This window comes from Natrix helvetica (genome assembly GCF_964273705.1).
Source record: "Natrix helvetica genome assembly, chromosome: 1".
In the NCBI taxonomy this organism is placed as follows: Eukaryota; Metazoa; Chordata; class Lepidosauria; order Squamata; family Natricidae; genus Natrix; species Natrix helvetica.
The window spans coordinates 79,827,601-80,115,958 of NC_138548.1; the positions used below are offsets into that span (position 1 = coordinate 79,827,601).

Below are 288,358 nucleotides of genomic sequence, written 5' to 3' on the forward strand. Positions count from 1 at the left end.
GTATATTTCAGCAATATTTTGACGGCTACAAATCCCTGTGTTTTATTGGGATTTGGTTCCCATGCTCCCCAGCCAGTGCAACTCACACATATCTGGTTGACTCTAGATCAGTGGTAGTCAACCTGGTCCCTACCGCCCACTAGTGAGCGTTCCAGCTTTCATGGGGGGCGGTAGGGATTTGCTATAACTGCTTTATACATTTTATAAAGTAAAGTTACTTCCCTACTTTATAAATCACCATTAATGTGGAACCAGTGGGCGGTTAGAAAATTTTACTACTAACAGAGATACAAAAGTGGGTGATAGGTATAAAAAGGTTGACTACCCCTGCTCTAGATTGTAGAGCACTACTTTAGGACTTTTTTTGTGCGGGAGATGTTAGTTTCTTTTCCCAATAATAATCATGTTTGTTTGTTTTGGGTAACTGGCAACTAGTTTTTGCTGTGCGGTGTGTACCAGCTTTCCTGGATATTAATGTGATACTATAATGGGAGATTTGCTATTCTTGAATAAATGATGGCTATATGAAATATAAGAAACTGAGATAGCTGCTTATATGATCAGTTACCCTGAGTTTCAAAATGTGGAAGAAAAGTGAAAATAGTGGTGGATCCTTTGAGTTATATTGTATGTTTTATCCATAGTAGCCTGATTTTTTACTGTTATAAAAGAAATTACTATATAAAATAGACATAGGAATCTCTGGGTTTAAACTTTTGTTTTCAGTTCATGCTTTTTAAATGAATTTCAGTGACTGAAAGAAGTCAGGCTTGGTGAAACATTCTGAGAGCATCTTTATATTTAAATAAGTTTTGTAGTCTGAAAAAGTCAGACTTTATTGTACAAGAAGTATTTGTTTATGGAGAGTTTGGAAAATGGTATTATGTCCTAGATTTATCAAGGAAGAACATTCTACTTTTTTAAAAGAGTAGCATCAGGAAACAAAAATAGCCAGGGATGTTCTGATACTCTGTATGTCTTTGGGTTTGCATATAAATTTTTATTCCAACCTTCGTCATCAGTCCAAGGAGTCAGTTTGAGTTAAGGGACTTTTGGTGTAATGTACCTTTGTTTCTATTCCTCCAGGGCAGGGTGTACTTGATGAGGTCCAGCCAGGTAGGTAAAATGCCTAGTCTTCTTGTCATTGGCATTAAAGATCATGGCACTCTTTAGCATGACTGTGACCTGCCGCTGGGTTATCTCAAGGGAGCCCAAATTCTGTGAAGCTGAGGGCTAAATCCCAGTCCTCAAAGTTCACTTGTGTGCATTATGCCAAGTAGATTGCAGCCATGCTTCTCTTCTAAACTGGGGATACAGCCATTTTGGTCATACTACCTATATATAATCAATCCATTCAACTGAATGTGGGACTTTGAAATTTCCTAGCAGAGCTCTGCAGTGGACGTCAGCTGGTGGGCTTATTTGGGGTATTCTGCTATCATCTATTAGCTTCTTTTTTCTTGGATGGTGATGGGTACTCTACCCATTAGGAAATAATTAATGTTAACGTTCCCATTCTCAATTTTTTTGTGGGGACAGTTTCTTCTGTAATTAATATTTATTTAAGTTACCATTTCTCTTAATTTGAAATTCTGGAAGAAGAGATAGTGTCTCTTCCATGTTTGCTGTGACATCATTAAATGTATCAAAACTGATTCCTGAAATCTAGAAAATGGGCAGGTTTCTTTTAATCCTCTGTGCTTTGGTGCTACTTTGAGCACTTTCTTTTAGAACCTCTAACATGAATGCTAATTTCTTCCAAATCTCCTTAAGATCTGTTTATTCCATGGCTTTTCCATTTTTATAATTTCTTCCTGTAAATAGTCATAAACTTACATTTCTTGAAGATTGTATCTTAAATGTCTATGAATTAAATCTTTATCTTCACTTGTCTATACAGACAGGTTGATTAATATAATTTTGAAATATTGGCAATTACTATTTAACAATTTGTAAATGTAGTCAGCTCTTCTTTTTTAAGGCAAATTAATTCATGGTTTTAAATGCAGAATGAAAGACAGTGTCATTAGGAAGGGCAGAAAAGAAAGCTTCCTGAGTTGTTAAATATTCTGCCCTTTAAAATCCTGTTTTTCCTTAGCCTAACAATTCTCTCATACCTGCATTACTGAGGTATAGAAACACACTGGTTTCTTGTTTGCTATTGTTGAGCTTCCTAGTTGCTTTACATTTTTTGTTTATTAGTTATAGCCAAGTTCATTTCAATATCCTATTTTTAACATTATTAGCTAAAGGTGCATTAAAAGGAGAAAGAGATTCTAGAGAAAGTAAATAATGCTTCTGTAATCATGTAGGTCTTTATTCATGGAAAAAACTAGGATGGCTGGCTTATTAACTAAATAATTTTTAGAGGAAAAAAGCTTATAGTATATTTTAAACAACATTTGAAGTGTTTCACATATTATAAAAAAAAAATCTCACATTGAATTCCTTTTTGGAATTTCAAATATCCTGGATAATTTTGAAATAACTCGTAGCCCTGGAAACATTTGAAGATAGTCTGGGAAGATACTGCAGGTGCATATTGTATAGCAGTGACATATTTTCTGAGTGCACCAAAGAGATTCTGATGTATAATATAACATTCTTATAATTCAGCATTCAAATTAAAATTCAACAATGCAGTTTCATGTAGAATTAACCAGCTGATTTCATGTTTATTAAATATACATGCTTTGGAATAATGGGAATTAAATCATTGTTTATTATTTGTTATACCTTGAATTCAATTATCAATAGAAATATTTCTCCCTGAGTCATATAAAATATTTATAAATATTAAGGCACATATGATATAATCAGTTAAATGCTAGATTTTTTTTGTAAAACTAAAACACAATAATAAATTAACCTTGATATTAGACAAGATGGAAATAATCAAGGTTTTCTCCTTTGCTTTGAAAAGTGTTGTATTTTATTAGAGTAATCAGGAAACTAAGTATAATCATCGTTTATTTTTGAACTGATGTTGATTTTTCTAAAAGTTGGGAAATGGGTTTGTTCTAAAAGTAATGGTTGAAGGTGGAATCATTGTCTATTTACAGTTTTCAAAGCATCCAGCTAATTCTGTGTTTATTTGTTTCCACTTTTAAATTCAGACTCAAAATGTTGAATTTAAACTCTAATTATATACACCACATCCTATTAACACAAATAAGGCGGTAGCCTGATTATCTGATGCAAAAGTATTCTGTTACCATTCAAGAATGCTGCTATAAAGCACTAGAAGACTATATAATTTCATCTTGCATTTTTTTCATCTTGCAAGTTTTTGTTCTATGCTTCTTACTTGCAGATTTGGTTAAATTAGTCAACTAAGGGCTAGACGGTTATAGAATGTTGTACAACATTACCTCGTTGTGAGTGGGTAAATCAGAAATATTAACATATCCATATTTAAAGCCTGTTATCAGTTCTTGTTTCACACTGAATCCACACTGAAACAACTGCTTTGTCAAAGTAAAATAATATTGACACTGTCTCTTAAAACAGTTATGGTTTATAACTTAAGAAACACTGCCATACTAGTGGTAGGACTAATCTTTTCTGCAACTTTTTAAAAAGGTCTTTTCTCTTTGACTGTAATATGCAGAATACCATCCTGCAGAACAGAGAAGTATATCTGCTTTTGTTGAAATAGATATAAGAAGAAGAAAAATGATAAGGGGTTCCATTGTACCATATTAGCTGCAAAACAATGTTATTCCAGTAAACTCTTAAAAGCATCTGCAATCTACTCCAGTGCATACATTGGATATATGTGCTGTGTCATAGTAATTCAATTTTTGGGGAATTATATGAATGTTTCTTACTGAGGTACTTTATTTTTGGGCAACCATGGGATAAACTGTTGGATGTTGGTCTTGTGACTTGACTGGTAACTGTGTATAATTGTTTCAGATTAGCTCTGCATTGCCGTCCTGGTTTCATGTCTCTCTTAGGTACCATTTTGTAACAAGTGCCTTCCACCATCATGTGCTTGAATGGCAAATCCTAATGTTTGCACAGGTACAAGAGAAAAAAGGAAAGAAAAGAAAATCTTAGAGAGGGATTTCCAAGCTAATAAGGACAAATATACTTAATAGGCATGGAATGATGCCGAACTCTGGGTGGAAGGCATAAAAAAATGGGGAATGAGGAAAATGGCAAATGGAGTGTCTGGAAACATGAACAGTGAGTACTCCAACCTTGTTGCAGGTTCCATTTGTTTCTGCTATTTGCACCAGTCTTTTACATAAGCAGTGTTTATTTCAAATGAGTCCATATGTAGCTCGTATCTCATTTGATACAATTTCCTTCTCCACCCCCATCATTTTTACATTTACATGAACTGTCCCTTGCTTCATCACTGATCCTAATATATTGTATATTTAATATGTCGAAATATGTTTTTGTGAAGACGTTTGCTTCGTTTGAAGCTTTGCAGACTAATGCTGTTTAAACATTTATTAATTATTTCAGTATTTATAGAAATAAGATCTAAACACAATTAAAATGATTATAGGCCTTAGTAATATTTGACATTGTATTTTGGCTTGTATCAGTCACAAGTAAGCTTCATTTGTCACAGGAATATATACAGTAGAAGTTGTAAAGATTCCTAATGAAAGAAAAAGACAAAATGTTCCTCCCTTATGAATTTGAAGTAACAATAAACTGATCAATCAAAATAAAATCTGTATGACAGGAAATTTGTATTTTCTTTAACCATTTATATACTTTTATGATGATAGTTAAAATATTAAACAGCAAGATGCATATACTTTCAACCTCCTATGCAGAAAGGCCCAGTTTTGCTCCCATAGAGGAGAATAAAATTCCTTTTCCATATGCACATGTTTGATCAAGAAAATGTGTTTTAGGTAGGGAGTATTTCAAACTTGTGTTTTAATCACAGAAGAAGTTAGATTGTCAAATGTAGCTTTTTGGGGGAAAAGCAATTTATGCCAAAGCTCAATATCTTTAATGTTCTATTTTTATTATATATTACAATAGATATATAATGGCAACTAAGTTCCTAAACAGCAAATTAAACCTTGTATGTAGAAAATCATATTCATCAGTCTTTCTGTTATTTTCATAAAAAAACCAACTCATCTTCTCAAAACCTGACAAGGTAGTGGAACCTCTGTTTCTGAAGTCTTCCCTTGATAACAGTATTATTATTTTTTCATTATAGGCTGCTTAAAGGGCTTCCATTAATGATATAACTTTCATATTAGATATAATCTGACAGTATGGAAAAAATGGGGGAAACTTATAATCAGGTACCTCTTGGTCTGTGGAGTTCCTTGATTAGGGTATTATTTTCTGCTTGGAACTACCAAGGAGGAAGCCACACACCCCACCAACATGCCAAATAAGCTACTCTATATAAACAGGGAGCAAACCCCACACTCACCAACACTGATGGTGTTACCTAGAGGAGTGGCCCCCAAACTTTTGGGCATCACCAGTTCCATGGAAAAGGTTTTTCCATGGACTGGAAGGGGTGTGGTTTTGTGTGCTGACTGCATCCTGGGGATAGGTTTTCGCTTGTTTTCACGGCCCGGTTGCTGGCATGCCATGACCTGGTGCTGATCCACTGACGGGGGTTGTGAACCCCTGACCTAGATGGGTAATTAAACATCTGCAAGCAAGTGACCAAACTCAAAGAGCACCAAGGACTCCACAGTTCAACCCTGAGTTACATCTATCCTCTTCTGTTGGAAACTATTGGTCTGTCATGTCTAAGACAAATGTTGCCACAGACTTGTTTAGTCATCTGCATGGTTCTGGGCTGTAAAACATGAAAGATTATTTTATATAACACGTGTTACAAGTCAGTAGCAAAAGCCCTTGTGACTCTGAAGTCTGCTGGTTCGCTTGTCAGTTGATAGAGCTTGAGGGCAGATAATTATTGCTTATTTTTTGAGTTCGTTTACTTTGCTTCCTTGCGGGGATTTTCCTTTTCCATACTGAGTACGCAGGAACAAGCAGGTGCTGAAAGATTGGATGGACTGGGGAAAAAGCACACAGCAAGAATACTCCCATGTAAATTAATCAGCTACTTTTTTTTTCAGGCTGTGTGTTGAAAAGGGTTTTCATTTGTTGTTTATTTCCTTTGCTTTAGAATCACAAATATGTGTCATGATGATGCTGTGGATGTTCCTAAGTTGAGTTAAAGAGAGCAAATCCACATTAGCGTCTCATGGCCCAGGGTTGCCATTATCTGTGTCGCTTTAAAAAAAAACCACTCCTCCACCTTTCATTGGCAGGACATTTGGTTGGTCTCAAGCTTTAGCTGTGTCCGAACTGTGTCACTGGTCTTTTTTTGCAAGCAAATGTTATGTGGCAGTTTTAGTTTGGTGTTGAGTTGAAAATGGCATTGGAATATTTAAGCATGTGACTAAGCTAGCTCTGTTGCTTTTCTATTTGGGGCTCCTTACTTTGTGCTTTATGCGGTGACATGTAGCATTTCTGTCCTAGGTGATGATAAGTATGGGCGGAAAGTAATTTTGTTCAGTGCCTGTCGGATGCCTCCTAGCTATCAGCTTGATCATGTGAAGCTGCTAAGGTGAGTGTTGCTCTACCTGACTTGCTTAATCTTTGAATTTCCCCAAATGCTTCTCATTCAAGAAGCTTCTTCAGTTCTAACTGACTGATAGGGAATGGAAGGATGTACATTCTTTGCAGTCATCTGGTCGTTAGCACTCTGAGGGCTGGCCATTAGCTCTCACAGAAGAATATAAATCCTTCCATTCCCTACCATTCAGTTAGAACTGAAGAAGCTTCTTGGATGAGAAGTAAAATGTTTTCAGAGAAAAACCCCAAAAGAGTCCAGTTGCCTTACGAAAAAAGCACCTATGGAACATTTTTGAACAACCATTAAGGAAACATTCTGTAAACACTCATAGTTCATTTGACTGCTATTCCCAGTCACATTTTAGAATCCATATCTGTCTTTATATAGAGAAACTGGATTGTTGTTATTCTGACTAAGTATTGATATAATTATTGACCGCCAATTCTCTTTCTTCAGCTATTTGAAGTATACACTGGACCAGTATGTGGAGAGTGACTACACCCTAATATATCTGCATCATGGTCTGACCAGTGAAAACAAACCATCTCTAGGTTGGCTCCGGGATGCCTACCGGGAATTTGATCGCAAGTGAGTGGCTGTGGTTTTGGATTTTAAAAGAGTTAAGATGGTCTGGATAAGGATAAAATAAATAAAAATGAGAGTATAATATAGTTTTATAGCTTTCTTGGGTAAGAGATTTAGGTTGATTCTCTGTTTTTCTTAATAGCAAATCAAGTTCTTCTCAGTTGTTTCAGATAAATCATAATTCTTTGTTTTTCAGATACAAAAAGAACATCAAAGCATTGTTCATTGTGCATCCAACTATGTTTATCAAGACACTGCTGATTCTCTTTAAGCCCTTGATCAGGTATGAAAATGGAAAGACAAATGCTTTGTTAGTAAGAGTATGGATCTAGTATAAAGTGGTTAGGAAGTGAAGCGTTGTTTTTTTTTAAAAAGTAGGCTCACAATTATAAGTTGGAATTTTAAAAATTATATTGTTTTTGTCTTCCTTCCAGGTAAGAGTTTGAGAATGCATTATTTCCCTAATTTTTTCCTTACAAAAATGAATGAATTGGCCGAGAAAGCTGTTATATATGGTTTTTATATTTGGTTTAGCAAAGCATTCCATTTGGTGTCTCATGATATTTTGATTAGCACTCTGTTAAGCTTAGGCTGGTGAGATGATCATGAAATAGCCACATACCTGACTCAAAGATCATACTCAAAAAAATACTTTTCAATGATTCCTTATCAGTCTAGACCAGGGGTGTCCAAACTTGGGAACTTTAAGACTTGTGGACTTCAACTCCCAGAATTCCCCAGCCAGCATGCTGGCTGGGGAATTCTGGGAGTTGAAGTCCACAAGTCTTAAAGTTCCCAAGTTTGGACACCCCTGGTCTAGATAAAGGTATCAAGTGAGATGCTCCAAGGCTGAGTCCTGGGCTCTCTGTTTTTCATTATTTTTACATTTGATTGAAGAGGTGGAGGTAGTGCTTATCAGATCTGCAGATGACACAGCAATTGATATGATAGCTAATTCCATAAATAAAATTCAAAACCATCTTGATAGATGGAAAAATAGACTAAGTGTAAGAGAATGAAATTGAACAGAGGCAAATGTAAAGCTCTTCACTCAGCAAACCAAAATTTAATCCAAAGCCATATGCTGGGAAACTATTATGGCTTGGTAATAGTATTTGTAAGATGTTCTTGGAACAACAAACCAAACATGAGCCAGCATTGTGGCTTGACTTTAAAAAAACAAATTAAAAAACTCTCCAATTCCAGGCAATACAATGGGATTCAGAGAAACTAGAATAGGAGAAGAGAAGGGTAGTAAGACTGATGAAGGAACTGGAAACTACATTTTACACGGAGTGACTGAGAGAACATTTACTCTTGAGAAAATATGTGTATGCTAGTACTCTTCAAATAACTTTTTCACAGAAACAGTTTAAAGTCTCTCTGTTTTTGTGCAAGAAAAATGGGTGAAAATTATGGAAGGCAAATTGTAATTGAATATTGAAAGGAACAATAAAAGCACTTCAACAATTATTCTGAGATGGATGTCTTCATGTGGAAGTTAGGCATTTGTTGGGAATGATTTAAATTTGATTCCTTTAAATTTGATTTAAATTTGAGCAGGAGTTGGATCACAGGGCTTAAGTGATACCTTCTAACACTACAATTCTAAAGTATGATTGATTTTACAGCTGTGTAGTTCATGGACTATTATGGGATGATATAGATAACATCGTTTTTCATCTGGACCTCTCATAGTTCCAACTCTTCCTTTTACCACAACCCAACTGTTGTGTATCAGTAGTTTAAGTTCAATATTTTAACCACCATACTATCTCAGTACAGTAGGGCCAGTTCATTCAAGTTATAAGAGTTCCATTTCTAGTTGAACAACTTGTGCATGATGAAACCAAGAAAAAAAGATATTTATTTTAATGATTGATTGATTTGAATTGTACCTAACTTGTCTAGAAGCAATTCAAAAGCTCATCCATTTTATATGTCCAAAATAGACAAAATATTTCAAAACAGGGGGTAGATGAATAATTCAGTACAAATAACTAGGATTGGATTGGATTGGATTTTCCAAGCAATTAAACTGCAGATGAGATGGCATATACTGTAACAAGGATACCTCTCTATGTGTACATCTCATATACCACAAGACTGTAGTTTTTCAATAATGTTCCATGTTTGTTCAAAATATTCTTGTGTTTTTCCCTATAGAGTTAATTTTGTTCTGAGGAGTATGTAATAAAACAAAAGAAAAAAGGATACCATATTTCCTATCTTCTACTTATTTTCTTTATAGGATAGTGCAAATATTGCCTGCAGTCCAGTAGTTCAGCACTATGAAAAATAATGCTGAAACTCACTCTTATTTACTGATACTTTCCATAATGTGGCTATTTTATGTTTATTGTTTTTACATGTCTTTAACAAATGCCTTTGCCCTATGGGGATCAAAAGTGCCTAACTTGTGTTGAGCTGCTATTTATATTGTTCAGTGTTGGAAATTTTCCAGTCAGCTGATCGCTGAGGATTTTTTCTCCCCTGTCAATGATTTATTGTAAAAGAAAAGTTTCTTTAATAAATAAAATTCTGTAGCACTATATTTGGAAAAGGATCCATTTTTAGGCCATTGCGAAATCTAAAGATGAAGAATTTTACTAATATATAACTTGCCAATGATGCAGGGATAATAGGACAGTAAATCCTCCTAACTACTGCACAAGAGCATCCTTTTCAATGCCAATTTTGTCTGTTCATCTCATACTTGAGTGTACTAACACTTATTTTTTCATGTACCATGCTATTGATTGTCTTGCAGCTTTAAGTTTGGACGGAAGATATTTTATGCAAACTATCTGAGTGACCTTGAAGAGCATGTGAAGTTGGAACAGTTGGGAATCCCAAGCCAGGTGCTAAAGTGAGAACAAATTGCTTATTGACTATCTTATTTCCGCCTTCTGTAGAGGAGGATGTATTAAGGGGAGTCAAGGAAAGGGACTTCGGTGTTTGGTTTCTTTGCACATTTGGTACGATGCAGGCAGTCCTTGACTTACAACCGCTTATTTAGTGACCGTTTGAAATTACAATAACACTGAAAAAAGGGACTTATGACTGTTTTTCACACTTACAATTGTCCTGGGGTCATGGGACCCCCTTTTACGACCTGACAAGCAAAGTCAGTGAGGAAGATTTACGGGACAACTGGGTTACAAACTTAATTGCAGTGATTCATTTAACAATTATGGCAAGAAATGGGTCAAAACTCACTTAACAACCGTCTTGTTTAGCAACAGAAATTTTGGGATCAGTTGTGATCATAAGTCAAGGACTATCTGTACTTTGAACCATTTGGATGCCTCCCAGAAAAAGATGGGGAGACATTTTTTAAGTTTTTGTGTTGGATACTTTCTCCCAGTTATTCAACTATCTTATTATTCCTTTATCTTGAGAACTTACTCAACTTTCTTAAGGAGAGATTATTTTAGGTGCCATCTTTAGTGCACTATAGATCTAACCTGCTCATTTTAAATAACTTGTTTCTGCTCAGTTGCCTACAATCTTGATGTCCTAGCTTTTATTAGAATAATACAATAATACAATAGTAGAGTTGGAAGGGACCTTGGAGGTCTTCTAGTCCAACCCCCTGCCTAGGCAGGAAACCCTATACCGTTTCAGACAAATAGCTATCCAACATCTTCTTAAAGACTTCCAGTGTTGGGGCATTCACAACTTCTGGAGGCAAGCTGTTCCACTGATTAATTGTTCTCACTGTCAGGAAATTTCTCCTCAGTTCTAAGTTGCTTCTCTCCTTGATTAGTTTCCACCCATTGCTTCTTGTTCTACCCTCAGGTGCTTTGGAGAATAGTTTGATTCCCTCTTCTTTGTGGCAACCTCTGAGATATTGGAATAATGCTATCATGTCTCCCCTAGTCCTTCTTTCTCTTAAGCTAAACATACCCAGTTCCTGCAACCGTTCTTCATATGTTTTAGTCTCCAGTCCCCTAATCATCTTTGTTGCTCTTCTCTGCACTCTTTCTAGAGTCTCCACATCTTTTTTACATCGTGGCGACCAGAACTGAATGCAGTATTCCAAGTGTGGCCTTACCAAGGTTTATAACAGTTAGTTAGTTAGTTAGTTAGTTAGTTAGTTAGTTAGTTAGTAGACAGTGTAACTGTTTTATAGAGTATATTGTAGGGCATTCTTTCACAAAGTAGTGCGTCAATGGATACAAGTGAAATAATAATTTTCAGTGTAGGAGAGATTTCATACATACCAATGTTTCTTTTATTGTAGGTATGATGAGTATCTGAGATCACTGCAAAAACCTACACAGGTGCCTCAGAAAGCAATACCACCCCGTCCACCTCTGCCGAATCAGCAGTTTGGAATTTCTCTCCAACAGTGAGTATTCCCATCTCTTTATTTTAGTTGGTGTACTAGCGATGCTCACACACTTTGTCTGGGTAGTAGTATTATTAATGTTTCCAATCCAATTACTGCTGAAGTAATTTTCTTCTGCCAGTCTGAGCTGCCAAGATCACAGCCAGAGAGACCTTGAATATTAGCTAGCGTCAGGGTCTTTTTCTCCACCTCCCCTCAAATAATATGTGTCGTGTGAGTGATTTTTTTTAGAAAGGTTGGTGTAAAATTATTTCTAGCTTCTTGCAAAGGAAAGATAAACGTTTAAGCTTTTCCTCTACCAACAGGCTGAAGGAGAAGAGCTCAGACCGGAATCCTATCCCATTGGTGGTCAGAGAAACCACTGCTTATCTACTAGAGCATGGTAAGAGCAAGGAAAATCCATGTTCAAATTGATCTGTCCCCTCTACTACCGGGATGTTTTGCTTGGATGAGGTTAGCTAGTTTCAGGTGTCTTAGCATTTTTCTAATTCCACACTGAAAAACAGTGCAATCCCATATATAGCAGTATTTGTAGCTGTTTCCATGTAAATAAGGGGGGAACATTTCTCTAAATCCTTTGGAGAACTTGCCGTCTTCTTGCTTCATTGTCCAGTTCTATAACTGGCAGAATAGATGCATTGTTTTTAGGGCTACATAATGTTTATTGCTCATGTCTGTAGTAATGCAATTACTTCCTGCCTCTTTCAGCTCTTACCACTCAGGGGATTTTCCGGCGATCTGCAAACACACAAACCGTAAGAGAGGTTCAACAGAAATACAACATGGGTAAATGTCTGCTCGAGGTAGTCCCTTCCATTTGTCTTTCCCTTCTGTATGGGCTTTAAATTTGCCCTTGGCACGTGGAACCTCTGCCATATTGCAGGTTATGCTTTGGCTATTGCTCTGAAACACTTTGTCCTCTCTTACCCCAGGATTGCATGTGGATTTTACAGGATATGACGATGTGCATCTTCCTGCTGTAATTCTCAAGACCTTTTTGAGGGATCTGCCTGAGCCTTTGCTCACCTTTGGTCTCTACAGTGATGTTGTCAATTTCTACAGTGAGTGCTTATCAAGATGGTCCTAATCCCATATCAGTAATCTTTTCTCAGGATGCCTGGCCCAGAGTTATGATTTTTTTTGACAGTAGGAGACGACTTATTTTTTCAAGTTAATATAATTAAATTTTTATTGATTAAGAGGCTCGTTTTTTTTCAAGTGTCTTGTCTCTGCAAGATAATCTCTTCCTATATTAGCTAGAATTGGGAATGTTGGTCCATATCATACTTGTTTTATTTTCCTTTAAGGTATGGAAGAAGAAAAGAGTATAGATATTGTTCGCAAAACACTTCAGACTCTCCCAGAGGAAAACTATCAAGTTCTGTGTTTATTAATGAAGTTTCTTGGGCAGGTGAGATGAGTGTATTACATACTTTTCAAATTCTCAGTTGTAAGGTGTGGTGATGATAGTTGGCTTATGTAGTTTTAAAACAAATTTGAAAAGTTAATGGAGGGTACCTATCACATTATTAATCATTAACATGATAGGCACCCTATATTTTGTATAACTGTGTTTGGAAATAATTTAAATCTGAATATTATATTGTTTGGAAGACCTGTGCAGACTTTGATCTTCACCCTGTGAGAGAGCGTAAATCCCTTTGTTTCCTCATGCTTCTAATCTTTAATCTTTCATGTTTGATTAAATTTATTGCAATTTTTTATTTGATTATGACAACCTGCCCAGAGTAGTTGAAAGGTGGGCAGCATACAAGTTTAATAAGTAGTAGTAGTAGTAGTAGTAGTAGTAGTAGTAGTAGTAGTAATAATAATAATAATAATAATAATAATAATAATAATAATAATAATAATAATAATAATTCACTATTTGAAAATGAGATGCTACAATAGGTGAACTTAAATTTTTCCTGTGTATCCAATCTGTATTCCTTCTCTAGTGCACCATCCTGATCCCCTTTCCCCAGTCACTGACAAATATTCTACTTGTGAAAAGTTAAGGCTCAGAGCATTTCATTGTTGAGCAATGATTAGAAAATTTATATATCCAAGGTTGAAATCAGATCACTAGGGTGGGTCATTCCTAAGACTCTGTGGCCATAATTACGGGTGCCTAGTCATTGTAGAAGTGGATAGCTTTATGTGAGGGCCTTTTACCAACCGCCTTGAAAGAGGCGGTGGTGAGACCCCTGCTCAAGAAGCCTTCTCTGGACCCAATGGAGCTAGCAAATTATCGTCCTGTCTCCAACCTTCCTTTTTTAGCGAAGGTTGTTGAGAGTGTGGTGGCTCAGCAGTTCCCGCGTCACCTGGAGGAAGATGATTATCTAGACCCGCGCCAGTCCGGCTTCCGGCCCGGTCACAGCACGGAGACGGCCTTGGTCGCGTTGGTGGATGATCTCTGGAGGGCAAAGGATGGGGGTTGTTCCTCCATCCTTGTCCTATTAGACCTCTTGGCAGCTTTCGATACCATCAACCATGGTATCCTATTGCGCCGTCTGGAGGGGTTGGGGATCGGGGGCACCGTATTGCGGTGGTTCCGCTCCTACCTCTCTGGCCGGACGCAAAGTGTGTTGACAGGGGAGCAGAGGTCGACCCCGAGGCCCCTTACTTGTGGGGTCCCACAGGGGTCGATCCTCTCGCCTCTCCTGTTCAACACATATATGAAACCGCTGGGCGAGATCATCCGTGGTTTTGGGGTGAGATATCATCTGTACGCTGATGACACTCAGCTGTATATTTCCACCCCAAACCACCCCAACGAGGCTGTTGAAGTGATGTCCCGTTGTCTGGAAGCCGTGCGGGTCTGGATGGGTGACAACAGGCTCAGGCTCAACCCCTCCAAGACAGAGTGGCTGTGGCTTCCGGCACCCTGGTACAACCAGCACATTCCATCGCTGGCCATCGGGGATGAACAATTAGCCCCGGTGGAACGGGCACGCAATTTGGGCGTCCTCCTTGATGCCCGGCTAGCTATGGAAGATCATGTGGCAGCCGTGGCGAGGGGGACGTTCCACCAGGTTCGCCTGGTGCGCCAATTGCGACCCCTTTTGGACCGGGAGGCCTTGCACACAGTCACTCACGCGCTGGTGACGTCTCGCCTGGACTACTGTAATGCTCTCTACATGGGGCTCCCCTTGAGGTGCACCCGGAGGCTGCAGTTGGTCCAGAATGCAGCCGCGCGGGTAATTATGGGGAGATCGAGGTTCTCCCATATAACACCGCTCCTGCACGAGCTGCACTGGCTTCCTGTGGCCTACCGGGTGCGCTTCAAGGTGTTAGTTACCATCTTCAAAGCGCTCCATGGCAAAGGGCCTAGTTACCTGCGGGATCGTGTCCTGCCCCATACATCCCTGCGGCCCATTCGCTCACACAGAGGGTCTCCTCCGGGTGCCGTCCTCTAGAGATTGTCAGAGGGCGGTGCCCAGGAGTAGGTCCTTCTCTGTGGCAGGCCCTACCCTTTGGAACGACCTCCCCCCAGACATTAGAACAACAACCGATCTCCGCTCCTTCCGCAGTAAACTGAAGACCCACCTGTTTCGGCTAGCCGGCCTGGCATAACTCGACAACTTATCCACCCCTAGGTCATTTTTAATTGTTAATTTTAGTTTTTAAACTATTTAAACTTTTTCAGCATTGTAATTATTTATTTATTTTTTACCTCCTCTGTATGACACTGTGTTGACTGTTGCTTGTGTACGTCGCCCCGAGTCCCTGTGGGGAGAGGGGGCGACTAATAAGTTTAAATAAATAAATAAATAAATAAATATGTATCTTAAATCAATCAAATTTATAAGATCACTCAACTCACAATGTCTGTGTGGTAAGTTGCTGATCTGTCCTTAGACAGTTGAAATGATTATAAATTGACAAATATTGACCAATTAGATTTTTGTTACATTATTTCAGAAAAGTTTGAAACCAACAGAGTAGAAGAAATTAGCAGATGACTGGTTCTATAAACAAGGGGAAGAAAAAAATATTTGTAATTAAAGGATTGTAGTCTACTGAACAGCAGGTGTTCTAAACTCCAAATATCACTATTTTATACATAAACAACTTTGGTCTTTATTGAGAGTTGAATAGATGGTAAGGAGCTCAGAAGCATTGAATCAAATTCCCGTTTTCTTTCAAGTGGTAAGAATAAATTTTCTTTCTCTCCCATTACTTCACATGTAGGTCTCTGCCAACAGTGATATCAACAAGATGACCAATGCCAATCTGGCAGTAGTTTTTGGCCCAAACCTGTTGTGGGCTAAAGATGCAGCTATAACCCTCAAAGCCATCAATCCTATCAACACCTTTACCAAGTTCCTCTTGGACAACCAGATGCAGCTTTTCCAGAACACAGAGGCTTGAGCCTGTTTGTGCTAGCACACTCTGTGCCCACTGTGACCATTCCTTTCTTCTCCTCCTCCTCCTCCTCCTCCTTTTCTTTTCTACCTTGCTTTGGAGATGTGACCATTCTGAGGGAATTCCAGGTGGTGTGTAGTGTGAAAGATGGATACAGTTCACTTGTTTTTATATATGGAGGGTTTTGCAAGAGGGGGTTTATCAGATGAGGAGGGAAAGCAGATCTTGAAAATCAAGTTCTACCTTGGCTATTCTGTCTTGAGTACTGGCACTAGGATTCAGGTTGTTCTTAAATGTTTTATCTCCTTTCCTTTCCTAAAGATGTCCTAGCAGATAAGTCTCCTTAGCTGTCAGTGGAACTGCTTTCTCTTAGTACCAGGCCCCGGGGGAGTGGATTAGAGTAGAATTTATCTCAATCGTTTCTCTGGTCCAAATTGATTCTTCACAGGTGCCCAAGTCAGGCAATCCTCTTTAATACTGATAGTGATTTGCTGAATACACTTTATACCTTTGAAGGACACATGGACTTAGTCCCTGGCAAAACTGAACCATAATAAAACTGGCTTAAGTGCCTGGAAATTTATCTATAGATTTCATGCAGCTCTGACACTTGATCTGTTATCAGGTGTTCCTGTTATGTAAAGATCCGTGCTCTTGGATGCAAGAGAGCTCACTTTTCTGCCTTTTCAATGTTTCCTGTAGACTTTGCCAGCAATTTATTTCAAATTGGCTTTGGCAGCAAGCCTTTCCTTTTCAATTGGCAGATGATGAATGCAAGTATGTGTACATGTATTGATACGCATTCAACCAGACCAGCTCCTCTCTGCCAAAGTCCAGATCAAATGTTGGCCATACCTGTGACTGAAACAGGGGAAATGGGCTATTAGGTGGTTCTGGATGCAGCACTTTAGCCATTGGAATTATATTTGTTTTCAAGCAAAAGCTTCATAACAGGGCCAAACCTTATTTGCTGGGATCTACTGTGCCAAAACTTTTAAAGAATGGATTTGTTTCTACCATCTTTTCCTTATGGGACTCAAATGTAGTTTTTTGACTTAGTCAAAATGACACTGATGCACCTTTGGTTTCCTTGGCACTTGAGAGATTTGATGCATTGCTTTCTCTTTTTCTAGGAACTGAGACAGCCCTGCAGTAGGTCTATCTCGCGTTTTTGACTATCTCTTTTTGACTGTCTCATGAAATTAGTTTTGTAAGAGCTAGTCTTAATTTATATAACAATAGCAGTGTCCTACAATGTCTTTAGCGGTCATAGTTTTAAAATAAAATCTTAACATTTCCATTATGTCCTGCTGACACCTCTGTTGGCAGCTGAATATGGCCACATAGCTGTAAGTTGACCCTACAAGGTAGAGGGCCAAAATCATACAATTATAAAGAGTAGCAATATTTTTTACCCCAAAGTTCAGTGAAATTACGTAATCAAATTATTTGTTATGCTTATAATTAACAGATGATCAACGAGAACTAAAAAGTGCACCTGGGTGATCGGTGCCAGTAGTTGAACCATGGCTGGTGTAAGAGTTCTAGTAGTAATTGAAACAATTCCCAAATTGTTAGTGATAACCAGGAATGGCAGATTAAGGTGGTTGAAGCTATTAAGAGGGGCTGATGTGCTAAATTGCTCATTCTCCTTTATTAAGGCACATAAGATTAATCCCATATGTTGTACATAGTGGTTAGTCTAAAGAAACATGGGACCCTTTCAGTTAGAAATAGAAAGTTATGAAGTTTATCAAAAGGTTTTTTTTTCTTAATGTCTTTTATATAATACTATTTAGCATGACTAAACGAGGAGTGGCCTTGGATAGAAACTATATCAATATTAGCTTCATTGTTTTATATTTCAGGCCATGAATAGCTTGTAGGCTATTTTTTATAGCATGCCATTGTGAATTGAGACTAGATTTGGTCTGATTCTAAGCCGTAGAAATATTGCTTTGTTTATTAAAAATGCCCAGGTGGAAAAGAAACTGATTGTACAGAAACTGCAATTTAGAATAGTAAGGTCTCAGTGCTCCACGTTCAGTCCCTTTACCCAAACTATCATTTCTATACTTAATTAATTTCAGAATTGTATTAACATAAGTTGGAGACAAAATAGTTTCCTGGGGGTTCAGTATTGTCATACTTGGGCAATGACACATTTATCAACTACATATATTTCAAACTCCTGAATGTGACTTTGCGTTGCCAGGTTATAAAATATATCTTAAGTGTAGCATATTATTAAAGCAAACTTGCAAAACTGTAGAAGTGAGCCCTTGTAAATAACCTTTAATAGTCTCACTTTGTTGAGAACTACCAGAAAATCTAAAGCATTTGATTGCTTTGTTTCTTTATCTTTTCTCATTTTGCCTTCTTGAAACCATAGCTAGCCATAGACCTATGATTGGGCTAGACTGTTTAAAATAATGAAATATGTGGTTGGAACTAACACTGCATTCCCAAATTTTGATTTCCAAAATGCCTGCTGCCTGAATTGGGGTATCCAAGCAGTCAGAGTAATTAGAGTAGCAACATCCATGTAGCTGTTTATGTTTTCCCACCTCCTTTTCTAATAGAACTTGATGGCTTGTTGTAGCTATGCTCTTTTGTTCTTTCGGTGATACATCTACTTATTCTTGTTCATTGTTGCTTAGCTTTCATGTTAAATATTGACCTCAGTATCTGTTGATGGAGTACTCTGTCTCCACTTTATTCCTCTTTTGCCTGTTATTAAACCCACTGATTATTTGGCATCCTTTGGAAACCATTCTGTGCCCACTTTGCTAACAGCTAATCCGCTGCTTGTACTGACACAATTTTTGGGTAATACTGCTGATGTTGAGTCCAATCTGGATGACTTATGTGTGCTGCCTCAGCCAAATATTACATGGCCAAATGAGCCCTTATTGCACACTCTCCAGTGTGGTCTGCATGTGGTATTTTTTGTTGCTGTTCCTTCTTTTGATTGTTTATTGGGAGCAAGGCTGGGGGTTGTTACTGTGACTTATTTACACATCCTTGTTTATTTCCTTCAATTGGTACCAATCTTGTATTCAGTTTGCACTTTTTGTACTTCAATAAACACTCAAAAGCCAATAACAAATTTTGGTGTGCTTCTCAATTTGTTATTCTAAGACTGGTTATTAAGAGATGCTTTTAAAAAATAGGCACCTACTGACTCCTATATTTTCAAGTATTGTTTGCTTAAATCAGTATTTGAAAATATAAAAGCTATTTTGTTCCCCATTGTTAAACCCGTTGTGTTGGTTGGATGCAGCACAATGTCCCTGTTAAGTATAAATCAATGCTTATTAAATATTGTGCAGCCCCTTTTACCTAGTGTTTCTCCAACTCTATTATGGCTGTTTTAATTAATTAGTTGCTTTCAGATCTGGAGTAATGTTACTACATATCCAAATGTTTGTATGTATCTTCACTGCAACTAAAGAGGAATAAATCTGAAATTAGGATCTCATTGATGGCTAACCTGTCTAGAACAGGCTCTTTTCTAGGTAATGATCTCACTAACTCTTGAAAAGAAAGCTAGAAAGCATCCAGCTTCTGAAGATAAAGTTTGGTCCTATGTGAAGTACATTTATGTTCCTTTGAGTGAGGGCATATTTGCTTGCCAGGAGTGTGGACTATTATAAAAACTAGAACAATGTCAACTGTGAGAACCATAAATTAATCTTCTGTCCTAACCCTTATCTAAATTTACAGATAAATATAAATATCATATTGCTATTTGGAATAAAAATGAAAATATTTATAGTTACTGGGAAATGAATTATATATTAAAAATAAACAGGAAAAGGAATAATTTTGTTTAAAATGTTAATTTTGGCTTTTATTCTCAGAAAATGACAGGTTGTGTGATAATTGACTAATAACATGATGAGTCTCATTGAAATTAGTAAGGTAACGGGAAGAATCACACTAATTATTTTAGTGTGGTATATTTATATATTCTACCCATTATGAACCCTTCTGTTGATATGAGTTAATTTGATTTGTAATTCAAGATAAAACACTTCAAAAATTCAAAAGTAAGGGACTGAATTCTGATTCTAGTACTATATTAGCTTTTTAAATAAAAAAATAAAAACTTGTAAAATTTTCATGAACTATCAAGTAGAAAGCTTTTGACATTTTTAAAACCGAAACCTTCTTTTAGTACTTGGATATAATCCTTCATAGCACAGAAAATGCATCAGGCAAATGTTTATAATAAATATGTGGGAAGAGTCACTTTATTTTTTCTAAGTATTTGCTCTCACAACCATTTTTATATTTTTAATTTCCAGATAATTGGGGTTTTTTTAGTTTTCCATAGAAAAAGCCAAAAACATGATCCAGCATAAATATGGTTACCATTTTTCTCTTTGGGAAACTAGGAGATTTCAAAGGGTAGAAATTGCTATCCAAATTAATGTTGCATTTGGTTCCCATGTGACATGTTGAGATCATACCAGAATGATTTTTGTTTATTTATTTATTTATTTCTTAGATTTTTAGACCGCCCCTCTCCCAAAAAGGGACATTTATGGAAATTACAGCCACAAAAGCCTTTTTCTTCCTTATAACTGAGTATGTACTTAAACTGATATTAAGTTTTTTCTGGAAATGCAAAGCCAACCCATCATCCATAGATTGCATGCAACTGCAATGTACCATATGGAGGGCCAAGGGATGATTTATTTCTCTTATCTACCAAAGAGAACTGAACATCTTAAGCTTTGCAGAAGCAAAATACATTCATTTTTGCCCCTTAACGTCTCAGTTGAGCTGGGGAGCATAGGGGACGGGGAGGAAGATGTCATATGGAAAAAAAAATTAAGGCAGTGCTTCCCAAACTTTCCTTCATTACCCAAAATCACTTATCTGAAAGTATTTTTTACCCAATGTAGGTTAAACGCTTTTAGTCAAATAAATGTTCCTGTTGGGTAATGGGTTTGTGTGTTGTTATCCAAAGAAAGACTTTTACCCAATTTTGAGTAATTTACCAAGTTTACAAAGCGCTAGCTTAAAGGTATCCATTTGTCCCCAAAGTAAAGATGACCTTGCCTACAAATGTTGATAATTCATAGTATCCAACACACCAGCATTTAAGGTTTTAGTATTTGCATGACTATACCCTAATACATAACTGCTTTTTAATGTGTTTGTGATAGCTCTGAGATATGTGCATTCTGTAAACTACAGGTATGTGTTCAAGCTAATTTCAGAGTTTTAATATACAATCAATTTATTGTACACAGAGATTTCATTTACCCAGCTTTACCATGCTTCTGTACATAATGTTGTATTTTCCTTAGAATTTAAATTGCACATATTTCTAATATGGAAAAAATGAGACACTTTTATAGCATATATATTTATTAATTTAGTTATATAAATGATTTAAAAAATAAATCCACATCAAAAGATTCTTGCCAACCTAAAATGAAAATCTGATAGCATAATTAAATCAGCCTATCTCCATTTTGTGGAAGTATAAAAGTTTTTGATGTAAGTATTGACAAAGCTGGGCCTCTCGCAGGTTTATTACTTAAATTTGTGTATGTACGTACACGCACATATGCTGCCTCCTATCACTTTAGATGGCTTCTGATCATGTGTTTTTCTCCCGTTCTAAAGGACATTTCTAGTCTTTCGTGTCTATAGATTGCTTTTGGAATATTTGAATTATTTTTTCTCAAGTACTAAGCAGTATAATCAAATTTATCAAATTTTTACTATTTCATTAAACTGCAAGGGAAACAAAGTGGACGCCATAGAAAACCTAACCAAATTACTTCTGTTTCATAACTGATCTTCTATGAGTGTGTGTCTGCTTCTCATACAATCATGTGCATTCATACTTGAAAATCGTATTGAATCTGGAGAGGCATATTTCTGAAAAAAACGTTGGGAAAGATGATATGAAAATGGCAATTCTAAAAAAAGTTAGAGGTTTGGGGGCTTTAACAGGAAGATAACTGTTTGTTTTGCCTTGCTAAAATCTGAAGTTTTGGTAGAAAAGACAGTGGAACAGAAGAATTTAAAGTAGCATAAAAGGTTTATTGGAAATTGTATGAATGTGTAGTGGCATATTTTGAATAGTGTTTCCAAATAAATGCAGGGGAGGGACCTTCTTCCTTCAATTGACGCATTTGAATGTTGCCTGTTATGTACAAATTCTGATTCACAGCACTGTAATGCAAGTAGACCAAAATGTATCCTTTGAAGATCTATAACTGAATCCCTGCTAAGAGGATTTATGTGGGATAGTAAATTGATGTTTGTTAGACAAAGCCAATGCAATTTTCTCCAAAGATTAAACAAAGAACCCAGACTCAGACAACAGCATCTTATAATATTATGTAAGCATATTTCTTGTTGTTTCCTGCCCCCGCAAGGACCCCAATTCTGTGAAGGTCTCAAAGGGTTATTCTGTTGATAGAACATCAGAATCATACCAATGAATACAATCCAATAGATATTTCAGTGTAAGAAAAATCCTGAGCAGGAAATGAAAATCAACATGAGTAACTTGTAATTCTATTCAAAGATATTGAAGTTATTTTATCCGTATAATTTTGAACTCAGAATAAATAGTTATGGGTAGTTCTCAACATACAACCACAATTGGGACTGGACTTTTGGTCACTAAGCAATGCATTGTTAACTGAATCATCAAGTGACTCAATTTTATGTCCATCTTTAAGCAAATTATGTGGTAATTCAATGAATCTCCAAGACAAGTAACGGTGGTGCAATGGTTGCAACTCACAGGATGGGCCTTAACGTCACTTTTTCGTAGCTTTGAAATGTCAATAATGAATGGTAGTAAGTTGAGGGCTACCTATATTTGACTACATTCCTTTAATTGCCACATCATTTTACTGTGAAAATGAAGGGAGAACAAAATAAGTGTTGTGACACGAATGTCAAGGTAAATGTGCCCAAACAAAACCTCAGTTTTGATAGAGAAGCGATTTTAGGAACATTAGGAAAAGTAGAAACACAATTTCCTTACCAGATATTATCATTTATAAGAATAGGCCTTCCTGTAGTTTTATGTTGGAAAAGCCAATCTTATTTAAATAGCTCTACATCATTTGACATCTCATGAAGAATAATAAGGAATGCTTCCCCCCCCCCCCCTATATTCATATAATATTTTGATTAGAAAGCTAAGCGGCTCAGGGAATCAAGCCCTATTTTATGCAGATATGACTATGGGTTGGAGCCTCTTTCTATTTAAATCTATTTTAAAGTAGTTTTGATGTTTCTATCATTCTGAGTCCCAAAACTAGCACACAGACACCCTACTTGGGAGCAATTTAGGTATGAACTTAGATGTGTTCTCTTCAGTGGACCCATAATGAATAACAATACCATTTATTGTTTATTTTTAATCGAAAATAAATTTAAAAGATATTTTTCAGTCAATTTAAATAAATTTCTCACAGCTTGAGCCATTAAGATAAACTACATGCTAGAAGATAAAATATTTTATTTTCTGCCCATTTCTGCAAAGCAGTAGGGAACAGAAAATGCCAGAATGTATCTGAAAGATGTATACTGCCCTAATAATCTCCCCCATCACCCCATCTTACACCTCAAGCAAGCAAAACTTTTTAAGAGCAGAGCACTATACTTCAGGAAGTCAACATTCCATTATTTTAAACTGTAAATATCCTTCATATCTAAAAGCAACAATCATACAAAAGCATCTAAGATGAAAGACAGAAGGAATGAGAGGATATGATCTTCTTTCTTCAGTACAGTATATGGCAGTTCAATTCTAAACAGGTTTACTCTAAAATTATCTTCCTAAAGTTTTTTAAAGATGCTTGCTCCCATTAAAATATGCATAGAGGTGAATTCTCAGCCTGTTTTTTTGACAATGGAAAGGAAGAACCTGTGTCCAGAGCCTAACCCTGAACTCATATGGATGTCTTTTTCCTTCCTTCCCTAATAGTTGGCGTGGAACATGGAGCAAACAGAACACATAGAAATGTCAGTCAATTGCATTACTTAATGCCTAACTCGTTAGAAAAACAACTTTAAACAAAATGTTGCACGATAAAACAAGTACCGTAAATCTCGTAAAATGTACTGCTATACCAAGTTACTTTCTAATTCATCGCAGATTACATAAATTTATTTTACAAATATGACAGAGCTCAGCTTTTTAGAACTCTGCAAATTCACTATACCAGAGACCATACCTTAATTGTGACATTTCTAGACACACACCACACCACCCCCCAAGAGGGCAGAATGAAATCAAGTTAAACTCTGGGAAAGATAAACTTTCCAGCACAACATGTCTGCTTTTGGAGAGAAAAAAAAAGGAAGATGCCCTCGTTCTTTTTAAGGTTGTTCATAGCACTTTTGCAGTGACACAGCAGCCTATGGCCACAACAATGTGAAAACATAACATACAACTTTTCTTTAAATATAGTTTCCTTTAGAATAATAAATATTTCTTATTTCTCTTAACATAGAGCAGCAGCATCTGTAAAAACTTTGGACTAAAGATCCCTAATTAAGTAATCCTAAAGAATTAGGATCACTAACATATTTACAATTAGCAATTGTAAGAAGACCCCATGAACTCAGAACCTTCAAAAGCAACAAGACATTTTGTCTAGACTTAGGCAGGCTTTTTTTTTTTAACTCTGTTGGTGGAAAAATATATGAAAAGCACTTTTTTCTGCCATTATGGATGAATTCCCAACTGCAGCAGGGGAAAAAACGTGGTCTTCATTTCTTACTTCGGCATGCAGATGTGCAACACTTTGTTTCCTTTATTTAGAACATTAGAAGTGAATATTATCACCTGTTGTAGTATATGAAACACACTCACTGAAAATAGACTAATTCTGCAGTATTCAGAATTCAATGAGCATGGATTATTCTGTTTGTTTGGATCCTTTCAAGTGATGGCTCTATTGAATCAAGTGAAAAGAGACAACAGTTGATGGAAGCAAAAGCAACAGAAAATCATTACAGATGAGAGAATAGAAGGCAAAAGTGATCATTTTGTTCTTCACTACACTGCTTCAGATGCCAATTGTAACAAGAAGGAAAATGAATTAATTTGCCACAAGGTCAGTTCAAAGTGATTCACATTTGTTTCTGCATCGGACAAAGCCCAGAAATCAAATGAAATTATTGGTGCAACATAACAGGACCCGGAAGGGAGGCAGGTACAAAATGAATAGGCCTGCTTTTCCAGAGTGCCGAAGAGGACGTCCGAGGCTGTTCTACCTTGGTTCAATTTCACTGTAAGGTTTCTACAAAAGCATCAAATTCTTTGACGTTCCTCTCATGAACAGCCAATTTCTCTGGCAGTGAGTCCTGTAGAGAGAGGAAATGTGTTAAGTGTCTAAACTGAAATCTCTGTGGGCAAAAGATGCAGCGCTCAGCCGGAAAGAGAAGCATGCCCATTCAGAAAGCTCTTTCATTAATCAGAAAACGTGCACATTTCATTCAGATGATTGTGAAATGGCAGGCAGAAAGAAATCAGAATTATATTAAATAAATATATTTAAATAAACAAAGATGAGAAAATTTGGCCCAAACCTTGAGTTTTAAAAGCACAAATGGGACTTGAATCTCAGGTTATTACATTACATATTTGCCAAGAATAAAATACTTAGCTCACAGAAAGCAAACCAGTGACTCTTAGTGGAACCCATCAATATAGGTCAGTGATGGCGAACCTTTTTTGGCTCGTGTGCCACAAGTGGAGGGAGCGCAGGGAGGTCAAGTGCGGGCATGCCGCACCCATAATGCAACGCGCGACCCCCCCAGTGCATGCGCGCACAACGCACGACCCCCCCAGTTTTACATTTTTTTTGCCCTCCCCAGGCTCCAGGGGCTTTATAGGAGCCTGGGGAGGGCGAAAAGAGCCTCCCCCGACCCCCCAGAGGCCCTCCGGAGGTTTCAGGGACTGTCCGGAGGCTTCCCTGAAGCCTTCGGAACGCTTAAAACGACCCTCTGAGCAACCCGGAAGTCACTTCCGGTTTGCTCGGAGGGTGGTTTGAAGCGTTCCGAAGGCTTCAAGGATGGTCCCTGAAGCCTCCGGGGGGGGGCGGGGGAGGCTCTTTTCACCCTCCCCAGGCTCCTATAAAGCCTCTGGAGCCTGGGGAAGGCGAAAAGTAGCTTTTAAAAAGGTGAACTCAGCTGGCCAGCGCGTGCATGCGCGCTGGCCAGCTGACAGGGCAGCGCCTCGCGTGCCCTGACAAATGGCTCCGCGTGCCACTTGTGGCACGCGTGCCATAGGTTCGCCATCACGGATATAGGTAATCGTATGGTTCTTTTCTAAACTGTAAGGATACACTACACGATAGAATATAAAAAGTGGCTCCCAAAACCTAGGAAAAACAAAAGATCTATCCACCTAAGCAAAGCACACAACAGCAAAGCATTCACATAGTATTTGAATCTTCTAACCCCTCAGATAGATCTTGAAGATACTTATTACTAAAATTATAGCTTGCTTTCTTACAAATAAGCTTCTAAGTGAAATGCTAAGAGTGCCAGCTGTCCATCCATATCTGTACTTCTAAAGATGCTTTTCAAACCCATATGGGGCTCAATAATACAATGACACAATACAAAATAGCAACTAATTGAAAATCAAGAGCACCTCTGTACTAGTCAATATGAGAACATGACAGTGAATCTATCATAGATTTTCTCCAGCTGTATTTTCTTGAGATACATTTGTTTTACAAATTTCCTCCAAAGCTCAAGGTTAACTAGCTCCCTCCTTCCAAACAGAGCATTATACAAAGAGTCAGACACTGGAATGGCAAGGAGGGGGAAAGGTAAGACTGCTGTTTCTCATCAAATAGATTTCATAATATCAATTATTTCCCAGCGTTTAACTAAAGTCAGTATTGGGAAAAACCTTCCACAATTAGAAAAAAATTCTTGAAACAAAGGAACTAACATGCAAAAAGCAAAAAGTAAAAAAAAGAAAGGACCACACATTATTTATTTATTGACCAAAGTTTTGTATTAGCCATCACAGTGAAATTGAAACATCAGTGGCCTTTACAATTTGTTAGAAAACACACTTAAACTTGTATAAAACTTAAAACCCCTGAGAAAAAGAAAATCTTGCTGCTATACGGGTCCCTAGGGTGGCTATTACATATCATGAGCTCAGGATTAAACATATTTTTGGCAGTTCCAGGCAGATTTCCAAGCAGTTCTTGCCTTATTTATCTATCCAGTTTTTAGACACACTTCAGCATGTTTAAACTGAGGATATTTCTGAGATTCTAGCAATAATTTTAAGAAAAGTCAAAACTATTACAAAATCAATTATTCTTAGCCAAACTATCTCATACAGTCATTGTGGGGAAAAGGGGAGGAAAGGAGCACTATATATGCCACCTTGGCCTCAGAAGCAAAAGGCAGTATATAAATTAAATTCATACATATAAATACACGCTTGTAAAAACTAACATTTGGACTTCCTGGTTCACAGCTCTGTCTATTTGTCCAACTTACTAATACACTCTCCAAATTGGAAATGAAAAGAGCTATAGAAATAAATATTACTCACAGAAATCTTATTGCTTACCAGGTCTTCTGCCATGGATTGAGCTCCAATATCAATGGAGAGGCTGCTGAGTTGAGGAGGATTCTGAAATTCACGATAGAAAGTCCCTAGGTCCATGGGGATAATGTCATCTTTAGAAAATGCTGGCTTCTAGAATTCAAGTGAAAGATTTAAGTCAACTATGTGCAAGCAACAAAATATAAAATACGTATCATTCTGAACTGTGGTCTCTATTCAGTGTTTCATGAGTCTTTTTAAAATGAAAATACAACTGTTGTATTGCTATAGTTTTTGCTTTAAATAGTAATGTATCAACTATCAACAGATTTCTCTCTCATTCTTATTTTTCCACAGAATCTATTAATCTCTGGTTAAAATATTTTTCCTGTATTATTTTTAACTTTCTGAAAGAACAAAATCTGATTATAGATTTAAAATATTTTGATTTGTAATATGCTATGGTTGATTTCTGAATTGTCACTTTTTGTTACAAGTCATTGTTGTAGATATTTTCTTTGCTCATACTAGAATAAAATCTGGATAATGAAATAAACTTTTGATATTAATTTTGGGTTTGCAAAAATTAGGGCAGGCAATTTTTACCTACCGTGTTTTCCCCAAAATACGACATGTCCTGATAATAAGGCCATGCCACATTTTTCTGGTGGGCAAAAATATAAGCCCTCCCCCGCAAATAAGCCCCACCTCCAGCCAGGCAGAGCGTCACTCACCAACCTAACGGTATCCCGAAGGTGCCAAGCTGTGGGAACCGGGGGGGGGGGGCAAAGGTGATCACATTGCTTGGCGCCTTTGGGATACCATTAGGTTGGTGAGCAGCGCTGGGCCCAGCTGAAGAGGGAGGTTGCCGGGCGGCTGCTCTCTTGCGAGCAGGCTCCCAAAGAGCTGGGCACAGCCTCATGGGCGAATGGCTGTGTTGCGCTGTCGTAGCAGCGCAACACAGCAGCCATGAAGCAACCACGCTCACGAGCAGCCACCCGGCAAACCCCTTTTACAGCTGGGCACAGCGCCATTTACTGACCTAGGGGTATGGCCAAGCCGCAGGAGTGCCTGTTTGCCGCCGCCCAGCTTCTGCGGCTTGGCGCCTTCGAAATGCCAGTGAAAGGTGCTCTGCACAGCTCGAGAGGGGGGGTTACACGAGCGGCTGTTCTGCTCTCGCTTACGCGCCTCCCAGTCTCACAATGCCTTGGCCTAGCTCTCTCTGCAGAGCCAGGGCACCTCCGCTGTCACCGCATGGCTTTTTCGGCGGCTTCCAAACCGAGTCTTCCGGCAGTGGCCACCCTGAGCGTACGCTCTATGATTGTGAGCTGGCAGAGAGTACAACCATAGAGCGTACGCCCAGAGCAGCCACTGCCGGAAGACTCGGTTTGGAAGCCGCAGAAAAAGCCATGCAGCAGCGGCAGCAGAGGTGCTCTTCCTCTGCAGAGAGAGCTGGGCCAGGGCATCGTGAGGCTGGGAGGTTCGTGAGCAAGAGCGGAACAGCCACTAGCGCAACACTCCTCTCCAGCCGTGCAGAGCGCCATTCACTGGCATTTCAAAGGTCCCAAGCCACAGGAGCTGGGCAGCGGAGAACAGGAGCTCACACAGCTTTGCGATACCCCTAGATCAGTGAATGGTGCTATGCTCAGCTAGAAAGGGGGTTTGCCGGGTGGCTGCTCGTGAGCGTGATCGCTTCATGGCTGCTGTGTTGCGCTGCTGCAACAGCGCAACACAGTCATTCGCCCATAAGGCTGTGCCTGGCTCTTTGGGAGCCCGCTCGCAAGAGAGCATCCGCCTGGCAACCCCAAAACAATAAACCCTCCCTTTATATAAGGCCCAAGCCATATTTTGTGGGTAAAAAGAAAATAAGACCCTGTCTTATTTTCGGGGAAACACGGTCGTTTGATAACGAATTGTCTGCAATTAAATCACCAAACTCAGAAAGCATCAAGGACCCCACAAAGAGACTAGTGCTCCTTGGAAGAAAACTTTCCCCCAAACACCAGACCATGAAGTTTTAAATACTAGTTAATTGTGTAATGTAAGTATAGACTTACAAAATCTATCATAACAAATTCATCATGGATATTCCCACTGCTGCTGCCACTGGAACCCACTGAGTGTAGGCTACCTTGTAAGGGAGACTCTGTGTCTGGAGAATCAGGAGGATTTACCTATTGAAGGAATTCAAATGTCCAATTAACATAATAAAGTCCCGATGGGCAAAATTAAGCAGAGACAAGAAGTTATCTTTGCAGACAGAAATTGTAGGCATGCCTGGCATTCAGGAGGCACAATACTGACAATAATTTTATAGGACCAAGAAAGATAGTCAGTTCTTACCATGGGATCGTTATCTTCTAGTTCAAAGCTCTTGGGAGCAAACATTTGAAAAGGAATGTCCAAACTGGCCATTGTCACCTAAAGAGGTTGAAAAGATAGAATCTCAAATGTCTCCTGACAAATCCTACTGTTTCTGCCAGGATGCAATATACTGCTGAAAATTTTCATGCCTACAATTAGTCAGGACAAGTTCAGAAATTAGAGAAAGCCAAATACAGCCAAGTTGTACAGACTACCATCTGGAATGGCATTTTTCTTGTGTTATGGGAAAGGACATTCCTTGTGTCTCACTTCTGAAGCCATATGCAAGCAATGAATCAAAGCAATTACCTGGCTGATGGGCTTGTTGACAAAGGCTCCCACCTTTCGAACAAAGAAGGTCTCCAAGGCATCGCGTGGAGAACCGCTCTTTCCTTCACTGCTGTTAGATACGGTTTCTGGATCCTCACTGAAAGTTAAAAGAGAAAGAGGGTGTTGTTATTGTTATTATTACCATTATTTTTGTTGTTATACTTTATTCATTAAATATGAAACTCAGTCAACTGAACATTCAAAAATGCATCACAAATGCCATAGACTGGTGCTAATGGTTGATACAGGTTGCTGTCAGCGTCCCAGGTATCAACCAAGTACCTTCTTAAAATATACGATGTTCTGAGTAGCGCAGTTTTTTGCAGTTCCGCTGGTGTTATTGCAGGAAGCTGCAATTCGTTGATGTATCTTATAAAATTCTTGGACATGATACCAAATGCCCAAATGACAATGGGTATCACTGTTACATGCTTCATCCATAATCGGATAGTTTCGATGGCCAGGTCGCAGTATTTCATGATTTTTTCCAGTTCTTTTTTTTCAACTCTGGCATCTCCTGGTAGCGCGATGTCAATAAATTGTACATTTCGGCCCTCTACAACCGTGATATCTGGTATGTTGTTATATTATTATTATTATTATTATTATTATTATTATTATTATTATTATTATTATTATTATTATTATTATTATTATTATACGATTGTATCACAGCGGCCAGTTGTTTCGCCGGATTTGGTATTGATTACTAGTTGGGCCCCACCCAGGGGCCTAGGATGTCATAACGTATTTTCGTAATATACGTACAGATCCAAGCAGTGCAGCTTTTTGCATTTGACTGGTGGTGATTTTGTCAAGTTTTAACTGTTTTAAATGTAATTCCAGTGCTTTTGGAATAGCACCCAGTGTGCCAATTACCACTGGAATTACCACTGCTGGTTTGTGCCATAATTGTTGAATTTCAAATTTTAAGTCCTGGTATTTCGCGATTTTTTCATGTTCCTTCTCGTTGACCCTGCTATCACCTGGTATTGTGATGTCTATGATTGTAACCTTATTTTTCCCAACCAGTGTGATGTCTGGTGTGTTATGCGCCAGTATTTTGTCCGTTTGTATACGAAAATCCCATAGGATCTTGACCATCTGATTTTCGGTGACTTTTTCAGGCTTATGTTCCCACCAGTTTGTTGTTGTTTTAATATTATAATTTTTGCACAAATTCCAGTCGATCATTTGTGCTACTAAATTGTGCTGCAATTTATAATCAGTCTGCGTGATTTTTTTACAGCAGCTGATTATTATTATTATTATTATTATTATTATTATTATTATTATTATTATTATTATTATTATTATTATTATTATTGAGATACAAAACCACTGGTACAAAGCACTGGATATGAAGCACATATTTTTCCTAATATCTTTCCTAGCTTTTTACTATAGTTATAAATAGTATTTACCATAGAATTAAAACTTAGATTTTAAAGGTGTTCTGAGTATTCCACCAATGATAAACATTCTTTTTATTTGAAAGTTATGCTTTATCTTCTAGCATCAGTCTACACATCACACACACACACACACACACACACACACACACAGAGGTTTCCTCAACATTTGTTTGACTTGTTCTTATCAGCAGCAATCATTTTATGTACTAACAAAACATTTTAAAAATGGAGGCAGTGAATTTAGGATTAAGACAGCTCCCCCCTTCCCCAAAAATATTTTTTTTTCAAAGAATGAAGAGATCTCTGGCACTTAGTGGCACTGGCATAATCAAACAAGAACAAGTTTTAACAATATTGTTGAGAGTTTGAGAATTATGCTATCTTCCCATGAGGGTGCTACTTACAGAAAATGTAGAAAAACAACTTTTTTAAAAAAGGGAAAACACTAAGCTGAAAAATGTAAATTCCTAGAAAAAAGAACTTGAAAGGATGATGTTAAGCTTTTCTTCCAAAGCTACTAATCTGCACAACAAATGCCATGAATTCTCGAGCAAATTAATTTTTGGTTTGTAAAAGTCATACATAAGTAAGTCAGTTAAGAAACATAAATACCTACCTACTAGATGGAGTAACTGCAGAGTAATGGCCTCCATCCAGGGGAGTGCATGTCATTATTTTCTCATGATCTGCCTGGGTGCCATGCATCGGTTGGCTAGGAATCAAAGGTACTCCTCCCTCTTTTCCTGGGACTACCAACTAGAAAGTACAAAGATCAAACTGGTTATTTTTGAAGCCATTCGGGAAAAGAGAGAATGCTCAGTTCTCTTACTTCGAAGATTGCATTTCAGTGGTGGGTTGCAGGCGGTAGGCCCCGGTACGAGCATACAGGAGCCTGCCCAGAGCACTGGATACCATTACCGTATGGTGCTCCGGAGGGCCCACTCACCCACCTGAGCTCCTTACCGGTCTTAAGTCTTCGGCGCTTCCGCGGACATGCAAGGCACATATAGCGCCTGCGCGATGCTCCGCTGAGCAGCTGGAGCGTTGCAGAGGCTCATGGAAGTGGTAAGATGCACGCATGCACTCCGCACGTCCATGTGGACGCCGCTGAGCCCGTTCCAACCGTACCGGTTGGAACGGGATCTAGAACCCACCACTAGTGCAATTGTTTGTTTTTCAATTAAAAGTAATGGAATTGATGACATATTTTGGCTATTATGGAAGAAGCAGTGCACCTTGCTTCTTAAGAACTTGAAGAATTTCTACCAATAGGCAAAGAGTGAGGAAGAATCTCAGTCAAATGTATATAGCAAAGTATAGAAGGAGAGGAACTAAAGTAGAACTAAATGGAAGATAACAACTTGAACAATTGAGGGCTGCTCTGAATCCCCTGTAGCAGTTTTCATTTATTATTTATTTATTTTGGACCTACTGTCAGAGAACCTTCAAACTTCTTAGCAAGCAGAACTGAGCTGTTTCTTAAAGTATACCTTACAAGAAAAAAATACTTCGTAGCATAGCAACATTTGAATGAGTATACCTTGTAATAATTATAAATTTTATTTAATGCACATGGATTTATACCATGGTCCCATTTTCATTGTCATATAAAATATCTAACTATACCCCCACACTGCATTAAATACGACGACAGTAGATATGTCTTCCATTTTTCAAGAATCATGTAAAATAATCCACACTTCTAAAAAGTTAAGCAAAGAAGGTATGATCAAAGTTCCATATGGTGTTTAGGCTTTCCCAAGGATCCAAGAAGAAATGAAATTCTATCATTTTGAGATGCAAATCGAAAATGATAGTTTCAGATGTAATACAATACAATACAATAGTAGAGTTGGAAGGGACCTTGGAGGTCTTCTAGTCCAACCCCCTGCCTAGGCAGGAAACCCTATACCGTTTCAGACAAATAGCTATCCAACATCTTCTTAAAGACTTCCAGTGTTGGGGCATTCACAACTTCTGGAGGCAAGCTGTTCCACTGATTAATTGTTCTCACTGTCAGGAAATTTCTCCTCAGTTCTAAGTTGCTTCTCTCCTTGATTAGTTTCCACCCATTGCTTCTTGTTCTACCCTCAGTTGCCTTGGAGAATAGTTTGACTCCCTCTTCTTTGTGGCAACCTCTGAGATATTGGAATAATGCTATCATGTCTCCCCTAGTCCTTCTTTCTCTTAAGCTAAACATACCCTTAAGCTAAACATGTAATCAATGATATCAGAAAAAAACCAGACATTCTCATGTATGTGTGTGTGTATGTATGTGTGTGTGTGTGTGTGTGTGTGTGTGTATATGTATATGTATATATGTATGTATATATATGTATATATATATGTATGTATGTGTGTGTGTGTGTGTGTGTGTGTATATGTACTCCATATTCTCTAGATCTTCACTTTAAAGAATGCTCATTAAAGTCTCATTTCATGTGAATGCAAAAAGCAATATTAGTGTTCTTTGTCCAATGCTACTACCATCATAGTTTTTTTCCAACTATTATCCTATTTTCTTTGCCAATGTGAGACAAATAGAGTAAGTTCAGAAAAAGTGTTAGCTTTTAGAGCAGCAACTTCTGAGAATACCTGATGAGGATGTGTAGCACTCAAGCCGCCAGCAAAGACTACTGGGTAGCCCAAGTCAGATGATCCAACTCCCAAGGCTGCAGGCTGATAAGAAAGACGAGAGCTGGAGAGCTAAGAAATAGGGGTAGGGAGGAAAAAGAAGAGAAAGGGAAACCCCACAGAGTCTGAATAATGTTTAGATATATAGGAAAGGGAAGAAAATGAAATGAAGATTTGCAAAATAAAATTACTATTCTTGTTTCTAATATTTTCTCTCACACAAAAAAGTTCAGCTGGTTTTAATGGAACATGACTCATATTCTTGATTTTTAAGAACCAATTTCCAAAGATCTAAATTAAAGAAATTACCTTCATACACTTTGAAAGCTAAATAGTGCCATAGTCTAATATTTAACATTTTAAATAAAGAAACAATCTGTGGAAATGGCAGTACAACTATTGCTCTGAGAGAAGCCTACCAAAAGAAGTAATAATAGTGTTAGATAATTATCATTCATAGGCCCCATTTTATCTCTCACCAGGAAGGATAAAATCTAAGCAGAAGACATTTTGAATTTCAGCTATAAAATGCAAAGTTTGCAAAAGCAGAACTTCTGGTCATCAGAGAAGAAATCTAAACCCTAACCAAAATTAATATCTGAGACATCTCATTTCACTGCAACTATTAAAATAATAAGGAAACCCACAAAAGATGTGCCAGAGGACAGAACTGATGCTCTGTTTATATTACATCTCTTACTCTTGACTATCCAGAGTACATATATTGCAGAATCTATGAAAAATAAAGGCTGGAATTACAACTCTTACACACACACACACACACTCAATTTCCATAATATGTTATACTACACTACCTGTTGTAAGCATTGCATGTGTGATTTCCTAGCTAAGGAAAATATGTTTGTATGTTTATGTGTGTGTGTATAAAAGTGTACCATTATCCCTATTAGCCTTATTAAAGCAAATGATAAGAACCTGTACTTTTGGATGGTAAATCCTATACAGGTAGTCCTTGACATACAACAATTCAGTTAGTGACCATGTTGTGGCCCACCAGAGGCCAGCAGAGCTGGCAGCAGATTCAGACAGTGAGGAGGTTGGGGAGGAACATGGGCCAGTCCTGGAGTCTGGGGAAGGCTCTGATGAGGGCTCTGTGTCAGAGGCAGAGTGGGGGCCAGAGCCATCTGACAATTATCAGCTGCCTTCAGAGTCAGACATCAGTGAGGCAGACGAACAGCTGGAGTCTGTTCCCAGTGTGCACATGCGCAGAGTTGCCAGATGAAGGGAACAGCTAAAGAATAGGGGTCGACTTGGGAGTAAGGCCACAGGTGGACGATGAATGCCCGCTCCCAAAGGAAATAAAAGAGGAGAGAAAGAGGACGAGTTTGCGGAGACAATTATTTCGCTTAATTGGTTTGTGACTCTCTGAGACTCCTTGCCAAGTTTTGCAGATATCGGCCTGGCAGCTCTCTAAGCCAGAGAAAGTCTAAGATTGTAAATCCTCCCTTGAAAGACTTTGCTGGATATAAATGAGCAGAATTCACAGTAAATTAATAAAAGTGTTTTTTGTCGGGACAAGGAATTTGCTTCATGCTCTTGGGAAGCCTAGGTCAGAACAGACAATTCAGTTACAATGGCATTGAAAAAAGTGACATGATCATTTTTCATACTTATGACCATTGCAGCATCCCCATGGTCACATGATTTATATTTGGCTGCTTGAAAACTGACTCACATTTACGACAGCTGTAGTGTCCTGGGGTCATATGATCACTTTTTGCAACCTTCTGACTAGCATAGTCAATGGAGAAACCAGATGACTAATTTAACAGCTACATTGATTCAGTTAACAAATGTGCCCAGAAAGTTCGTAAAATGGGACAAAACTCACTTAACAAATGTCTCACTTAGCAACATAAACTTTGGGCTCAACTGTGGCCATAAGTCCAGGACTATCTGTAATCTACAAGTCTTAGTCATTTTGGATGTTCAACATCAATTACAGGACCATAGGTATCATCCCTATATTAATGAATGAGATTTGTATTGTTGGAGATTGCTGTAGCGACTAATACAAATGTTTTGCTATTGCTTTTTTTTGTTTCGCAAGATGTTTTTTCAACTATTCATTGAAACCCACAGCAATGAGTTTTCTTGAGTTCTAAGTACTTTCATTTCAGCTTCTTTTTTAAGTTTTTATTCACCTCTTTATCCAAGATGCATTCTTGTTATATTTCTTTGAGCTACCTCATAGTCGTGCTTAGAACTACATTATTTCTTTTTTGTCAGATGTGGACTGGTTCAGTGCAGTTGCTCCATGGATGAATTGCAGAAACCTTTCCAATTCAATTGAAATTTGAATTATCTACCTATAATGTTCAATTTAAGCTTCATATCTGCTAATCTTCTTGGCTATTGTTATTCCCTGCTGTATTATTTCCAGTGTTTTCTTAATCTTCCTTGCTTCTAAGTAATATTTCTTGATCAGGTAATCTTCGGTAATCTTGTTCTTCAACTTCTTTAACTCTTATGGCTGACTTGCATCTGATCTTAACATATTGATCTTATTTTGCAGCCTGACGTTCCTTTTTGGTGGTGCACTGTTTGGCGTTTTTTTCTTGTTTGTTCATTTTGTATCCACGTTATTCAGTTACAACTACAGCTGTGCTGTATATTAGTTGGTTTGTTTCTTGCATTGAGCTGGTGCTTATATTTGATATTGCTATATTGGCATCTTTTAATATTTGTTTTAGCTGTTTCTTTGGAACAAGCTTCAATTGTTCAATAGGCACCCTTATTCCATTGTTTTTGTGCTGTTCTTGATGTTCAGTTATTTTTTTCTTTTAATTCCTTTTTTTAAAAAAAATTAGAGGGCTTTTTCATTCTATAAAGGTAGTGTTTTGGGTTTGGGAATAAAAATGATTTAATAGCTATGCTGGTTTCCTCTAGTTTCAACTTCTCCTAGTTTGCCTCTTCAGTCTGAGTTACTTCTGGTAAGGCTTCAATTTTTTGCCCTTGGTAAACCTTTGCAGTTCTTCTAAATCTGCTTCTGTGATTACTTTATTTCACATTACAAACCAACATTCATCTAGTCTCTGTACTGTTATTTCTGATTCTGGATGCTGTTCTTTCCAGAACTGGTACATTCTTTTCAGATATCCTCTTCTCATTGGATTTTATTTTTAATAACAGATCACTATTTCAGTCTTTGTATATTGGTGATGGATAAATCATTTTTCTTCTACTCGTCCTGCAACTGCTAGCCCTGGTTGCTCAGTCTTGATTCCTCTAGTCCATGAGCTTCAAGATCTAGCACAGTCATTGTTGACCAAGGTGACACCCAATCCAGTATGGGCTCCTGTAAATTACATCTCACCATATTTCTTATGGGAGAGGCACTCGTCATTATGAGATTTTTTTTTTAAAAAAAATATCTCACTTTTTAAAAATTTGATCAATACACGACGGCACTGAAAATGATCCCTCCCCCCCTTGTAACATTCATTTTGTCAAGGAATATGATTAGCATGATCATCTGCACAAACATACTGTTTGCTTATACTTTCATTACAGGTACAGGAGTCTTTGACTTATGACCAATTGGAGCCTGCTACATGATTACCTCCTTTAACAATTCCCATCCCTGTTCTCCCCATTAAGTAGATAATGGAGTGGGGGAGGCCTTGGGAGGCCCAGAAGTGGGTGCTATTTTTGAAGCAGCTACCATTCAGGGGCTGAGCCACAGGGCTTAGGAATACCGAGGGATGGAGTGGCCTGCTTTCCTTGTGCAACATGATCTCTGGAGCTTTGGAGATCTATAAAAGATAAGTGAGTGGTCAGTGATGGGGTAGGGGCTGGGACCCCGTAGGATGAGAAGCAGGTCCAAGGCCTGCAGAGTGCCAGGTTTATGGTCATTGAGCTAGGATTGTTGTCACTTGACATCTCACTTAACAACCACTTCACTCAACAACCAAGATTCCAGTCCCAATTATGGTCATAAGCCAAGGACTATCTATATAAAACAGAAAATATCTTATCTTTTTATTATGACTGGAATTATAAACAGATCCTCTTAGCAATGGTCTACTTTTTCCTCATCCTCTTGCTATGCTTTTTCCCATACCTAGCAACAAATTTTCAAATAAAGCCTCATATATCATAATTCTCAATCAATTCTTAGTGTCTCTTCCTTTTTTTGGAAGAGAAAAAAAAATACAATATGCATTGCTGTTACAAAAGCAGACAAACTCAATAGACTGTTACAAGATTTTTTCCACAAAATTTTGCTATGAATCCTTGAATTCAAGAACTTTACAAGCATCTTGCTCAGTAATAAAAATATAAAGGTAATAACTTTCAATAGGATATTTTCCTTCAATTTCCTTTCTTTTAGAAAAGGTATTTAGAAACTATAATGTCAACTTTATAAACAGGACATACCTAAAGACCTGTTTCATTTTAGGCCAGCTGGGCTCACCAAGATAAAGTCAAAGCAAAAGTATTTACTGTTTACTTTTTGTTATGTATCTTTTAGTTTTTAAAATTTTTGGCCATAAACGTTTTCCCCAATTAACTCACTTGAGGTGAAAAGGCCAGCCCCATCATAGGGCCCTTCAAGGTATCCATCACCACAGGAGGAGTCTGAAAATGTGCTTTAGTGACAGTAAATACACACTATACAAAGACAGGAACACACAAAAGAAAACATACAAGGAAGAGAAAGAAAAGAACTTCAGAACGAAAAATGGAAGAGTTTGATGAACTGAATGTTATGTCCAGACATATATTGGAAACGTTCACATACAGAATTGGAGGGCAATTCATGATTTGCAAGAGGTTTAACATTTCAGGGTAACTATTGTATTTTCAAATTAATCTCTTTTTAGTTGCATGTTGCATTTGAGAATTCAGTTTAGGAAAAAGTATCAGAATCTTCTGCAAATACATGGGCCTTCTAAGGATTAGGTCAAATGGTTATTGGTAACAACAGAGGAGGAAGAAAGATCAATTCAGTCAAAACTATCAAATATTCCAATGAGCACAACCACTTCTATCTTCACTAGCTTAAAGAACGAAATTCCAATGAAGACAGGAGACAGGCATATATGCAGAGGAGATGGAATGGGGAAAGCATGAAATGTGTCATGATACAAATCCATATATATTTGCATCCAATAGAAACAGATAATGAGTAGAGTTTCTGGTTTTCCGTTTAAAATGGACATATAGGATGATGGACTAAAGTTTTTGATCACAAATTTTATAACTGTGCTATCTTGCCAGAAGACATGTCATTTCATATTAAACATATATGACAATGGCAACACTAGAGTCAGGACATCTTAAGAAGTAATTCTTGTCAAATGTTGATGGTCAATTACTTATTAAAGAAATAGCCAACAAAAATGCTCTATATTAGGAATAACTTGATATTTATAAATTGGAGAAATGGGGATAAAGAAATCAGCTGTAAGCTCACACTCAGCAGAATATTCTTCCCCTAAAATTAAAATTAAGAAACAACTATATAAGTAATTACATACAATCTAACTTTCTCTAGCATCAACCACCAATATTGCCATTAGAGAAGAACTGAAACTTATTTTCATGCCAGGATGGTCTCATTGCACTGAGTTTTAAAACTGAGCCTTGTGTCTTGATTTTTAATCCAAATGTTTTGCAGGAGTATCTGCCAATCTATGTTAAGTGTAGAATTTTTTAAAAATCTGAAAATTACAGATGGATAAAAAGGTTAGACTATATTATGATCAGTAGATTGTCATCGAACTTGAACTAATTTGTTTCATACACCTATACTCTATTCTTATTAATTAAAAATACAATCTCTTGGCAATAGTGAAATATATACATAAGGAAGTGTATTCTAATCCATGTCCATCACTGTTTAGTTGTCATGCTCTTCATTTTGTATATAATAATCACAGGTTGCAAAAGTGTCAGTTGCTAAAATATGGCTGTATAACTGTATAAATAAGGCACACTAGGAAACTTCTAAATTGATTTTGAAAAACAACTTACCTGGGATGGGGGAGAAGTAGAAAAAGAAGTTGTGCATACTTCTTGAGAATCTTCTACTGATGGATATGCCATTGTATTTTCTTCACCTGTTCTGTAACAATCACAAGATACTTTTTTTAACAAATGGAAATGTTTAATAAAAGCTAACCAAAGTTTCTACTGATAAAAACACTACAGACAGGAATTAGAAGATTTGGGTGGAGTTGAAAGGAGAATTATGACAGAGCTCACCCTTTCCTTAAAAGAGCGGAACTAGTAGGGTGGATTTAATATTTTTGAATTTTATGTGTTCATAAATTTTCCCCAGAAAAGAATGAAATATTTTCTTAAAAGTTTTATTTTTTTGTTTTTCAAAGAGAAGCTTTTACTGATATTCATTTCAAGGCTATTAGTTGTAGAGATATACAAAATGTAGTTTCAGAGCTTCACAAAACACATTTCTAAACACTGCTGTTTTGGCCTATGAAGAAAATATTAACCTTGAAAAGGTTTTTAAAAATAGATCATCTATTAAAATGTTTTGGAATTATGCATGCTTTACTTATACTATCATACAAGCATTAAATAAAAATAGAGTAACAGTTGGAAGGGACCTTGGAGGTCTTCTAGTCCAACCCTCTGCTTAGGAAACCCTATACCACTTCAGACAAATGGTGATCCAATCTCTTAAAAATTTCCAGTGTTGGAGCATTCACAACCTCTGGAGGCAAGTTGTTCCACTGATTAATTATTCTAAATGTCAGGAAATTTCAACTTAGCTCTAAGTTGCTTCTCTCCTTGATTAATTTCCACCCATTGCTTCTTGTCCTATCCTCTCTTTGGAGAATAGCTTGACTCCCTCTTCTTTGTGGCAGTCCCGGGGATATTGGAATTAAGGTAGAAATTTGTAAAACAAATGCCAAGTTGTTTGGGAAAAAAAGAAATTATTTTCATTCTACACTTTACTCTGGAAAAAATATTTATAATACCAAGATTTCTCACTGACTAAGGTTTGACCTGTCTTAAAGTTTTCTCATTCTACCCATCCACTTCTAAATAGTGTGAGAAATTTAGGCTTTTTCTGCATACTACACTTCAAAATTGAAGCAGTGAGCAGGACAATTTTCTCTACCCAGCAATGTAAGCTATAAAAGTTCTATACCTGGGATGATTGCCTCCACTATTCATGATTCCTCTTTCCTCACCTGTAATTGCAGGGATGCATGGGTGAGGAGCTGGGGTAGGGACGGTCCACAAAGTGATCAATGATAATCCCCATGATAGGTGGGGTCCTCTCAAACTGCCTGCAAGGCAATAAGTAATAAGCAAATTGTATTATTCATAGGACTGTGGTTTCTATTTTACAACTTGTTCTGACAGCCATCCTGCTCTTTTGGGTAAATTTATGGGGAGCAGAGCATCACCACAATTCAACCCTGCAACTCCACACATAAACAAGAAACTTGCTCACAACTTAAAACTACCAATATAAATCTGCCAAATCCAAGTAACTAAGATTTTCAGGTCTAAAGACAGATATCCTAAGAAGAGATTATTTAGTTTAACTAATAATTCCTCACCTGGTAGACATGAATGCTAGGTTGATTCTGTAGGCACATGACAAAGTGATTGTGCCTAGTGGAGTACCAACTGTCCCAACTCGGACTGTCTGAAATCCTACACAGACAGAAGAGAAGTGATCAATATCCCAACTACTCTTTATGTTAATAACGATCAACCACAAAAATAAAACAATACATTATTGCTCTAGTCTTAGCTGAGCACACCAATAAAACTGAAGTCCCCAAGATGATGTCCATGCAGACCACACTTTGTGTTCATCACCCTCTCGAATTCCACCTCATTTTTAATTTTAGTGCAATAGTGTTTGTGGGAAATTAGCAGAGTAACAAGAATATCTCTAGACCCTATCTGAAATGGGACCTGAAACATAAAACGCAGGTCTGAAAGAACTATCTTGTTATTTGGAAATTATCCCATACCTTGTACTTAAGCTATAGACCTGCAGAAGTTGCTTTTATTTTAATCTTATTAATTTACCATATTTTTCAGAGTATAAGACACTCTGAAGTATAAGACGCACCTAGCTTTTGGGGAGGAAAACAAGAAAAAAAAGCTGCCTCTGCCTCCCAGCAATTTGCCTCCTTGCAGTAAACAGCAAACAATCTGTTTCAGTTTCAGCACAGTCTGATTAGCACAAACAGCTGATTGTCGGTTGGGTTTGCCTCCTGACCATCAACTGTTTCCGGTTGTAGGAATTGCCATAGCCTATTGCTGCCTCCGAATACCGTTTTCAGCCTCTGCACACCCTAAGGGGTGCACAGAGGCATGCAGAGGCTGAAAACGGGATATGGAGGCCGAAAATGGAGCACATGGAGGCGGCAATAGCAATCCCTGCAGCCTGAAACAGCTGATGGTTGGGATGCCGAGCCAACCAACAATCAGCTGTTTGTGCTAATCAGGCTGTGCTGAAGCTGAGACTGAAACAGGTTGTTTGCTGCAAGGAGGCAAATTGCTGGGAGGCAAAGGCCAAAGGGTGGGGGCTGGTGTGTAGACAGGGCTACATTCGGTGTATAAGACACACCCCAATTCTCTTTTAAGGGGGGGGAAGTGTGTCTTACACTCTGAAAAATACGGTACTTTTTGAGAGCTCTGTGACTAAACAGCTTACTATAAAAGTAACTTTACTATTATGCTTATAATACACTCAAAAGACATTGATGCAAACTTCTATTATCTCTCCTATTGATAAAAAAGATGAATATATTCTTTAGTTGAATCCCAGATATCAGTTTCAATTCTTCATCAATCTCTTATAAACCTCAAACATCCATATATCAGTGACGTGCGGTGAGGGTTATGGCTGGGGAGGCTGGTGACGTCATCAGGAAGGCGGGGAATGGGACCACGTGTGCAGACCACGTGGTCTCGTTCTCCGCCTTCCTGAGTGAACATTAAGGGGACCGCAGCGTAGCATTACTTCCTCCACCGGCACCAGTCCCTTTCACCCCGCTCAAGCCTTGCCGCCTGCAGCCACCACCCGCCCTCGCTGCTCCTTTCGTTGCTTGCCCGCCCACCTCTAAGGCACGCCAAAGCCTCCTTCGTCCCCCCCCCAGCGTGCGCCCTTTTTATTTCCCGCGACACCCCCCCCATTTCGGGAAAGCTTTCCCCATTGCCTGGGGGGTGAGGGGGGCGGCTCCTCTCCCCCCACTCCCTCCGTCCCTGCCTCTCTCCTCAGCCCCAAAGCTCCGTCCGCGCGACTCACTTCCAAGGCGATGGCTGCTCCATCCCGCTCCGGCTCTGGAAGCAACAAAAAATCAGGCTGCGTCGCTCGCTCGCCGGACTGCTTCGGCGCCATTCTGGCTACCTTCGTCCATCCGCGCCCGGGAGATGCGGAAGCAGTCCGGTGGACGAGTGACCGAAGATCTCGCTGCCTCGCTCGCTGCCTCGCTCGCTCGCTCGCCGGACTGCTTCGGCGCCATTCTGGCTACCTTCGTCCATCCGCGCCTGGGAGACGCGGAGGGAGAAATGTTGTCGGCGCCTCCAGATGACGAACCAGTCGCTTGCTTTCGTCATCGGGAGGCCGATAACATTTCTGCCTCCACGTCTCCCGGGCGCGGATGGACGAAGGTAGCCAGAATGGCGCCGAAGCAGTCCGGCGAGCGAGCGAGCGAGGCAGCGAGATCTTCGGTCACTCGTCCACCGGACTGCTTCCGCATCTCCCGGGCGCGGATGGACGAAGGTAGCCAGAATGGCGCCGAAGCAGTCTGGCGAGCGAGCGAGCGAGGCAGCGAGATCTTCGGTCACTCGTCCACCGGACTGCTTCCGCATCTCCCGGGCGCGGATGGACGAAGGTAGCCAGAATGGCGCCAAGACAGTCCGGTGGACGAGTGACCGAAGATCTCGCTGCCTCGCTCGCTCGCTCGCCGGACTGCTTCGGCGCCATTCTGGCTACCTTCGTCCATCCGCGCCCGGGAGATGCGGAAGCAGTCCGGTGGACGAGTGACCGAAGATCTCGCTGCCTCGCTCCCTCGCTCGCCGGACTGCTTCGGCGCCATTCTGGCTACCTTCGTCCATCCACGCCCGGGAGACGTGGAGGCAGAAATGTTGTCGGCCTCCCGATGACGAAAGCAAGCGACTGGTTCGTCATCCGGAGGCGCCGACAACATTTCTCCCTCCGCGTCTCCCGGGCGCGGCCGGACGGATGTATATAATATTATATATAGTATATAATATTATATACTATTATTCCATGAAGAGAGGTGAGGCCCTGCCTCCCTTGCCTCTACTGACCGCACGTCACTGCCATATATATATGCATGTTCCTTTTGTAAACATGTGAATCTGTTAGTCTATAATTGCTCATTTTTATTTTCTACAGTCTGTCAATAGTAAAAAAAAAAAAGGCTAGGTTTAATATTTTCTGATACCCAGTCATACCTTCTCCCAAGCCATTCAGTTGCACTTCTCCAAAGTATACCCTACAACAGATAAGTAGAGAAAAAAATTATATGTGTCATATATGTTGTTTCGAGATGCTAGGCAGAGATATAAATTTAATTTTTTATTCTTAATGTACAATAACCTTATAACCCTTAATCTGGTCACTTTTTGATCTTCTGTGAACAAGGAACATAAAATAAACATAAGATCTACTAATGTCAGAATCAAAGAAAGAAGCATGGTAAATGTTTAGGTGCCAAAATTATAACATATATTATTATTGGCACAGAATCAAGATAACAAAAAAAAGAATCAAAAGAAATATAAAATCAAATAAATTCCTGTAGTAAGGTTTTTGATCTAAAACGCCATTGATATATTGTCTGTTTTAATTGCTAGGCCCTAGCCTAGGACATTACAATAACCAACAAAAATCAAAGTAGCAACCAATTGAATTTGAGGCTAATAAGAAAAATTAGGAGCCAGACAGATCATTTATATTCTGTCTAAAACTACAATTTTATTGAGGCCATTCATTAAATACACATGTAGTTTGGAAATTTAAATAATGTAACAATAATTTACTAGTTGGACCAGGCAACTGGCAATAGGTACAGCAGATTAACTGGAAAATACTTAAATACACAATTGCACAATATAAGATTATTACACTTTTATTTGCCTGTTAGATTTCAAAACCTTTCCCATATTAATACACTTCAATTGCTTTAAACTGGAAGATTAAACTACATATTCAGCCAGCTACATGTTCTAAAAGACCGTTGTCTTACCTGAACGGTCGTTCTCTGGGCGCTGCGGGACAGTCCAAGCATGGGTTAACACAGTCTAACTGCCCTAGGACTGAGTGAGTTTTTTGTTGACCACGCCTCCCTTTGCCTCTGCAATTCAGTTTTAAAAACGAAGACCTCGAACGCAGACCTTTTGACTGTAGATCCTCAATGTCATAGTCTTCATTACAAACCCTGGGCGGGGTTGGACTGTCCCGCAGCGTCCAGAGAACGACTGTTCAGGTAAGACAACGGTCTTTCTCCTGTGCGCTGCTTGGACAGTCCAAGCATGGGACATACCCAAGCTATTGTGTCCCAGGGCAGGTAGAATCTAAAGTGTCTGAAGCCTCAACCACCTTCTGCAAAACCCTTCGTCCAAAGGAGGCTTCTGCCGAGGCAAAGGTGTCTATTTTATAGTTTTTGATAAATGCTGTGGGCGAAGCCCACGTGGCCGCTCTGCAGATATCAAGGATGGAAGCCTGGGTCGCCCATGCCGCTGAGGCCGCGGCGCTGCTTGTTGAGTGCGCTGTCACGTTGCGAGGAGTTGCTTTGCCTTGGTGCTCATAGGCAAGTTTGATGCAGGCCCTCAACCAGCGTCCGATCGTGTGTGAAGACACCTTACGACCGAGCGACCCAGGCAAGAAGGATACAAAGAACGATTCGGAATGGCGAAATTCCTTGGTCCTTTTAATGTAAATGCGCACTGCCCTTCGCACATCCAATTTATGCCAAAGCTTTTCAGTTGGATGAACTGCTTTAGGGCAGAAGTTGGGTAGGATCACTTCCTGTGATCTGTGGAAGTGTGTATTCATCTTAGGTATGAAAGTGGGATCAATTCTCAGAATGACCCTGTCAGTATGTACTATGCAAAGGTCCTCCCGCACAGACAGTGCAGCTAGTTCGGATATTCTGCGTGCGGACGTTATGGCTATAAGAAAAACCGTCTTGAGAGACAAATGACGGAGACTGGTCTTGCGTAATGGTTCAAAGGTGAGGGCCTTCAATACTAAGGGCAAATTCCAGGTGGGATAACGATGAACCACCTGGGGGCAGATGTTCACCGCACCTTTCAGAAAACTTTTGACTTGAGGATGTTGGCTCAAGGACCGACGTGAATGACAAGATAGGATGGTGGACAGCGCCGCCACCTGTCGTTTGAGCGTGTTAGGCGCTAGTCCCCTGTCCAACCCTTCCTGTAGAAAGTCAAGTAGGTTAGGAATTGAGGCCGAAGTGTCCTGGACACCATTCCTGCCGCACCAGGTCGAAAAGGCGTTCCATGTGGCCTCATATATCCTATTGGTGGAAGGCCGTCTGGAGGCCTGGATAGTTTGGATGACCTTGTCAGAGAAGGCTTGTTTCCTCAGGAGATCCCCCTCAAGTGCCAGACGGCTAGTTGTAGCCACTGGGGGTCCGGATGACTGATGTGGCCCTGGCTGAGGGAGATTTGCTCCTGAGGTATTCTCCACGGGTTGCAAATGGAGAGACTGACAAGGTCGGCGTACCAGGACCTCCTGGGCCAGTGCGGTGCTACAAGTAGTAGTTCTGCCTTTTCCGTTAACAGTTTTGACACTACGTGTGGAATGAGAGGCAACGGCGGAAAGGCATACAGAAGGCCCGGGGGCCAACGGCTCCTCAGGGCGTCCGTTCCCTCTGCTAGAGGAGTGTAATAACGGGAAAAGAATCGGGGTAGATGTGTGTTGTTGTGTGTGGCAAAGAGATCTACTTGCGGTTCGCCGAATTTCTCCACGATCTGACTGAAGATGTCCGGATGCAGTCTCCATTCGGAGTGATCGATCGTCTGTCGACTCAGCCAATCCGCTCCCGATTGCTTGTTCCCGCTATGTGGTCCGATCTGATGGACGCCAGATGCCTCTCCGCCCATCTGCCCAGTGCCTCTGCCTCTCGCATGAGGCTTCTGGAGTGTGTGCCGCCTTGCCTGTTGACGTGAGCTTTGGTAGCAACATTGTCTGTTAGTAACAGTACATGATGGCCCACAATGTGAGGAGCAAATTGACGAAGTGCGAGGCGGGCCGCTCTCAGTTCCAGCCAGTTTATACTGTGGCCCGCCTCCTTCAGTGTCCACGTGCCCTGAGCAAGTTGGCCCTGACAATGTGCTCCCCAGCCCAACAGGCTTGCATCGGTTGTCACTACTAGTCTTTCGGGCTCCTTGAAAAGAGACCCTTTTCGCACTGCTGCTGTTCTCCACCAGGCAAGGGAGCGGATCACCTTGGGTGGCAAGATTACTTTTCGCAGTGAGTTGCTGGTTCTGGCCCTCTGCATTGGAAGGAGGAACCACTGCAGTTCCCTGGCATGTAGTCTGGCCCAGGGAACCACTTGTATGCACGAAATCATGATTCCCAGAAGTTGGGATAGATGTAAGATCGGCACTGACCTGTTCTTTTTGCACAGCAACAGTTTGTTTTGGAGACTTTTCATCCTGTCTGGCGACAGGAATACCTGACAGGTCTTGGAGTCTATGACGGCGCCGAGATGCTGGATGCGGGTCGTCGGCTCCAGATGGCTTTTCTCCCTGTTCACCGAGAAGCCGTGTTTCTCCAGTGTCTGGATGGTTGTCTGAAGGTCTCTCCGTGCCTGAGCGTGGTTGGACGAGTGGATAATGATGTCGTCTAGATAGCATTCTAGACGAATCGGCCGGTTCCTGAGATGGGCTGCCAGTACTGCTAGAATCTTTGTGAAGGTCCTGGGGGCAGACGAGAGGCCGAAGGGCAGGGTCCTGTACTGATAATGCCTCCCGTCGTAGTGGAACCTCAGGAACCTTCTGTGTGCCAAATGAATTGGGACATGCAGGTAGGCCTCCCTCAAATCTATTGACGTGAGTAGATCCCCCTGCCTTGTGCATTCTAGGATGGATTGGAGGGACTGCATCTTGAACCTTCTGTATGCCAAGTGTTGATTTAGACACTTCAGATCCAAGATGGCCCTCCATCCCCCCGAGTTTTTTGGGACCAGGAAGAGGATGGAATAGAATCCCTGCCTCTCCTGATCCTTTGGAACGGGTTCTATGGCCTTTATTGTGAGCAGATGGTCGATTTCCATCTGCATGAGAATCCTTTTCTGGGGGTTTCTGGGGATTGGGCAACGGACGAACTTCCGTTGTGGAAATGATAGGAACTCTAGTACTAGGCCCTTCCTGATTGTATTCAGAACCCAGGAGTCTGAGGTGATCTCCTCCCACCTGTCGGCGTACATCTGTAGCCGACCCCCTATGGGAGGTGTCCCTTGGTGGTCATTTCCCTCTACGAAACTGGCGGGAGTTGGAGCCGCCACGAAATGGCTTCCGAAAGGGCTGCGACTGGTGTTGCCTGCCCCTGGTACTGTAGGAGTTCCTATCCTGTCCCCTAGCCCCCGTCTGAGTATAGCTTCTCTGGTAAGTGCCTGAAGTGGAAGCTTGATTATTCTCCTGAGATCTAAAGGTCTGTTTCCTGAAGGAACTAGGTCCCTTACGATCATGTTTCTTAAGGGTAGCTGGTAGTATTTTCCGCTTGTCTTTGGTCTCAATGGTAAATTTATCTAGGGCCTCCCCAAATAGCTGCCCTCCTTTGAAGGGGGCGGAAGCGAGCTTCCACTTTGCCTTCATGTCCGCCTGCCAGTGGCGTAGCCACAGGAGGCGCCTGGAGGTAACATTGGAAGCCAAGGCCCTGGACGCAAATTTTGCTGCGTTCAGGGAGGCATCCGCAGAGTACTCTACTGCCGTGATGATTTTATTAATGTCATGTTTCCAGCGAGATCCCCCAGAAGGGGGTCTGGATCTCAGCTGGCGGAGCCAGAGAAGAGAAGATCTGATAAAAAAGGAGGCCGAGGTGGATGCTCTGATGGCCCAGGCAGCCGCCTGGTGAGTCTTATGACATGCCTTTTCAGAGCGCTTGTCTTCGGCTTTGAGACCTTCTAGCAGGTCAGCTGGTAGATTTTGGGAAGAAGTCAGGGAGATAACCGGGGCATCTACCTCAGGTAACTTTAACGCCTCTTCCATTTTAGATTCTACAGCGTAAAGTGCTTCGTCACCTCCGCTGGGATTAGTGAGGGTACCTGGTTGAATCCACTGCCTCTGGACCATGTCCAGAAATAGATCTGGCACAGGAATTTCATCTACAGTGGGAGCTGGCTCGTTAAATAGTCCCTCTTTATGGTCTTTAGAGGACAAAGAGGAAGCTGCGGTACCCTTGGGAACGGCACCCAATTCAGTGGCTGCCTTGGCTTTGTGTAAGATGGACTTAAATAATGAGGGTTTAAATAACCCCGTGAAGGCTGGCTTATCAGGAGGAAGGCCTTCATCGTCAGAGAGCTCAAAGTCATCAATTTCACCTTCTTCCCATCCTGATTCCTCAGTAGCCACTGAGGTGCCAGGAGATGGGGGGTTAGTCTCCCTAGTCTGAGATGCTGAGGGCTTAGGTTTGGCTCCACTGGAAGTGGGAGCCTCCTTTTGCTTTAGGCCCTCAGCAATGCCTTGGGAAATAGCCTGAGAGATTATTTCTCTCATTTCTGCAGAGATATGGGACCCTCTGTCCTCCCTGGGACGAACTGGGGTAGGGGCAGGGCGTTTCCTGCCCCTCCTGTTATTATAACTGTCCTCCTCAGTGGTCAAGGTTTGGCATGGGCCCAATTCCTCTCTGATGGAGGAGCTGGGAGAATCGGGGTATCCCCAGGAGGCATCTGGGGAGGAGTCCCTATAAATTTCCCCAGAAGAAGGGGGTGATCTGTCCCCTGGGGGGGAAGCAGGCCTTTCCTCCCTATCTTGCCTTGGGGATCGGTCTGGTGAAGGCTCCACTTGGTTTGGAGACTATCAGGCCTAGGAAGCTGAGGGGCCCTGTTCTTTCGACTGCTTTCTTTGCCCTTTTCCCCACAGCCCTGGGGATCTGGGGATGCCCTTTTTGTACCGTTCCTGCCCCCTTTTCCTCCACTAGGAGCCAAATCTAACTTGCTCCTCTTTGAGGAGGGCCTCTAACCTGCCGGTGCCGCCTTAGGAATAGGCGGAGACTTGTAGACAGTTGAGATGGGCCTAGCTGGAAACCCAGACGCGGCCCACGTGTCGATGTTAATCGTCGCTGAGGTGAAAACACGTCCTGCTTTGTGTCTTGCTCTCCTCGGAGTGCCGTTTTGCTAATAAAATGGCCGCCGCTGCGCGCGCAGCTCCCGGCTCTGAAACTGCATGGGTTGCGGCAAAAAGCGCGCGAAACCTCCAAACGGCCAGTGCTGATCCAGGCAAGCGGCAAAAAGCGCGCGAAAGCCTTAAAATGGCCGGCGGTAGTTCAGGGAAGCGGCGAAAAGCGCGCGAACCCCATAAGGTGGCCACCGCAGCCACTGGACAAGGGAAATCCCTTTGCTACTCTGGAGAGCCTCAGCGCTCCTCCCAGGCAGCCTAGAAACGTGAAGGGGGAAAAGCTGATCGATGCAGATGCCTCCCGCCCTCAGCTCGAGTGCCGGCAGCCGCCGGACAGCTCACAGACCCCCGCGCTCCTTACTAATATTCTCCTGACGGTCACTCCGGCTGTTGATTTTATTTTCCTATTCTCCTGGCGTGTCAACAGTTATGGAATATACTCTATTATTTGATTATTGTTAAATTAATTTTTTGGGGAATCCAGTGTAACTGTCATAAGACTGAGGAGTTCCCCTGCTACAGTCCAAACGGGCGGACTGAGTTTTTAAAACTGGATTGCAGAGGCAAAGGGAGGCGTGGTCAACAAAAAACTCACTCAGTCCTAGGGCAGTTAGACTGTGTTAACCCATGCTTGGACTGTCCAAGCAGCGCACAGGAGAATGATGAAATTACTGATATTAAGATTGGGTTAAATGAAAGATTGGATTAAATGAAATCAATCAGTGATATTCAGCTTGGATTAATATAATCTTCGTTTAAATTCTCTCTCATTTTAATAAAACAAAACACAGCAATATACTTTGGGAGTTCACTAGATCTAGGAGCTTGTAGTTGAAAACAGGCTACATAGATGATTTCAAAATTATTCCATTCTCAGTTATCATTAATATTACTCCTTTTACAATTAGCATTACATTAAACATATTGGCACAAAGTTGCCAAGTGATTTTCATAGCTAAGAATGTACTTATATCTGGATCTGCCATTACTAGATCCCATAGTATTAAATTTATATTCCTCATTTAGATATCAAAAAATCATGTAGGAATAAATATAGTAGAGAGAACTAAAATAAATCAATGTTTCCTTCAGAATAAAAAAACCAAGCAGGCCAATGTATTTAATAGATTAATAAACATTAACACTGGCTTGTTAATATTATCTAATGAGATTTTATAACATTGCACTAAAGATAAAAAGAGAAGGAAGAAATATATACCTTATTTTCTTCATTTTTTGTTTTATGGGTAATGCATAGAATTATAATTTAAGTAATAAGATTAAGAAGCAAAACTGTGAAGTTAAAAAACAATGGTCTGCTTAATATTGAGAAATTTTGAAATGAAACAAAATTTATTTATATTTTGACTAAGTTATGAAGAAACACAAGGAAAAATATAGCTATAAATCCACGGATATTCCTAAATTTCACACATATTAGAAGAATGCAGTAAACATGAGAACCTACTTCTTTATTAAAATAAGATTAACAGCAAATTAAAAAGATAAAAAAGAGAGACTTATGCAAGCATGTTAAAAATATATGAGGCTGGAGAAAAATAAAGGAAATGTAAGAACATGAAATATAAAACTTGATACAGACAATATAGAATGTATTAGAAGTTCTATTTATTTTTTTGGTTCTGAGGATGATCAAAGTCAGTATTACCTGTACAATATGACATATTCATGACCTTGTTTCCTTGAGAGTCTATAGGCTGGTGTCACCCTTGTTATAGCAAGCAAAGATTTCAGCAGTAGAGATAGCCTATTATACACAGTGTAGGAAACTTTGGTTTCTTTATCACATCTAAAAGCATACATAAAAATAATTAGTCTGGCATTCCAAGAATTGATAAATTCTGAAATGAATCAATTTTGAAATACAGGTAATCCTCAATTGATGACCACAATTTAATCCTAAATTTACGTTGCTAAGCAAGGGAAGTTAAAGTGATTTTATCCCATTTTATGAGCTTTTGGACACACTTGTTAAATGAATCATTGCAGTTGTTAAATGAGCCATGTGGTCATTAAGCGAATCTGACTTCCCTCATTGACTTTGCTTGTCAGGAGCCAGTTGAGAATGTTACAAATGGGGATCACATGACTCCAGGATAGTGCAAATGTCATAAATACATGTCTGTTGCCAAGTGCCTGAATTTTGCTCATGTGACTGTGACAATGCTGCAATAGTTGTAAGTGTGGTTTTTCAGTGCCATTGTAACTTTGAACAGTCATTGAACAAATGGTTGTAAGTAAAGGATTATCTGAACTGAATTATCACTGTAAAAAAATAAAACTAAGATGATACCTTTACAGAGTTCAAAGCAAACTAATATATCCACAGATTTTGTGTAACATACCAATTATTTTATTTTAATTCAAATGAAGATGTTTGCTTTTCAAATATCAGAGAGGAATATCTTAAGTAATAATTAATGCATTAATCCACAAATACCATAGACATATATAGAAATGGATGCATATTACAATATATCTTTGCTTGCTATAGAATACATAAAACAGTTTCTTCCACAATATTCATAAATTAGAATAGGATGTATTTTGGGCATGTGGAAATATGGTCTATTTTTAATTGGATGCACCAAAACCGAAAAAAGTTTGTTTTCTAATGCAGGAAAACCATGATTTATCAAACCCCAACTCAATGGACTTCATTTGCAATGGGACCAAATTGTCACAGCAATTTCCATCATTTGCATTTAATGATACCATCTCACACATGTCATTGATGCAAATGAAGTAATTTGCACTATTTGGTAAATGACATCATCATGCAAATAAGACCATTTCTGCAATGATAATCATGTAGTTTCATGTAATGACAACTGGACTTGGCAACTTGGTCAATAAGCAAAATGATTATGTGAAATCACAACTCTCATGACTTTATTGTGAGAGATACCTTGCCAACCCTATCATAACCGCAAATGGTCACTAAATGAGGCAGCCACTAAGCAAGGACTACCTGTACTTTTGTTAGAACAAACTTTCCCCTTATCCAAATTAAAATGAAGTTCGATTCTATACTCATTTCCTGATCTGGAATGCAATATTAATTAATTACTATACCTATAAAAAAACTATTGTGGAATGAAAGAAGCCTATTGATGATAACAGATTTATCTAAACCCCATAGCTTTTTGCAATACGTAAGTGTATTTAATGAAAAGGAAACTGTGAAATGAACAAATTTCTATCTGGCTTCCTGATATATGAAAATATTTTTAATTGGATAATTTAGAATACGCTGTGTGATTTCTAGCAAAATGGCTACAAAAATGCCTGCACAAAATGCCTATCATGGAAGACTTAGTAAAACTCAAAGCATCCCAATGCTTTATATCACCATCTCTAGCCCCTACCTCTTGTATTTTACCCATTTCTACCTTTGTCCATTTGCAGAGCTAGTAGGCTCTATTCTGCATGATTATTTTTAGCTTCTATGAAAGCTTACTAAGCTCATTTTAGCTCTTTAGACATTCTTGACAATAAAGAATGCTTCTATAGACTGGCACCTTGACCTATTATAATATGCCAGCTTGCCATTTTTAAAGTGAAATGTACATTGAAATGTAAAGTCAACTAGGGCACAAAGGGGAGTATTATCCGACTTGAAGGCCTTAGTTTTAGGGTAATTATGCATGATACTGTTATCAATTTACCAATGTTTGTAAATACCAGGAAACGTCTAAGCAGCTGCTAAAAGAAGTGAAAAATATTTTACATATGAAATATTTCAAGATTGAAGCTGGCTCTACTGACCTTATGGAAAGAGTTCTGAATTCAAAAGAACCATTTTCAAATTCAGAAGGCCCTTTTGAATTCAGAATGCCTCCACCAAGATTGGAACTGCATGAAAACATTTCATTCGAGTTGGAACAGTTTATTTTTACCTAAGATTGGGAAATACTTGCAAACTTTTATTTTGTAGCGTGCAAATGTTAACTCATAAATTAATTATGATGGACATACTGGATATATTCATTTTTATTACTACTTCTCTCTATGCGCTTTTTAAAATGTAAATTTAAAAAAGGGAACTAGTGTTTAGTTAACACTTAACAAAAAGCCTCTTGTGCCCATTGGTTCTAGAGATTCACTAATATTAACTGTTCCCATTCAAGCCTGTTGCTTATAACAATATCAAAGTTTTAAAACTGGTAACCAAGTTCATTATTTGCATTGTTTCTCTTCTCACTTCCCTTTTCTTTTACACTATGCCTTTTAGCTTCCAAAGCATCCTAGGGACAGGTAGTGTCTTCTCCATTATTGATGTGAGCCTTTCTGATAAATATCCCCTCCTTTCCAATAAAGATAAAGTATGAAAATACTTTAAACAGTAACTTACTTTTCATTCATTTCTAAACACCAGATTTCCAGCTCCATGGAATCTCCCTGTAGTTGGAAAAAAAAGTGTTTCAACCAAGCCTTTATAACGACAGCTTTTTTTTTTAAAAAAAAGGTACCTAGTACAGATGAGTCAGTGGATGTTGCTGAAAACGAGACAAATGAAACTCTAGGTGGACTTAGGATTAGTATAGTTTCCACATTATGAAAAGTGATACCTACATATACCTGAAAAAATGTCACACAAAAGAAGCTCAAGTTTTGTCTCTGCAGAATGCAGAACATAAAATAATGGATTGATAAAATGTTTTTTAAAACTTGCCAAATTTCAATTACATGGGAAATCGATCCTGGATTTTGGATGTATTCTGTAAGTTAGTCCATTTGAGTTACCTTAGTTCAAAAAATTGTTGTCCCATGGTGTACCATTTCACCCCATTAAAGATCATTAGAACAAGAGTTTTAGTAGTAGACAAGATAGTTCTATCCACTATCTCATCATGTAAGACAATTCTAAATAGAATTCCTGGCAAGAAGATCCTATGTGTAACAATGTTTCAGTGACTAAACAGAGTACTTTCTGTTTTTTTTTATATAAAATTGAAAATTATAATGTTGCCAGCAGTGGTTTACTGGAACCCTCTCTTGTTAATTTTCATATGATTTGAAGCCATGTAACAAAATCTGAGATGAAATTGAATAAGAAAAAAAGAATGGTTGGTTCGGTTTATACCTCAGAGGTTTTAAGGGAGATTTCCACACACATTGATCGCCCAACAGCAGGCAGCTGTCCTGCCAAAGCTTTTTTTGCTTCATGAGTAACTTCTGGTATGTCTTTGATTGCCAAGTTAAACTGTAAAATTAAGAATGTAGATTTTAATTTTCAGAAACTTACTTTAGAAACCTAGAAACCTTCCTACTGCAGGAATATGTATAATAAAACACAGTTCACAACAGATTAATCTCACAACTATAAAGCAAAACGTCCTTTGCTGTCTCTACATCACAGATTAATAAATGTTGATTTCCTCATAATGTTGTAAAGCAGATAATATACAAACACTCAAATACACACAAGTCCTATTTGCTTTCTCTACCTTTCCCTAGAGATCTTGTATGTCACAAATATTCAATCAAAAAATCTAATAAGAATTTGCAAAGGAGGAGTGAATTGCTCCCATACATTCTATATTTATATAACCACTTTAAAACAGAAGTAAAGCAGAATCCACATGCATTTAACATGAATGTCATGAATGACGTAACAAAAGGATTGATCCCAAAAATACTTTTTACCCAGTCAGAGCCTGTTGGTGAGGAGGATGAGCGAGTGCAGATTTTTTCTCCAAGTCGGGCCTGCACAATCACCTGTACAGTCTGAAAGAAAAAAACAGGCTTATTGCATTGAGAAAAGACAAATAGTCAAAAAGTCAAGTAGAGGACACCTGCTGAATGGTACCAGATTGAAAAAAAAAATTAAAGGAGGTATAAAAGCCAAATTACTCAACTGTTTGACAGCAGAAGTCAGAAACATATGCATGCATTATTAATTGCTCAGATCCTGGGCAGAACACTTTACGAAATCATATACCTTTGCCTATATCTCTTAACAATTTTATTTATAATTTCTTTGAATTAGGGCTGTGCACACTTCAAAAAAGTTTTTTTTATTTAATTGATAAATTTATAGAGTGCCCATATCATATGCATGACTTTGGGTGGCTAACTAAAACAGAGTAAAACAACAATAAAAAAGAAAGAATTAAAAACAACAGAAATTTGGAATAAGTTTTCAGACTCTGAGCAAGTACAAGAGCTCCTAATATAGAATTCATGTTTTTCTTACTTTATTACTGAAGAAGAAAATCTGCCTCTTTAGGATTGGATTAGCTTTAACACTGAAATTCAGTATTCCTATTTTGAAGCCTAAAATCATAAATCTGAAAATACATTTCTGAAATTCTTAATTTCTTCTAATTTCTTAATTTTAAAAACTGTTACAGAATTCAATTACACATTTTTGTGTTACTGCTGATGAATTGTGCAAAATGTTAGCTTTTGTTATGCTGCAGTCTAAACACAATGCACACATAAATAATTACCTTCAAAGCAAAAAATTTTATGAACTTGTCCAAGTCCTTCCTGTCCTGGGAGCTGAGGTCAGTATCCATTGCATATGAAAGTCTGAAACAGGACAAAAAAAATGATTTCACATTTCTAGTCTCAGAAGTCCTTTTACACAGTATTATTCAGCCAAACTAGTCTTAAACATCAACAAGTAGATTTAAAGTCAGCCACTCCTTTTGAAATCAATTTGTTCAGTTAGATAAACAGAAATTAAGAATAGTCAGTGAAGTTTACATTCTGAACTGTTGTAACTATCTGCTCTTTCAGAATCACCTGGCAAAATCAAGTAAGTTTTTATTTAACCCAATGAACTCGATAGAGATACTTGGTGAATAAGATTAACCATTCGTGAAATGAATTCTAGGTAATGTGATGTGAAACAATGAGTAAGTGCTGACATATCATTTGTTCATGATGTAAGTTTATTCAGAGTAGATCTGAAACGGAACTCAGCAGTAGTTGATGTCATCTTGTTATATATTGTGTGTGCTCAATTCAATAGAATGCTGTTTTAATGAAGAGGAAGATTGTGATGTTGAAGGGTGATAAACAAGCCTAAACCCATGTATTTTGGACAGATGATGTGATCAGATAGTACACTAGAAAAAACAATGACTATGCTTGATAAAAGTTGAGAGAATCAGAAGACAAATGGATAAAATGGGCGGGTAGATCGAACATATTACTGGAGAGTCCTTAGAAGTGTTGTGGACACAGATACAAAGCAAACCAGGATTACTGAAAGCAGAAATATACTCTCTACATCAGTGTTTCTCAACCTTGGCGACTTTAAATCCTGTGGACTTCAACTCCCAGAATCCTCCAGCCAGCACAGGACTTAAAGTCACCAAGGTTGAGAAACACTGCTCTACATGATATCTTTCAACCTACATTCCACAAAAAGAATAACTGTCCCCTTTTTAAAAGCACCTTAGGGTCTTTATTAAAAAATACATGAACATTTTTGGAAGCACTGCACTCTGAGCAAGCAGCCAGGAGCAGATATTTTAACTTTATCTATTATACCAAAAGGTCTTCACTTGAACCACTCCATCACAGTATCACAGGTCATATAGGAAACAACCAACAGAGATATGAGACAGAACCACTCACCACCTTATCAATCAAATAATTTACAAAGCATAAGGCATCAATAATGTACAAGTCACCATCTGTCCACAAGGCCAATCCATCAAAGCATGAACATAGCAAAAAGGCAAGATATACAGTCTAATCTCTACCAACCAATAAACCTAATTTCTCTAAAATTCTTGCACTGATTGGGTGAGGAAAGCATATTTGGAGAAGTCCAACAACCTAACAGAGATTCTGTCAAGAAGATGGCATGTACATGATGTCATTATGATGCATGTGATCCTCTCATGCATTTGCCTCTTAATATCTGATGCAAGTAATAGCATTTTGTATCATAATTTATTATTTGCAGTCCACAAATATCCATGGCTATGGACTATGCTCAGAGACAAGTCAAGATAGCAACAGCAATAGCATTTAGATACTGATTTATCGTGCTTTACAGTCCTCTCTAAGCTGTTTACAGAGCCCCCAACAATCTGGGTCCTCATTTTACCCACCTCAGAAGGATGGAAGGCTGAGTCAACTTTGAACCTGGTGAGATTTGAACTGCCAAATTGCAGTCATCCGGCAGTCAGCAGAAGTAGCCTGCAGTACTGCATTCTAACCACTGCACCACCACAGCTCTTGTGAGATGCCATTTGTCTATATAGCCACTATGAGCCAGACTTGATAGCACTGAATACCTGCATGTTAGGTACAAAATAGTTTTCATGTTGGAAAGATAAAAAAGCTCTTTTCCCTCAAATTTAAAAACATGAAAAACAAGTTGTTCAGATCTTTGTAATAGCTACTTTAAACAACTATAATGAATGATAATTTTAGCACTGTATGCTTATTTAGTGTTCATAGATCAAGAAAAACCCATTAATTAAGATAAGGGCAGGGCTAAATTTCCAAACAGAACCTTGTTGGCATTTCAGATTACAATCTCTCAATCTTTTTGTTCAAAAAATACAATTAGTGGCATCAGAGATTAGCTAACTGGTTTTGAATTTTACATAAAGCAAGGATAGATGAAATTTTTGACCTAATCAGCAAATATGAAATTGCTGAAGTACATTAGCCTATAAAATGATCTCCATTAAGGAGGGCAGGGTATAGTAGGCTCTGCCCTTCAATAAAGGTTGCTAGGATGGTTTTGGACAGCCACATAGAACACCATTATACAAAGGAAAGCTGTTGAGGTTACTCCTCTCACAAAGCCTCTCATGACAGTTCCTGCAACGTCAGCTTTCATTTTTCCTATGATATCAAAACACCTCAAATAAACAATGCTTTATAGTTCCCTAGAATGCCTGCAATGCCTTTATGAGGCTGAGATCTATTATTGGAAATAAGATGCTACACGCCAGTGACTGCAACATACAAGTTTCCATCAAGAAAAGGAAGGAATATGTTACAATCAGTCGTAGCATAATGAGGTGGTAAATGAAAGGAGAAAGAATTAAAAGGCATATTATTATTTACCAGACTAACTACTTTACTAATACGGTGGATGGAAAGATCCCAGAAGCCCAAATGTAAGCATCTACATATAAAGTTGAAGTCATTCATCAAACAGCTTTCTTCTATTTAAGGTTCTTAATATGGGGCAAGAAACAAGAAGGCAAAACAAGAAGTCCTTGACTTAGGACAACAATTGAGCCCAACATTTCTGTTGCTAAGTGAAACAGTTGTTAAATGAAGTTTGCCCGGTTTTTACAATCTTTCTTGCCATAGTTGTTAAGTGAATCACTGCAGTTGTTACGTTAGTAACATGATTAAGTGAATCTGGCTTCCCTCTTGACTTTGCTTGGCAGAAGGTCACAAAAAGTTATCACATGACCCAGGGACACTGCAACTTCGTAAATGAGACAAATGCCTGAATTTTGATCATGTGACCAGAGGGGTGCTACAATAGTAGTGTGAAAAACTATTTTAAGTCACTTTTTTCAGTGACTTATATGATTCAGCTGTGATTGAACACATGTTCAAGCCTTGTTTTTCTTTAATCAAAATTAGTTAAATTTAAATGTTAATCCGCAATTTATTTAAAAGTCATGGTGGCTAAAAGTTCACTCACACAAACACAAAGATACCTACCATGATTGATAGTCTGCTAGGAGAATTAAGAGGTCAAATTGCCCTGCCCATTTTCTGGTATGACTCATCCATTGAGATGGTCATCCACCAACCCTTCTCAAATCCAAAAGCAGGACTAGAGTGTGTAGACATCATAATTCTCTTTCCCCCCCTCTGCAGATCAATATTCCACACATCCTCTTCTGCCCCTTCCTTGTTTTATTGTAATTCAGGAAGAGCAGAGTAAGCTGCAACCTATGAAGACCTATGCATATTTGAGATGTAGGAGGCGAGTGTTACCTGCGCAATTGAGGTGACAATTCGAGGTTTCATACCGGGATTAACCCAAGAGGCTTCTCCTAGCCTCGTTGCTTGGCCATATTCATTTGGCTTCTCTTACTCTCGACCTCTCCCGTCTTGATACAGGATGGAAGATGCCTCTTTTTTCCCCTTCCTGTTGAGGATCTTCTCAGTTTCAGAGAGCAGAGAAACCCGTGTCTTTTGCAATGGGATCTTCTCTGTCCAACTAAGAAGGAAAAGCACTAAGGAACCTCCATGCCCACTCGGTAGGCGACTGGCTGAACTGACTAAATTTCCGCGTGGATACAGCCAGGAAAGGCTCAAGAGGCGAAGGAGTCTAAATTTTCAGCTTGGCTCTTGAGGGAAGAGGGTGAAGAGCGCGGTTGGAGCCTTTTAACCCCGAGCTAAAAAACCAGAATTGGGCCCGGGTGGAGGGAGGGCGGGAGCACCAACAGCTTCTCTTTCCAGGCTTGGTTCAGGCAGAGGAGAAAAGCCTCCGGCTTGGCTATGAATAGACTCCGAGTTACGTTTTTTTTCCCGGGAAGAGCCGTCCGAGAGACGCTTGTGCCCAAAGAAAGCCGCGGGCTAGTCGCCCCCCTAACCTGGTTTCTTCGCTGGAAACTGCCAGGGGCCGTGACGGCACCTCACGAGTGCGGCCTCCCCCGGGATCCCGTCACCGCCGCCATCGCTGCTGTTTGTTTTCATCGGTTTAAGGCAAATGAGGCAATCGGGGCGGTACTTTTCACACGGAGTCGAGATTATTTTTCTCCCGCAGTTTGATTTCTGCCTCTCTCCAGGGGCATTAGGCCGCAACGCTCATAAATTCGTGAATAAGAAGGCCCGGGTGCAAATGTGTTTTTTAAAAAAAAAACATACATATATCCAAAAATCATACTTGTGAGGAATCTGCGTTTGGGAAATGGCAGCTTGTGCGTCGTGCGAAAGTGGAAAGCTCCGCCTGGCTTTCCCGGCGCTGAGGAGAAAACCCGGAATCGGCTCCTTTGGACTAATCCTAGGATGGGGAAAACGAGGTGAACGTACAAGTTCTTCTCCTCCCACCGCATACGTTTCTTTCTTTCTGTCTGTCTGGCTCACATATCCAAGCACATCCTTCACAGCCTTAGACAGTGCGGGGAATGCAGTCCCTTACACCGGCTTTCGGTCCCCCTAAAAAATGACTTCCAAGCAAACCCTTGACCATGACAAGAGCCTCTAGGGGGCTAAGGGCGACTGATGAAATGCTTCGTGCTTTAAAGCATTCTCTTGTGCAATTTAGCTGATTACTGTTTGGGGCCGCTCATTTCAAAGTAAGTCTTAAGTTTGTATCACAAATACATTGATATGGAATATGAAGTGGCCATAGTTAGCTATAGCTTGTTTGGAAATGGGTTAATTTCATGTTTCTCTGCCCTTCTCCGCCATCCATTTCCAGTGCTTTCCATTCTCTTTAATTAAAATTGGTTCTTGCTATCTTAATCTAAGACAAAGTTTCTCAAAGTGATCAGTATTGATCTTCAAGGGTCGATAGGATTCTCTGTTGTTATTGTTTCTAGTACTATTAGTTCAAGTGTTAATTGTTTTCATATAATATTGGGGTCTGTGTGTCAATGAACTGTCTGAAATTTCATGACGGGGTCAACGGGCTGAAGATTTGGGGATCCTTGGTCTAAGGACCACAGCAAGTAACCTAGCAAGACATGCTAGGTCAAAATGGGGTCACGTGGTTTGTGGCTCAGTATGTCATACAAACAAGTTTTCTATCATAATAAAACAGGTGTTGCCAGCATCATTATTGAAGGTCCCTTTGTTCTCCAAACAATTTGTAGCTTGAGAAATGTGTTTGGTCGCACAAATAACCGCTCTAAATGTGTAGATATCTAACAGTACAGGAATTCACAATAATGGATTATGCAATTTATTTAAGTATATAAAGTTAAAGGTAAAGGTTTCCCCTGGCCAGTCATGTCCGACTTGAGGGGACAGTGGTCATCTCTGTTACTTAAACCGAGAGAGCCAGTGTTGTCTGAAGACATGTTCATGTGGCCAACATGACTATATGCCGAGGTGCATGGAATGCTGTTATCTTCCCACTAAAGTGGTACCTATTAGTCTACTCAGATTTGCATGCCTGCGAACTGCTAGGTAGGCAGGAACAGGAGCTCACTCTGTCACACAGAGCTAGGATCTCGAACCTGTGTGTGCTTTCTAGCTGACAAGCTCAGTGTTTTTAACCAGTGAGCCATTGCGCTCCAAATTTAAGCAGATATATATACATATTCAATAATAAATATTTTCAAACGATTACTGTAATCTGCTTTTAAATAAATAATTAAAATGTTTAGAACTTTATAAACTTTGCAACTATATTAATTATACTTTAGTAGGAACTCTAGAGGCTAGGAAAAACAAGGTAAGTTAGTGAGGTATGTTTCTAACACCTCATGTCTGGAGGCAAGCTGCTGAGGGTTCAAACAAGGGCATGGTTAAGTATATTCAAATACTGGCTAAAGATTAATTTCCAGCCATGAGGCCTGACCTCTCTTATTTTGTTTGACATATGTCATTCTACCTGGAAGCAACAAATTGGAGGTAAAGTTCAAAAATTAGGCTAAGCACCAGAAATAATACTTCTAAGGTTAAAGATATATTTACTTGGGGATATGAATGTCCATGTATTTTTGCCTGTAGATGATGACCTCTTAGATGAAAACACATATCATTGGTATCAAATGTTAGATTGTATAGATCTGGAAATTAATAAGATAGTTATATTTAATGAGGAAAATTGTATAAATGATCACAAGTTATACGGTATATAAATGGCACAAAACTGGAGCAAACAGATTAATGTTTAGGAAACATTTTCCTAAACTTGTCTGACTGATTTGGAGAATGTAAAATATTACCAATTTCTTATGGAATATATACACTTTCAAGTTTTATATGTGACTTTGAGGCAATATTAATTGTATATTCTTTCATGCTAAAACAATGGGTCTCAACCTTCCTAATACCACGACCCTTTAATACAGTTCTTCATGTTGTGGTGACCCCCAAACATAAAATTATTTTATGTTTTCTGCATTTTTTTGAAAATATGTTGTTTCTGATGGTCTTAGGCGACCCCTGTGAAAGGGTTGTTCGACCCCCAAAGGAGTCGCGACCCACAGGTTGAGAATCACTGTGCTAAAATATTCCCTGGCCCTGTAAAATTTTAACTTAAAACAATCATTAAAATTTTGCTAGATAGATTGCTATAATTCATCATTAACTGGAGGTCAATAGCAAAATGTTATGGAGACCTCACTTCCTTCTTTTCCAGTAAAATTTATTTGGTAGGCATTTGGCACATGATACTGTAGGAAATCTTTATTACATACTGTATCTTTTGCTTGCATTCACAGAATTTTATACAGTACTTTGGTTTTACAGCAATAATATCAAATAAAATGAGTTCCTATATATAAATGAATTTTCCGTCATATTCAAAAATTGCGCTATTTAAGTCAATGTGATTTATGTTGAACTAAAGTAGGAAGAAGAGAAGGAAAATTGTGCAATATGCTATATTTTCTTTTTTGCTTTCTTTTGACTGCATTCTTTTCCAATGAAGGTCAACACAGAGAAGGAAGATAAATCTATTATGGCTATTCCCATAGCAGTTATTGATTGTGACCTCTTGCTATATGGACGTGGACATAGGACACTGGATCGCTTCAAGCTGGAGGATGTTACTGATGAATATCTTGTATCTATGTATGGATTTCCACGTCAGTTCATTTATCATTTGGTGGATCTTCTAGGGGCCAATCTTTCTCGTCCAACTCAACGATCCAGGGCCATCAGCCCAGAAACACAGATTCTCGCTGCATTAGGTTTTTATACTTCTGGTTCATTTCAGACTCGCATGGGAGATGCCATTGGCATTAGCCAAGCATCTATGAGTCGCTGTGTTGCCAATGTTACTGATGCCTTGGTGGAAAGAGCCTCTCAGTTTATTCATTTCCCAGAGGATGAAGTGTCAATACAACATATGAAAGATGATTTTTATGGGCTGGCAGGTATGCCAGGTGTACTAGGACTGGTTGATTGTAATCATGTAGCAATAAAGGCACCCAATGCTGAGGATTTATCGTATGTGAATCGGAAGGGCCTTCATTCTTTAAATTGTCTAATGGTGTGTAATGCCAGAGGAAGGCTGCTAAGTGCGGAAACACACTGGCCAGGAAGCCTGCAGGACTGCACTGTACTTCAGCAGTCGGCTCTAAGAAACCAATTTGAAACTGGTATGCAGAAAGATGGCTGGCTACTTGGTAGGTTCATGCTGATTGCTAGTCCTCTAAATCTGTTTTGAATAAAATTCTAATTGATTTATTGACATGTAAAGTAACCCAAACGTAGTTGCATCATAAAATACCTTTTATAGATATAAGTGTAGCTTAAGATGTATATTTTGTTCCCTTTGCTGGGATTTCAGATTCAAATATCGGTTGCTGAAAATAAAAGTAAAATCTTTTGCTATTTACTAGGAATCTCATTTCCCCCCCTTGATTTTACAGGTGATAATTCTTTCTTTCTTCGCACCTGGCTAATGACTCCTCTGCATATTCCTGAAACACCTGCAGAGTACAGATATAATATGGCACATTCAGAAACTCATAATATTATTGAACGAACATTCAGAACACTCCAGGCTCGGTTCCGTTGTTTGGATGGATCAAAAGGGACATTACAATATTCTCCAGAAAAAGCAGGTAACATCATCCTTGCTTGCTGCGTTCTTCATAATATCTCTTTGGAGCATGGGATGGATATATGGTCTTCCTCATATTCAGAACAAGTGGAACATCCAGAGGAAGAATATGAGCACATGGAATCTCTTGACTCTGAAGCTGACAGAGTTCGCCAGGAATTATTGCTTACACATTTTGGTTAACCAAATTTGAGAATATCAAGTTGGTTTTAAGAAAAAAGATAGAAGAAAATATAGTTTGAGGATTTTTTTTATAGAATTTGCCAAGAGGATAATATTATCTATCTACTTTGCAAAAATAACATTGAATGTGTCTATCTCTAAGTATTTTGATTCTATTGTACATGTTGCATCTATGAAATACATGGTTGTCTTCAGTGTCCATCTTTATTAAAAATAATTAAAGATATACAGTAACATGAAATCTAATAGGTTTATTTTCCTGATAAAATGCTTTATTTTAAAATTTTGCAAAATGTGAAATTTTGTTTTCTTTGAAATTAAATTCAAAATAATTAAGGTCAGATGGCTATTTTCAATTTATTGCTCACTCTCACAATTATATAATTTATTTAGCTGCATAATTTAAATTTCATTTTGTTATCAACTACTTGTGTAAAATAACATTTTGTTGAAGTGTGATAGAGTTCTCAAATGATGTGTCACTTCAAAATTTGTATTATTTTATATTAGCATCTTGGCATTACCCTCAAGAGTGCAGGTCACAAGGATTATATCAAGAAATATTTCATAATTTGCTTTTCTCTGTGTGTGACACCTATGAGCAAATCTGAATACACCTTAAACAATTGTGATAATTGCCAAAAATATGTGAGAACTTAAGTTGTTCCAAAAAAGGTAAATTCAGATCTAATCTTCAAATAATAATTATACACGTAGTAGTAGTAGTAGTAGTAGTAGTAGTAGTAGTAGTAGTAGTAATAATCTACGAAACACAAATAATAAATAATCCTACGAAACACAAAACTGGAATACCAAAAATTTTGAAAATTTGGATGCATCTTTTACACTGAATACAGCATTTTTTGCTTCCCAAAACCCTGCCCCCTTCACCAAAATGGCCGTGCATATCCTTTAGGAGACTCCTGGGGGCTGGGGAGAGCAGAAATGAGTGAAAAGCAGGCATTTTTTGCTCAGTTTTGCCCCCCCCCCAGTCCCTAGGAGCATTCCATAAGCCGCCTAAAGGCTATGCATGCCCTTTTTTTGACAAATACTGGACCAGTTTTTGCGAAAAATGGGCCATTTTTAGCTCGTTTTTGCCCCCCCTTCCCAGGAACACTCTACAAGCCTCCTAAAGGCTATTCATTCCCTTTTTTTTGAAAAAAAATGCCTTTTTTGCGAAAAACGGACTGTTTTTGGGAAGTCTGCAGAGTGCAAAGTTTTTTTAAAAAAATTGCCTCATCAAAATCTTGGTGTGTTTTATACTCCAGTGCGTCTTATACTCTGAAAAATACGGTACATGCAATTTTAAGAGTAGGAAATGTTACCCAGAGAAACGATTCAACCCTTAAACAGATATCTGTCACAGGTGCTTTAATTTAGATTTCTGACCTGCTTACTGGACTATAAATGGTTCCTTTTACTTCATTGATTCTGTAACTAACCTAGCAAATCTAGATCATGTAACTATCTATTAAACCCAAAGCCTGTGATTAATTGGGCTAAGAATGCAGATGGTCCTAATTTAACAATTACTCATTCAGTAACTGAACTTGCAATTAAGTTACAACTGATCCTCGAACTTATGGATGTCAAAGTGTCCCTGTGCTGTCTTGATTGTATGTCGATTGAACAACCAGCTTGGATTTCCGACCAGCACAGCATCCCATGGTCACGTGATTGTGATTTGTGATCTTCCCTGCCAACTTCTCACAAGTAAAGTCAATACTAGATGCTGACAGGAAGCTGGAAGTACCATAGCAATCATGTGAAGTCCTTGCTTATTGATCCAGATGTCTCTCTAAATGATGGTAACTGAGGACTGCTGGAATTGCCCTTGCTAAGTTGTCTGGATACATTATGCTTTTTTTTGCCAAAAACTTTTTTATTTATTTTTAATTTTCAAAACAAACATAAAAATCCTCCTTCTTTACATCCTGCAGAAAGTGTAGCAGTGGTTACAAATGGTTTTTGTGCATCTCTTCTACTGTCATCAAGTATAATTCATATTAACTCTAGTATCTTAACTCAAATGTTTATACATATTACCATCATCATACCTCCACTTTTATTTGACTATAATTGTTTAAACGTCCTTCATCATAAAATATAGCAAAATGTAATACATAACCACATTTCATTTAGTTATTTATAAAATCCTCCATTAACATTAAATCCTTATATCCTATTCTAGCTAAACATCCATAATATTTAATAACAAAGTTTTCTAATCCTTTCCAAATCGCTGTTTACACTTTTCATCCAATTTTCTTATATTATACCCATACATATATATATATATATATATATAGATGATTATTATTATCCTTTCTTTATTTGGCTATATTCTATGTCACAACATTTTCCCCCTAATAATCAAAACTTAACTGTGTCTAATTTAGTTCTCTTTTTTATTGTTATTATTATTATTATTGACCTTTATATATAATCTCGGGTATCATTCAATATTCATATCCAATTATTGCTTATCATAACACCACATTATATACAGTATTATCATTATCATTTTTTTGTTTAGCTATACCTATTATCACTAGAGTTTCACTAGGTTTAGCTAGTAGTTTTAAATTATACTCTTCCATCTATCAACCTGTATCTTTCCAATAACAAAACAATCTTATGTCCTCTGCCATTTGTGGTATCAATCTTCTATGCTTCTTCTTAATCAGCTTTGTATGGACTAGTCCTAGCAACTCCTTGCTTGTAAGATCTCTCATATAATCCTGATGCCCTCTTTCTGCTTCTTTATTCCACTTGTCTTTAGTTGTTAGCAGTGTTATCCATATTTTCGTTAATAAAGTTTCATAGTCCATCAATTCAATGTTCCCTCTAATTTTTTTTCAGTGTGTGCGGAAAAGTATAGTGTTTGAGCGGCATATTTTCATGCCTGAGCTCCTGATTTTTTTTAGCCATAATTGCCATCAGAGCAGATGTTGGGGAGGGGGGCAAGGAGGTAAAGGGTCCCCTCCCTCTCCCTCAGACCCCCAGGAAGGAAGGAAGGGAAGGGAGGGAGAGGGAAAGGAAAGGAAATGGGAAAGAAGAAAAAGAAAGGAAAAGAGAAGAAAGGAAAAAGGAAAGGAAATGGAAAAGAAAGAAAGGAAAAAGGAAAGGAAATGGGAAAGAAGAAAGGAAAGGAAAAGAGAAAGGAAAGGAAAAAAGAAAGGAAAGGAAAAAAGAAAGGAAAGGAAAAAGTGAAATTAGTGAATTAGTTAATTACATAGTGAAATTAACACCAACAGTAGCATCTCTGTCTAGTTGTATTTATCTTTAAGAAACAAAAAAAAATCAAGCATGGTGATAGATTGCAGAACGGCTTTCAGAAGTGAGTGTCTTATCTGAGCAATATGAAGACCTTTTCTTGAGATTTACTTCAGGAAATCAGAAGAAAGAATAATCACTATGTAGTGAGCAGACTAACCCGATTAGTTCGCTTCCAAAAACTACAGGAAAAACATGATATTATAGAAAAACACAAAAAAGTTCTGGTTTTTTGGCAGCAATCTGCTGTGCAAGTCACTCAGTAGTGATTCATTAGCACTACCTCAGTTATCCTGCATTAAAAAAAAGCTAGCAGAAAGCCCTAACATTAGCTGACTTAGGCTAGCAACATCAAAAGGGCTCTGAAAAAAAAATCCAAAGAGATGAGGATTCTGCTTCCATCATTAAAGAGAGCTGTCAATTTACAATTATCAAAAACAAGATACCATTTATTTGGCTTCTGCACTAATGCATCCTCAAACTTTTGCCCCATATTCATGAGAAGTAGAAATCACAGGATGAAAGGTATGGGACTTGAGTTTATTTATTAGATTTTTATCCCACCTTTATTACTTCATAGGTAACTCAAGAAAGTGAACATACATAATACTTGGGTATGGAGAAAGGAAGGGAAGTGGAAAAGAAAAAAAGGAAAAAGGAAAGGAAAGGAGAAAGGAAAGCAAAAGAGAAAGGAAAGCAAAAGAGAACGGAAGATAGAAGAAGGACAGAAAGGGAAAAGGAAAGAGTGGAATGGTACTGCTCAAAAACCAAGTCTCAAGATCCTGTGGACCCCTTTGGCTCAGGCAGTCCAGTTCCCTGCTGCTTCCCTCTCTCTGCAAAGCGAAGGGATCTCAGAAAGGCTGCCTAGCTCAGAACGGGGCTTCAGACGCAATGCCTGAGAAACCCCGGATGTGCAGGGAAACCCAGGCTACAACCAGCGAATCGCGTTTTCCCAGGAACAAACAAAGCCCCAGAGGACCAATGAGAATTCTCCCTTCTGCAGCGTCATCAGTCTCCGGGTAGAGTCTTCCTTGATTTGACCAGGGACGTGCGGTCAGGGGAGGCAGAGCCTCACCTCTCATCATGAAATAATAATATATAATAATAATATATATTTCCTCCCATCCTTTTTACACGGCTCCCGCTAAGCTCCAGTAAGGAGAGGAGCCTTTGGGGGGTGAAGAGGAAGAGGAGGGAGGAGGAGGAGCGCGCGCAGGGTGGTGCCAGCTGGGCAACCGGCGGAGGCAGGAGGGTTCTCGGAAGCGCCAATAACCTTCCTGCCTCCGCTGTACTTTGAGCGCTCCTCGCGACTGCAATAGACGTCCAGAAGTGGCAGGGGCTGTTGGGCTGGAAGCCCAAACCCCATTAGCCACAAAAGCTGCTTCTAGATGTATATTGCAGTCACGAGGAGTGCACGAAGTCCAGCAGAGGCAGGAAGGTTCTCATCGGTCCCCAGTCGCTTTCGTGGCTTCGTCATCAAGACAAAGTCCGGGAGCACCGACAACATTTCTGCCTCCGCTGGACTTCGTCTTGATGATGTCGATGCAGCTGCCATGCGTGGACGGACAGAGGTAGCCAGAGTGGCGCCGAGGCAGTCCGGCGGACGAGTGACCGAGGATCAGGCTGCCTGATCCTCCATCGCTCGCTCGCTCGCTCTTTCGTCCGCCCGGACCCCTCAGCGCCATTCTGGTTACCTCTATCCGGCCGCGCCCAGCAGCTGTGGCGACATCATCAAGATGAAGTGGCTTGGAGGCGAAGTGCTTTTCAGTGCTTTTCTGTGCGTCTGGCATTTAGGTAGATAGCCAGATGTCCTAAACGCCAGATGCACAGAAAAGCACTGAAAAGCAGCTGCTGTTGGGGATTGCGGAGCGCGAGCCGGCGGACCACGCTCAGGAAGGCGGGAATGGGATCACGTGTGCTGGAGGCTGAGGCAGCCTCAGCCTCCAGCACACGTGGTCCCATTCCCTGCCTTCCTGATGACATCACCAGCCTCACCAGCCATAAACCTCACCGCACGTCACTGGATTTGACCAATCACCAGATAGAGGAGAGAGTTCGGTGCAGAGAGAGGAGAGGGGGGATATTTTCAGTAATATTTTAAGACGTTAAAAAACACTGCACGCAGTTTGAAACTTCTGCGCAGTGTTTTCTTGTTAGGGCAAGGGCAAGACATAGAAGAAGAAGAAAAAAGTAAACAATTTATGCACTGTTCCCTCTAAGCTGTGCGCCTGCGCGGCCACGCAGCTTAGAGGAAACAGTGCATAAATTGTTTACTTTTTTCTTCTTCTTCTATGTCTTGCCCTTTGAAATAGGTTTCCTCTCCATTTATTTCCTCTTTCAGTATTCCATTCTTTGCATTTTCAAAAACAAACCAATTACCATAAATGTCAGCAAGTTTAATTGCTTTATATTCATTTTCCACTTCAATTCTTTGAATTTTAATCCCCTCATTTTGCATTTGGTGAACATCATCAAATTTTCGATCATGTCTTTCTGTTAACTGTTCCAAAAGTTCCAGGTTTTGTTCAATCCTTTCATATGTATTTGTTAATTTTAGTAATTCTGAAAATATTGTCTGCAGGCTTACAGTCTCTCCATTTTCCTGACACTCCGCCATCTTAAACAAAGAGCTCTCGCTTTGAAGGCTTTTTTAAGTTAAAACATGGATTCACAAAAGCCTTTCCCCCCCCCCTCTTCTCTGGTTGAAAACACGCTTCAAAGGGACATTTGGCTTACCCCTATCACTCTGTAATGAGCCGTCAAAACAAACCGCGAAGAAAGGGAAAAGTTCTGCTTGAATACACAAGCTCCAATCAACAAAACCTCCCGGCACGTAGCACTTTTAAAATATTTCTTTTTTTATATCTGTTTTATATTTCAAATTAGAAAAAGAGGTCCAGTCTTTAAATGAATTAAAAAATAATAATACTCACAGCGATGAAAGAGGAAAGCTTGGTCTATAAATCACCGAGAGTCACAGAAAAAAAGATAGAAAAGAAGACTTAAACCGTCCATTTTAAAAAGCTTGTAAATGTTTCATCCATGAAGATAGCATATAAAAAATGGGATAGCCACTGTCCAGAACTGTTGCAAGATTAATTTCGCCGCTTGATTCTTCTATTCTTCAATTTAAATCAATTTTTAAGTTTTTATAGGCAGTCTCTCTTTTAAAACAATGAAGATTCCTCACCAGCTGGAAACACTTTCACTTTCCATTCCTTCTGTTTTGGGGCCGCCTCGACTTCATCAGCCTTGGCTGGATTTTTTGTCACCGGCTTGAATAAATTTCTCTTGCTTCTTTCGGGGATTTTGCGATATCCCCGAGTTCAGCAAGACGTATTCTTCCTGTTCACTGTCTCTACGGGACAGTTTAGATCCGTTTGGACACCCCCCCCCATGGCAAAAGTGTTGATTGTGATCTCAGAGCATTGAGACCGCATATAGTGTTGACGCGACTTCGGCCCCGCTCCGATACATTATGCTTTTTGATTGCATCTCTTAGTTACAAAAATCCCAGTCCCAATTACTTTTGGGTGAGAACTACTTAGTTACTACTAAGTAACTTCTTTATTAAATCAATTTATATGGCTACATACTTTGTGAATGTGACACAGGGCAACTACAATATGTTAAAATAATTAAAATAATATTGGCAAAAAATAAATAATAGTCTCTGAGGATAAATCCAACTAAAGCAATTAAAAGAGACGACATAACAAGCCATCTAACCTCCTGATCCCCAGGCCCTGGAACATATCCGGGTCTTTAATGCTTTACAAAATGTTAGTAGAGTCAAGGCCAATCTGATTTAAAGCTGTATGGAATTGCAAAGAACAGGTGCTACAGCAGAAGATATCCTTCCAAGGTCTCCCAGGATGACATCATTTAATTGAAGGAACCTGAAGCATGTCCTTCCTGTCAGACCTAGTGAGATGAGTAGAGACAACTGAGGAGAAGTGGTCCCACAAATAACAGAGTTCTATGCCATGGAGGACTTTATAGGTAACAACCAGCATCTTGAATTCTACGTGGAGGTACACTGAGTTACTGTACTTCGTGGAGCATAGGTGAAATTGTATTTTGAAGCTTGTTGCTAGATTAAAAAAATGTTGCTAAGAAATTTTTTAAAAAAACTTTTAGAAGATTCCAACCGGACATTTGGATGGCATGGATAGTTATGGTAGCATAAAGTTAAAATTAATGTGGATTTTAAAAATCATTTTAAGATCATTGGTGGTCTCTGGCCTTCATGGTTTTCTTGCAGACCTCTCAATTACCAAACTAGATAACATTATTAATGCTACCATAGTTCAATCCTGGGGTACAAATATTCCCTTCTATTGAAAAACCATTCTATTAGATGTGCCATATTGAGAATATGAAATAGATATTAAGTTTGTGTCAAACATTTATGAGGATCTCAGTACAATAAGTACTCCATAGAAGAAAAACAACAGGCAAAGACAAATGATTAACATACCAGGAATTATTGGAAAAATTATCAAGGGGAATATAAGATTAAATCAAGAGAGCAACGAACTTTCCTGAAAAATAAGTATGTGTACCTTTTTGTTATAAAAAGTAGCAAAATAAAATGCCTAAAAAACGTGAGATGCAAAGCATAGTAATTTTGTCTATAAATTTTCAGTATGTTAGGGAAATAGAATATGCTGAATGTTAAATAAATGTGGGATCCTTGGTAATCTAAGTTTTCTTGCAGACGTTTCAACACCAAACTGGATAACATCACCCATGCTACTATAAGAATATTCAATAAGAAATACTTTTATTCTACATTCTATATTTTATTTTATCAATTAAAATACATTTTCGTATATTAATTAGTTACATCCCCACAGAAATCTTTTAAAAGACAGATGGACAGCCCCATAGCATAACATATTTTAAAATTACACGAGTGAGTTTTCTTTTTAATCAGAAACTATTTTTTTTATCTTTTGAAAGAGAGGAAGGAGAAAGAGAGAAAGAGAGAAAGAAAGAGGGAAACGCGAACGGGGAAGCATTGGTTATTGTTATCTTCAAGCTTTCGCCTTGATAACCCTGATGTTTGGCGAGGATCAAATGACATCAGGACTGAAAGAGCTACATCTTGCAAATCCCGCTTTTCTCCTTCTTCTTGAAGCTCACAGAAACCTCCCTCTCTGAGTCCCGCCCGTCAGCTCCGCTCTGCTTCCGACTCCTCCGCTCGATTGGCTCGGTGCTCGTTCGCGACGGCTCCAGACTCGACTGCGAGGTGCTCGGCTAGGCGCACTGGCCTTGATAGTAACCCGGAGAGGCAACGACGAGAGAAAAAGCTGCATTGGGGAAGGAGAAGGCGGGGGAGATCGTCGCCGGATTTGGGTTGCTTTTCCTCCCCCGCCCCCCCCGAAATCAGGTCCTGGCCCGTTCGGTAACCGTCGCCCCCGTCCCCAAGGGAAAAAAAACAAAACGTCCGGCCGTTTTTGGGGGGCGTTTCAGTGCGCCGCCGGGCCTTGGTCGCTCCCTGCCCCAGGTAGGCTCCGGGCCTAGAGACTCTGGGCCTGCTTCCCCTCCTCCTCTGGGAGAGGCCAGAGTGGCGGTTTTCGAGGGGATGGCAGGGAGGGTTTGTGAGGGCCCAGTGGGCGCCGGAGGTCGAGTCGCCTGGGCTACGAGGCGGTAAGGCCTAGCCTGGCGTCTTAAGTCCTCCAGCCCGCCCACCTTGAGCGTCCGTCCTTCGGTCGAGGAACTTACCCTCGCATCCCCCCTCTCCTCTTTTCCTCGGCCAGACTTTCAGGAATATCGGTGCCATGAATTGGTGGTGGGGAGACTCCTTAGGGCCCACTCGCGGATATTTTCGTGGCGGTCAGCCTCGCTCCGAGCGAGAGGCCTCTCTGTTTTAAGAGGCAAAGCTGGGCTGGCTTTGTTTTTTGAGGGATCTTCTGGCATATTTTAATCCTCCCCCGGTGGGTTTTTGGTTTATTTTTAGCACACGTAAATTACACGTACGTAATCTTTCCTGCTTCCTTCTGTTCTTTTCCTTTTCCTGCTTCTCTGTTTTCTCTTTGAAGGCAGAGATGGATGGGGTGGTTGTTTTGCTCTGGTTCCCGAAGAGAAGAGAGTTTGACCTCCTGCCTTGCTAGAAAAATTCTCACAGGCTTTTCCCCCCTTCTGTTCTCTTTTAGCAAAAGGTGTTTTTTAAAAAAGTGGAGGTAACCCTGTGTGCGTTTATTTTAATGAGAAAACACAGTGAGACATAACCTGTGTGATGACAATTGCAGGGTAGATCGACTGTTCGCCTTTTAAAAGAAGGTTGCTGCTCATTGTGGGACAATAAATGCAATCTCGCCCATCCCAATCGCCCCAACATCATATGGTAAGTTACAATTGTACTGAGGCAGCTTTTTTATATAAAAGGAAACAATGTCCTTTTCTTTAATATCTAATATCATTCCTGCCAGAATGTATACAAATAAAACTTATAAAAAATTGGATCTTTTTGGAACAATTCTAAAATAAGTCCGTCCCCCCAACCATCGTTTTATGATGTAATAATATGAGTTGCAAGGATCCCAGCACTACACCTCAACTGGAAAAAAAAACCTCAATATGTTGCCAGTGGAAAGCTGTTATTTTCCTGTCAGTGTTTTTGCTTTTAATAACACCAGTAAATCTAATAAAACACCCTTAAAGCATAAGAGTATGCTAATACTAACCCTTAAGCAAGAAAGCTTTAATTCTTCTGCTTCAAGGCATTTTGCCCATTATTTATAAAATCCATGTACTTTGAAAGATTGTATAAATAAGCCTTGGGGTTCGATCTAGTCTTGTCTTCTCTTGGATATTATGTAATGTAACGTAGCTTGGGGAATTCTGTGGCAATGATAAAAAGTACAGTTTTTAATATTTTAGATAAAGTACTTGCAAGTACATTTTTGAATGTTGATTCCAGGTATCCTCCTCTCAGCTTTGAATATGCAAACAAAGCAGCTTCGGAGCCATGTGAAGAACAGACCTTTTTCGTAGAACTCTTATCCAGTCTGGTATTTGGTACCAATATTAGAATATAATTCTAAATATTTTCATGTTTTGGAAATTTGATTTTAAGGGGTGGTGGCTCAGCAGTTTAAGATGCTGGGCTTGTTGGCTGGAAAGCTGACAATCCAGGTTCCAGACCTGAGCTCCATGGGATGGGGTGTGGGGTGAGTCCTGTTCTTGCCCCAGCTCCTGCCAACCCAGCAGTTTGGACGCAAGCAAATGTGAATAGATAAATAGGTACCACTTCAATGGGAAGTTAACAGTGCTCTGTGACATCATGCTGGCCACATGGCCACGGAAACATCTTCGAACAGCACTGGCTCAATGGCCTCAAAACAGAGATGAGCACCATCACCTATACCATCACCAATGACTAGCAGAGTAAAATATTCAGGGATCCTTTACATGTATATATTTAAATTGATTTGATGTAAGCTATGTTATTTTTTAAATCATCTTGAACAGTTCCATATTCTCTTAAAATTTTGGAAAAAACCCAAAGGTTTCATGAAACAGAATTCCCCCAGAGACATAGAATACACCCAATCAAAACTTGCAAAATATTCTTCCAGTGGCATGCAGGGAAAAGTTATATCCTAATATTGGCACCAACAACCAGACTGGATAGAGTTCTGTGAAAGAGGTTCTGTTCCAAGTTTGGCAAATAGAATTGAAAGTTGCTTGCAAACAACTTTGTGTTTGAATATTGCAGAGTTGAGAGAAGAATACTTGGAAAGGGCATTCAAAAATAAACTTGCAAGTACTTTACTGGCAATAAACACTTTACTTTTATCTTCACTGAATTTCACTTTGTAATTAGCTCATACTTTTTAAAATTGTGGTCATTTAAAGAACTTTTAGTTTATCTTCCCTAATATTTAATTTAGGTTAGTTATATATCATCTTGAGATTTCATTAAGATGTGGCCAGATGCTTAATCCCATTTAAAAATATATATAATTTTGTATACTGTTTTTATCTTGTTTAAATATTGTTAGCTGTCCAGAGTAATGTATTTGATTTTTAAGTAGTAATTTTATTAAATGTTATTAAGAAGATAAAAGTTAATACAAGCTTAAAAAAGGAATAATAAAAAACAAAAAGTGCAGTAAATAAAAAATAGAAAACAAAACAAGGAAACAATATAGCAAAGAAAAAGAAAAGAAATATATAAAAAATGATTCTGCCCTTCATCATACCAAGTATAAACACTTTTAGTAAATTATCACCTTTAAAATACCACAAAGGATCTCTTCCCATATCTTATCCCTTATCTATAAACAAATCCTTAAACCCTTGTCATTCAGTCTCAGTCAGCAACAGTCCATTAAGGGTTATGAGAGATAACATACCTATTTTAACTTTGATAAATTAAGTAAATTAATTTTATATTCTTTCATTTTTTAACAATCTTGTCTTTAATCCCTTCAAATAATGTCCTAAAACTTTATTTCCTTTCTTTGTTTCTTTTTTTCCTTCTCACAAAATTATTTAAAGTCTTAACCAGTCTCTTGTAAATCCAATATAGGAAAGGTATCCAGGTCACTCTTTGAATTTGTTATTTGTGTATGCCTTTTAATTATTAAGATATTAGCCAGTTTCATTTGTGTATCCAGTGTAGCGTCTTTTTCCATATCATTCTTGTAGCCTGTGATTTTTAAATCCACTCTCAGATCACTCTCAGTTGCGTCTGGTAAAACTTGTTCCTGTTCTATAACTTCTTTTAAACACTGTCTATCTATAAAACTAAGTTCTGGATCTATTGTTGAAAAATATTTGTCAATATGTTCAATGTTTCTGTTTGTTTCTGTTTCTGTTTATTTGGATTTATATGCCGCCCTTCTCCAAAAGGACTCAGGGTGGCGTACAACATTAAAAAAACACACATCCCAAAGTTAAAAAAATTATATACATATCCAAAAAAGCAACCGAATTTAAAAGACAATACATTTAAAATAAGTTGAAATTAACAGGCCAGGCCAGCTTGCTGGAAAAGCCACTTTTTAGGGCGCGTCGGAAGGACCGGAGGTCAGGGATTATGCGAAGCTCCGGGGGCAGCTCATTCCAGAGGGAAGGCGCTCCCACAGAGAAGGCTCTCCCCCTGGGGGTCACCAGCCGACACTGTCTGGCCGACGGCACCCTGAGGAGGCCAACTCTGTGGGATCGTACTGGATGGTGGGAGGCTACTGGTGGCAGTAGGTGGTCTCGCAGGTACCCTGGGCCTAAGCCATGGAGCGCTTTAAAGGTCATAATTAATACCTTGAATGTTAAAATATTTTGCTCTATTCTGTATTAGTAATTTAAATCTAATTTAAATGTTCTCATTTAATTGTAGTCTTTAGTGCCTTCTGGTTCCCTGTAGTGTGCAATTTTCAAAATCACTATCCTATCATTTTTTTAAGGAATTCAAAATAAAAATATTTTCTGACGGGAAAGATTCATTATAACTCATTCTAAAATCTTACTTCAAATTTATCCAAATCCTTAGTCCATTTACAACTTTCTAAAATCAAAGTTTTAATCATCCTTTTGCTGTTTATTCCAGATTTTTTTTAAAAAAGTCCTTAAATTTGTACTTAAAACTTCTTTCACTAACGATTGACAAAAACTCACCAGGTGCTAATGGTTCCAAAGATTCCAAATAGCTGAAAAGCAATTAATAAGCAATTTCTGACTGATTAGAAAAGGAAGTATGTAAACCTAATGCCCATAAAGGTGTCGACTATGGTTTGAGCAAAAATGACTTTCAAGAGCTCTAAACCTACTGGGAACCACAATCTTACAGTCTCCTTACGAGCAGCAATTTATGGAACACTTGTGGGCGATCTCAAGTCTTCACTTTGTAGCAGCATTACAAAGAGCCAATCAACTTGCTGGCTCTTCATTCCACTGCAGTCATCAGTTCCGCTTTTTAGTGTCTTCAGTTTGCCATTTCTTCCCCAGACGCCAGAGTCATGTATTTGAGATGGATGGCCATATAAATTGAATGAATGAATGCTTATTTAACTATCATAATTGAAAGGGTTAAAAAAAGATAAAGCCAATATTATATTAATTGCTGTAAATGATGGCATCGTGTAGTACTGTAGACAGAAAGAATCAGAAGATTAATATTTTAGAACTAAAACATGCATAAATTATTGTTAAATGATGGAATTGGGAAGTATAATTTGCAGAAATGTGTATATAGGCTATTAACCAATGCATTATACCTATACCAAATCAATTGCAAGAGGAAGGAATAGACAAATGAATAATGAATCAATTTTAATAAAGTGAAAAAACCTCTGTACAGTCTAGAATATGAAATTTGGAAGATAACAGTTTGAAAAAATATGTTTTTTAAAAGTTAATAGCCCTTCTGAAGAAATTGCATCTGATTTTAGTGGGATATATTGCTAAATAAACATAGATACAGGTGGTCCTCATCTTATGGCCACAATTTTGACCCAAAATTTCTGTTGCTAAGCAAGACAATGGTTAAGTGAGTTTTGCCCCAATTTACAAACTTTTTTGCCACAGTTGTTAAGCGAATCACCACAATTAGGTGAATCATGTGGTCGTTAAGCAAATCTGGCTTCCCCCATTGACTTTGCTTGTCAGAAGCCAGCTGGGAAGATTACAAATGGTGATCATGTGACCCTAGGACAGTGCAACTGTCATAAATACATGCCAGTTGCCAAGTACTCGATATTTTGATCATGTGACCATAGGATGTTCCAACAATTGAATATGTGAAAAATGGTCATACGTCACTTTTTTAGTGCCACTCTAACTTTCAACGGTCACTAAACAAATAGTTGTAAGTCAAGGAGTACCTGTATGATTGAATGTTGTTCTCTGAAACTCTAGATATGTACTAAAAAGACTTTCTATGAATGCAAAGCATCCACATAGAGAATGGAAAAGTGAGGTATCAGACGTGAGATTCAGGGTACTCAATATATTGGTTGAATTGTCCGCACTTAAATGTAAATTGCTTTTGATGACTGTTTTCCAGAGATGATAGTCTTTTAGACTACGTATTTCATACCTTTCAATATTTTAATCCTTGAAATATGTTCTATAGTTAGGTATCTTGTGTAATATATAGTTTCCTAGTATCTGTGTATTGGAAAGTTCTTTCTGATTGGGAAAGTTTTATTTATTGTCTTCCTTAGTTTGTTCCAACAGAAGCTATTAATAAGAAACTTGTTTACAAAAATGCCTTCTTATGACTGATTTCTCATTTGTCACATTATACTGTTATGAAGTATAGTAAAAGAAAGCTTAATTTTTTTCTATGTATCTGTTTTAGATTATTTTGTTTATCATTCAGAAATGCATTAATTCCTGCTTTACTTGCAGGAGGAAGAGACTATTAATTCCTAATGCCATTTTCTGTAACCAAAGGTTTTCTGTCAGTCTGATCTATGATGAAAAGGTTATATTCTGGACCAGATTGTTTAGAGTATTTTTCAACAGTGGAATATTTAGCCACAATTTGCAATTTTTAGTCAAAGTAAAGATTTAACCATGTTTACATTCAGTTGACAAATTAAGAGAGGACTTAACCATACCCATATTTGGCTAAGAACTCCTCCTGCGACCTATCCGCTCACACAGAGAGGGGCTCCTCCTGGTGCCGTCTGCTAGTCAATGCCAGCGGGCGACACCTAGGAGTAGATCCTTCTCTGTGATGGGCCCAACCCTCTGGAATGACCTCCCCCCTGACATTCGAACTACCACCGACCTCCGTTCCTTCCGGCAAAAGTTAAAGACTCACCTATTTCAATCAGCTGGCCTGGCACTTTCTTAGTTCTACCTCCCGGGGATTTATTCATTTTAATTGGGTTTGGGGTTTTAAAAAGTTTTTAATACACTATATACTATATTTAATATTTATTATTCTATGTACAGTCTTGCAACCTCCTCCACCTACGTATTTAATTATTTAACTGTTTTGTATGTATTTTATAACGTATTTTAGTGACTGTACACCGCCCCGAGTCCCTTTCGGGAGAGGGGGCGGTCTATAAATATGAATAATAAATAAATAATAAATAAATAAATAAGACATGCCAAATATTTATTTCAAGTGCTTTTAAGTTGAAGAAGTTGTTTATTGATATAAAAATTAAATTAGCAACCACATCCTTTCAGAATATATACTATTTATACCACACCTCTATATTTGTATAAGCACTTAAAGTGACTTACAGCAATTAAAAAATAAAACAGCAAACACTAAGTTGATTACACAACCTTTGTACAATTACTAGAATTCTATATTACAGGTTTGGAGACTTTGGATAAAATTTATTTAGGATATAGAATCTGTAAAAATAAAAGTTTGAGCGTTTTGAATTTATTTTACCAGAGAACAGTAAATTCTGCAGAAGGTTGTTTTAAGAACTCTATCAAGTTTGTTTAACAAAGAAAATTTCTCTTGTGGCTAATTAAAAATACTGTCCTTCATAAACAGTTGATGTCTAGGTCAGCAGTTTGTAAGTCCTCAGTGAGATTATGATGGTAATAAGAACTCTCCAGTTTCCTTTTGGTTGTTTATAGAAATCGATATGATTATATTTTTCTGTAAGATTTCATAATCTAATTGAATATTACATTTTACTTTCATTTGTTATGTGGCATCTGTTACATCACCTGTTTCTATAGGCAAAATCTACAAGAAAATTCTGTGAATGAATAATTGACCTTTTATAGAAACAGGAAGCATTAAAATAGAGGACTACATTTTCTATGTGTTTGGCTACATTGCTTATTGAGTGAGATAATTTTGAGGATAAACTCTAAATTTATCTGATTTCATTGTAGATACTACATTGCATGCAAAATATTTCAAAAAAAACAATGCTAATTGATCTCTACCTTTATTGAAATGAAAGACATGATTGGAATGACAATATTACAAAACTACCATGAAATAAATTTTAGATAAAAATCAGGGATTTGCTTTGTTATATATTTCTAATTTAACAATATGTTCTACCACATCCAAATGTACCTTATGTATTTATAGCCTGCCTTTATTAGGTGGCCAACAAGGTAGCAAACATGTGTTACATGGCTTCCTCCTCCTATTTTCTCACAGCAACCCAGTGAATTGCTGTGAATTGGACTGAAAGAGTGTGACTAGCCCAAAGTCATGCTGACTTTCATGGCTAAGGAGGAACTAGAACTCACAGTCTCTTGGTTTCTAGCCTGGTGCTTTAACTGCTAGACCATACTTGGATGGAATTTATATATACTTGGCTGAAACAAAAATGCTTGGATTCTTCTGTGCATTGTTATTTTCAGGCTCCTGTGTGGTGGGCTTAGAATGGAAATGAGAACCTAGGTTTCATCATTCTGCAATTTGAAATGTGTTTCTTTCAACAGGCAGTACATTTAAATTGTCCTTTTGTATAAAGGTGATAAAGAAATCTTAAGGTGACGAGCAGTTAATTGTTAAATGAATGATAAACTGTATGTATTTGTACTGACCCTAGGAAGCTTTTGTCTTAGGCCCTGTTTTGAAATATCTCTTATCTAGATTTCCATGAAGATAGCCTTGCGAGATGTGGATGGCCCTTCTGTAGATCCTTGGCACTTGAGATTGAGTGTCTGTCAGTGACTCATTTTCTGCACTAAAATCATGAAGGTTGTACCAGAAAAGAATGCTGTGCGAATCCTTTGGGGCCGAGAACGGGGAACACAAGCTTTGGGAGCACAGCGTCTTTTGCAGGAGTTGGTGGAAGACAAAACCCGTTGGATGAAATGGGAAGGGAAGGTAAGAGAAGCCACGTAGCACATATTGATTCATCTACTGCCAATAGTGTCCACCATAATTGGCAGGAATTCTAAAGGGCTTTTAATGTTTTTCTGCTTTACATGGAGGCGTGTCAATGAAGAGTCTCAGTCATCCAGATAGAGTTGTCTGGAAATTAAGTCATGGCAACTGGACTTTTCTTCATGGTTTGAAATGTTTTGTTGCTTATCCAAGTAGCTCCTTTAGTTTGAGCCAATTGGTTAGGGGAACCCCTTGTATAGGGACGTTTTGGATTATCACATCCTTAATTATATAAAGAATCTAGTTTTCAGTGAGCTGTGCAGTCTGAGTGTTTTGCCTGTAGATAATTCAGTGTGCTATCTGAACTTGAAGAATTAATAGATTTGGATTAATTGATATCATATACGTGCTGGTTTTAAAGCCTTTATGAAATGATATAACAGAGTTCCCCAACGTTTCCGGCTTTGCGTACTGGCGGGGAGGGAGGAATCAATGGTTCTACTCAAGCAGCTAGCAAGCAAGCACATGCACGCAGCTGCATTTGCACGAGGGGTGTGCATGCTCGCCTAGTGCTCACATAAATGGAGTGTGCACACGTACTTGCTGGCTGTTTCCTCAGCCCGCTTGCAAACCCCTCGGCGTCCACTAGTGGGCCATGGCCCATAGATTGGGGACTCCAGAGGTAACATATGGAAGTTTTAAGAATGTGCCGTTTTCCCAATGTTGATTTTGTAAAGCAAAAATGATAGTACATATAGAAAGTACTTTGAGCTTAGAAACTGTTCTGTACTTTTTAACTTTCAGAAAGTTGAGTTACCGGATAGTCCTCGCTCCACTTTTCTGCTAGCATTCAGTCCAGACAGGTAACATTTATTTGTTTTTTATTATCTTCAAAATATGTTCTGTTTTGGAAAAGATACATTTGGCAAAATAACCAGACTTTTCCAGACTTTGAAAATTTGAAGTGTACTATGCCTTTCCACCAAAGAAATAAAATTTAGAGTGACTGAAGTGAAGAATGAAATGCTAAAATACTATAACCCTATTAACATTATATTCATAAAATAAGAAGTTCAGTATCCAAATTGGTCATTCACTAAATTCTTGCCTAAATTAAAAAAGATGACTTACTATTAGAACTACAGTTGATCCCAGAATTTATGTTGCTAAGTGAGACATTTGTTATGTGAGTTTTGCCCCATTTTACAACTTTTCTTGTCATAGTTGTTAAGTAAATCACTGCAGAGGTTAAATTAATAACATGGTTGTTAAGTGAATCTGGCTTCCCCATTGACTTTGCTTGCCAGAGGTCACAAAAGGGGATCACTTGACTCTGGGACATTGCAACTCTCCTAAGTATGAACCAGTTTGCCAAGCATTTGAATTTTGATCTCGTGACCACAGGAATGCTGTAATGGTTGTATGGGTGAAAAATGGTCATAAGTCATTTTTTTCAGTGCTGTTGTAACTTTCAACAGTCACTAAATGAAATGTTGTAAGTTGAGGACTACCTGTACTACCTTTGGAAAATTCTACAACTCTAGTTTGAATAATCCTCCACATTTAAATTAAAAAGCAGATTAGTTTATCATTGCCCTTTCCTAGTTGAGCTCTCAAAAAGCATTGGACCATAAGCCCATCTTATATTTTCAAGTCAACATGACTGTTATTGTATACATTGAAGTGATGAGAACTCCGGTTTAAGGTTTTTGGAGGTTTCAAGTTGGGGAGGACTAATTTGGTTGGAGTTATTGCTGTGATGTTTCTCCTGCTATCCTCCTGAATTAACTCCTTACGGTGTCTTCCCCCTCCCCAAAGGACTCTCATGGCATCAACTCATGTGAACCATAATATTTACATCACAGAGGTGAAAACAGGCAAGTGTGTTCACTCGCTAGTTGGACATCGACGCACACCGTGGTGTGTAACTTTTCATCCCACTATCCCAGGGCTTATTGCTTCAGGGTGCCTCGACGGAGAAGTTAGAATCTGGGATTTGCATGTAAGTTCTTTCTAGTGCACATTTATTACTCCTTTTATGCATGGATGGTTTGGTCATGGGGGAAGTTACTGCTTTTAAGAGTACATTCCTTTCCACTCTAAATCTGTAAAAAAACATCAGGTGGGTTCTGGATTGGTTTTATATATTTAAAAAGTCTTCCCATAAAACTCTGTGGCATGAACGGGTATTTTTCCATGATTATTTTTCCTTAGTGCAGAAGAGCTGAAATGTTTGTGTCGACTCAAGTGATCTTTTTCTCATTTCTCTGGAATGTGTGATAATTCCTAGACAATATAACTTTTACAGACAATATATTGCAATGCGCTTGTGGTAAATGAGGTAAAGAATCCTAGTTTCACTATGCAGGATGGGGGCTTGTGATAAAAAAAAAAAGAAAGGATATGTGCTGGTCCTTATTATTCAATTCTAGATTTAACTAAAGGTGAGAATAGAAACATGTTTTGGACAGGTTATTTTTGTTTTGACCTTTCTTTGTTTCAAAACCTTTGGTGACTCTACACTGACTTGCTCTAAGGGTGGAAGTGAGAGCTGGTTTACAGATAGCAACAATGCCATTGCATCCTTGGCTTTTCATCCAACGGCTCAACTTCTGCTAATTGCAACAGCCAATGAGATTCACTTCTGGGACTGGAGTCGCCGGGAGCCTTTTGCAGTTGTGAAAACAGCTAGTGAAATGGAACGAGTCCGGTGAGTAATCTTGGGAGTATATCTAGTTAACAAGGAAGTAGAGGAGTAACTGTAGTTAGGAGAAATCCTCAGATAAAAGCACTTGAGGTATATTTGTAGATCAAAAAATGAGAATGAGTAACTGACAAACTGGATGTACTACGGGAGATTGTTTATATTGGCTTCGGTGTTAAATTTGTTATTAGCACATATTGATAGTTTGTAGTTTGGAAATTATCAGGGAAGGACACATAATTTATTCTAAGTTTTCCAAAGGAAGAATGTATTCAAAAGTGGGGGTTAATACTCCAATTTGAGATTAAGCAATAGTCCTATTCAAATTCATAGCTGCAACTGCCTACTGTTATATTTCTTTATCTGAAATGAAGTGAGACTCTGAGACAGTATTGCTTATCTATATCAGAGAGGTATGCCATTTTTAATGAGTTTCAACTCACCTATCCTGTTACACTTCTTTAACAACTATAGCCTTTCACAAGTAGTGCAGCAAAGTAGTTGGGCAATAGTATGCGATATGTTGAGTGACATAGCAGAAACTGAGGCATATAAAATATGCAGGTGGGCATGAATATTTATTAAATGAAAATATTAAACTATAAAAAGGCAGTTACTTTAGTGATTAATATTACTCTGGATATTTTGTTAGCCAGAGGCATCAAAAGCCCAACTATCTGGCTGATAGAATCAAATGGCAGCCTACGTCTTGGTGAACCTGAAAACTAAAGACTGCTTGAAACTGCTCTGCAAAGATTTTGCTTACCTAGGAGCTAGTGTTTGAAAGGAGACAAACAAATGAATGAAATGGGTTGTTCTTTTGGAGGCTGTCCTTTAGGTTAAGCTAATAAAAGCTGTAAAATAATAGGTGATCCCAATAACAATTCTACAATTACCCAATGCACAAAAGACCTAAATGCATCATGTTGAATTAAATTAACTAACGTTAATTTTTGAAATGATAATTTACTTTAAACAACTTTAAGCAAAAAAATGTAAGCTAGAAGCATTGCTGAAATATAGGGGGGTTTATGTCTGTGTGTGTATAGCTGACTGAAACGATAACTGAAAATATTTGTCGAAGTATTGCTGCTTAGAGAGTTAGATGCACTCTAATTTCCAAAATCAGGCCCTTTTCCCCCCCAAAAAAACTAGAAATGTGGCAAGTTTATTATAACTTGTAGATATTGGCTTGAACAGCTTGCGTTAAAATTAAATCTTCCTTTCTATTTCAGACTAGTACGATTTGATCCTCTTGGGCATTATTTACTTACAGCAATTGTTAACCCTTCCAACCAGCAGGTAATTGTTTGTGAATCATTTGGAATTAGATATTCTCTCTGTGCAAAGCTAGAAGTTTTGGATGTAGCATGAAGATGCTTCATAGTATAGTTCTCGGAGTTATTAATTTAGTGTATGTATTATTGTATGTATGTTATTTTTTAAACAGACTGATCTGGAATAGCATGATCCAGAATCATTAAAGCTGTAGGTTGTAATCTTGAAGCATTTGAACGGGTGACTACTGGATAATCCATTTTAGTCTTTGGTACAGAATGGGAGGACCCAATAAAAGACAAGCTTATATATAACTAATGCATGAAATGTATGGCTGAGCTAATAGGAATAATTTCACTACCATATTGCAATGTTTGTTGGCTATCTTTGTGTTGATCATTGGTTGAGCCATATTAACTGCATTACTCTCTTTGAAAGAACTGTACTATATTTTTGTGGGAATTTACAGCGTTATTACATGGAATTTTCTGAATCTAACCTGACCATTTTAATAAAAGATTGTTAGTAATTCTATCCAACTCAAGAAAAGCATTTATCTTTCTAACTGTTTGAGGGGTTCTCCCCCCCATGAGTTGATTGATTGTGTGCACTTTATTCTGCAGAATGATGAAGAGGTGGAAATACCTGTGGATAGTACAGAAATACCACATTATCGTCAACGTTCCATTCTCCAATCTCAACCAGTGAGACGCACACCACTCCTTCATAATTTCCTGCATATGCTGTCATCACGCTCTTCTGGTATCCAGGTGGGAGAGCAAAACGCCATGCAAGACTCTGCTACTCCCTCCCCTCCTCCTCCTCCTCCTCCTCCTCCTCCCCCACCCCCACCCCCTCCTCCTCCTCCTCCTCCTCCTCCACCACCACCACCTCCTCCAGCTAGTGAAACCTCTAGAGCATCTGCCTATAACGGCCTCAATGAGCCTGTCAATTACCCCTCAGTAAAATGTTGCCAGCATCTGGGGGTTTTGTGCCTTTGCAGGCGACGTTCTAGTGCAAGACTTCCATCTTCTCTCTTCCCATCCCAGGACAACGCCCCTTCCACATCCTCTGGGTCCACTGGCACTTCCTTTTCTTCTGTGCAAATGGAACCTTACCAACCCCAGGAGCAGGCATCTTCAGCACAGCAGGAGCAGGGACTCCTTAATCGACCATCTGCTTTCAGCACTGTTCAGAGCAGTACTGCTGGCAACACCCTGCGCAACTTTAGCCTGGGCCCCACTCGTAGATCCCTTACTGGGTCTTTGTCAGGCCATCCGTCCAGGATCCACCCAAGACAGATGGCCTCAGGGTTGGAGGGTTCTGAGTGGACTCGAACAGTGTTGAATATGGGCCCTCACTCTGAGTTGGAAGGTATGCCTCCTCCTAGAACCAGTGCCTCTTCAGTGAGTTTGTTGTCGGTGCTGAGACAGCAGGAAGGAAGTTCCCAATCCTCTGTATATACTTCAGCTACAGAAGGGAGGGGTTTCCCAGCTCCTGAAGCTGAAGCAGAAAGCACCAGTAGTACTGGCCCAAACAATCCAGCCAGCCTTCGCAATGAGCTTCAATGTGACTTGAGGCGGTTCTTCTTGGAATATGATAGGCTTCAAGAACTAGATCAGGGGATAAGTGGTGAACCTAGTCAGTCACATCAGGCCCAGGAAATGCTTAATAACAACATTGAGCCTGATAGGCCTGGTCCTTCTCATCAACAGACCCCACATAGCAGTGAAAACAATTCCAATTTGTCACGGGGGCATCTGAACCGCTGTCGCGCCTGTCACAACCTGCTGACTTTTAACAATGACACACTTCGCTGGGAAAGAAGCACACCCAGCTATGCACCAGGGCAGTCCCAAAGCACATTTGAGGGGGTGCCATCCAGCAGTAGCCAGCTACCGCCACCTGAGAGAATGGAAAGCCGAACGTCTCCCTCTAGCAGGCTGCCCCTGAGAAGATCTTCTAATCCTCAAGAGGAAAGGACTGTGAGAGGGGTCTTTAATCAAGAGACGGGTCACTGGGAAAGAATTTACAGCCAATCTGCTTCAAATAGACCTGAGAATGTATCACAGGACGCCTTAAACCAGGAAATGCCTGAGGAAATTTCAGAGGAGGATTCACTCAGGAGGTAAGACTGCTAGATTTTTCTAGCTAGATTCCATCTTGATTTGTCTTTGAAGCCCCACCAAGTCTGACCTAAGTGTTCTAATATAAAAGAGAAAACACTCTTATCAAAATAATTTGATATTTGCATGAAGGACTATTTTTAAAGGAGGATTTTTAAAGGCTTTGAAATGTAAGAAATTAAAATGGTGCAAGGAAAAAGATGAAACTTTCTAGGAGAAAGTGACTTCTATTCAAATCTTAAGTTATTGAGAGACTTTGCTTGGATCAGCTATTTTTTTTTTACAATAATTACCATGTTCTTCTGTTATGTGATAATTATTTTAATTGTAGATTTAACAGTAGAGTTGAGAAAATAGTTCAGCTAGTATAAGTTTGATCATATTTAAAGGAAGAAAAATAGCTATCTTGGTATCTTCTGTAATAATTAAAAATAGTGCTTTTGCTTTCCTTTTTCTGTGGAATCGGGTACTACATTTAATATTTTATACTTGCACTTTCAGTATTGATAATAAAATAACCAGATACTCTAAAATTCACATCTCAGTAATTTTCTACTCTGCTTCTTTAATTTTTTAGTGAAATGAGATTTTTTTGCCCTAAATTTATCTAGTGTTAATGTTGTCAGGTTAATGTTGCTTTGTTTTACATTAGTAACTAATCTCAACTCTAGACCAATTTCTGTAAATTGTGCATTAGTTTTCTCTCCCACCTCACATTTGGCCTGCAATATTGCATCAGTGCCAAACAATTACTTAATAGTAATTGTTCCCCTCAGACAGAACTGAGCTGTTCCCCTCAGACAGAACTATTGATGTGTCTCATTCATGACCTGGGTACAGATTTCATCAATATTTCTTGGAAGATCCTATGATATATTGCAGGAACACAGTGGTGTATAGAGGATTTATTCAATTTCAGTTCTATATTGCTTCTTTTCAATGTTGTATAATTTGTTTATTAAGTAATGCAGTTATTGGAATGGTAACAGCGAGTTTATTTAGATAAACTAATGAAAACAGGTTGTGTTTGATATCTCTTTGGGTCTGGTTTCCTTGAGCAGGTTTGTCAGTTTAAGAATTTACATGTTTGGTAACCATATGTCTTCACAGGTGAATGGAATTAATGATGGCTAAATGAAGGCTGTGTGCTGTATCATGTTTTACAGAGTAGCCATGTGTGAAGAAAATTCTGATCTTTGAGCAATCTTGTTTAATTATCTTAGGCTAATCACATAGTGTTTAATAAGCTTCTAATTGGTTTTCATAATTGACTTCTTGGTCTTATTTTTTTAACTGGAGGATATAACTTAGAACCTTATTAAAAAGAGCATATGTACCCATCCACAGAGTTTAATTTGAAAGCATCTGGATTCTATGCATATAACTTCTGATTTAGCCTTGGGATTTTGGAACACAGGCAAATGTATTATGCAAGATTTTGAGGATGCATACACATTAAGATGAAATAAGGCCATATGTTTGCCTTCGTGCAATAAGGGTGTGAAATTTTAATTTTCTCCAGTGATCTTCAGACTGATGGTGCTTGAAAGATAGGACTATTTGCTTACAGATGTTTTCATCATCTGCCTCTCTATATCTGTTGGACCCAAAGGTGATTGTGCTATGCAGATATATGTGTTACTGCATAGAGTATTTAAGGGTGATGATAGTGGACCAGAGGAAAATAATTGAGTAGCATACATGAACTATAAGTCTTTCAGCCTTCGTTCTCATCTACACATTTTTTATTTAGATGAATCTTTCACTCTGTTCTGTAGAATTTACTTCTATGCATGTATACCTAGGATTGTAAAGAACAAAGCCTATAATTAACTTCCATATTACTATATATTTGCAATATACTCTAATATAGTACAGACATTCTAATGTTGAATTATAGATACTTGCAGGTTTGACTGATTGCAGATTTTCTTTTAACTTAAAGTAGTACTATCTAATTCACATTTTCAGATTATTTATAACTATGTTTTATATGCGGCTCCATCCAACGGGACCCAAGGTGGGTTAAAAAAACCGTAACATTAAAAAAACTCTGTAACAAACAACAGCTAAATAATAACTGCATCCTGAAGGACAGCCACAATATCTAAACACATAGTGGGAGCCCCCCTCTCCCCCCAATCATCAGTTTATTCCCAAACCTTTCCCCAAAAGCAAAATTTTAATGGCTTTCTGAAAAACCAGTGGACTAGGAATGCTTTTCCAAAAACGGGAGTCTCTATTGAGAGGGGTCTGAAGATGACAGTTCCTAATAGAAGGGACCTAGACAAGGCACTTTTCCCCCTATCGCCCAGTTCATTGGGAAAAAGTAGTCACAAAATACACAGGTCCTAAGTCATATTGGGTTTTGAAGGTGATAGCCAGAACTTTGAATTGCACATAGTAAAAGCTTCTGAAGATTAAGACGTTTTTCCATTTATTTGAGATGATAATATTGCTGAACCTGTGGTCAGCTTTCTTGAATAAGTTAATATTAAAATACTAGGCTTCCACTGAAACAGAAAATAAGAAAGGTGATCTGAGGACAAGTTGGAGAAGAAAGGAAAAAGGATAATACCCTAGACTTTTACTGTCTTGAGTTTAACTGTAATTCGGAATAAGACATGCAGAAAAGGAAAATTAAAGGAATCTATATTTGTTGTTTCTTTCCTCTCTCTTCCTGAATTTTATGTTGCTCATCTAGAAACAATATTTATTTGGAATGAAAAACATGAACATCAATATGCTCAAAACTAAGAGGCATTGGCAAAAAATCAATAAAGTGGTGACAAATGAAGGCATTAAACCTCCTCTATCAAAGTGATGACCAGAATCTTGTCCTAGTGGACCACCGCTAAAGTTTGAGCCAGCAAGGTACTGCAGCTACCAAAAAGTGAACCCAGTTCTAGGCTGCATCAGCGGATAGCGTCAAGATCACGAGAAGTACTACTGTATATGCATAGAGCCAGTTTATCCAATTCTCTTTCTACTTCTCTGCCTTGGACTCCTGACTTCCTCTCTAAATTTTCCACTTTTGTCACTAATTTGTTTTACCTTTCCAGATATTTTATTAACATCTTCTTTCATTACTTGTCTTAGTTGTACAAATCTTTCATTTGTTTTTAAAAATATCACTTTCCCCCCATCTGACCAAATTTATTTATCAGTAAAAAAATTCCGAAGTGTATCTTGTGTAATTGCAGGTTAATCTGGTGAGTCTCTTCCGTCCTGTTTTATCATTTTTCTAATAGTCATTTTTAATCTAAAAGCAAAAAATGTCCCAGGTAGACAAGATAGAAAAATACAAGCCTTCCCTCTTACAAATAGAAATGTCTCCATAGTAACTCAGCCTCACATCTGAGTTTTTGCTTTACCTTTTGTTATGCAGAACTTTAGAAATGATTAAGAAATATTCTTATGCATTGCTGTTATCTTTAATTAACTTAGTAATGGCATAAGTATTGTTAACTAATTTATACATGCAAGTAATGTCCTTGACTAATGACAATTGGAAGAATTTCCATCATAAGTAGGTGGGGTCATAAAATGAATAATCATGTGACTAAATCCAATTTTGCAACCATTTTAACCACAGTTAACTGAATCCAGATGTCCCAGTTGATTTTTTTAAAAATTATTATCAGAAACTGGCTTAGAAGATTGCAAATCACCAACAGGACACCACAACTGGTTATAAATGTGAGCCAATTGCAAAGAATCCAAATTGCAGTCATGTGTGGGAAGAGTGGCAGATGTCAGAACCTGGGGGTAGAGTTAAAAGAAAAATCAGCATAGAATCCCTACGTAGCCACAAGCGAACTAAAACCTCTCTTGGATTCTGTTGTCCCTTATCTAATCCCAAGGAACTCCTCGTAGTTAGTTGGGAAGATTCCTATGCATACGGATGATTAATGATAAATCAGTTTTAATTGGACTTTCATGTGTGGACCTGATTTTTCACACCTGAAATCATGTGACCCCAGAGATGGTGCAATGCTTGTAATTATCATTCAGGATGGCTCTCTGTGGTGGTGGGCTGCCCCAGATTTCCTGGAACATTCAGATACAATAATTGTGTACATACTGGTAATTTAGTAGGGCAGCATGGTGAACTGCATTGGAAGGTTGAAATGTGATTAGTTGTGACATAGTATAAGAACTTCCTATATTCACAAGAACTTTCCTTGAATTCCTATATTGCCAAAAGGATTTGCTCACCTGCCTTTACTCGCATATGAACTTACTGTAAGTGATATCCCATTCCTAATCCATAGGGTTCAATATGACGTCGGTCCACCCTTTGCAGCTATAACAGCTTCAACTCTTCTGGGAAGGCTGTCCACAAGGTTTAGGAGTGTGCGTATGGGAATTTTTGACCGTTCTTCCAGAAGCGCATTTGTGAGGTCACACACTGATGTTGGACGAGTTTACGTGGCCTACCACTTTGTGGCTGAGTTGCTGTCGTTCCCAAACACTTCCACATTCTTATAATACAGCTGACAGTTGACTGTGGAATATTTAGGAGGGAGGAAATTTCACGACTGGATTTGTTGCACAGGTGGCATCCTATCACAGTTCCACGCTGGAATTCACTGAGCTCCTGAGAGGACCCATTCTTTCACAAATGTTTGTAAAAACAGTCAGTATGCCTAGGTACTTGATTTTATACAGCTGTGGCCATGGAAGTGATTGGAACACCTGATTCTGATTATTTGGATGGGTGAGCGAACTTTTGGCAATATAGTGCATTTGGTTTAAGTTCTTGACAGGTGCCACATGCATGCCCACATACACTTCAAATTACATTCTTTCATCCCCTGCAATTTTATGTTATTAGAATGTTTTTCTGCTTTCAAACCAGCAGAGGGCACATTTCTCAAACTTTAAACGGTAAGTCAATAAATGTTTCTTCTAATTATGGTATCACAATACTGCTGTAAAACAGAATTTAAGAGCTAAAGCATTCTGCTATTTCTTCAGGAAATACGCTTTGAGTATTTTTCTTCATTGTCTCTTTCATAGAAAGAGAAATTTAGTCTGACGTGATTTATTTTATCTGCATCTGTAATAGCAGCTTGTGCATTACATGAATGTACAAATTTCCTAGCCCTTCTTTTCCTTTTAGACTTCTGTCCTGGTATATTAAAAAAATCGTTCTGATCAAGGTAGTTAATATAAAAACGCGATTGTAAAACAGACAAGTAAGAAAGGATTTACAATTGGGAATTGTCATGACTGCAAAATATTCTACAAGATTTTTTTTAAAAATGAGTGAACAAGAACAGTAAAATGTGGGAAATGGCATTTTGTCTATTCCCAGTGATGCTAACATACTGCTCGGGGAGGAAAAAGAAGCTTGAATTTTTCCAGTTATTTCATCTTTTTGCTAATTGTATTTGAGCAAACTTTTTCACCATTGTAGCTTCCTGTCGTATTTTAAAAATCGTATGTCTACTATTTCATTATTTCTTTATTTCGGTTCTTTCTATTGTTCAGATTTGTTGGGAGTACGTATGGTTCACTTTCATAAAGGATAATAGAGGGCATCATGTTACCATGTGCATCACTTGGGTGTGGCAGCTCAAAATCTGAGCTACTCTTTTTCTAGATGTAGTCATTCCGTCATCAAACCCAAGGTAGAAATAGGAAGTTTTACACAGTCACTCTAATCATAGCTTAAATGGTCCAGCTTAAATGATCTGTGTCATTCTGAACTAAGCTTCTGCAGTTTCCAAGGTGCAAAAACATCCTAAAAGAAAACAAATGTTTATTTTATTTATTTAGTTCTATGTGAACCACCTGTCAGGATAAAGAAGTAGCTTTCAAGTAATGTCAACATTAGGTAAAAATGGTAAAAATACTTACAGCCATTGTTATTGGAGTCTTCTCTCTTCAGGGATTTTTCACACAGAACAGTTGGTGTTAAGAGCCTATTTTGGGAAGAGGATAATTTTTTAGAATTGTCAAAAACATTTTCCTTATTTTTTCATAATCAACAGATATTTTAATCAGATTTACATAACTTGAATAAGCAAGTGGGTTGTTACATGTTGTCCTCGACTTATGACCACAATTGAGTCCCCAAATTCCATTGCTAAGCAAGACTGTTATTGAGTTTTGCCCCATGTTATGTTTTTTCTTGCCACAGTTGTTAAGTGAATCAAAGCAATAAGCAGTAGTTATATATTATGAATGTGTATGAATTTTATTTGGAATGTGTTTGAATGAAATGGTGTAATACTCCAGATAGCTATCTTTTCAGACTTTCTGACTGTTCAGAAAAAAAAGTCCCTGATTATTATGGAAGCGGAAGAGGTATGCCATGATGCTGAACCTATGGCATGCGTGCCAGATATGGCACATAGAGCCCTCTCTGTGTGCTTGCATGCAGTCTCTCCAGCCCAGCTCCAATCCCGTTTCTCCATCGTGTTTCACTCAATCAGTTCCAACTTCTCGTGAAAGAAAAAGATCTCACAAAGTTGGAATTGATTGAGTGAACTTTTTCACTCATGTGCTTCACAATGGGGGAGACAGGGTCCCGTCCTCCTCTTGAAGCTTATTACGACGCAGAGCCACATGTGACCCTGAGTTGGCTTGGCAAAAAAAAAAAAAAAAGCAGTTGCTTTTCCTGCAGAGCTGCCTGTATTGGGATGCCCCGCCTCCCCATTAGTTAGCTGAGCGTGGGTACGCTGCTCCTGGGCTCATCGGCTTTCGGACATCATTCCCACCACCCAGCACCAGTGCAGGGTTTCTCCCCCCCTGTAGGGGGGGAGAGAGAGAAACAGAGGGAGGCAGAGAGAGAGAGGGAGAGAGAAACAGGGGAAGGGAAAGAGAGAAAGAGAAACGGAGGGAGGGAGGGAGGGAGGGATGGAAAGAGAAATGATATTGCAAAAGTTGTTCTTTTTTATTGTTGCTAAAAGTAATATTTCAAAGCAGAAAAAGTCACCCCAATAGAGCCTTTGAGGGCTGAACACCGAGAGGATTTCCTCTGCCTTCTGCACTCGCACCCTGTGCTGAAGCGAACCAAACGGCCTGGAGTGTGCCCACTAAGCGACCCTGCTGAGCCCGCTTGCAAACTCTGCCGAGCGTGGCTCCAAGTGTTTGGCTCGCAAGTCCCTCCCGGCCAGCGCCAGTGCCCCGCCTGCTCTTCTCTCGCTGACCAGAGGGGGGCTCCACACAATCGCCTCCCAGCTAGAGTGTCATGTTGGTTTGCTTGCTGGTTGCCTCTGAAGAAGGAGCTGCACTTAGGCTGCCCGGGCCCCCTGCCGCGGGGGGAGAGAGGGAGAGGGAAGGGGGGGTCTCCTCGACAGGATCCAGGTTTGAGTTGCCTTATTTTGCATTGATTACGGTTAAATTGCCGTGTTGGCACTTTGCGATAAATAAGTGGGTTTTGGGTTGCAGTTTGGGCACTCGATCTCTAAAAGGTTCGCCATCTAAAGCATCAATGCTTTATAATAATAATAATAATAAATTTAGATTTATTAGCCGCTCCCTTTCCAAGTAGGACTCGGGGCGGCGTACAATGGAGCATATAACATGAAACATATATAACAACACCAAACGTACATACATACACAACACACATACATACACGGCTTTAGAGGCTTGTTGCTCTCTTCTGGAGTCAACTTGTTCCACTGATTAATTGTTCTGTCAGGAAATTTCTTCTTAATTCTAGGTTGCTTCTCTCCTTGATTAGTTTCCATCCATTGCTTCTTGTCCTGCCTTTAGTGCTTTGTAGAATAGCTTGACTCCCTCTTCTTTGTCATAACCCCTGAGATATCAGAATACTATGTGGTATTCCCTTAATGACGGCATTACGTAACAACTGAAATGTACGTCCCAATTGTGCTTGTAAATTTAGGACTATCTGTATTGCTAAGAAAATATTGCCTTTAATGAAGATGGACTATTCCATTACTGAATATCATGTGTTTAGTTTCTAATTACAGATGCTGTATTTTATTCTTTTTGGTGAAAGAGAGAGATTACTGTTAGCTACACTTACTTTTCATGTAGCAATCTTAAAACGTTTATAGTCCTGAAGTGGATCAGGAGACTGATTTAAAATGAGTCTGTATTATTAATTATGTATATTTAACCAGTATGTGTTTCTTGGAAAGCTTAGGAAATAAGTATTATTAATATTTAAAAAAAAACCTAAAACGTTAAAAACTGTCAGAGAGGAGAATTAAATTAACTGAAAAATCCACATCTATTTTGTTTAAAATGTAAGTGGTTTAAAAGGTAGTAAAACAGCTTCACGTTGGAAAGGCTCCCCAGAGCCTTTTTCATAGCCAGTCATTTCATTGCTGAAATACTGTGATTTTGAATGTCCGTCTTCTTAGTTTAGTAGATGTGTTAGTGAAACAGTTCTCTTCCTCCTCTGAATTTGGTGAAAGAGCTTTTAAATTAACCTACCACTTACCTGTTGTGCTAATTTTGTATTTTGTAGCAACACAAAGCTGCTTGCCTGTAGAATTTATTTTAGGATGTGTTAGACTCTGTTATCAGCACCAAGCTAATTTAGCTATTTGCAGATCATAGTAATAGTTTCAGTTTCAGAAGACAAAGTTATAATTCTGAGATCCATTACCTGGGGACCTCTGTACATCAGTAATTTAAATGGAAAAGTAATAATTTTTGCTTTGTCCAATGTAGTCATATTGTTCTGTTGAATAACATGCATTCAAATTATTGTTTTTTGCATGTTCACTTAACTGACTATTCTAGTAACTCTGAATTGCTGCAAATTTAGTTATATGGCTGACTTCATTAAAGAATTTCTTCCTTAAAGAAAAAGATTTTTAAAAACCCGATATCTTCCAAAGATGCTCCAAAATTGTCCTCCTATTTCAAGATAATTGCTGCTTTTGGATACAGAATACTAAGCTAGAAGAACAATTAGCCAGGCTCAATAAAGTATATGAAAAATGCCAACTGAAGCAAAAGACACTCTGTTCCGGTAGAAACTTCTTTTGAGTAAGAAATATTTGTTTATTTTTTCTGAATTAAAATTTGGTAATATAGTTAGATAATTCCAAGGAATGAATTACCATTATCTGGATTATACATTCCCTTCTATAGTAATTGGTCTTTTAAGTGTGTCTCCCCTTTGAAAAGTCTGAGCTGAGGCATGATAGGGACATAGTCTCCTTTGAAAACTGGAAATAAATATTGAAATGGCTGTCCGTGTAAAGATAAAACGGCTATCTGCTTCCAGTAGAGTTTGACTGGAACAGTATAAAGTTAGAAAAGTGGGTAAGTAAGTGAATCCTCTGGGTTTGTAGAAAATTTTAAAGTGTATATTGTAGTACTGTAAGGTGTTAGGATAGAGATTTGGAATAGATGGCTTTTTAAAAGCATGTACAAAACTGAGATTTCTGATGTAGAAATCTTATGTAAAACAAAATGGGAACTTCTTGCTGTCACTTTTGTGTAGTTGTCATGGTTTTGTGATAAACAAATTGAGCTAACTTTCTATTAGAAAAAAACCTTACTTTTCAAACAACTATTTCTTATCAATACCGTGATTTAGTCTGTCTTTACAGTTGCAGAGGTTGGCATTGGGACTCCACTGTTTTTAATTACTGCTTTCAGGTTGTTTATATAGTAGGAGCATATATATGATGGTTATAAGAAACTGAGTTTTTGAGATTTGAAGGAGTTCAGCTCCATTCCCCCTTTTCATTTGATTGCTTGTGAATGATAGAAGTATAGATGGTTTGAAAAATGAGGAAATGTTGATAGATACATTAAACTCCTGTGCTTGAAACCTAAAGATGCAATCATGAACATTGGCCCGTTTGATAGAGACTCTGTTTTGGGGGTTTCTGTAGGTTTTCAGGTACAATGTGCAAAACCTCTTGCATTTTTATCTTTTTAAAATAACCAAATTTATTTTTAATTACCAAATAATTATAATAAAGCAAAACAAGCATTTAATTTCATTCTTAATTTCATACTTTATAGCTGCTCATTCTAAGGCTTCATCTTCCGTGTCACTGATAATAGTGCCCTAATAATAATTATAGTAATGTAAATTTTATTTGCCACCCAACAGCCTGCAGCTTCACACAGGAATCTCTGACCGTTTTCTCTAAAGGAAAGGAAAGCTTTTTGCATCTGGTAGACTCATATCTTATTTTGCATGTAATCTATCGCACCGACTAAATAAGTGTTTGTCATTCCTATATTCTATTCATACTTTAAGATAAATAAAGGTAATTAAGCTAGCTTCCAGTCTTTGTCTCTTGCTGTTAGTCTCTGGCTGCTGGAACATGGTCTCTCCTATCTCTGTCTTCAACTTCTGAGATGCCTTCTGGGGGGATAAAAATGTGTGATGTTTCCTCCTCTTTGTGGTTTTCAAGCTACTCTAAAATATCCAACTCTTGGAGATCTTCTCAGAAACTCACCCTGGATCGCTTCAGGATACATAAACTTTCTTGAACCTGTGCCCTTTCAGCAGTTCCAAATCCTAAGTCTTTCTTAGAATCCTCAGCCAATATTGCTTTTTCAGAACCACCCAAATTAAGGCTTTTCATTGTCTTAATTTATCATAGGCTTCTAGCTCTGACTTCACAGTTTCATTAATTTTCCACAGTTTTGTCTCCAGAGACTTTTTACTTTATTTACCAGTGTAGGAATAGTTACCCTTTCTCCTATGGAAAAATATTTCCATAGAAGGTTTTGTTTTGTATTCAAGCATTTTGAATTGTTTAGATGTTTGACTGTGTACATGACAAGATGCTACAGAGCCATGGGAACATTGTTAAAGATTGCCTAAAACATAGCATGATCTGTCAAACAGAAATATAATATTATTGTAGTATTTGCCCATTAGTCATTTTTTTTGTTTCTCTGTAATGGCTGTAAGCAGCCTCTAGATGTCACGGATGAAGAAAAAATGGTAGAATCAACTTTGTTAGAAACAAGATAAAATGATGGAATTTGCCTGGATTCCCCCCCCCCCCATTTTCCCACTTTCTGAGACTAAACAGAATCATAGAATAATAGCTGATTGGGATATGCTTGAACCTATGTAGTGAAGATGAGCCCAGTGCTGTTTTCAGTAATTACTTTCAACTTAGAAAGGAAGGATATTGTTTAATATTCTGTTGGAATCTTTATTTAACTTAAATCCTTATTTCAAGTTCTGCACTCAACTTCTGTTATGTGACATCCTATAACCGTGATGATGAAGAGCCAGTGTTGTCCGAAGATGTCTCCGTGGTCATGTGGCTGGCATGACTAAAGGCCAAGGGCGCACGGAGTGCTATTACCTTCCCACCAAAGGTGGTTCCTATTTTTTCTACTTGCATTTTTACATGCTTTCAAACTGCTAGATTGGCAGCATGCTGGACAAGTAATGGGAGCTCATTCTGTTATGCGGTGCTAGGGATTCGAACTGTTGAACTGCCGACTTTCTGATCGACAAAGCTCAGCATCTTAGCCACTGAGCTACCGCGTCTCGGAAGTTAGTTTTTCTCAATATTACGTTTACCCAGTTCTCCATAGTGAGGGGGGAGGAGTATCCAGGATGGGTTGACCTTATCCTCCAGCTGATTGGACTGAGTCAGATAAGCCCTTGGGACACGCCCCTGGCCCACCAGACACCACCCAGTTATCGACTCAGTCCTCAACTGGACGGTTTGCCATCCTGGAGCTCCAGGAAGACTGAAAAAAATTGAAGAGAAGAAGAAAAGAAGAATCACCGCCAGTGGGCTGAATAGCTCCCAGAGCAGAAGAGAAAAAAGATTGCCAAAAGCCCCCTTGGGGGCGGCAAGCTGCTCAGGCATCTGAGTGAGACAAGTGTCACTCAGAAAAGGATTTCAGCCGGGCAAGCAGGAACACAGGGCGCAAGCGTTCCATAGGCAAGCCCTGCTGCGTGGGATCCACGGAGCGTCCAACTGCCGGGGAGCGCGATCGTCAGAAGAGGACAGCGCAGGATCCCCGCCCAGGAGGTGAGCCCGCCGCTGGAAGCTCTGCTAGGCGCCGGAGTGCTCCGCTGCTCCCCACCGGGTTGAGTAGCGAACTGCGGCTTCCCAAACGCCGCGGAGGGAGTCCACGGGCAGAGCGAATCCCCTAGTGCCAGAGAGAGGCAGAGGGGAATGAAGAGAGCGGCGGGGGAGGCGTGCGGCAGCTCCTTAGAGCACAAGCCGCTTCAGGGAACTTTTTAAAAACCGCCCCTTTCGTCTCCTAGCACGGGCGCCATCTTGAAGCCGACAGGGACCACGTGGTCCAAGATGGCGTTCCCCAGCAACCAGGAAGAGACCGGCAGGAGTCCAGCACCTGCAGCGATGGACAGCAGCCCCGCCAGAAGCGCAGAGGAACAGCCAGGGTTAGTGACCACCCCAAGGGCTGCCCGGGGGGGTGGTGGTAGGAAAGGCTAAGAAGAAGAGAAGGCACCTTTCTCCCAGGGCAGAGCTGGAAAAGGGTGGTCACAAGCCTGCCAAAGCCTCCAAGTATGAAACACGAAGGCACAAGAGGCTGGAGCAACTCTACAAGAAGGCAAGTGGGCAGAAATCCACCCCAGGCCTGGAGCAGAAGGGGAAGGCCCCTGGAGCCCCTAGCCCCAGCGGAGCCACAGGGGAAGAACCCCCATTGCAAGCAAGGATCCCTATTGACACCTCAGTGGGCAGCCCCCACAGTGGGTCCTACGCCCACATCCACAGATAAGATCTTTTTCAATGTGGACAAGGACATGGCGGGGGTGCTGTCTCGGCCCTCCATCGACGAGCCGGTATGGGCACTGCACATCCCAACTAACCTCCCAGGGGAACCAGAAGAGGCTCTGAAGTTGGAGGACAGGAAGGCGGATCTCACCCTCCAAAAGGGGCATCAAGCAGCAGCCTGGGTGGTGAAGGCGGCCACCACCGCTTCCTTCTTCAACCGGACTTCCTTACTTTGGCTACAGGAGCTGCAGCAGCGGATCCGTCACCGAGATCAGAGCGCACCAGGACATCAACAAACTGGTGGCAGCTATCCAGTTTTCGGCAGACGCCACTTTGTCCGCACGCAAGTTCGCCTCCAGAGCGATCACTTCTACCGTCGCATCCCGCAGACTGCTGTGGCTGAGACAGTGGCAGGCCGAGGTACGACACAAGTGGCGCCTGGGGTCAGCTCCCTTCACAGGAGATACCATCTTTGGGACAGCCCTGGACCCCTACTCCGTAGAGAACGAGGATAAGCGGAAGGTGCTTCCCACAGCTGCAAAGAAGGGTCAGTTCAGAGCGACACCTTACCCCAGACGGTCATACTACCGGGGATAGGACTTTGGGACTTCCTTCCGTGGTCAGGACTCTTTCAGGGGACCGGAGGCAGGGTACTCAGGGGCCAGGCAGTACCAGGGGGGCTTCGCTGCCAGGCAAAGGTACCCAGATAGGCCACAGAAAGGCAAACAACAGAAGCGGCCCTTTCGAGGTGGCGGAGGCGGCGGGGGGCGCTCCTTCCGCAAACACTAAGGACAGACCAGATTCACCTCCCATTGGGGGGCGCTTAGCGTACTTCGCAGATCACTGGGACTGCTCCTCCTCTGATAGGGGGTACAACACACCATCAGACATGGGCTGGCACTGGAGTTCCTTTCCAGCCCCCCAGGGTTCTTCCGGATCTGCCCGGTTTCCAATAACCCGGCTAGGAGGCTATTGATGCAAGAGGCCATACAGCACCTGGTGGATATCCGAGCCATCCAGCCAGTGCCCCTAGAACAGCAAGGTCAGGGATATTACTCAATCCTGTTCGTAATTCCCAAGGCTTCAGGGGGCTGGAGGGCTATTCTGGACCTGAAGTGGTTAAACAGAGGCCTACCTACACATTCCAATCCTGCGGGAGCACCGGAGGTACCTCAGGTTCTGTTACCTAGGGCAACATTTCCAATACCGAGCCTTGCCCTTCGGGTTGTCATCCGCCCCCTGGGTGTTCACCAAGGTAATGGCTGCCCTGGCAGCTCATCTGAGACAGGTCCCGGTCAGGATCCAATGCTACCTGGATGACCTGCTGATACAGTCATCCTCCTTTGAGGGGGCTCTAAGGGAGCTAGATACCACCATGGCAGCACTGAGGGACCATGGGTTCTCCGTAAACCTGGCCAAGAGCCATCTTCACCCCTCCACTAAGCTAATCCACCTAGGGCCTCTGATAGATTCAGAGGAAGGCAAAGTTTTTCTGTCATCGGAGAGACAGATCTCCCTGAGACGGCTAGCTCTACAGGTGGTCTCGGGAGGTAGGGTGTCATTAGCCACCTTGTCCAAAATGCTAGGCACCATGGTCTCCACCATTGACATTGTTCCGTGTGCACGCCTCCACACCAGAGACCTACAATGGTTCCTTTTGCCTTTCCAGCGAAGGCGCAGGAGCTGTTCCCAGATCAAGGTCCTCCTCCCGGCAGAAGTCTCTCACTCACTGATGTGGTGGATGTCCCCCGTGATTACAAAGGGCGAAGTCTTCAGAACGCCAGACCGGGTGACGGTGACCACGGATGCCAGCCTGTTCGGGTGGAGTGCCCACCTGCAGGATCAGATAGCGCAGGGACAATGGAGTCAGGCGGAACTGATGCACAGCATCAATTGGCTGGAGCTCAGGGCGGTCCGCCTTGCCCTGATGCATTTCCACCGCTCTGTCAAGGGCAGACACATTCTAGTCCTCACAGACAACATTGCCAGAAAGGCCCATTTAAACAGACGGGGGGGACCAAATCAGGGGCCCTTATGCGAGAGGCCAAGAGACTGGGGCGATGGGCCAAGAGGAACGTGCTATCCCTAACGGCAGAGCATATAGCGGGGGTGGACAACACCAGAGCTGACTGGCTCAGCAGGGCAGAAGTAGACCACTCAGAGTGGAGACTTCATCCAGCCATCTTCAGGGAGGTAATGAACCGGTTCGGTCACCTGGAGGTCGACTTATTCGCCACGCACCTCAACACCCAACTACCGAGGTTCTACTCCAGGTACCGAACACATGGGGCAGAGGGGGCGGACGCCCTCCGCTGCCCGTGACCCAGGGGGCTTCTATATGCATATCCACCCTTGCCCCTGATTCCCAGAGTAATTCAGAAAATTCTTCGGGAGGGGGCGGAGGTGGTACTGATTGCCCCTTACTGGCCCAGGAGGCCATGGTTTGTAGACCTCTAATCGCTCTCGGTGGGCAGAGCGTGGAGAATTCCCCAGGAGAGAATATCCCTCAGTCAGGGATCCCTGGAGCACCCGGAACCCCAATGGCTCCAGTTGACCGCGTGATGGTTAAGCGGAGCATCCTGATAGAGGAAAACTTCTCCCCCACGGTAATAGAGACTATCCAGGCCTCCCGAAGACCCTCCCCGGAGTGCATATATGGTGCAACATGGCGGGCCTTTTCCTCATGGCGTAACTCCCGCGGGCAGGACTGGGTGAGAGCCACTGTTCCTATAGTGGTGGAGTTTCTCCAGGCAAGCCTGGACAGGGGGCTGGCTCCCAACACTATTAGGAGGCAAGTCTCGGCCATCTCCTCAATGCTGCTGTGCAGCAGAACCCAGACACTTACTCAGCAACCGTTGGTCAGGCAGTTCCTGAAGGGAGCGTCCAACCTCAAACCACCTACAGTACATAGGTATCCCTCCTGGGACTTACACAAAGTGTTGGAGGCTCTAACGGGGGAGCCATTTGAGCCATTGCGAACAGTGTCACTAAAGTTTCTAACCCTTAAGGTGGCGTTCCTGGTGGCCATTACGTCTGCCAGACAGATATCAGAACTGCAGGTCCTGTCCGTCAGGGAAGACCTCTGCATCTTTCATCAGGATAGAGTGGTGTTGCGGTTGGACCCCTCCTTCATACCTAAGGTATGTTTGTGCTTTCACAGGGCACAGGAGCTGGTTTTGCCCAATTTCTGCCCGGACCCTTCTCATCCCCTAGAAAGGAAATGGCACACATTAGACATAAGAAGGGCTCTGAGGATCTACCTCAGAAGAACCCAGCAGAATAGAAGGTCTGAGGCCCTGTTTGTCTCATTCCAACCGGGGTCTCTGGGCAGGAAGGTGACCACCACCACCATAGGCAGGTGGTTGAGAACCTACATAGCTACGGCCTACCAGTCTCAGGGCATTCAGCCACCGAGCCCCATCACAGCATACTCCACAAGAAGTGCGGCCACCACTGTGGCCTGGGCTACCCAGGCATCATGGACAGAGATATGTAGGGCAGCCACTTGGTCTTCCCCCTCACCTTTCATGAGAAACTACAAGTTAGACACCTTTGCCTCGGCGGAGGCTTCATTCGGGCGCAGGGTCTTACAAATGGTACATATGGCAGGGGACACCCCCCACCAGGCTTAGTTGACCAGTGCCCTCAGTATGTGACCCTCCCTAGGGACGTGCTACCTTTGGTACGTCCCATCCTGGATACTCCTCCCCCCTCACTATGGAGAAAGGGCGTTGGTACTTACCTGATACGTCTCTTCTCATAGTGGGGGGAGGAGGATAAGGTCAACCCATCTTGGATACTCCTCCCCCCACTATGAGAAGAGACATATCAGGTAAGTACCAACACCCTTTTTCTTAGGAATATTTTCTAGTATCCTAATTATCCTTATTGGTAGTCTAGGATAGTTTATTTAAGGGGGGGGGGGCGGCCAATTTTAAAATAAAGTATAATGTATAAATTGCTGATGAAATGCATTTCCAAGGAGTAAGATGAGCCATTTTTCGACACAAGCTACCACCACAAAAATAGTCACCATGCAATATTTTCTAGATCTTGTTTTTAAGTACAAAAGCTTAGTCACTCATGTGATTTCATATTGCAAATCTCAGTTTACATCCAAGTTTTGGAAAGCTCTTTTCCAGCTATTAAGCATTAAGATTCATTTGCAATCCTTGACTCATCCAGGCTCTAATGGGTAAGTAATGAAAGTGAATCAATTATTGGAACATTACCTAAAGGGCTGTGTCTGTTACAAGCAGGACAATTGGACTGAGCTGTTGCCTCTTGCAGAATTTTGTCTTCTGATGAATCCTCCCATAATCTGGACTCAACATTCTTGGCCCCTTCCCAGTTATCCAACAAATTTATGCAGAGCCCTATCATCTTCATTGCTTGTTTTAAAGATGATTCATCCTATTTTCCTTTGCTGGTTGCTTGTATTAGCTTTCCCTTGCTGTTCTAAAACTGTTCTCCTGTCCCCTTTTTTTCTGGTGGATGGTGAAGAAGAAATGTATTCTCGAGTCTAGGCACAGGGAAAAATGATTGGAATATATAGTTCACTGGAAGATATACTCTGAATCTGGGTAATTGTAGGAAAGCCCTACAAATGTTCATACCACACATAACAAACTAAGACCTGTTTGGAATGAGTGACTTTCTGATAGAACAAACTTCTACCAGCATACTTCTCAACCTCATCAGAGCATTGCAAATGTCTTCCTCACAACAAGGGGGCATCTATGGAGGGTATATATATTATAATTATTGTGGTTGATTGCATAGTAAACAGATATTTAGACTGGATTTGGCATTTTTATCCATCTTATTGAGTCCTTCTCAAGGACCTGAGGTAGGCAGATGTTGATATTCAGTGTTGTTAAGGTATCGTTGCAGAATGTAAGCTGTTCAACAAAGCTGCCTTTTGCAATTGACTGATTATTGCTCATCACACAGTAGGCAGATGTGGATGTTAGATGGTATTACAGATTTTGTTGTGGGATGCAAGCTGTTCCAAATGAAGGTGCCTTTTGCAATAAATTTGTCAACGATGATGATGTTCAAGTTGTTTTGGGATTGCACCCAAGGTAGCTATTACCACTGGTACTACCTTTGCTTTCTTATTATTATTACTATTACCATAATTAAAATTGAGGTGCTGTCTAACTCTCATATCTACATAGTCACAAATAAAACATTTAAAATAAGAAAAAATACTGCCATGCTATTATGATAACAGATTTGAGTGTGATTGTTTTAATAATTCTAAATAGTATTATCAGACTGTGGTTACTGTAGAATGTTTACAGAATTGTACTAAAACAAATAATATGATACAGAATATTGTTCAGCTCTTTGGTTGTAATCAATATGCTAGTTTAACAATGTCGCAGCCTACTCAGCAAACCTCAGTGGCATTTTAAATATAAAAAAGGTTGTGTAAAAAGATTTTTAATATTATACTGATTTTTTTTAATTGCCCTTTATATATTATACTTTGTTAAATTAGAAAATCATTCTGTTATACATAGTATTTTCCCTAGATATCTCTAGTGAGTTTTCTATTGTGAAGCTTCTTGGAATGGAAATACTGTAAACACTTTTTTTGTAGGGACATTCTCAAGAATGAAGCATTCTTATTAAAGCAAACACTTCTTCCTTTGCCAAGTGAGCAAAGTTTCAGAATGAAATTCCATTTGAATTTACCATTTAATCTTTCTTTTTCTTTTTATACATAATGTAATTACAAAAAATTCTTATTAAAGAATCTATAAATTTGCCAGAAATTGATTGAGAATAGCAGTGGCTTTGTGATCATTTACACCTTCATACAGGTAATCATCTAGTTAGGAATGTAATGGAGCCTGTCAACTTGAGGATACTTAGGAATGAATCATGTAACTTGAACGTGATCACTCCCTGCTTGCACCCATGCATTTGCTAATCGAATACATGGCTCATTAAGTGCATCAGGTATCTCGGAGGAGAGGGCTATGGGGGGTGAGGTTAGTAACAGAACAGGCCACCCAAGACCTCCCTGAACCGCTGCGATAACTCATGCTTCTTCCCTCCCATCCTGCCATGCCAGACTCACCTTGTAAAGATTTGTCTCCTCTCTGTCGGTTTCTTTGCCTTTGAGGGAGAGGAGAGCAGGACAATTTCCCTTCCAGCATCTTGTTGGCGTACAAATGTTTTTCACTCCAAGAATGAAATGTTTGCAGGGTCATGATCTTGCACAACTTCAGGCACCCATCTGCTCTTGCAGAGAATGAAGTCACACAAGATCATGGGCTCCGGAACATTTCACTCTCAGCGCGAAAAACACTTGCAAGCCAACCGGATGCGGGAAGGGAAATCGTAAAAGGGGATCACATGACTCTGGGATACTGCAATTGACATAAATGTGAGTCAGTTGTCAAGTGTCTGAATGTAAATCATGTGACGATGAGGGTGCAGCAATGGTCATAAGTGTGAAAGATGGTCAGAAGTCACTTTTTTCAGTGCTTGTAACTTTGAACGGTCACTAAATGAACTATTGTGGGTGGAGCACTACCTGTGTGTAATGTGTACAAGTGTGAACTTAAAAAAAAACCTATTCATATTAAAGGTAGGTAGTGTCAGCCCCATTAGGGTAGACCAGCCGGGAAATCAACTGTAGGAAAGCCAACACTACTTTTATGGGGGGTTGCTTTGTAACTTTGATTGTTCTTTTTCCTCCTCCTTATAGTTAACCAAATTAGGGAAGCATATTTCTGAGCCAGTTCCAAATGTTATCTCATTCTGGACTTCAAAAAATGCTTCAGCTTCTTTTGCCCAGATAAAAGGTCTTGCATGCCTCCATCAATGTAAACTTCATTTACTCTCTACAGTTAGTGACAGCAGAAGACTAAAAGGATAATAATAACACACATACACATATATACACCCAAAGAGAGGGGGTGTATGACATAGCCCTAAAAATAATTATTATTTTTTTGATTTTCTTGCCTTTAATGTTCCTACAGAGAAATTACACAGAAGTTCAAAATACTTTTCTATGTAATTGCAGCCAGCCATGCTGTGCCGTGATTCATCAAGCTTCTACATTCCCAACAGCAGTGATTCAAGTGAGAGGAGACAAGACGAGAGCTGATCTTGTTTTGATTATAGAATATTGTGTACTTTTATTCATATTAATGGACATGTATTCTATATTTTCTATGTGTTTAAATTTAAGATTTCTCTTGTTATATAATTTTAATATTACTTTGTTTAATCTGCATATTTGATATGATGTTTTTTAATTTTTGTTTTAACGTAAGAGTAAGGAATTCATCTACTATATATTTATACCTATATACTGAAGAAAATCAGAAGGCAATTCCCCATTCCAGCGATGGCGAACCTTTTTTGGCTCGCGTGCCACAAGTGGGAGGAGCGCGGGGGGGTCGTGTGCGGGCGTGCCGCACCCATAATGCAACGCGGGATCCCCCAGTGCGCATGCGGCACAACGCGCCCCCCGCCCATTTTTACATGCTTTTTTCGCCCTCCGCAGGCTCCACTTCTGGTTTGCTCGGATGGTGGTTTTAAGCGTTCCGAAGGCTTCAGGGAAGCCTCCGGACGATCCCTGAAGCCTTCGTGGGGGGAGGGGGAGGCTGTTTTCGCCCTCCCCAGGCTCCTATAAAGCCTCTGGAGCCTGGGGAAGGCGAAAAATAGCCTCGTGTGCCCTGACAAATGGCTCCGCGTGCCACTTGTGGCACGCGTGCCATAGATTTGCCATCACTGCCCTATTCCTTCTTGTAACGTTTTAACTGTTTAACTTTTTTGATACCCTCCCCCCATTTTTTTCCTTTTTGTTATTTTGTATTTTATACCATTTTGAAATTTAATAAAGTTGATTAAAGAAAAACAATATGAAAGCTGACGGAAGCACATCTAGGACAAAATGGGTTATTAACTACATAGTTCAAGAATACACAGCATGGCTAAGAAGATTGGACTTCAGATTCAAGATTTCAGATAAAAATTCTGCCTTCAAAATGAATATAAGTTTCTCCAAAACAGTATGGACAATAGATCTTCTGGGGGCCTCTTGTATCAGATGTGATTTTGAGCCATTATTGACTTTTTCTGTGGGATGAGATTTTGAGGAATGAAGATCACTTTGGAAAAATCTCTGTTGGAGTAATTAAATGCCTATCCTTTGGCGGAGCGATACTTCCCTGGGATTTGAAGAATTAGGTGCAAAATACAGGGAGGAATGTTCTACTTGAATATGGTTCTGATTACTTTTAGGAAGCAGGTTCTATCAGATAAGTTACCATGTTTCCCCGAAAATAGGAGAGGGTCTTATATTTTTTTGACCCACGAAATATGGCCTTGGGCTTATTAAAGGGGGAGGGCTTATTTTTCAGGTGCAGGAAGCAGCAAGCCCACCAGCCCCACCCTCTCCGTCCCACCATCTGCTTGCCTGTGGCCACAATGACCCAAGTTCTCCTTGCATCCTGGACTTCGCCTGCCCTGCTTGCTGGCCGCGGAACAGCTGACTGTGCTGCTCTGGCCTCGCGGGAGGGGGGCTTTTCCTGGCAGAATGAACGAACACACACACACACACCCTCCCCCTCCAAGGCAGCCACATCCCTTCACTAACTTGCTTTCCAGCTCCATTCTCCTTTCCACATGCAGGACAAGAAAAGTAGATTGTGTGCCTATGGTAAAAAAAATACCAGAAAATACCTTCCAAGTTCTCGCAAAAAAAAAAAAAAAAGATCTTGCGAAGTTGGAAGTAAACTAACAAACTACTTTTCTTGCCCTGCACTTGGCAGTGGAGAATGGAGCAGGAAAGCAGGTTAGTGGAGGGATGTGGCTGCCTTGCGGGGGTGGGTAGGGATCTCTCTCACACACACCCACACACCATTCTTTCCTTGGGAGCTCTGCACAGACGCAGAGAAGGCTTCAAATAGAGCATTTGGAGGATGTGCGTCTGCGCTAAAATCCCAAGGAAAAAACGATTGCCAGGAAAAGGGGTGGGGGGGATTTTGCCTCTTATCCTATGTGCTGAGCCTCAGAACAGGGTAAGAGGAAGGAAAATCTCCCCTCCCCATTTTCAAGCCGTTCACAAAAATGCCTCATTCCAAGCCTTCCATCCTGCAATATGCTGAAGGCTCGAAATGGAACGTTTTTGCAAATCGTTTGAAAATATGGAGGGGGATATTCCTGCCTTTCCCCTGTTCTGAAGGTCACAGATTGACAAAATCTTCCCTCCCACATGCCTTCAATCCTGCAATCCTGGATTGGCTTGGAAGGCTTGGAATGTGGCGTTTTTCAAACCTTGAAAATGGGGAGGGGGAATTTCGTCTCTTACGTATCCTGTTCTCAGTCTGTGCTGACCTTCAGAACAGGGGGGGGGAGACAGGAATATCTCCCTCTCCATTTTCAAGCCGTTCGCAAAAACGCCCCATTTTGAGCCTTCAATGTGAATATGCAAGTGAGAAGCTCCTACCTCCTGTAGGCATTAAAATCCATACATTTGGGACATGGGAAGAAGCCCCGAGAGGAGACACTGCTGCCGAAGTGCAGGAAATCTGTCTCCCCCCCCCAACCTGCAGATCATCCTTTCAAAGAGGAGTTTCACCAGGATGAAGAGGTGGCTGAAGGCGGCGTTTGTGTCACCTTCATCTGGGTGAAACTCCTCTTTGAAAGGACGATTTGCAGGTTTGGGGGGGGGTTCCTGCACTTCGGCAGCAGCGTCTCCTCGCAGGGCTTCTTCTGATGTCCCAAGAGTATGGATTTTAATGCCTTCTTTTCCTGTTCCGTGGACGGAATTGCGAGCTGTGACTGTCACCGTTAGGCAAGGAGGGCCTGAGGCATTTGGATTGTGTTGCTTGGGCTCCGGCTTCTTTTGCACAGCGATTGGCTGCAAAAGCGACCGGCATTTGCTGTAGGTAGAGGCCTGAGCGGCACCCGCGAATCAGCTGTTTTGTGAACGGAGCGGCCCAACTGATCCGATTAAGGGGCCAAGAAGCCCTGAGGTGACCGGGGAAGGGAAGGGCTGCCCCCTGTTCTGGCTAAACCCACCCCTTCACTAGGGCTTATTTTAGAGGGAGGGTTTATATTTTTGCCCACCGTGAAAATCTGGCTTGGCCTTAGTTTCAGGACATGTCGTATTTTCGGGGAAACACGGTAGTTTGTGCAGGTTTTTGGCCATGACATGACAGCAGTTTTCAGAGTATTTTAACCCATTATCTGATTTACTATTCTGGAAGTGCTAGAGGCTTAACAGATTTTCTGATTATATCTCAGTAGCCCATTCTGTTTGCTGTTTTTAACCCCACCTTCTTATGTTATAATTTTATGATGATAATTCTTAAGGAAAAAAAGACCAGAGAAAACTTGCTTCTAAAACGTTATCAACAGAGGTGGTATTCAGCCAGTTCAGACTGGTTCTCCTAAACCAGTAGCGGAAATTGTAGGTGGGCCTGCCCACCTGCCCTGGCTCTATGCCATCCTATTTAGGTACGTTTTTGAAGTTGGACGCATGTGTGGAAGGGGCGCATGTGCCCGAGAAGCAATCGGGCGTGCGTGTGGGGCTAACCGGTGGTAACAAAATGCGAAACCCACCGCTGGTTATCAATACAAGTAGGGCCTTCCCCTCCTTTCTTCACCTCCCAACAGCAGCACGTATTTACAATCCATGGATAATATTGAGCAGAACAGTCATGGTTTTCTACAGGTGCTAATATCTGGATGGCAGGCAATCTCTTGAAAGCACAACAGAGAGCACTGTTGAACAGATGGCAGTTTTATACTTCAGATATTAAAAGAAAAAGAATAAAAGTAGACATGGACTAATTTAGCAAGAGAGGTCTACAGCATCACTCATTGTGCCAAGTTAATCTTAATCAGCGAATCACATTGATTGACAATCTGGAGGATGTAAGGTGCCGTTCTCCTAGTGAAAAAAAAAAAAAAAACCAACCCAGGATGGAAATTATAATTTCTCGGCTAATTGTGCTTGGATGCCATTTGTGACAATGTTCATATTGTCTAGACCAGTGGTGGGCAACCTTTTTTTTCAACTGAGCCAAATCTCGCCAAAACCACGATTGAAATTTATTTTGAGAGCCACATTTTTAAAACCGAAAATACATAGGATGGTACACTGTTTTTAGTTTCAATAAGTTTTTATTGAGAATATTCTGCATGCAAGTATCCACATAGGTCGGGAGGATACAAATAACACAACTAATAAAACAAAAACTTTAGAACGATATTATTTATCGATAACGTTAAATTCCGTAAAATTTGCCTTACAATGTAGAGAAAATTACATCCTGACAATGACTGACAAAGTCACAACCACTAATGTGAACATTGGCCTTGCATTTCCTTGGATAGTTTGAGTAAGTCAGGTTTGTATGTTGTTTTTAATTTCATCTCTCTCTTCCACTTTCTTTCTTTTTTTCTTTTTCTTTCTCCTATAGGACTCCTAGGTCCTATGACTGCAGAATGCTGCAAAATACCATAAATGCAGGCCAGTTGTTGAGTGTTTCAAATGTGATTGGAACACTCAACAAGGTGACCACAGTGTGTGTGTGTGTGTGAGTGAGACAGACAGACAGACAGACAGAGGGAGTGAGAGAGGGAATCAGAGAGAGACTGGCAGAGTCTGACAGAATCAGAGAGGTACTTTTAACTACCTGGCAGCGGCGTTTTGCCTTGGGGGGATCCTCAGAACATCCCAAGACTTCGGAGGGAAGCTTACAGCCCGGAGCAGGAGCAAAGCCCCTTTCCCAACTGGCCCTTCCTCCCTCGGAACGCTTCGGAGGGAAGCTTCTGCAAAAGCCCGGGCGAGTGACAACAAGTTCCCGCCGTTACGAAGTCTCCGAGGCTGTAATTTTCTGAGCTGTGCGCGTGCGCCTGTTTTCCACGGCGTAGAGCAGTGGCGAGATTCTGCGCGGCGAGCGATGATTCCGGGGGCCATCCTGGAAGATGAGGAACGCGAGGGGGGACCCTGCTCCCCCACTGATGGCCTCCGGAATCATCGCTCGCCTCTGCTCCACGTCGTGGAAAACAGGCGCGTGCGCACAGCTCAGAAAATTACAGCCTCGGAGACTTCGTAACGGCGGGAACTTGTTGTCACTCGCCCGGGCTTTTGCAGAAGCTTCCCTCCGAAGCCTGAGAGGAGGGAGGGGAGCGGGCGCCCGGCACACAGAAGAGCCACATTAAAGGGTGTAAAGAGCCGCATTTGGCTCGCGAGCCGCGGCTTGCCGACCACTGGTCTAGACAGTTTGTACAGCAAATTCTTCAAGTGCCCAGTGTTGCCTTAATGCAGATCTCGAGAGTATTTTCTGAAAATAAAATAGTGCTATTGGGGTGAGGACACCCCTGATGGTTCTTAAGACTTGAATATACCAAGATAACTGATTTTGGAAGAGAAAACACCAGTGAAGTCTACTGCTTTGATTCTTCATTTTATTCCTTAAATTCTCCCAATCCGCCAACAGTCTCTGTTTATATTTATAGACTGAACGCAGACTCAGTTCTCATGTATAGCTGAACAATATACTGGTTGATAAGATGGGTAGCTATATAAATGTTATAAACAAACAAAGAAACAAACCTGATCTGCAGTTTTTGGTTAGGGCCTGGACAGTTTGTAATCAACTCCAACTTTAGATATGGAATTTATTAGGCAAGTAGCAAGTTACTCTTTTTTTTTATTCTTCCCTACCTCAAAAGGTCACGGGTGGGATAAATTAAAGGGTAATCCTCATGTGAGCTGCCTTGAACCTCCTGGAGAGAAGGCAAAATAAATCCTAACAAGTAAAGAAAAATAAATCCACTTCCTGTTCTGCTGATCAGAGACTTGCCTTTTCCTCTTGGATGCTAATGCTGCCAGTTGCAAATCCACATGTCTTGAAATGTGTGTTACTAATTTAAATGGAAGAGGGAGGCATTGATGTTGAGCTAGGTAATAGCAGTGACTGACAGGCTAGGCCAGGTCTTCTAACCTTGAAGGTGGTTTATTAATTTGCATGAATATTGTAAGGTTGGCTGCTTACGAAGCCCCAGAGGGTTTGACAGTAATGCTCTAGTGAGTTGAGTGGAGATTTCTTTTTTTTTGAATATATCAAAGTTGTATCAGCATATCTCTTCCAGGTTTTTTGACTTTTGCATATTCCAATAATTTTTGCTCATCAGCATTTTTATGGATTTTAGACTTGTGATTGAAAGAGCCTAAATTTTCATAAAGCAAAAGTTTGGAGTTCCTTGAAGACTTTTGATAATCTTATTAGTATTATACATGGAGTTCTTGACTTACAGCTATTCGTTCAATGACTGAAATTACGACAGTGCTGAACAAAGGAATTTACGACCTGTATCCAAAGTTATAGCTGCTTCAGTGCCCCTACAGTCATGTAATCACAATTTGGGCACTTGGCAATATGTCCACCCTTATGATCAACTGCAGCAACACTACATCACTCCCTGTCCATTATCTCCCTCCCCCCATCCCTTCCTGCTGCGTTTTTTGAGTTTACTTCTCTATCTAGATGCCCACAGACCTTGGGCCTCCACTCTACCCCTTTATTTTGTTCCATTTATCTCTTCTGAAGATCATCTATCCGAAAGAGTGACAGGCCAGTGTGACGAATGGCTTTCCTGCAGAGACTACCTCATCTCATACTGGAAGTGGGTGTCATTGTGAAAAATCACGCTCTTCTGAAAGATTGTGTGAATGGTGCCCACCTCCAGAATAGTGCAAGGCAGCCTCTGTATGGAGGCTGCTTGTTGCATTGGCTGGGTGCACTGTTGGAAAGGTGATCTTCAGAAGAGGTAAGGGAGTAAGGTATAAGGGGCAGGAGGAGTTCCAAGACTGGGGGAACCAGAAGGGCAGGAAGCTGTGCAAGGGCTGCCTTGGGATGGGGAAGGTCCTAGAGAGCCAGTGCAGGCCATTGTTTCAGGTGGGAAGGTGATAAAGTGTAGGCTGGACCCATGCCAGGCCTCCCTAAGCCTTCTCCACCTTCTATAGCAACCTGTGCTTTGCCAATTAACTTGCACAGTTACTTAACAACTGCAATGGGGAGAGCCAGTATTGTGATAGGTGATTGCATGGGAACCTTGTTTAACAACCACAACAACTTGCAATCATAATTCTGGACTCAATTGTGATTGTAAACCAAGGATTACCTATAGAAACATTTATAGTACTGGACCTTTTGATTGTGTGTTTGGGCTCTTTAATGCAGCTTGATTCTCAGTATTTTAGCTAATATTTTTCAGTTAGCAGCTTTATGATGTGTGGACTCCCAACTCCCAGAATTCCATAGCCACCATGCTAACTGGGCAATTCTGAGAGTTGAAATCCATACATCATAAAGTTACTAAGTTTGAAAACTTAGCATGACATGAACAAAACGTCTAGGTACATGCAACAATTGTTGATGTATCAAGGATATGAAAGGATATATACAAAACTATTAAACAATCCCCAGTCCATAATAGAAATCTATAAAAGTTATTTTATAACTTTTAAAAGTATCAGTTGTTATTGAAGGGGCAAGGAGTACCAAACAAATTAAGAGAACATTGTTAAACCAGTAGGATCCCACCACTGCATGTGATCAATGTATAGGGCTAGTGTGAATTTGTTAAGATAAGTTTCTACTGTTAGGATTAATCTGACACCATTTATGACAGAGTAACTAGGTTGGTAGTGCAAGGAATGCTGTGAAAATAGTTCAGTGTTATTTATTTATTTAGCACACATTATCTGCTGTCCTAATCATAAGACTTTGGGTGGATAATGTATGTAAAATGCTTAATTTCTAAAAAATATTTAATGAAAACTCGTGGTATTCTTGAGGTCAAGATGGATGAAATAGCTTGGCTGCTGTGTTTATTTCATATAATGTATTTTATTTGTTTTAATCTATTTTAAGCATACAGAGTTATGTAGGTGAAATTAATGGCTATATAAATCAAATGAAGAAATAAGCAAGCAACCAGTTCAGCAGCCTGATGGATTTCTTACTGGCTACCCAAAGAATTCTTGAATCCAGCATTGTCCTGGTGGGAGATATGCAGTAGGGTCCCCCCCCAAATTCTGCCCTTGTCCAAAGGCAAGGATCTAAAATATGAAACTGAAGGATTGCCTATTATCTGCATCATGCTCTGCACTGGACTGGGAGAATGAATTTCAGAATCTGGGAGATTGTCCGTGGGTGCAGACAAGGAGTTTTGGGGGCTTGCTGGAGTTAAGGCTTCCACATTGTTGGAATAATTCCCTCCAAGTACTATTATTATTAAAATTCTCTGAATCTACCTCCCCCGCAGAAGGCAAGCCAAGTAAGACTTATTAAATTTTCAGATGATACCTAACTAGAAACTGGCTTACAGTAGAAAACAACAGTTCAACATTACTACAACATCTTTTTTTTTTATAAAGAAGTTTTATTGGTTTTTTTAACATTTATAAGGGAAAAGGTAATGGAAAGGTATACAAATTTTGGCAGTTGCGAAGTGTGGTAGGCGCCCCCTCTCTCCAAACTCATAGTATACATTTGAATATAAAACATTAATACATAGTCATATATAATCAGCATGTTAATTCTATTGGTACTTTCAATCAGTTTATACATTGTAGTATATAATCCACATATTAATTTCAATACTACTTTCGGTCAGTTTATATCAATGAGATTTTCTTATTCATTTTTGTGATCTGAGCTTTCTTGGTATTGCCCCTTCTCCCCCCGCTGGCAGAGCTCCGGCCCCTCCCGTGTCCTGCATATCTGTTGTAGGATCTTCTGTTTTTTCTAGGTGTATTTTATTTTTTTCCATAAAGGCCTGTGCCTCTATGGGTGTGTTAATTCTAATTCTTGTCTCCTCCCAGAATACCAACATACCTTCAGGCATCAACCATCTAAACCACACCCCCTTCTGGTATAATTTATTCGCCAATTGCAAATAATTTTTTCTTTTTCCCCTAATTTTCTTGGGGATCTGCTTCAAGATGGTTATTTCCCTATCGTGGTATGTCAGTGCCTGCCCCCTTTGTACACCCAGAATTTCGTCTCTTGTGCTTTTTCTAAGAAATTTAATATGTACCTCCCTGGGTACATTGTGTGTTCTGGCATAGGCTGAGTTCACTCTATAAACCAGGTCTATCTCCCATTCCATCTGTTGTTTTTCTTTGTGTATGTATTCGGCCAAGATGTTTGTCATGATGTCCCTTATGTTTTCCTCATCTGCTTCTATCACATTTTGGAATCTAAGATAAAAGGACATTCTCTCAAATTCTGTTTTCATTTGCTGGGTATCAAGTTCTTTGTTTCCCTTCTGCACTGCTTCTACCCCTCCCTCACCTCCGCCACCCCACCCTCCACAAGGTCCAGTCTCTGTGAGTTCTTATAAATTTGGACTTGGTTCTCTTTAATTTCTTCTTTCATTTCCTTTAATTGTTTCTTAATTTCCTCTTGGCCCTGTATGAGTTGCTGAAGCATTTGTTGCAGATCCATCTCTGTACTTTTGGGTTGCATCAGGTCTGTAATCTTTGATTGTGTAGCAGGACTGGATGATGCTGATGTCGGGGCAGAGGTAGCAAAGCCAGGTTTTCCAGGAGGTGGTCTTTTAGGAGACATAGTTTATGAAATAAAGAGTTCAGTCAGTGTAGAGAATGGACAGCTGGAGCAGCAGAGCAGCCAGATGAGTCCAGGAGGCAGAAGATCCAAGCAGGAGAGAATTTCTCTAGTCAGTCTGGCAGTAGAGTAAAATTTTTTCCCCCAGAGAGTTCAAAAAGTAACAATCCACAAGAGATTCTTCTGGGTAGCACGGAGACAAAGACCGGAAGCCTGAATTTTTAAAGGTGGAGTCAGGTTTCACAGTTCATAAAGACAACGGAAGTGTGCCATCTTGCCCTGCCAGCTTTGGGCTCAGAGGCATAACAAAGTTTTCAAAGTTCCCAAAGTCCTCAGATCATCAGTAATTATGGAGCTAAGTTCAATAAAAAATCACTTTAGCAAGGGTGTGGCATCATTGGTTGGCTCTCCCCCCTCCTCCTTCCCCTGGGGCTGAGAGCAGAATTGTTCCAAGCCGCTTGTCCAAGGGGGGGGGAATCCCCCTCCCTCCAGCCGCGCCTCCAAAGCAATCCGAAAGTAAAAGTTTTAAAAAGCTGAAAAGTCAAGTCAAGAGAGGGAATGAAGGGGGGAAGCGCCTCACCACGCCGCCGCTGCTTCCTTCTATTTTTTCATTCTCCGGTCAGCCTGTTGCGAAGATGCTGCGCGCCCTCCGATACTGCTCCCCGATGCCTAGAGCGAAGCGGGGGGCCCCCCACCAGCCGCCGCCGATGCAGGGATCCCCCGCCAAGCCGCTCCTCCGGCAGGACGCCTCTCCAGGGCATCCTGTGCCCCCCAAGGAGTGGGGAAGCCCACCGGGGAGCCGGAGCGGGCAAGAGACTTGCCCGTCGCCGTCAGCCGCCGGAACCGGAAGTCAACATTACTACAACATCTTGACTATTCAGTGGGATGATGTCCAGCTGTGACAAGTACAAACTCCTGCATTTCTGCAATAAAAATAAATTGTACAACTACAGGATTGATAGCAGTGCAGTGAGAAGGATCTAGGGGTACAAGTAGATCACTAAAAGAACATGCTCAAACCGGGCGTTGCATCAGTTAAGAAGACAGTGTAATCTAGGGCTGAATTAATAGAAGCACTGAATCCAGATGATATTTCCATTGTTCTCCGATTAAACTGGAACAGCAGAAAAGGGTGATAAGGCATCTGGAAATCGAATCCCATGAGGTAGAGTTTAACTCTCAGAAGATAACAAAAGAGTACAATGCAGTCTTCAGCTATTGAAAAGACTCAAGAATGGGCCTGTCTTTGTTGTAACCAAAACAAGATATGGCCCAACATGTTGAAATTAAAACAATAGAGATTCCAGTTGAAAATTGGGATTTTCTTGATGGTAAGCACGTTTAAGTAAGGCAACGATCTAACCTAGAACAAGGGTAGATGTTACATTCCTTTTAAATATGTTTTAGTGGCTTCCTGCAACCGGGATGGGATTGAACCAACTGATCTATATATTGGGTTTGGAAACCTATTTCTAACAATCTCAACCTCAACATAAGTTTCACACTAGGACATACAGTACATTCTCCTGTAAGCAGTCAGGCCACTGCATTTTGAATCAATTGCAGCTTCTGAAATGTCTTCAAGGGCAGTCATGTGCAAAGTATGTTGCACTAATCTAATTCTGAGATGATAAGGTCATAAGTTACTGTTGCAAAAAGATTAGCAATTGGCCTATGGTATGTAGTAATTGTGACTTCCTGCACTCAGATTGCAGGGGGAGGGGGGCACTTGCAGTGTATTTTTAAAAATTATTTATGGAGTAAACTTGGATAGCTCAAATATATTCAAAGCCAGCACATACATTCCTGCTTTTAGAAATTAAACCTGCTGCTCACGTGATTATATTCCAATCTTGAAAATAATGTTGTACAGAGAGGAAAAAAACTTTGCATAAGAGTTTCACAGGCACTTCTTTTGATATTCTATGGTATATGCTGTATGCTGTATATGTGATCAAAGTATTTCTTATAGGATACCTAGGTTTTGTACTGGAAAAATGTTGATTGCCAAGGGCAGCTGTATATGTATCATAATTTCTGTAATGCCCTGGTAATTCCATGATCCATTACATTTACATTTTTGTAATATTAAATGAAACAAAATTGTGTAAGAACTTAACAGTAGTTAAAACAGGAGGTTATTTGGGAACTGCATATCCTTTGCTATAGCTCCAGGTTCCCAATCTGTAGGATTAGAGATGTTTCCTCTCCCCGTCCCCCCCAATAACACACAAATGCTATTTTTTCTTTCGTATCATATAGTGATAACATCATAAATGGTACCATTTTTAATAGGTAATATTATTGAAGTACTTGCTGTGCTTAGGGTGACAATGGGCCAAATTAAGCAAAAAATCAAAACAAAATGATGGAGGCAAGAAACCAAAGAGGTGGAATAATGAATGCTTAATATTTTTGCTTTGTTTTGTAGGAGGCTGTTGGAATCTTCACTCATTTCACTCTCACGTTATGATGGGGCAGGATCCCGCGAACATCCTATCTATCCTGATCCAGCTAGGTGAGGACATAACTGAGTTCTTTTAAAAGCAACATTAAAGCCTGGTGTGTAATTGTCCTGATAGTATAGCAAGAATTGTATGATGAGGCTTGTACCCATTATTGTTTTTTGTATAGGAAGAACAATGGAATTAAGCCAATCTTTTGGAATCTAGAAATAATTATTTATGGCTGTGAAGAGAGGGAGTAGTGCAAATGCTTACCTAATGGGATGGGATTTTAGGAATTGTAGTAAAACTGTCTTTGCTTTAAGCTATAATATTTTTCAATGGACAAATTTAAGTTTTTGTAGTTCTATATATTAGATAAGAAAAGGGATCGTCTGATGGCAAAATAGAACGATCTCCACCTACAGATATGTTAATCAAGTTTAAAGTGTTTTTAAACATAAACAATCATTTGTTGGAATGTGGCAAATGTTTCATAGGTGTTACAAGCCATACTTATGCAGCTTTTCAGATGATTGACTTCTGGGGCTTCAAAGAATTGTGCCATAGCCTCAGACTTCTTATTAGACTGTATTGGTTAGAAATAATTGTCAGTAACAACAGAGACAGTTTGTAAACACTGGTTCTGCTTCACTAATTTAATAGTGAAGGATCCTATCAGATTAGTGGCTGTTACACAGATGGAAAGTAATGTGGAAATACAGTGAAGGGCAAAGTAATTAGATATTAAACTATAATCTAATGTTGAGACTTTTTCTGTTAAGGCCTCTAAAAGGTTAGCTTGTCTCTGGGCATGGCTCTAATAAGGATCTTCAGATCAAATTTTATGTCATTTGTCGCAACCTCAACTTTCCTAAATTAAACTCAGCATCTTTTGATTTTCGTGAAGAAAAAGTGGTAACTGAGGAGTATGGATGTTATAATATGGAAATAACCTTGTCATCATAGCATTAAATTCACTGGCAAATATTACTGTAGTTTGAAATTTTAGTTGTTAAATCTAAGAATCAGAATTCAAATGATCCCAACTACTGTAAATTTGGGAAGTAGTATTATGAAATGGAAAGTAAACATTTAAAAGGGCCAACTTTTAGAGGGAGCGAAAGAGGTAAATTGGTCACAAAATAACTCCACAGATATTTCCACAGACCTAACAGAGAGAATGAGTCACCATTAAATGTATGCATGTAATGTATGTATGCATGTATGTATGTATGTATTAATATAATGTAATGTAATGTAATGTATATAGGCTCTATTTCCCAGGTTTCTTGAAACAGTAGAATTTTATATTGATGCATATAGACTGTGTGTATGTGTATGTGTAGTTTATTAATGATATGGTAGAAGTCCTTGTTAAACCAGATATTCCACTCTTCATTTTTAGTCCATCACCCTGTTCCAATTCTACTCTCAGCCAGTGTTCCAATTCTACTCTCAGCCAGTGTTCCAATTCTACACTCAGTCAGTAATGTGGCTAATATTTCCATAAGCTTGGTAGATCTGTTGAAACATTAACTACCATAGGGAAAGCTTTTGCTCAATTGCTCGAAAACAAAGCTCTTAATATTCTCTAAAAAAGTGTTTCAAGTCCTGAATTAGCTGGAAGATCAATAGTAAACCTACAGAGCAAGTTACAACCTTTAAGCACGTAGACATTGAATTATTTACTCACTGGGTTAATTAAACAAAGGACTTCCTTATGAGATCTCCAAAAGCATCCTTTGCAATTATTAAATATAAATGCCATATGCATGTAGCAGCAGCTGTCAAATTATTCAAAGTGCTGGGCTCAGTTCTATATGGCACCCAATTATACTTTTATAAGGATGCTTCTAGGTAAGAAACTAACCTGTCCAGATTTTAAGAGATTATCACCTACATTTTTTATTGTGTCCTTATGCAGTTGGAATTAAATTGCATCTCCTTAGGGACCCATTTGAGGCTCTGTTTCCTCAGATACTGGCTGAAGTAAATTCTCACCTCATTATGTAGGTTTGAATCTTCCTTAAAAAGAAAAATCCATCTCAATCTGGTGGCTTTTTCCCCTCAACATTAGCTGGTCTCATCCCCAATAAAACTATAGTCAGCCTTTGGTGGAGGATCTGGGATCTAAATCTCCAAACTGATGGAACTAGAGTTTCCCACCGCCACTCAGTAACCATCCTTCCCTGCTCCATTGCCAGATATTTTTATAGCATTCCCCATACTTCACATAGTAGACTTTTCAACTTGGTCCAAATTGGCAAATTAATTTTAGGGGCAACAAATAGTAGATATATCAATGTTATCTATGAAAATTGAAATTTTACATGTTCTGATGCAGAAGGAGGATCTGTTTCACATTTACTACTTGAATGTCTTCTGAACAATAAATGAAGGATGGAACTCATAACATCAATTGTTAGTCTTCTGCTCCTCTGAATAGAAGATTATTGTTTTTCTCCTAGGTAAACGTTACAAACAAGGTTGCTAAATTTTTAACAGTAGCCATGGCTTGTTGAAATTATCTGGTGTCTCCTTTACACTATAAATTTCTTCAGTCTTTTCTGCATCAATTTTATTTTATTGCTATTTTATAAGATTGCTTTTATATTTGATGTATTATAATATTATCTTCTTTTAAATACTGATCGTGCTCCCAAAAATAAAACAAAATAAATGAAGTAAAATGAAATAAAAATAAGCTTCTCTTGAGAACTATAAAAGAGTATGCTAAATGGATTTCTGGTTGAGTTCCAATTGTAATAATAAATGTGTAGAAAAGAGGAGATAATATGATAGAACTTCCTTTTTTGTCTTTATTCCTAGAAATTTCTCCCAGAAACCTATTCCATATCTAATTTCTTTTGTCAACAAACAGTGTTTCTTCTATAAAGTCTTTGCTTAACACCTTTGTCCTCTCAGCCTTCCAAAAAGAGAAATGAAAATATATAATGGAGTTTACTCATTACATTGCTACTATAACCTCTTCTATTTTCCCTCTGGTAGTACTAAATAAATAAATTACACTATAAAGTTGATTTGACAAAGGCCTGTCCCTATTGTTAATGGTCACTCTGTAAATGATCTTGTATATCAGTACCTGCTTTAAAAAATAATTTGAAATTGGGTTTAAGTATTCCTTAATATATATGTTTAGAAATTTTGTGACCTGGGCAGTTCAATGTCTGTTTTAGATAGTGAAACATGGCAAGCTTTGCAGAACTTAAGTAGAGACTTCACAGAAACTATAAGCAACATGGTATATAAAGCTGTGATGAGAAAATTAGAATAGAACAGTTGTGCTGCTACATTATTAATAGGGTTTCATAAATAGTAATTAGGAAAATACATCATTATCCTTTATGTTGTGGTCCACTTTATAGTTTTTGTATATTCCTAAGAGTCATTGTTGAGATGGACAACCATACATTTTTTAAAAAATAAATAAAGTTGAAGATGGTAATAGAGGAAAATATTGATTAACTTATTTGGATTTGAGTAAAATTGGAATTAAAAGAATGGCCAGTGATATTTATTGAAAGTCCTTTTGAAAAATTAGGAAATAGTGCAATAACAGGAAATAGTGCAAAATATTTTTATATTAAGATTCTACTGTTGATAAGTCCTTTTTTTAAAAAAAACATGATTATAAAACATAATTTGGAGAAATGTGAACTCCATGTCTGCTCACTCAAATACTAGAATTCTAAAACATGTAGTCATGGTCAATTTTATGACCTTTCCTCCCATGATCATTAAGCAAATAATCAATCATTAAGCAAATCTGGCTTCCCCCATTGACGTTGCTTGTTGAAAACCAGCTGGGAACATTGCTAATAGTGATCACATGACACTGCACCCATCGAAAATACATGCTAGTTACCAAGCATCTAAATTTTGGCTACATGACTGGGGGTGGTGTGATGATCGTATGTGTGAACTGACAATAAGTTACTGTTTCCCAGTGCTGTGGAAACTTCAAACAGTTGTTAAATGATTGTAGTCAAGGACTGCCTATATGGCTAAAATAAATGAGAGTGATGCTACTAATGGAAGAATGAGAAGCTAGAGAAAGATTGTTCTGTTAGTGCAGATTGATGAAGAAGGGAAACATTGTAGGAAAAGTAGGATGATCAATACATTGTAGAAATTAAATCAATCACTTCTGTGGTTCATATTCACTCCTTTTAAAGAAGCTAAAGCAACAGTGACCTTTTTGGAAATAATGAGATGTTTTGAAAAGATCTAATCTATTGAATCAAGGCAAGAGAATATTGAAAAACAAAGTATAGGAAAAGTTAGAAAAATCAAGGTGACAATTTTTGAAACGTCACAGTTCACAGAGGTTTGCAGTACAAATATTTGAGACTCAGTCTTACCAAGCTCCAGGAACATTTTCTTGTTGTCATATCAGCTTGTTTTATAAATAAACCTTTGCTTTGTAATAAATGAGTATTTTGGGATCAAAGTTCAATCTCTTGCTTTTCCGTATAATTTATGAAAAGAATTATTACAGAAGAAATGCCATTAGAGATGCTACTGCTGTAAAGGTTGCCCTCAACCTTTTCGTGAAAGCTGTTTTATTACTTGGATTTTTGTACCAAGATATTGGCGTTAATACATTTGAAGCTATCAGCCATCCAATTCACATGTACCTGTATTTAAATAGTTTTATATTATGCCTTTTTGTAGTCTCAGATGTGTTTTTACATAACTTTTTCCGACCTCATTATTATATACCATAGCTACTTGTTAGTCAGATTTTGTTATTTTTTATCAGAAAAGTAATTGTCCATTAAGTGAAAATGTAAAAGCTTGAATCCGAAGGCCTACTTAATTCAATATCCAATTTCTACAATGGCAACTACAATCTTTTGGAGCCTACAAACAGCACTGAAGGAAATCCTTCCCCATTGTTTGTCTTCATCCGATACAGCCCTAATTGCTATCATTGTTATATGTGCTGAGTCAGATATTAGAATTATAGCTGTAGCACTTAAACTTCTATACTACTTCACAGTGTTTTACAGCCCTCTCTAAGCGGTTTACAGAGTCAGCATTTCCCCCCCCCCCCCAATCTTGGGGCCTCATTTTACCAATCTCAGAAGGATGGAAGGCTGAGTCAACCTTGAGCCGATGAGATTTGAACTGCCAAATTGCAGTCAGCAGAAGTAGCCTGCAGTACTGCATTCTAACCACTGCGCCCCCCTCGCTCATTGTTCTCTCAAGAAGAAAGTGCATACCAAAAATTAGTAAAAAATGTCAGCCGATAATCATAGTGTTCTCTATTATTTTTTTTAACAGAGTTGAGGAATATGTGATTTAAATAAGCCTCTTCCTATATTAAGTATATTTGTCTGGTAATTAGATCATTCTTTTTAAAAAATCTAATTTAATAAATTAGAACAATTTATATGGCAGCTTAACTCACTGTTACAATTCTGGGTAACTAATAGTAGTAAAAAAGAAGTATCAACATGCCAAAACAATTAAAACAATTACAGTAATAATCAATATACAGTGAGCCAGAAGCCCAATAAATCCCTTCCCTCTTACTGTTTAAGAGCAATCAGTTAACCTGCCAAGCTTACTTGACCTCACATATCCAGTGCTTCAGATAAAAGCCAGGTTTATAATGCCTTATAGAAACCCTACCAGGGCCATCTGAATCGGGAAGGTAGCATAATAAAGAGATGTCGTTTACATGCTCAATGAAGGAACCTGGAGCATACCCATTCTATCACATCTGGTGGGGTGAGCAGAAGCCACCAGAAATAGATGGTTCTGCAAATAACCTGACCTTCTGCCAAGTAGGGCTTTATTAGTAACAGCTGGCACCTTGAATTTCATCTGGAGCCTTACTGGGTGTTAGTGTAGCTCGCAGAGCAATAACTTTATATAGCATATATTGACATCCCACAAACTGCCAGTATTGCCGCATCCTAGATGAATTGCAGCTTTTGAATGCTTTTCATGGACAGAGAATATTACAGCAGTTCAAGATCAGCCAATCTGCTCAAATTATGGAATATGTATACATTTTAAATATCAATACATTAGATAAACATATATTGATATCCCCCAAACTGCCAGTATTGCCACTTCCTAGATCAATTGCAGCTTCTGAATACTTTGCATGGAAAGCCCCACACAGAGAACATTCAGTGGTTCAAGATAAGACAATCTGCTCAAATCATGGAGATACAATAAAGTATTATTGTATTAAAATTTATTAAAAGGACGCCATTGTTTCTATAGTGTGTGCTCTTATTTAAGATGCCCTTTGTTTTAATTTGGAAGAACATAGAAACATTCTAGTAGTTTTTATGGCATATACTTGATGTTGGCCAGCAAGATAGAACAGATAAAGGACAGGATAGTTTATTATGTTCCCTATCAACTTCTCTGACTGAACTAATTTTAGAACTGGCCCTTGATTGACCATTTTGGATGATTTCAATATTCATGGGGGGACCCCCATGACACACATGGAAAAGACTTTCCACTGCGCCATGAGTAGAAAGAGTGATTTTTAGAAAGTAGTTAAAGAGTTGGATTAGGAGCAAGGTAACCCAGATCCAGTTTGCCCTAAGGCCTAAGCCAAAAAAGCTCATTGTGTAATTTGGGCCAGGACTTGGAACAATGGAAAACATCCCTGAAAACTATCTATTTAACTTACCACATTTCCAAGGAGAATTATGTTTAAGTAATCTTCTGAATGCTACTCTTTATCTTGATTTCACAATATCAGTCTAATGCTAGAAGTGTGTAAATAATATTTAAACTCTGAGTGTGAATTTATTTCTTACAATAAACTTGCAGAAAAGCACACATATTTTACTTTACCATCTCAATCTGTTTGACCTTCTCCCAGTCTACTATTTTGACTTGGCTTGAATCATATTTTGGAACATGCCCTTATGTGCCTCTCAGAGTTCAAGTGCAAGAGATGGGTGAAAAAATGCTTTCTTTTGAGGTAGATATTTCATTTCAAATTAATGGGAAGAATGTAGTGTAAGGTACGTTTGAAAAAATAAGTAACCTTAATAACTTGACATAGTAGTAAAATGTTGTACCAGCTGTTCCCCCATCCTTTATTTTATTGCTTTCAAGGGAAAAAACGGAAAAAAGAACAAAGACGAAAAGACAAAAATATAAAGACAAAGTTTCTTTTAAAAAAATAATTAAAAAAATACACATAGGTATTCAGCTTGCTTTTTAAACCCTTCACTAAACCTTGATAGCATGGAGTAATGTTAATCAGCCCTTCCTATTACTCTGATCATTTTTTAACTTCAGTTATATGGTGAATTGGAAACCACATTAACAAAACACAAAGGATTTTAGAGAAAGATATTCAAGCAGAAATCTCCAGCTCATAATCCAATCCATATAGAAAAACTACAGCAAGTCCTCTATTTCCGATATAGATTTAGGTAATAATAATATTGCATTATAATCCTACAACATCAAGAAGCAAGTGAGATTTGTTTTTGAGTTTACAGCAGTATTTTAATTTTTCAGGTTGTCACCTGCTGCTTATTATGCCCAGAGAATGATCCAGTATCTTTCACGCAGAGATAGCATTCGCCAGCGCTCCATGCGGTATCAGCAAAATCGCCTCCGCTCTTCCTCATCTTCTGCTTCCACTTCTGAGAATGCAGGTCCATCTGTAGAAGGAAATGACCTGGAATTTGAAGACTTCGAGTAAGTTCTTTATTCCAACACAATGCATTAATTATTTTATCCTTCATCTGCTTTTTGTTTTTAAAATGCTTTTAATGTTTTTAAAAAGAAAGTAGGTTGAATACATTTTCCCCCTCAAAATTAGAGTTTACAATACTGATTAATTTGTCCTTTTTAAATGCATGGAAGATAAATTGTACCCACTGCTGTACTCTCTGACTTTTCAAGCTGTTTATCCTTTGGATGACAAACTAAGTAAGCGGCATACTGGGAATCTGTTGAGCTGTCAAAATCAAAGTATCAGTCCAAAGAGTCACATTTCTGTTGTTTCAACGAATATAAAAAATGTGAGCATTAAAACATGTAATTTACACTGAATCAATATTTATATATTCGTTCCTTCCTACTTCTTTCAGTTTCTAAGGGTGCTCACTCCCTAAGTGACTCTGTGAGGCTTACTAAAGGATTAAAAAAATTGAAGTAGAAAGAAGCAAAACCACAAGAGTAAAAACATCTGTGCCAGGAGGAGACAGATGCCATGTACACAAATGTATTAGGTTCACATATAATCCTAGCCCAATGTCTGTGGGGAGAGCCACACCTTGGAGGTCTGCCTAAAGGACAGCACAGGGTTGGCGATATGCAGTGATGATGATGGGAGTTCTGTTATGAAGGGTCGATGCAGCAACAGGAAATGCACACCTCCTGGATCCCATGCGATTATGATATTTTATTGATAGAGACCAAAGGATACCAACCTTATTTGATCTTTAAAAATGAGCAAAAACTATCACAAGGTAATGGTCATACAAATGTCTTAGCTCTGAAGCATGAATCACTTTATAGAAGAATGCTAGCAACTTGAATCACACCTAGAAACTCACTGATGTTCAGTACACTAACAGAATAGATCCAATGGGCGTATTGAGGTCTACTCCAAATTAGTAATACTGCTGTATTCTGGATCAGGTATAACTTTTGAATAGTTTTCAAGGCTAGCTCTTTGAGAGTACATTGCGACAATCCAAATAAGAGATAGCTAGGACATGACTAGCAGCAAGCAAAGCTTCCTGATCCAGGAATGGATGCAGCTAGTGCTTAAGATTGTGTTGTGCAAAGGCACTCCTACCGTAGGTCTGCACAAATTAACCAAGCAAATTGACAAAGCAATAAAGCAATCAACTTTCCTGTAATTCAGGTGACTCCAGGTGACTCCATTGGGTCTTGCGAACAATATGGAAATGCTTTCTCATTATCTTCTTCCAATATTTTTTTAAACTTCTGGTCGAGCCTACTAAGCTAGATTTCCTGCTGATCGCTCATCTAAGTACTAAGCAGGTCTGACCCAGATGCTCTCTCTTTAAAAAAAAAGAATACTCAGGATCATCTCATGTGCTACTATTGAATGATAGATAAAGAAACATAAAAGTGAAAAAGTGAGATGGAAGAAGGAAAAAGTATTCAAGTATATGGATCGAGTTTTGTTTATTGGCCTTTTATGATAGTAGTTCTTACTGTAGATCTCAGAAGGTTTTATAATTTTTATTATATTAGCCTAATGAAATTATTAATTGAATATAGATGTTGAGATTTTTAACTCTTTGTTGCAGATATTATATTTCTTAATGATTAGGTTGGGCAGAAATTTGTCAAAACTGGCTTTATATTTTCACGTCACCAGTAAATATTGTTATTGTTTGATCATTCAGTCATTTATGATACTTTGTGATATAGCAGACATAATTTTGCTATGTTTGTGTCAGTGAATTTTTCTTTAAATTTTATAAGCTGATTCTTGGATCATCTTCAACATATACTTCTTTGTCTACTATCCATCTTTTTCAGTTGCTGCTGATTCTTTTACATTTAGGCTTTTAATCTATTGACCATTGTCTTCATTGTTTTCACATTATGTGTCCAGAATATTTCAACTTTAGCTTTTTTATGAGCTTTCAGTGAGTAGCCTCATTTTACTACATTTAGTAATGAATTATCCTTTCATTTTGTAGTCTCAAGATCTCCACAGTTTTCTCCAGCACTACAATTCAAAGGAATTAAGTTTTTTTGTTCATCCTTTCTGATGTTCCAGTTTCACAGCTACATATTGTATGTCTCCGTATAATAAAATAAAACACATAAAATAAAACATATAAAATAAAACCTGTAGAGGTAAAATCAGAAGTGAATTCAGAATAGTAAAGAATCATTTGGACAGCTAAAATTCTGATGAAAAATGTACTTTGCTATTTTCTGACTGCTGGAAGAGTAGGAACCAAATTACTTCCCTACGGAAAGCATTCAATAATGTGGATGCTACATCAGAGAAAACTCTCTGTTATATACCAGATAGCTAAGCTTTTGGTAGCAGAGACATCTTCTATACTGCAGATCTAGAGTTCTGTAAAACAGCATTTGCCCCCTTTTGGTGTTTGTTTTTTTAATTGCCTGTTGTTTCAATAAACAAAGTCATCAACCTGCAATATGTCCGCGTGAAAAAATAATCACTTCCCTTAGTTTAACTGAGCTAGTTAAAAGACTAATTAGGCTCAGTTATCCATTTACTTCATTAAACTATCAAGCAATTAGAGCTGATTTAGACCACCCTACTTTGTGTGATTCTGATAAAGTTTGGAGAGCATCATCATAACAAAATTCTCACTATTCAGATTTTAGACCCCCCCCCATCCCCATCTACGTCCTTTTGGCCCCCTGCTGCTCTGTGCTTCAGTGCCCCAGCTGACCTTCACCATCTGTTTGCTCCGGCTGCTGCTGAGGTTGTCTATCTATGGCTGGGCTGGACTACGTCTGGGTTTTGTGCTACAAAACAAAGGAAACCCAAAGCAACCCAGAGCTGTGGTGCACCAAAAAGCCCCATTGCAAAAAGCTTCTGGGTGGGGTTGGGCTTCATGTTTCCCCCATCCCCCCAAAAGCTAAAGCAAGGACAAAGGGGTTTTTTTGGGTGGGGGGAGGCACATTGCTGCTCTGGGGTTGCTTTTAGTTGTTTCCCCCCTCCCCCCACAGTATGAAGGCCAGCCTGGTGCAGCAAAGGAGTATTTTGGTGCAATGTGGTTCTGGGGCTGTTTCTGACTCTGTCCCCCCTCCCCCCCCTAGTTAAAGCCTGGCCCATCAGCCCAGGCCAGGCACACTGCAGAAGCAAGAAGTCAGCAGGGCAGCTAAGATGGGGGAGCACAGGGCCACAAGAGATTTGGAGTGCAGGATAAGGGTGACTGGGACTGGATTGGGGCAGTTGCAGCTTTCCATCGCATAGTAAGCAGCCCCGGAGCCATATGATTCTAGGGCTGCTGGCCACTTTGCACATCAGAGTGCAGGATGGTCAAAAGGGCAAAGATGGAGTGGATACGGCAGATGGGGGAATTGGAGGCAGACTCTTAACCTACGGAGGCTACCTTAGGAACTGGGTGGGACTATGCCTAGAGTGGCTTGGATAGAGATAGCTACTCACTTCTCAGTTAATGACAGTAACAAGGATTGTCGTGATTATAGTTGCTAAGCAGTGCAGTTACATGACATCTAGCTTCACAGCTGCATTGTTAACAATGGAAAACCCATTCCCAATGGTGGTCATAGATTACAGGAATACCTATACTTTTCCCCAGAACTATAACTGGGCATTTTTCTAGTAGGAGAAGAAATTCTTCGCTCTTTTGTTCATTACAAAATTCAGAACTTGCTACAGTTCTGAATTTAAAATACAGAATTACAGAGCTGTTTTAATTGCTCTTCTGAATATGACCTGTAAAGGATGATCCTCAAAAAGACAGTCTCCAGCTGAGTCATGGAAGATGGGGGCTTTTTTGCAATCTGTGCTCATTTTGTAATGCTACCGGTTGTGATAGAAATGCCAGTCCTTCGTACCCTTCTATTGCTGTTAAATACCTCTTGAACTTGATCATCTGAGCTTGCACTTTCTCCTAAAACAGCAGGGAGTGATCTTCAGAAAAGAGAATTCATGGTAAAAGCAAACTCCTTGTTCTTTGGAGCTGTCATGTTCATGCGCCAGCAATTAACCACTCGGAAGCACAAGGGAATGAATGTATCTTCCCCTTTTCATTGTAGTTTTGTTTGTGTAAAATGTAAATGAGGGGACAGATGTAGAAGCATCAGCCCCCTAATAGCTTTTCCTAAACAACACCACAGGCTGCCGAAGTAGGAGTGAGGCAGTCTGCTGGAGCCTATTGTGATGGGGAGAGCTCAGCGAGAACAATCCTCAGTTATTTCCATTACTGCCTCCTATTTGTCTTCTAGGGAAAGAAATTTGACTGCTCAAAGGCATCATGCAATCTCCATTCACAGAGCTAGGTAGATACCTGTGGGGAAATGTGTTCCCCTGCAGATAATATTCACAGACGGAAGAATTCCATTCAGGAGAGTGATTCAGTCGGCCGCACTAAGACTGCTTTTGCTTTCATGCTGAGTGGAGGAAAAAGGTGCTTCTGTTGTATGCCTTAGCTCGGCTTTTTGGTAACAGATTCTATTGTGATCTTGCCTCTCTGTGCATTTGTGGTATTCTATCCTTTCTATGCACTTTGCTTCTGTGGCTAATAGAGAATCTGGTAGAGTGTTTCTCCTCTGAGATTTCACAGAAATCTGTTGCTGACTTCCTTGGCCTCTTTTCTTTGCATATATTTACATTTATAGTAACCCTTCCTTGGGTGGAAAAGCAGTGCAACTTCTTCTTCTTCTTCTTCTTCTTCTTCTTCTTCTTCTTCTTCTTCTTCTTCTTCTTCTTCTTCTTCTTCTTCTTCTTCTTCTTCTTCTTCTCCTCCTCCTTCTCCTTCTCCTCCTTCTTCTTCCTTCCCCTTCTCTTCCTCCTCCTCCTCCTCTTCTTCTCCTCCTCCTTCCTCCTCCTCCTTCACATTTTCAGAAGTAGAGTGTCCTTTTCTTTCTCTTTTTTAGATGTTTTAATGTCTAAAGATCCGTCTTAGGCCCAGTACTCTTCAATACCTTCATAAATGATTTAGATGAGGGAATAAATGGGGTGAACTCATCAAATTTGCAGATGACACTAAGCTGGCAGGACTAGCTAATACCCCAGAAGACAAGCTCAGGGTCCAAAAATATCTTGACAGACTTGAACAATGGGCCCTATCCAACAACATGAAATTTAATGTGGAGAAAAGCAAGGTACACCTAAGCAGGAAAAAACCAAAGATACAAGTACAGATTTGGTAAAACATGGCTCAAAAACATGAACTGTGAGAGGGATCTTGGAGTCCCAGTGGACAATCACTTAAACATTAGCCAGCAGTGTGCTGCAGCAGCCAAAAAAGCTAATATAATCCTTGATTATATAAACAGAGGCATAGAATCAAAATCACATGAAATATTACTACTGCTTTATAAATCCTTAGTAAGAGTACACCTGGAATACTACAGTTTTGGTTACCACATTACAAAAAAGATGTTGAGACTTTGGAAAAAGTGCAAAGAGCAACTAAGATGATTAAAGGCCTGGAGACAAAAACATATGAAGAACAGTTGCAGGAATTGGGTATGACCAGTCTACAGAAAAGAAGGACTAGGGGATGACATAATAGCAGTATCCCAGTATTTGAGTGGCTGCCACAAAGAAGAGGGGTGCCAACTTATTTTCCAAAGCACCAGAAGGTAAGACAAGAAACAAAGGATAGAAACTAATCAAGGAGAGAAGCAACCTGGAATTAAGGGGAAACTTCCTAACAATAAGGACAATTAACCAATGGAACAGCTTGCATTCAGATGTTGTGGGTGCTTCATCCTGGAAGTTTTTATGAAGAAATTGGACAGCCACTTATCTAAAATGGTATAGGGCAGGGGTGTCCAAACTTGGGAACTTTAAGACTTGTGGACTTCAACTCCCAGAATTCCCCAGCTGGTATAGGGTCTCCTGCTTGAGCAGGGGGTTGGACTAGAAGACATCCAAGATTCCTTCCAGATCTATTCTGTTGAAATGATTAGAAGTAAATCATACATAGCAGAAAATTGTCAATGGTTATTTTGAAAGCCTAGACTGGGTTGCTTTTATGATCCTGGAAAATGAGTCATTTGATGTTTCTTTTGTGTGACATGCTTTAAAGTTTTGAGTGCTTTAGTCTATTGTTTCCTGGGTTATGTGGAAACATCCTTTACTTTAATAATCCAACCAATTTATTGCTGATGAAGGAAAGTTAAATTTTCATATCTACCCAGCTGTCTAGGTGGATATATAGCTTTGGGGCTCTCTCCACCCCAAATTCTTTTTAACTGGAGCCAGTTTTGAGGAGGAATACACACCACTCTATTTAAACTACAGTTTACTTTTTTTTGCAAGGGAATTGTACTACCAAAAAATTACAGAGTTCATATATTGTTTCAAAATTCTCTAGATGTAAAAAAAAAAACCCACCCCAGTGTAATATACATGGATGCAAAGTAGCAGGTTTGATCTGTATGAAGCATCTCGTGGTGTTTTGAAATGTTTCTACATATATAGGATACCTTGCTCAATTCTGATCTGTCTTCAGCAAGTGATGAAGAATATGTAGATTTTATTCTTTGGCACCAACTGATACACAGTATAAGAGGCTATTGCTTTATGGTCTGAAAACCTTCTCTGATATTGTTCATCACTTCTTCATTAACTCTTGACAGCCTGCCCACCTTCAGGAATTAGCTACTTAATATAGATAAAAAACCATTTAGTACAAAAATCCTTGTTTAAAATCTATGCTTTCATTCATTCTGCAGGCACTCTTTTTATTGTAACTATTACAGGATAACTTAACTCATTAACAGGAACATGATTTATATCTCATCTGAGTTAATATATGATTTTCTACCTTACCCCTTGAAACTCAATTGCATGACTGAACTCTTTTTTTGTTCTTATTTGTCTGAAGAATGTGATAAAGGAGGATTTTGCTATTAGCATGTATCAGACAAATGAACTGTGTGTAATTATAGAATATTATTTACATCAGGAAAAGTTATATGCCATAAATTCAGGCTTATAATGTCTGAATGGATAGACAACTGCCAATATAATCAGTTTAATAATGTCAAATTATTTGCTTGTCAAGCTAATTAGTTTTATGAAAGAATGCTTAAAAACAATGTAACTCCATTGAGCAGAGGAAAAATATTCTCTCGTATATGCATAAAATTCAGAAATAGCCCTTTTATGAACAAAAACAGTTTACTAAGGTGAAAATGCACCTTTCGCATTCAGTCCATTCTGATGAATATTGACAAAGAACTGATAGAGAATCATTTAATTTATAAGTCTGAAATTGGTGTGTTTTTTTTCTGAAGAATCTTTAAATGCCAGTTGGAAGCTTTGCCAATTCATTTTGTTGTTGTTTACTTTTTTTAATGTAAGATGCCAGAGGAAGGGAAAGTATATCAGATGATAAGAATAGGCTACTTTTTGTGGATTGGAAGTTCTTAAGAAACTCTTGACTTATGGACAAAGGAGAGATAAAAGAGAGAATGTCACTCTATGTTTTGAAATAGTAAGGAAATTAAAGAGAAATGGTGGAAATAGATATACGCTGAAAGTGTTCTACTTAGTATTTGTTGTGGTCTGCTGGCGGCCTACGGAGCTGGCAGCAGAGTCGGATAGCGAGGAGGTTGAGGAGGAACATGGGCCAGTCCTGGAGTCTGGGGAAGGCTTGGACAAGGCTGCATCGGAGACAGAGAGGGGGCCAGGGCCATCTGGGAATTATGTGCTGCCTCCTGAGTCGGAGAGCAGCGAGGCAGAGGAACATGCTCCCCCTGTTCCCAGTGCACACATGCACAGAGCTGCCAGAAGGCAAGAACAGTTAAGACAGAAAGGACGACTCAGGAGTAAGGCTTGGAGGTGATTGGCCCTTCCCATAGGACATAAAGGAGGAGCACGTGAGTCTTTGCAGGAAGCAACTTGGTTCATGCTGGTCAGTTTACCTTCTGAAGCTCCATTTTGACTCTTTGCTCCCTTTTGACTGCCTTGCCAAGCTAATTGCCAATTAAGTATTTGGCAGTGTTTCAAGGAAGATAAAGGTGTGTGCTTATCAGCCTTATCCTGAAAGACTTTGGCAACCTACTTTAGGACTCTTTACAACTATTTGGGACTCATTACAGGCTGTGAATGAACATAATTCACAGCCTTTAAAATAAAAAGAGGGTTTTTGGGACTAGGCATGTGCTTTTTACTGTATCAGGAAGCCTAGGTCAGAACAGTATTGTGTGCTGGTTGCAGAAGCAACAAGCAGTGATTGTAGAAAATCATGAGCAGCATGGGCAGCAATATTGAGGAGAAGCAAGAAATTGTTTTCCACAGAACCATAAAAATCTACGCTGGCATAGAGTAGTGAATGAATAGTAGACCGGATTCCAGCAGCAACCACAAAACCTGCAGACTTGAAGAAAAAACAGAAGCTCTGAGTGGCTGTCATCAGACTCCAAAAAGTTGTTTAGGAAAAAGAAAAAGGATGACCAAACTCCCCTGCCACCCTCCCAAACCCCAATGAAGAATCGCTGTCATCAAATATGTTTTTATGACAATATTATATTTATATTGAATATATGTTGGCAGTCTTGGATACATTTAATATTTTTTGTAATGTTTCAATTATGGTTTACTATATATGAGGGGGATCAGCAATCATTTTTTTTTTTTGTAAGGGTGGGATCCTGCTTATCCTCTGCCTTCACAGGTGATAGGTCTGTAGGCCAAGGAATGCAGCACAGATGTTGGACAATGCTGGCCTGCCAGCAAGGAGGTAACTTATAGGACGCCACTGCTGCCCAGGATGCCTGCCTCATATCCATCCCTTACTCTGGGAGTTTTGACTACTCCTGGCTCTTCTTAACTTGCATGGTCGTGTAAAACCAGGTGGGCCAGGCTTGGCTCACGGGTGATAGTTTGCTGATCTCTGGTATGTTCTATATGTTTTGCTAAAAGATGCTTTGAATCACATAAAATCGTTTGTAATAAATAAGCAAACAAACTGCAAAAGTAAGATTCAAGAATGGAACATATGCAACACTTAGGAACTATCTGAATTTAATAAAAGCTCTATTCTTTATAGAAAAAGTACTTGGAGATTATTATTCATTTGAGATATATAAGACAATTTCATTTCTTATTGCCATGCAGGAGATTTAGACTACCATAGAGGGGATACATTTAGGACTGTTGGAATCAGATCCTTCATAACTGGATTCCTAGTTATTAAAAGCAATAGCTCTGCTTACCATCTCTCCTATTTTAAAATGTTTTTTCTTAATCCACTTTTCTTTTGATTAAATTTAATGATATGCAGTATGTTAGTCTAGGCTGCCCATTTATTTTGTGCAGCTCTGTCTTGGAATAAAATGAATATATCCACAGAAGCAGAGTAATAAACGAAAGTTAAGAATAAATTTTTTAAATGTGTTGTTTGGAGAGAATTGATAAAAGGCTGTCCTACACATCCCCATGAAATTTTAAATGTTAAATACAATTAATTTTAAAGCAGTAGAATACTACAGTGTTTTCCCAAAAATATGACCTGTCCCGAAACTAAAGCCTTGCCACATTTTTCGCGTGGGCAAAAATATAAGCCCACCCCCGAAAATACACCCCCTGGACAACCCCTCCCTCCGGCCAGGCAGAGCACCGCTCGCTGACCTAGCGTAATCCCGAAAGTGCCAAGTCGCAGGAGCCGGGAGGGGGGGGGGAGCGCTCACATTGCTTGTTGCCTTTGGGATACCACTAGGTTGGGGAGTGGTGTTCTGCCTGTCTGGAAAGGGGAGCTGTGCGAGCGGCTGTTCCACCTGCAGCCTCACCAAGCCCTTGTGTAGCTCTCCCAGGGCACCGCCGCTGGCCGCTGCTGCCCGCCGCCGCCTGCCGCCTCTCCGCTCCGAGCATAACTTCCAAACTCCAAAACCAGAAAGAGAGTCTTCAGGACAGAGAGTCTTCCAGCAGCCGGCCCACCATAGAGAGCACTCCTAGAGCGGCCGATGCTGGAAGACTCGGCCCCGAGTTTTGGAGTTTGGAAGTTATGCTCGGAGCAGGGCAGCAGCAGCGGCCAGCAGCGGCCAGTGGCGGTGCCCTGGGAGAGCTACACAAGGGCTTGGTGAGGCTGCGGGCAAAACAGGCACTTGTGCAGCTCCCCTCTCCAGTCGGGCAGAGCTCCATGCACTGACCTAGGCGGTATCCCGAATGTGCCAAGCCGCGGGAGCTGGGGGGCCGGCAGAGCGCCACATGGCTTGGCACCTTAGGGATACCCCCAAGGTCAGTGAATGGCGCTCTGCCCTGCTGTAGAGGGGATCTGCCGGGCAGCTGCTTGTGAGCATGGTTACCTCATGGTTGCTTCGCCCCTAAGGCTGTGCCCAGCTCTTCGGGAGCCAGTTCACAAGGGAGCAGCCACCCGGCAGCCCCAAAACAATAAGGCCTCCCTGATAATAAGCCCAAGGCCATATTTCGTGGGGCAAAAGAAAATAAACCCCTGTCATATTTTCGGGGAAACACGGTAATACATGTTAGCAGTTAAATTATGAAGAAGAAGAATTATGCTCAGTTCTTGCTTTGGTTATCTGGTATCTTGCTCTACTTCTTTTGTGAATGGATCACTTGCTATTTATATGGGAAATTGAATGGTTGAACTTCAAACTTTAGCTCTTACACCTACAGCAGATTGAGTGTCTCCAGTTAAGAGACACACCTGAGGTATCCTGACTGTTGCCTTCTAGTTCTAAACCTAAAGACTTAAAATGAGAAAAAAGGGGATGAAAAGATATGTGTGTGTGTGTGTATGTAAAATGAAGATAGTGTTCTTTTACTTACTTAAAACGTGTATAGCTTCTCATCTTAATATTGAACTCTGGGCAGCTCCCAATTAACACTGTCAATAATAAAACAACACGTTACCAAGTCTTATTAAAAACATAAACATTAAAATCTCTATTTAAGATAAATTTGACCCATGGGAAGCTGAATTATTTTTAAAGCAACAGATGTTAGAATAAGCTGCTCCTTCATTGTTCTATTGTGGACATTATAACTATGACACAGAACAATGGAGCGTAGATAATCTCTCTCTTCCGGATACTAGCTTTTCTTAGTTTCTGCCAGTATGGCCAAAGTTTTGGAACATGGAATTTATAGCATAGCTATCTTAGATAATACCAACTTAATTTATCCCTCTGATTTAAATTAAATCAAACATGTGAACAAGAAGAGGTAAAAGATGCAGATTGTTGTCACTTACTACTCATTCAATTAAATTTACAACAATGATGAAAACTTATGAAGGGTCCTCAAAGTTGCAGCCATTGCAGCATCCCTGCAGTGACATGGCTGCAATTTGAGTCCTTGGCAACTGGTGTACCTTCACATGATAACAGATTAACAGAGTTGGAAAGGACCTTGTAGGTCATTTAGTCCAACCCCCACCCCCACCCCCGGCTCAAGCAGGAGATCCTCATTTGCAGCCTTCACTGCCAGCTTGTGACAAACAAATTCAGTGAGCAAGCTGCCAGGTCACAAGTTGTGGGGACATAATATTGCACATAACAACTCATGGTGAGTTGCTTAACAGCTGCAGATGGAACTTATATAAGTCACAACAACTGTGCTGATGGAACTGCTGGTTCCAGTTGCAGTTGGTAAGTGAGGGTTACTTGTATAGTTATTAACCACATTTATTTCCAATACTAAGATGGTAGATATTATATAGATAGCCTTATTAACATTCCACTCTTGTAATGGTACTGCTTTAACATATTATCATCAATGTCCCAACATATTTAAATGTCTGTCTGTCTAGTATTCCCCTGAAATTGTGAATGATCATTCTTTTTAATGTCCTGTTGCAACTGTTAATTTGCAATCATTAAATATTGGATTGGCGGTTTTTTTTAACAATGTGTCATTGAAGACTTACTTAGTTTGTAGGACAGAATTATAGATTTGTGATGTAATTCTTTGGAATTGATTTTCAAATAGTAGTTCATCATTAGCATTTAGCAGGGTTCTCTTGCAGTATGCAGCAAACGGTCAGGCGATAAATTCTTTATATTTCATATAAGAGATTTTGATCTTATGAAGAGCATTCTGTGTAGTAGAATCCTTTTTGATGATGGTGATATCCAATCAGGCGTGACTGACTCTTGGCATTTCTATGGACCAGGTCTCTCCACATCTTCCAATCTTGAGAGAATTCTTGTTATTCTTCTTTAAATACAGGTAGCCCTCGACTTACATCCACAATTGGAACTGAATTCCCATCATACATTGTTGTGGTTGAAGGTGGAGTCAGATCTAGTTTTTTCTGGCAGCTAGCAAATCACAAGGTTGCTAACAGAATCCTGCTTTCCCAATGGGTGGTTTTTACTGGAAATTGGCAAAAAAGGGTTGCAAATAATGATCACATGACTACAGAGTGCTTCAGCCTATCCTAAATATGAACCAATTATCAAGTGCTTGAATTGCAATCATATGACTGCCAGGATGGATAGATAGTCATAAATGCATGTACAGGTAGTCCTCAACTTATGACTACAATTGAGCCCAAAATTTATGTTAAGTGAGGAATTTGTTAAGTGTTTTTTGCCCCATTTTACGACCTTTCTTGGCCACATTTGTTAAGTGAATTACCGCAGTTGTTAAATTAGTAACACAGTTGTTAAGTGAATGTGGCTTTCCCATTGACTTTACTTGTTAGAAGGGCTCAAAAGGAGATCACACGACTCTGGGAAACTGCAGCCATAATAAATGTGAGTCAGTTGTCAAGCATCCAAATGTAAAATCACATGACCTTGGGGATGCTACAGTAGACCTAAGTGTGGAGAATGGCCATAAGTCACTTTTTTCAGTGCCGTTGTAACTTTGAACAATCACTAAATGAACTGTTGTAAGTTGAGGGCTACCTGAACAGATTGTAAGTCATTTTTTCCAATCTTGTCATAACTTTGAATCATTGTTAAATGGTGGTAAGGTGAGGACTACCTGTATCTTGTGAGAGGTTATCGAAGCTGACTTTATTTTTTATTATTGCTACATCCCTTGGGAGACTGGGTCTATAGTTTAATACATACAAAATAATGCTTTTGTGTAGTTTGAATGCTTTTTAAAGCATTCGGCACATTTCTCCCTTGGTGCTAATGGAGTTCTTCAAAATATTAAAATTGTTCCATTTTAATGTAAGATATTTTTTTTGTTAGCTAATGTGAACTACATTATTTTCAGATTTGATTTTAGGAAAAGCATTTGATATTCTTTTTTTTTCTTTAACTGTCTCTTAATGCCATTTATTTTTTGTGATGATTTGATCCATATGTATAGCAATTATATTTATTGGGTTATGGTATAAATAGCATATTTATCCTCCTTTTGCTTTCAGAGGGAACGTAATAAGAATTTCTTAGTATTTTATATATCCATCAACTCATTTGTATTGAAGGTAGTGCAGTTCATATTTGCCCAGTCAGACTGTTAACTAGTAGTATGTAGTAAATATTGGAGGTTAGCTAATGTTTTAAAAAAAATCTATTAGTGGGATGATTAAGAATTAAGAAAGTTGTATTAGCACAACTCTACTACCATTACCACTCTGTCAAGATGCATATTTTTGTATTTTCTATGAGAATAACTTTGAGCTATTAAACTTTCAGTAAGTTGTCATCTATCATTTTTCTTGTCTTAGTATTTATCTTTTTAAAGTACTGAAATGAAAAGGCTTAAATTCTAAGGTAAAGGTTCCCCTCACACATATGTGCTAGTCGTTCCCGACTTTAGGGGGGCGGTGCTCATCTTCATTTCAAAGCCGAAGAGCCAGGCTGTCGGAAGATGTCTCCGTGGTCATGTGGTCGGCATAACTGAATGCCAAAGGCACACAGAACGTTGTTACCTTCCCACCAAAGGTGGTCCCTATTTTTCTACTTGCATTTTTTTACATGCTTTCAAACTGCTAGGTTGGCAGAAGCTGGGATAAGTAATGGGAGCTCACCCCATTACGCAGTACTAGGGATTCACACTGCCGAACTGCTTACTTTTCTGATCTACAAGCTCAGTGTTTTAACCACTGAGTCACTGCATCCCTACTTAAATTCTGAATGAGATTTTTTTCTTTTTCTGAAAAAAGGGGTATATATACAGGTGAAACTCAAAAAATTAGAATATCGTGCAAAAGTTCATTTATTTCAGTAATGCAACTTAAAAGGTGAAACTAATATATGAGATAAGACTCATTACATGCAAAGCAAGATAGTTCAAGTCATGATTCTGATGAGAGCAACTTTTGCATCTCATTTGGAAACCAAGGACCCAGAGTATGGAGGAAGAATGGAGAGGCCAATCAAGTACAGGAATCCCACGGTCATTGAACCAGGTTTTAGTGCTTTTGGCAAATGTTGCTCTCATCAGAAAAGAGGACTTTAGACCACTGAGCAACAGAACTTTGGATCATTGTGGTTCATTAAGACCAGGGTCAATGCAGCCGTCTACCAGGAGATTTTGGAGCACTTCATGCTTCCTTCCGCAGACGAGATTTATGGGGATGCTGATTTCATTTTCCACCTGCTCACACTGCCAAAAGCAGCAAAACCTGGTTCAATGACTGTGGGATTACTGTACTTGATTGGCCAGCAAACTTGCCTGACCTGAACCCCATAGAGAATCTATGGGGCATTGCCAAGAGAAAGATGAGAGACATGAGACCGAACAATGCAGAAGAGCTGAAGACCGCTATTGAAGCATCCTGGTCTTCCATAACATCTCAGCAGTGGCACAGGCTGATAGCTTCCACGCCACGCCACATTGAGGCCGTAATTGATGCAAAAGGGGCTCAAACCAAGTACTGAGTACATATGCATGCTTATACTTTTCAGAGGTCCGACATTGTTTTATGTGCAATCCTTCTTTTATTGATTGCATGTAATATTCTAATTTTCTGAGATGGTGGATTTGGGGTTTTCATGAGCTGTATGCCATAATCATCACAATTATGACAAATCACGGTTTGAACTACTTTGCTTTGCATGTAATGAGTTTTATCTCATATATTAGTTTCACCTTTTAAGTTGCATTTCTGAAATAAATGAACTTTTGCACGATATTCTAATTTTTTGAGTTTCACCTGTACATATGCTGGTCTTGTTGTATTCGGGTCTTTTCTTGTGTAAGATTGAGGTTGTCTTGGCAACGTTTCGGCAAGGTCTCACTCGCCATCTTCAGGCTGGTGTTTTCGGCTTAAAGCGGCGTCAGAGCTGCCGTCTTTCTATAAATCTTGGTGGGAGTGTGTGGAGTGCTGGCTTTGTTTCAATAAGTGGATTGATTGGTTGTGTGGTTGTGTCATGATTGGTAGATTGGTGCTGATTGGTGCTGGCTGTGTGTCCGTTGTTGTTTTGTGTTGTAATGGCCTGGGTGGTGGGTGGGGCTCGTTAGTTGACTAGGGCTTGTTTCCAGATGTCTGGTAGGCGGGAGGGACCGTCATGTTTATTCATGTTGTGGAGGTGTTTCTCTATTTTGATAGCTTCCATAATTATTCTCTTGTTGAAGTGTTAAGTTTTGGAGATTAATTTTGTTCCTTCAAAATTAATTTCATGTCCTGTAGCTTTAAGGTGCTGGAAAAGGAAGGAAGTTTATTCTTCTTTTCTGACTGCGTTCTTGTATTCTGCGATGTGTGCATTTATTCTCCTGTTCGTTTGTCCTATGTATGCTGCAGGGCAGATTTTGCATCGTATTTCGTAGACTCCTTGGTTTTCTAGCTGGATTTTGTCTTTGGGGTTTCTTAAGATGTTGGCTATTTTTTGGTCAGTGTTGAAGGCTGTCTTGATATTGTGTTTGTGGAGAATTTTGCTGATTTTATCTGTGGTGCCTTTGATGTAAGGGAGGAGGGCGATGCCGTTGTCCTGTTGTGTGTCTCGGTTCTTGGGGGGAGTCTCCCTTTGAATTAGGTTGGTAATTGTTTTTCTTTGGAATCCGTTGGAGATTAATAAGTTTGTGAGAGTGTGTAATTCAGTTTTCAGGTGGTTTTTGTCAGCTAGGCATTTGGTTCTGGAGATGAGGATCTTGGCTACAGAGTTGATCTGTGCAGGGTGGTGATGGGATTGTGCATCTAAGTAGCGGTTGGTGTGGGTTTTTTTTCCGGTAGATGGTGTGTCCTAGGGAGCCATTGAGTTTTTTGTAGATTAGGACGTCCAGAAAGGGAAGTTGGTTGTTTGCTTCTATTTCCATAGTGAATTGTATTTTGGGGTGTAGGCTATTGAGATGTGTGAGGAAGTTGTCCAGTTTTGCTTTCCCGTGTGGCCAAATCACGAAAGTGTCATCAACATATCTAAGCCAGAGTTTGGGTTTGTGTTCAGATTTATAAATTTTGAAGGAACCAAATTAATCTCCAAAACTGAACACTTCAACAAGAGAATAATTATGGAAGCTATCGAAATAGAGAAACACCCCCACAGCATGAATAAACTTGACGATACATCCCACCTACCAGACATCTGGAAACCAGTCCTAGTCAACAAACGAGCCCTACCCACCACCCAGGCCGTTACAACACAAAACAACAACGGACACACAGCCAGCACCAATCAGCACCAATCTACAAATCATGATACAACCACACAACTAATCAATCTACTTACTGAAACCAAGCCAGCACTCCACACACCCCCACCAAGATTTATAGAAAGATGGCAGCTCCGACCACGCTTTAAGCCGAAAACACCAGCCTGAAGATGGTGAGTGAGACTTCGCCGAAACGTTGCCAAGACAATCTCAATCTTACACAGGAAAAGACCCGAATACAATAAGACCAGCATACCTACACCCGTGAAAATCTACAAAAACAAACAAATATATGTATGTATGTATATATGTATGTATATATGTATATATGGTATAGAATATTTTTATCTTATTGGATACTTACAAAGGCAATGTAAAATAAGCATAATTAGAATGTCCATGACTTTTAAAGATTAACCTGCCAGGTATGTTAAAAATCTGTCAATTATCCTGGCTCTTGAAGGAACCAATACATTTCTTATGTTGGTTTTCTGAGTTGTAAGGCTTAGATTGCTTTGACAATTTCATCTAAGTATTTTAGTTTTCCACACAGAATTATCAATTGCTCTGAAAGGAAGGATATCAGTGAAACAGATGCTGAGGAATTTTGTCTCATGAGTTGGTTCTAACTAAAACTATATACTCTTCCCCTTCGGTCTTCAGACCTGCCACTTGCCCCAGCAGCTTAGCTGAAGCTTGGGCCTGGCAATCAGCCATCTGTCCATCCATTGTTCATAGTGAGGGGAGGAGTATCCAGGATGCGTTTACCTTGTCCTCTCTTGATTGGACTGAGTCAGATAAGCTCTTTTAGCCATGCCATGGTCACCAGGCTCCACCCACTTATCAACTCAGTCCATCAACGGACGGCTGTGTTCATCCTGAGATCCTGAAGAAACTTAAAGGAAAATTTTTAAATTGCTGGAAAAGTGATCGAAATTACCTCCACGCTGCCCGATCAATCACTAGAGGCTGAGGAAACCCTCAGCGGGGGTAGAAAGCCCACACAGCAACCGCTAAGGCAGCACGCAGCGCAGGTCACATAGCGAGACCCAGGGCACTAAGTGAGGATTCTCACCAAAGACAGGCAAGCGAGCTCCGCAGAAGCCTCTGCAGCAAGGGCGACGGCCAAGGAGGCTCTAAGGGCGCCGGAGCGCTCCACCGCTCCCCTCGGGTTGAGCAACGAACTGCGGCATTTTAAAATACCCCAGAGCGCCCGTGCTGGCAGCCATTGCCAGAGAACAAGCTGAGAGCCGGAGAGGCTCAGAAAGACCTGTGGGAGGAAGGGGGAGACGAGAGGGAGCCCCCAGTGGCAGCGGAAGCCATACGGCAGCCTGCAAAGACACAAGCTGCTTCCACGTGCTCCCAGGAAGAAGAGCTTTTTGAATTTGGAACCGGGAACCATTTTGAAACCACGTCGTCCAAGATGGCGTCCCACAGCAGCTCAGAGGAGGCTGGCAGGAGCCAAGCACTCAGCCCTGCAGCCAGCAACCACCGGGGGCACTGAGGAGCCCTTAAAAAGGTTAGAAACTATCTCGGAGGCATCAGCCAAGGGCGGGGGAGGCAAGGCAAAGGCCAAAAGGAAGCATATCTCCACCAAGGAGGCTAAAGAGGCAGGCTGTGGATCCGAAGCCCCCCAAGCCTAGCTCCAAGTATGAAAGGCAGAGGCACCAAGCCTTGGAGTGCATCTGCCACAAGGCCAGCAGCAGGAAGACACCCCCCCCCCCCTGGCCTGGAACCTGAGGAAAGATTACCAGGTTTCTCTTCACCTGGCAGGGCTGCAGAAGGGGACCCCTCCCTCCAGGTGAGGATTCCCTTCGACACCTCGGGCTTTGTCATCCTGTGTTTCGGCAACCTTGCTATCACGATTTATGCAAGCCCTATTCAATCCTTTTCTGAGTGCCTGACTAGCCGGAGAAGCACAGACAGGGCAACGAGGCTCAGATCGCTGCTGAGGCTTTCCCTTTAAAGAAGGTCTTCCCTTTAAGGAACAACTTTCCCTTTAAGGAAGAGAAAGGAAAGCAGCTGGAAGAGGGGGTGGCAAGGTTCTCAGTGAGCTGCTGTTACCAGCAGGAGGCCACAGGAGAGAGCATGGCAGCTCTTAGTAGCACAAGCCGCTTTTCAAAGCCCTGACCGGCAGGGCCGTTGTATTTGCCGCACAGTGCCATTTGAAAAGAAGGGGGAGGAGAGTCCCACGTGGGCCAAGATGGCGGCCTCCTGCAGCTTGGAGGACACAGGCAGGAATCAAGTCCTCGCTTTTAAAGCCGGCAGCCCCACTGGAGGGGCAAAAGAGCCTCCAATAAGGTTAGAGATTACCCCTGAAGGTCCATCCAAGGGTGGGGGCAGCAAGGCATAGAACAAAATTAAGCACACCTCCTCCAGGGCGGCTAAAGAGGCAAGCTCCGGCTCCAAGCCTCCCAAACCTGCCTCTAAATATGAAAGGCAGAGACATAAAGCCCTAGGGCGCATCTGCCATAAGGCCATCAGCAAGAAGGCTCACCCTGGTCTGGAGCCTGATGCGATCACAGAGGAGGAGGGGACCCAGCAAGTGAGGATTCCCACTGATACCTCAGGCATCTGGGGCTCTATCCAGGGATGGCAGTCACCTTCACTACGGGGCATTCTCCTCAAGCCTCCCTTCTACCTCTGCAGGTATGGGGGTGGGGCAACCACCCGAGGCAGAACAGTATAAAGATGAAGTTAATTTGAGCTCCCCTCGAGTAAAAGGGACATTGAAGTTGAATCCCAAACTCTGTTTGCTGTCTAACTGAAATCAGCTGCCGGATTTTCCCCACCCCTTCTTGGAGCAAAGAGGAACATCCTGTTTCTGTGAGAAAAGCATGTTTCCTCCCTCTCCTTGTTTGAAAGCAAGATCGACCTTGTTTCCATCTAATTGAGCTCCAGGGGAAGGGATCCAGGAATCGCATGATAAAGCAACCCCACCCCTTCCCAACCTATGTAATCTGATCTGCTGTTGTTAAGGCCAAAACATGTGGCCTAACAAAGAAAGAGAAACCTGATGCAGATTCCAAGCCTTACTCCTTAAGTGGTTGTAAAAGCCTCGTGGAAAGATCTCCATGGAAACGAAACTTGAATGAGAAAGAGGTCAGCTAGCCCAGACCCAACCTCCCAAATCCTTTGAACTTTAATGATAAGTTGTCCTGACAACGAGGTGCAATAAAGATGCCCCAACCATCCCAAAATCAGCTTACCTTGTGTGTGCAAAGCCTTCGGGCAGCCAAAGGGCCAAAAGGCACATGTAGTTCAGTTGAAGAGATTGTTATGCTCTTGTGGATTGGTTACTATTGTTTATGAATTATTTGGAAGGGGCTCAACCCCTATAGAACCAAGTTATCCAGGTCCAAGATGGGTTCCGAGTTCGGGTAAAGACCCTTAGAAATTCCAAAACTGGAGAGTCACCTTGACAAACTTAACCAGCAGAATAGCCTTGGCAACTAGAGCCGAGGTGGCACAGAGGTTAGAGTGCAGTACAGCAGGCTACTTCAGCTGACTGCTAGCTGCAGTTTGGCAGTTCAAATCTCACTGGCTCAAGATTGACTCAGCCTTCCATCCTTTAACAGCAAGGAAGGCGCCATTACCAATCACTCCAAACAGTAGGCACAAGGAGCGCCCTCTAGTGGCTGCTCTACAAACTGCAATCCAGTATTTTAGGCCAACGCTTGCAACACCTAGTGGCCGACAAGTGATGTGCACATGCATCTACAAAGCATTGCATCACACCCTAGTGGCCAACTCGTGAACTGCGCCTGCATTTCCAAAGCCCTGCAACGCACTCTAGTGGCTGACCAGTGAATTGTGTCTGTGTCTACTAAGTTTTGCAACTCACTCTAGTGGCTGACACATGAATTGCACCTGCATTTACAAAGTCTGGCAACACACTCTAATGGCTCATATGTGAACTGTGCTTGCATCTTCAAAGCCCTGCAATGCACTCTAGTGGCTGACACATGAACTGCGCCTGCATCTACAAAGGCTTGAAACGCACCCTAGTGGCCGACAAGTGAATTGAACACAAAGAATTCATAATACATTCAAGAAATTTTCTGAGCTAATCCTAGTCATAGAATCATAGCATCTTTCTAGCCATGGCAAAAGAGTCAGACAGGCCGGTCCCCATGCCTGAACCCACCACAAACTCAGAATTGGATGTCCAACTATGAGAAAACGCAGAAGCACCTCAGATAGCCTATGACCTTAGACAGCATTCGCTGTGGGCAGAACATATAGCAGGGGTGGACAACATCAGAACTGACTGGTTCAGCTGGACCGATGTGGACAATTCGGAGTGGAAGCTGCAGCCAGCAATCTTCGAGGAGCTGGCAGAGTGCTTCGGACGCCCGGAGGTCGACCTATTCGCCACCCCTCTCAACGCCTAGCTCCCGAGATTTTACTCCAGGTACCGGACATGGGGGCGGAGGGGGTAGACGCTCTCTGCGGCCCTTGGCCCCGGGGGCTCCTCTATGCCTATCCACCCTTACCCCTGATCCCCAGGGTCATAAAAAAAAATCTTGCGGGAGGGGACAGAGGTGGTACTGATTGCCGCACAGTGGCCCCCAAGGCCTTGGTTTGCCGATCTCCAATCTCTCTCGGTGGACAGGTCCTGGAGGATCCCCCAGGAGAGGATCTCTCTCAGTCAGGGGTCGCTGGAACACCCAGACCCTCAGTGGCTCCAGTTGACCCCTTGGCGCTTGAACGGAGCATCCTGAGGGAAGATCACTCCTCCCCCAGGGTTATACAGACCATCCAGGCAGCTCGCAGACCCTCCACAGAGCGCATTTACAGCGCTACAGGGCAGGCTTTTTCAACATGGTGCATCTCTGGGGGCCACGATCCGGTCAGGGCCACTGTTGCACAAGTTCTGGACTTTCTTCTTTGCGGGGCTGGACAGAGGGTTGGCTCCCAACACGATTAGGAGATAAGTCTCAGCCATTTAATCGGTACTCCTGTGCGGTAGATCTCAGACACTGACTCACCATCTGATGGTCAGGCGGTTCCTCAAGGGGGCCTCCAATCTTAAACCACCCATGGTGCACAGGTACCCTTACACAAGGTGTTGGACGCTCTGACAGGCCCTCCATTCAAACCATTACGTACTGTCTCTCTGAAGTTCCTGACACTTAAGGTGGCCTTTTTGGTGGCCATCACCTCCGCCAGGAGGATATCTGAACTGCAGGCTCTGTCTACCAGGGAAGATCTCTGCGTGTTCCACCAGGACAGGGTAGTGCTAAGGTTAGACCCCTCCTTCATACCCAAGGTGTGTTCTTGCTTCCATCGCTCGCAGGAGCTGATATTGCCTAATTTCTGCCTGGACCATTCTCACCCATTAGAGAGGAAGTGGCACGCCTTGGGCATGAGGAGGGCTCTGAGGATTTACCTCAGAAGAACCAGGCCAAACAGGAAGTCGGAAACCTTATTTGTTTCCTTCCAGCCAGGGTCCCTGGGGAACAAGGTGACTTCCACCACGATAGGCAGGTGGTTAAGAACCTGTATTGCTTCTGCCTATCAGGCATGGGGTCTGCAAACACCGAGCTCTATCACAGTGCATTCTACACGAAGCACGGCCACTTTGGCGGCCTGGGCCATGCAGGCTTCACTATCTGAGATCTGTAGGGCAGTCACGGGGTCTTCCCCCTCACCATTCGTGAGGAATTACAAGTTGGACTCCTTTGCTTCTGTGGAAGCCTCATTCGGACGTAGGGTGTTACAGGCTGTTCACAAGGCGGGGGAGAGGTCTAACCAGGCATAAGTTTGGGCATATACTCAAATGTGTAACCCTCCCTAGGGACATGTAGGCTTTGGTACGTCCCATCCTGGATACTCCTCCCCTCACTATGGAGAAAGGGCGTTGGTACTTACCTTATACACCTTTTCTCATAGTGTGGGGGGAGAGAGTATCCAGCCCCTCCCTGATATGGGTATGTTGCAAAATTGTTATGTTGTTTGTTGAACTGTTCTGTTGAAGTAATAAATAAAGGTTTGAAACTAAAATAAAGTCTAGAGTGGATGACACAGCAAGTCGGATAGAGTTCTTCACCGATAACTGGGTAGAGCCTGGTGACCAAGGTGTGGCAAAAAGAGCTTATCTGACTCAGTCCAATCAAGAGAAGACAAGGTCAACCCATCCTGGATACTCCTCCCCTACTTTGAGAAGAGGCGTATCAGGTAAATACCAACACCCTTTTTTAGCTAGCAGACCATACAAAAGTTTGCTGTCTCCTGATCTAAGAAATAAAAGGTACACAAGCTTGTGATACATTTACTTTGAGATAAGCTCCCTGGAATGCTGTAAGAATAAAAAATGTTATTTTAATCTTAATATAGTTGGTTTGTTTTGAAAACTTCTAATTTAGCAGAGTTATTTTTTTATAGTGTATACCTAACTTTCTTCACTGTCTTGCTATATTCTGTTAAGGAAGGAGAAAGCACTATCTATCTATCTTTACGTACTAAGGAGGTTTCTGAGTTTTTATTTCTGAACAGATTGCAATGACCTTGTTTTGTTAATATAGCCACACTTTGGGTGAGATTTTTCTCATACCTATCTACTCTCTACAGCAAATTCTCCTGAGAACAAAGACAAGCTTCATTTTGCAGCTGTTGTAGAATTTGAAAAAAGAGATGAGATAATAGAGATTGGATTTCCATAGTTGCATGTGAATCTTAACCAGAAGTTACTAATGCAGAATGTAAGATGTTGTAAAGGGAAAAACTCTTTTGCCTCAAAACTATTGTGTTTATGATGTTTTTTAATTTCCAGTTGCCTTATTCTTACTTTAGATCTCTGAAAATACAGACACAGACAAGCACTATTTATAGTTCCGTTCACTTGAAAATTACCTTCTAACTTAGCTAGACATTGAAGTATATGTGACTAAGCAAAATCAGTATAATGGAAGATCTTCTATTTTTGCAATAACCTTACCTTTTCCATTATTATTAAGGTCATATTTTTATTATCTCAAAATATTAACAGTGACTTAAGTAAGTATTTTATATTTTTTTAAAAACTAGTTTCCAATGTTAGAGAGAAATGTAACTTCTCTGCTGCAAATGTTAACTATAGAAGAATAAATAACTAGTAATAAACATTGAAATAAAGTAGTGCTATTAAAATAATCAAGTACTGAAGTTTTGACCTAGCTCCTTTGTGCTTTCAAGTGTGCATTTTGATGCACATAGATACCGCCAATGCTATTATTTTTTGGGATAAACTGATATGTAAAGTAAAACAATTAAAAAGTAATATAAATAAAGAAAAGGTAGAAAATCAAAAAAAAAAATCCTAACCAAATGTAGTTTATACAAACACTATTCTGTGTACCTCTCCATATTTTTATATTCTTGCAAACCGTCCTTACTTCTACCACATTCATTAATTTATATATTTCATTTTGTTCTTAAACATCTTACCTCTTCATTTGTAAGTTCTCATAAACTCTGCAAAGCTTGTGAATAATTAAATTATTTTAGTTTTATTTTTTATTCTATATTGCAGTTTATTTTTAAATTGTATTTTTGGACTTTGTAATGTTTTGATCCTTTCTCCCCCTGAGCAAAAGAAGTAAAAAGTTGCAAAATGATAAGAAAGGATCATGTAATTCATGTAAAGCTACATGAGGCATGCTTCGGATGTCTTGCTTGCAGGAGGTCTTAAAGTGTATACTATTGATCTGGTACCTAATGATCTAAAGAGAAAAAGAGTATGAAGAATGAAGAGCAGCCTGTTTTTCTCTGTCGATCTGTGTACTTTTGCTGCCAATGTAGACTTGCTGGTTTGTACAAACTATCTCAGATTCTGGTGAATCTGAGAGAGAATGTTTTGGTTCCTTCTGTAAATTCAGTAAATTCTGGCTCTTATATAAAAATGATATGAAGCAAAGTTGCATTTCATATAATGTTAAATACGATATTGTGCTAGTGTTTTTATTAAGTTTTCATCTTTGAGGAAGGTTACAAAGGTGCAAAGGGAACCCAATAGTTAATTAAGTTATAAGAAAGTTGTTTTACTTCAGTATTTACCGTGATTAGTTTAGGAGGAAGAATCCTGAATCTGACCTTGCTGTGAAGAATTAAATGATTAAAATGTCTCCCTTTTTTTCCCACTGAAGGGACAATGGAGACAGATCAAGACACCGAGCCCCTCGGAATGCCCGTATGTCTGCACCATCCCTAGGACGCTTCGTCCCAAGGTAAGAGCTGTATAACTAGTAATGCATGTAAGAAATGGTCTATCTATTATTACTCAGGTCTTTAACAGGTTCACAGCAGTTTAACAGTATTCTTCTCCGCTTTTTAGACGCTTCTTGTTGCCTGAGTATTTGCCTTACGCTGGGATTTTCCATGAGCGTGGACAGCCTGGGTTGGCCACTCACTCCTCTGTCAATAGAGTTTTAGCAGGTATTATATCTTCCTTATTTTTGACTGTAATATTGAAATAATTGAATCAGGCATAATATGAAAACCAAACTCTATGGTGGTTCTATTGTCTGTTCAAACTAGAATATATTTCAACGTGAGTCACTAAATCCACACGGATACATTTTTTGTAGGTACTATGAAATAAGTACCTACAGTGATGGATTTCTAGAATGGAATCCAAAAAGAGGATGGGCAAATATTTTAAAGCCTCTATTTCTAAGTGGTCCTGTTCCTTCCTTCCTTTTTAAAAGTAACATTCTGACAAGCTAATGATTAGTTTGTTCCAGGTTCCTTTAATTCAATTATAGGGTGCCTTGTTCATGTTCTGGTTTGTAAAGTTTCATAAGAACAGTTCAGATTCAATTAGGATTCTAATAGATGCATATTCAAATTTTGGCAGCATCTGCTTATGGTGTTCAGGAAATTGAAGAGTTTAAGTGAGTGGGAAGGAGGCAAATAAAATAGGACCCTGCCTGGAAATTAAATTTTCTTATGACAGATTTTTTAAGAGGTGATTTGAGGAACATAAGTTGACCTTTGTTCAATACCAGATGTGAAGATGATTTAATAGTTTTTGTGCGCTTGGATTTTAAAAGCACTCTGTTCAAGCGTGTATATATATTACACTTTCTGAATTGCGTTTAAGTAAAAAGTTGAGAAAAATCTATTGTAAGTTGAACAATAGAAGAATATGTAGTTAATGTGAATTATGTGAATAGTCATGTACCAAATTAGATCTGGAAAAGATTTAGAAGAGTAATAATGATCTCCAATGGAATTATTATATATGATCACAAAATATGATATTATTAAGTCTTCAACAACAGCGATGGCTAGAAACTGTTGACTTCACAATCTCTTTGGCACTAAGACTTCATATTTTGTAAGTCTTGTGTTCTCGAACAAAAAATAATGTCTTATCTTGAAAAATCGTGATAAAGCCCTTTCAGATTTCATTTGTTTTAATATTTTTAGTATTTAAAAGCATTGGATAATCTGCATTATTCCTTAGACTCTTGTTCTAGAACATTTTGAAAATTAGATTTAGCTTCCATGGTCTGTCTTTTCAAGTTCTAAAATCTAAGTTCAATGTATATGCTTATCTGAGTCCACAAAGAGATAGGATGTTTATTCATTATCACAAGCCGGGAATCAATCACTCTGAATGTGAAGAAGTTGCTTCCACGTGACTTATGGAATGTTCAGTCTCAGAAGACATAAAGAACATAGGCAGCACCTGAGCATCTGAAAAAGTCAGGTGATGATCATGTAAGGTTTCCCAATCCCCAACCCCGCCTAGGAACTAGAAAGGAGAGGTGAGCAGGGATGTTCTGAGGCAAATAAATCTCTTGATTAGAGGTAGCTGACTACATCCTGATTTAAGAGGCAACCCTGATCTCTGATCCCTCAGAAGCAACTGTCTGGTCCCTGAGTCTTGCATGATGTTTGTTTGGACTTTTCTTGTGCAATTTCGACCTGGATTGGCTGACAACCCTGATTTGACTTTTAGAATCTTGGACTGGATTTTGATTATTTTTCTGTGTGCTTTTCTGAAAAGCAACCATTCATGCCAACTATTTTCGGAGACTCTGTTTTGGTTTGCATCCCTTGTCTGTTGTTACCTTCTTGTAAACAGTAAACTGCCAGTCATTAGCAACTGTGTCTGTGTGCATGTGCACTTAAAATCAGAAGTACCATATTTTTCGGAGTATAAGATGCACCAAGATTTTGGAGAGGTAAATTTTTTAAAAAAAGTTTTCCCCCCCGGCCCCCAGGAGCACTCTGCAGGCCTCCCAAACCCTCTGAAAACTGAGGCATGCAGAGAGTTTGGGAGCCTGCAAAGTGCTTCTGGGGGCCGGGGAGGGCAAGAACACGATGTGTGGGGGCTCAAGCTTCCTAAAGGGTAAGACTTTTATTGATCTCAAATCGCTTTTCTCTACCCCTTCCCATGGCAAGGCAGGAACATGTCTCTCCGGCTTTATTTTTTCCCCTCTGACCGGTGACCACGCAAAGCCGCTTGGCCCAAGGAGCGGCAGTCAGCTCGCTTCTTCTCTTCAGTGAGGAGAGAAAGACATGTGGGGGCTGCTGAACGGCTGCTGCTGCGCTCTACTGGGAACGGCCCATTGGGCGAGGAGTGGTGGGGATCCCTTCCATTTGGATCAATGGTTCCTCGTGGTGGTGCCTGAGTGGCAAAAGGGAAGCCCAAAGAGTACAACCTGGCAAGGCTACCTCCTTGAAAAAACGGGCTTGTTCACAGCCCTCTTCACAACCCCGCTTCCTTAGTCTCGGTGCAAAAGCAGGTGCCAGGCTCTCAGCTACCATATCTCTTTGCTGCATGACAGATCCGGGCAGATTGGAGGTGGAGGTGGAGGAAAAGAAGAGGAACAGTCTCCTCTCCACGAAGGCTTTTCTCAGGATCCAAAGCTTTTGAATCAAGCTTGATTGCATCCCATTCCAGGTTTTTAACTTCCCAATCTGGCATCCCAGAAATCTAGTAACTGGGAAAGAAAGCCATGCTTTTCGGCAGGTTCCAAGGGCAGCTTTCTTTCCCATTACTCAGAGGCTTTGTATATGCTGCCCTCCTCCTGCTGCAAATGAGAGGCACCTCAGAGACGCTAGATTTCTTAGGATGCTAGATTGGGAAGTTAAAAACCTGGAATGGGGTAAAATCAAGCTTGATTCAAAGGCTTTGGCTTTGGATGGCTGCACTGCCACCCAAAAATGCTGTTACACCAATCTCTGCAGAGCCCACTTCACCTGCTCCTTCTCGGGCAGTTCCAGGTGGCAGAGATCGCAGTAACAATGTTTTTGGGTTGCAGCAAAGCAATCTCGGGAGCTTGATTGTATCCCATTCCAGGTTTTTAATTTCCCAATCCAGCGTCCTGAGAAAAGCAATTTTTGCAATCAGGGAGGAAAAAGAGCATTTCAGGTAACAGGCGGTTCCAAGCTGCGGGGATCGCGGAGCAGCCTGGAACCACCCGCTGCCTGAAACCACCCACTGCCTGAAACGATCTTTTTCCTCCCCGATTGCAAAAACAGGGCGTGCATTCCTCCTGGCTAGATCCGTCTCCCGGGCCAGGAGCTGAGCCGGCAAGCCAGCAATTGGCCGGCTGTCTCTGATCTGCCTACCCTGCGTCCGCGCCTGGCTCCTGGGCTCTCGCCTGACCCCGCTGCCCTCTCACTTTTCTTCCTGCTCCCCCAGCTGACGGTGCTGGCCATGAGAAACGAGAAGGCGAGTCTGCAGAGGAGGAGGGCACACGGCTCTGCAGTGTGCACTGGGGAACTGGGAAGGAAAGCATTTTGAGGTGGCAGCGCATACTGGAACTGCCTGCCACCTGAAACGCGATGCACTTTTTTGGCCTCCGCATGTGCCCTTTTTGGAATCGGGGAGGGAATTGTGGCACTGCCACCCAAAAATGCTTTTGTTGAAAAGGCTTTGAACGCAATCCCTCGGGCTGCTTCGGGAATCGGGCTCCATGTGGAAGTGAGGATTCCCCCTCCCCCCAGCCTGGAACCACCTGAAAATGTGACGCGTGGAGCAGGGGGGTGGAGCTATATTTGGAGTATAAGACACACCCAGATTTTCACCTTTTGGGGGGCGGAAAGGTGCGGCTTATACTCTGAAAAATACGGTAGGATAGCAATGATCATTTAGTAGGCAGGAGATAATCACTGATACATTCTCCTCCTCAACTCTCCAAATACTTTAGTTCTACTTTAAGTTGTTTGCTAGAGATATGCCCCGCCCCCATTATGTAACTTCCTGCATCATATTTAAAGAGGAAGACACCTTTGTTGATCATTAGAAAGAACTTCATTAGGCGTGGCAATAAGTCTCTGAGATTCTAAGCATCTTTAAGCCAGTGCTGTATGAAGGAGAGGCTTGTAGCTTTTAGTGAGATGCATCCTTTCCTTTTCTGTTTTGGATTCTGAGTTAGGTGGAAATAGCTCACTGGGAGGTGATAATTTGCTGCCAGGCAACATAGCAGATTCTTTTCCAGTTCTGCTTTGTTGGTTTACATTTCATTTTATTCCCCATTCTGAACACTATTGCTCCTTTTGTAGGTAGCCATCTTTGTTATTCTTTTGAAATCAGTCTTTTATCTTTAGTATGCATGCTCATAAAGAAGAACTTTTAAAAAGTTTAATACAAGGGCATTGTAGTACATAGATACACATTTATTTACTGGGCAAATTATGATAGACATCCCCAAATATGAAAAGATTGCTGTGAAATCCAATAACAAGGTTGATGATCAATATGATTGTGTTAGACCTCGCTTAAAGAACTTGGATTTTTCACAGTTTTAATCTAAGCATAGAAGAATTTCTGTGCATGGCCTTTGGTGCTCTAAATGTCTTACATAGTCTTGGTTTTAGGTTGCAGCTGTATTCTGTTCAGTAATTTGGAATTTTAGCAATTACTTTATATTTAATTCCGATTATACCATTCGTTATATTTTGTTTAGCTTATTTTTAATTTTTAAAAAACAATTATGTTTTGTGCTCATCTTGTGAAAAAGTCATTTTGTGATTCCCTGGGTATTCTTTTACAAAGATCATCATAATACATTAATGTTCATAATGGAAACTCACTGTGGAAGCCTCTTCAATCCAAATGTAATGTATAGCAATCTGAAGGTGATTTTGTTAATCTTAGAACATACCTCTCTCTAAATAATATATGAACTGCTTTAGCTGTCTTTAATCCAAACAGTGGATATATTCATGAAGCTTCTATATTACACATTAATATTTGATTTGATTACATGAAAATGTTTAACTTTTAACCATTATGGGAAAAAGTGACAGAATAGATTTATTGAGTGTACTTATGTGGAATATATTGATCTTGAAACCATGGTTTGCATTAGCATTTGAAACCAGGAAATCTCACCTAGGATTTGATTTGAATGTATATATGGTCACTCATCTTAAGCATTTTATCAATGCAGTGCAATGCAATTGCATATATAGCATCATTACCACAATCCTGGACAATACACAAAACAGTAAAAACACCCACCCACCCTGCCCAATAATCAGGAAAACTTTATAAAAATCGTATAGCACCCTGGAGCATCAGTCTCTCATATAGTCCGTGGTTGCAAAGTGGTTAGAATGCAGTACTGCAGGCTAACTCACTGTTTATTCCAGGAGTTCAATTCTGAACAGCTCAAGGTTGACTTGGCCTTCCACCCTTCCAAGGTCGGTAAAATGAGGACCCAGATTGTTGGGGGCAATATGCTGACTCTGTAAACTGCTTAGAGAGGGCTGCAAAGCACTGTGATGTGAGGGGTTCTTGGTGCTATCTGAGCTTGCTTGTTTTCCAGGGCGCTGCTCTGGAGAGTCCAAGCAAGGGTTAAATACAGCCAATCTGCCCAGAACTGAATTGAAACTTTAAGCCATGCCTCTGGTGCTGACTATCTTCAGTTTTTTTCAATTCAGCTAGCCCAGTGGACGTGCTTTTGAGTTTCTCTTCAGTTCTACAGATTGCTTGGGCTCTCCTAGAGTTAAAAGTAGGAGAAACTTTCCTTAATTGTGTCCATTATGAGCAGGATTGGTGAGAGAAAAATTCCTTTTCTTTTAATTGGCTATTTGCTCACCTTTTGGTCCTCCTGGTGTCCTGGGCTTGCTCGGGCACTGTAGGGCTACAGGAAGCTGTTGTGGGAGGCACATGGGTCGGAGTGCCGACGTCAGCGCTGTCGCAGCACCTGCGCTGCGGTAGGGATCCCTGCTGAAGGTTCCGTTGCTGCCGACCGCGCTTTGAAGAAGCTGGCATTCGGCGCGGTTCTTCAGGGCTCCTATCTAGTTCCGGTGGCCATTTTGGGCTGCATGACTGGTGTGGCAGCCATTTTGGGAAACCGGAAGATCCGGCCGCCATTTTGTTTAGCCAGTTTCGTTTTCTGAGCACACTGCCGCAGCTGCCTGGTCACCTGACTCATTGCTATTTGACTCCTAGCATTGTAAAACTATCAGCTTGGTGCGGCAATGGATTGTGGCTTACCTAGGTCGCCTTCCATTACCTGCAAGGTGCTGGGAGCTGTTAACGCTCGCACCGGAATCCTGCTTGGCTGGATCTGATCTCAGTGGCCTTCTGTGTCTCTCTTCTGAGTGCTTGGGGCCACAGTCTACAACTGTGAAGATGTTGAGTGGAGGTAATCCCTGCCTGTTTCAGTCAGACCCCAACCTTTCAGCCATGGCAGATCAGATCCCTGAGGATTCAGAGCAGCTTGGGCCCTCTTCCAGAACATTCTCCAGGCAAGCTGGCAAGGCTGCCCAGGAGGCTATCAGGGGCAGCAAACCCTATTGTAGGCCAGGGCCCAAACAGGGATCAGGCCTGGATAGGGATGCCAACCGTCACCAAAAGGCCTTAGAGAAGCACTTTTCCAAGGCTCAGCAGCAAGCCCAAACCTCCCAGTCAGTGTCTCCAATAAAGCCCTTCATGGGGGTTCAACCAGATATGGGGCAGCCTGTTTCCGATAGTGATGAGGAAGACCAGGAGTTCTCTCCCACTGCTTCCCTTGCCATGGCAGCTTCTCCAGGTCTCTCATTGGCTGACCAGGCCGACCTCTTCATCTGTCCTTCAAACCTGGAAGAAAGGCCAGTTCCCGTGGGCCCCTTGGCGCCCCAGCAACCGGCCCCCCAACCCATTCAAGGGTTCGACCTGTCGAGGACCAAGGCCCTAACCTTTCAGCAGAGATGCAAGAGGTCATTAACAGGGCTATATCCCAGGGCATAGAGGCGGGCATGCTGCAGCGGGGCAAGTGCACGCGCAAGACCTGACATCTCCAGCCCCAAGATACCCCTAGAGAGGCATCCTTGACCCAGCCTTCTCAGTCTCCACATTCCTCTCTGGCCAGCGAGGATTCTGACTGGGAGGAGGAGGACATCCTACCTAGGCTGGAACCTGAGTTTTCAGGGGACGAAAGTGTTGCCTCCAAAAAGCCTGTCTTTTCGGGTTTGTTTAAGCTTGCCAACTTCAAAACCATCTTGAATAAGGCTAAGGTCTCAACCTGCTTGGGGTATATCCCTCCAGATCAGGTGACTAACGATCCAGACAACCCATCTGGGGACCTCTTTGAGGAGCCTGTGTTGACCCAAGAAATAGTGCCAGTTCTCAAGCTTTTTCTGAATGTGGTACAAAAGCAATGGGTGCAACCAGCCACCCTTGCTACTCCCAGTGGTAATGATAAGAAGTTGTACATGGTAGATGCCATTCTGGAAGACATGCTTAAATTACCTCCCATTGATCCTCCTGTGGCAGCTCTTACCTCATCCTCTGTGCTCCCCCCTGATTTACTGGAGGGACTTAAGGCAGAGGACAAGAAAACAGAGAATGCCTGCCATAAAACCATCAGGCAGCTGTTTGGGCGATTAAAACGTCCGCCTCTGCGTCCTTCCTTTCTAGGGCCGCCCTTCTCTAGTTGAGACAGTTGCTCACCAAACTTCTGGCCAGAGATACCAAACTAAGGCAGGATGTCAATAAGATTATGGCGGCTACTGAGTATACCACCCTGAGCTCTGCCAAGTTTACATCCAGAGCCTTGGCGTCCAATGTCACTACTCGTCGCCTCTTGTGGCTCAGCCACTGGAATGTCAATATGCATTACAAGTGGAAGCTTGTTTCTGCCCCCTTTAAAAGGGACAAGCTTTTCGGGGAGGTCCTGGACCCGGTCCTTGTGGAAAACAAAGACAAACAGAAGGTAATGCCATCGGTCACTAAGAAGTCTGACCGGAAGGGGTCCAACTTCTACAGGAGGCAGCCCTTTCGGAACGCGGAGCCTTCCACGAGATCCGCTTCCTTCCATCGGCCATACTCTCAGCAGGCTGACAGGTCCCAGGACCGTCAACCATTTTGCGACAGAGGTCGCCAGCAGAATTTCTCCAGATGTCCCTTTTGAGAGGGCCTGGTTCCCAACCTTTCAAAAGGTATAAGTGACCACCACCAGATAGCTCCCATAGGAGGGTGTCTCCAGTTGTTCCACGGCCAATGGGAGTAGATCACGTCGGACCAGTGGGTCATACAGACAATCCTCTTGGGTCTGACCTTGAAGTTTCTCTCCCCTCCCCGCGACACTTCATCCGTTGTCCCACTCCCTTGTGTCCCGTCAAAATGGCTCTCATGGAACAGGAGATCTGGCATCTCAGGGACATCAGAGCCATAGAACCGGTTCCACCAGGTCAGGAAGGAACAGGCTTTTACTCCATTCTTTTCCTGCTCCCCAAGAGCTCCGGGGGGTGGAGGGGAATCCTAGTTCTAACAAGATTAAACTACCACATACTAGAGATTCAAGATGCAGTCCCTGCAGTCCATCCTGGGCTGCATCAGGCCAGGAGACATCTTAATCTCCTTAGATCTCAAAGAGGCTACCTCCACGTCCCCATTTGCAAAGCTCACCGCAGGTTCCTGAGATTCGTTGATGTCGGCTGCCACTACCAATACTGGGCCTTGCCGTTCGGCCTGTCATTGGCCCCCAGGACATTTACAATGATCCTTGCGGCAGTGGCAGCCTTCCTCAGATCTCGTCCAGTGCGGCTCCATTGCTACCCTCCAGGACCATGGCTTCTCCGTAAATTTGGAGAAAAGTCATCTTCAAGCAACGACCAGGCTGCAGCACCTGGGCACCATCATCAACACTGTCACCTGCTAGGTCTTCCTGTCCCCGGAGCGGATAGCAAGCCTCAAAGGAAGGGTCCTACAGATGCAGCAATCCCCTCACACCAAGGTCATGCAGTTATCGCAACTCTTAGGGAAGATGATATCTTGCCTGTCCATCGTTCCGTGGGCAAGACTCCATACTCGTCCCTTGCAGTGGCTCCTGCTGCCCTACCAGAGGGCCAATGAGAGCAGCTCGATGAGATTGGTGTTGGTCTCCCCGAAGGTATGTCAATCCCTCAAGTGGTGGCTGTCTCCAGCCCTGGCAAGGGGCACCCTGTTCAGGGAGCCGGCCCGTCTCACCATTACGACGGATGCCAGCCTTTACAGCTGGGGAGCCCACCTCCCCAATCAAATCGCGCAGTGGAGGTGGTCTTCAACTGAAGCCTCTCACAACATCAATTGGTTGGAGCGGAGAGCAGTCAGGTGGGCCCTCATCCAGTTCCGCCACAACGTACAGGGACATCACGTGAGAGTGCTAACAGACAATGTAGCAACAAAGGCGCACATCAACCGCCAGGGAGACACTCGCTCCAGATCCCTGATGACAGAAGTCAACGCCCTGGGTCAGTGAGCGGAGAAACACCTCCAATTGATACAGGCGGAGCACATCTCCGGAGTAAGCAACATCCAGGTGGACTGACTGAGCAGGACCACGGTCGACCACTTGGAGTGACAACTACATCTACAACTATTCCAACGCCTGTCCCAGAGGTTCAGCTGTCCACTGGTCGACCTGTTTGCCACCCGGACCAACATGCTCCTTCCCAGGTTCTTCACAAGGTTTCACAATCTGCAAGCCGAGAGAATCAAAGCCTTGCACTGCCCATGGCCGCGGGGACTGTTGTGTGCATCCCGCCATTGCCTCTTCTTCCCAGAGTCATCCGGAAGATCCTGTCGGAGGAAGCAGAGGTCTTGCTTTTGGCACCGTTCTGGCCCAGGAGAACCTGGTTTGCCAATCTGGTGAGTCTCTCCGCCGACCCTCCTTGGCGGATCCCTCCGCATGAGATCTCTCTCAGCCAGGAGGCCCTTCAACATCCAGAGCCCCAGTGGCTTCAGCTGGCCGTCTGGCACTTGAGAGGGATCTCCTGAGCAGGGGCAGTCACTCTATCAAGGTCATCCACACCGTCCAGGCGGCCTTCCACGACCCGGATCTACGACGCCATCTGGAGGTCGTTCGATGCCTAGTGCACTTCTCATGACTTATCACGACTTCGGCCATGATTCCAATCATCTTGGACTTTTTGCAAGATGAACTTGAGGCCTGGTGCCCAACACTCTACGACGTCAGGTGGCCGCAATTTCCACAATACTTGCTCCTGATGAACACTCCTCCCTTGGGCGTCATCCTACTATCCGTAGCTTTCTGAGGGGTGCAATCAATCTGAGGCCCCCGGTGGTCCACAGATTCCCCTCATGGGACCTCAACGTAGTCCTCCGTGCCTTAATCGGTCTTTCGTTTGAACCACTTCGGTCGGCCAGCCTTAAACATTTGACCTTTAAGGCCGCCTTTTTGATCGCCATCACTTCTGCGCAGCATATCTCAGAGCTGGCAGCCTATCGGTTCGGAAGACTTGTGTTTAATACAACAGGACAGGGTGATCCTTAGGCTGGATCCAATGTTCATTCCTAAGATCAACTCCTGGTTTCACTGGGCCCAGGAGGTCATTCTCCTGGATTTTTGTCCGCATCCCAGGCACCTGAGGGAGAGGCGGTGGCACATGCTCAATGTCGGTAGGACGCTCCGCAGATATGTCAAGCGCACGGCTGTGTTTCGTTGTTCCGAATCGCTCTTCGTTTCTTTCCAACCAGCTTCCCAAGGCCGCAAGGTTTCCTCCTCTACCATTGGACGTTGGTTGAGAGCCTGCATTACCCTCGCTCACGTCCTTCAGTCCATACCTGTGCCTAGCCACATCATGGCACATTCTACTAGGAGTGCTGCCACCACGGCGGCCTGGGTGACGTAGGCGCTGATTGAGGAGATTTGCAGGGCAGCTACTTGGACTTCATTATCTCCGTTTGTTCGGAATTACAAGTTGGACAAGTTTGCTTCGGTGGAAGGGGCTTTTAGTAGGCGAGTTCTTCAGAGCATTCAGACCAGTGGAGAGACCTTGAACGTGACTGCTTCCCACCCTAGTGACATTTAGCTTGGGTATGTCTCTTGCTTGGACTCTTCAGAGCAGTGCCCTGGACAATGACCATTGTCTTACCTGAAGGGTCGTTTTCAGGGCGCTGCGAAAAAGAGTCCAATCCCACCCTGGGGTCTAATTCCGTTGTTTTCCGTGCAGACTTATGCAGTTCCAGTTGGATTTGTTCTTACGTTCAATATGGTTCTTAGACTTATTGTTGAACTTCTCAGCGCGCAACAGTTCCACACCTTCAATGAAAAAATCTGAAGATAGTCAGCACCAGAGGGTGGGCTTATAGTTTCAATTCAGTTCTGGGTAGATTGGCTGTATTTAACCCTTGCTTGGACTCTACTTCGCAGCGCCCTGAAAGCGACTCTTCAGGTAAGACAATGGTAATTTTCTTATCTGTGTGGTTGGGGGTGGTTTTATAGATTCTTTGGTTGGGCAGTTTACTAATGGTGCCTTGGCAGTTTCCTGATTGGGGTATTACTTACTTGGTCGTTGGTCTGAAGTTAACCTTGGAGTTAATCTATGCTGATCTGAGTGCTGATTACTAGTGGGGTGATGCTGGAGTCTTTTTCTCTTTGGGCTGCTTGATTGTTTCTTTTGCATAGTCTATAGATCAGCGATGGCAAACCTTTTTTGGCTTGCGTGCCATAACTGGGGGAAGAGCAGGGGGGGTCGTGTGAAGGCATGCCGCACCCATAATGCAATGCGCGACCCCCCAGTGCGCATGCACGCACTACAGGCGCGACCCCCCATTTTTTGCATGCTTTTTTCGCCCTCCCCAGGCTCCAGAGGCTTTATAGGAATATGGGGAGGGCGAAAACAGCCTCCCCCGCCACCCCGGAAGCCCTCCGGAGGCTACAGGGACCTGCAAGAGGCTTCCCTGAAGCCTCCGAAGCAGTCAAAACGACCCTCCGAGCAAACCGGAAGTGACTTCCGGTTTGCTCGGAGGGTCGTTTTAAGCGCTCCGAAGGCTTGAGGGACCTTCAAGAGGCTTCCCTGAAGCCTCCGGAGCAATCAAAACGACCCTCCGAGCAAACCGGAAGTCCGTTCCCAAAATTCTGGTTTGCCCGTAGGGCCAGTTTTTTGCACTCCGGAGGCTTCAGGGAAGCTCATGAAGCTTCCGGAGGGCCTCCGCGGGGTGGGGGTGGGCGAGGCTCTTTTTGCCCTCCCCAGACTCCTATAAAGCCTCTGGAGCCTGGGGAGGGCGAAAAATGGCTTTAAAAAGGGTGAACTCAGCTCGCGTGCCCTGACAAATGGCTCTGCGTGCCACCTGTGGCACGTGTGCCATAGGTTCGCCATCACTGCTATAGATGCTGTTAATGTCTGTGTGTCTATTGATGGCTGATTCGTCAGAGTACCAGGCTTCTAGAAATTCCCTGGCATTTTTGGACTTGGCCTGGTCTAGGATTGTCACATTTTCCCAATTGAAAAATGCTTGGGAATGAAGCACTCCTTCCTAGCACTGATGATGTTACCTAGTTAGGGTAATGAAATGTCTTCCAAGAAATCAAGCAAACTCAGAGAGCACCCCTCATTTCAACCCTGAGCTAGAAATATTGTCCTTTATTGGCACTATGAAGTGGTATATAAGTATAAGTGCTATTGTTATTCCATCTTACTAGATTGCAGCCTCATTTTATCTTAAAACTTTTGGAAAGAGCCAACTCTTCAAGACCTTCTGAAAGGTGGGGTGGAGGGCTCCCAGATATCTGGGGAAGGGTGTTCCACAGATCAGAGGCAACTGTGGAGAAGATGCACTTCCTAGGGCCTACTAGATGTAAACAGCAAAGGAAATTAGTTATTAGTTAGCCTGGAATCATTATGATGGCAAAAGGGCTGGGATATCTCCCCCCCCCCCCCCCCCGGCATTCCCTGGAGCCTTATTTAATTGTTCTCAAGCCTGGAGAGATTTCTGTATTATAGGCAGAACATAATAAAGTAGTTAGCTTGAATTCTGCATATGTGGATCGGGTTTTCTGTGCCTGACAAGAAAGAAGAGCTTCTACCAAGGCAGCGGTCAAATAAAAGGGACCTGAATCCCAAGCAATAATGTAATGTGGGTAAATGTTTCAGATAAGCCCCTACCTAGTTTACATAAAGAGGAAGGGAGAGAGGGGAATGTACATTTATACTTACAAGATTCTGTTACTGGAGTTTTAATAATAAAAAGTAGTAATAGGCCTTTATTTTCTAGGCTGATCTGCCTTGAAGAACTTACACTGAATGACAACATTTTAGGGAAGGGACCTGCGGAGGGCTGTATCCTATCTAACTTATAATGGGGGGAGAGTTAGATATCCGTAGGGAGAGGTGTTCCCACAAGTAACATTAATGATTCCATGCTATTTAGAGCCTTAAAAGTAATAACCATCAGCTGGAATTGTACCCAGTGCAGTTGCACACCAATGTTGTAATATGGACAAACCGTGGGGAAACCAAAATAGTGTGCACTTGCAGCACTCTGGACCAGTTCTGGCTCAGCCAAATAATTGTGAGAGACTGACAATACAGACCAATAAAACAAATATATAAAAATCAGCTATAGTAAATAAAAAACAAAATTTGGGGCACCTCATACACCTTTCTCATCCCCAAATTTGCCTGTGTAGGGTTTTGCTAACAATTGTACCACTAACATTTGATGGCAAAGGCCAATAGAATAGGATTTTTGGTGGGAGACTGTTACTGAGGGCAGGTACCACAACAGATAATATAATAATATCATTTTCTGTTATGTAATAGCAGCTAGAAATATTTATTAGGAATACTAGGTTTAAACGTAACTTGTTTGAAAATGTAAAAAGACAATTGCCTGCCTTTTATGTAATCTACTCTTTTAGACAAAAGGCTTGTAAATCATTCTACCTTGATAGCAATTAGAACTTGTGTTTAAACACCTTAGGTAAATGGACTATTAGTGGCAATACACTGGCTTTTGCTTCAGTAATTAACCCAATTACCTTTCACATTTTTCTTTAATGATGAAAGTGAATATGTTAACATGCTGGTTGAGTTGCCTTGGAAACCATATTCCAAGCTGTTCTTCAGACCTAAACCGAATGATGTTTTTCCTGCATACAGTCCCCTTTGAGACCTTTTTTTATTTTATTTATTTATTTATTTATTTTTGACTTGGAGAGTGTATACTACACGTGGCATTTAAAAGGTAATCTCCTGTGCTGGGTATCCTAAAGGAAAGTCATTCTAGTCAGACACATCCCACTTTGGCAATATTTTTCTCCATTGTTTTAAGGAGAATATTGATCATTGGAACATGTCCAAGAGAGTAACATGGCAGAGAACCTCAGAGTGACATTCTCAACATGTGGAGCTGAATTTGTTTGACCTGGATAATGAACTGGTGAGAAATGATACTTCACTCTCTGCCGATACTTCGAAGGCAGCCATATTATAGCTTTAGATCAAATTTGTTTATTGTTGTTCCAGAGGAATAGTCAAAGTACAGAAGGAAGAGTTTATGTAAACTTTAGGGGCAAGTGTCAAATAAAATCAATTTTTTGACATTGGACCAGATTCCTTCTCAGACTCTCTGAAAACTTTCTTATATTAGGGACTTATATGGCACTTATTAGGGATAGTGGATTTCTTGCTTTGCCACAGCAAAAATTGCAAAGTGGCTTACATCATGGTAATACAGCAGCTTGCAAATTAATTGTGAAAGAAATTCAAAAGAAATGATTGTGTTCCATTCAAAAGTGTCACTGGTTTGCTACAAATGAAGATCCTTCCGCCCAGACTCTACAACAGAATTGGTGATACTTAGAAGAATATTCCAAGGAAAAGATTATATCTTCATGAAAGGTATATGACAGCTGAGCTTGTACAAAGCGATAAAGAAAATGATAACTCACATTTTATCCTTAAAAAAAACCCAGAAATTGATATAGACCAGCGATGGCGAACCTTTTTTGGCTCACGTACCATAAGTGGGGGGAGCGCAGGAGGGTAGTATGCGGGCGTGCAGCACCCATAATGCAATGCACGACCCCCCATTGCGCAAGCGCGCACTACAGGCCCGACCCCCCATTTTTTGCATGCTTTTTTTGCCCTCCCCAGGCTACAGAGGCTTTATAGGAGCCTGGGGAGGGCGAAAACAGCCTCCCCACCCCCCGGAAGCCTGCCAGAGGCTTGAGGGACCTTCAGGACGCTTCCCTGAAGCCTCCGGAGCAGTCAAAATGAACCTCTGAGCAAACCGGAAGTCCGTTCCTGAACTTCCGGTTTGCCCGTAAGGCCGGTTTTTTGTGCTCCGGAGGCTTCAGGGAAGCTCATGAAGCCTCCGGAGGGCCTCCAGGGGGGCGGGGGAGGCTCTTTTTGCCCTCCCCAGGCTCCTATAAAGGCTCTGGAGCCTGGGGAGGTCGAAAAATGGCTTTAAAAAAGGGTGAACTCAGCTGGCCAGTGCACACATGCGCCCTGGCCAGCTGACAGGGCAGCGCCTCGCGTGCCCTGACAAATGGCTCCGCGTGCCACCTGTGGCACGCATGCGATAGGTTCACCATCACTGATATAGGCAATCCTCATTTAGTGACTAACTCAATTAGCAAACCATTCACAGTTGGCAGTGATGAAAAAATAATTTTACAACCAATCCTCACATTTATGACCTACCCAGGTCTGTAAAGAAAAGAAAAGCAAAACTGAAGTAAGATCATAACACAGTTGCGGTTTCACTTAGCAACTCTTTGCTTAATAATCAAGTTGACAGTCTCAATTGTAGTGTTGGGAGGACTACCTGTATACTACCCATATTTGCCTACTTCTGCAAAATAAAGTTTCCTGATCTCCAACGTCTTGGTATTTATTAATCAGAGGCTGCTGAGGACTGTGAAAGCCATCTTCTTTACACAGCCTGTCTCTCTTCTTTCACTGCCTTTCTGTTTCATTCTCTTACAAAGAGAAATAACTTTTTTATATCCAGCAGAGAGAGGATCTCAATTAATTTGTTTTGGTATCCATGTGCACAAGTGTGAGCTAATTCTCTCTCCTTGGGATGAGTTTTTTGAGTCTGCAGGCAGGTTGTACAACATCATATTTTATTCATATGAACTAGCTACATAAACTCAGTTTGAAACGGGTTTGCTAAACATTGTTTAAGATTAGGAAATAAACATCTTTACTTTCCTATTCATCAGGTGCACTGGAAGAAACTGAAGCACATGTGCCCATGATGTTTTTCGATTATCCTAGATTGCACTTAAATCTACACACCTAGTGATTCATATGCTGCCCATCTCATATTCATATTGCATATTGTAACTCTTACCGTTTCTATTGTTGCATAATGCAGCAACAGTGAATTGTCATTGAAAATTGTAAGGCAAGTTAACAAAAGAAGTAATTCTCTTTTGTCTGCTTCATTTTTCTATTGTGGCAGACTTGTAGCAGAGTACAAAAATGGATCTGATAGACTAACAGAATCCTGAACTGAAAATCAAAGTGTGGAAGGTTTGATTACACAAGAACTAGAGCTCCCTGCATCATGATCGCTTCACTCTTGTAGAGGCACTTTCTAATATATGCCAGTGTGAATGTGACATAATTCATATAAATGTTTAATTACATTTAGAGACATTTTAATTAATATTTAGAGGCATTTAAATTATAGGAAAACATCCTGTAACTTCCAGTGGTGGGAGAATATCGCCCTATTTTTGGTTGAAAGATTGTTTTCACCCCTTCACTCTTCTGTCATATGTTGATAAGGGGTGGTGGTTGGAGCAAGGTGGAGGGGGTGAGCTGTAAAAAGAAATTATCTTCATTTCTGTCATCACCCACTGTTCTATTATCCAGTGATAGACAGATGCAGGAAAGTTGCCAATCAAACCCACGTTTACTGCATTTCAATTGCCCTTCAGCATGTTGAAATCTAAAAACCTTAGAAGAGAGGTTGTGATGTCTCTCCTGCAGCGGTGGCAAGCACCAGGCTATTGAATAGCTGCCTTTCATCACCTTAAAGTCTTAGAACAACAGGCAATAGAAGCTACCGAGGGTCTCTCAAACAGTTTGTCAAAGGATTGCTAGGACTTGTTCCTGAAAGAACTGGATTTGCATGTCTAACCCTTTATTGATGTAACCATTGCTTAGTAAGCTGCCACATATCAATTTACTTTCTTGTCATTTTTCTTACGCGTAGGGAATAAAAATGATAATACAAGGTGCTATGCTGGTCTTCAATTTATTTAAAATGAGAAAAAATGTAAACTTCTAATCCATCTGCCACTAAATGCGTGCTCTACCATAACATACTTCTGATTTGATGATGCATAGTAAATCTTGACTTAGATGAGTAATATACCATGGTGTGACATTTTTTAAAATGCAACCGGATAGAGCTTAATAACTACAATTAGATCTAGTCCTTGACTTACAACCATTCACTTAGTAACTGTTTGAAGTTACAGTGGCACCGAAAAAAAATGACTCCTGACTGTTTTTCACACATCATTGCAGCATCCTCACTGTCGTGTCAAAAAAAAAGCCCATTATTCCTACTCTTTCCTTTACCAGTTAGCAATTTATAAAATGACAGATCTTATTCCATGACTGCTAAGTTTATAGAAGAACCTTTGATGAAGACTTTTGTCAAATGTTTGCCAAAAATCCAAATATATACTGTACTACCAACAGGGTCAGCTCCATACACATGCCTAGTTACGCTTAAAAGAATCTTAGCAGCTTGGTGAGACAGGATTACTTCGTCATCTTGATATTGATTTTTATTCAGCTTTTGCTCTGTGTGCTGGTATTTTTTAAACAGAGGTTAAGGCACTAGGGCTATAATTTCTCAATTCTCCTTTGGATCCCTTTTTAAAATCCTTTTCACAATGGCTTAGCAAGCAACCTGAGGGACAGGTTGTATATTTTTGCTAAGAGAGCAGTAATTTCACATTTGAGTTCTTTAAGAACTCTTGCCATGAGGACCTAGTGATTCAAACAAATACATAACTGAATGAGGTAAGGGATGCTATTTCCACCCAATGAGAAGGAGCATATCAGGAAGACCCAACGCCTCCTTTCATGTCCTTAACTTCAGAGTCATTGCTACTATATGAATTAGTTGTTTTTTGCCATTAGAATATTCATTCTTCTAATGCAAGCAGTGCTAAATTATTAGCAAACATCAGGAATCATTGTAACTAAATTACCTTCAAAAGATATGGTGTAATTGATTTGAAATAATATAAATTGTCTTCACCCAAAAGAACAAGCATTAGGGAGCTACGGTTGTATGATTCTGGCACAACATTACCTTTGCTCAGAAGTGTTTGTTATGTACTGAAAGAATATGAGAGAAGAGGGGCCGTTGCTGGCTAGTTCCATCTTGATAGGGATCCTCCTTGTGGCTTTAGAATTTTTTACAGTGAATCAGTAGAAATTTTTACAGTGAAGCAGTTGTCTTTCTTTGCAAGAATTGTAGATGTAAGGGATGTAAGTTGTTTCGTTGCTTTGCGTTAACGATGGTTCTAGAGTGATTAATTCTTTTTCGACACCTAAATTCCTTCTCTTGCACTCCTAGGGTTATTTTGAAAAGGGTTAATGCGTGCTATTTGTTATCCTTTTTTATTGTTCATATTCCTGTGCCATAATTCCTTGAATATCACTGATGATTCATTGTTTTAACTTTGTGTTGCTGCTTGTTACTATTCTTACTCTAATTAATATACTAAATTGACATATTTATTTAAAGGTTTCATTTACCAAAAAAATGGTGTATGATATTTTAAAATATAAAAACTTCAGTATATTAAAATCATTTTGAAAGAAGATCGTCTATTGATCTAACAGTTTGATAACATTTAATATGCCCTTTTTCTTTCCTTCTAATTCCATGTCTTTGTTTTTTTGTAAAAACCAATAAAATTAGTCATTGAACCTTGACTTCTGAGATTTGAAATTGTTAGTATGTTTTGGGTGTCATTCCTTTGAATTTGAAAGTTTCATTGACTGTTCTGTTCTTGTTTTTGTCCCTAGGGGCTGTAATTGGAGATGGACAGTCTGCTGTCGCCAGCAATATTGCGAACACCACATACCGGCTCCAGTGGTGGGATTTCACTAAATTTGACTTACCAGAAATAAGCAATGGTAAGTGGGAAGGCAGAACTACTAGCCTCTGATGAACCTCTGTAGTTAAAAACAATGAGGGATGTTCACAGAAGGAGACGCTTGTTGTTCCTCAAAAGATGACAGATACGTTGAAGCTGATTTTACACACACACACACACACACACACACACACACACCTTTACATTCTTAAAAATAGTTGAGGACCCCAAAGCATTTTTTTTATGTGTGGGTTATAGCTATTAAAATTTACTGTATTTGAAATCACAACTGAGAAATGTTATAATATTTATTTGAGTTTGCAGATCTCCTGAAAATGGCCAATTTAATCATTTGTTCTGTCGGAGATCTTTGCAAAGACTAAAGATGTCTGTGTGTGTGTGTGTGAAGAGAGAAAGAGACAGACAGACACCAGGTCCACACATGAAGATTCAATTAAACCAGTGCTTCTCAATTATTTTCTGTCATGCCCCCCCTAGGAAGAAGAAAACATTTCGCGCCCCCTGCGCGACTGTAAATAGTATCATTTGTCTATAAAATTGTTATAAGTACACCTCTGCATAACACTGTATCCTTAACGTATAAGAGAATAAAAAAAGAAAGAAATGTGGATCAATTTACAACAAAGAATAGCTTTATTAACTGTAGCAGAAAAGATTTAAAGGAGCACAGGATTTAAAGGAACACAATATTAAAAAAAAACTTTAACCTGCAAAACAAAAATATATAAAATAATTTGAGCTGAGCCCCCCTTTACGGAGCCTCGCACCCCCCCTGGGGGGCCCCCCCCACTATTTGAGAAGCACTGAATTAAACTGATTTATTGCTAAAAGCTTATACACAGGAATCTTCTCAACTAACAGTTGGCACCTGATATTTAAATTGGGATCAGTGGCACTCAAAGGAATGTTGAACTTAGTTTTCTTGTGGCTATGTAGTGACTCTAGGGTGAGCCCCCTTTTTGCTCCACCTCCAGATTCTGCCATCCCTTCTACAATTATTTGTATTAAAACATCCACAAACCTTATAAATTAGGAATTCTTTGTCATGTACCACAAATCTTATAAACTGAATTAGGAATTGTTTGTTATATCTATCTATGACAACAGCTTATTTACCAAAAAACATTTGTGCAATACATTAATCTCTGTATTTCACCTAACTGTGATACAGAACTAGGAAGGAAGAATATACTATAGAGTTTAATTAAGAGATCTAAGATCAAATTATGGTTCTGAGTTTTTTGGATTGAGTTGTGCACCAGAAATGATATTGTAAATGCACTAACGCTCAAATGAAGTGATAGTGAAGATAACAATATCATCCTTACTCAATTTCTTATTACCACTTGCAGATATAACTAGTAATATGAACTGTTTGGAAATATAGTTCCTTCTCTTTAGCTTACCTTTCTTTCAGGAAGATAATACAAAATATTTTATATTAATTAAATAAACAGTTAAGTAAAGTACTCCTTGTTATAAAACGTAACTGCGGGTAATCCTCAGTTTACAACCATTTGTTTAGTGACCATTAGAAGTTACGACAGCATTGAAAAAGTGACTTATGATTGTTTTTCCCACTTAAGACCATTACAGCATCAACACGGTCATATGATCAAAATTCAGACACTGGGCAATTGGCATGTACTTATGACGATTGCAGTATTCCAGGGCCATGTGATTCCCTTTTGCCACCGTGTGATAAATAAAGTCAACAGAGAAGCCAGATTCATTAAACGATGTTACTAATTTAACTGCACCGATTCACTTAACAGCTGTGGTAAGAAAGGTTGTAAAATGGGACAAAACTCACTTAACAAGTGTGTTGCTTAGCAGTGGAAATGTTGGGCCCAATTGTGTAAGTAGGGAACTATCTGTATTCCAATGTAAAACATTCCCTGACCTTATTTTATTAATTTCAGTAAAGTTTTGTCTTCACATACATGACCCTTCACAGCAGGACAAATTCTAATATTGCCCAGCTATATTTGAACCAAGGGGGAAAAATAGTTAGGGCCATTAAGTTGGTATATGAGGGCTACCTAGTTTGATTTAACAGAGAGAAACTATCCATTTATCCTTACAGGAAACCTTAATCAAATTGTATTCTGTTGGTAACTGTACAGCAGGGGTGTCAGACTCAAGGCCCAGGGGCTGGATCTGGCCCACAGGGTGCTTAGATCTGTCCCCCAGGACCGCCCTGGAAACAGCAAAGGACCGGCCCGTGGTGCCTCTGCCAATGAAAATGGAGGCCCTCCTGAGGTCTGTTTTTGCTGACAGAGTGTTGCAGGAGGCTGTTGCAGCCAAAAATGGAGCTCGGGGCACCACAGGTGCCCCTGACACAATAATGTCAAGCTGGCCACGCCCACCCTGTCCCCCCGAGGTCAAACACAATCCTGATGCGGCCCTCAATGAAATTGAGTTTGACGTTCCTGCTATACAGGATTTAACTGCACAAATTTAACCTAACCGTTGCCTTGTTACCAATTTAGAGGGAGGGGGCATCACTAAAAAATATTCTAATGGATTGAGAGATGTCCCTTGCAATGCCTTAAACTGAAATAATAGTTATTTTTCATTTAGTATCAAACATAGCAGTGTAATATTTGAGAAACCCTGGTGCTTCTGCAAAGAAGATAACAGTCATCTTCAGTTTGAACTGGCATAGAACATCTTTCAGCTCTTTCATACTGCTTTGATAATAGAAAGCTTGGCAGCTAGAATTTAAAAAAAAGTTCACCTTGGAAGCCATATTTGTTTCTCTCGTAATAACAGGAAAGGTTTTTTTCTTAGTTAAAAATTAGTAAAGCCAGGTAACCTGGGATTGTGTTAAAAAGCAATTGACCAAGCATTATTTAATTCAAAAGTAATGGGCAGTTAGATCTGCCATCTTTTAAATATCTGACAGCAAATCCTGATAGCAAACTTATTAAAAGTGGAAACTGCAAATTCTGTATCAGATGTTGCTGACCTTCATAGGAAAAAAGAATATATTTTCTGCTGTGCCTGGAAAATATGTGAAATATGTGATCAAGGGATCATCTAGCTCATGATGAAACCTATATTAAAGCTACTATAAGACTCCTAAAGTAAAAAGTATAAATAAAATGTTTAAGAATCTTCCTTAAAAAAGGTATGACTTTTAGCCTTAAATATTGAATCAAACTATCTTCAATATATTCTACATGTTCCTGAAAGATGACAATGCTATTCCCAGACAGGGCAGCTTGTTTATTCATTCATTCATTCATTCATTTTATATATATTATACCCATCTCACATACATGATTCTGTAAAACAACAGTAAGAACAATAACATATAAATAAAAACATTGTAAGGGAAATTCAAGTACAGTATAGCAATAGCACTTAAATTTATATACTGCTTCACCATGCTTTATAGCACTCTCTAAGCAGTTTGCAGAGTCAGCATATTGCCTTTAATAATCTGAGTCCCTATTTTACCAACCTCGGAAGGATGGAAGGCTGAGTCAACCTTGACCCGCTCAGGATCAAAGGAATCAAACTCCTGGCAATGTAAGCAGAGTTAGCCTGCAATACTGCATTCTAACCACTGCCCCACTTCCTCCTTCATGTAGAAGTTAATTAACCAGACTTTCTTTTAAACAATAGCAACAAAAGGACTGCTTTCTAAATTCTTGAAATGCTTAGAATTCCTTAAATATTCCCAGAATGGTTTCACAATATCTAGTATGGCAGTAGAGTGAAAAATAGAAGGCAGTAAGATTGGCTTTTGGCTTCATAAAAGTGATATCAACTGATATTCGTTCCAATGGTTAAATTAAATATTTTTGGAATTGAATAAAAATGTTAATATCATATCAACTTTTTTGACATATCTACTTGGTCATTTTGGGAAGTAGAAAAATGAACTAATTGAATCTTCTGTTTGATCTAATGATACAGTATGTTGTATAATCTTCCAACAGTCAATTTAGGCTAGAGAGTAGAAAAAAGGTAGGGGAAGCAAGCAAGCATTAGACTTGAAAGCCAGAAGTCCTGCTCCTTAGATTTCTGTACTTTTAAAAAGACATTTTTGACTAGTCCCACTAAAGTGGATGAGTCCAAGGGATTATCCAGACTACCTTGTTTCCATATCAGCCAGCTAGATTCTGAAGAAACACCCATTGGCATTTCTGTCGCTTTAATTTAAATCAGAATAAATGTAAACAGATTCTCCAAGCTGATCGGCCTTAGCGTTAATCTTGTTCAGTCTGTTGTCCTAAGAAACAGATCCTGGAATATATATGCATAATATCTAAAAGTTAGTAATAAACACGTGTAACACAGAACTGCTTGAAAACGAATTGAGCAAGAAAATCTATGCAGATGGTTAGCAATATTTAAACCATAGCACAAAGCTCTGGAAAGACCATTGATAGGGTAAAGTGCTAACTGTTTAACACAAATATAGTTATGCTAAAGATTTGATGGGGTAGCACATGAACCCCACATGATCGAGATTCTCCCATATAACACCTATCCTGCGCGAGCTGCACTGGCTTCCTGTGGCCTACCGGGTGCGCTTCAAGGTACTGGTTACCATCTTCAAAGCGCTCCATGGCACAGGGCCTAGTTACCTGCGGGATCGCGTCCTGTCCCATACATCCCTGCGACCCACTCGCTCACACAGGGAGGGGCTACTCCGGGTGCCGTCCTCTAGAGAGTGCCGGGGGGCGGTGCCCAGGAGTAGGGCCTTCTCTGTGGTGGGCCCTACCCTTTGGAATGACCTCCCCCCAGACATCCGGACAACAACCGATCTTCGCTCCTTCCGTATGAAGCTGAAGACCTACCTGTTTTGTCAAGCCGGCCTGGCATAACGTTACAATCTTGCCACCCCAGGTCATTTTATAATGGGAAATTTTGTTTTTAATATTTTTGGGTTTTAAACTTTATAAGTATGCTTATTTATGGACTTATTTTTACCTCCTCTGCACGATATATGGTGCTATCTTGATTATTGCTCTGTACGTCGCCCCGAGTCCCTGTGGGGAGAGGGGGCGACTAATAAGTTCAATAAAATAAATAAATAAATAAATAAACCCCTCCGAAAAGAGTTTCTTACTGGCTTAATTCAGAACAGATACTTGGATTCTTTCTGCTTACTTGCAGGAGACAAATTAAATAAAAGAGAGATTGGTTCTAGAAAGATTTCCAGGTAGTTTCAAAAACTGCATCGTGGGAAGATCATTATTAGTTGTAAAATCTGGATTTGATTGTAATTGCATTTAAGCAAATATGCATAAATTTAATGTGGCTTTGAGCTAAAGTGTTATAATATTTGCTGTCTGCGTTGCCTGCTTCTCCAGGTTATAGATCTGATGAGGAACATATTACATGTGGCTATAAATACATTATATTGGATGTTTGAGGTAAAAATGTATCAATAGTAGCCCACAGCCATCCTTTGACAGCTACTCAGGCATCTTGTCACCATATTATCATAGGTCAAATTTTAATAATAATAGTGATTTTGTAAATGCTCCTTTTGCATGCTGCTCAACAGGGAATGAGGTGCATAACTAAAAACCACCAATTTAAAAAGTGAGTTGTTAAGAATAATTAGTGTTGTTGCTATTGTTAATTTCTGTGTTAGATAAGGAATGCAAGGTACTACATGTATTTTTCATTGACAATTCTGGACTTCCTTCAGTATTGTGCATAAGTGTTTGATAAAAGAGAATTAAAGCTGAGTAGTGCTATTGCAACACTTTTCCTGTTGAAAACTCTTCATTCTCAAAAATGCTTATGTTGGCAGATATTATACAAGTAATCCCCATTTAACCTCCACTTGTTCAGTGACCATTTAAAGTTATGATAATGCGGAACGAGGGATACTTACAATGGGTCCAGATAGTTGTGGCCATTGCAGTGTCCTTGCAGTCATGTGATCATGATTTGGTGCTAGGCAACCAGCCCACAATTACAACATTGCAGCATCCCGGGATGTTGTGATCACTATTGCAGCCTTTACTGCCAGCTTCCAACAAGCAAAGTTAATGGACAGAAGGTCACAAAACACATGACTGGAATCCTGTGACTGTGTGGTATGTGCCCTATGATGGCAACTAGGATTGTCATAACTATTGTCATAGGTTGGTGTGGTTATCATGCTTATGACCAGCTTACTTAGCGCTGGAGTTCTAGTCCCAATTACTATGGATAAGGGAGAACTGGTAATAATTCACAATTTTAATTTACCTAGCTAGAACAAGCACTTGCAGACCGCTGGTCATTGTAAACTTGAAGCTGAAGTCCATAATATAGTGTTATGTAAGTAACAACAAAGATAGTAAATGTTAGGAAAAATTAAATTGGAAGAACAGAGTGCTTGAAGATAGATTGTGAGTACAATGAGAATCCAGTTTCATTGAGACAAAGTTATCTACTGATATAGGATTGGTAGGTGTAGTGAGCACATAGTAGGGAAACTGAATTGATACAGGTAGTTGTCTACTTACAAACACAACAGAGTCAAGAATTTCGGTCATAAGTTGTGGTTGAAAGTTGAGGCACTACATGACTGGGCTCATTTTTACAACTGTTTTTACAATAGTCATAAAGTGAACCACTGGATTCAAATCACAACTGCCAAGGGGAGTTCTGCAATCATAACTTTGAGGACAGGTACTAAGTAGCTTTTTAAAAGTGTCATAAGTTTGAATTATCATTAAATGACTGCTTATAAGTCAAGAACTACCATATCTATATAGGATTTCATTAGGAAGTGGAAATTAAAAGGCAAATTGGTAGATTGCTGACAAAGGGGATATCACCAGTAAATTTGACTACTGATCTATGAGGTAAAAAATGCAGCTAAGGAAAAGATAGGGGAGGGGGGAAGCAGTAAGGTACAGAAAAGGCAGTAGTGAAAACCAAATACCCATAGAAAAATGTTCCTCTATATAATTAGCATGAAAGAAGTGGGGAAAAGAAAACTTTAGGAAACAAAGAACACAGAGCCAAATAAAGCAAGATTGTTAGAAGGAAAATTAAAAACAGGATGCTAAGGAAACAGTGGGTAGGTGCACCGATATAAACTCCTGATTTGAGGACATTGACTTAGCACAATATTAAAACCCACCAGCTATGATTCAGCTTTATTTATAAATCTGACAAATATGGTTTAATCGATAACTATGGTTAATTTATCTTGACTTAACGGTAGAGCCATGTTATGAAAACTCAAGGTCCCATAAGTTGGGTGGAGAGTTACCTTCAGACGGCACCTAAAACAGGGATATCTGGATTGTTAACAGGAAATTGAATGTGTGAAATTGTTTTCAAAGCAACTAGGGTTTATTCCAAATAATAGGACAAATGAGCCGGGATTTTCTTACAGAAATGGTGTGTATGTAGAAGGCATGTATGGAAACTGAAATTTCTCCAACTCTTCTTTTTAGCACTATGATGGGAGAAAAACTAATACTATATAACAGGGGCCCCAACTGCCGGTCTGCGGACTTGCACCAGGCTGTGGCATGCCAGCAATGGGCCACGCAAACGAAGCCCCATCAGTGAGATGCAGGCAGCATGCAAAACCACGCCCCCTCCAGTCTGCAGAAAAACCTTTCTCCATGGAACCAGTCCCTGGTGCCCAAAAGATTGGGGGCCACTGCTATATAAGATCCATGTTCATTAATATGTTCTGTTACTAGCTGATTTATTACCGTATTTTTCAGACTATAAGATGCACCTTTCTATCTCCAAAAAGAGGGTGAAAATCTGGGTGTGTCTTATACTCTGAATGTAGCTCCACCCACTCGCTCCGCGCGTCGCATTTTTGGAGGGTTTCATGCGGTGGGGATCCTCACTTTCACATGGCGCCTGATTCCCGAAGCTGCCTGGGGAACTGTGATGAAAGCCTTTTCGGGCTGCAGGGTCCCCTCCTCGATTCCAAAAAGGGCACGTGCAGAGGCCAAACAAGTGCATCGTGTTTCAGGTGGCAGGCAGTTCCAGCACGTGCTGCCATCTGAAAACACTTTCCTTCCCAGTTCCCCGGTGCACATCGCAGAGCCACGCGCCCTCCTCCTCCTTTACAGACTCGCCGCCTGTTTTCTCCTGGTCAGCACCATCGGCTGGGGGAGGCAGGGCGAAAAGCGAGAGGGCAGCGCACTCGGGCAAAGGAGCCTGGCACAGAGACAGGGCAGGCAGATTAGAGGCAGCCGGCCAATTGCCGGCCTGGCGGCTTGGCTGCTGGCCACCCGGAGTGTGCAGACAGCAAAGGAAACCAGCGTCATGGCTCTATTAAGATGCTCATTTCATGGTGGGGTACAATTTGGGGGTGGCAGGTGGGGCAGGGAATGGGGTGTCCTGGCAGCTGCTTCTTAGAGCCTATGCCCTTAAGTGTTGCTGCCAGCGACCATGGTTCCGTGGCCTCTCTCCCGGATAACAGCCGACAGGAGAGGAGAGGCAGCGCTCCGGGTGAAGTTTCAGCAGCGCCCGGGGCACTTCTTCACCACTGGCAGGGATGCCGGGCACCCTATTTGTGGTGGGGCACAATTTGGGGGTGGCAGGTGGGGCAGGGGATGGGGTGCCCAGCTTCCCTGCCAGTGGCGAAGAAGTGCCCCGGGCGCTGCTGGACTCTCCCCTCCTCTTGCTTGTTGGGGCGGGGGTGGTGAAACTTCACTCAGCACGCTGCCTTTCCTCCTGTCGGCTGTTTTCCGGGAGATGGGGTGCGAAACCATGGTCACTGGCAGTGACGCTTAAGGGCGTGGGCTCTAAGAAGCGGCTGCCAGGGCACACGATTCCCTGCCCTACCTGCCACCCCCAAATTGTACCCCACCGTGAAATGCGCATCTCTTTCATTGAAAAGGCTTTCATCGCAGTTCCCCACATAGCTTTGGGAATCTGGCTCCAACTGAGGCAGCAAAGATGTTAGCCAGATGAATACTGATGGATGCTGCTGGGAAAGAGGCAGAAAGGTTTTTTTCTTGATTTCCTCCCCCATAATTAAGGTGCGTTTTATACTCCGAAAAATACGGTATATTAAAGTCCCAAGACTTCAAAATGAGGATTTGTTAACTTCAATAGCATTTGTTGCAGATATCTTCTGACGCTCATATTCTAGAATTTACAGTCAGTCAAAAAATTGACATTACAAATATTGAAGTGAAAATAATATATTAATAAAAATAAAGAAAAAATAACTGGGAATATATATAAATTCAATTGCCATCTTAAGGAGAAAAGGTTTTATTCATCTGAATTCTGCATTACTGGCTAACACATTCATATAGATAAAAATAATCTTTTAGAATTAATTTAGTGGTACTAGAAAAACATAAATGATTCAAGATTTTGCTGCTGTTCTGAATTAAATTCTAGACTCTTCTCTTCCCCCCCCCCCCCTGTGCAGCATCTGTGAATGTGCTTGTTCAAAACTGCAAGATATACAATGATGCCAGCTGTGATATTTCTTCAGATGGGCAGCTTTTAGCAGCTTTCATTCCTAGCAGTCAGCGAGGATTTCCTGATGAGGGGATACTCGCAGTCTATTCCCTTGCACCACACAACTTGGGTGAAATGCTGTATACGAAGCGATTTGGTAAGAGATTATGTGTCAAAGATTTGGGAAAGCTATCAAAACGTTTAACAGTATCTTAGAAAGTACATTTTTCCCTTACATCAAACTGATATATGTAATAATTGCATAGAAAAAGTAATCCCAACTGTAGATTGATTTGGTAGCAACTAAGTGGTGAAATAGTAATATATACCATGTGATTCCTATGATGCATTTGCTGAATTAAATTTGATCTTGAACTTTGGCTACTGCTATTAGTTGACTAAGATGATGTAAGCAAAGTTTTTTTAAATATTAATAGCAGTCTACATAAGGGAAATGGAAAAAGAAAGAGGATCAGAACCAAGGATTCATTAATGAAGATGTTTATTATGTTTTGCTTCATGCCTAGGTCCCAATGCCATTTCTGTGAGCTTGTCCCCAATGGGCAGGTATGTCATGGTAGGATTGGCTTCTCGTCGCATCTTGTTGCACCCATCTACAGAACATATGGTGGCTCAGGTTTTCAGGCTTCAGCAACCACATGGAGGAGAGACTTCAATGAGGGTAAGTGGTAGTATTACCTGTTTAACTACCTGCATATATTTATTTGGAAACAGATTGGTATATTAATGAAGCAAAGCTCTTTAAAAGATTGTGGAAGGTAACAGTCTTGCTTTTTCACTATGTTGGCTTTTCACTGTCACTGATTTTTGGGGTTGTTATTAGAATAAATAGACAAGTAGCAGGAATTACTATGGGAACATTATTATTGGCAGAAATAGTATAAGAATGAAATATTACCTCCAGATGAATGTTTAATGTTGTTTAATAGAAATATGTCTCTTTAATGAGTCAGTGGGGTCTATGTTAAATAATAACATAGAAAGAATAATCGTGTACTAAATCTGCATGAAAATTAATTGTTAAATTGTTAGCAAAATCAATTATAATGTATGTGTTATTACTCCTCAGTAGTAAATAATTCTCAATATTTAAAAAAATGAACTTGTTTAAGAATGGTTGATTTCTTTTGGAATTGTGAAAAGCCTATAAGGAAGTTCAGAGCAGAGAGTTAGGATATACTACTTTTATTATCTTGATAACAACATTACACTTTGCATACTACCTCAAAGACTACTTCGACGTATGCAGGGCTGTGGCAACTTTTCAAAATTATTGCTTTAATTTTGTTATTTATTATACTATGAGGTGTTTTATATTGTTACTTTGTTTTGTTTTATACCTTCTGGGGTATTTTTGTAATAACAGCACTAAAACAAAGCTACGGCTTTATTTTTTGTCAGTTGAGAGTGATAAAACACTGAAATTCAACAGCCATAGCTCCATCTACTGAACAACACTGCGTTTAGTTATCAAAACGAGCTACAGTTGGCAGCAAACGTGGGAAAATAAAGTTTGGAAAAACAAAGAGGGTTAGAGAGAAAGCAAATAAAGAAACAGACAAGCAGAAATTGTAAAATATACAGAAGAAGGAAGGGCATTGTGGAGAGTTAGGAGAACATTTGAATAAATTGGGGTTGAATTGGAGGCAGCTTTGATGAAAAACACCTGTCCTAATGGAATTCCCTTTATATAGAAAAATACTTTTATCTCTTCAGTAAAAGTATCCCACTAAATTTTTATTCAAAAACAGGGGAAGGTGCTCGGGTTTTTCTTTCTTTGTGAATTTAATCACCTACAATAATATTGATTTCAAATATTGTAATCTGTAGCTCAAGAAATTGTTGTCCAGGTTGTCCATTCAAAATATAATAATGCAACTTCAAACTGGTTTGCATTTAATTTTTATTGATCAGCCTTTTCCTAACAACAGATAAGATGATATAGAATTATGGGAATGCAGAACTTAAAAGAAAATGGCACAGAATAAAAAAATAAATTACAATTACTATTTGATTTGAAATAAAGGCAGACCTCTCGGGGAAGGAGCTCAATGTTTGAATTTTAGGGCTTAAACTTGAGATGGTGATAGGAATGAAATATTTCTGGGGGGAAAAATACTTTTCTCCTGAGAAAGCATGTTAATTGTACAGAAATAATGTGAAAATGATAGATATTAACCTGATTGTAGTATCTGTAGATGTTATTGAAAGCAAACAGAGGTATTTTGAAAACAAAAGCAGTCTTTCTTGGTCTGATCCTAACCTAATAATGGTGAACATTCTGGGCTCAGCATGTTAAAATTTTGGGAAATGCCTAACTTGACTCTGATGGCAGATCAACCCTCCACGAAAGAGAAACAATTCTTTGTATGTTCGTATATTTTAAAAAATATACAGGCCAAACTTGAGGTGCTATGTGTTGTACGAAGAAACATCACAAAAGCAGTTTACACAAATAAAACAAGCTTAGACAAATGTAAAATAATAATAAGTAATAATTGCATAACAACATCAAATGAATATTTGATTATTATTAGTCCATTTCTAAGTCAGGTTGAATTGAAACCAAGACAGGTAGTTCTTGCATAATGACAAAGTGGCCATTCAAAATTGTGATGGCACTGAATTAAGGGAGTTACAATTCCTTCCTGAAATTGCAATTGGCACAGCACCCCTGCTGTCATCTAAACTCGATTGCTCGGCAGCATGCGTTCTCTTACGACTGTGGGGACACTTCAGTCCCCGTTTCAGACGGTGTTCTCTTTCTGTTGACAGTCTGCACCATTTTTTCATTGACTTTCTTCCTGCAGGCTTCCCAAAAATGAAGACTTTGTTAGTGGAAAGTTGGCTAGGAGCATTGGCAATCATATTGGAGTTTTTTTTCAGGTTCCCCATTGACTGTCAGGGAATGTTGAAAATGAGGATCACATAAGTATGGCACTGGTGCTGAACAGCAGTAGGCCAGCGGTGCTGAAGTAGCAATAAAATCCCTAAATTTCATTCCCTCAGGAATGCTGGATCCTAACCTAGGTTGGTTACAAAGTACCGTATTTTTCAGAGTATAAGATGCACCAGAGATTAAGATGCACCAAGGTTTTGAAGAGGCAAATTTAAAAAAAGTAGGTAGGTAGATAGAGGGATAGAGAGGGAGAGAAACACAGTAGGTAGGTAGGTAGATAGAAGGATAGAGAGAGATAAATACAATAGGTAGGGAGGGAGGGAGAGAGTAGGTAGGTAGATAGAGGGGTAGAGAGAGAGAGAAATACAGTAGGTAGGTAGGTAGGTAGGGAGAGTGAGAAGGTAGATAGAGAGAGAGAAATATAGTAGGTAGGGAGGGAGAGAGAGAAGGGAGAGAGAGAGAGAGAGAGAGAGAGAGAGAGAGAAATACAGTAGGTAGGTAGGAAAAAAGAGAGGGTAGGTAGGTAGATAGAGGGAGAGCGAGAGGGAGAGAAATACAGTAGATAGGGAGAGAGAGAGTAGGTAGGTAGGTAGATGTTTCCAGGTATATTTATCCATGTGCTGGAGAAGGAAATCCCTGACAACCTGCAGCACCTAAGACTTTTTTTCTGCTGGCACAGCATTTGATCAATGTAATTCTCATTAATCACTCTAACTAAAGAGCTTTCCAAAAGGTGGGAAAAAGTTTTTGCACTCTGCAAACCTCCCAAAAATGGCCCATTTTTCGCAAATATGAGGCTGTTTCTTTTCAAATAAAAGGCATGAATAGCCTTGGGTGGGGGCTTGCAGAGTGCTCCTGGGGGGTGGGGGACCAAAAACAAGCAAAAACTGCCCATTGTTCGTGAAAACGGGCCTCCTTTTTGTCAAACAAATTGCATGCATAGCTTTATGGAGGCTTATAGAGTGCTGCTGGGGGCTGGGGGGGGGCAAAAAACGGCCCATTTTTTGCTCATTTCTGCCCTCCCCAGCCCCCAGGAGCTCTCTGAAAGCCTCTATAAGGGTATGCATGGCCATTTTTGTGAAGGGAGCGGGGCTTTGGGAGGCAAAAAAATGCTGTATTCAATGTATAAGATGCACCCAGATTTTCAGCCTCTTTTGAGGAAAAAAGGTGCGTCTTATACTCCGAAAAATACGGTATCTGGCACAGGATTTTAGTGGTGTATAGATGAAGAGGGTAAAGAGGAATCTGACTAGTAGCTGGATACTTTGGAAAACATTCTAGAATTATAACTACAAGACCGATAAAATTAAAAAACCATGCCCTTTCTACTTACCATAATCTCCTGAAGTTTTCATTTACTTTGACAGCAGTTGTTCCCACCATAAATTTAGTACTGCTGAGAACATACCATTCTCCTGTGCGCTGCTTGGAGAGTCCAAGCATTGGTTAAATTCAGTCTATCTGCCCTAGGACTGAATAGATTTTTCTTTAACCACGCCTCCCTTTGCCTCATTGAGGTCAGTTTAAAAATTCCATCTGCCCGTCAGAACTAAATTTGGGGAGCTCCTCAGTTCTGTGCAGATAGACTGGGACTCTCCTGACAACTCACAGTAGTTTACATTATTTCTGTAGTTTTTAGTTAGGTTAAGTCAGTGATAAGAGATATAGATAAGAGATATAACCCCCGACAGTCTCCTCAGCTGTTTAAAAGGCAAGTTGAATTGCTGCCGGTCGCACGCAGTGGTCGGCAAGTTTGGAATCGCTTGTCTGGTGGCTGCCGGTAAGTGCAGAGGCGGCAGGAGGCTCCTTGCTGCTTTTTGGCCGTCAGATTGATTGTGAAGCTCCGGAGGTTCTTTCGAGCTCCGTTTGAGCGCGGCGGCGTTTCCCTTCCCCTGGGAAGTGCGGCGGCCATTTTGGGAGACATTTTTCGCACGTTTTTCCCTGGCTGCAAAGTGAGGTGCCGGCAACCATCGGAGGACCATTTATTGTGGCGGGAAGATGCCAGCGGCCATTTTAAGTGACTTTTGTCTTGCATTTTTGCTGGAAAGCCTCGAAACCTGCTGAAGCTTCGCGCCTGAACTCCTCAGTCACCGATTGCTGCCGGGGAGTGCTTGGTTCTGTCCGGGGCGCCGGCATGACCTTCCTCCACTATAGCAACTTTCCATTAACTCCTGGAGGGTGGCATTGGAGTGTTTTGGCCACCAGGCCATCCTCCAGAGCACAAGCGGATCTGCAGACTCTGCTGGCTCGCGTCTGGTGCCATTCCAATACTGCAGCTTCACCTCTACATTGCCATTCGTCTTGTGGTTACCTGCATCTGTTATCATCACCAGCAGGGATGGCAGGCAGAGGTTTGGAGGCATGAGAGGAATTGGCTGGGCCCTCTTCGAAGCACAGTAGGCCAGATCCTCCACTCAAAGGGGGGAAAGGGGGGAAGGGCACTGAGGGAAAGAAGTCCCACGGTTCCTCAGGGAGCAAGTGCTCCAAGAAACAGGCGGCTAGGTGCCATGAGACCTTAGTGGGCACATGCGATAGGTCCCAGAGCTGGGACAGATCACCTGAGCGCCAAACAGCTTTAGCAGGCTCCTCTTCTGCCAGATCTGGGGAAGGGGAAGATCCATCTCATCAAAGGGATCGGTCCCCATCCTTGAGTGACAGGGAGTCTCAGGAAGGCTCACCTGAGTCCTTCTTTGGTTATTCAGACTCACCCAGTTCTTCCCTGAGAGAGGAATTGGAGCCCTTTCAGTGTCTCCTCCCTGAGGAGGATACCTCGGTCCCTCCCAGACACAAGGGTCGCCGGAGTTCATCACGGGCTAGGTCTGCTGAGGACAAGGGTCCAGCCTTGTCAGCTGAGATGAGGGAGGTCATTGGCCAGGCGATATATCCCAGGGCATTACCGAGGGGATTCGCCAAAACGAATCCAGTGGTAGTAGGCCTCCCAAGAGCCGTTCTCACTCAGTTGAGGCCAGGGATTGTGCCCCAGTCTCTCCCGGCACCTCCGGTACGATGGAGTCATCTGCCTGGGAAGAGGAGGCCATAGACGACTTTAAATTATTGGAGCATGAGGATTTGCCTCCCGATAAGCCTGCCTTCACGGGTCTCTTCAAGCCGTCTCTATTACAGCCATCCTGCACAAGGCCGAAGCTTCCACTGAACTAGGCCCAACTAATTCCAAAGGTACGGCTGTACCTTCCATTTCCCAGGACCCCAAGGAGGGACTCTTCAAGGAGAATGCTTCGGCTCAGGAGCTGATTCCAGTCCCTGACTTGTTCATGGATGTTGTCCAGCCCAGTGGGCGCAGCCTGGTACATTGGGGGAGACAAAAACTTGTATTCTCTGGAAGCTGGGATGGAGGATATGTTGAAGTTACCAGAGGTGGATGCCCCGGTGGTCTCATTAACTTCCAATTCGGCCCTGCCAGCAGATCTCTTGGACGGTCTCAAGGCAGAGGACCAAACGGCGGAAAGAGCCTGCCATAAGACGCACCAGGCAGCCACCTGGGCCATCAAGGCATCCACTTTTTGTTTGTCCTTCTTCATGTGGGCGTTCCTTCTCTGGTTATGCCAGTTGAAATCTAAACCTCCCTCGGAGGGGTCTCGGTGACGCCATGCTGTTTAACAAAATCAAAACTGTGGTGGAATATTCTGCAGATGCGTCTTTGAATGCAGCATTGTTTGCCTCTTGAGGGCTGGCTTCCAATGTGACTTCACGCTGTCTGCTGTGGCTCTGTCACTGGCAGGCAGATATGAAGGCCAAATGGAAGATGACTTCAGCTCCAGGGAGGGCAACTCTTTGGAGACTCATTTGACAAACTATTGATAGAGACGAAGGACAAATGAAAAGTTCTTCCATCCAGGCACAAAAAGAATGAGCGTAAGGGATCCAGCTCTTTCAGGAAGCAGCCATTTTGTGCTCAAGACAATGCACAGGCTTCTTCCTCCTATTCATACCAGAGATCCTACTCCCAACCTAGCTACAGGAATCAGGACAGGAATTCTTTTGGGTCCCACGGTCGGCAGCAACAGGGCTCCTTTCGGAAGCCGTTTTGCGGCGGCTCCAATAGGCAGCCGGCTACAGCTTTATGCCGACGGGAGGAAATTACCACAGACGCATGGATCCTCAATACCATCAGGAGAGGTCTAGTTCTAGATTTTCTCACATTTCCCCAACAGACATTCATCCGCTGCTCACTCGCCAGGAATCCCTCAAAAGGTCCCTCATGCAGGCAGAGATTCGTCACCTTCTGCAAATAAGAGCCGTAGAGCGCTTCAAGATGCAGTCGCTCCAGTCCATCCTGGGCTGCATAAGGCAGGGAGACCTAACCTCCATAGACTTAAAAGAAGCTTACTTGCACGTGCCCATCCATGTGTCGCACAGAAGGATCCTGCGATTCCAATATGGCGGGAGGCATTACCAGTACAGGGCACGTCCCTTCGGCCTTTTGTCCGCTCCCAGGACCTTCACAAAGCTTCTGGCAGCAGTAGCAGCTCATCTCTGCGTACATCCGATACATCTGGAATGCTACCTGGACGACATCATCATCCAGTCTTCGAGTCACCACCAGGCCCTGAGAGACGCACAGGTCACCATACGAACTCTACAACGACACGGCTTTTGGGGAAACCAAAAGAAAAGTCATCTCAAGCCAACCACACAAATTCAACACCTCGACACCATCGTAGACTGGATATCTTTCCAGATGTTCCTCTCTCCAGACTGTGTGCGCAACCTCAGGAACAGAATTCGTTTGTGCCGGCAGGCCAGGTCAGTGCTGATTGTCAAACTCTCACAGCTTCTCGGCATCATGATTTCTTGTCTGAAGATAGTTCCCTGGGCGCGGCTTCATGCCAGGGAACTACAGTGTTTTGTCCTGCCGATGCAGCGGTCAAAAGACAGCAATTCTCCCAGATGGGTTCGTCGTCCTCAGAACATGCTTCATTCCCTCAGATGGTGGCAGTCGACAGCAGTCGAGAAAGGGTGCCAGTTCAAAGAACCCGAAAGAGTCGTGGTCACATCAGATGCTAGCCTCTACGGATGAGGGGCACATTGCCAGGGACAGCTGACACAGGGCAGATGGTCACAGAGGGAGGGAGCTCAAAGCATAAATTGGCTGGAGCTGAGAGCGGCCAGTCTTACCCTACGATGATTTTCGACACAGATTGTGGATCGCCATGTACTGTTACTCAAAGACAACATAGCGACAAAGGCCCACATAAACTGGCAGGGCGGCATCCACTCCAGGAGGCTCATGACAGAAGCGGAGAGTCTGGGAAGGTGAGCGGAATGTCACCTAGCATCAATCAGAGCGGATCACATATCCGGGACAAGCAACATAAGGGCAGACTGGCTGAGCCGACAGACGATCGACAACTCCGAGTGGCATCTACATCCAGCTCTCTTTCAGCAGATAGTTTGTAGGTTCAGCCAACCACAAATCAACCTATTCGCCACTCAGGTCAACACATTTTATTTATTTTATTTATTTACTGAGCGCTTATAGACCGCCCCCTCTCCCGAAAGGGACTCGGGGCGGTGTACAGTCCATATCAGAAATACAACATATAAACAATTAAAATTATTAAATAGATAAATAGATACGAAGGAGGATAAAAAGGTATAAAGAACTGTACAGCTGAGTAAATAATTTAAAACCCCAACAAATATCCCATAAAATTAAATTTAAAAAACACATAACTATCAAGGTTCTTTTCATGTTACCACTTGCCCTGGCAGAGGGGACAGATGCGCTGAGGTGCAAGTGGCCCTCAGGACTACTCTACGTGTTCCCGCCCCCCCCCACTCATTCCGCAGGTAATCACCAAGCTTCTCGCGGAGGAAGCAGAGATCATCCTGGTGGCCCTGCATTTGCCCAGGAGCTCCTGGTATGCCGATCTGGTCAGTCTCTCCCTCCGGAAACCAGGGAGAATTCCTCAGGAGCAAATCTCACTCAGCCAGGGAACTGTCAATCACCGGATCCCCGGATCTTCAGTGGCTCCAGTTGGCCATCTGGCACTTGAGGGGAGCTCCTGAGGAAGCAAAATCTCTCTGACAAAGTCATACAGACCATTCAGGCGTCCAGAAGACCATCCACGACACGCATATGTGACGCAACCTGGGTCGCCTTCTCGGCCTGGTGCTAGGAGCATAGTATAGAAGACATGTCAGCATCCATACCTCAACTTCTGGACTTCCTTCAGGATGGTTTGGACAAAGGTCTGGTGCCCAACACTCTCCGTCGCCAGATCACAGCCTTGTCCACCATCCTGGCGAGACACTCTTCTCAGTCCCTGAGTCAACATGTTCAGGTCAAGAGTTTTCTGAAGGGGGCATCCAACATATGTCCTCAGACTATACACAGATATCCTTCCTGGAATTTGCCATATGTTTTGCGAGCCTTGGCAAACGCACCTTTCAAACCCATTCGAACTGCCAGTCGCCGTCATTTGACTCTCAAGACTGCCTACCTAGTGGCAATATCTTCCATTAGGAGGGTGTCAGAGCTTGCGGCTCTCTCACTCAGGGAGGAACTGTGTATGATTCACAACGATCGGGTCATTCTGTGACTTGATCCCACCTTTATACCAAAAGTGAACACTCACTTCCAGAGGGCCCAGGAGGTGATACTTTTGCCCTAGACCTAAGCACCCTAGGGAGTGCTCTTGGCATAAGCTAGACGTTCGGTGAGCCGTAAGTATATATGTTAAAAGGACCAAGGAATTCAGACGCTCCAAGTCGTTCTTTGTTTCTTTTCAACCTGGGTCGAGTGCTGCCACTACAGCACCATGGGCAACCCAAGTGTCCATCATTGACATTTGCAGAGCAGCTACGTGGGTGTCCCCCACAGCATTCATCAGGAATTACAAAATTGACACCTTTGCCTCCGCTGAAGCCTACTTTGGCAGACATGTTTTGCAGCGCGTAGCCTCGACTGCAGATATCCTGGACACAAACTCTTCCCTCCCTGGGACACAATAGCTTGGGTATGTCCCATGCTTGGACTCTCCAAGCAGTTCACAGGAGAATGACCGTTGGCTTACCTGAGCGGTCGTTCTCTGGATGCTGCGGGAGAGTCCAAACCCACCCAGGGCCTACAAGGTGTCCAGGACTCTTTATTTCGAACAAGAGTATCAGACAGGCGTCCTGCAACGGATAAGACCTTCGTTTTTAAACTGACCTCAATGAGGCAAAGGGAGGCATGGTTAAAGAAAAATCTACTCAGTCCTAGGGCAGATACACTGAATTTAACCCATGCTTGGACTCTCCTGCAGCGCCCAGAGAACGACCGTTCAGGTAAGCCAGTGGTCAATATCTTCTGTTCTGGTAAACTCTCCTAGATTTCATTGTTTGTTCTATTATTAGACTGTAAACTGTTGGAAATGAAAAGAAATTAGTACCTTGGAGCTGTTTGTTTCATGATTTAACATTTGGAGCAGCCGGCCAAGGAACTCTGGTTGGTGATTATTCTTTAATGCTAGATGTAATATTCCAGCATTCAATTAATTATGTTTTATTAGAAATGAAATCTAGATACAGTTTGGCAGATATGATTATTCATGATTTGATGTATTTTCTAATAAAATGATATGAATTTTATAATTTTAGGGCTGGACAGGAATATTTTACCATTATAGTTTAAAACCTTAACCTAAAATATTTAGCTTAAACTTCCTTCTTAGCCCTTTTATTATTAGCTTGTTTCATGATGAATGGAGCTCTGATCATTTTGCACATGCAAACAATTAATTTATTTCCTAGATTCCAAGCTTCTATCAATTGACAAGTATATGTGAGAGTTATATTGCCCTTTTCATTCTCTTAAAGCAGGACTTCGCAAACTTTTTAAACAGGAGGCCAATTCATGGTCCCGCAGACTGTTGGGGGGCCAGGCTGGGCAGGTGTGGCTAGGTGATCATGTGACTGGGTGGGTGTGGCTAGATGGTCATGTCACTGGGTGGGTGTGGCTGCGAGGTGGTCATGTCACTGGGTGGTGTGGCTAGGTGGTCATGTGACCAGGTGGGCATGGCCAATTTAGCAGTCCATTAAATAATACACACAAATTAAACCTTGATTTGTTATGCTCCTAGGGGTGGAAAGCAGGTTAGTGAAGGGATGCAGCTACCTTGGAGGGGGTGTGTCTCTCTCTTTCTCCCTCCCTCCCTCGCTCTGAAGGCTGGGGAGGCCAGAAACAGGCCCATTTTTGGCCTCCTTGGCCTCCAGGTGGGTGGGGGCTGGTAGGTAGGTGAGGCGATGTGGATGGGGCAGCCTTGTTGTCCCTCGTGAGCCAGATTAATGGCTTTGGTGGGCCATATTCAGCCCCCGGCCCATGGTTTGAGGACCCTGTCTTAAAGACTTACTGAACAATATAACTGAGTGGAACTTTATTCATTTAATAGTTTATGCACCTTGATGTCAAATCTTACATAGCTTTGATGAGATTATATATTTTTCATATCAAACTAAGTCCGAAACATCATTTTTACTTGTTCGTTTCATCGTTCATTGCATTTATATTCTTGTCTTCCTTTTAAAAACTCAACATAGTTCAGAAAGGGACACCTTTATTATTTTGTCATAGTTGCAGTCTTGTGAGATAGCTGCCTGAGAAAAAAAATCTGATCCAGAGTTATCCACTGAACATTATGACAGATCATGACAGACTAATCTTATTGCATTCTTTGACAAAGTGATAAAATTAATGGACCAGAGGAATGCCGTCGATATAATTTACTTGGACTTAAGTAAGGCATTTGATAAGGAAGACCATAATCTATTACTAGTTAAAGTAGAAGAATGTGGGTTGGACAGCATCACCACCAGATGGATTTGTAACTGGCTGACCAACCGCATTCAACATGTAGTCCTCAATGGAACTGCACCTACATGGAGAGAAGTATGCAATGGAGTACCCCAAGGCTCTGTTTTAGGCCCAGTACTTTTCAACATCTTCATCAATGATTTGGATGTGGGAATAAATGGGGAACTCATCAAATTTGCAGATGACACCAAGCTGGCAGGAATAACCAACATTCCAGAAGATAGGCTTAAGATACAGAAGGTTCTTGACAAACTTGAACATTGGACACTATCTAATAAAATGAAATTCAATGGTGAAAAAAGTAAGGTTCTACATTTAGGCAACAAAAACAAAATGCACAGGAACAGTATGTCAGTGATGGCAAACCTATAGCACGCATGCCACAGGTGGCACGCGGAGCCATTTGTCAGGGCACATGAGGGGCTGCCTTGTCAGGTGGCCAGCGTGCATGCGCACACTGGCCAGCTGAGTTCACCCTTTTTTAAAACCATTTTTTGCCCTCCCCAGGCTCCAGCAGTGTGCAGCAGCTGCCAAAAAAGCCAACACAGTTCTAGGCTGCATCAACAGAGGGATAGAATCAAGATCACGTGAAGTGTTAATACCACTTCATAATGCCTTGGTAAGGCCACACTTGGAATACTGCACTCAGTTTTGGTCACCACGATGTAGAAAAGATGTGGAGACTCTAGAAAGAGTGCAGAGAAGAGCAACAAAGATGATTAGGGGAGTGGAGACTAAAACATATGAAGAACGGTTGCAGGAACTGGGTGTGTCTAGTATGTCTAGAAAGAAGGACTAGGGGAGACATGATAGCAGTGTTCCAATATCTCAGGGGTTGCCACAAAGAAGAGGGAGTCAAACTATTCTCAAGGCACCTGAGGGTAGAACAAGAAGCAATGGGTGGAAACTAATCAAGGAGAGAAGCAACTTAGAACTGAGAAGAAATTTCCTGACGGTTAGAACAATTAATCGGTGGAACAGGCTGCCTCCAGAAGTTGTGAATGCCCCAACACTGGAAGTCTTTAAGAAGATGTTGGATAGCCATTTGTCTGGAACGGTATAGTTTCCTGCCTAGGCAGGGGGTTGGACTAGAAGACCTCCAAGGTCCCTTCCAACTCTGTTATTGTATTATGATCCAGTGGCTTGAACCTAGGTCTCTTCTATCCCAATCCAGTCTCTAACTGTTCTAGCTTCCCTATTACACAGTGCATTCAGAAAGTATTCAGACCCCTTTCACTTTTGTCAATTTTGTTATGCTGCAACCTGTTTCTACACTTGTTAAAATTCATTTTTTTCTCATTAATCTACGCTCAGTACCCCATAATGACAAAGTGAAAGCAAAACTTTAGAAATGTCTGTAAATTTATTAAAAGAAAAAACCTAAAATAGCACATTGGCACTAGACCCTTCACTCAGTACCTTGTTGAAGCACCTTTGGCAGCAATTGCAGCCTTAGGTTTTTGGGTATGATGTGACATGCCTGGATTGGGGGATTTTCTGCCATTCTTCCTTGCAAATCCTCTCAAACTCAGACAGTTTGAATGGTATCTGTTGCTGGATAGCCATTTTCAGATCCCTCCAGAGATGGTCAATAGAGTTCAAGTCAAGGCTCTGGCTGGGACACTCCCAGAGTTGTCCCTAAGTCATTCCTGTGTCATCTTAGCTGCGTGCTTAGGATCATTGTCATGTTGGAAAGTGAACCTTTGGCCCAATCTGAGGTCCTGAGCACTGTGAAACAGGTTTTCATTGAGGATACCCGTGTACCATTCAGCTTTCCTTTAACCCTGACCAGTCTCCCAGTCCCTTTTCCTGAAAAACACCCCCACAGCATGATGCTGCTACCACCATGCTTCACTGTTGAGATGGTATTGGGCAGGTAATTAGTGGTGCCTAGTTTCTTCCAGACATAACGTTTAGAATTGAGGTCAGACAGTTCAGTTTTGGTTTCATCAGACCATAGAATCTTGTTCCTCACAATCAGAGAGTCCTTCAGGTGCCTTTTTATAAACTCCAGGCTGGCTTTCATGTTTTGCACTAAGGAATGGCTTCCATCTAGCCACTCTGCCATAAAGCCCAGATCAGTGGAGGACTGCAGTGATGGTTGTCCTTCAGGAACTCTGCCCTATTTCCTCACAGGTTCTCTGGAGCTCAATCAGAGTGACCATTGGGTTCTTGGTCACCTCTCTTACTAAGGCCCTTCTTCCCTGATTGCTCAGTTTGACCGGGCGACCTGCTCTTGGAAAAGTCCTTGTTGCGCCAAACTTCTTTCAATTGAGAATTACGAAGGCCACTGTGTTCTTAGGAACCTTCAGTGCAGCCGAAATTTTATTATAGCTTTCTCCAGATCTGTGCCTTGCAATAACCCTGTCTGTGAGCTCTGCAGGCAGCTCCTTAGACCGCATGGCTTTTGCTCTGCTACAGCATGCATTGTCAGCTGTGAGGCCTTCTATAGAGAGCTGTGTGCTTTTTCAAATCATGTCCAATCAATTTAATTTACCACAGATTGACTCCAATCAAGGTGTAGAAACATGTCCGCAACAATTAAGAGAAATAGAGGGCACTTGAGTTAAACTTCAAGTGGTGTTGCAAAGGATCTGGATACATGCCAATGTGATATTTTAGTTTTTTTCATTTTAATAAATTTACAGATATTTCTGAAACTCCGGTTTTACTTAGTCATTATGGGGTACTAAGTGTAGATTAGTGAGAAAAAGATGAAATTCAACAACTATAGAATCAGGCTGCAGCATACCAAAATTGAACAAACGTGATAGGGGTCTGAATACTTTCTGAATGCACTGTAAATATTATGGAGTAGATTTCTGAGCCCATCTGAAGTTTTTATTTAGTATTTCAGCAATTTGAAGACTTAGGTCTAGACAGATAGTTGTTTTTCACCTATTTTTACGTTTGTGTCTTAAGGTGGCCGTGATAAGAAACTATAGGATTTTGCTGGAGTTAAAAAAAAACTAAGTCACATGATTCTCTGTATTTTGAGTCAGATGAGATTATACCCATCCTTTATATATTTTCTTTCCCAAAACCAGAAAAATATTTACAATAAGCCGCAAAGCTGTTCAAGACTGTTATTGTCCATTATTTAAAAGTTTGAGAAGTCTGTTTTCTTTCATTAATATTTTGTTCTCCTTCCCTTCTCTCTTCTAAATGATTAAACAATGTGTTAAGGAAAAGTGGTATGAAATACAAGGTCTCTGCTTGATTTGCCTGTAAAAATGTCAATTCGAGTCTTCTTAAATGGCTTCTTTAGATTTCATGTGTTATATTTTCAAGTGTTCCTCCAAAGTTTTACTCTGCTTCATTAACCTTTCATCTGTTCATTGCCATTGCTAATTAGAAATTTGACAAATGAGAACACAATAACATTTAATTTTGGTTTTAATGATGCTCTTTCAGCTCAAAATTAAAAATCACACATAACTTCTTAATTGACAAATTTCAGTGTAACCCTTATAAGTATTTATTTTATTATGGACACCAACCAGAGTATAAAAAATTAACAGCAGATGAAACAAAATAAAGCTGTAGTTTACAGCAGGATTCTGGATGCATTCAGAGCAGTGTGGGGTTCCTACCAGTTCGGACCAGTTTGGCCAAACTGGTAGTGGTTTGGCAGCCTGGGTCGCTGGAACCGGCAGTGACCTAGGCCTGCCACGCCCCTGAACTGGTTTTCCGGGCGGCGTCATAGATGCCGCCATCTTGTTTTTTGCTTCTGCACATCCACAGAACAATTTTAATTGCACTGCACATGCGCGCACACAAGCGAACCAGCAGTAGTGCTTGCTGGAACCTACCCCTGATTCAGAGCATCTCTAGTTTTAAAAAGTATAGCAAAATTTGGCCACATTCATAGAAACTAAATCATATTGGTCTGATAGTAGTAACTGTAGATAGAATAAATGAGAATTGCCTGCATGCATTGTAAGGTAGGGAACTTTGCATTCTTATAAAAAAGACAAAAAAGATATTAAGATGTGGGCTATGGATTCAATAAATATGTTTTCATAAGGGCATAGTATTAACTCATAGGGGATTTTTTTTTCTATATCTGCCTTTAAATATTGCTGTAAGAAAATTATTAAAACATGCTAAGGCTGGTACTTTTCAGAGTTTATGGACAATTATATAGTGTTAATACTTCCTGGCCTTAAAAATGGGGGGAGGGGATGCGGCTGCTCAGAAAGTAATCCCTGGGTAGGGCAGGTTGATCCAGTTGAGTTTCCAAATCTCAGGTTCATTTCTTAAGTGTGATGATTGGTCAGTCATAGCCCATCATTAAAAAGGCCTCCCTGGAGAAGCCCAATATTATAGGTTTTGCAAAAAAACAAACAAACAGAAAAGGTTGTAACTTTAAGCAGTATGCAATAATGCAAATCCTTGTGTCAGTTTCGAGTTTAGTCAGTCCTGCCTGCCTCTTAATACTGTGCTAGGAACTGTATGGAGCCAATTGAAACTTGTCCTTGGAAATTTGGACTGAACCTTTTCTAATTGGGCAGAAGAGCTCTCCTTTCTCTTGGCTCCCGAGATTACTCTCACATACTGTTACAGTTAAGGTATTTGTAAACTGAGCATATTTCTATTGCAGGCATGCTACCCAAATGAAAATTTGCAGAGAACATAGGGTTTGGAATAAGGATGGGTACCGTATTCACCATTGGATTTAATTCAGGACTGGTTCAACTAAAAAACCCAATATGCAGCATGGAGGTGTCCTACTTAAGAAATTTGTACAACTTCAGAAGGAAAATAAGAGAGATTCTTGGGGGGGGGGGATTCAAGTTTGAGGGAGCAAATAATTTCATTTTTGTTACAGTTTTATATATAAATTTGCATGAAAACGGAATTTATCATGAAAAAAATCCTAAGCAACATTTGCAAAAAATGAGAAGAATGTGTAGGGGAGGATAGGAAATAAATAAAAGTATAAACAAAAATGATTCAAGAATATTTGATGTTCTGTTCCAAAGATGCAGAAAGCACAGTAGAAGAACTGATGATTAGTAGATGTGAAGCAATCAGTGATATCGGCAGAAGAAATTGAACATTAAACCAATGCTACAGTCTTTCAGATCTCATAAACAACAACATGGAAAAAAACCCATCCCGTATCAACTCTTTTAAAAATATAGAATAATTTTTCAATATATTACTTCTTACCCTTCCAGAAAGGTGCAGTTAGGGGAAAATTATCCACTTTGAATAGATCCCTATCCACCCCAGAATTGGCTTATACTATGAGCTTTGGGAGAAATTACAGATTTTTGGAAGCACGCTTTGTTTTCAACCCTATCCATTTTTAAAACACTAACGAAGCATCAGATGGCAGACTTTAATTATCCTAACATCATTCAAAGACAGATTCTGCCAAACACAATCCTTTTCGAATTTCTTGTCTTCCTTGAAAAAAAGAGGAAAGAAGGTGATCAGCTATACAACAGGGAAGGACTTAATTGAAAAGGAGGATGAAGTATGAACATGTGATAATAGCAGCCATGATAGGCTGTATTTTTTATTGCAAGAAAAACTAACACTGGGTGTAGTTTAACATTTATCGTGAACTAAAAAAGCAGATTCTAAACAATTCAGCATATGTTTAAGTAGGATTCTATATTTGGAGAGTGAAATGCCAAATAGATATCACAAGATCGGATAGCTACCAAAAAAGGCATAATGGAATCAGCAAGAAAACAATAAAAAGGGTTACTTTTGCATTATTGAATGGAGCAGGCCCTTCATTATGTAGACCATGTCAGAACATAGTATATTAAGATCCATATGTTTGCCAAAACATCTGAGAATTTTTGAGCACCTTCTTTTAGAACTGAATTTGTAAAACTATTGTTTATGATAGTGTGAGATAATATAATATTGTTCCCATTTCTAGGTAACTTGTGTCCCAAATATATTAGAAGAATGGCAAAACTGGATGAAATGGTAACTGGAATCAAAATCAGAAATTAACATTTAAAAATGACATCACATTGTTAGGCAAAAGTATCGTAGATTTAGAGCTCATTGTGAAAGCAACAACGGTGGGATAACGTTAAATGTTAAGACAAAGATAATATCAATAAACACTGGCAAAAATATTTCCTTACAGCTAAGTTCAGCAGTGGAATCAGTTATCAAGACTGGGCTCTTCTTCATTATATTGCTCAGTTTTCAAACAGATCTTAATTAGGATTTTTCTATTCTGTACTGTCTTGTAATTAATATCCATGTATCTTCAATAAGTCATTCCAATTCTAGGATTCAGATGCAGCTTTCAAGAGCCCCACCTCAGTAGAGTCATCCTCTTAATTCAGATCAGGATTGGCAAAATCTGAAGCCCAAGCCTGGTATGGAGCATCCAGAGAAATGCAGCAAATGAAGTTATAGCTAGACTGATATGTAGAAATTAATTATTAACTTTGAAAGCTTGTTTTGAATGAGCTACATTGACTACTAGGAAGCATCACATGGCTGTTTCATCCTAATTGAGATTTCAGATACGGTGTGGAGGAAATAAGGAATGGTCTTGCAGGATTGGAGGAAGAGCTGCTATCAAGTCAATAGTCAGATAAGAGGGGCTTGAGCCCAGGCCAAGAAAATAACTTGAGAAAAGTCTCAAAGGATACCCTTACCCAATTCACATAAACATAAGATGAGAGTAAGGGAAACAACGTTCGGATGTGTAAGTTCTGTTACAATAGCTATTCTAATAAAAGTACTCATATAGTATTGTTTCTTATCTGGTCTACCTTGATGGGCTGACTTAGGATAGCTAGATGTTATTATATGGAGCTCAAATCATCCTCTAGGAATTTAATTAATTGCTGTATAGATGACTCGATACAGTGCTTTAGGAGTTATCCAAGGCTTGGCATTCAGCAGTTATAGGAAGGTATATTTGAAAGTGTTAAGAGAAGTAGTGTATACAGTCTACCTTCCCTGAAAGCCCCAGAGAAGACACAGATACAGGAACTATATTATGTTGTGTCCCCATATATGAGGGTTTATATGACTTCCAAGAACCCTTTTTGAAAGAGAGGGATTTCTCTATTTTAATTTTTTTAAATGAGATGGACTTTGAACCTGAATTAATCTTTCAGTAAGGTCAAGCAAATCAAATAGGAAATGTGCATTATTTAACCCAAACCATCAATTGAAACAATATATCCATGACAATGTTAAAAGCTGCTTAAGTACATTCTAAAGGTAGACTGAGAAAGCAGCTAAAGTATTGTCATTTCTGAGTGGTTGATTTGTAAATTGTCATTCATTGCTTATCTGCCAACTATTGAATCTCACATTAAGTAATCTGGCTAAGTGCTCTAATAAGAATGATCATATATCCCTTCTCAGGAGCAGACCAGATAATTATGTAGAAATGCTTTTAAGTGACTGTCAACTATCAGCTGGTAGAAAAAAATTAATAACTGCTTTTTTGAGAGTTAACACAATGTAACTCTCACTGGGATTCCTGCTTATTTTGAAAAACCTAGAATCTTGGTTCGTTAGCCTTCCTGTTTAGCTTGGTGACACATTACAACAATTTTCTCTAAATTTCAGATTATTGGACAGTAATGTTATTGGTTCCAGAGAATACAACCATTATCTACATTGGTTAGAGATTATGGAAGTTGTAGGTCAACAGATCTGAAGGGTGTTTTGCAGCTTAGGAACTGGCAAATTGTGAAATCAAAAGGATGTATAGCTCCAGGAAAAATCAAGAAACAGTTACTCCATTTATATTTCTTCAACTAATTTAAAATGTTCTGTACATCAGAACTGAATGGGAAAGCTTTTTTGAATGGCCAGCCCCATCGTCTTACAAAATGTTTTTTGTTCATATTCAGTTTCAATTTCTTACAATAAAAAAGACAGCCAACTTAATATTGCATATTGTTGATCATTTTAATCCTATCAAGGTTTTTTTTAAAGAATTCTCAGTGAAAAATAATATCATAGTATCAAACCTGTGGATAAAACACTAATTTTAACATCTTATAGCACATATAAGAAACATTGTAGTTGTTCCATTTCCAACTTCTTTCCCTTTGTATCCTCTTCTTTTTATTACATTACTATCCTTGTAGACCCCCTCCAATTGCTAGGTTTTATTTTGCTTTTCCTGTTGCTTTATTATCTATAATCCTCCTTCAACTCTATAGGATCTGATGTGGAATTCTTTCAGGTTTCTGACAATGGCTTTATCTTCTCATTAATACCAATATCAAGAAGAGTTTGTTTTAACTTTTGTGCACTGAATTGATATTTGCTTATTTTCAGTTATTTATTCTGGTTTAGAGCAACAATACGGAGAGCTAGTTTGACTGCTATTTTGCTTGGGAATCAGCTCTGATGAGAATTGACTTAAGTTTATACATTTATAAGCTGAAATACAGCAAAGATATAAAATAAGATTGCTGTGGGTTAATTTTTCTGTTTGTATGTGAAACTATTGAATATGTAGAGATTATGAGGGGGGAAAATTAAAGGAGGGAGGCTGTTATCTCTAGCTTCAAAGGGACCTAAGAACTGTGTCTTTATATTGTTGTCGTGTTTCAGAATAAGTTGAAAGTAGGAAATAGTAATGTCAATCAAGTATTGAAAGGAAGTTAACTATTCCTGTAATTTCTGGTTACTGATATATTACCAGAGCAAAAATTAAAATTAGAACTTTTTCAGATATCTCTTTACATGGGCAGTTTTGGCTACTTTGATATACAAGCAGGTGAAATGTGCTTTTATTCCAAATATGTAGAGATCCAAGCAACAATGAATCCACAAGTAATGGACAAATTTGAATGATTGGAGCCTAAAGTATTTGACTGAGGAAACATCAATGGCCAATTACTCTGCTATAGCTAACTTGTCTTTATCAACCAAAAGGCAAGAAGGATTTTTCAGATGTAGTATAAAATGACAATTTGTGTGGATACTGTTAGAGTTATATATGGCAGGAAATAAAGTCTTTGTGCACTAATGTTATGTCTTACTTGTCTTTCTTGTCTGATGGGGCTGCAACATCATAAAAGCCCTGCAATATAAACAAAGATTAACATCAACGTTTATAAATTAGAAAATACAAGGTCATGTGCTTCACTTTGAGTCACAGGATACCATTTCCTGTGCCAGATGGACAAACCAAGTTTTGACTGCTTTACTGAAACCAGGGAGAAAAAGAGTAGCTCAGGGGAAGGAATTCCAAAGTATAAGTGGCAATTTAATAAAGACAAGACCTGAAAGGAGTTGACAATATTTGATCTGATCAGATGGGCAGATGAATGTAGGTCTCTCAATAACTTGATTCAGAGCCATGTAAGACCTTAAAGTGGCAACCAGCACCATGGCTTATTTGTAAGCCAATCAGTAACCAGTGCAGATACCAAAGCAACAGAGTTAATCCAGTATATTGGGATATTGCTATACCCATCATTGCTCAGGCTGTTGCATTTTGTAGTTGTAGTTTCTGAAGGCTCTTCAAGAACAGTCCCATGTAGAGTGCATTACGGTAATCAAAGTGTGAAGTGACTAAGATATGAGAAACTGCAAACAGGGACTCCTGTTATCCAGGAATGGCCATAATTAACACATTAGATACAGCTATGCACTATAAAAACTTCTTGCCACAGCTGCCACCTGCTAGTCAAGTAGGAGCTATAAGTCTTTGATGAATTTAAAATGGCAACCCATCTCTGAATGGGAGAGCATGACTTTGTTAGAGTTAAAATAATAATAATATTGGCCTGGAATCATTAGATCCAGAAACCCACAGCCATTCTTTCTTGCAGGGAGCCTGTTCTTCCCCATCCAGATCCTTTGTTTCCAATTACTGGATCAACACTTCTGCTGCAGGGTGTGTTATATCCCAGAATGAGATGTATAACTGGGTATTATCAGCATATTGGGATGATCTCTCTTTTATGTAGGTGTTAAAAGAAATGAAGAGAGTAGAGAGCCCTGTAATATACCAGGGAAAAGGCAGCAGTCTGATTGTCTCCTTTCCCCTCAGGACCAACAGACTGTTTGTCTGTCTGTTGTATCTAATAAACTTTTCAGAACTGTATGGAAAAGTTAAGGCTATTATTTGTCTCCGACAGGCCAATAGTATCTTAGGTGGCTTAAAGGCTAAAGAAAAGGTTCAAGTTAATAGCCAGTTAAGTAACACAAGTCCCAAGGTGTGCACTTACTACCTAAAAAGATTGAATATAGAAAGCAATATTTGAGGGCTTAGATTTCCGACAACAAATTCATAGATTTGGAAGAAAAATAAACAAAGGCGTAAGAGCAGATCCTGGGAAAAAAGGAGTGAAAGTCATTTTGGTTTTAGGAAGTCAATAGGAAGGCATTATGGTTAATCTCATCATAGCAAGGTAGGCAAAATACTCAGGAGCACTTTGCACAAGAGTAATCTCTGTGTCCTACAGCAGTGTTCTTGTGAGGAACAAGTCAGCTCTACCAAGAAGACAGTTTATGTTGCAATTACTGTTGATCTGACAAGGTAATTTGACAAGGAGATGAAATTAGGATATCATTGCGTGATGTGACATGTGACAGAAAATTTGCTATAGAATAAGAGAGGAAATGTTATCTGTGGTGTAAGTATGGATAAATACATCCTAAATCAGCCCTTTTTCCTTAATCCTACTTGGAGTATTTGTATAATGGGAATTAAACAAATACACCCAATCATTGAACAGTTGTTCTATATTTTATTCCAATAAAGCTGCTTTTTAAAAATCTTTTTAAAATGTACTTGTGCCATCTTTATTCTCACATCAAGTATATTAAAAAAGAGAGGTTATAGTTTTGTTTCTATTTATCTGATAATGATAGATATATCAGAGGAAATTAATTTTGGATTTGTTTTTGTTTATTTCTGGAAAGATTAGGAATAGGAGGATAAATTATCTCCTCAAAACAGTGCAGTAGAGTGGAGATTTCCCCCTAATCCTGCAGGGAGGTTTGGCCACTATGGTGGTGAGAACCATCCTCCTTCCTATAATTCACAATATTAAGCATCTCTGGCATGGATGATTTAGGCCATATGGAGCTATGCTCTCATAGACAATTAATTGATGTTTGTGAAAAAGTTGAGTTCTTTTGATAGATGCAGATGTATTACAATTTCCCAATGTAAATGAACAGTAAGTGTGGTAAAGCAATTGCTAGATTCAAGTAGTCATTTCCAGCCACATATCTTAGCCAGAAGCATTTGCCTAAGAGAAATTGTTTATTCATAAAGCAAGTTTGCTTATGATCCCTTAGTGTATTCTTCCCCCCGCCTCTTACATCTTAAAACAGTACTTATTTTTCTGAATAAACGCTACTTTGCTCTTATAAAAGGCTTCTTGTTATCATAGCCCCATTAAAACTGGAGTGCATACCATAATCTCCATGGCAACAGATACAATCAGTGTATATTGGATTCTTTGTTACACAGTCAAGAGAATAGGACAGGTATGCTGAAATCATGTTGGTATTAATGATAACACCAAAGAGTTGACAGTCTCAAATTACACTGAAGTTCTCCAAATGCCCCTACCTTTGGAGAAGATAAAATGCCCCCAAACAGTTATTTGTATGTTTTTTAAAAGTGGGCAAAGTCATTATGTATTCCACTAACATTCCTTTTATTGATGTGAAAGTTTATTCATATGTCACTATTAACTTCTCAGTAGCTATCATTATTCACTATTTTTTTAATACTCACACCTATACACAAGCACACTAGAGCCATTTTGATGTAGTGAGTAAGATGCTGGACCAGGACTCAGAAGGGCTAGGTTCTAGATATAGAAACTAGTTGAGTAACTAGCCAATCATCTCAGTCCTAGACTGCAAAGACCTTATCTACCAAACTGCTCTGGACTGATAGATTACAGTTACAGTTCATAACCTTGAAGGAAGAGATTTTCCCCTTGCCATAGATTGATTGGTCTGATAATAATGTGTGCGCGCACACATACATGCATCAAAAAAATATCCTCATATCCTTAAATGATCAGAGGATAAAGAAGTAAGAGTCAATAAATAAAGAAATCACATGACTTAAACATAAATATTTAGTAAGCTTGATTCCTTCTCCCCACTCCATTCTCTCTTTTAAAATTCTGGTTTACAACATTCTCTGATGTTTCAACTTTGATACATACCAGTTTTGTGTTTTTCTGCAATAGAGAACTGAAGCACCTATTTTTTTATATATAATGTATGAATCTTTGTGTCTGTGATATTTGCTCATGTTCGTTGAGAGGCTTAATAAAATTCTGATCTCCATCCCAGTCCCAAGACTTGTTAATACTTGGAGTTGTTTTGCTGAAAATAATGCTTTCAAGTTTTTTAATGTTGAGGATGATTGATACTAAATTTTTCACTTTGTTTCATATTACTTATTTTATTTGCAGGATGTGATCTTCTTCCAAACTTACTTTTGCATGTTTGAATCATTGTTATTCTATTTTGTTTCTCTTGTTTTAGAGAGTGTTCAATGTCTTGTACCCAATGCCTGCCGATCAAAGGAGACACGTCAGCATAAATTCTGCTCGCTGGTTACCTGAGCCGGGTTTAGGATTAGCTTATGGCACTAATAAAGGGGATCTGGTGATTTGCCGACCAGAGTAAGTGGCATGATTTAAAACTTGAAGATTATAATAAACTTTGATTTTACTAGAAACTTTCTAACCATTTGTTCATTTTCAGTAGTTTATTTGGAATTAAATTTAAATCTTTTTTATGATGAAATTTTATTGGGTTTTTTAACCTAAACTATCACTACAGTTAAATGGGCTTGAGGTGTATTTGGGGATTGTAAAAAGAGGAAAATCTGAATAACTTTGCTTGCAAATCTGTGTCATTGTTGTAAGGAAAGGGAAGAGCCTCATTTCAGAGATTGACCTGAATTCTAGAGGTAATAAAAAACTTTTTTAAGATGTTTCTTCTGGGTGCAACTGAAGTTCAGGATAGAATGAGAGACCTTATAGTTCATTTTTCTTCTCTTGTATAGTTTAAAGATGAGGCACATCATTTTTCATTGCTTTGTGGTGGAAATATATATTGAATAAGAATAATTAAAATCAAAGATACAAATCTGACTCATAATACTGTGGAGCCAGCCAATTTCCTCTCTTCTCCTCTCCTGGGTTTTTAATGGGGTTTCAGTTGACATTTTCACTTGAATGTGCCATGATTCAAGTGTTCAGTTACTTCAATCCTTTATACTGGTTTTCTCTAAGTTCTGGTAAAAATTAGAAATTTTGGTAGAAATAGGAAAGCTGTGGCTTTCCATATATTGCTGAATCACAACTATGCTGAAAGAGCTACGCGTAACTCAATTAGTAAATACTTCCCTAACAGCACAGTATCAGAAAGATAGCTTTCACCTCTTATGTATGTCTTATATATTTTTTATTTTATTTATTAATTATTTCAATGTTGAGGTCATCCAACTCCATAGCAGGTCTAAGCCACTCACAATTAATAACATTACTAAAAAGCAACATATATCAATAAAAAAGAATGGAGCTGCCCAGTAGACAGAATCAATACTTTTAAAAATTTGTAAAGCAAAAACAGTTCCAGAAAGGAGCATATACTCTTGAGCAGCGGACAAAGAATAGGTGAGATTAAAAGAATATTATTAACACATCCTAGACAAAACATAAGACTGCATCAGATTTAAATTTAGGCTTTGGTTATTGATTAGATTTTTTAATTATTTTATTCTAGATAACTGGTTGGTATCTTCAAAAAATAAGGATGCCCACTAGTGAAATCCCATCCCTTGGTTCTTTGCTCTATTTACAGATTTACCTTCCATTTCAGCTTAAATATGCTTTGCAATAAAAGTCTAAACTGATTTTCCAGTTGTACGTAGATGTGCACAAAATTTACGGTTGAATAAACCCATTGGGAGGAATAGCAATTATTAATCTGAAAGTAGCACATTTTTGTCAGTGCCAAATTTTCTAATAAGTAATAACTTCAACAAAGAACAATCCTAATATGCAGGCTTAAAGCTTTATAGTTTGGTGTAATCATTAATTAATCTATTAAAATACATTATAAAGTATTTGTAGCTTCTGTGAAGCACTTTCACCTTCTGTGAGGCACTTTAAATCAAAAATTTAATCCTACTAGCTACATAGCTTCAGCCTTATCATGCATTACTGGAGGTTGACCCAATTTCTTTGCCAGACTGTTCAATCGGTAGAAAAGATGCCTCCCAGCAAGAGAGTCCCTAGTGCATCATTTTCCTTTTAAGAATAATAAGACTTGGCTCAGGACGCTTTGTGATGAGAAGATGGACAGGATTGTATTGATCTCTACTCTTGGATTCTTTCTCTAAAGTTCATATAGATACCAGCTGCAAACTAATACCATAACAGATTAGCAAGTTTTGCAGAAAACACAGGATTCTTTCTTTTTTGGCTGTAGGAGATCTAAAGCTGATACTATTCTGGAATTTATTTGTAATTATTGGAGCAATATGCCCCCCCAACCTAAATTATAATGTTGTCATCCAAAACAGCATTACCTTTGTTAAGATTAAATATTTTATGGAGATCTTTACAACATATTTTTCTGAAGATGGAGTCAGGCATATGCCTATATTATTTTTAAAAGTTTTGCTTTTACATTTTTGCAATTTAGTAAGTTTTTATCAAATTAAGGAGAATTTTATTTAATGACTGTGCCTTCTGGTACGCTAAGTATATGACTTTGTATGCTTCTTCCTCTGCCTTTGAGATATGTTAAAGCATTGATTGATATAATGCAGCTTGTTTGTAGCTAGAAAATTCAGGCATTCACTGTAGAATACCTTGACAAGTGTGAGATATATTGTGTATAAAACTCTTAAGCCTACATACATTTTAAATAATTTTAGTAAATTGAAGGGACGTCACATGCTGGGGAGGCAGGGTTGATGTCGCAACGACACGACATGCAATCTTGGCGCTCCAGGATTGCTGTCGATATCTCTGCTGCTGGATGGTCCTTTTGGACCTAAACCGTCCCGTAGAGACGGTGATAGAAAAGGGCACGTCTGTTGATCTCAGGGACATCGCAAAGCCCCTGATTGATCCAGGAGAAGCTCTTTTTTCCGGCGAAAGAGAAGCAACCATTGAAGCTATAGAAGGTTGGGACAGCCCCTGAAGGAAAGCAGGAGAGAGTGTGTCAAAATGGTGAGATAAATTTTATTATTAGAGAAGAGAATACCCCAAAAGACTTAGAGTAAAATTAAAATTGAAGACAGAAGAGAGCAAGCGGCGAATTAAGCCTGAATTAAACTTAGTGTGTTATCTTTTTTTAAACAAAATTTGGATGGAACTTTTACAAATGCCTCTTACTTTTTAAATTGGACTGGTTTCTTTTTTCCCTCTTCTTCTATTTTTCCTCTTTTTCATATTTGTGGATTATAATTTTCCTTCTTTTCTTTTTACAACGCTAAGCTGGATCGTTTGCTTTTAAGCACTTTTTTTCTTCAGAATTTAAAAAGAGAGGTAGAGGCAGAGGAAAAAGAAGCAACACTGCCATCTAGAGGCTGGAGGCTTGGAAACATTGTTTTTTTTTAATTTCCTTTGAACATCTGACTCATATCTTATACTTCAAGGCTCCTGATTTTGTTTATTGGAAGGGATAGTGGGAAGAGTATGGATTGTTTATGCAGGTGCTCTTCTGGAGTACTATAAATAGCTGGACTGAGTGAAGAGAAAGCCTTGACTGGAAAGATTATAGTGAACTTGCTTGAAACTTAACAAAAAAGCTTTGGATGTTTTAGTGGCAGTGTTTATAACCTGGAAGAATGGCGCAACATGAAGAAGAAAAAGAATTAACATTGCAAATGATTGTTAAAAATTCAAAAAGTACAATTAAGTACAAAAAACATTGAACAGAGGATGGAGAACATAGAACAAAAAATAGAAAAACTAGAGGGAAGAGTTGAGAATATTTATAAAATGATGATGAAATTTGAGGATATAGTTCAAAAAATTGAAGAAAAATATGAACAAAGTGATAAGAAAATTGATATTGTCAGCAAATGAAGTGTGGTTGGAAACGACGCAAGTGGAATGTTGAAAGGAGAGATTAACGAACTGGAACCCCTATCTCAAACCTCAAAACGTGGAAGAAGAAAAGAGAGAAAATTTGGCAGAAACAATGAGAGAAATTCTGGCAGAAGCACCAGTGATAACTAAAGGCAAGCGGATGGAAGGAACAGATGGAGGGTTTTGAGTCTTTACAAGATACGCAAGGAACAACAAGGTACCAAGAGAAGTCCACATAAGACTTATCAAGAAAACAATTAGAATACAAATACCACAAATGGCAAGAGATATAGGACTGCACTACTACTGGAAGGATACAGGATGATGAAATGAAATGTTAGGATAAAAATTAAGTTAAACTTAGTTAAATTTAGAGTATTATGTATAAAATAAAGTAATAATAGTTATAGCTAAATAAATGATTAATAATGATAATAATGCATATATACACTAGATTGATAATATAACATTTTATATAAATTGTAAGTGAGGACTATGTAGAGGATGTTGAAAAGCTTTGTTATAAAAGATAAATAATTCTATATAGAATAGAATATAAAGATGTAATACTATTGGATGATTTCAGGATGATGTAATTAAATGTCATAATATAAATTTATTTTAAATTTAGAATATTTTACATAAAAAGGATGTAATAATAGCTATAGTCAAATGAATGTTTAATAATCATAACAAATGTATACATACATATTAGAATGATGATATGAGTCTTTATAAATTGCAAGTGAAGACTATTGTGAGAAAGCACAAAAGTTTTGTAACCAATCGACACACTAATTGGAGAAGGGCTTTTATTTTTTGTGTTTATGTCTGTTTGTTTTATGTTTGTCTAAAAATAAAAACTTTTTTATTAAAAAAAGCAGTCACATGCTATAGTTTATATGCTAAACAACCTGATGTCTTAAGCAGCTGAATATATTTGGTACTTAATCACCACACATAGAAGCTGTTCTATGTATGTTCTGTTAAAATGGGGGAGGGCAATTTTCCCAGAATCACAGACTCACCCAATCAGCTGGAGATAATACCAGAAAATTCCAATCCCTTACAATGTTTTTTCCCCCACTGAGGATTTATGGTGGAAAGGTGATTGAGGTTTTGAGGGATAAAAGGTGGAATAACTTGCTTCTCAATTGACTTGTGTTTCAATTTTTCCCTTATATTCCAATGGGTTTCAAATTATCATATTTTTCGGATGATCAGACACACTTCCATCCTCAAAAAAGTGGATGGAAATGTCTGTGTCTTATAGAGCGAATGTTATCAAAGCCCCACCCACCCAACAGCCCCCACCCTTCGACCTCTGCCTCCCAGCAATTTGCCTCCTTGCAGCAAACAGCAAACAGCTTGGTCAGCTTCAGCACAGCCTGATTTAGCACGAGCAGCAGATTGGCGGTTCGATCAGCCTCCCAGAATACCGACAATCAGCTGTTCCAGGCTGCGGGGATTGCCACTGCCCATCACTGCCTCTGCGCGCCCCATTTTCAACCTCCACATGTCTTGTTTTTGACTTCTGTGTTCCATTTTCTGCACGTCCTGTTTGGCAGCGATAGATGGCAACAATCTCCACACTTGGAACAGGCAAAAATGGAACGAATAGTGGCCAAAAACGAGACGCGTAGTGGTAGAAAAGGGACATGCAGAGGCCAAAAACGGGACACACGGAAGCAAAGAAATGGGGTGCACAAAGGCGGCAATAGGCAGTGGCGATCCTCACAGCCTGGAACAGCTGATCGTCAGTATTCCAGGAGGCCGATTGAACTGCCAATCACCTTTTTTCTTGTTTTTCTCCCCAAAAGCTAAGTGCGTCTTATAGTCCCAAAAATACGGTTATTTCATTTATTTAGTTTATAGTTATCTCAGGGAACAGAATATGCTTTGCAAAGTAAAACCATGAAGTGTGACATGTTTTGGGCTAGTCTGGATAACCACATGTTGGTTGTGGTGGCAATGAAGTTTTAGGCTGCTCTAACCATGGATGGTTTTAATATGGATGCTTAAATAACTCAGAACAATTGTTCAGAGTTCCGGTTCCGGCGGCTACGGCGACAGGCAAGCCTTTGCCTGCTCCCGCTCTCCCGGTGGGCTTCCCCCGCTTCTGGGGGGGCACAGGACGCCCCGGAGAGGTGTCCTGCCGAGGGAACGGCTCGCGGAGGGTCCTGGCGTCGTCGGCGGCTGGCGGGGGCTCCTCCGCTTCGTTCTAGGCACCGGGGAGCAGTATCGGAGGGCGCCCGTGTGCGCGCGCCTCGCCCCATGCCGATCGGAGAACGCGCTATTGAACGAAGCAGCGGCAATGTGGTGAGAGGCTGCCCTTCTCCATTCCCTCTATCTTAAATTTATGGACCCTTCAGCATCTTTTTAAGAAAAAAAAGTTAAACTTTCGGACTTTTGCCAGAGGTGCGGCTAGAGGGAGGGGGATTTCCCCCCCTCCCTTGGACAAGCGGCTTGAGAAGATTTTGCTTTCGCCCTCAGGGGAAGGAGGAGGGGGGAGAGCCAACTAATGATGCCTCACCCTCATAAAAGTGACTTTCATTGGACTTAGCTCCAGAATCTATGGGTGAACTGAGAACTTTTTGAATTTTTAAAACTTTATTATGCCTCTGAGCCCAAAGCTGGCAGGGCAAGATGGCACACTTCCGTTGTCTTCATGAACTGTGAAACCTGACTCCACCTCTAAAATTCAGGCGTCCGGTCTTTGTCTCCGAGCCACCCAGAGGAATCTTTTGTGGATTGTTCTTCTTTGAACTCTTTGGGGAAAAAATTTTCATCTATTGCTAGACTGACTAAAGAAATCCCCATCTGTTTGGATCCTCTGCCTTCTGGATTCGCCTGCCTGCTCTACTTCTCCAGCTGCCCAGTCTCTATTTTGACAGATTTCCTTGCTTTAAAAACCATGCCTCCAAAAAGACCACCTCCTGGAAAGCCTGGATTTGCTACTTCTGCCCCAACGTCTGCAACGTCTAGCCCAGCTACACAGTCAAAGATAACAGAACTGATGCAACCCAAGACTACAGAGATAGACTTTCAACAAATGCTTCAACAAATTCTACAGGGCCAGGAGGAAATTAAGAAGCAGTTAAGGGAAATGAAAGATGAAATTAAACAGAACCAAGCCCAAATCTTTAAGAACTCACAGAGACTGGACCTTGTGGAGGGTGGGGTGGCGGAGGCGAGGGGGGGGGGTGGAGGCTTTACAGAAGGGGAACAAAGAACTTGATATCCAACAAATGAAAATAGAGTTTGAGAGAATGTCCTTTTATCTTAGATTTCAAAATGTAATAGAAGCAGATGGGGAAAACATAAGGGACATTATGACTAACATTTTAGCTGAATACATACACAAAGATAAACAGCAGATGGATTGGGAGATAGACCTAGCTTATAGAGTGAATTCAGCATATGCCAGAACACATAATGTACCCAGGGAGGTGCACATTAAATTTCTTAGGAAAACCACAAGAGATGAAATTCTGGGTGTGCAAAGGGGGCAAACATTGACATACTGTGACAGGGAGATAACCATTCTAAAGCAGATTCCCAAAAAAATTAGGGAAAAAAGGAAAAATTATTCGCAATTGGCGAATAAATTATACCAGAAGGGGGTGTGGTTTAGATGGTTGATGCCTGAAGGTATGCTAATATTCTGGGAGGAGACAAGAATCAGAATTAATACACCCATAGAGGCACAGGCCTTTATGGAAAAAAACAAAGCCAACCTAGAAAAAACAGAAGATACTACAACGGTCATACAGGACACGGGAGGGGCCGGAGCTCTGCCAGCGGGGGGTGAAGGGGCAACACCAAGAAAACTCAGATCACAAAAATAAATAAGGAAATCACAATGTTATAAACAGACCGAAAGTAAATATGAATTTATAACTAGACTATATATTATAATTATATAAATTGATTGAAAATTATTTTTTCTAGAATTAAGATGCTGACTTTTTATGATTATGTATTAAGATTTGATATTTTGATGTAACCTAGGAGTTTGGAGGGAGGGGGCGTCTGCCACATTTGCAACTGCCAAAATTTGTAATTCCACCTACCCCTTTTCCACATAAATGTTTTTAAAAAAACCAATAAAACTTTTTGAAAAAAAAAAAAAAAAAAGAACAATTGTTCAATGAATCCTCAGCCCCAAATGTGGATCTATGTTTATCAGTTCAGACAAAAAGACAACTGGGTATTGAAATGGAAAAGACATCAAAAATCTCTCTCAGTCTGTCATAAATATTCACTCCACATTGTCTTTTAGTTTCATAGAAACAAATTGCAGCAACTTCCTAAAACTGACTTTTCAAGAGGCAACTGAGAATCTCCATAGACATGTAGCAACTTTTCTTTCTTATCTAATCGAGTACTAGGAGGACATTTCCATCTCCTAGTTTCCCAGTTTAATTTTAAACACATCAGATTGGCATTCAATTTCAATTTCAATTTATTTGTGCTTCTAGACCGCCCCCTCTCCCAGCAGGGACTCGGGGCGGTGTACAGTCCATAGAGAATATCACAAAAATACAATAAAAAATTAAATATGTACAGTTTGGAGGAGGTTAAAATGCAATTAAAAGAACTGTACAAAGCTGAATAAATATAATTTTTTAAAATCCCTAAAACAGACACAACAGATTAAAAAACCCTAAAATAACCAGATAATAATACATTTGCCAGGAGGGACAGTTGTAATTATGCCAGGCCTGCTAATCGGAACAGGTGAGTCTTCAATTTTTGCCGGAAGGAGCGGAGGTCAGAAGTGGTTCTAATGTCGGGGGGGAGGTCATTCCAGAGGGTTGGGCCCATCACAGAGAAGGCCCTACTCCTTGGTGTCGCCCGTTGGCATTGCCTAGTGGACGGCACCAGGAGAAGTCCCTCCCTGTGTGAGCGAATTGGCCGCAGGGATGTATGTGGGAGGATGCGATCCCGCAAGTAACTAGGTCTTGTAACTAGGCATTGTATTACTCATTGACCTGGTATTTAACAACAGTACCAGCAGATGAGAGAGTAACCTGCAATTACTCTGAGTGAGGTGTATAGCAGCAGGAAGGGTAGGCACTATGTATCTAACCTCCATTATTCTTATCTGACATGTTAATTAATCCCAAATTGTCATACTTCCTTCCTTCCATAATCCCAGTTAGATTTCTCTCATCTAGCTCAGGTTACATTTTTTAAAAAAAATCTCCCAGGTTCTTATCTTTGTTTCATTGCTGAAATGAGTTTCTCACAAAGGAGTTCTCCTCCCTTCAGGAACAATTATTTTGGGGGTAACCTTTCACCTGCATTAAGGCCTTGGGAAAAAATGTCTTTGGCTGATGTGGCATATATTGCATGTTTTTCTACATACTTCTCAATTAAGCAATTTGTTTTAATTGATAAGAATTACTTCTTGATTCTTTAAATTCTTCTAGGAATTCTGTCATAGTTGTTTGCCCACATTCTGTGCCATATTTCGTAACTTTGAACTTGGAATACTGATTTAAACATTTTGCAACCCCAATACTATAATAGAATAACATAGAGTCATTTGTTGGGGTTGTTATGAACCATGTGTCTTAGAGGAAAGTAAATAAATATTTAACACACATTAGTGAGAGTATTAGTGAGAGTACAGGCAATCCTCGACTTACGACCACAATTGATCCCATAATTTATGTTGCTAAATGAGAAATGTGTTAAATTTTATCCCATTTAACGACTTTTCTTGCCACATTTGTTAAGTGAAGCAGTGCAGTTGTTAAATTGGTCACACAGTTGTTAAGTGAATCTGGCTTCCCAATTGACTGCTTGTCGGACGGTTGCAAAAGAGGATCACATGACCCTGGGATGCTGCAACCATCATAAATATGAATCAATTGTCAAATATCCAAATGTAAATCACGTGACCGTGGGGTGCTGTAGTGGTCATAGGTTTTTCAATGCTGTAAATTTAAATAGTCACTAACAGAACTGTAGGAAGTCAGGACTACCTGTACAAAATTAAAAACATGTTTCCGTTGTAATCATGAATCAAATATACTGTGTTTTGGAAGTTCAGCCAGAACCATTTGGAGATCACAGTCTGGCTGGACTGAAACTGGGAAGTTTTAATGGTTCTGGATGTTAACTGGAGGGATCTTAGAAATCAAGTAGGGCAAGACCATGTTTATTGTATTTTAATTTATTATTTATTTATTTATTTAATAAACTAACATGCTGCCCATCTCACCCAAGGTGACTCTAGATGGCTTACACTTATTTAATAAATGTTCCCATAAAACATTAAAACAATAGAGATCTTATATTTAAAATTCAGTTAAAATTAAATGTTATCCTATACCTCTCCTACCAACTCCTATGTTTTCCCAGCAGCTTAGTGTCCTTTATTTCCACTTAGCTGCCACCTTTAAGGCCCTGTCCCTTTTCTCCTCTTCCCACATTCAATTCAATTCTGCCCAGAGGATGTATAATTTGGTCCAGAAATGGACCAACCAGAACTGGCACTTTAGATTAGGAAGGATCTTCTTTTCCAAACTTTGAAAATATGTACTTGTACTGTATTACGAAAATAAAGATTGAGGAAATCAAAGAAAGCATGGTGTTTTATACAACTGTAAACACTCTGAATTGAATATATTTTAAAACATTAATTACATTGGTATGTTATGTAAATTAGAAATGAATTTACTATTTTTTGTGAGAAAACTTTCATTCCACTCACTTTTAAGTCAAGTGTTAACCACACTTGAAATTCAACATAAAAGAATTTTAAGAGCAAACCTATTAATGCATTTTACATTCCTACAATAACTTATTACCCTTAAGTGTTTCAATAGTGCTAATTTTCCTCCCAAATGTTTGTGTGGGTTTTGAATAAATGGAGAGACTCCTCCTCCTCCATTTCATTCTTCCAATTTTTTACATCTCTAGGCTACAGCAATTAATACTCTCTTAAAAATCATCTTTAACATGATTTAATTTTCTAATCTGAGCCTTTTTATTCAAACTATTGCACTTTACACATTATACCTATTTTGCAGCAGAAGCTGTTCTTAAGGCAGTTATAAAATGTCACAGATCACATATGCTTGTGCAAACCTATCATTCTCATCTTAAACAGCATGCGTTTAAATAGAGTCCACTCAGCTACATTTTTTATTTGCTTTAGGAATATTTATGCAGTGAGTTACTACTGCGTCAATTATCTCAACCGTATTGATACATCACTTTAAAAAAAAGAAATTACCAAAGCTGCAGAATGTTCTTTCTCCTTGTGCTTTCTCAGCTCATATATTTGAAATAAAACATTGTCTTCCTGGGATGAGGAGATTGATGGCTCTATTTTTATTAATCTGTTTTCTCTTTCTTTATTCTGATGGCTTCTTCCTACTTCAATACAGATCAAACGTTTGGTACCTAAGGAGCAGAACTTTATTTCCTATTGGTTTTATGCATAATTCTGATTGGAATCTCCACTTGTACCTGAAACAAAATATATTACCTGATATTATTAACATGAGGCTTTTACCTGCAGTGTGAAAGAGTCTCACATATGGAATACAACTGAAAATAAACGGATTGTGTATATGCTAGTGCACAGCAGCTACAGATTCAGCTTTCTTTTTTTTCTATTTTTTTTTTTAAAATTTTTTTAATTAGTTTTACAAAATTTTAAGGAAAAGGGTGATGGGTATGGTTACAAATTTTGACAGCTACATCATGCAGGAAATGGTATTCCCCCCAATTCTCATAACTTTTACATAATGGTAAACAAGATGTTATTGTTTAACTAGATTTTGACATCTTATTTTTACATTGTATCTTTCGATAGTTTCAATCATTTATTTTGTATCAAACAAAAAGATTCCTTGTATCAGCAATTGCACTATTTTTCTAACTTACTTCTGTGATCTGAATTTTCTCATTGTTGCCTCCCCCCCCCCCCCGCCTGCCAGCAAAACCTCGGCACCTCCCATATCTTAGGTGGTGTCATCCGCTTTATCTAGGAGGGTTTTGTTTTGTTCCATGAAGGCCTCTGCCTCCATAGTTGTATTAATTCTAACTCTGCTGCCCTTCCAGAATATCAGCATGCCTTCTGGCAGAAGCCACCGGAACCAGAATCCTTTATCAAATAATTTTTTTGCTAATAGTGCATATTTTTTTCTTTTATCTCTTACTTTCTTTGGGATTTGTTTCAGGATGGCTATCTCTCTGTCCTTGTATTTTAACGTTTGCCCCCTTTGTGCCCCCAGAATTTCATCTCTTGTAGCCTTTCTAAGAAACTTAATGTGAACCTCTCTTGGAACATTGTGTGTTCTAGCATAAGCTGAATTAACCCTATAAACCAGGTCAATATCCCATCCTAACTGCTGTTTGTCTTTTTAAATGTATTCTGCTAACATTTTTGTCATGATCTCCCTCAAGTCTTCATTGTCAGTCTCAATTATGTTTTGAAATCTAAGGAAAAAAGACATCCTTTCAAATTCCATTTTTATGATGTGGTTCTCAAGTTCTAAATTCCCTCTCTGGACCCCCCTCACCTCCCCCCTCATCTCAGCCGTCCCCTCCTCCAGAACTTCCAGTCTCTGTTTGTTTTGTGCCGTTTGGTTTTGATTCTCTCTGAGCTGTTCATTCATTTCTCTCAATTGGCTTTTCAATTCCTCCTGCCCCTTTAAGATCTTTTGAAGCAGCTGATGGGTTGATTCCTCCTCAGATTCAGCTTTCTTGAAGGAAGCATCTTGAACTATCTCTGGAGTCATAACTCTTACTTTGCTATTCAATGCATACAAGAATGAATGGAAAAATGTAGATGACCAATAATGGATTTAATCTGGATATTTATTTAGAGTTTTTGGGAAAAACAGTTTTTTTGCTCTAGGATGATTAAACCACCCATTACTAGAAGATTCTGGATTTCCTTATGACAATTTATACTTAAAGTGAAAATACTTCCAAGTACATAACGTTCCTGTTTAATCCTACTCTAGCTGTTAGAAGTAAATAGCTGTCTGACTCTGTACTCTACAAGCACACAATTAATTTGAGTGAGGGTGAAAGAAAAATTGCTTTCCTTGGCATCTGAAATTGCCAGAAAAATCTGAAATCTTTGACAGTAAGCAAAGGATGTATAGGAAAAAAGACAGAATTGGTAGCACTACCTATATTCATTGTATAGAAGTATCTGACTATAGATCATGCCATAAATTGTCACACTATGAACACTTATAATCCTGTGTTCCTGGCCAGTGTTTAGCAAGAATATGGGTAGATTATCAAATGCCACAAAGATCTTATTTCATGTTGTGGAAAAACTATCGTTTCTGGTACAAGAACATCAGTAACAAAGACAACTCTCTCCCACATTACTTTATTCAGCACTTACCAGTTTTCCATTGCAGTGTGTGAGAATGATTTTAATGTGTTAATAATCACTCTCAGTCCTTACTGAGACTCCATGCCTTGGACAACACGTAGTGCGAATTTAGTGTGCAGCTAATAGAGTGGGTGTACCTAGAGTTTCAGCAGGAGTGCTAACCATACCAGGCAGGAAATCCCTAGGAATCCATTAGCCCTGCGATCACTTTACCAATAACTTTACCGATAGGTAAAGCCACTGAGAAGCAAAATCAGAGAAAGTGACCTGACTAGGAAATTCTGTCTTTTTTTTAAAAAAAAATTAAAAATTAACACGTTACTCTTTAAAGCTGAATTTTGTGGGCTCACTTGCAAAACATTAAGATCACACTATAAATGTTTCAAATCGTTGTTTAAAAAAACAGCCCTCAAATAGCAATTAGTAAAATGCAATTCTTTAGCAAGGCAACATAACAGAAAAATTAAATGGTTTAATTCAGCATATTTAAAGTATTTAAATGTATTTGCCTGGTACTTGAAATAAAACCAAGTAGGTGCCAAGAATTCCCCAAGTAGGAAACAGTGGAATGTCCTCACTCTGGAGCAGTGGTTCTCAACGTGTGGGTCGGGACCCCTTTGGGGGTCGAATGACCCTTTCACAGGGGTCGCCTAAGACCATCGAAAAACACATATTTTCTATGGTTCTTAGGAACCGAGACACCAATTTTATGGTTGGTAGTCACCACAATATGAGGAACTGTATTAAAGGGTCGCGGCATTGGAAAGGTTGAGAACCACTGCTCTGGAGGGATATTCTGCTATTAGTGGTCGAGGGATATCACTGAGAAGGCCTGTTCCCAAATAGCTTCTTGTCCCACCCTAGCATGAAAGAGCACCCAGGGGAGGATTCTGAGAATAACCTGAAGTACAGAATGAGGTTCTATATGCAGGATGAACAGTCATTCAGATTCTTTGGACCCATGACTTAAAATGCTGTATAGGTTGGGACAGCGATGCGTTGCTACTGGTTTGCACCAGTTCTGGCGAACCGGTAGTGGAAATTGCGACTGGGTCGCCGAACCTGTAAGGATGGCAGGTTTGCCATGCCCCCAAACCAGTTCCCCAGTTGCCCATGCTGTTGCCGGCATGTTTTTTAGTCATTTTTAATGTTCTGCGCATGTGCAGAACAATTTATAGGCAACTGCGCATGCACAAGCAACGCGCAGCGGCTACGAAGCGAACTGGCAGTAACGCCGGCAGCATCCCACCCCTGTCCTGGGAGTATGGTAAATATTTTAAGAATCCTTCAATTTGGTTTTCATTACCCCTTGCTTCAGACTGTTAACAGATATTAAAGTTTAAATTTTCATGCCATGAACTGAAAGCCAACTAAAATAAGAATGCTTTGGCTCTTGTTCCATGCACAGCTGTTAGTTTTACTTTAGTTATTGGCAACTTCTCTTTTGTTCTTGCTGGAAAATATAAATTCAATTAAAAGCATGGACACTATCAACTCAGATACTGTGGGTACTTTTTTATAAAGGATACTTTTATTAAAGATACCGCACATTTCATTTTTGGGGTCACTCTCACTATGTAGATTTTTAATATATTATAGTTTGTTTCACAATTATTCAGATACGTTTTTGTTAATTTTATCCACCTATCAAATCCTTCTCAAAGACCTTGGCTAGACAGATGGTCTTGTTTGACGGTGTTAGAGGTATCATTGCAGGATATAAGCTGTTCCAAATAAAGCTGTCTTTTGCAATTGACGTGGTTATTTTGACAATATATGGTTTAGGATACATTCAGGTATTTTAATTTGCAACTTCTTTAGACATTCCTGAGAACTGGCAAAGCTGTTCACAAAATCCTGCCAAATCACCTCAATTTTCAAATTGTTGTATTATGAATATTCCAGCTATTTTACAAGGCAGGAATTCCAAATTATACTTAAGATGGAAGGCTTAGAGTCATCACTAAACTTGGACTGATTTAAAGAGTATTTTAAAACACTTTCTATCTTCTAAGTATTATGTTGTACGATAATTTTAAATGTCATATTACAGTTACTCGCACAGTTGCTAAACTGCTTTACGGCTTAACTGCTCTTTGTTTGGAACAGAATTAATGCTTGTATGAAATCACGTGATAGTCTACATACTATTTGCTTACTTTATTCTGTAACATTACATGCTTGTCATATCGTAACATGCATAGGTAGAGACAAATTTAAATATACTATACTTTTGAAATATTTCTCAAGCTGTGAAAGGCAGCCGAGAAACTTTGGGCCAGTCACTCTCTCTCAGCCCAACTCGCCTCACAGAATTGTTGTGGGGAAAGTAGAAGCAAGAAAGTTATATTAGATATGATCAGCACCTTAGGTTATTTATAAAAATAATAAAGGTGGGAAATAAATAATAATAATGTATCTTAAATTGTGATGTATGCCTGGGAGCTGTGCAAGCCCCTTGACAGTTCAACTTAATTCAAGAAATGTGCTATAAGTTTAAACTTGGAACCATGCATAAAAGTACTGTGGGCCAACTATCTGATGCATAACCTTGGGAAAGGCTAAGAAAAAAAAGATTTTAGTTCCACCTAGTCTGGGAGCTTTCTCAAGTCAACTAGGCTTCATAAATACATAACTTTCCTTTTCAACGGTCATTGTTCTCTTAGGACTCTTTCTCAAAGATAATCATTTGGCACTTATCATTGATTCCCTACCCTTTTGCTAGGAAATATCACCTAGATTTTTAAATTTGGAAGACATATATAAAAACATAGGGCAAGTGGGACAACAATTTATAACTAAAAATGAAATCTTAATATATTGATCATCAGATACTTGTAGTGCAGCCTTAACACCTGTTTTTAAAAAATCTGACGTTTGCTTTGGCTAATGCTATTTGAATAATATCATTCGTCATAAGAAAATCACACCATTTTTAACAAGAATGTACCTTCTGGAATGACTAACAAGATTATAAAAGAAGCAATAACATATATAATAAACTGCCACCAGTTTGCAGCTTCAGTGATACACACATTGTTAAGTATTAGCTGGTCCTTAAAGAAATTATCTTTGAGTTGCTCAACCACTGAATGTTTTCACTGAGCAGGTATATATATTATAGATGTCAAATGGCAGCTGTTTTAATTTTATAGCAGCTGTTCATTCAGATCAAATATTTATTTTCTAAGTATTAGGGGTGGTGTAATGAAAATTATTGGATTGGGCATTGTTTCAGAATGCTTCAGGCAGATAGGATGTAGGAGAGGATAGGATAGGATAGGATAAGAAACCTTTATTGTCATCTGCTGTATGTACAATGACGTTCTGATGCCCTGGTCTCAAAAAAGGAATATCACCCATTGAACAATATCTCCATCCAAGGATAACAAAAATAACACCAAAAACCTATATTAATCTTCTTTTCAGCATCTTGAGAGTTAACAAGGTTGATGCTATATGGAAGCTGTTACTAAATCTGGTTGTTCTGCTATGGAAGGCAATAATAAAAACCAGTTATGGACAGGATGTGTAAGTGTTCAGAGTTATGAGAGTAGGTTTCTATGTTGCAGCAGCATAGATAGGTTATAGGCTAGGTCAGCAATCCCCAACGTTTCTGGCTTTGCAGCCCAGCGTAGGAAGGAGAGGGGATAGTTCTTTGTGAGTAGTAGGTGCACACACAAGCATGCCCAGCTCCATTTGTGCAATCACGGGTGTGGGCACCCGCTGCTCACACAAATGGAGCTTCACATGCAAGCGAGCACATGCGAGCAAAGTAGAGCTGTGCACTGGTTGTGCAGTCCAGTTTCGAATGGACTGAGGCACAGTAGTGGGCCACTACCTGGAGATTGGGGACCCCTGGGCTAAGTCAGTGACTTAACCTTTTCTTCATCACGGACCCCCTTTAAATATCTTTTGAGGCCATGTAGCATCACCATGAACCACCAAGACTTAACTCAAGATTTAAAGCATTAGACTGCATCAGGCTTTCATGGACCACTGTGACAACATCGCGGCCATAAGAATAGCCTATGTTTATATTAGCTACTGTCAAGAATATATATTCAGTACTACATTTGTGAAATCAAGTTTTTCTATCTTCTCAAGTTCGATGTATGCTAGAAATATTTTAAATTGAAAGTAGAAAAAGTAATATCTACGTGTATCTAGATTTAATACACTGCAAAGCTCTTGTAACAATTTTAGAATTAAATTTACATTTCAGATTGGATTCTTTAGGGATTGCAGGATTTTTAGTTTATATCTTAAGACTGGACAGAAAATGAAATACTTGTAATGTTTCCACAGCAACAGTTGATATTTGCTGCTGATTTTGAATGTTATTTTGAAAAGGGAGATGTGGGGCATTGGGAATGATAATCTTATTAATATGGACAAGGCTGGTTTCATTTACCTCTTGACTTATTGTTTTTGGATGGCAGGGCGTTAAACTCTGGTGTAGAATACTATTGGGACCAGCTGAATGAAACTGTCTTCACTGTGCATTCCAGTAGCAGAAGCACTGAACGCCCTGGGTGAGTGTGGAGAATGAGTTGAAGGCAACCAGTCATACATAGAAATACATGTATTTTCGTCGTCGTCAAGGTCTGGATGTAATTGTATTGTTACCCTTGCGTCTTATTATGATGGCAGCTCTAAAATTTTAAAACTAATTTTTCCCCTTGGCAGTTGAATCACGCCATATGGCATAATATAACTGCTGATACTTGGTTATCTCACTAATGCAAAGCGAAATGTTCAGATAAATCTGTCAACCACAGTCCTTCCAGCTGTCAATACCACACCTTCCTAAGTCAATTGGAAGCCATTAAGCTTAAGGGAATTGAAAATGTAGAAAAAATACTACACAAGTAATGACTAATTCCAACTTTAAAACAATTATGAGTTCCAACACCGTTTCTAACTGTAGGACTAGGATTATCATTTTAGTCAAAATCAGATGTGAAAACATAATTTTGACTACCTTCTAGGTCATTTTTTTCATTAAAATTCTTAATGGATGCCTCTTGAAACCATAAGGAATGGCTAGGTGTTTCGGGCATACATGCATTTTTGTATTTGTTCTATCCTAGCTAAATATATTCTGTTGTGCATCTCTTCAGAACCAGCAGAGCTACCTGGAGGACGGACCGGGATTTGGGCTTAATGAATGCCATTGGCCTGCAGCCACGGAACCCAACCACCTCTGTGACTTCTCAGGGCACACAGACTCTGGCACCTCAGCTACAGAATGCAGAAACACAAACAGAGAGAGAAGTTCAGGAACCAGGAAGTCTTACTTCAGGGGTTACTGAAGGTAAATATTGGGGAATTATTGCCGGGGACAAATATGCATTATCCTGGACATTACTTAAGAAAAACCAGGGACATGATAATTTTACAAACAGAATGGGTCTATACATAGCAGTTGCATCATCTTCAGCTAAGTAGCTTTAGCTACACATGAGCTCATTTGTTTCTACCATTTTTAGAAAATGAAAGAACTGTTTGTTTTTCTATTGCCCTTTATATCTCTTGTGCATCCTGAGATGTAAGTTTGCTTCTAAAATATTTTTTTCTAACGTCAGATTATTGCCGCTTCTCAAGTGTGAAAAATTAAAAAACAAAAGAATCTAGCAAAGAAAAAATCGCAATTAACTTCTATGTGAAGTATGCTCTTCCAGTGGTTAAATAAGCCTACACAAAAGTGATCTTAAATACTAGAGACTGGGTAAATTAACCAATACTGGGGGCTTGACTTGGTAGAAATTGAAAACAAATATTGATCAACAGCAGTGCATCTTTTTATATGGCTTCATTCAACTTTTTTCCTGCTGCTGTTTTTTTTAGCAGATGTTCTGACCCAGGTCATTCATTCATCTGTTTCCAAAATAACAATATAACCTGAATTTAAAGAATGACCTTTAGTTATTTCATTGAGTTCAAAGGTAAACAGCAATTTAACATTATGTCCTTGCTGTAATCATAATTAGTTTAACAGTCTCCTAGGAAAACAATTGAGCTTTGTATAGTATAGATAAGCCAAGAAAATGGCTTGTTTTAATTACTTGTTTTAAGCTTAAGTTTCCTAGAGTTGGGCATGAGGATAAAATGTGATTTTCAAAAACAAATCATTGATGATGTACTGTTATACATGAAAATTATGCTAATTCCCAGTAACCAGCCACAACAATGATGTTTTGAATGCACTGATTCTTACTCATAACTAAAATAATAATTAAAAAAAAACCAAATCTGACAATTAGGGAGGAAACAAATCTTACAGTTAGTCAGGAAGGAAGATACATTTCTTCAGAGCTCCCATACAAAAACATTTTTACATAAAGGAAGTTTCTTTAGGAAACTAGGTTCTGCTACCTGTTATTAAAAAGAGTCACACCGATCATACAAAAACAAAAATCAAGATTATTTATACTTAGTTTGCAATACTGTATATCCATTGGATTACAGTGACCTACTGTAACTTATTAGCATAATATATGTTAGTATTTATATATCTAGGATGTATAAAGGGGATGCAATGGCTCAATGGCTAAGACACTGAGCTTGTTGATCAGATCCCTAGCACCGCGTAATGGAATGAGTTCCTGTTACTTGTCCCAGCTTCTGCTAAGCACATAAAAAATACAAGTAGAAAAAAAGGGACCACTTTGGTGAGAATGTAACAGCGCTCTGTGCTCTTTTGGCATTTAGTCATGCTGGCCACATGACCACGGAGATGTCTTTGGACAGTGCTGGCTCTTCGGCTTTGAAACGGAGATGAGCACCACCCCCTAGAGTTGGGAACAGCTAGCACATATGTGTGAGGGGAACCTTCACCTTTAAGATGTATAAAAGTAAACCATGAATATAGTAAATATTTGCAAATGAGCATACACTGAGAAACTGCATAATAAATACATAACTAGGAAGGGTATCAAAATGTAGAAGTGATTTGGAAAACAATCTGCATTTTAGTTGGCCCCAAAACTGAGGAATTGGCACCAGGGCTTTCTTGTCTCCAATCTACCTTTCCAAAGTTTGCTTCTAAGTAAGGTAGGAGGATTACAACTGACAAAGCTAGTATAGAAGTTTTATAACAATTAAAATCTTAAGACCTGAACGTTGGTAATTCCTTTAAACATGCTCAACGTACAGTTAGGAAATGGGCTTTATTTTTAACTTCAATCTATTAACCTAAAAGGAATTAAGAATTTGGATTCCTGAATTCTTAGCAATCTCAACCAGCACCTAGGCTTTACAGAAAAATGTGGAAAATGGCTCACATTAGCTCTCCCCCCCCCACACACACACCTTAGTGTGACTCTACCTAGGATAGAACAACAAGAAACGAGTTCCAACTGAGTTGGACTTTTTTCTAGCTTGTTTTTAAAAAACCTAAAAAAAGAGCTCATTTTTTTCAGTGAGTTTTCCACCAGAAATTCAGCAAATCAGATCAATTACAAGGCAAGACAGGTTGTAAAGTTAGGCTTAATCATGACTATGAACAGCATGGTCTGTGGATTGAATAATATAGTTGAGGTTAAGTTGATTCCCATTTCTTCTACAAATATTGTACGAAGATTTTGAAATGCTTGTATGTTGAAAATAAGCTGAAACAACTCTTCAGTATTTCCCCATCAGGGTTGTGAATTAATTAGTATTTCTTGATACAAACTGAGTAGTATCAGCAGCCCTGAGTAAGCTCATTATTGAAAAAGGTGTGTTCTTTGCTGCAATGGACAGGAGAATGTTGCCATATGGGAAAAAAATCTGAAAATAATCCTCAATAAAGCTCCCCAAACGTTTGTCTGTTAGTAAATACAGACTATCCTTCATCTTTGCAGGCTCTGTAAAAATTACCTTTCTGAAAATCATTGAATTTTTGGAAAGATGATGTTAGTAAACTTATTATCACTGAAGCCCTCCAGTTCCTTTTTGTCTCATAATTGCTACTTTTTGTATATTATTATTTGTGAAGACTGCATCAGTCAAAGGAAAGCAAGTTTCAGTCTAAAAAATATCTGAAAATCCCAGAAGTAAATGTTGGGCTCAGAAATATCTTTTGTTGTTGAAAAAAAAGAATAATATAAGGTGCTATCAAGCTGAATTTTATCTTCTATTGAAAGGAGATACAGGCACTTATTTCTTTTGTCCATTTAAATAAATGTAATGAAAAATACTCAGATTGGTTGGAAATGCATCCATTAAGCGTTATTAATCCAAGCTAAACTCTTAGGTCACTAACACAGAAATATGAGTTCATTAGCAGAATAGTGAAGCTTACTTAGAATAGCTCTACTTACTTTTGAACAACACTCCTAAATATGCCAGTATTAAAAATAATGTATTTTTAAAAATGCCAATAGTTTCTGTTGTGGCGGGAATCTCACTGTCTGATAGTGAAAAAAAATATTTGTTCTATCATTATAGGTTAGTACGTCATCTCAAAGTATAATCATGCAGATTCCAATTGCATGTCTGGGTTCTGCTATTCCAAAATAGTTTCAGCAAAATACTTCCCAAGGTTGTCACCAGTCTAGAAAGCAGGAGACTGTGAGTTCTAGCCCCACCTTAAGGCATGGAAAACCTGCTGGGTAATTACAAGCAAGTCACTCACTCTCAGCCCAAATCACTTCATGGGGTTATTGTTGTGGGTAAAATAGGGAGAGGAAAGATTAATAGGCATGCTTGCTGCCTTGAGTTATATATAAAAATAATAATAAAGGTGGGATAATGAACTGTATTCAAGCCTCTCTATATAGTGTAAATGTAGCCTATCTGGAAAAATATCTGAATATCCAGGAACCTGTTTATTATATATTAGGGTCTAAATTCAATTCATTATTGTTGTAAAAGACATGGGAGTTGCTTCATCATTGATATTGCTTCAGTAAATAGGTGCCAATTCGTGGTTCCCTCCCAAAGTATAATTTCATTATATTTTCCTTACTCAACGTCTATTGCATCTCCATTTTTTTTAAATGTAGTTCATCCTGTTCATGATCAAATGCTTATTATTTGAAATAACAAAAATTCCATTGGAAAGTTGCACTTCTTGTGCTGGTGCTAATAAGTGTAAACCGAGCTTTATTTAATGATAAAGCAGGAAGATTGTTGTGATAATACACCAATAAATAGTTGTGAATGACATTCTTTTATTCTTTTGCATCCAGCCCAGAATATGTTTCCATCAAATCAGCTACCACCCAAACGCATTGCAACTAAATACACAAAGCAAAGGCATCTGGCCTATGGTTGAAAAAGGAGAGAAAGCGCTCGAAGCCCATAATGTGCAAAGCAGAATTTACAAGTTTCACCTTCTTTAATTTTTTAAAAGCTAATATTCAGTTAACGTTATGAGTATGGTGGAACTTACTAAGTATTTCAGATTTTAGGACTTGCCTAACATATTTTACCAGCACTGGTAGTTGTGATATGCAGTTAGAAATGTGACTATCTGCTCCAGGATCCTTGCTGCAGAGATGCCGGATATAAATCTAACTCTGGAATCTGTAGCGTAGGACTTCAATAGCCAGTATCTCCCGATGTTATGCCCTTTGGATTATTCACAACATCCTTTTTCATTCACACAAAGAAATAAGACTATTTTAATTACAATTATTTCTTTAGTATCTGGGAGGTCATTGATGCGTTTGCTGAAAAAAGCTCCTGATATAAAACCTATACTCATTTTCAAGTTCTTTATTCGGCGTAATATGCCCAAACTGCTTTCTTTTTTTTGCTATAGACATGTATCTGCTTTAGAGATATATCTCTGAAGCACTGGGAAGTTGACGGAGAAATGAAAGCAATAGAGTGAGAAGCAACGTCTGTGGATCTAGCAGTGACGCTGAAGATCAGCCCCTTGATAGAAATGCTAACTTTGGCTCCTTTGCATTCTCTAGTCTTTATTAATCAGATCTCTCCTGACATGATAAATTACTGAGCAGTCAGCCCTGCTGCTGTGGAAACAGCACCTGCTGCTTCTGTGACTAGGCAACAACCCCAGCCTTGGAGTTCTGCCCTTGCCACAGAAGCAAAGCAGATGTTTTGTATGAAAGAAGAACTTGGTGGGGGAGAGGAGTAGAGTGTCAGCATCTTCTGCTCAAGGACTGCCTAAATGGAGGCTTCAGGCTCAGCACATGCTCGTTCAGAAGTGATGTCAATAAAGCATCACTTAGCAATTATGACTGAGTAGCATCTTAAAATTGACCTCCTGCAGTTTGCAGGAGATAAATTTCATTATATTCTGCTTAGTGACTTCCCATAGTGCGCCGAACTAGATAGCCCGGTAGCTGATCTAAGACAGGGCTTTAAGCCACTAAGCCAATATTTAATTCTGAAGTCTGGCTGCTTAGGTTTTATGCTACCTTTAACCTTAATTTTGATTGTTGAAAGTGGGCTTTTAAAAACCTCGGCAATTGAAGATTTTTAACATCATAAAGGCTTACAGATTTATTCTCACATTTCATAATTAGTGTTGCTTCCCCCCCCCCCCAATCTGTCAGGGCAAAATTGTGATTTAAAAAGGTGTTATAAGTTCTTTTTTTTAAAAGAGCATTTTCATGTAGCTTTTTAGAAATTTTGAGTGGTTTGAGCAAGGTAAGTTTTCCTAAAAAGACATAACCCCCCCAAAACAAACCTTGCTTCAGTATTCTGCATTGTAGATGAGCCAGTGCCACTTCCTTCTCTTTTGTAATGAGACCTGATGCTTCAACAAAGTCTGGAAGGAAGATTTATATTTTTAATAAGGATCAGGTGGCCTGTGGCTGCTACATCCTCTGTGGAACAATTCAGCACATTCCATTGAATAAAGATATTTTCTTCCACAGCTTACAATTGAGAGTCACTAATTGCTCATTCTTCATGAAGCAGCTTGAATGAGACGTTCTTTTCCTAGCTTTCTTTGCCCTTGGAGAGCTGGACTTTCTATACTGCATGATTCTTTGAGAGTCTAGAGATAGCGCTGGAGAAAAAGGAACAGCAATAGGTAGCAATATGTTAATAGCAATAGCACTTAGAGTTAAAAACCGCTTCATCGTGCTTTACAGCTCTCTCTAAGCAGTTTTCAGAGTCAGCGTATTGTCCCCAAGAATCTGGGTCCTCATTTTACTGACCTCGGAAGGATAGAAAATGGAGTCAACTTTGAGCCAGTCAGGATAGAACTGCTGGCAGTCAGCCGAGTTAGCCTGCAATATTGCATTCAACCACTGCGCCACCACGGCTCTTTAGACTAAATAGACTAAACAAGTAAAAAGGAAAAATTAAATGAGTAAATATAACTCATATGTCCACTTGAAGGGAAGGGAAGCAACAACAGTTCATTCTCCTCTGCGCTCTTGGGGAATCCAAGCATGGGTTAACTTTGTCCATTAGTCTAGAGACTGAGTTATTGTTGACCACGCCTACTCTGACTGGGTAGTTCAGTATTTTTAACTCAGTCCAGCCTAAAGAGACGTAAAAACCTTTTCTCTAGGATATCAGACAAAATTAACTTCACACCTTTGTTTCTGGAGATTTGGATTTCTGTATTTCATGTTTGACTGAATGTTTGTGGCTTTGACAGGGCACAAGCCGCGTTATCTGTTCGCTTCGGCGGGCAGCTAGTACGCTGGGCTAGATTGTTTCCCTTGGAAGCTTCTCTGAGTTCCCTTCTGGCTCTTGTGGCTGGAGGAATCAGAGCGTAGCAAGACTGCAGCCGTGCGCCTTTGGTTACTTTGCTGTTGTGGACGTGAAGCGGTTCACCGTTCTCCTCTCCACAGCCTGCCACAGGGAGAGTAGATTCGCCACTGTCGCATCGGCTGGGCTGGGCACGATCCGCTCAAAGTAGCGTGATCAGCCCTGAATTGAATTAGTTGCCCCGCGGGCGCCCCCCCTTTTTTTAAACAAAATTTTATTAGTTTTAAAAAAAATTATCAAGGAAAAGGGTAATGGGTAAAATTACAAATGTTGACAGTTACATTATGCAGGAAATGGCCCTCCCGCCCATTCTCATAACTTTCATTTATTAATACATTAGATTGTTGCTACTTAATAGTATTTTGTCAGCATAAACTTTTATCTTCAAACAATTTCAATCATTTTATATCAAACAGATTTTCTAGTTCATTTTTGTGATCTGAGTTTTCTTAATGTTGCCTCTTCTCCCCCCTCCAGCAGAGCTCCGGCACCTCCCGTGTCCTGTATGTCCCGTATAGTATCATCAGGTTTACCTAGGAGGACTTTATTTTTTTCCATGAAGGCCTCAGCCTCCATAGTTGTGTTGCTTCTAACTCTCGTTTCCTCCCAGAATATTAGCATACCTTCTGGCATAAGCCATCTAAACCACACCCCTTTCTGGTATAATTTCTTCGCTAAAAGCGAATAGTTTTTTCTTTTATCTCTAACTTTCTTTGGGATTTGTTTCAGAATGGCTATTTCTCTATCCTTGTATTTTAGTGCTTGCCCCCTTTGTGCACTCAGAATCTCATCTCTTGTGGTCTTTCTGAGAAATTTAATGTGTACCTCCCTTGGAACATTGTGTGTTCTGGCATATGCTGAGTTTACTCTATAGACCAGGTCCATGTCCCACCCCATCTGTTGTCTGTCTTTTTTAATATATTCAGCCAATAAATTTGTCATAATATCCCTTAGATCTTCATCATCAGCCTCAACTACATTTTGAAATCTAAGAAAAAAAGACATCCCCCCAAATTCCACTTTTATCTGGTGGTTCTCAAGTTCTTGGTTTCCTTTCTGCACCCCCTTCACCTCCCTCCTCATCTCAGCCGTCCCCTCCTCCAAAAGTTCCAATCTCCGTGAATTTTGGATCGCTCGGTCTTGGTTCTCTCTGAGCTGCTCATTCATTTCTTTCAATTGATTTTTTAAGTCCTCCTGCCCCTTTAAGAGTTGTTGAAACATCTGTTGAAAGTCCACCTCAGGGGGCTTAGGCTGGAACAAAGAAGTTGGTGTCTGTTGTCCGCTGGGGCTGGACGTTGAAGATGCTGGGGCGGAGCCAGCAAAACCCGGTTTCCCCGGTGGTGGTCTTTTAGGTGGCATTGTAGTAAGCAAAGCTCAGAGATGGCAATGTCAATACAGAGAGGAAACAATTGGGAAGGTGGATAGCCAAGAGAGATCGCGAGGCAGGAAGTCCAGACAGATAAGGACCTTTTCTCAATTCTAGTTCCAGGCAATAAAGCAATAAAATCCTTTGTTCCAAGTCTAGGGTAATGTAACAAGAGATTTCTCTAAGTGTCACGGAGACAAAGACAAATGCCAGCAGTTTCTGTGGGTGGTGTCAAATTTCAAAGTACATGAAGACGACGGAAGTGTGCCATCTTGCCCGCGGGGCGCCCTTGATGTTGTTATTGACTGTCGTGTCGGCAGCGGATCACAGAATTCACCGCAGGCGGGCGTTCGCCATTTTGGAGTCACCTTTGAAATTCGTGCTGTTTTTCTCTGCTGTGGTGGCCATTTTGAAACCATTATTCTTAGCGCCGAAGGACGACCAGAAGGGGTGTGACTAGAGTTTTGCACCCAAATTACGGTGACATCACTAACAGCTTGATCTGAGAGCTGAAGAGGTCGGTTCGCCATCTCTCTGTTCCGCAAAGTACACGTGGTTTCCTTGCAAATTGCCTTGCGATTATTTCAGCATGGACGACCTCGTCCATCTCTCCGTATCACGTCCGGACAATCAGATATATCCCTCCCAGGGGGCTCTCATTTATCCGAACCCCCAACTCTTGCAGTTAGCCGGATGGCACGTAAGCGAGCTATCTTGACTCGACTGTATTTCTCTGACAGAGTCATTGACACAATCCAAGCAACGTGACGTCCGTCCACAACACGCATCTATGAAGCCAGTTGGCAGGCCTTTTGCAGATGGAGACGTACAGCCGGAGTTCACCCAGTCAAGGCGTCATTACCACAGTTACTAGATTTCTTACAAATGGGCATGGACAAAAGTCTGACACCCAACACCCTCCGCCGCCAAGTTACAGCTCTTTCGACTGTTGTTGGGGGGCAGGCAAGGTCGCTCCTTGGCACATCATCCAAGGGTTCGGTCATTCCTGAAGGGTGCCTCGAACCTCAGGCCACCGGTGGTATATTGTTACCCCACATGGGACTTGTCCCTGGTACTTAGGACTCTCACAACGGAACCAGTCGAGCTTATCCACACGATCAGCATTACATTGTTGACCCTTAAGACCATTTTCTTGGTACCTATCACATCAGCTAGGAGGGTGTTGGACCTGGCGGTGCTGTCGGTCCGCGAGGACCTCTGTATCCTCCATCCGAACAGAGTCATCTTACGACTAGACCCGGCATTCCTCCCTAAAATTAACTCATGGTTCCACAGGGCCCAGGAACGTCTCCTCCTGGACTTCTGTCCGCAACCTTCGCATCCGCGGGAGCGACGGTGGCACCACCTCGACGTTCAAAGGGCACTCCGTCGCTATGTGAAATGCACTGCATCATATAGAAGGTCAGAGGCACTATTCGTGTCTTTTCAGCCAGCATCCATGGGACAGAAGGTGTCATAAGCGAAAATGGTTTTTGCCCCATTGATTTTGCTTGTCAAATGCCCCTGGGAGGGTTGCAAATGGTGACCCCATGACTCCAGGACACTGCAACCATCATAAGTATATACCAGTTGCCAAACACCTGAGTTTTGATCTTGCGATTGTGGGATGCTGCAACAGTTGTAGCAATAGCGCTTAGACTTATATACAGCTTCACGGTGGTTTATAGCCCTCTCTAAGCAGTTTACAGAGTCAGCATATTGCCCCCAACAATGTGGGTCATTTTACCAACTTCGGAAGGCTGGATGGCTGAGTCAGACTTGAGCCAGTCAGGATTGAAGGAACCGAACACCTGGCAATGTGAGCAGAGTTAGCCTGCAATGCTGCATTCTAACCACTGTGCGACCTCGGCTCTCGTAAGTGTGAGAACTGGCCAAAAGTCACTTTTTACACTAGGGTGCAGATTAGAGGACCATTAAGCCTCAGGAATCCTGAGGATCATCATCCTCAAGCACTCCACCACCAAAGTAGCCATGGAATCCAGCAGCTCAAGCAGAGAGGCCGGTGGGGCAGATTGTTACATTCCAGCAACCTGATGTTCAACAACAGCAGCCAGAACCCAAAGATCTGTTGACCTGATTTTGTGGTGAATATTGAGAGCAAGACATCAGGGCTACTTTCACTCTCCTGGCATCCCTATGTGCAGCAACTTTCATGTGCCTACCATATCTATCTTTGCCCATCATGGTACTAATAATGGCCTTTACCATTATATACCAGTCCACCCCCTCTTTGGGTTTTTTATCCTAGTCTATTAAACCGTCCAGTAACACCCAAGGACAGTTACCCAAACAAACACTTAAGTACACAAGAACTACCCATCCTTCACACACTCCCTCCTGCATTTGCTAGATCTTGTGGTCCCTCTGTCCACAGCTCTCTGCATCTGGTGCACCTGGACCTCCCAGAGAGTTCACATAGCCTTGGTGAGCCCTCCACCCACCCACCCCAACTGAGGTGAATGATCACCTAAACATCATCCAAAGTCCAGGAGGCATACATACAGTAGAGAGCATATTAGGCCTTGCTGAGCCTCTGATGTCTTCTTCTTCTCTGCCATCCCCTCATTCTGCAGCATTGCTATTTTAAGCTGATTTCAGGAGTGTATTGCTTCTGGTCAGCCTCATGATGTCCTCCATCTCTTATCACCCTCTGCAGCTGTATTCCAGCTTCGACTAGAAAAAAATTCGATAGAAAAATGTAGAAACGTTCTTGAATTTTATTTCTTAGAAGTTGAAAACGCTACAAAATAACAGCATCCTAAAGGCAGATGTAGGTGAGGGTAGAAAAATGATGTAGCCAGTGTACATTAAATAAAAAAATGTAAGCTTGTGTTGTCTGGAATGGTAAACATTCTCAACAAAGTGCGTGTGCGTGCGTGTGTGTGTGCGCGTGTGTGTTGGAGTTGCTACTATCATGTTTTCTTGACTTGTCTGCATCTGTATTTTCATTCCTTTAACTATCATAACTTTTTTTTTGATTATTATTTTTTTATTTATTCTTATAAAAATAAAATCATACAAACATAATTTCAAACATATTGCCGTCACAGCGCAAGAAATCATAACGTTTAAATAACTAAACTTGACATTACCGTCCTAATAATAGGCCTAATATTTAGCACCAACATTTACACTATATGCAGCCCATCTAGTCAGCGTACCTACATCATCAATTCTTATTCGTCCTTTAATTTCTGATTAATATTATTTACCAGTATCTGATTTAAACATATATTATTGCTTCAATTGTTATTATTCGGTCGTTCCCGTACCCAATTATACCACCTCTTCCACGAGTTATAGAATTTGGAGTCCTTTTTTCCTTTAATTAATTTTGTTAGTCTATCCAATTCTGCACATTCATTAATTTTATTTATTACTGCCCTATCCATTGGTATTTGATCGCTCTTCCATTCCTGGGCAAATGCCAATCTTGCCGCAATGATTATGTGCAACACCAAGAACCATATCTCCATGTTGATATCTGGGGGTTTGAGTCCTAACAGGAAGGTTTCAGGTTTCAAATCTAATTGATGTTGGGTGAACTATCATAACTTTTTTGTTCCACACATTTCTATTTTTCAGACATGAAATAAAAATATAGCTTTGTTCTTAGCTTACAGTAGGATTTATTTCTTTATTCTCTTGCCTCTTGTTTGCTTTTAGTGTAAACATTTGGTTTAAATATTGTCATAAGTTTCTTTGGAGAGCAATTTTTGGACAAATATAAAAACTTTAAAAGTTTTTTTAACTAAAAAAAGAACTTTTCTTTCTTCCAGGTGGTTCAGATTATGGAGCAACTGGAGAAAATGCCCTAATTAGGATCCAAAGGCTGATGGCTGACGGTGGCATGACTGCTGTCGTCCAACGAGAGCAAAGCACTACCATGGCATCCATGGGTGGTTTTGGCAACAACATAATTGTGAGTCACCGGATCCACCGTAGCTCTCAGACTGGCACTGAATCCACTGGGATAGAAGGAGGCTCGACTCAACCATCGACTTCACAGGAGCTGATAACGGAGCTAGAAGGACGGACCCTTTCTGAGTCTATGCAGGTGACAGAACGTGGCCTGAGCCCACAGACATTGTCTAGTGAGGTTGAGGGAGAAGCTAATGGGCAAAGCCTATCAGAGCAAGCTCATTCCTCAATGGACACTGAGGGACCAGTCGAGTATAGTGATCTAACTAATAATAACCATCTTCCTGACAGTACCAATTTCTATAGTAATGAGAGCACCAATGGAGAGTCTCGGAACAGGTAGAGATGAATTGGTGCTATCCTTGTACTGCTAAGCAGAGACTTGTACCTCACAGCTGACCAGGAACTGAAGGAGTAGGGGGATTTTGGCTCTGACCAGATGCTGATAATTCAGTGGGCATTGATATGCAGGGGTGGGATATTAGAGGGAAACCACAACTTGTATGGGAGAATTCTTGAAGAGGTTTTATTCTGTGTCTTAGCTTCCCACATCTGTTTTGCTGCACATTTTCTACAATAGTTGTAATAAACCTTGATATTCAGATGAGCCTTATGTAAATTTCTCAGCTCACTGGCTACAGGAATTCATTAAGCTTTGTCCTAACCCTGCAGTGCTTTTAATGCTACTCTTTTTTTAAAATTTAATTTAATTTTTTTTAAAAGTGCTTTCCCCTTCTTGACCTACCAACTAATTGGATTAAGGAGACTTGAGTCTCTTCCGTTGGAGACCTTCAATTTTATTGAATTGTGTATATATCTTTAAATGCTACTGTGGAGGAAACTTGCACCTAGATTCTACAACTAGAGTGGCTCCATTTTCCAATCCAGAGCTTTATCCCATGCCACACTGCTTGTAAGCACTAGAAAACTCTTCAGAAGTTCAAAATTTGGATGGCTTGAAGGAATGTAGGCTGGATAAGGCACAGCAGTGTTTTCCAGGACTCTGTTCCACTCTTTTTTTCCAGTTCAGAACTGGAGATAGGAGAGCAGTGCTTGGGCGTCTCAATTTTTTTCATGCTCAGGAACCTCTCAGGAGTGTGGGCCTTTTGTTTTCAGAATATCTTAATTTGTATGCAAGCAGAACTTTTACAAGGGCTGCTGTGGGTGGGGCAACCTATAGTTGTAAAGCATGTGGGTAGGGTGGGAACCGTTCCCCCCAAAACATGGCACTTATTACAGATATTGCCCAAGGCTTAGCAACTCTTGCTGTGCCAATCGTAGCATATTGTAATTCAATCTGGCGAAATTTGGCAGGATCATGGTGCCATAACCAGGTTGCACTTCCCTGTTAGGGGTAGGATGTGGGGTGGGAGAGAGGGGTTAGCTCCATGTCAGGGCGTGAGTTATGTGTCTGTGATGTAAGGTGTTGCATGTGAAACCTTGACCTTGTACATGTAGTTTCTAGTGGAGAAATCAAGGCTCTGATACTTTTTTTTGTTTCTAGTCAACAATGTGATTTTCCTTTTCATTTGTAACTCTCCATCCCAGTGAGCTTGTAGCAGGAAGGTGGGGGAGAGTGTGTGCTAATGAGGGAAACACCAAAGATCAACGTCATTAAAATATGACAGACCCTTCTTTGGTCTCCTGTCTTCTTTTCTCGATCAAGTACAGTGCCTGGGTTTTTTTTTTTTTGGTGGGGGTGGGGGGATGTCTTTCTATTTGATTGGTTTATTCTACAAAAGTCCCCTATCCTGAAATCTTGTCAGTTCCAGGAGAATCAGAAAAACATGAAAAGGTTTTTATCTGTTTAGCTGCATAATTCTTGACTTTTCTGGTATTGTTACTGCTACTACAATTATAGCTCTTGGCTGCTGGAAGAAAAGGAAAAGGAAAAAAAACCCAATTGGTTAAACTGCTAGTTCAATGAAACGTTTTTTTTCATGATGCATCTAACAAATTGTTATGCAGCACCTGCCAGAGGTTTTCCTCCCAATATGCATGTCTCTGTATTGTCAGTACCAGTGGTGGGTTACAGGCGGTACGCCCTGGTATGGGTGTACCTGAGCCTGCCCGGAGCACCAGATACCATTCCGGTATGGTGCTTCAGAGAGCCCGCCTGCCCGAGCTCCTTAGCGGTCTGTTAAGTCTTCTGTGCTTCCGTGCATGGCGCATACAGCACCTGCGTGACGCTCCGCTGAGCAGCTGGAGCGTTGCGGAGGCGTTAATACACATGTGCATCCATGTGGACGCCCCTGGGCCCGTTCCAACTGTACTGGTTGGAACGGGATCCGGAACCCACCACTGATCAGTACCATGAGCAAGTGACAATAAATAAAGCCCATTGTTAAGCAGCTCGTAAGCTCACAGTCAGAAAAATCTGTTAGAGAACATTAGCAAATGTTGCCTTAAATCACAGCATGGAGATAAACTTTAAATCAAATCAGCTGGCTGCCAGTCCTCATCAAAGTGTTAATGAAGCACTAAAAAGTGCCCTGTGATGGTTTGTACTTCAGAGCTACAGGAGCTTGATTATGGAATTCCTCTCTTTAGTTTTAGAACATGTTTTTACATCAGAAGAGACTAAACCTAGACTCCATAACTGGCTCACTAGGGTGGAGGAGTGCCTATCTCTGTGAGAGAAAATGAGAGAAGGTTACAGATTTTGCAACATGATGCTAAAAAAACAGCTTTTCTCCAATCATTCCATCCGGACGTCTTGTAGAAAATCACTGCAAATTATGAATTACCTTTTGTTGACTGAGAAAGCCAAGCATTTCAGGTTTATATCGTACATCTTCCCCATATTTTTGTGGTATAATTTACTTCTTCTGTTTATACATACGCTTATACTCAGATCAATCAAAATGACGCAAGATGGTTTTCAAGAAAGAAAAGTAATGGAACAAACTTAAAACGCACTCTGCTCCAATCCTTCAAACTTCACATCTACAATATTAAAACAGTATATGCCCCAAAAGGCAGTGACCAATTGCTTACTAGAATAAAACTTACTGGGGGGCAGGGGGGCGACCTCTAAAAACAAAACAAGGTATATTTAGCCTTGGCTGTTCCAGAGTGTCATTATCACTACGGAAACAAATTCCTTACCATCTTAAATCTCTTGCATGATGGGGTTCTTTAGCATCTCCTCTTGGGAAGCAGTCATTAGATGGGTTGAATCTAGTTGGGAGAGATAGTCCTCAAGGTAAGTGGAATCTGAACTATTTAGGACTTCAAAAGAAGCAACTAGCACTCACAATTAGATTCATAAATGCAACACTGTTGAAATGGTCTGTTGTCAGCCAGGCCTCCATATTCTGGACTATCTGCAGTCTCCAAATCAGCTTCCAAGGGCACCCATAGAGAAGGCATGGACATCACTCTCTGGACACTTCCCAGTCCAAATAGAGCAATGAATAGTGCACCAGACCAAACTGGGATCAGGCTCTTGGCTTTTATCTGCTGCTGTGAGTCCAGGAAAGTTCCCAAATCGTGGATCTCTGCCTTCAACATGGCAACAGAAGCGATTAAGGAATATGACTTGTTTTGTGGTGCTCATGGTGGATGCATCAACTACACATTTGCTGCTGGGGGTACAAAACAAGATGAGTGTGGAATAAAATCATTAAAAAGTTACACTTTTATAATTTTGGGGAACATACCACATGGAAAGAGTGGTACATTAATGCAAATGAAGTATTCTATGGTCAGATGCCTTCAATCTCTGCACTGCTGGAATTACATGGGTGACAAAATCCTCCTTAGCTATTTAAGTAAATTGTAATAGAATCTTAATTTGACTACAACTGGAATCAGGATAGTATTGTAATTTCTTAAGCCTTTCTATCTATACTCAGTCAGCCCAATGCAAGCATTCATGTTTGAGTTAAGCATTTTATCTTGTAGTTACATCTACAATATATAACTCTTATCCTATATTAGAACACTTATTTCTGGGAACCATTGAAAACTAGTCTTAACTTTCCGGAGTAGCCCACATCATCATCTCCATAATTGATCCTTGGGTTGATACTACAGAAGTTGCATTAGTACCACCAAGGATGGAGAACGTTGCATGAAAAAGAAGTAATTTTGGATTATTTATTTACTTCTCTATATATCTGCCCTTTTAACCAAAAGCAACTGTATACAATTACCTGAAGTCTGACAGCTGCATATTTTTTTTGAAATGCACCATTTTTGAGAGAGTATTGATTTGTTGACATAATATTTGAAACTGCCCTGGGAAACCAGATCATGCACAAACCTGTGAATATTGTTAGTCTCCTCAGGTGGCAATGAAATGAAGTAACTTCCTTTTAAATGCAGAGAACAAACTAGCACCTGAGGGCTCTTGTATACTCAGCCATCTGTTAGTTATCTTATCTAAAAGCCATGGATCAAGAGAAAAGGGTACTGCAAAAGATAGTGCCGGTGAACTATTTAATCTCATAAAAGAGAGATTTTAAGAAAACGTAGCTGCAAGTAGGTTAGAGGAAAGGCTCTTTTGTGGATTTTAAATCTGATTGTGATAGAAATAAAGTCAATTCTCACCAAGAAAGATTAATCAATCTGAACCCGATGTTATTTAAATTAGAGGCAAGAAATCTCTTAACTCATGCAGAATGCGACCACACGGATGATAAAATGGTGCTAGATACCCAGCACATGTATAACACCACTTTTGTTGCATTTGTTACTGGTGTGTTTCTGGGTGCCATTCAAGGTGCTGGACATTACCTTTAAAGTTCTATATGACTTGGGACCGGGGTACCTGAGGGATCGTCTTTTTCCAAGCGTCTCTAGCCATCCAATCAGGTCAAGCAGAATTGGCATGCTGCCGATCCCATCAGCCAAAGAGAGTCCGTTGGCAAGGACCAGAAAACGAACCTTTTCCACAGTGGCTCCTGCTCTATGGAACACCCTCCCTTTGGAGACCAAAATGGCCCCAACCCTGTTAGCGTTTTGTAAAACCCTAAAAACCTGGTTATGTTTTCCCATCCCTGGGGATTTGAATGTGTTCAGGACTTGCTGTACTGCTAATTGGCCAAGTATATTGCTCCTATGTATATTTAATCTGGATGTTTTTGTTTGTATTGTTTTAAAATGTTTTTAATATTTTAACTCTTAATATATCTATACAATATGAATTGTACGCTACTCAGAATCATTGACTGAGATGGGTGGCTATAGAAATTGAATGAATGAATAAACAAACAAACACACTTGCTAATCCCTTAAAATAATCTAAGCTATTCAAAACAAAGCGCGAATTGGAAAATGGAAGTTAGAGCAAGAACGTGGCTGACAGTTGGAAAAGATCGAAAAGTATGTCATAAGTTAAAAAGTATATCAGAGTTGTCAGAGCATAAGTCTGGTAGAACCTCAAAGGGAATTGGTAGATGGTCAAAGAATAGCTTTAGGACCATTTTTTTTAAAAAAAACTTATATTGTTAAAAGAAAAAAAACATTGGGCATGGTGAAACCATCTTGGTGATCTCTCTGCCATACAGAGCATAACACAGATCTCTTGTGTATTAAATAGCCGTTACTACTTACTAAATATATATACATACGTAACCTCTTCTACATGGTTACAACTACAATTACAGTTACATAATGTATTATCTATAGTGCCTCTTATTTCAATCTATCCAACCACTGACAAAATCTATCCCAGATCTCATAGTACTTTGTCTCTCCTTTTTTCTTCAGTTCTAGCGTCAGTCTCACATTCTGCACAGTCAAGTATTTTCTTTGTTATTTCTCTTTCTTTAGATATGCTTCCACTCTTCCATTGCTGGGCATACTCTATTCTTGCAGCTGTTAAGATACGGACCCATATGGACCCATATTTTCAATACTGCAATCTTCTGGGGGGAGGAGTGAAAAATTGGAGAAAATAAAGACTGAAAAAATGCTTCTGCTTATTTATTTATTTATTTATTTATTTATTTATTTATTTATTTATTTAATTAAATTTATAGACCGCCCCCTCTCCCCGAAGGGACTCGGGGCGGTGTACAGACACCACATTAAAACATAATATAAAATAGATACACTTAAAAACCAATTAAACTTTAAGGCTGTACAGGGTAATAAAAGTTAAAAATTAGCTTAAAACAACCCCAAAAATTTAAAAGTACAGAATTGAGGGACTAGATCGGGATTAGGCCAGGCCCGCTAAACTGAACAGGTGGGTCTTGAGCATCTTACGGAAGGAGCGGAGATCAGTGATTGTTCTGATGTCACGGGGGAGGTCATTCCAGAGGGTCGGGCCCATCACAGAGAAGGCCCTACTCCTGGGCGTCGCCCGCTGGCACTGCCTCGTGGACGGCACCCGGAGGAGTCCCTCCCTGTGAGGGCGGATCGGTCGAAGGGATGTATGGGGCAGGATACAATCCCGCAAGTACCTTGGTCCTGTGCCATGGAGCGCTTTAAAGATGATAACCAATACTTTGAAACGCACCCGAAAAGCCACAGGTAGCCAGTGTAGCCCGCGCAGGAGAGGTGTTACGTGGGAGTACCTCGAGACTCCCGCAACAACCCGCGCGGCTGCATTCTGAACTAGCTGCAGCCTTCGAGTGCATCTCAGGGGGAGCCCCATGTAGAGAGCATTACAGTAGTCCAGCCGAGACGTCACAATTGCATGGGTGACTGTGTGGAGGGCATCCCGGTCCAATAGGGGGCGCAATTGGTGCACCAGGCGAACCTGGTGAAACGCCCCCCTTGCCACAGCCGTCACATGGTCGTCCATTGACAGCCGGGCATCTAGGAGGACGCCCAAATTGCGAACCCGATCCATGGGGGCCAGCTGTTTGCCCCCAATGGCCAGTGATGGACATAGCTGGTTGAACCGGGGTGCCGGTAGCCACAGCCACTCCGTCTTGGACGGGTTGAGCCTGAGTCTGTTACCTCCCATCCAGATCCGCACGGCTTCTAGACACCGGGACATCACTTCGACGGCATCGTTGGGGTGGTTTGGGGTAGAAATGTACAGCTGGGTGTCGTCAGCGTACAGATGGTAGTCTACCCCGAATCCACGGATGATCTCGCCCAGCGGCTTCATATATATGTTGGACAGGAGAGGTGAGAGGACCGACCCCTGGGGCACTCCGCAGGTGAGCGGCCTCAGGGTCCACCTCTGCCCCCCTGTCAACACACATTGCGCTCGGCCAGAGAGGTAGGAGGAGAACCACCGCAAAACGGTGCCCCTCACCCCCAGCCCCTCCAGGCGATGCAATAGGATACCATGGTCGATGGTATCAAAAGCCGCCGAGAGGTCTAATAGGACCAGGATGGAGGAACAGCCCCCATCTCTGGCCCTCCAGAGATCATCCACCAACGCAATCAAAGCTGTCTCCATGCTGTGGCCGGGCCGGAAACCGGACTGGCGCGGGTCTAGATAATCCATTTCTTCCAGGTGGCGTGGGAACTGTTGTGCCACCACACTCTCTACAACCTTCGCCAAAAAGCAAAGGTTGGAGATGGGACGATAATTAGACAATATATCCGGGTCCAGGGAAGGCTTCTTGAGTAGGGGCCTCACCACCGCCTCTTTTAAGACGGCCGGCAAGAACCCCTCTCTAAGAGAAGCGTTGACTAGTTCCTGGAGCCAGCCTCGTGTAACCTCCCAGGATGCCAGTATAAGCCAGGAGGGTCACGGGTCCAGTAAACATGTGGTGGCTCGCAGTCGCCCACGCAACCTGTCCATATCATCGGAAGTAACAGAGTCAAACTCCTCCCAGCCTAATCCCTCAAGACCCACCTCCGACGTCTCTTCTGGACCGCTAAAGGGGACCCACTCGCTGCGAATCTGAGCGATTTTGTCCTGCAGATATTCCCCAAACTCCTCTGCTCTACCCTCTAAAGGGGCTTCCCGCGGCCTCTGAAAAAGGAGGGAGCGGGTCACCCTAAACAGGGCGGCAGGGCGGTTATCTGCGGACGCAATAAGAGTGGCACAATACTGACGTTTGGCCACTCTCAATGCCACAAGGTAAGTCCGTAAATGGGCTCTCACCTGTGATCGGTCAGATTCAGAGCGTGACGATCTCCATCTACTCTCTAGGCGTCTCTCTTATTATTGCAGCTCTCACATCATCCTTGAAATTAACCAGAGCATGGTTTGTTTTATTTATTTTCTAGTTAATACTAATCTAGAATAAAGGGAAAGCACATATACACTGTGTTGGAATGCTTATAAGGGACAGTGTGTTGCTGAGCCAAAGAAAAAAGTAGACGTGCAACTGCTGAACAAAATAAATAAATAGCTAAATAAATCATGTACAACATGTTTTGATTCTCAGAACTACATGTCTAGTCCTCTACAGCAGCAATGGCAGATTGCTAGGAAGCACCCCATGGAGTGAGCTAAATTACAATGTTACAGTATAACCTAAACGCCTGTTTTACTCCTGAGCCTGCCAATGGAATCACTTCCATGTAGGACCTCCTTTGGTGGAGTGGTTAAGGTGCTGGACTAGAAACTGGGAGGGTGAATTCTAGTCCTCCCTTGGCATGAAAGCCAGCTGGCCAACTTTGGGTCAGTCGCCCTCAGCCCAACCCAACCTCACAGATGGCAGTTGCCAGGAAAACAGGATGTGGGAACATTATGTATCTCGAGTTGTACCAAAAGACAGAAATAAACCTCATAAATTGAGGATGTAAGAATAATACACCCTTGTGTATTTCAACTTTTTGCTGCGGGGAAAAAATTGAAGGAAATATCTGTTCTGACTCCGTTCAGCTTCTTTTACATCTGAGAACTATTTTAGATAATGCGGTACCTTTGGCTTCTCTTCCCTACTGAAGCATTTGCCATTTCCTTGATCTGCTTTTTGAGCTATTGCGATGCTTCTGCAGGGGAAAACAGAAATGGATCTTCACCTCCGTTCCCATAGAAAAGCATGCAGAGGAATGAATCTAGCTCTAATGGGCGAAGTTGGTGGGGAAACTGGAGCCCTTCTAGAAACCAGTCATTTGTCCTTTGCATGGGATTGGGAGCCCCTCCCTTCAAGGGAGGTGGGATCATCTGCGATCCATGGAAGGAGACAGCGGCCACTCTGGAGAAGGGCAAAGGCCAGACCTGCCGGGTTGCCCCAGGGTGAGGCTGATGGAAGCAGCAGCCAGCCTCAGAGCAGCTGCTCTCCTTACTTAGTCACAGTCTGTCAGCACAGTGTTCTGCAACAGGAAAAGGCATATTAATTAAAGCTTGCCATGTGGTGAGCTGTCCTAGCTTTAATTGGGATCTCAGTGCACAGCATGTAAATGTCATTCTCATCCCAATTCTGAGGAAAGGGTGCAGAGAGGGAGAGCATGGGTACGAAGGAGACCTAGCTTTTGATTTCCAGCCAGTGTCCTGTGACACACACACTCCCAATGCCTTGTTTTTTTTCCCCTCCACCCTCATTTCCCACTCCCCATCCCAAACTGGCAGAGAACTCTGCCCATCTTCCCGACCCTGCTGTCGCTGCCAGGCATCGCTGTCTTGGTAATTGGGAGGGAGACTCATTAAAACATGTTCTCTGCGTTCCAACAAATATACGTAAATGTTTTCCCACACCGTCCCTAGTTGGAAGCTCATCTCATCTGTTCTCTGCTACTTTCCCTTCACTGCTGTTTGTTTTTCCTTTCAAGTGATTACCGCTAGTATTACAGCACATTCTGGAAGAAACAGCACCCAATCTGGATTGCCTGGCACACTAGTGGCCTGTGATTTTCATACATTGGTGTCCTACCTGGGATGTCAATAAATAAATAAATAAATAAATAAATAAATAAATAAATAAATAAATAAATAAATAAACAAACAAGGCAGGAAAGGCAGACGTCTTAACCTTCAATCAGGACCATCCACAGAAATATTTATAAGCACCCCTCCACTTTTCAATATTTTTTCCCTGGAGGGATTCTACAACACCACCTCTAGTTTGTGGGCCTCTAAATATTCTGTGATTGTAAAATCAAAATTTCTCAACCATCCTGGCTAGGAGTTAATGGGTATGATGGTCCCAACACGCCTGGGTGTTACCAGCCTGGGAAAGGCTGTTCCATAATGATAATGATTAATTCCTTAAAGTATGGGCACATTTTTCATACAAAAAAAAAACCAACAACCCCAACTTCAGGAAACTGATTATTCTTGCTGTATTATCATAACAATGCAGAAGGATGAATTAAAGAAAATTCTTGCTAGCTTCAATGAATAGAAGTATCTTCTTATCTTTCCCTCTGTTCCAGCTCAAGAATTCCTTAAACAAGTGCAGAATAGAAAAATAGAGATAAAAAGGACAACCAAGGCTATTTTCTATCATTCCTATTGTCCATATTTGGCATATTAGGATACTGCTTTAATTATGAGTTAGGAGCAAAATCACTGGTCTGATTCTGGTTCTGGACCACTGTTTGACCATTTTTTTTCCTGAAAGATTGACCAATAGTTACTTCGATGGCAGATAAGACGAAGGGAATACACAGTCACAGTTCAAATAGTGATACAATTGTTAACATACTTGTATTCTGGGAATTGCTTGGCAAGGTATGAAGGGCCACTCACGCCCCCACTTCTTTTGTAGCTGTTTGATTTGCCCTTTTCCCACTAGGTTACCATGAGTGAATTCACCGATTTATTTAGCCCTCGAGTTTTAATTCTAAAAGATGGACCAACTTTTAGTGGTTTGGAGTACAAGTAGGCAAACCATTAAAAAAATATTTTTTCAAATTGCTTTTGCTTCCAGTATTTTTGTGTATCTGTAAGATGATTGGAATGGTACCTTACTAAAATTGATGTTCAAATCAAATCAAATCAAATCAAATTTTATTTGATTAGCCGCAACCCTCTCCCGAAGGACTCGGGGCGGCGTACAGTCAAAAAGATAAAATACACATAGGACACACATACATACGAAAAAACAAGGACAATTACATTTGTGCATGGAGGAGAGTAGACCTGCAAGTGAAAGACAATAAACACAGCTAAAAACACAGTTAAAACACAGTTTAAAATCCCCTAAATAAAATTGCTGAATTAAAAACCCCTCAGGAGCGTAACGAAGTTATGGTTGGGCCAGGCCAGATATTTGAAAAAGGTGGGTCTTGAGCTTAACACGGAAGGAGCGGAGGTCTGTAGTGGTCCTAATATCCGGGGGGAGGTCATTCCACAGGGCTGGGCCCGCCACAGAGAAGGCTCTGCTCCTAGGCGCCGCCCCATGACATTGTCTAGTGGACGGCACCTGGAGAAGTCCCTCTCTGTGCGAGCGAATAGGTCGTAGGGATGTATGGGGCAGAATACGGTCCCGGAGGTAACTAGGTCCTGAGCCATGGAGCGCTTTAAAGATCGTAATCAAAACCTTGAAACGCACTCGATAGACCACAGGAAGCCAGTGCAGCTCGCGCAGGTGTGGTGTCACATGGGAGTACCTGGTGCTCCCCATAATCACCCGCGCGGCCGCATTCTGGACCAACTGTAGTCTCCGAGTGCATTTCAAGGGAAGCCCCATGTAGAGAGCGTTACAGTAGTCCAGGCGAGACGTCACCAGCGCATGGGTGACTGTGCGTAGAGCGTCCCGGTCCAATAGGGGGCGCAATTGGCACACCAGGCGAACCTGATGGAACGCCCCCCTGGCCACAGCTGTCACATGTTCATCCATGGACAGCTTGGCATCCAGGAGGACGCCCAAATTGCGCGCCCGCTCCACGGGGGCAAGTTGAATGCCCCCAATGGCCAGAGATGGAATTATCTGGTTGAACCGGGGAACCGGAACCCACAGCCACTCCGTCTTGGAAGGGTTGAGCCTGAGTCGGTTGTCATCCATCCAGACCCGTACGGCTTCCACACACCGGGACATCACTTCGACGGCCTCGTTGGGGTGGTTCGGGGTGGAAATGTACAGCTGAGTATCATCAGCGTACAGGTGGTATCCCACCCCAAAACCACGGATGATCTCACCCAGCGGCTTCATGTATGTGTTGAACAGGAGTGGCGAGAGGACCGACCCCTGTGGCACCCCACAGATGAGGGGGCTTAGGGTCGACCTCTGCTCTCCTGCCAACACACGTTGCGTCCTGCCGGAGAGGTAGGAGCCGAACCACCGCAAGACGGTGCCCCGGATCCCCAACCCCTCCAGTCGGTGCAACAGGATACCATGGTCGATGGTATCAAAAGCCGCCGAGAGGTCTAATAGGACCAGGATAGAGGAACAGCCCCTATCTCTGGCCCTCCAGAGATCGTCTACCAACGCGACCAAGGCCGTCTCAGTGCTGTGCCCAGGGCGAAAGCCGGACTGGCGCGGGTCTAGATAATCATTCTCCTCCAGATGTCGTGGAAACTGAGAAGCCACCACACTCTCCACAACCTTCGCCAAAAAGGGAAGGTTGGAGACAGGACGATAATTGACCAGCTCCATAGGGTCCAGGGAAGGCTTCTTGAGCAAGGGTCTCACCACCGCCTCTTTCAAGGCGGCCGGGAGAGACCCCTCACCCAACGAAGCGTTCACTAGGTCCAGGAGCCAGTCGCGTGTAACCTCCCAGGATGCCAGTACAAGCCAGGAGGGACACGGGTCCAACAAACATGTGGTAGGTCGCAGTCGCCCACGCAATCTGTCCAGATCCTCGATGACAACCAAGTCAAACTCCTCCCAAAAAGGTTTCTCAAGACTCGCCACTGGCGTCTCGACTGGGCCACTGAAGGGGACCCAATCCTTCCGGATTTGAGCGACTTTATCCTGCAGGTATTTCCCAAACTCCTCTGCCCTGCCCTGTAAAGGGGCCTCCCGTGGCCTCTGAAACAGAAGGGAGCGGGACACCCGAAACAGGGCGGCAGGGCGGTTCTCTGCGGATGCAATGAGAGCGGCACAATATTGACGTTTGGCCGTTCTCAATGCCACTAGGTACGTCCTTAAATGGGCTCGTACCTGTGCTCGGTCAAGTTCGGTTCGGGAGGATCTCCAACGACTCTCTAGGCATCTCTTGCGGCGCTTCATCACCCTTAGCTCCTCGGTAAACCAAGGGGCCAGGGTGGATCGTTGCCGCCGGAGAGGCCGCAAAGGCGCCACCCGGTTCAAGGCCCCGGTAGTCGCATTATTCCACGCGGTCACCAGGTCCTCTACCCGGGGGCGGGTCAGGGCTGCAGGAGGTGGCCCAAGCTCCGTCTGGAACCTGTCTGGTTCCATCAAGCGCCTGGGGCGGAACCATCTAGTGTTCTCCGGTTCCGCCTCCCCGCGGCGAGGAGTAGCACCAGGGAAGTCAAGACGGAGGAGTGAGTGATCTGACCATGACAGAGGAGTGATGGTTAAATTCACTCCTCCCAGATCACTCAACCACTGGCGAGAGACAAAGACAAGGTCCAAGGTGTGACCTCCCTCGTGTGTCGGGCCCTGAATCATTTGAGTCAGGTCCATGGCTATCATGGTAGCCATGAACTCCCGAGCCCCCTCTGATGCTTCTCCCACCGACGGCAGGTTAAAATCCCCCATCACTAAAAGTTTGGGGGTCTCAACCGCCACCGATGAGATCAGCTCGAGGAGCTCAGGCAGGGTCGCTGATGTATGGCGGGGAGCCAGGTATACTATCAGCAAGCCCATCTGCCTCCTAGGGCCCCATTTCACAACCAGGGATTCACATCCGGACGTCTGTAGCACAGTGGACTCCCTCGGCTCTAAATCCTCCCGGATGATCACTGCTACCCCACCGCCCCTTCCCCGGGCCCGGGGCTGGTGAAATGCTTGGTAACCTTTTTGTGGGATGGAGCAAAGTCCTAAGGCTGTCAGAGAAGTACCGGAGGCTGCTAACGAAGGTGTAGTTTTGTGCTAGATTCTGCCTATTTGGGTTCTTTTTGGCTCCATGAAATGTCTTTAAACTATATGCAGAAATAGATATTTATTATCCTCCTCAACTCTGATCTCTGAGAGTTTCCCAATTGCATTTATTTCATCAGAGATTCAAAATAGCTGTTTGATTTTCCACTGTCAAAAGCAGTTTTTTAAATCATTTGAGAATATAAATTCCATATAACAATCCAATATCTCTTTGTCTGTAAAATGTTATATAACAAAACATGTATGGCTAGACATTATTATAGCACTTGGAATAGATGAGGATTTAGTACTCTGGGAAGAGGAATTTGTTTAACAAAAATATCATTTATTATACTGGCAATAAAAGAACTTTCTGTAAAGATTTCAAAGAAAAAGGTAAGCTACATCCTTCAACAATAAATGGTTTCTGTGGACAATCATTTAAATATGAGCCAGCAGTGTGCAGCAGCTGCCAAAAAAGTCAACACAGTTCTAGGCTGCATTAACAGAGGGATAGGAGGGGGGAGAGGATATCATTCCCATACAGGGCTTCGTGATTCCAACAGTCGTAGGGAGGGGCAGATGCGAGGACAGACTAACAACCCGTAGTCGGTTGGGAGACCGTGGGTGCTGGTTACACCCGGTCGCTTGTACCAACCCCCGCGTTCTAGGTGGTCAGGATCTGCAGGCCCAGGGCCTGAGGCTGTTGTTATGCAATGCGAGGTCCGTTGTCAATAAGGCCCCCCTCATTCACGATCTGATTTTGGAGGGGGAGCCGGACCTCGCGGGAATAACGGAAACCTGGTTGGGCCACGAGGGAGGGTTACCCCTCGTGGAAATGTGCCCACCAGGTTACCAAGCATTTCACCAGCCCCGGGCCCAGGGAAGGGGCGGTGGGGTAGCAGTGATCATCCGGGAGGATTTAGAGCCGAGGGAGTCCACTGTGCTACAGACGTCCGGATGTGAATCCCTGGTTGTGAAATGGGGCCCTAGGAGGCAGATGGGCTTGCTGATAGTATACCTGGCTCCCCGCCATACATCAGCGACCCTGCCTGAGCTCCTCGAGCTGATCTCATCGGTGGCGGTTGAGACCCCCAAACTTTTAGTGATGGGGGATTTTAACCTGCCGTCGGTGGGAGAAGCATCAGAGGGGGCTCGGGAGTTCATGGCTTCCATGATAGCCATGGACCTGACTCAAATGATTCAGGGCCCGACACACGAGGGAGGTCACACCTTGGACCTTGTCTTTGTCTCTCGCCAGTGGTTGAGTGATCTGGGAGGAGTGAATTTAACCATCACTCCTCTGTCATGGTCAGATCACTCACTCCTCCGTCTTGACTTCCCTGGTGCTACTCCTCGCCGCGGGGAGGCGGAACCGGAGAACACTAGATGGTTCCGCCCCAGGCGCTTGATGGAACCAGACAGGTTCCAGACGGAGCTTGGGCCACCTCCTGCAGCCCTGACCCACCCCCGGGTAGAGGACCTGGTGACCGCGTGGAATAATGCGACTACCGGGGCCTTGAACCGGGTGGCGCCTTTGCGGCCTCTCCGGCGGCAACGATCCACCCTGGCCCCTTGGTTTACCGAGGAGCTAAGGGTGATGAAGCGCCGCAAGAGATGCCTAGAGAGTCGTTGGAGATCCTCCCGAACCGAACTTGACCGAGCACAGGTACGAGCCCATTTAAGGACGTACCTAGTGGCATTGAGAACGGCCAAACGTCAATATTGTGCCGCTCTCATTGCATCCGCAGAGAACCGCCCTGCCGCCCTGTTTCGGGTGTCCCGCTCCCTTCTGTTTCAGAGGCCACGGGAGGCCCCTTTACAGGGCAGGGCAGAGGAGTTTGGGAAATACCTGCAGGATAAAGTCGCTCAAATCCGGAAGGATTGGGTCCCCTTCAGTGGCCCAGTCGAGACGCCAGTGGCGAGTCTTGAGAAACCTTTTTGGGAGGAGTTTGACTTGGTTGTCATCGAGGATTTGGACAGATTGCGTGGGCGACTGCGACCTACCACATGTTTGTTGGACCCGTGTCCCTCCTGGCTTGTACTGGCATCCTGGGAGGTTACACGCGACTGGCTCCTGGACCTAGTGAACGCTTCGTTGGGTGAGGGGTCTCTCCCGGCCGCCTTGAAAGAGGCGGTGGTGAGACCCTTGCTCAAGAAGCCTTCCCTGGACCCTATGGAGCTGGTCAATTATCGTCCTGTCTCCAACCTTCCCTTTTTGGCGAAGGTTGTGGAGAGTGTGGTGGCTTCTCAGTTTCCACGACATCTGGAGGAGAATGATTATCTAGACCCGCGCCAGTCCGGCTTTCGCCCTGGGCACAGCACTGAGACGGCCTTGGTCGCGTTGGTAGACGATCTCTGGAGGGCCAGAGATAGGGGCTGTTCCTCTATCCTGGTCCTATTAGACCTCTCGGCGGCTTTTGATACCATCGACCATGGTATCCTGTTGCACCGACTGGAGGGGTTGGGGATCCGGGGCACCGTCTTGCGGTGGTTCGGCTCCTACCTCTCCCGCAGGACGCAACGTGTGTTGGCAGGAGAGCAGAGGTCGACCCTAAGCCCCCTTATCTGTGGGGTGCCACAGGGGTCGGTCCTCTCGCCACTCCTGTTCAACACATACATGAAGCCGCTGGGTGAGATCATCCGTGGTTTTGGGGTGGGATACCACCTGTACGCTGATGATACTCAGCTGTACATTTCCACCCCGAACCACCCCAACGAGGCCGTCGAAGTGATGTCCCGGTGTGTGGAAGCCGTACGGGTCTGGATGGATGACAACCGACTCAGGCTCAACTCTTCCAAGACGGAGTGGCTGTGGGTTCCGGCTCCCCGGTTCAACCAGATAATTCCATCTCTGGCCATTGGGGGCATTCAACTTGCCCCCGTGGAGCGGGCGCGCAATTTGGGCGTCCTCCTGGATGCCAAGCTGTCCATGGATGAACATGTGACAGCTGTGGCCAGGGGGGCGTTCCATCAGGTTCGCCTGGTGCGCCAATTGCGCCCCCTATTGGACCGGGACGCTCTACGCACAGTCACCCATGCGCTGGTGACGTCTCGCCTGGACTACTGTAACGCTCTCTACATGGGGCTTCCCTTGAAATGCACTCGGAGACTACAGTTGGTCCAGAATGCGGCCGCGCGGGTGATTATGGGGAGCACCAGGTACTCCCATGTGACACCACACCTGCGCGAGCTGCACTGGCTTCCTGTGGTCTATCGAGTGCGTTTCAAGGTTTTGATTACGATCTTTAAAGCGCTCCATGGCTCAGGACCTAGTTACCTCCGGGACCGTATTCTGCCCCATACATCCCTACGACCTATTCGCTCGCACAGAAAGGGACTTCTCCAGGTGCCGTCCACTAGACAATGTCATGGGGCGGCGCCTAGGAGCAGAGCCTTCTCTGTGGCAGGCCCAGCCCTGTGGAATGACCTCCCCCCGGATATTAGGACCACTACAGACCTCCGCTCCTTCCGTGTTAAGCTCAAGACCCACCTTTTTCAAATATCTGGCCTGGCCCAACCATAACTTCGTTACGCTCCTGAGGGTTTTTTAATTCAGCAATTTTATTTAGGGGATTTTAAACTGTGTTTTAACTGTGTTTTTAGCTGTGTTTATTGTCTTTCACTTGCAGGTCTACTCTCCTCCATGCACAAATGTAATTGTCCTTGTTTTTTCGTATGTATGTGTGTCCTATGTGTATTTTATCTTTTTGACTGTACGCCGCCCCGAGTCCTTCGGGAGAGGGTTGCGGCTAATCAAATAAAATTTGATTGATTGATTGAGGGATAGAATCAAGATCATGTGAAGTGTTGATACCACTTTATAAGGCCTTAGTAAGGCCACACTTGGAATACTGCATCCAGTTTTGGTCGCCACGATGTAAAAAAGATGTTGAAACTGTAGAACAGCGATGGCGAACTTTTTTTGGCTCGCGTGCCATAAATGGGGGGAGCGCAGGGGGGCATGTGTGGGCATGCCGCACCCATAATGCAATGTGTGACACCCCCCAGTGTGCATGCGCGCACTACAGGTGCGACCCCCCATTTTTACATGCTTTTTTCGCCCTCCCCAGGCTCCAGAGACTTTATAGGAGTCTGGGGATGGCGAAAACAGCCTCCCCTGCCCCCCGGACGCCCTCCGGAGGCATCAGGGAAGCCTCTGGACGGTCCCTGAAGCCTTTGGAGCGCTCAAGACAACCCTCCGAGCAAACCGGAAGTCACTTCCGGTTTGCTTGGAGGATCGTTTTGAGCGCTCCGAAGGCTTCAGAGACCATCCGGAGGCTTCCCTGATGCCTTCGGAGCACTCAAAACGACCCTCCAAGCAAACCGGAAGTGACTCCCCCACCCCCCGGAGGCCCTCCGGAGGCTTCATGGGCTTCCCTGATGCGACCTCCGGTTTGGTTGGAGGGTCGTTTTGAGCACTCCGAAGGCGTCAGGGAAGCCTCCGGACAATCCCTGACGCCTTCGGAGCGCTCAAAAGTCACTTCCGGTTTGCTCGGAGAGTCGTTTTAAGCATTCCGAAGGCTTCAGGGACCGTCTGGAGGCTTCCCTGACGCCTTCGGAGCGCTCAAAACAACCCTCCGAGCAAACCGGAGGTCACGTCAGGGAAGCCCATGGAGCCTCCGGAGGGCCTCCGGGGGTGTGAGGAGGCTCTTTTTGCCCTCCCCAGGCTCCTATAAAGCCTCTGGAGCCTGGGGAGGGCGAAAAATGGCTTTAAAAAAGGGTGAACTCAGCTGGCCAGCACGCGCATGCGCGCTGGTCAGCTGACAGGGCAGCGCTTCGCCTGGCCTGACAAATGGCTCTGTGTGCCACTTGTGGCACACGTGCCATAGGTTTGCCATCACTGCTCTAGAAGAAAAGAGTGCAGAGAAGAGCAACAAAATGATTCGGAGGCTAAAACATAAGAACAGTTGCAGGAATTGGATATGTCTAATTTAATTAAAAGAAGGACAAAAGGATGGCCTGATAGCAGTGTTTCAATATCTCAGGGGGTGCCACAAAGAAGAGGTGGGCAACCTATTTTCCAAAGCACCTGAAGGCAGGACAAGAAGCAATGGATGGAAACTAATCAAGGAGAGAACCAACCTAGAACTAAGGAGAAATTTCCTGACAGTTAAACCATTAATCAGTAGAACAACTTGCCTCCAGAAGTTGTCGAATGCTCCAACACCGGAAGTTTTGAAGAAGAGATTGGACAACCATTTGTCTGAAATGGTGTAAGGTTTCCTGCCTGAGCAGGGGGGTGGACTAGAAGTCCTCCAGTGTCCTTTTCAACTCCGTTATTTTGTTATTCTATGAAAAATCCAAAAAATGCATTTTTCATAGGTTACTTCTGAGAGCTCTGTGGCAGTCTCTACAATACTTATCTGGAGAATAAGAAAATTCATCCCACCACAGCAAATTCTTGCTCCAAATGCTCCAAAATGTATCTACCGGTAAATCATTTTAATAATAATAAAAAAGGAGCAGTGTTGGGCAAAAGGGATCTATCCTGGCAGGAAAAATGCCAATGATTGTCAAAGGAAAAGGCAAGGAGCAAAGGGGCATGAAAAGACAACGAGGGATGGTTATGCTAATAACACTCCATTCTTCATGCTAATTAGTGTTGAATAGCTAGTTTCTGCCTAGCAACAAAATCTATTAGCATTTATAACAAGAACATCTGCAATAAAAACGTACTGTACAAAACCACTTCCTGGAACAGCTTAGTCAGGAAAAAGGAGTGGGACAAGTCCCCTTCTGTGTGGCAAATTAGAGAAAACCACATCTAATGTACCATGTATCCAATCAGGAGCATTGTTAGTTACTTAGAGTTTTGTTTAAAAAAATATCAATCAAGCAAGCAAATCTCAAGTGATGGTTTATCCAGTTCTATCATGGCTGGTCTAACAAAGTTCCATATCAAGGAACCAAAAAAGAAAGAGAAGAAAACAACAGAAAGGTCTTATGCACTATATAGCAGGCAGTCATACATGCAACCTCTTCTTGTGACATTCTAAGTCAGAGCCAAGGTATACATTTGCAATGAAGGAGGCAGTTGGACTGGACCTTGAATCTCAGTGACAGTGAAGGGTGGAATAGCCTTTTCCATTGTATTAGAGGTCAGGAAGCTAACTTAGAGACAGAGTGCAGGGTGCTTGAAATCTAGGCTCTTCCATGCCACCAAGCATTCGTGGGACAATGTGATCATCATAGACTGCCTTTGGCTGGTCTACTAAGACAATAGCTGCAGCAAATCCTGAATTGTCTAATTCTGTCCAAACTATATTTACAGCTTTTCAGTTTCACCCAATTAATCCTAGTCTTACCCTCTGGAGCATTTATTACATCACGTGCTAGGGATCCAGCGAGATCATTCTGTCAGGCCTGCAGGAATCTTTTCTTTTGGATCTTTGACCTGCCGCACTTTCTATTATTCTACTATGCATTTTCTATTTTGGAAAAATCGGAGGGGAGATTCTAGGAGTTAGATGCTATGTAGCCATAACAAAATTCTTTCTAGAAAGCCAAGGTCATTCTTTGTCTTTGCATCTCTGCACCTGACTGGAACTGGATGAGTGGAACTGCCAGCATGGCAGTGGAAGATTGGATCATGTGATGGACTTGTGGGTGTGGGGGCAAGATCTTGAACTTTCAACTGGATGGAGAAAACTGGGAAGCTTTCAGATTCGGGTTTTCCCAGACATGGGTCTCTTAATAAATTGGAACTTTGAGCAATACTTTGCCTTGGACTCTGATTCACTTTTGGATGCTATTTGGAACTCTGACACATTCAATTTTACCATCAATAAGAAACAGCAACTAATAGGATTCACCTAACACCCTAGCCCAAATGTCTGAAAGAACTACCAGGACTTTAACATCATACAAAAGGCCAATAGGCATGGGGCCATCTGGGTCCCCAGGGGGATGCTACTCTAAAAGACAGGCACTGTGACAAAGAAGGCATCTAAGGAGACATATCAGCACATTCTCTGACTGCTGACCAGACATTTCAGCAACACTTTCCTCCCTCGGAGTGGTTTAATAGGCTGTAAAATGCTTTGCTATATTGTTTTCAAAGGCAACCACAGACCCTCCACCAACTCCAGCTAGATTTGTCATTTATTTTTTCCCTCTATTGCTTATAGAATTCCACTTATCAAGAATTATTACACAGTTGCGTACAGGGGGGAAAAACCTGCACTGAATCCGTTTGAAGCAGCCTGGAGCCCAAAGAAGCCTACTGTAATTCAATTATTTGATATTTTTAAATAGCGTACAACCAAGAAGGAAGGAAAGAAAAGAAATGACCACATTTGCAAAATTTGAGAAATTATTATCGGCACAAACTAATTTCAAACTTGGTTAGTAGGCAGAACTGAAAGAGTAGTTTTTATACCTGAACAGGCATTAAAGCTCAAAGGAGCTAGAAAAGGATGTCACGGTTTCAGGGTATTAAAGAAAATAGCCTTAAAATTGGCTTTAGTGGTAACTAGTTTTGAATGAATGAAGGCAGCCCTACAAATAATCTGCTCCCAAGGATCTTGGAAATTTAAAGCTTGGGAGCCTTTGAATGAGGCCTGGAAACTTAGTGCTTATTGCTTGCTCTATTGCCAAAATACGCCAGCAATCATTTTTGGAATGCAAGAATGGGAAAATGTCAATTCCTACCCATCTGCTCCAGTTGCAAACAGGATGTCTGGATGTGTTTTCCTGTTGCACTTTTAAAGTGCTTATTTCCTTAAATTGCTTTGAGTGTTCCTCTGGTTTGGATGGTGAGCTTTAATCCATGGTAGGCTAACGCCAGAGCTCACTCTGCAGAGGGGGGAATGCTACTTTTACTGAGTAAGTAAATGGTTACCAGGGCTGTAATATTTTCTACAGCTACTTTTGTCAGGAATGCTATAAATAACATAATAGTGATAACACATGCCTCGTAATAGAAAGCTGATGATTTGAAACCTGGCAGAATAATATTTTTTTGAACCAACTTTTTTTAATCTGAGCTTTTCCTTTTAATAATCCATCTGTGTATTACTTATTTTTCAAGTCTCTGGAAGTAATTTGGGTGTGCAAAGTAATTTGGAAGTAATTTGTGGTGGTGCCCTTAGAGGCAGCTATTACATCTAAAGCATAATCTGAATTAAAATGTTCACATCCCCTAGCTCTCTTAGTATGTGACTTCATTCAGCTTCTACCAGTTGTAGTTTCCAGACTATTTTCCAAATTAAGCATAAAATAACTTGCAGCAATCCATGTGAGGCAACTAAGTGTGCTTTCTGTGCATAGTATAAACCCCACCAGAGATAGTGTGATTTAGAGACCGGAGCGAACCATTATTAGCTGGAGATAGTACAGTTTAAGACAATCATAGCTAAATCATTCTATGAGTTTGCAAAAAAACTTTATTTTCAATCAACCGGATTTGGATCCCATGATTTTTTTTCTATGACAGTGACTGGACCTTGTTTCCTCAAGCATTTATTTGCTTTCCTGCTCTTTTAATATAGGAAGCAGATGAATAAAGCATACAGATAACAAACCACATGAAGCAACATTCAAATAACACTCAATGTCCTGCACTGGAGGCTCATAATCTGAAATAAAGATTGAGTCAATTGATTGGTGACCATGTTTTTAGTCTTTCCAACCATTTCAAAGGAGGGGGTTAATTTCCCCTCCAGAGAAGTAAAACACACTTCTCTGTTGGGCTTGTCATCACAAATTCAGCAGGACTGTTCCCATAACTACTTGTTTCTATTCATTTTTCATTTTCCTAAGAGCCATGAATGTCAAAGAGGACATCTAATTATCAGGCAAGCCATTTGCATGACAGGGTAGTTAGCTGATGTGGATTGGGGAAGTTGGTTTAGATGGAAACAAAACAGGATCAGTTTGGAGCTAAATCGAACCTTGAATTAATCAACTAAGCAGATTTTGGAGTGTTCATGACATGATTACTTATCCCCATAATTCATGTGAATAGGTTATGTGAATAGAACCAATATGTAATCAATTATATGCGTGACACCTATTAAAATAATAAGGCAACAGTCATGGGTAACTGATACTGGCCGTTATAAAAAGTCAATAATGTTATTTAAAGTTACATTATGATTATCCTTTTATTCTCAATGGAATATGTTTCTGAAATGTTCCTTCAAAGGTAAAATAACTTGGCTACATACCTTCACTTTAAAAAGTTAAGAAATGTGCTGTTTCTGCTTCATTCTGGATTGGCGTCTTATTTATCAAACATAATTAACAACCACAAGTCAAAAGGAGAGAGCAGCTGTCCCTGGTGCTGAAATAAAGACATTCAATCTCTCTGAGAAATAAAGATACTTTCTTGCTCTTATTCCATCAATAACGGTCACTAATCATTAAATAAATGATGTCTGTAAATAATATTGGCTTAATTTAGACATCAGAAAGTGCTATAGGAATCTCTATATACTGCAAAGAATAGTATCTGATACTCAAATTGTACCGTCTAATTCTTCTTAATCATAGCAGGTAACTAATGCAAGGAACTCATCATTGTTTCACATTATGTTTTTTTTTTATTTGGCATATTTCTGAAGTTAATTGAACAAGGGAGAAAGACTCATGTTACAAAGCAATCCTTTGGTGTCCAGGAATTGTATTTAACATTTGGGGAGGGGAGGGGAGGGACACAGCCAGCATTAATGGAGATGAGTCACACACATTTTAAAAGCTCCATAGAGAGTTGACATTTTTACTTTGCTTCCTGCAAAGATGTTCTTCCTTACAATACAATTTCATACAATTCTTTCTCAAAATGGCCTGAAAGTGTTGAACTGATTTTTCTTTACTATTATAAAGATAAAATTCTTAATATATATATACATATACATATACATATACATATACATATACATATACATATACATATACATATACATATACATATACATATACATACATACATACATACATACATACATACATACATACATACATATATATATATATATATATATATATATATATATATATTAAGGTGTGCAAGGACTAATTGGGTCATAACTTGTGCATCCACATACAAAATAATATATTAATTTGGATTTATTAAGACTGCAATTTTAGGCATATGCCAGCCTTGCCCAATTTAGTGCTCTACAGATATATTGGATTTCTGACTGGAAATAATGAGAATTAAATATATCTGTAGAGCACCAAGTTCAAGAAGGATGTTAATATCCATCAAACTAGAAAATGTTATCTATTTCTGAGCATGTGCTGAATTGCACTGTAAATGTGGTAAGCTTTTAATAATGCAAGACTCGTTCTTTTTTTTCTTCCTTTCAGCTACACTACTGTACCAAGTCTGTTTTTATATGAAATATGTGGTATGCCTTCCTTACTGAACCTTTTTATTCTGAGAAGTCCCTGCAAATGAAGCCCAGAAGTCAGTCCATGGCAGTGAACAGTCATTACTGGTTGATAAAATTAATACTAGAAATGCTTCTGCTTTACATTCTACTTCATCCTTCCTCTGGATAATACTGAAGCTACAGTTCATCTTCAATTATCCTTAGTAATGAGACAGTGAAGATAATTAATACAAAGATAGCAGGGTTCTTCTGTCAAGTAAATATCATGGTAATGTCCTGAAACTTGATCTTGCTGAAATGTTTAAGCCTATTCTGAAGTTTCTTCAATTACAAGTGCAGTGAGTTCAGCCATAGACCTAATTGCAAAGGTTTCAATAACTAAATGAAGATTGACTGGTAGTGATTAGGAGGGTGACATTAACTTATTTACATATTATGGAAGTGCAACAGGCCTCATATCAATCTGCCCACTGAACAAGTGCTCAAGAAACAGAGCTAGCAGTCCTGTACTAATCACCTACATCAAAGAACATGTGACTCAATTAAGGAAGATATTGTGTATATTTAAGTATTTCCAAAACAGTCCCAATCATCCCCTAACTTCTTTTATTTTGGGCTCTGTTTCATAAAAATGACAAGTGGAATATCAAATACTCTTATAATTTATACGCCATGAGCTACTCCAGTTGCAGGCATGACATTCTGCAAAACAGATTTGAACTGACACTTGCTCTTGCAAAGACCTGTAGTAATTCAGTTTTGCTCTTCATTACTGTGTACTTTTGTCCTGCTCCTTAGCTTGCTTATTAGAAATTGAGATTGAAACTCATGTATTCTCTTTCCATTTTAATCCTTCACTTATTTGTGAGCTTTTAATCCTTTGCTTCCAGCTAGTAACAAACCATAATTTGTTTCATATCAACATGCATGGTGAGCTCTGCTTTGATATTTGCTCACATAAAATAAATGCTGACAATGTGGTATGACATATGTGGACAAACTTCTCTTGCCTCAATTATTATTTGGTTGCATTCAATAAATTGCATAAGTAGATTTATTCAAGTTACACCTACAGCCATTCCAGAAGCATATGATTGGCCTCTGTTAAAACTAAGACACTGGCTTAAAATTCAGTAGGGAAAGGGGAAGGTGAGGGGGTTTTAAGTGAAGAAGGATGAATGCAGGAGTAAAAAATAATCACAGAATGCATGAAAATATCCCTGAATTCATTGCGTGCTTTCCTTGCTCCCTTAATAATGGGTATCATTCCATTTTCCAAAGGTGCATTTTCAAGAGGCAATTGGACTTTCTGGTTTTTCTTTGAAGATGTTTCATGTCTAATCACATTTGAGCCATGTGATAATTAATTAAACGATAATCTCTTCCAGGAAATATGAACAGTTCTGTTTTATTGCTTTCAGTTTGGAAAAAAAACACGATTCCTTGTGTTGATTGGGATATGAATTTATAATAGCCATTTTTGCTTTGTTATTTGGGGTCATTCAGCTTTGAAACTTACTCAGTATACTTTTATCTTGATTTTGGCACAACTAGGTCCAGCCAAAAACAACAACAACAACAACTTAAATGAGGCCCAATGTTAATAAGAATCAATGAAAGTACTGAGTAGAACATCCTGTCAGGCCTGTAATTATATTCTTTTTAGGATCTTTGGCCTGCCACACTTTCTTATAATTTTCTATGCTGTTTCAATAGTGTAGTAGTTGGGAGGGGGGAATAGAAAGGAGTAGGATTGTAGAATGGATTGTTGACATTCTTTTGTAGAAGCCAAGGTCATCTTTTGTCTTCACATCTCGACACCTGGCCGGAAGAAGATGGGTGTACATGCCAGTGTGGAAGATGATGATTGGAACATGTGATGGATTTGTGGGTGTGGGGATAAATCATGAACTTTCAACTGGGTGGATTTCCAGGATGTAATTCAGAGTTGGAATTTTCCATAGCCGTGCTAACATGCCTGCGGAATAAATTGCACCTTTAAGGATGTTTTGCCTTGGACAATGATTTATTTCTGCATGGTATTTAGAACCCTAACATTATTCCAACTCTCTACTTCAAAATAATTCACTAGCACCCTCCCCCTCTCAAGGGGGAAGGGCTGGTGATGGAAGATCTGGTGATGGGGTCTCGGCATTCCCAACGCTGACCGGGACAGCGTAAATATCAGCGAAGAATAAATGAGAAGCTTTTGGTGATAAGAAGCTGAGTGCGGAACTTCAAAGGCAATGGAATGCTGCTTCCAGTTTAATTGCACCAGGAGGAATGCAGGAGGAGACACGACAAGACAAAGGAAGGTCGCAGACGTATTTCTTCAGCAAATTGTGAGTGCATGCTCCCCCTCCTTCCCCCCAGCTTGGAAACAAGGCTTGGGAAAAAAAACCCTAGAACAGAGGTTTGGGCCCCTTCCAGACGGCAATAAATGAAATGGCTTATCACCCTGCAACTAGCTGGGAGAAAGATTCCCTTTCAAAATGGGAATTTCAAAGGAGGCAGGAAGAAGGGATTTTTCCAGCATCTGTCACTTGCAAGCCACCACAAATGGAGCTGCAACCAGTAAATGAAGCAGATTGGGCAGTAAATTGGGCTTTCCTCCCAGGACTTGGATGGAAGAGATGCTACTTACCAACTCCTTTGCCATCAGCATGGGGAAATGCTCCAAGCCAGCAGAGGGCACCTACTTGGCCCATAACTCATCCAAGCCAGCAAAGGGCACCTACTTGGCCCATAACTCCTCCAAGCCAGCAGGAGGGTCCTTGGCATGTAAAACCCCCTAGCCAGCCATCATTGGTTGAGCTGCAACCTGTGAAGCAGGCAACCCCGGGATGGGTCTTAACCCCAGGTCATGGATGGGAGGGATGCCAGTGGGCACCTGCCCTCCCTCAGCAGATGGCACCATGGCAGAAAGCTGGGCAGTGGCCAACCGAGGGATTGACCTCCCCACCGGTTCCAGTCTCCCCTGCAAGGCCCAAAAAGGTTCTTACCAGACCTTCCTACAGAGAAGAAATCTCCATGGAAGAAGGGATTACCAAACAGAGGCCTGCATTGTGGGTGGCGGGAAAATGTGCGCCTGCAAGGCCCCAAGTGGTTCTTACCCCACCTTCCTACAGAGTAGCAATCACCAACATGGAAGAAGGGATTACCAAAGCCAGGCCTGCAAGATGGGAAGCGGGACAAGGTGCATCTGCAATGCCCCAAAAGGTTCTTACTCCACCTTCCTACAGAGAAGCAATCTCCACCATGGAAGAAGGGTTTACCAAGGGGCCAGCTGCAAGTTGGAGAGCAAGGCAGTGTGATGAAACGGTTCCTGAGTTTAGAGATGTAACTAGGTTCCATTCCTCGTGGGGCCCAATTAAATGCCACCATTGTTGTCAACTTGGCCACAGAGCGTCAGAGTGCTTGGCTCCAGCCCCAATGCCACAAACGTGTGCACCAACCACCACGGCGGTAAAGAGAGGGTCCCAGATGCCACCACAGAAGAGTCATCTGGGCCAACAACCTCTGGAAGAGGATCCCCAACTTAAGGTGAGGAAGTGTCCTACCAAGGGGGAGGCCTCGGAAGAGGAAAAGGGCAGACATTCTCCGGAGGAGGATCCCCAACTGAAGGTGACAAAGAATCCAACTAAGTGGGAGGCCTCGGAGGGGGAAAAGCCTAAACGACCTCTGGAAGAGGATCCCCAACTTATGGTGACGAAGAGTCCTACCAAGGGGGAGGCCTCGGAGGAGGGAATTGCCGAAGAACAAACGTGTGTACCAATTGCCACGGTGGTTAAGAGAGGGCCCCAGATGCCAGCACAGAAAAGTCATCTGGGCCAACAGCCTCTGGAAGAGGATCCCCAACTTATGGTGACAAAGAGTCCTACCAAGGGGGAGGCCTCGGAGGAGGGAATTGCCGAAGAACAAACGTGTGTACCAATTGCCACGGTGGTTAAGAGAGGGCCCCAGATGCCCGCACAGAAAAGTCATCTGGGCCAACAGCCTCTGGAAGAGGATCTCCAACTTAAAGTGACGAAGTGTCCTACCAAGGGGGAGGTCTCGGAAGAGGAAAAGGGCAAACAATCTCCGGAGGAGGATCCCCAACTGAAGGTGACAAAGAGTCCAACTAAGGGGGAGGCCTCGGAGGGGGAAATGCCCAACCGACCTCTGGAAGAGGACCCCCAACTTCAGGTGACGAAGAGTCCTACCAAGGGGGAGGCCTCGGAGGAGGAACAAGGCCAGCCGTGGATGATTGAATCCAAGAGCCCAGAACCTACAGCACCTGCAGCAGAGAGCCCGAAACGGCCATGGGAAGAGGTCGCAATGGACTTCATCCTGGAACTCCCAGACAGCAGTGGGCATAAAGTAATTTGGACTGTGATTGATTTGTTTTCTAAGCAGGCACACTTCATTGCTTGCTCAGGATTGCCATCCGCAAACGAATTAGCGAAAATGTTTGTGAAACACATTTATCGCCTGCACGGAGTACCCAAGAGGATCATTTCAGACCGCGGAGTCCAGTTCACAGCCAAGTTCTGGAGAGAGGTCCTGAGATCCATTGGGCCCACACAAGAACTGAGCTCAGAGATTCATCCCAGCATGAACGGCGCAGCAGAGGGAGCCAATGCGGTGGTGGAACAATACATCAGGTGTTTTGTAGACTATCAGCACGACAACTGGTCGGACTTGCTACCCTTCGCCGAAGTGGCGTACAACGATGCGGTCCACAGCAGCACAGGATTAGCGGGTTTCCAGATTACCAGTGGCATGGAAGTTGTTGCCATGCCTGAGTTGCCTAGAGAACCTCCTTCTTTCATGTCTTTGAGTGAATGGATGGACATGCTAAAGAAAGGATGGGAGAATACGAAGAAGGCTCTAGCAGTTGCGGCAGAAGCCTACCAGAAGCAAGATGATCAACATCGCTCGCTCCAAAACCCCTACCGTGTGGGGGACAATGTTTTTTTATCTACCAAATACATAAGATTAGAAATGCTTAGCAAGGAATTGGGTCCAAAATTTCTAGGTCCATTTCCAATAGTGAAGATAGTTAACCCAGTTACAGTTCAACTCAGTCTACCCAGAAGTCTAGGGGAAATTGACCCAGAATTTCATTGTAGCTTGTTGAAACCAGTAATTGGGTCTAACAGAAGAGCATCCACCCAAGCTCAATCTCCTCCTTTAGTGATGGAAGGGGAAACACAATCTGAGGTGGAAAAAATTGTAGATTTCAGGCTGAATAGGGGTTGCTTACAGTACTTAGTGCATTGGAAGGGTTACCCTTGGTCTGAAGCTAATTGGGTGAACAGTGGGAACCTAAAAGTGGAGAAGTTAGTAAAGCAATTCAATGGGAAGCTTCCCGAGATGTCAAGGGGTTCCCCTGGGTGGAGAAGAGGTGGTTAATTTTGTTATGTTAACTTTTATGTTATTCTCTTTGCAGGAAACGTTTTTCTTTTGAGGAGAGGCCGCCTGTCAGGCCTGTAATTATATTCTTTTTAGGATCTTTGGCCTGCCACACTTTCTTATAATTTTCTATGCTGTTTCAATAGTGTAGTAGTTGGGAGGGGGGAATAGAAAGGAGTAGGATTGTAGAATGGATTGTTGACATTCTTTTGTAGAAGCCAAGGTCATCTTTTGTCTTCGCATCTCGACACCTGGCCGGAAGAAGATGGGTGTACATGCCAGCGTGGAAGAATATGATTGGAACATGTGATGGATTTGTGGGTGTGGGGATAAATCATGAACTTTCAACTGGGTGGATTTCCAGGATGTAATTCAGAGTTGGAATTTTCCATAGCCGTGCAAACATGCCTGCGGAATAAATTGCACCTTTAAGGATGTTTTGCCTTGGACAATGATTTATTTCTGCATGGTATTTAGAACCCTAACACATCCAGCAACAGTTGCAGGCTCAAACAATCTTGTATAAGTCACCCAAAATAGGACTTCTTGATCTAAGATTTAATATTTAATGTTCATTTCACCTGATTGTATGTGAGAAATGAAGGCAGTTCTTCTCAGTTAGGTATTCAATCTCTTGATGTATCAAAGAAAGATATATTTTGAGGCTTGCCGTTGGCTCTATTGCAAATGAAATGATATCAGAATCTGGCAATGAATCATACTGCTGATCAGTAAAGGAATAAGATCTTCTCTTGAAACTTCTGTGCTTAAACTAAGCTCTCACCATCACCGAAGGTCATTTTCTTCAGAAGATGAATTTCTTGCCTCTATACTATGCTTCTGAAATCAGGAGAACCATCTGTTCACTTTTTCTTGATGCACATTCAGTATTTATCAAGTGAAAGAAGTATAAGCCCAGAAGGTTTTGCTTTGAGTTTTGCTTTAAATTTCTCTTGTGTGCAAGAGGTTGTTATATTTATTACACTTGCAACTTCAAGGGTAGCTATTAACACACTTTCTTTGTGGTTTTGTTGTTATGACAAATCTGTAATTCCCAAGACTGTTTTAAAAATTATTGACATCTAGACAAAAAAAGAGCTCCATGTAAGACTTACTCTTCAGTACTGCAACAATAAACATATGGCCCCTACTACTCAGTGGTCTGCATAGCTGACGTTATTAGCAATACAGGAACATATAAACAAATCAGTTACCAACATAAATTAGGGATGGATGATTACAATGAAATAGATCACTATTTACTGAAAAGCTTATGAAGAATTTTATATAGGTGCATGCATTTGTGAATATAAAATTTGTACACTTTTGTTTGCAGTTTTCTTCTTCCTTCATAATTTTCTTTCTTTTTCCTTCCTTCCTTCCTTCCTTCCTTCCTTTCTTCCTTTTCTTTCTTTCTCTGCTAGTACCAGTATATGATATTACACATTTTTATACCTGTCTGAAATTCACAATGCAAATACTAAATGCTATAGAGACATCAATATGATTTTAATCTCCATGATTCCCCTTTCTGTTGCTTTCTCTTTCATTATGTCCCCCCTTCTCATTTTTAATTATATTAAATTGCCTGTTACATATCAGGTTGTCTTCTAACATTATATAAATGCCCAGGTAGAAGATGCCTCAAGAAAATAGAGTGTTGCCAGACTTGTTGTATTCCAGACTATATTTAGATTCCTCTAATGGGTTGATTTTATTATTAATTTTTGGTCTGTCTGCCAGTTTCTTTGATTGAATATGCCTTCTGTGACTGCATCTTGACTTAGAACTGTGATAGTCACAATATAACCCACCATGAAATTAGATTCTAAAACTATGGTTCATGAACAAATTTAAGGAAGATGATAATTTTTTTGAGTTTTTGACACACAAAGGCAAAATCCTATCACATCATGCCCTCCAACTTTTCCTGAATAAGGCAGATGAAAATAATTATCAAAGCAGAGACAGAAAGGATCTGATAAATATTTCTGCTCTGACCTCTTCCATATGACTAATTATGTCTTATGGATTAGCAGCCTAATTGTAGCCTACTGAGGCACATAGATATTTTACAATACACACAACCTTGATCAGTAGCGAAATGTGGACCTCACATGGACCTTTTTCAATCAAAACATAACTCAGGAGGTAGGCTAATGGTCATTCACCCATTCACTTGTAATCTGCCAGGGTTCAGGTGTCTTACTGAACCCTCTTGCATTTCAGAATCCTCCAATCATTGCCTGAATGGACTACCGTGTTTTCCCAAAAATATGGCAGGGTCTTATTTTCTTTTGACCCCTGAAATAAGTGCTTGGCCTTATTTTTGGGGAGATATTATTACTTTTGAGATGCAGGAGGCGGTGAGCATGGTGACCTCATGGCTGCTGCTCTATTGCAATATTTTCCAGGAGGGTTTATTTTTGGGGTGGGCTTCTTTTAGTGCATGTGCTCAAAAGCCTGATTGGGCTTATTATCTGGGGAGGTCTTATTTTGGGGGAAGCAGGGTAGCAGAAGTTCTGAGGGCAGCCGAGACAAATTTAGTACACAGTCTGGTGAGAAGTGTGGGGAAAAAAGCACAAGGACCATTCACTCACCTTTCAGCCTGACCTCACCATAACATATGGGTTACCTGTCATTATGTCAGCCTCACACATGTCTATGCTGGCACGTGTTTTTCACATCTGTGAAATGGCCTTCTGCTCAGGATGGAACTCAAATCCATCCATTTACAGGAATGGTCTTAAATGAATGCTATTACACTGAACAGAACCTAGGCTTTAACCCTACCTGAAGTAGGTGCTTCATCACTATAGTTTTAAAGAAAAGACTGGATAGCCACCTATCTGAAATGGTATAGGGTCTCCTGCTTGAGCAGGGGCTTGGACTAGAAGACCTCCAAGTTCCCTTCCAGCTATATTCTAATTGAGGTGGGGACTGGAATCCACAGACTCCAACCCATGGAACTGAGATTCACTTGTAGGACTTTAGCCCACATTTCTTAACCCAATGGAGGCAGTATTTATTTTGCATAATCCAGACATGTACCCTTGGTTACTCAATAATCTTCACTGTTGGGCATCCCACCTTTTGTCCTGACATGCTTAAACATGCATATATCACAGGTGGGTTAAAGGTCTTATTTGAGGCTTTCCAAGCCCTGAATGGTCTTCCCCAGAAATTCCCATGCCAAAACCCATTCATCTCCTCCCAAGGAATTCATACTTCAGCTCAGGAAAAAACCCCAACATGGCAAGACAAGCCCACAAGGCAGAGGAAAGGCTAAGGAAAGTCTGTGAAGCAAGTCCAGAAGTCAAAGCACCAATCAGGGTCCAAGGCAAGAGGCACAGAGGTTTGACAAATGCAAGGCAAAGAAATGGACTTGTTGTTCCTCACATCATTCACACCACTCATTGAGCTAAATAGCTGCTCCCCAATGCAGCCCATCAAGAGGAACGAGGCTGCTACTTTGCAAGGCATTTTGCCTGTCTCCTCTCAACCCTACATGCCTTCATGCTTCCTTCTCTGGATGGGGAGAAGGATGTAGTTCTTCCTCATCTCCTCTGGCCAGCTGCAGCTGTGTGCCATCTCCTCCTGAAGCCTCTGGAAGCTGCAGCTGTGTCTCTCCTGTCCCTAGCTCAGCCAGCCATTCATCTGGTCGCTCCTCCTGAGATTGCTCCACTGTGCTTGGCCTCTCCACTCCTGATTCAGAGTCTCTAGCACTTCCCAGACATTCCTCCACATCCCCTCCAATGTGCCTGGAACTGGTTCTTCCTCATCCAAGATGGCATCTGGAGAGGAGTCTGGGGAAAGGTCCGGGGAAGCTGTCACAATTTTGAGTCTTCAGCCAACCCCTTCCCACTGTCCAAATGATTTTACTCAGGTGAATATGTTAGTGCATGCTAATCTTTTCAGTCATATACAGTGGTGGGATTCAGCCAGTTCACACATATTCGGGAGAACTGGTTGTTAACTTTCTAAGCAGTTGGGAGAGCCGGTTGTTGGAAGAAATCTCATTTTGTTTTTTCCACTTTACAGAGCTAATCCTGTAAGGAAGGCAGGAAGGAAACATTCTGGTGTTGTTTCTAACCTAATCTTTATTGCCCAGCTTACAGAAACTGCCTCTCCGGTTAACCCTTATTACATTGTAACAGCTAAGGCGAAACACCCATCGACGTGAGTGATGTTGAGTTGGCCATGACCACCCAGTCACATGACCACCAAGCCACGCCTACCCAGCTGGTCATTAGGGGAGAGATTATTTGAATCCCACCACAGGTCATACAGCTATGATAGCAATAGCACTTAGACTTATCTGCCTCTTCACAATGCTTTACAGCCCTCTCTAAGATGTTTACAGAGTCAGCATATTGCCCCCAACAATCAGGTTCTTCATTTTACCCACCTTGGAAGGATGGGTCAACCTTGAGCCAGTGAGGCTCAAATTGCCAAATTATAGGCAGCCGGACATCAGCAGAAGTAGTCTGCAGTACTGCATTCTAATCACTGCGCCACTGTGGCTCAATATGGCAGAAATGGGCAGAGGTTGCCTGGCCAGCACCATCTGGGTTCCCAAAAATTGCTGCCCAGCCCAACACCTGGTCCAGTGCCCAGTGTGCCCATACCCAAGAACAAGACTTTAAACAAAAAGTTTATTCCACAGAAGCAGTGACACAGTGAGATCTCCCTCAAATCCCACGGACTCCATCAATGTCCCTTGGTGGGTTTTTTATAATACTTTCCATCAATGATACATCACCAGGTCACAATATGTCTCGTTACAGTAATTCCTATTTCATTTACAGTAACCTTCACCATGTTAAGCACAAATGCAGTAAACATGTTCCTAAGCTTTAACCCCAAAGCTTCGATAATTAACACATCCGCAGTACTGTAGCATAACTTTCCCTAATATACTTCCCATTGTTCTAATGGCACACTTTCTTTTTTAACAGTATACGCGGGCAATTTTTTCCTGTTTGTGCCTTTTGCTTTGTCCCATGATATAGTAGCGGTTACAGTTTAGTGAGATGAAGCCATTTTGCTTTTATTTGAAGCTTATAACTTTTTAATTAACTTCATTTTAATCCCTTCATTCAGTTTCTGGTCTTCCAGTTGTCTGAATCTATGCTGTGCACATGGCCTTGTTCCATGGGAAACTTGATCCTTCTCCCAAGAATCTCACCAGAGCAGCAATATCTCTGTTGTCAGAATAGCCAATAAATGCTCTACAAATGTCAGTTTCTTCCTGATTTTCTGCCCTTGTTGCTGGCAGGTCATTTGCAAAGACCTTTTAAGCCTTCACAGCTTCGTGATGTTTTTTTTTTAAATGTTCAAATAGCAAACTGGGAGAGTTTAAGAAGAGCTTGTATCTAAGTTTTCCATAAAACAAATAATGTTCTTTCCAGCGAGACAAGCTCTCCCTGCATCCACTTCCATTAAAAGCTGTCAAGTAAAACTGGAATCCATGTAGGTTCCTTTTTCCCCCAATTCATGTATTTGCCTTTTAAGATGCTTAAATTATATCCAGTTTTGGTCGCCACAGTATAAAAAAAAAAAGTTGAGACTCTGGAAAGAGTGCAAAGAAGAGCAACAAAAATGATTAGGGGATTGGAGGCTAAAACACATGAAGAACGGTTGCAGGAATTGGGTATGTCTAGTTTAATGAAAAGAAGGACTAGGGGAGACATGATAGCAGTGTTCCAATATCTCAGGGGTTGCCATAAAGAAGAGGGAGTCAAACTATTTTCCAAGGCACCTGAGGGTAGAACAAGAAGCAATGGGTGGAAACTAATCAAGGAGAGAAGCAACTTAGAAATGAGAAGGAATTTCCTGACAGAACAATTAATTAGTGGAACAGAAGTTGCCTCCAGAAGTTGTGAATGCCCCAACACTGGAAGTCTTTAAGAAGATGTTGGATAGCCATTTGTCTGAAGTGATGTAGGGTTTCCTACCTAAGCAGGAGGTTGGACTAGAAGACGTCCAAGGTCCCATCTAACTATTCTATTCTATTCTATTCTATTCTATTCTATGCTATGCTATGCTATGCTATGCTATGCTATGCTATGCTATGCTATGCTAAATATTTTACTTAATTGTTGGTCAAAAGTATACAATGCTGGACAGAAAAACAAACTTCAAAGCAGATGGAATCCATAACCCCATACGGAATAGATGTTTTATCAATTCTATAGATTTACTTTACGGCATTTTATATGGTTTGCAAAATGTCCCACAATCCTTATCAATCTGCATATGTTTATCTTTTCCTTACCTCCAATTCTTATTCTGCCATACATCCTTGGGTGGTAGAAAAAAACCAACCCTAAACACCATCTCAGCTTTCGCTTACTGTGGTTTGTATTTGATAGATGGTATTTTTGTATATGTGCCTTTGTATTATTTTTGACTCCTGGCAACTGTTTGGACAAATCCCTGCATTATTTCAGAAGTGGTTTGTCAATACCTCCTTCCTAGGGCTGAGAAAGAATGACTGGCGCAATCAAGGTCACCAGCTGGCTTTGTGTTAAAAACAGGATAAAACTCATGGTTTTCTGGTTTCTAGCGCAGTGCCTTAACCAATACACTCAACTAGCTCTTTGAAGGATGGTCTACATCAGATTAATTATTTCAGGAGGTTTAATCCATTTCTACGAGTTGTCTCTTCTGTTATACCATCATTAGTCTAATGTGTGACATATGCTATATTGCATGAAGAAAGTTATCTCTCATTTTACGGGGAAAGTAGAAGGAAAGTGTAGCTTCTTGTGTGAGTGGGAGAACTTGTCAATGCTGAGGATGATTCAGCTAACAAAACGTCAAGAAGAAAATATCTTACAATCACGAAATTTTTTACTGGGCTCACAGAATGTGGGTCGACACAAATAATTTCACAATGCTCTCCTGGATCTTCTCCTTGGGATCCTTACATTTCCCCTCTTCAAGGCCTATCTGCGTTTGATATTAGATTGCAATAACAGAAGATTTGGAACTGGCCATTAGCTTCTCTGTTAAAACCATTCACAACTGTTCTGATTTTGAATCAAGTCTGAGATTTAGGCACAAAGTTCATTGGACAGATTGGCTTTGTAATTGGGGCATGGATTGTGAAATCATGGATTGTAAAGACTTGCCTCTCCTCTCTGCTCAAGAAAGTAGCACTCTTGAAACACTTAGCATTTCAAAAGGAAACTTTCATTGAAAGGAAAGTGATAGCAAGACAAAGAAAGCAGGATCTGAGGATTCCTGTGCAATTCCGTTAGATTAAACAGTTAGAGACCCCTCCCATCAGTCCGGTGTTGAATAAGCTCATCCGCAGATGCAAAGATGTTTTGAGACTCACAGGCTGAGAAGGTGATAAGAAGTTGTTCTCAGGAGTCACTTGCTCAAGGCTCCAGGGCTGAGACAAAACAGATGGCCCTCCCCCATTTCATTCTCAGGAAAGTAAATCAAAGCATAGGATAGATAGGCACCAGGAAGAAGGTCCTAAACTGAGGAATGCAGCCAGGCCCCTTCCCCACCAGAATGGCAGCATCCCGATAAGGAGATCCCTATGTGACCTGACACCTCCTCCTTTCTAGAGCACTTTACATTATAAGTAGTGGAAAAATTACTCAATGATAATTCTTATAACTTCTTGAAATCCTGCTTAGAAGAATAGCAGTAGATTCAGAGACCCTCACTTTTCCTACTCAGGTTCTCTGTTATTAAGAGAGAGAGATGTTATTATCAGTAGACTTGCTTTAATATGTCCCATGAGAAACATACATCTGGACATATTCCCCAGTCATGCTAGGCCTTTTTTCACCGAAAATGAAACAATTTGTGCAAAGAAACAAAACCCATTCTTGCTTCTTCAATAATGGAAATAACAAGCTCAATTCAACATTCATCATTCCTCAATATTTCTGTATGATTGCCTAACAATAAGTCCTAAAGTGCTGGGAAATTTACCTTTGGAACAATTCCATTCTTGAATAAAGATTGTATTGTTGTTCGATGGATCCACAGCATAACCTCATGAGAAAAAAAAACCTTTATAGCTGAAGAACTGTTCCTATTTGGTCTGCCAGCATTTTAATACCTTTAGAGAAACTAGAAGTGAAAATTGGTAGTTTAAGATCAAAGAATGATGCAAAATGCATGAAGCCTTTATTTATCCACCGAAGTTTTCTTTTATATTAAAAGTTGCAGGCAGCGAGCAACAGTAAGTCGTGGTTTGTTCCTGCGTTCCCACTTCCCAGATGGTGAAATGTCATAGACCATTTCTCCCCCTCTTTCCAGTTACTTCATATGAATAGTTGAGTTGAGGGCAGTGATAAATGAGCTGGTTGCTACAAAGATTCCTTTTGCTTTCCGCAGCTCTTGCTCCATCTCAATTAATTTTTTAAAAATCCATTTAAAAGCTTCATAAAAGAATAATCCGTGCCACAGTTCAGGGCCGCTTAAAGAATTCCAGCTCATTTATGCCAGTTGCACCTGTAACCCATCCATCTCTGTTGATCAAAGTGATGAATAACAGAGGAATTCCCTGACCTAGAAGACATACAGCAGATGAAAACCTACTTCTCAGAACTCGGATCAAGGGCCACGTGGTTAAATTGTTCACATCAGTGGTGGACCTGCCCAATGGCGATTAAATACTGGAAAAAAATCAGGCAGTGGTTAATAGAAATCACCCAACATCAATTAGATTTGAAACCTGAAACCTTCCTGTTAGGACTCAAACCCCCAGATATCAACATGGAGATATGGTTTTTGGTGTTGCACATAACCATTGCGGCAAGATTGGCATTTGCCCAGGAATGGAAGAGCAATCAATTACCAATGGATAGGGCAGTAATAAATAAAATTAATGAATGCGCAAAATCGGATAGACTAACAAAATTAATTAAAGGAAAAAAGGACTCAGAATTCTATAACTCGTGGAAGAGGTGGTATAATTGGGTACGGGAACGACCGAATAATAACAACTGAAGCAATAATATATGTTTAAATCAGATACTGGTAAATAATATTAATCAGAAATTAAAGGACGAATAAGAATTGATGAAGTAGGTACGCTGACTAGATGGGCTGCATATGGTGTAAATGTTGGTGTAAAATATTAGGCCTACCATTAGGACGGTAATGTTAAGTTTGGTTATTTAAACGCTATGATTTCTTGCGCTGTGACGGCAATATGTTTAAAATTATGTTTGTATGATTTTATTTTTACAAGAATAAATAAAAATTAAAACGGGAAAAAAAATTGTTCACATCTTTTTTTTTTTTTAGGGAATGGCTCTTCTTTTTCTTTAGGTATTGCCCACCTTTTATCCAATAGAACTTTGAGAAGCAGCAGGGAACCAGCCTCCAACTCTCCTTGAATTCCCCACCCCTTTCCCTGAACCACAGACCAAGTTAAGGGCATCAGTTTCTAGGCTTCTTTACAATAAAATAAAAATGTTGCAATAATCGCCAGACTGAGGCAGGGTCAGAAAAAGGAGGTGATATTTAAATACTAATGAACTGTTTAACAATGTCTGCTTTGTTCTCCACTAGTTTAACCTTCATCTGCGTCTCCCTCCCACACTAAGGAAATTTCTAAAATGCATAGATTGAGGAAAGGCGAGAGAACAGAGATGTCTCGTATTATTGGAACTCAGGCCCAATTAGTGCCATTGATTAGGAAAAAAATGATAGGAGATTCAGAGAGAGAAAAAGATGTAGGATACAGAAAATAAATAAATAGGGACATGCCTTATTGTTGTCTAATTGTCTGCCACTGTCAGAGGAGGTAGACATTCTGGGAAATCATTTTCCTGCATTTGATGGATTCTGTAGATCAGGGTGTCAAACTCGATTTCATTGAGGGCTGCATCAGGGGAGCATGGCCAGCTCAACATCACTTGTGTTAGGGGCACCTGTGGTGGCCCAAGCACTCTGCCAGCAAAAATGTGCTCCCGAGCTCTGTTTTTGCCTGCCACGGCCTCCTGCAACCTTCTGACAGTGAAAGTGCAGCGCGGAAGCCCATTTTCACTGGCAGAAGCACCATGGTCCAGTCCTTCACCGTTTCCAGGGCGGCCCTGTAGGCCAGCTCTAAATACCCCTTGGGCTGGATCTGGCCCATGGGACTTGAGTTTAACACCCCTGCTGTAGATCGTGCTAGCTGGGACATTCTGACAGCTGAGGCTCACACATCTTAAAGTTGCCGAGGTTGAGAAGTGCTGCTGTAGATTATTACATTTCAGTCCAACTGGCAACAGTTCATCAGACAAAGAGAAATATGATACCACTTGATAGAGTTTGGAAAGGTTCTGTCCTAATCCATTTTCTAGGAACCATCAGTGAACATTTTCAGAGAGTTCTCAGGCTGCAGAAAGAAAAGGCACCAAGCTTCCTTCTTGCTGAACAGTTTGTCTATGTGAGAAGAGGTTTGGCCACCATGCCTAGGCAGCAAGAATTCAGATAACCACTAGATGGCAGAAAAAAAGTTAAAGAAAAGCCTAGCTAATTGTGGCCATCTACAGGTAGTTTGGATTTTTGCAATAGTTGTATGATAGTAGAGAGTAGAGATAATATTGTAGGGTCACGGTAAGAGCTACAAAATATATTTAGCATTTTCTGTAACGTTTATGCTATTTGATGGCACATTTTTGTAGTTCAGATTATACTCAGAAATCCCAGGTTTTTAATGGGAAGGAAGAGTTGGAATTCACTTCAAAACATGGTGAGGATGCTAGACTGCCTGGTCTGTCCTTGCTTAACTTACACTGTTTTTAAAACCTTACCCTTAACAAACTACTCTATAGTTTGAATGAGTGAGGGCCATATAAACACAGTGCATGATATTCATTTTAGACACATTTTCATTCTGTTCTGAACTTTCATTGATTCCTAAAATTTTGTGATGAGCTAGTCTTACCAGTGATATGTTTGGCATTTAGGCTGGCCATGGTCCAAAATGATTTGGTGCCTAAGGCAGAAAATCCAAGAAGTATCCTTCATTTGCTGCTATTACAATAAAAAAGCAAATAGTTAAGGAATTGTTGCTAATGTTAGCTTGATCCTTATTTGTTTTATTTATTTGCTCACTTAAAAAAAATTATAGATTGACTTTTAACTAAAACGAACCCAAAGGGAGAATGAAATGGAAAAAATAGAGAATAAAAATAACCATAAACATAGTATTATGAGGACTTGTGTTTCTATGATGATGGGGAATAGCTTAGTGATATGGCACTGCTTTGCCTATAGAAATTTCCAGATTTTGTCCTTGGCATCTCTAGATAAAGTTAAGAATATTATTTATGTATTAAATTTATTTAATAATATGAATAGGAAAATAATATGGAAGTATGGATATTTACAGTTAGGATGTCCTGGATGTCTCTCACCTGAGTCCTAATCACATTCAATCCCACAATTTTTGTTTTTTCACAATTTCAGTGAACAACAACTGAGATGGAAATGACTTCATTATTTTTATTTTTAATCTTAGTCATTTATACGATCCCCTTTATAACTTTATCTGTGGAGCAGATGGAGATTAGATGATTCTCCGGTAAGTCTCCAGAAATGCAACAGATACCATTTTAACCGGTCAGCTGCTTCTGTGCACCACCTCCAAAAGTGTAAGCAATGCTTTTCTCCTTAAAACATTAAAATAGATGAAACAGATGCCCTTCCAATTATATTGCAAACAGCTGCCTAGCATACCTTTATGAATAGTTTTATTAGTAACATGCTTTCTTGCCTTGAAAAAAACAGCATGGTGCGCAAGAGTGACAGTGAAATCGTACAGAAATGTGTCTACTCAGGAGAAAATATAATGAAGTTCAATATGACCTCTTCTTAGGACCTTGGACAGAGAATTTCACTTAGTAAAATTCTAAAAAAGAAATGATGGTTATAGAAAAATGTAGAAGAACAGACAAGTTGAAATGAAATATTTGAAGTGTCAACCAAGTATTGGAGAGCGTGTCACTGTTCTGTGCCCTCTGGGTAGCTTCCTGCTGTCAAGGATGGCACCAGTTGGCATCATTTATCAGACCTCAAAAGCAAACCTTAACTGAAAAAGAATTAATTGCCAGTCTAGCTTTGGTATATAAAATGGAGGCAGCATCTCATTATCTATTTAGGCATCACAATGTCTTGAACTAGTGCTAAGGATATCAGATAAATCCCCATCTGACTACAAATTGTTTAAAGCAGGGGTGTCAAACCCAAGGTCTGGGGGCCAGACACGGCCCAAAGGGTTCTTAGATTTGGCCCACAAGGCTGCCCTGGACCAGCCCGCAGTGCTTTTGCCAGCAAAAATGGCCTCCCGAGCTCTATTTTTGGCTGCCATGGTCTCCTGCAACGTGGTCTGACCTAGGCTTCCTGAGACAGTACAAAGCACATGCTTAGTCCCCAAAACCCTCTTATTATTTCAACGGCTGTGAATTATGTTCATTCACAGCCAATAATGAGTCACAAATAGTTTGTAAAGAGTCTGACAAAAGTCTTCCAAAGGCTTTCGGGCTTAGGCTGATAAGCACCCACCTTTATCTCCCTTGAAATGCTGCCAAAGACCTAATTGCCAATTAGCTTTGCAAGGACACACAGAGCACAGAGTCAAAATGGCGCTTCAGAATTTAAACCGACCAGAACGAACAAAGTTGCTTCCTGCAAAGGTTCACCTGCCTTTGCTCCTCCTTTATGTCTTATGGGAGGGGCCAATCATCTCCAAGGCTTATTCCCAAATTGCCCCTTTTGTCTTAACTGTTCTTGCCTTCTGTCAGCTCTGCGAATGCGCACACTGGGAACAGGCTCCCCCTGTTCCTCTTCCTCGCTGATGTCCAACTCTGGAGACTCCAGAGGCAACACATAACTCCCAGATGGCCCTGGCCTCCTCTCTGCCTCCAATGCAGAGCCCTCGTCTGAGTCTTCCCCAGACTCCAGGACTGGTCCATGTTCTTCTCCAATCTCCTCACTGTCTGACTCTGCTGTCAGCTCCGCAGGCCCTCAGCAGACCACAACACAACCCTCTGCCAGTGAAAATGGAGCTCGGGAGGGCTGCATGCAGCAGCTGAAAACAGAGCTCAGGAGCCTGTTTTCGCTGGCTGAGCACTTGGGCCACCACAGGCGCCCCTGACAGGAGTGACATGCCCACCCTGCCCACATCTACCCAGGTCCCCTAAGGTCAAACACAACCCTGATGCAGCCCTCAATGAAATCGAGTTTGACAACTCTGGTTTAAAGATTTAAAAGTTCATGTCAGTTTTTCAAACTGAACCTTGAGACAAATAAGCAGCCGATTCAAATCTTGTACAACTGGGAATAATACACCTTGGTCAAAGTGAAGTTGAAAGAATGATGGCTGTGGACTCAATAAAAGCAGATTATCAAGGCAACTGTTCTGTTTCAAACCTTCTGCACTGAATCAGAAATCTCCTGATTGATCATAGCAATTGTGTTCATTCTGCTATAAAATATAACACCACTAGTAAAAAGCAACAATCAATAGCTTTACTCCTGAAATGCTAAACACTGGAAAAGAGAAAACAACATCATTGAGTGAGACTAATATTCACAATCATAATTTTAATAGTAGCCATATTAATTCTGCCTATTAATTAGGAGCAAAAGGATTGATCTGTGATATTTAATAATCTATAAAATTCCTCACCACATGATGTAGTGATTACTGTTAATTTGAAAAGCTTTAAAAGAGGATTGGATAAATTCAAATGGAGCAAGACTATTAATCTGGAGGCTAATTTTTTTTAACATACCTCCTTTATTTTAGAAAATGATAAAATATAGGCAAAATATAATAAGATATGCTGCAATAACAAAGTTAAACAACCCTTAAACTTAAAAATAATTTAAAAAGTAAAAAAGAGGGTAAGATAAATATACTTATTTATCAAAAGTATAAATAGTGACTGGTTTACTAAAAATATCATATAATACTGTAGCAGCATCAGATACAATAGATTATTAAAAAATACAAACCTGTGACAAATAAGAACATATTACTTCATCCTCTGATTAATGGAAAATATTGCCTTGTGCAAGGTGGATAAGTTATGCATTTCCAAAAGCCATTCCTTAACATTTGGAATAATATATTTTTTCCAATTTCTCAATTGTACCCTGCACAGTAGAAACATAATTCTTCAGACAATCAGATTCAGAGAAATCAGATCCAGACAAATCTTATTGCATTCTTTGACAAAATTAGTGGACCAGAGGAATGCTGCCAATATAATGCACTTGGACTTCAGTAAGGCATTTGATAAACTAGACTGTAACCTACTACTGTACTTGATAAGCTCTGATATATAATGCAGCATCATGATAATCCATGGACAATCCTTATGCTGAAGTTGGAAGGCAGAATATGCCTCCAAATACTGAACAACTCGTAGTGTAAAATAGCAACCTTCTGCCTACCAGCATTCCAGAGATATCTGGTTGGCCATTGTGAGAAAGAAAATATTGGATCAATATAGATTTGGGGGTGTTATGTAATATTGCTAATTATTATATATCCACTCCATATTTATGCATTATCTTTTCTCCCTACAAATATCTAGAAATTTTCCTAGATGCTCTAAGCACATTTCTATTGTATTTTAAAATAAAGCTTTCATCTATATTTATACGTGGGAGAAAAAGTTCATATTGAAATCAAGTTGAGATTTCTGTTATAAACTTCTTGTCCTGATTGGTAATAAAAATTACCCCAGCTTTCCTTTCTCAAATTTGAAGTAAGAAATTACTAATAAAACAATGGTCAATATAGTCTTACATATCATACAAATATTTGTGTAATGATTTCCTAAAATCTATTTTGAAATTGCATTGATTTGCTCCCTTCAAGTCAATCTTGATACTTGGCAACTGCATGAAAGGTCTATGAAGATTGCAGAAATGGTTTGTCATTGCCTTATTCTGGGATAATTTTTGACTTCTCAGTTTAATTGACAGAAAGCAACTGGTCACACATCCACAGTCACACAGTGGCTTCTGTTCCTAAAGGAGAACCCAGAACCTAGGTCTCTCTACTCCTAAACCAACATCTTTACTGGTATACCTTGCAGGCTGTCAGAAATAACAATAATTGGAGAAAATAAGCTTGGAAAATCCTACTGTTTTTGTTTGGCTTGGAACCCACTAGGTGTGGGATGCTGGAGGTTCATAGGGGTTCTGGATAACCTCTAGCTAAGATTCTGTGCAGTTCGGAGAACCCTCAAATCCCACTTCTGGTTGGTCCTGTTGCCCCCACCCCTCTCATCCCAGGAGTCCTCATGCAGCCCATTTTGGATGCAGGTAAGTGCAGGGCACATGTGGAGGCTTATGGAGGGCAAGAAATGGCCCTACCAGAAGTATGGGAAGGCCAGAAATGGCCCGGTTTCCAGTCTCAGAGGGCCTCCGGAGTCTGGGGAAGCTGTTTTTGCCCTCCCGGAGGCTCAAAGGAAGACACTGGAACCCAGGGAGGGCAAAAATGCACTCCCTGCTGTGGTTCAAGAAACTGAGTAGGCCACGCCCATGATGGCTACGCCCACCCAGCAACCAAGCAGAGAATCCCTTGCTAAAATTTTGGAAGCCCACCCCTGGACCCCACCCTTTACTACTTAAAGTAATACGTATGCCTGGCCATTTTGAATTGTTTAACCAGCCAAGAAATCTTTGACTTAGCATCACGTGTGAATGAATCAATATAATCAATGCAATCTGTGACTCATTTAAAGCTTTTCTTTTCAGGAGGACATATCACTGGCTTTCATGCTGTTTGTAAAAGAAATGGTTTTGCTGATGCTACATATTGGTGCCTGAAGTTTCTCCATTTTCCTAGCAGCTGGCTGGCACTTTTGTGGCAATCAAGCTTAATGGGGGCTTTTGTATAGCTGTGAGTGGGCATTGAGTTTGTGTAGCTATTAACAAAATAGGCAAAGCTGCTTAGAAAATATTTATAGGCTGAGGTGTACAATTACTGGCAGATGGGGGTAGAGGAAAATTGCACCACTATCACTGGTATACATGAAACCTATGTTTCCGTCTATATTGACTAAGAGTATTACTGTGGTAATTTGTTTCAGGTCTCCACAAAATAAGAATTGTCCTGCTTTAGTTTCTCTGCTACCGCTGTTTTCTTCCCCAGCTCCACCATCTTGGTTCTAATGACCAACATGGTGGAGCAGGGGAAGAAAACAGGGGTCATGCTAGAGCTTCATATATACCAGAACTGAATGAAAAATATTAGTTTAAATGGTGAATTTTAATAAATGAAACAGAAAAATAACTATGAATTGCGTCTTTTGCTACCTGAATTTGCTTCTCCACATAATCTTCACCAGCTTCTACCAATGATTGGTAACAGGGGTGGCATTTACTTCCCTTCCCTACTGATTCGCAAATATGAGTGTTCCACCTTTCCTGCATGCGCTTTGTTTAAAAAAAGGGCCTAAATGGGATGCCGTAGAGCCGGGGCAGGTGAGCAGGGCTACCCGCCATTTCCGCTACCGGTTTGGGGGAATCGGTCAAAACTGGTAGAATACCACTTCTGATTGGTAAGCTTCTTAAAGACAACCCCTCCTCCATATTTCACATCTTCATCCAGTTTCTTACAATTCTTTTCACCTCTTCACTTGAATCAAACAGATGCCCCAAGGTATTCCTTCTTACGTGAAATGTGTTGCTGTCTCAAACTGTCCGTTTTGTTCTTAATCATACAAATCAGCTTGTTCTGGTTCACCATCTTTTACATTTTTGGGAGGCTAGCAAAGGACAGTAGTCACCTCAATACAATCTTTGCCATAAACAACTTCTATGCAGTTATGCATTTCAATTGGGAATCCTCCAGCAGGGGAAAAAAATTAAATCTCTGTGTATTGCTTAAACTGCATTGACAACTACTTGCTACAGGCTTCCATTTCGTAAACAATAGTAATGCACACAGTCCTCACTTATCAAGTGCAAGTAGGGCCAGCAACCCCATCACTAAGTGAGGAGGGTAAAGTGACACATCATGTGACTGTGCCAACTTACAACATCCAATCCAGTTGCAGTAGTTAAGCAAATCAGACATCATTGTTAAATGCAAAGTCACATGACCTCAATTTATGACTTCCTGCTGGCGTTGCTGATCAGAAGCTGGTTTTGAAGGTTGCCAATGTTGATCATGTGACTTCAGGATGTTGCAATCATCATAAATATGCACCAATCGACAAGTATCCAAATTGTGACTGTTGGATTACAGAGATGCTGCAATGCCACAACTTTGAGGACCAGCTGTAAAAATTCTTTACTAGCACCATTGTAACTTCAAATAGTCACTGAACTACCTGTCAATAAGTGAGAACTATCTTTTTGTATCATATCAGAATTTCTAGCATATCAGTTCTGCCATCTGTTGGAAGCTTCTAATATTGGGACCACTACTTTTCATTCAACTTTCAAAGTTCTTTGTGGAAGAAAAACAGCTCCCAGTAACTATACCCCCACAAATTCTTTCACTAACACAATTATCTGTGGTCACTGTCTGGATTCATATAGCTGGTTCATGCAGTTATTTAGCTTTGTATATTCTATGATCCCAATCATTGCAAATTGTAAACCATGGTTTATGGCAGGAACAGATAATGGGCATCCTTTGAGATGCGATAGGACCAGAGTTCCTGTTAGTTCAAGCCCTTTTAGTCAATAGTGAGGAGTCTGCAATTGCTCTCTAACAATATAGCAGAGATCCTCTATTCATGCCCCTTTCCCCTTTATGGCATTGCATGTTGTATGAATCCAGGCATTTCTGAGTTATTCTGTAAACAAAGATTAAAGAAGTGAATTGTAGAAATAAAACCATTATCGTGCACAAACCAGTTTTTGAGAAATCACATGAAAAATGGACTTTGTAGTAGTATACTATATTCTTTCAAATGCCTGTTCAGTTTCTTTTAAAAACAGTGATATAAACTTTGAATACATAAATACATAAATGTTGCCACGTAGTGGACATGCCTCAGCTGACATGCCACAGACAGGTTGGAACAGATTATTTCCCCCCCCCCTCATAACTGTTTTCTACCTTGATTGTCATTCAAATCAACCCTTGCTCAATCTACTCAGGTAGTCAGAGAGCCATGGGATCTTTCTGAAGTCCTGTCAGCATTTATGCATTTTATTTCATTTTTGTTTACTGGCATATAAATTCCGTTGTGTTTAGTACGGCTTACTCTCAGTGAAAAATGTCCTTTCTAGAAATCTAGGATATGGTCAGATATGTTTGCATCCTTATCACCTCCTGTTCCAGTGATCCTATGGGAGATACCAAGGCTTATTTGCTTCTATACGGTTTTACCTTGAACAATAAATAAATATTTATAAGCCATTCTTCATAGTCTCTTTGCCTCAGTCTAGTTTATCTTTGACAGCTTTGTGAGATATTCCAGATAAGAAGCACATTCAGATGAACTAACTCTACTTAATTGTAAGGTTAGGTTAACAAATCTTGCAAGTCTGAATATATTTTTCTCCCCCCATTGCCTTTACAGCCTAAGAAACTAGGGAGAGTTCCTTCTGAGATGTTTACCATGTCCATATTCCTCCTCGAGACTAATCTTATCTGACCATTCTCCTGGCTATGGTCTTTTCTTGTCTCTCAAGGTAATTCCCATGTACCATTGCAATCTTGAGATCCATGATACTTACTGGTCTCAGCATTAGAAGGTCAGTAAAATTGTGTTGAATTGTTCCTATTGCAGGGGGAAGGAGGATAATCTACATGCTTGGCTTTGGGGCAGGAGATGATATCTGAGATTCAATGAAGAATTGCATAATAGAGAGCAGGGTTTACATATTTGAAAGGAAGATGAACATCAGCATGACACAGAGGCAAGGATGATGTGAGGCAGTCAGTTTCAGACCATTTATCAACTTCCTTGAAGCTCTGATTTTAAAATAAAGAAAAATCAATAGCCAACAGATTCCTGTGGACTGGAGGGAATTCAGAGAAAAGCAATATCAATGATGAACCAGCAGAGTAATTGATCGATGAGGAGAACGTTAAAAGTTTCACAGTCTGGCTTTGCAATAACAATGGTTTCCAGTCAATCCCCAGGCGCAGTTCAAAATGTTGGTTCAAGCCAACAAATCTCTCCACATAGCTTGAGGCTAAGCGGAATTACCTGAAGGATTACCTGAAGATTACCTGAAGGAATCCTTGTTTCCACTTAAGGTCAGCTTCTGTGGTACAATGAATGATGACACTTGACAATCCTTTTCCACTGAGGCATACAATGTCTGGAATTTCCAGAGAAGTAGACCTGCACTATCCATACAGAATTCTTTGTTTTCTGGTAGAAAAGGGACTGTTGCAAGAATGGGTGTTCTACGTGGCAATCAGGTTTTAAATCTATTTGCTCTTTGTGGTGAATGCCTTTGTATGTATGTAAGGTGTACTAGCTTTATTCTTAATACAGTGGTACCTTGGCACTCATTATCAATTGATTCCAGGAGACATGATGATTACCAAAAATGATGAGTACCAAACTCATTTTCCCCACAAGGAATAATGTAGTGAGTCACAAGGCATCGACACTGACAAAATTTAGCTTGTTTTGTTGAGTACCAAACAAATGATAAGTACTGGGACAAAAATTTTATGTCAAAATGTGTTGAGTATTACATTTGATGCATTTCAGAGTAGCTAAGTACCAAGGGACCACTGTATATCCTTTCATATCCTTTCATATGCAAATATCTCAGTTATACACTCAAGTTTAGATACACCTTTTCCACCAATACAATTTTTCTGTGTGCAGTTTTGGTGAAGAAAGATTGGTTCTAGCAGTACCAATTAATTACTGCTTATCTGGATGTGTGGTTTGTACCAATTCATTCTGCCTGAAATCTCTGGCAGATAGCTTTTTGATCTCCTATTTGGTTTCATGCTATACTCGTAAGTTTTTAGGAGCCCATCTTCAGTCCCTCGGCTGCTTTTTCCCCAGCAATTATCTAACTGACATGGTGATCAATTATTTTTAGCAACTTGCTCTGGCCTTTGTTTCAGCCAGGGACCCTGTTCTTCTGTCTATAGCAGGCCATATCATCTGCGTAGAAGGCTCTCATCATTCTCATTGATGGTCTCTGACCCACAATTAATAAATGGCTTAATACACGCTTTAGTTCTGTGGCTGAAAGTGTCAAGCTTTTGGGGTTGCTGTCATTTTTCACACAAAGTACATGATTTCATCAATGGTAGCACAAGCCTGATGCAAACTATCCTTCTTCTCGTCTCCTTCTCCGTCTCCTTCTCCATTTCTGTCTCCTTCTCTGTCTCCATCTCCTTATCCATCTCCTTCTCCTCCATCTCCATCTCCTTATCCATCTCCTTCTCCTCCATCTCCATCTCCTTATCCATCTCCTTCTCTGTCTCCATATCCTTCTCCTCCTTCATCTCATTCTCTTTCTCCATCTCCTTCTCTGTCTCCGTCTCTGTCTCCTCCTCTGTCTCCATCTCCTTCTCCTCCTTCATCTCCTTCTCCGTCTCCGTCTCCTTCTCCTCCTCTGTCTTCTCTCATTTATTATCTATTTACTGCTGAGAAATCTCTTCCCTGAAAGAGAATGCTATGTCCTGCCTGATGTGTGGCTGGGGAAAAAAATTAAAATCCTGGCAAAGCCCCCCTAGAAAAACAAAAAAGTGAAGCAGTTATATGTTCTTTATGTTCTGGTAAACGTGTTAACCAAAAGCACAGCAGTATCAAATTATTTCATATTTCTGGACTTAAGAACAATCCAGTTGTTAAACATCAAAGAGCAACAGCAATGCCTGTCAGCTCATCTACTTAGCAGCAAGGAGCTGGCTACCAGTTGCAGATGTACATGATGGGATAATGCAAAACATCATCACTGTGACTTCTCTTTTATAGGCTGCTATTTAAAAAAATGAAAGGGGGGAGAGAATAGGCTGCCTAGAAGAGCAAGGCTCCATTTTGCTACATTTGCTGTTCTGAGCCTTATTTAAATAAATGATGCAATTACTGGGAAATAAATAAAGAGATGGGATTACTGCCAAAACAGAGGATTCCAATTTGTATCTTTTTTGGTGCTTTGGGGATTTGCTTTGTGGTAAAAAGAGGCAGACAACATTGTTTTAGAAAAATCTAATGAGTAAAACTAGCGTTCCCACATCTGTCAAATTCTCTCAACACGGAGACCTTCACATATCCTACTCATGGGCTCTTTTATCTTCTCACTTCTTTTTTCCCCTTCTTCCCAAGATTCTCCTCCTTGTTTTCCCTCCCTTTCTTTTCATAGACACATAGACTGAATTCACAGTTCTTACACACATCATCTAACTTGCTGGAACACAAAACTCCATTGGACTTTTATCTTTGACTAAAGTGTTGCACAATCCAGTCACTGGATCTAACTTTGGAATAGTTACTCTCTGCTCTAATTATTATTTAATCCAGCCCAATGGTTGTACCAGGATGAAACAATAAAATTGTCTCTTTTGATAAATTCGGTTTCTTATTTCCACATGGTCACCTTTTCTTCCTTAGCATCTAAATTACAGAGATGTATGGCCATTAATCATGTAGATTCTTTGACTTCAATCTCACTCTTTTTTTTTGTCCATCAGACTATGATGACTAGTATGAAGGGTTGTGTGTACTTACCTGCAGGAAGCCAATTCTCATTCCTCTAATCAGTGCTAAGATCTATGGAACCTTCCTGACTCAGTCTGTTACTTTTAACATTGGCAAAGCATTTATGTGACTTTTCCCAACTGTTCTTAGAAATTCAGGGGCTTCCAACAGAGAATAGAAGAAAAACCTTTCATAACTCACAGTCACCCATATAGCTTCATGAAACTTATTTTAGGGCCTTTCAGCTGGCAGAATTCTTAGGTACCTTGGGTTTAGTCCTAATCCCATCTTTCTTTTCAGGGCTAAACTGGTGTTTACCTATTAATTTTTTTTCTATCTATACCTCTACTCAAAGCCATCATCTCCACTCTATCAAATTGTAATCTGTCGTGTATTTCTTGAATGCTGACGCTATTACTCTTTTTATTTGACCCTAAAAGATAGAAGTGAGTGTTTTAATATATTTATTTAAATTGTAAGACTGGCTGCTGTATTTGTTTTCTTTAATTTGTTTTTTTTATGTTTAATCTTAGTCCCATATTTTTACTGAGTTTCTTAATTTTCATTACTAGAGCTTCCACATCATTTGGGTTTTTATTCATCAGAATGGGCTATTAATGCTTTTTTTCTTCCAATTTAAAATAATAATTATTTTCTTTCAGGTTACCCTCAATACAATATTTAGCATATAGGTTGACTAAATAAGGGGAGGTATTCAGCCATTTCTTTGCCATCCTGGAGTCAGTGTGCTTCAACATATTCCTTCCAGACTGTGGTTTTCCGACCTTTCATAGATTTTTCATGGAGACATTGAGATATTCTAGGATTCCTATTTTCTCAAGGACATTCTACAGCTTGACATGAGTTATAAAACCAAATACCTTTCAATAATCAATGAAGCATATATTGACTACATGTTGGTGTTTGACTTTTTCAATTATTCACAACGCATTAGGAATGTTTAGCTTTTTCTAAAATCAATTTGAACACCTGACATTTCCCTTTCCTTGTAGGGGTCTACTCTGTATTGGATGACCCTAAGAATTATCTTGCTAGTGTGTGAAATTAAGGATATCATGCAAGCATTTGCACACTGGAAGTTTCCTTCTTTGCTATTGGTAATGAAGACTGATCTCTTACAATCTGTTACTCGTTCTCCAGATCTGCTGGCATTGTTTGGTTAGATTACTAATTTTTCTTCTGCTGCTTGCCACCTTTCTATAGATATTCCATTTCTGTAGTCTTCCCACTTGGTGATAACCAGAGTACGGATCTAACTTCATCTTCCAAGACTAGTGGTTTTTGGTAAATGGAGAATATCTTTTTAGGTGTTTTGGATGTTGACATCTCTGCTATACAGGATTTCAGAATTTCTATCATTGTTTGATCTTTTTTTAATCAGTTATTATATCTCCATTTGCATCCATTAGCATACTAATTTGAGGTTGGAGCCTCCTTCGGAGTTTGAAGAGCTTTGGGGAAACTTTCTTTGTTTTTACATGCCTGTTTCTGCTTTAATGTCTTTGGAGAAATCATTGTAATACTGTTTCTTGTCTCTTCTAACAATTGTTGATATTATTATTATTATTATTATTGTTCAAATCATTTCTGAGACCTTTATCACATTTCATTTTGACTCCTCTTCTTCTCTTGGCAACTTCCACTATCTGTTCAAACACCCAAGTTATTTCTTTTGTTTCTTCATCTCTGGCAGTCTCATTTCATGTTCATTCTTAACAACCTCTTTGATTTCATTCCCATTTCCTCTGTTTCTTC

At 40.7% G+C, this 288,358-nt stretch overlaps 4 protein-coding genes across 16 annotated transcripts in view; 3 read left to right on the forward strand and 1 right to left on the reverse strand.

Annotated features, from left to right (window-relative positions):
- The window catches only part of ARHGAP1 (Rho GTPase activating protein 1), a 34,380-nt gene extending 15,381 nt beyond the window's left edge, over positions 1–18,999 (forward strand). The window contains exons 1-12 of one of the 3 annotated variants that reach the window (XM_081937453.1): positions 1,099–1,116; positions 3,960–4,191; positions 6,487–6,574; positions 7,040–7,171; positions 7,365–7,451; positions 9,939–10,037; positions 11,415–11,522; positions 11,828–11,904; positions 12,231–12,308; positions 12,455–12,583; positions 12,830–12,933; positions 15,717–18,999. In XM_081937453.1, coding sequence (XP_081793579.1) covers positions 4,152–4,191; positions 6,487–6,574; positions 7,040–7,171; positions 7,365–7,451; positions 9,939–10,037; positions 11,415–11,522; positions 11,828–11,904; positions 12,231–12,308; positions 12,455–12,583; positions 12,830–12,933; positions 15,717–15,896 — 1,122 coding nt within the window. In that variant the 5' untranslated portion in view covers positions 1,099–1,116; positions 3,960–4,151 and the 3' untranslated portion in view covers positions 15,897–18,999. Of the gene's footprint in view, positions 1–1,098; positions 1,117–3,433; positions 4,192–6,486; positions 6,575–7,039; positions 7,172–7,364; positions 7,452–9,938; positions 10,038–11,414; positions 11,523–11,827; positions 11,905–12,230; positions 12,309–12,454; positions 12,584–12,829; positions 12,934–15,716 lie in introns of those variants that run through there. The other 2 variants (XM_081937452.1, XM_081937451.1) reach the window with 2 other exon arrangements.
- Positions 19,000–21,935: 2,936 nt separating this feature from the next.
- On the reverse strand, positions 21,936–61,286 carry ATG13 (autophagy related 13). 7 transcript variants are annotated; one of them, XM_081937443.1, is made up of 18 exons: positions 60,516–61,254; positions 57,032–57,113; positions 56,226–56,306; positions 55,663–55,782; positions 54,931–54,977; positions 52,225–52,365; positions 44,646–44,686; positions 41,765–41,861; positions 41,390–41,488; positions 40,206–40,296; positions 38,745–38,840; positions 34,167–34,277; positions 32,188–32,327; positions 30,136–30,253; positions 29,806–29,883; positions 29,520–29,636; positions 27,487–27,615; positions 21,936–25,247 (listed from the first exon to the last, which is right to left on the reverse strand). In XM_081937443.1, exons 2-18 carry the CDS (start codon positions 57,098–57,100, stop codon positions 25,170–25,172), a joined length of 1,653 nt encoding a protein of 550 aa, XP_081793569.1. In that variant the 5' UTR covers positions 57,101–57,113; positions 60,516–61,254; the 3' UTR covers positions 21,936–25,169. The 7 variants fall into 7 exon arrangements, with proteins under 7 accessions (XP_081793569.1, XP_081793570.1, XP_081793572.1 ...); XM_081937444.1 differs by lacking the exon at positions 60,516–61,254 and adding an exon at positions 60,233–60,486; XM_081937446.1 differs by lacking the exon at positions 41,390–41,488 and having other exon boundaries at positions 60,516–61,286.
- Positions 61,287–61,416: 130 nt separating this feature from the next.
- Positions 61,417–65,792, forward strand: HARBI1 (harbinger transposase derived 1). 2 transcript variants are annotated; one of them, XM_081937455.1, is made up of 3 exons: positions 61,417–61,546; positions 64,129–64,828; positions 65,075–65,792. In XM_081937455.1, exons 2-3 carry the CDS (start codon positions 64,159–64,161, stop codon positions 65,449–65,451), a joined length of 1,047 nt encoding a protein of 348 aa, XP_081793581.1. In that variant the 5' UTR covers positions 61,417–61,546; positions 64,129–64,158; the 3' UTR covers positions 65,452–65,792. The 2 variants fall into 2 exon arrangements, with proteins under 2 accessions (XP_081793581.1, XP_081793580.1); XM_081937454.1 differs by having other exon boundaries at positions 61,494–61,822.
- Positions 65,793–73,966: 8,174 nt separating this feature from the next.
- On the forward strand, positions 73,967–237,069 carry AMBRA1 (autophagy and beclin 1 regulator 1). 4 transcript variants are annotated; one of them, XM_081939002.1, is made up of 20 exons: positions 73,971–74,239; positions 74,985–75,079; positions 82,274–82,510; positions 83,315–83,373; positions 84,329–84,512; positions 85,048–85,220; positions 86,450–86,516; positions 87,116–87,262; positions 87,542–88,620; positions 120,343–120,429; positions 127,886–128,068; positions 152,684–152,764; positions 152,872–152,972; positions 171,780–171,890; positions 181,251–181,439; positions 181,810–181,964; positions 205,501–205,640; positions 222,888–222,980; positions 223,569–223,762; positions 235,294–237,069. In XM_081939002.1, the coding sequence occupies exons 3-20, from the start codon at positions 82,376–82,378 to the stop codon at positions 235,776–235,778; spliced, it is 3,663 nt and encodes a 1,220-aa protein (XP_081795128.1). In that variant the 5' UTR covers positions 73,971–74,239; positions 74,985–75,079; positions 82,274–82,375; the 3' UTR covers positions 235,779–237,069. The 4 variants fall into 4 exon arrangements, with proteins under 4 accessions (XP_081795126.1, XP_081795127.1, XP_081795128.1 ...); XM_081939003.1 differs by having other exon boundaries at positions 73,974–74,239; positions 88,208–88,620; XM_081939000.1 differs by having other exon boundaries at positions 73,967–74,239; positions 87,116–88,620.
- Positions 237,070–288,358: the final 51,289 nt, after the last annotated feature.

Bases quoted from the DNA above. Each gene is read 5' to 3' on its own strand.
- ATG13 (XM_081937443.1), bottom strand. From the start codon at position 57,100: ATGGATACTGACCTCAGCTCCCAGGACAGGAAGGACTTGGACAAGTTC. The intron at 41,862-44,645 runs GTATGACTGGGT...CTGTCTGTGTAG, and splicing joins ACTGAATGGCTTGGGAGAAG to GATTTCAGACAGTCCGAGTT. The intron at 34,278-38,744 runs GTGAGTTAATTG...CCTATTTCTTAG, and splicing joins GGCTGGCCTTTTCACCTCAA to CTCTCCAGCTCTCGTCTTTC.
- HARBI1 (XM_081937455.1), top strand. From the start codon at position 64,159: ATGGCTATTCCCATAGCAGTTATTGATTGTGACCTCTTGCTATATGGA. The intron at 64,829-65,074 runs GTAGGTTCATGC...TTGATTTTACAG, and splicing joins GAAAGATGGCTGGCTACTTG to GTGATAATTCTTTCTTTCTT.
- AMBRA1 (XM_081939000.1), top strand. From the start codon at position 82,376: ATGAAGGTTGTACCAGAAAAGAATGCTGTGCGAATCCTTTGGGGCCGA. The intron at 120,430-127,885 runs GTGAGGACATAA...TTAATTTTTCAG, and splicing joins ATCTATCCTGATCCAGCTAG to GTTGTCACCTGCTGCTTATT. The intron at 205,641-222,887 runs GTAAGTGGCATG...TTTGGATGGCAG, and splicing joins CTGGTGATTTGCCGACCAGA to GGCGTTAAACTCTGGTGTAG.